The following is a 288358-nucleotide window of genomic DNA, read 5'->3' as shown; positions in this document are numbered from 1 at the left end:
TTTTGTATCTTTAATAATTTATTTATCTCACTAGTTTTTTTTTTTTCAGTTAGTGATACTTTCAACCTCACTGGCACAGGAATCTATCATACATGTTACTGCTATTCCTTACTCCCTTTTTTTATATTTTTAAAAAACCTAATAGCCCAATTTATTGCAGTTTTCCTGTATGAAAATTACCATCTCAAATATTTCCTGGATGTGTTTCCCTTGAAATATACTACCATTTGCTTATAATCATTGTTCACCACTGCTGCAGAAAGATCCCAACCATCTTCCTTGGTGTTCCAAAAGGATGTGCCAGAGAATTTTAAGTAGAGCAGTTATTCTCATTTACGTTTTTTAATATGGGAAAGTCATAAGTAGAATCAGAAGATTTATGAGAATTTGTTCTAATCGATTGAAAAATGCATTTTGAATACAGTTATATAGCAAAAATAATAATGGTAGATATATAAAGATTCAGTATAAAACTAATAGCAAATGTCTGTAATAGTAAGAGAATAGTAATTCGATAGTTAAAGAATAATGAGTACTGTGGATATCATTGTGAAACTTTTATTATCATGGACAATTGCTGGCCTGGCAAAAAAAAAACAACTTAGTAACTTTTTCACTCTTTCTCTGGGTAATTAAACATCATTACTGTTATGGTTTTAGGTATTGTCCTTATTGGTGGAAAATTCTATGATTGGCTGCTACTCTAGTGTAACTCTAGGGGAAAAATAAGTTCCCAGCCTGGGGCAAATTACCTTTAAAGCCAAAATTAGTCAAAGGGAGAAATAAAGTGGAAGAAACCCTTTTATTGCTTACAAGCAGTCATCCACTTCTGCTCACTGTGTCTCCTGCAACCTGGCTGTAAAAAGGGACCCCACCCTCTCTGGTCCAGAGATGCCTTTGCTCTCCTGACCCTTGTAATCACCTATTGATATGGAGATGGACTATTTCTCTCCACCCCTTGGAAACACCTGTTGATATGGAGATGTGCTAAAGCCAGGTGAGAGATTCTGGAAATATTGCAATTTTACACACATCTAGAAAGCAGCCATATTTTATCAGCAGTATGCTCATAAATGTTTGTAAAATCTTGGATAGCAATGCTCAAGTTCTGATGGCAATTCAGGGCAGGATCTTGTGCCTTTCATTTCCTCAATCTAGGAGAAAAATGGATGAAAATTTATGACCAGGAGTATGTAATTAATACCTCAATTTCTAGATACAGGCTACTGTTTTCTCAAAGTTCATCATGTATAAGGAAGAGGAAGACAGGTGTTGGGGTTTGGTAGAGGGTGAGGAAACTAGAAGCACTACTTATGGAATGCAAGAGAAGGAAGGAATTCACCTTCTAACATTCAAAATAGATTTTAGAAGTCAACTGTTTTACTAGTCAAGCTACCACCTGGAGGGAATGTTTTCTAAATTTCTTTAATCTTTTGTAATCACTGTTTAAAACTGGAGGGTTTCTCTCACTGTTTAGGGAACACTCCAATACCACCTAGGACAGCAAAGTCAAGCGACATTCTATTTTATGACAAAAGTATATAGTGATAGAAGAAGGGAGTGATCAGATGTGAAATTGCTAATTCCCTCCAAGGACTTCAGCTCAGACTAATTGCGTATGGAGTTGGGAGGAGAGCAAAAAGGCACAAAAAAGTGAGAATAGCTCCTGGGGGAGGAGGATGGGAAGCTCTGTCCTGGCTCCCCACTTGGGATTCTGGGAAGTGGCTAGCTTCACATTGACCTAATATGAATATAGTTTTTAGCTTTCCTGAGGTGCCTTTCCTTCTTGTATGTTAACTATAAATAAATAATGTCAATTCTCTACCCTTAAATTGTTTTTACTCTTATTAGAGTAACTGTAACTTAACAAGAGAGTGGCATAGATTTATACCCACTGATTATTTAAAGTTCCTGAAATGCCTTTAGCTCCTCAGAGAAAATTCACTGAATACATATGACATAATAATAAAATAATAATATGCCCAAGGATAAACTGTGTTCCTATGACTTCATACTGTGAGCATCATGGGCATTTTACAGCACAGGTTGTTTGTAAATGAGGCCCCCAGCTGTTACCGAGAGACTCAGGCAGAAAAAGAGAGTAAAAGGAGGATAATAATCCTGATTATAATAAGAGCCTGTGTCTACAGTGACCCAGGGTGAGTTGCATTCTCCCTGGGAGTAAACTGCTCAGTCAGGAGCTCCTACAAAGTACCATGTGGTAAATTACCTCCTTCCAGGTACTAAATGATACCTTAATGCCTTGGAAAAATTAATGGGTGAGTGGTTTACTCTGAGAGCATTTTATTCCCTTTGAGTCAACAGAGGATTCTGACCAATTAAGTTTTGGAGGGCAGAATTTGCCCTAGAAAGAACAGTTTAAATGTAGGTTTGGAGTTATCAAAGCAATATAAAAACTAGTCTCTGATGTATAGTAAAGATAGGACTTCTCACCATGGGTAAGACTTTCATTATCAGCAGTTATTATATTTCCCTCAGGGACCAAACAAAAGGGGAAAAGGGTGAAAGTTACTATTAAAATAAGAACTACAGTAGTTTTTCACATTTATTTACAGTCAGTCAACTATTCTTGGTCTCTTCTAAATCATGCCAAGTCATTTGCCTATTACACTGTCACCAGCAATGTTTCCACATCAGGTAAATAGAAGTTACTGTTTTCTCTAGAAATTTATTTTCTGTATTTAATGGATTATAGATTCATTAAGACAACACAAGATTCAAATAGGCTGGAGGCTCTATTGGATTTTGAACTTTTTTTTAATACAGGAGGACAAAATGGCATTCTGTTCAGCTTCATCTAATTATTTCTCAAGCTCTGCTCTACAGTCGGTTAAATTAAATTAACAAAATTAAATTAATCCATTTTTGAGAAGGGTTTTCTTTAAAGAATCTGAACTATTGTGGTTATTTCAACAAAACGGATATACCTTTTTTGTAATAAAAATGTGAAAAGTGCTTTGAATCTAACATAAGCATGAATTATCAAGCAAATATTCCAGCAGTAATTATTTTAGGTTGACTTACTAGGTGATGTCAATATTATCAGATTTATAAATCACTCTTATTTCCTGAGAAATTATGGATCTTTTACTCTAATGTTTTAATCATTTACCAAAAAGCACTTGTGAAATAGGGAGAAATGGTAGAGGCTCACTTTTTTGCAAAGCTGAGGTTCAGAGGGACTTCTCTGACCTCATTCTTTTCCCTATTGTTCTAATATAGCCTTTCTCCACAATTATCAAACTGTTCTTCAAAATGAAAATCTGATCAAGAGACGTGTAGATATGGAAATGGATAAAAGTAAATATAAGCAAATACACCTGTTTTTACTAAAATGGTGACTGAGAAATAACCCACACAAAGTATAATTTTAATATGCAGTGTTAGGCTGCTTAGATGTACCTCCTGTCACAGCCACTTAATAGCCCTCTGAAATTCTGATTTTTTACCTGTAAGATGAGAATAATAATCACACCTACTTCATGCAGTTGTCCCAATGATGAAGATATTTTAGTTAATGTAAAGCACTTAACACATTGCCTAGGAATGACATTCCTCAAAAAATGTTAGATATTATTTCCTATTATAATTGTCATTATAACTGTTCTTTTAGTACTGGTCAATGTTGTAGAGGGTGTAAATGCAAAGAACATGTGGTTGTTTGCTATTTGAGGAAATTACCTGTAATGTGGTAGAAAATATGAAAAAATAAATAGAAAACGACGATTCATGGTGAAACATAATACAATGTGCACTAGACAACAGATACTACAGGCAGCACTTTAACAGTTTTATCAGAGTCAGAAAGTACTTCTCATTTTTGTCATTGAGCACATCTTATCAAAACACATTAATTTATTCAATAAGCATCCTTAAGTACCTACAATGGACCAGATACTTCTACTCAAAGTGGACAAACTGATAAGAGTTCTTCCCTTCCTGGAGCTTACCAACTACTGAAAGAGATAGACAAATAACAAATAACCATATATTAATATATAAATAAATAGGCTTTGATAAGTGTGTTGGGGGGAATGGACTGTGTAACTCCTTTAGTATAGAGAAGCAGACAAGTCCTCAAAGAAATGACCTATAAAGTGAAATCTGAAGAATAAGTTGAATTTCCCCCAGGAATTGTTTAGGGAGAAAAGGCTCCAAAGTAGTTATAGACCTGGTGGGCTAAGAGAAGGGAATTGAATCTAAAATTCTGCTTCAAGTTTGTGGAATAGAGTGAAATAAAGTGTTTATAATAGACAATGGCAGCCCCAAGAAGTGTGAGATCCATTCTATCTCAGGCTTGATGCTGCTGGAGGTGGAACAGTAGCTCATCATGATACCCCACTGGTTAAAACAATTCCCTGTTAAGGCTGGAAAATGTGAGTATATTTTGGGCTTAGGAAGTGGTGCAAGAAGAACATTCCGGGCAGAGGGAGCAGTAGTAGCCAAGTCAAGGATATTTGAAACAGACTGTTTCAGGAGCTTAGGTTGGGAGCAGGAAAGATGGAGAATGCTCAGATAGGACATATGCAGGAGAAAACTTTTAAGTCACACTATGGAGTTCCCAGTGTTTATACAGGCAATGGAGAACCATAGCTTTGTTTTTAGCAGTGAAGTGCTGTGATTAGATTCTGATTTCTGAATATTTATCATGCATCCAAATTTCAGGGAATGGGGTTCATATTTTACTAAGCATGCTGAGTAAATCTTGTGGACTGCTAGATTTTAAGTTACGTTGCCATTGTTCAAAGTGGTCTTAACAATTTCAATAATTAAAAATAAAATGGAGAATTCTCTTGCAAAGGAGCACAAGGACACTTTTTGAAGTGTTAGGAATGTTCTATATTGTGATCATGGTTGGGATTACACAACTGTAGGCAATTGTTAAAATGCATCAAAATGTACACTTATTACTGGAGAATTTTATTGCTTATAAATTATATCTCCACAAAGCTGTTTTATTTTTAAAGGCCAGTGGACTTGGTGAATAGCAAAGTATTATTACCCTTCAAAAGAGGAATGTCATTGCTATGGAGAGTCATAAAACTGCTAAGGGATGAATGAGTAAGGTGGTAATGGAAATGGTAGACTTTTATTTCAGACGTATGGTGATAATGAGGAGAGAGATGGGAATGGAGAGGAAAGACACTAGCTGGATAAGTCAGGTAACTAAAGGAAAATTCTCCAGATCACATTTGTAGGTACAGGAGGTGAAACCTGTGGAAAAGAGGAGAATTAAGTGGTAAGGAAGAGAAATAATTAGTAGGGCAGTTATAGTGAATGAGATACAGAGAAAAACTGTCAGTATTAGTCTAGTAAATGAGAAAGTACATTTTCCTTCAACAATTGAAACAAAGAGATACGTTGCTAAATTTTGCCAAAGCAGTAATTTTGTTAATAATGTAGGCAATAACCAACCTTACACTTACCTGTAGGTCACCTGGACTAGCTCCGTTCTGCCCGACACTCTGATACGATTATGTCTCTTCCCTTATTTCCACAAAGAATCTACTTGCAACAAGCTTCTCATGAAGTTAGGGAGTTTTACTGAGTGCCTGGTCTTTGCAATGGTGATCATGAGCAAGTTAAATCTAAACGTAATTAATTTCCTGTGACCACATTGTGCTTTCCCAAATTGGGAAAACCAGGGCTGGTATCTTTCAGTAGACAGACCTGGGTTGGAATATAGACTCCATTTCTTACCAGTTATGGGCCTTTTGAACTTCTGTTTGTGGAATTTTAAATAGCTAGCATATGTAGAGTACATTCCCAGATAAATATTCAATAAACAATGGTGATGAGAATGAGGATGAATAAGAACTATGTGGCCCAGCAGCTGATAGGCTGAAGGCTCTCTAGTCATAACCACACATTAGCACAATAATTATTAGCATTAGTATACTGTAACTCCAGGGGAAAATCCCAGGACAAAAATACCTTTGAAACTGAGATCAGTCAAAGGGAGAAATAAAGTTAAGAAACCTGTTTATTTCTTACAAGCAGTCTTCCGGTCTCTCTCTTGACTAGGATGCAGCAGAAGAGCTCTACCCAACCTCTCTGGTCCAGAGAAACCCTTGCATGCCTTTGTAAATTACCTATTGATATGGAGATGACCACTTCTCTCCACCCCTTGAAACACCTATTGATATGGAGATGAACTAAAGCCAGGCGAGAGATTCGGGAAATACTGCAATTTTACCCACATATATATAGCATACACATATCAAATATCAAATACACACACACATATCAATACACATACACATATACCCACATACACATATCAAATAAATGAAATACATTTATTATTTCAATATTAAGCAAAGGCCATTATGCTGACATGTTCATACAAAGAAAAAGATAAAAAGTGAGTGTATATAGAAAAGTTAAAAGAGTAAATCCTGAGGTCTCATCGCAAGAAGCAAAATTTTTCCTTTCCCTTTTATTATATCTGTATGATAAGATGGGTTGGGTGTTAGTAGACCCTACTGAGGTAATCATTTCACAGTACCTATAAATCAAACCATCAGGCTGCATGCCCTTAACTTACACAGTGCTGTGTGGCAGATACTTCTCAATAAAATTGGGGAGAAAAAGTGAGTGTAAGTATGAGCGAACAAAGATGAGTTTTTTCCCTATATTTAAATCAGCAAACTTAATGGTACTAGAAATAAAACTCACATTAGAAATAGGGGCCACAAAATCACAGCACACTGTCCATTTCCAGAAAGATATACTGGAGATATTAGGAAACAGAGATGAGAAGATAATGTAACCCATAAACTACTTCTCCTAAAATAGTGTTATTTGTTTATAATGAACATTGACATGAATTTTCTAGTAAATACAAGTTTGGGGTGTTACTGAAATTCAGGCCATGCTAATAAATGACTGGGACGCAGTAGGTAAACTTTCCGTAGGCACTTGTGACCCTCTAGAAAATCACAGATGTGGAATTGGCATAATATAAACCAACAGGATTCTTTGCGGGGATGTATTTTCATAAAATATCAAAAGAGAGGAAAAGTTTTGCTATTTAAGGAATGCTTCATACCAAATTTGATACTTTAAAGAATCTACAGTTAATAGCATGAACAATAACACAAATGAAGCAGCTTACCCATAAAATGCCACTAGTGGCAAGAGACCATCACATCTTTACAAGAAGTACTTTTGTCTGAATCTCAGCTGGTTCCTGAGATTGTTCAAAGAAGTAGAAGTCCTAAGTGTCTCACTATTAAGTGTATGTTCAGTGTTATTAATTCTAACAGCACTAAGGAATGGCCAGGTTATAGCTGGCTAGCACCATCCAGCATTAATCTGATACAGAGCAGCATGAACGTGGTGTTTTCCACCCTCCTTCATTTTTCTCCTTGTTTGAAACCATCTCTTAGCTGTTTATTCAAAGTTTCTATGAAGTACTTCCTTTATAACTACTAATATGCATGTGTATATTTATATATATAAATTTTCATTCCATCATTAGATGCATACTTCAGAAATATAAATTCATCATACATAATTAGGTCTGTGAAAATAAAGTTGCACATTCTTTTCATTTTTTCTTGACAAATGCAGTTTCTAGTATATTCAGAATTCTACTGTATTTTTTTTTTTTGCTATATTTCAGCTCTCCCCTCTATTTTTGTTTGAAAATTCTAACACAGAATTTCATGCCAGATAATATTTTTTTTCTCCTGAAAGCTGGAAGAAATCATTTCAAGTTTCAAGACTGTGAAAATTGACTATGCCTGACTTTTTCCAAATTGTCTCATAATGTTTTTTTTTGCCAGGCAGATTCTGGGGCCAGTTAGTTTATTATCAAAACTTACAGATGGTACTTACAGAAGACTAGCCAATAGGGCATTTTTCAAGAATGTCAAGATCAAAAACTATAATTAAAGGTTTTTTTTGGAAAAGCCAACATCCCCATCAGTAACTCCACAGGGGAAAAAAGAAGAAACGATTTCGTGACAAAGTAATTGCTGACAAAAATATTGTAACCCAATATGTCATTTGGAAACAATTGAATTTCTGGTCTTTTCATTGTGGAACCTTCACTTTCAAAGTGATAGTTAGGGTTAGAGTGCATAATGCTGACTTTTCCTTAAGATCGTGGGTTATTTCACAATGGTCATAGCTGCATAGCCATCCTCTCTGTCACCGGTTACTGTAGCTCATCCCTGCTGGTTGATGTCTTTATGCCAACTCTCATAACATTTAATCACCACAAGGTCGAGGTGACATGTTGGTAAGCCTGTGATGAAATTTTTACCTCTTAACAATAGACAAGTGAGAATTTTATGCACTGAGGCAAAAGCAGGAAAATAATGAATATCTATAGTTTAATTTTCATGCATCACTGCTTGTGGCAGTGAAACAAATACCAAGGTGAAGTAATGGAGTAGTTAAAGACGTGGGCTAGTGATTTAAAGAAGAAAATTAATATCCATGATTAAAATTGCATGTATCATTGCCAAGGGCTATGACAATACGTCAATTGAATGAGTGTTTCAGTGCCAGAGAAAGAACGTTTAAAATTTAATAATTGCCGTTTTTCTGCATAAAGTAAACCAAAATCCTTACTCCAAAATCTTGCTAACAGTAGATGAATTCCATGTATATCTGCTTTTGAAAATGATCAGCTTTAATTGTACATGTGTTTTTATGTACTGACAAGTAGTTTTCTCTTTTTTATTTAAAAAACTAACCTAATGTTGAATATCTACAGGATTTTTTTTTAATTTGTAAATTCTAGGTAAAAGGTCTATGACCACAGAGTAATAATTTCTTGAATTAATATTTGCAGTTCAAGTTCATAGTCCTTGATAATTCTGATGGATTTGTAATACCTTATTGCTAGGAAAAATGGAAAACATATTATTAGTATTATTTATTTATAGGTTTAGGGTTTTATGTGACTAATAACCATGTATAATCTTAAACTGCAACATGTAAAATGTTCATATAGCAGACAGCTTATTGACGTAAATGAAAAATATATGATTCATTGTACTAAGAATACATGTGATTTTTATGATAGCTACTATAGAGGATGCTTTGAAAAAGTTCTTATATCCTTTATTTCAGAAGTCCTGCTTCTCATCAGGCATTTGAAGTAGAAGAGTAGGTTTCCAAACAAAGTTTGCAACCCTGGAAGAACATTTTAAAAAAGCATTTAATGTATAGTTACTTTTTAAAGAATTCTTATTTTGTTTTGCTTTTGAAGCTTAGGAACCCACCATATAGCCAAACTCTAAAATGTAAAATGTAAAGCTTTTTAAATGTAATGCCTTACTGGCTGTAGCCTTTGTTTTCTTTAGAATTGAGGAACTGAGTCCTTGGTCAGCACTCAACAAATAATAAGTCATAATGAGGTGTACTGAATCTAATTTGAAACCATAGGGGAAAATTTAAGTGGTCCCAAATGCCAGTGTTCTACAAATTAATTCCATTTGTGTAGGAGCTGCAATTCCAGATTTTTATGTTCATGAACTAATTCAAATTATTCTCTTCTATTTTTAACTTCTGGAAGGGCCGAAGAGTTTTTCACACTGCAGATCACAGGCACGGCTTCCACCAAGCTGAAAAACAAGCTTTAATGTGATGATCCACACAAGACCAAACTTGATGAGAAATGTAGGGTGTTGCTATGGCAATTCCATTTGTTGGAACTTTTCTCTGTTGGCTTCATTCTGACATTATATTCTAAAAAAACATATGAAAAGGTGTGGTGGCTGTGAAGACAAACGTGAAGTCAGGACGATGGGACTTTCTCATCTTTCTTTCTCCAAAAGAGAGAGAACATGTCGTCATACTGTAATGCCACCCTTATGTGGTCAGAGCACTGGCTCAGGAGGTGTCATTCTGAGGTTTCGTTGAAACCCTGGGGTTTATCTCTTTTTGACTTCAGTGGAAAATTGGCAATGCCAGGGTTTTGAGCAAAACGATAGTGTGAGGAAGGATGCTTTGACTAAACTGAAAGATGAGAAAGCCTTGACTCCTGAAAGAATCATCTGTTTTGTTGTTGTGGTGGTGGTGGTTGTTGTATTGTTTTGTTTTATTTTTAGCAGAGGTTTGATATATTAAAATATCATTTAAATCTAGGCATTGACAGCAAAAGAATCCCAGGTTTGGATATCTATGGTGGAGAAAGAGATTTATTAATTCACCTAATGCCATTTCTTTCCAGAAAGATCTCCTTTTCAGAGATTATAATCAATCCAACTGTTCATAACAACTTTGTTAGAATCTCAGGGCAGTGTGGTGTCAAGCATCTTTTTGTCCTGATTAATATCAAACTCTTCACAAGCAAATCTAATAGGTAGATACTATTACCAACTCTGTCTTGTGCATGGAGAAAGGGAGACACGGTGAGAAAAATGTAAATGGACAAAAAGTCATCTAGAAAGAAGGAAATCTGAAAGTTGAACCTGAGCCAAGATCTTAAGCAACTTGTTATTAAATAGAACTAACTGCAAAATCTGATGGAGGAGTATTCCTATGCAATTTACTAATAAGCAGGAAAAATTATATTTTTAACATTCCTGTGAAAAACATTGTTTTCTAAGCTACAAAATATAGCCAATCAGGTAAGACTAAGGAGGTGTATCAGATAATATCACGTTTAGAAAGAATCCATTTTCCAATTTAAATCCAACACTAATCATTTATTGAGCTTTTGCATATGCTTTAAGCCTTAAGACACCAATTCCTGCCCCAGAAAAATTTATCAGTTACTAGAAGAACATAGTTAACAAGTAAGGATTTACCCTGTGTCAGGGCAAACATAGTAAATTTTAGCTCTAAAGGTTATGAATTAGTGGCCTAATGGCTGATATGACCCTCAGTCACATGTAATTTGGTCCTCCTAATCTGGTTTTGAACATTTCTGTTCAATGACTACATTTAAAAGCTGAGAGATTTCACACAAAATCTAAATCTTCTCTTTAAAAAACCTAAATATCTGTGAACACAGATTACACATTCCCATTTGGCAATAATTGACTGGAGATAATAGAAAGTTTCCACTTCAGTAGTGATATGTACTCACTAGTTGTTGAGATTCCTCACTTCTACTTTTTTCCTCACACTCAAGTTCAGTGACAATTGTCATTCATCATAAAGTTTGTGCCCTTGTTTTTCTTATGCCTATTTATATATGCTACTTTTCTGGCACCTATATATTTTTAAGGTTGTGTCTTTTGCTGTTAGGACACCAGAATGCATTTGAGATACAGATTGGCAATGGGTAAGAACAAATAGGCCATATTCAAATAGTAGCAGAACATCTACCACGTTCTTCCCTTTCTGTGACATTTTGTGAATCTACTCAAAGAGTGAAAGGAGATCTGGAATATGAATTAAAGTTTCCACTACCACAAAATTTATCAGAAGTGTGATCTGTTGCAAAACAATTTTGACTTACCTAGACCTGAAGAGGATGTAGATCAGGAAGATGCTTGGGGGTGGGTGTGACGTGTAAGCATTTGCAGGTAAGCCAGCACAATTTATGTGCAAAGAAGATTCCAGATGGGGAGTTAGACTAAGTTGAGGAAATAAAATGAAGTAGAGGGCTAGGATGAAAAAATGAGGAAGAGGCAAAGGTAGGGAAGAAGGGAGAGACGTTAATAAGAGTTAAGCAATTATAGCTCCTCAAACCCTTCAGCACTTGTCAGAGCCTCAGCCCTTCCTAGGCCTTCAACTAGTAGCTAGGAATGGACTGCAAGCTGTTTTCTCGGCTCTTGCTTTTATCTGTGCCTGGAATGACTTCTCTCTCTGCAAACCTTCATCTGATTTTCTCTTACATTTCAACATCTCATTTTCTACTCAAGTTTTCTGTTGCCCCTCAGATAAAGGAAACAATTTCTTCCTTTACATTATAAATTACTTGTATAGCTTTGTTTATTAGACTTAGTATACGTCTCACTGAAATTCTGTATTTAGATGACTGCCTTCCCAAGTAGACTATGAATTCTTGGGTAGGTGCCCATGTTTTACTTATCTTTTTATCTTCATCTCCCAGCATGGTATAATAAATTTTTATTGAATAAATAAATGGATACATACTCAAAAGAGAGCCAGAGTATTTTATTAATATTTTCTTGACCTATTGACTAATTACACAATCTTAAGGAGTCAACATTTTCCTCAAAAGCTAGTTTTTATATGTATTAATTCAATTGATAAAAATTGTGATTACACTCTGAAGTTATATATATGTGTATATGTATATATCCATATAAATATGTCTATATCTATAGTTAGTGAAACATGTTCTTCATCTGTGGTACTAAATTAGACACTCCAGAGAGCATCTGAGTGAAATTTAATTGCATAATTAAATTAACATTTCATTTTATTATAAACTTTATCAAACATACCCTCTATCCAGCCACCTACAAAAGTTAACATGTTCTCTTGAAAAACGTCATTATCGAAATATTAAGCAAGGCAGGGAAACCATTTTAAGTCTTATCTATAGTACCCAAAATATATTTTTTCACTTTATTAAACTATAGTGATGAGAAGTGCACATAAGTGTATAGCTCAACTGAACAAACATGTTAATAGTTCCAGGATCAAAAATACATTACCACCAGCTCCCCAAAGCCCCATATTTCCTCTCTTAATCTTTTTGCAAAATTAACCACTTTCCAGACTTCTAAAAGCATAGATTAGTTTTTACCTGTTTTTAGTAATTAGAATGTTAACTACACTTAATATAATTATTACTTACATAATGCATACATTGTAACTACATTAAAATAAATATTCTTAACTCTTTAAAGTTACAAAGGTGGGGAAGACATTATCTTGACATTACAGAAGCTTATCTGATAGAGGTGGTAACATATAACTATGGACACCTAGTATAGGACATAGTAAGTGAGTTCTGAGCAATAGTTTTATAAAGGGAAGCTCTCATCTGGCTTCATGTGAAGTGTGGGATCACTTCTGAGGCTTTGATAAAGGTATAATTTTAATAATAGACTTCTTTCAGATTTTCAGAAACAAAGCTATTTATAACTCCATTTTTATGATAAATTTATCTCATGGAGAGCTGCAGATCTTCATAATCTTTTCTTTGATGCAAGCCTCTCAGAGGGCATTAAAGATGGGTTGAAGGAGCCATGATGGCAGAGCATCGATTCAGTCACTCTTGGGTTATCTTTGGAGAAAGGATTATGAACTGCAATGATAACTGGTGGCCAGAAAAGAATGTCAGAGGCCGAGTTTTAAAACTACTCTTACATATGGATGAGAAGTCATACAAAGCTAGAAGAGCTTCACTAGGGAGCAATTTTCTGTAGGTTACAGATTGCTTGGAGTTGAGCTTCAAAGTAAAAAGCCTTCTGGGTTACAGAGACAGGCAGGGTGAGTCTGTAGTTCTCTGAGAAGCTAAACAGCCACTGGGGACTAGGAGTGTGAACTGGTAAGTATGATACACTACTTTTCAGAAATGCCTTCTATATGCATCAATGAAAAAAACAGTACCCTTTGTTAGATCATCTTTCTTGGAAGCAGAGTGGTCCTCACCCTATTACTGTTGTCTGCTCTAGAATCAGCTCACTCACCTAAATTACTGGATCTCATCACCTGAGCCTTCTATTTTAGTCTGGGTCTCATTAGGCAATGCTTTTCTATTACAGGCTACTTGTTTCTGTAGTTGGCCACGGTTGACCTGACTTACTCAGGTATCAGCCCAGAAAACCACTTGTTTATCTTTCTTTGCACCTTTACCACAACAATTTCCTAAGAAAAGTTCCCTCGAGAAACTTCAACTAGTTTTGGAGAAAAATTGCTCCCTTGCATAAAACTGAATTTTAAGAGGCTACACTATTATTGCATGATGTTTCAAGAACAGTAGAATTTAGCTACAACTGTGTACTTAAATGTTTCAAAAAAACAACTGTATGAATTGCATCAAAACGCCAAAGGATCCATGTTCCTGGAGTCATGGTGGAGGAAAGGTCTAGTCAAATGGGGAGTCTGTGCTTTATGATGAACCTCCCTAGAGCATAATAAGGAAAGAGCCATATGCATTTGAGCTCAAGCACTCAAGGAACATAATAGGACAACATTAACATAATGGCACAAAGTGAACAAACCTCTTCTCCCTTGAGTCCTGGAAATGGATGTTCCCTCGGCATGTAAGAGAAAGTGCTTCCTCTGTGCCTTTTTGGATAATATGTCCCAGGATTTTCCTTAGGGAAGATTGCTGTTTCTAAGCCCCAAATCCTGTAAACACTAGTTCTTAGATTCATTTGAAAGGTGTGTTGAAAACAAACTTTATTCACAGTATGGTCTCAATTATGGAAAAAACAAAATAAAAACTATTAATTTATGTAGTTTTAGAAAAATACACACTCACATACACACACACACACACACACACACACACATTATAAAGAACATAAATAAAATATAACCATGATTCTTCTTTCTGGGTTGTTAGAGTGTATCAATGCGAATTGTATTCTTAAACTGATCCAAACATATTTTCTGATTTTATACATCAAGCAATATTACTTCTACAACCAGAAGTGAAACCAAAACTGATTTTTATGATGTGAACCAAGGAATTTTTAAAGCTTCTGATTGAACTCTGGGGAGTGATCTGTGATGTGGGCCTTTCTGCACTCATAATAACATCTTATTTAAAACAAATCTGTCAAGAATGAGGTGTTCCTGGAGGGTAGAGAAAGGTGAGAGACTCCTTGCTCTGCAAGCCCCACAGAACTGAAAAAGCATAACACAGTGAGTTTGTGTAAGTCTACACACTGACCTAGGTGTGTCTCCTATTGGTCTTTGACCTTGAGATAGACGTGTAGCCCTAGTAAAGTACCCGGTACTCACCAATCGTATTAATCTAATAAATGATTGAGAGAATGAGTGAATTGAAAACATGTATGAATGATTGAATTTCCCAACAACCACTGGTGAGGTATACTAAATGTTCTATAATTTGTCCTCTAACACTTTTTTTATTACCATTTTAAATTCAAAATTTGCTTCAGAAAAATAGGATCAGAGTCAAGGTGAGGATGTTTTTTGATTTCTTTCTTCCTTCCCAAGAACACTCATCTGTTTTTAAATTGCATCTACCTAAAACAAAAGTGTTTGGTAGAGTAGAGAGTAACTTTTGCTGTAGGGAAATGAGCACTGTTTGATTGAAAACACAGATTAGATGTCAGAAACTATGCTTGGAAAGTTTATTTATAAAATCAAACCAGTCTATCTCATGGAATTAAAACAGTCATGGTCAGTGTATCTTGAACCAAGAACTAATGGAGTAATGATAAAAATATTTGGCCAAGTTTTTAGTAAAATATTAGTGTTTTATATGGATAGTTTGATTATGAGTTATTAAGAGAAAGAACAGATGACTTCCTAAAAATAATATAAAAATCACCATCATATTAGGTAATTGGCATAGAATAATACTGAGTTGTTCACTTTTTAAAATGAATTTATCCATTGTCCATTTGCAGTAGCAGAAAGCATTACCAGTTATATATTAATATTTCAGAAATAAAACAGTACCAGGAAGAAGTTGAGCAACAGAACAATATTTTATGATGATGTTACGTTTTTTTAGAAAGTAATTATAGAAAATTGAGACCATACTGTCACAGCTCTGATCTGATTTTCCAAGGAGTCTATGACTCAAAAATGGATCAGGGTGGCTGCTTTAAAGTTCATTAAATTTCTGGTTCCTCAGGAGCCAGTGTCCTGTTAAGGCTTCAGGAATGTAGTTTGCCTCTTTTGAGTCCAAACCAATAGATTGTGCTACTTATCTCCTGAATAGTATATACCAAAGAGGCAGATATTGAGAACAATTTTACTGAGGAAGTTGATGTTTTCACAGAAATCAAGTAAATTCCATTCATCTATAGTGAAAGGCTGACTTCTATGGGTGTTGGCCTCTCTTTATTACTAATATACCCATGGAAAACCAAAGGAGGAAGGGACGGTGAAGTCACAGCTACCCCTAATTTTTCTTAACTCTACATTACCCTCCAAGAACCTTTATTAGGCATCTGTTCTCCAGGACTGGTCACAAAATATTCTTCTTCTGTAGACAGGGGACTCCTCAATTCCTGGACTATTTATGTGATAAATGAGCATTAACCTCTCTGTGACATGTCTGTTATTGAATTGAACTGTTATTTAAATCTTGCATTGCCATTTAATTTCTCACTTACGTATGTTTTATCCCTTCAAAAGTGTTGTGAAGTTTGGGAAGGTCATAGAACGTATATCCCATTTTCTATCCCACCCACAGTGACTTTCATCGTCTTTGGTAGGTACTCAGTAAATACTGATGGATAGGATAAGATTCAGCTTAAAACACCAAACCTCAGCCTTGCCTGTCAGCTGCCAGTTCAGTTCTATGACTTGCAAATTTAATTTTGAGTGAGTACCAAATACTCACTTATTCTGCAAAATGAAAAGCTCTGTGTGTTTAGAAAGAATCTCTCTTCTTCTAGTGACCTCAAAATACTGGACTTTGTTTCTCCCTGAACGGCCTAAATAATTTGCACACTTCTACTACATTAATTTGTAAGTATTGTAATTTAAAGACAGCATTTCATATAAACACACCTCACAAATGTATTTTAAAAAGGATATTTTTACTTATGACAGGTTTTACACTACAGAGAACTAGTGAATTTGACATGTTAATTATGAACCAATCAATGTAAATATTTTATCTTGATACATCAACAACCTCTTAATTTTGAATGAATGTTCAATACAAATTAAATCTAGAAGGCAGATGGAATTTTTCCCTTAATTTGTTTGTATCGCACAGGTAAGAAGTAAAGACAAAACCAATTGTATTAGGGCAGGGCAGAGTATTTTCTATTTACTAAGGAAAAATAGTCTGTTTCAAATGTTCAAATTTGCTGAACTTTTACATTACTTCAGATTGGCAAATGACCTTACCAACTAAATATTTTCTTAATAATGTAGAGGAACATCCAGGCAAGAACTTTTAGTACAACATATCAATATAGCATTGCGTCAGAGTTCTCTAAGTCACCCACCAGACCGTATACTATGTTAGGTATTTCATTTCAGTAATACTGTCAACATCCTAAACAGATAGGAAAAAACACACTGTGTCCAATCAAAGAGTGACAAATTTAGTTTTAGTAGCTAGCATCTGTTTTTATAGTTTCACTTTAATATTTTCAAACCAAATAATACATTATCATCAAAGATATCAAATTGACAAAAACATTCACTTAGAGGAACTGGAATATGAACCTAGAAATAGATACTCTAGAAAGAGAAACTTTATATTTATCAATTACTTTAATATCCCTTTGTCCCCTTTTTCTCTGAAACAAAAGAGCTTTCAAATAACATCCTACCTTTGAGTAGTTTCGAAACACAAGGGCAAAGGTATGTGCATGTAGGTGCTAATAGTCGCTTAACTAATAAGAGTTCACATGCTATTGTTCTATGGTTAAAAATTTCCTGTCCATATTTATTTTGCTGAAAAGCCTAACTTTCGTATCTTTTTTAAAAGCAAATACAGTTTCTCCTTACTTTTCAGTAAAAAACTCAGGGAATCAGAAATATTATGGGATATATTATAGTGACCATTATATGTCTCTGGGATTTGATTATTTGCAGAAAAATTAAAATGGCTTTGATCAAACAGTAATTTAACATATACAATGAATGTCATTTTGTACTTTTTAAGAAATGATGGTCTTTTAAAAAATTCTGCTTTAAAAGAGATATATTTTCTGTACAAATGTACGAAAAAGGTACTAGAAAAATGGCAAAGCTTTGGAAATAAGACAACAGACCCCCCCCATATACTGCCTTTGTTTTGTCGTCGTTATTGATACAGCCACTATACATTTAGATTTAAAGACTGGAATCCTGCTCAATAATCTTTCAGCTTTGCTCCCTCCTCCTAACTGCTATACATATACTGACATCTACCTTTTACTGTAGTTTAGTTATTTTCTTTTGTTCTTTGCTACCTTAAAAACAAAAAGAATTATTTTAAAATTATTTTCCTTTCTGTAGGCACAAAAAATTCTCTGTTCCTTCACTATTCTAGAAAAAAAATTTTAATGATGGCCTAGATTAGAAATAACGATTTAAACTGCTTTAGTTTCAGGAAACTGAAAAAGACAAAGCGTATTTTCATTTAATACAAGCTCATTTTAAGTAAGCTCCTTCAGGAATCTTGGCTACAACTTGCCTGACCAGTGTCCACTAGATGACACTGTTGTATAAGCACAATAATGAGAGGCCACAGCTTGACAATAACTAATTTATCATATATATATATTTAGATATTGTCAGTGTCTCTCTTTCAAGATGGAACCGGTTTCGCATTTTTAATTGGATATGGCTGATAATTACAATTTCATATAAACTAAAGTTACCATCAAAGGTTAAAATGTAGGGGGAGAACAAGAGACATATCTGGTTCACAGTATTCAGATTTTTACAATAAAAAATCTTTCAAAATCTGTATGTTTCACAGTTGACATAGACTTCATTATGAATTTTAATTGTGCCATTTTAAATCGAGTGACAAGGATTGTACGGATAATGTTGGTTTTCAAGTAGTATTTTGTCAGTAATCTTTTTATTCCCCCTCCCTTCCCTGTGTCCTCTTCCTCCCTCCCTTCTTGTCTTTTCAATCTCTATTTCTTCTCTTCTGGATTCTGGATTAGGAGGCATTTGAGTGCAGTTCCAAAATTAGGGGAAGAATCAATTTTCTTAAGCTAACAGCCTCTATTCCACACTGTTGACAAGCTAGGAGACTTTAGCCCTGGAAAAAAACAGAGTAAAGCAGACACAGTCATGGTGCACTTGGGGAGACAGAGCCATTCAAGGGAACTCTGACTGCCTGGAAACATAGCAATTTTCCTGTAAAATCCACTATTTGGAGATAACATGCATATTATGGGGATTTCCCCTGATATTAGGATCCTTTCCTAATAACTTTGTCCTGTATTGATGTTCAAAATCACTTTTACATTAAGCTTATTTGCTGTGGTTTTAACTGAGTAAGAATGTTGAAGTAAAGGTATTCATGCTGCCTCCTATACATTCCGTACATTAATTTCATGTGGTTTATCTGAAAATCTCAGAGGAGGAGCCAGGCCTAAAAGGAAATTACTCAAAGTGCAACTGGTGATAGGAGTGTTTTATGGCATGTGGCATGTCTCAGAGGGAAGTGACAGACATGTCACTTTTTTTTTCCTTTTTCTTTCTTATGCCAGGCATGTTAGAGCTAGGAAAGCAGAGTGAGATGCCCTGCACTTCCGTGACAAGCCTACCCTGCCCGCTGCAGTGTCTGCACCGCCTCAGGACAGGCTGCACTCATCTGGTGCTGAGCTTTCTCTAGTCTGTGTTTTGTCAACAAGGTTCATGACCAAAACGATCAGATTATGCCATTACATCTATGACGAGGTATAGATAAAGGGATCCACAGACTAAAATTCATTTTCAAAGACACAATCATCATGCTTAAACACCTGAACATCCTCTCAATAGGTGGGTGGTGTGAGTTTGGAGTAAGTGAAACTCGTGTATAATTAATTTCATTTTCTTTCTCTTTTTTCACCTCTCAGAGTCTTTGCTTTCTTTTCTGTTATTTTTTCATTTTTGTTTTGTTTTGTTTTCTCCCTCTACTTGCTCTCAAAGGAAAACTATTCTCTCTAACCATCATATATATTATAGGTAATATTATAATATTATAGATAGAAGGTCTTATGTATGCCAGCTCTTCTACAATGGCCATATTATAATAATTTCACTAAGCCTTGGATTTCCCAGTACATAATTCTGCATGGGTTATTGTGAGGATTAAATGAGATTATTTGTGAAGTACATGGCAAATGTTTGACACACAGTAGGTGTGCAGAAAATACAGACCTATAAAAAGCTCCCTCAAAAAATATTCCAAAAAGCGCCTTCAGGGGAGGTGGATGTCAAGATAGAATGCAATGGTGAGCCTCAAAAAGATGTTGCTTCAGGTTTAGATAAAAAGCAAGGGCATAAAAACAGAAGTAGGAGAAACTAGGAAGTATCAAGCTGGAGGGAAGAGGATCTGGAATGGTGTTATAAGAAAAACTGAGAATGAAAAATGAGTAATACTCTGACAAGGGGAATCCTGTTTCTTGAGTGCATGTTGGGTGCTAGACACTTTTTATACATTCTCCCCTTTAATTCTCACAAACCCCGTTTGAAGAATTTTTATTAGCATCTACTTTTCTTAGTGGAGGAAACTGAGGCTTGTGGACTTCAAGTATCAAGTCCATGGTACCTTTGGCTCCTAGATGGTAGAGACTGTGGGATGTCCAAAGCCCGGCGCACTGCCCGCAGGCTGACCCTCTGTCTCAACACTTCACAGAGAGAGCATGTGGTGCTCCAGGGTCCACACTCCTGCAATCCCACACTGATAAATGATGGGTCTGAAAATTTTATCTGAGCACTCACGATACATTTTCCTCGTGGAACAGAGTTTGAAATGCTGGGTAGTTACTCAAACTTTTGTTTTTAATGAAAAGCTTATTTATTTCAAAGTGTAGCTGATTTATAGATTACAGAATCCATATTCTCTAGTACTACAAGAGAGTCTATAGAAAACGACCTCTCCCTTATTCCAAATGAGGTTAAAGTTATACCACTCTCTGCCATTTTTACCACTTTTTACTACTTTAACCACAGCAGCAGCAAGAAGCCGATTCTGTAATCCTCACCTCATGGACAGATTTAATATGTGTGAAGATGAAGATGAGGGATGGATTTCCCAAAATATTTAAACAATATTGTAACACTCATCACTATATGTTATATTAATTGTGGGCTATTTGTTAGGTGGGTGACCATGTGTGATGGAAGATACATGTATGCTTTGGCAGACATATATACCTTTAAGACTCAGAAGTTCAATTAAATGTATAGATAATAGTAAGTTTAATTCCAATGATAGTGCAATGTCCCCTCTGAGATCTGAGCTATACCTGGCTTGGCATTTTCCCCTTTCCTAGTATGCATGAAGATGTCTGAAATATGGAATCTGGATCTCTTGCCATTGAATTACTATGCAACAGATTTATCAAAAGGCCACATGAATTCCGTACTTGTTTGTAAAACAACATACACTCTTCCCCCTCCCTACACATGTATCTTGGTGCCAAATTTTGCATTTTAAACGTGTCCACTAGCATAGCCTCGAGACGTGGGGATGTGACGAGTATATTCATTAAGGTTTTCTGCATAGCTATGGCTCTTATCGTGATGTCCGCTGTAAAAAATACACCCAGTGGTGACCGCACCAGTGGCATGAAGAACCTGTCATTTATTCTCAAGCCTCAAGCCACTGCTCACTAATATTGCAAGGAAGAGAAAAAACTAATTGATATTTGCTACCTTTTAAGTTTTTCTCTATCTCTAGCCAAATATATTCAGTAATTCATCTCCCTGCCTCCAGCCCCTGCTAACACCTTCCCATTCATCCTTTTCCTTCTGACATCACCTACAATCTAGGATCAATTATTTTTCTGATTAAAATTTTCATTCATCTCCCTATCTATCTCCCTGGAAGGCCACAGGGCACAGCAAATGTTGGGTACTTAAAATGATAAGGAGAGTTAGGAAATCCTAAAAGGTGTGGATCTGTTTCCAGGTGCATATGATTTTCTGATTAGATTCCCTTAAGACTGAAAAATTATAATTTATGAAGAGGTGATAGGATTTCTGGGCTGCTGAACCCAGGGATGAGATGTTCAGGACATAGAAAAGGTTTAGCTATAGTTACTCCATCATAAATGGGGGCTCTTAGTTGCCCTCTCTATTGAACAAGGCATTTCATAGCACTGGATCCCAGGCTTTTGCCTTTGGTTAAGAACCTCTGTGTTTAGAGGGGGACTTTTTTGGGGTGCAGTTAGACTTCAGGACATCAAATGGGTTCTTCCATCAGTTTATTCAGATTGACATTATTCTATGACCTTTGTAGTCAGAGAATTCAGATTTTATATGAAAGAGAAATTTTCAACAAAATGCCAGAGATTATGAATCAGCACAAGTGCTCAAATGAGTAAGCAATATTTTTTAAACACAGAGAGATGAGAATCTACAGTCTTTGTCCCCTAAATATATGAGTGATATGCTTTTTAAAACATTGAAATATTTTTTAAACTAATACCTATTCTTTCTCTTTCAGACATATATTGCTAATTTATTGGTAATAGGATGGCTTGGTCTGAGCAGGAAGGAAATGATGAGGAAGCCTTTTCTCAGTTAGCAGCAGAAGAGGTAGAGGACTATAAATTGTTCTTAAACTAGCATCAGAGAAACACCAGGCCAGACGTTGATCCTAAGGGCCAATCATCAGGGAAATAGATACAGCCTGATTTTTCAGAGCAAACACATAGGTATATACTCAGATTTTGGATATTTCCTTGGCATATAATGCAGACATCTGCCAAACCACTCACTCAACATCTGAAGCTTGGGCACTCATTTGGAGAACGAAGATGTCACTATTTTGAAATTATTCTGAGGATTAAGAGGCAATATCAAGTATATGAATAGTTTTTTTTAAGGGTAAAGCAGTAACAAATGGAGGATATTGTCATTTTTATGGTTTTTCATATATCTAGGGTGAACTATGTTTAAAAGTCAGAAAATCATCGCTGAGATTCTCTTAGGAACCATGAATGTGAAACTTAATAGGTGTTTTTTAATCCAAAAGGCTGCCATTAAGTTGGTATGTTCTTGTTTGACATGGACAACTATGTGGCTTACATGTAAAAAAAAAAATGTAGCAGCCAGAGGAATTCACCAAAACAAGTAACTGCTTCCTGAGGTCGAGCGTGCCCATCATTAGAATGTTCTAATACCATCGTGAGAATGGTAGTGCCAGTGTCATTCTGTTAAAGGTAAGGTGGTGGGATTTCTCATCCAAAAGAAGCAACCCTTTGACATTTCCTATTCGTTGCCTTAATAATTATCTCTAAAAAAACCCTTATACTTACTTATTTGTCTGGCTTATTGTACCTTTCTCTGTCTCATTAACATAAAACTCTGTGAGGGCAAAGCTTTTTGTTTATGTTGTTCATGAGCATATTTCCCATATTTAAAAATGTGCTGGGTACATAGTAGGTGTACAACAAATTAAAATATGAAAGACAGTAGGAAGTGCTAAGATTGCTTTCTACTTCCAAGTTTGCAGAAACTATGAAAAAAATATAGTCTCATACCTTAATAAAAGGTTACTGATTTTATTAAAAATATATGCAAATCTTACAGAGACAATGAGTATCTATTTTGACAATCTTTGCTAGGTTTCTTACTAACTTTTGAGCATTTGGGAATCTACAGTACTCATGCACTCTAGTTCCAAGAATTAAGGTATAAAGAAAAATATTTATTGTTAAAAATGAAAACAAAGGAGCATATCGTATCTATTTTGTTTGTTTCCTGACTTTTTGGATTTCACATAGAAAGAAAATAGAGACCCATTTATTTATTCAACAAACATTTGTTGGACACTTACTCTAAGTCAAGCCCTTGATTAACAATGGAGAAAAAATTCTGTCCTAGAAGAATTCACAGTTATGAATGAGGGATACAGAGGAATACATTAGCTTCTTTATATGTCCATTTCTCTGAGCCTCAGAATGGAAAATTACATGTGTATTTAAACGTAGCTGTGTTACTAAGTTCTCCTCCTCCAAAGCCTTGCTAACATATTAATAGGCTGCTAAAATAAGCAGTGGCTGAAAATGTCTTCACAGACTTTGAGTCCCTATACTATGCCACGTTGCAAGGATTCAAGAGTATCTTCAAACTCTGGGAAGGGAAATAGACTTACAAACACATCATTGCAACAGTGCAGGTGGCACCCATCCACACACTGCAGTGAAATGCAATGGAAAAAGACGCGTTCTGATTGGCAGAGTGGGGTCAGGGAAAGTGTCCCAGCTGGGGTCCTAAAAAGAAACACAGACACCCTCAAACTGAGTAATTGTAGAAACAAATTTTAAGTGACTATTTGCCAAGAGGTAGGTAAGTGCAGGGAAACAAGATAGTGCAACATGTTGGAGGTCATTATATTCCCAGCCTTCATAGAGTAAAGGGAAACAAGAAAGTCCTGGATTCTGGAAAAGAAAGAGCTATTTTTGGGGAAAAAAAACTGCTTAACAGGAGTGGTGGTCTTCAGGGAAGCTGCTAGCCTATGCAACTGGGAAGATAAAATCCTCTTCTCACTCTCCTCCTTTCCTTTTATCTTCTGCCAGTGCTCACATTGGGCAAACCCAAGAAGAAGGCAAAGGGCAAGGGGAGTTGATTGATGAAGTCAATACAGGTCAGCTTAGACCACAGAGCAGAAGAGAGAAGAACCATCAGCCAATATGGAGGGGCAAACAAAATAGCCAGTGCAGAAGGCTTTGGTGGCAGGAGACACTTGGCTGGGACATGACGGTGAGGAGGAGACATTAGCTAGATGAACTAGATCACTCCAAAGAAGGCAGGATGGGTGAGGAGTGTCAGGGGGTTTCTACAAAGATCCAAAAGTGCAGACTTTGTCTAATTGTTTAGAAGTTTCCCTATGTAGGATATTTACTGCCATGAGCTGATAGCAAAGAAACTTAACAGAGTTAAAGGGAGCTTCAGAATCTGGGAACTGACTAAGACCTCTTGCAAAAACCAGCAGAAGCTCTTCTGCAATCTCAAGATTTTAGGAATCTATCTGAACACCTTCAGTCAGATCCAAGGTGAGGCTGATAGTTGGAAAAAATGTTATTTTTGTGGCATGGTATGAAATCATAAAGTGATCAATGCTTAAACAAAACATGAATAAGTATTATGGATTGAAACTCTTTCTTCCCATTCCATTTGGTCAATGTACTTCAAAGGTAGATGGTACCCCCACCAAAAATAAATTATTTCCAGAGTATAGTGGGTTGCACTTCTCTTGATGTGAAACTGTTTCTTTGTTATACAACAAGCTTGGATCTTTTTCAGTTGTTCTGATTCTTTTGCATGTATTATTACTGAAGGCTGATTTATAAGTATTACACCCTAGCTTACCTTGGACAAAAGACTGATATGATACAGTGGTTTTCAAACTTAAAAAATGAATTGTTATACAGAACTTCAATATATAAATGAGGGAAAGGTCACGGTTCCCTGGCAGTTTCTATCTTCATTGTCTAGCAAAGAATATGTTATTACTTGCCCCAAACTCTGAGGCACCACTGCCGACCCTCGAGTTTCATCGGTCAACAATTTGAAAATCACTGACCTCAAGAATAGGGAATTATAAGAAGTGATATGACTCCTAGAATTCAAATCTGTTTTAAATCAAATTTTCCCCTTGGAGTACATTTCCTGAGGGCCACAGAAATGCTTGTATTGATCCTCCCACTGAGGACTGATTGACAGTGTAACTCTGGGCAAGTCACCAAACCTCTTCCCACTTTAGGATTCTTTTCTGTGAAATGGGGTTGTTAATAGTTACCGCATCTCTCCATCGTGGACATGCTGAGAAGATTAATGAGTGGTTGTTGCTAAGGCTTTAAAAGATCCTTTGAAGAAAGGCTCTAGATAAGACAAAAAAAAAGAGAGAAAAACCCAATATATTTTGTTCTATTCTACCCAGTAAATGCTCTGAGAGAGTTCAGAAACAAATCCCTAAAACTCTAAGTGGTTACTGTCAGTTCCAATTTACTTCTTTGCTTGGACTGAGGTGGTGCTATTAGAGCGAACCAAGAATATATACTAGTGCTTCCTGGTGACTGGATGTGCTGAAAGAAGCTGCAGGGAGGAGAGCAGTGAAGCTAGTAGATATGTCTAGGCATCTGGGACTAGTGGGAGGAGGTGGAACCAGGCAAGCAGAGAGGGCAGAAGACAAAAATGCGAGCAGGAGCTATCTGAACATTGCCGGGAAGCAGGGCTATTGATGCTGGTGTAAAATGAAAAAGGAGCTGGTTATAGTCCAAAAACAAAGGCTCTGCAGTAAAGGCAGCAGCTCCACAAAGTGCGCTGTGTGGGGAGGAAGGCATCATTGGCCCCATTTTACAGATACTGAAACTAGCCAGGGAGTCTAACACATTGCTGCATATGCCACACTTTGGCTTTCTTACCTACACTGACCTTTATCCTTACATGCAAAGCAGGGCTATTTTCGGAGGACGACAACACCCCTGTGGCAAATCCATGGTGTGCCTTTTTTTCTTTCCACACCCCTCACTCCAGGCTGGATTTTCTTTACTTCCAGCCTGAAATATTTCAGTGGCGTTCTGAGCACAACAGTCTTTGCCTCCCATGACTTCCTTTCTCCATTTTCCAAGTGGGGCTGACAAATCATCCTGAGGCACCCTCTGTCCTTAGCTGCCTGTACTCAGAAGCATTTCATCCTGCCCTGTGCTGGTCTCATCCTGCCCTGCCAAGCATGTAGTGTGGTCCCTCATCAGCTGAAGCCAACTCACACTCGCTGTCCTTCCTCTCACCGCACCATCCTCGCCCTGAGCCTGCCGTGTGTCTCTCTGCTCCCAGAATTCAGTCCACACTCGTCCAGCTCAATGTCTTTTCACTCACCAATGTAAACTGCCTTTTCATTTTGGATGAATATGGAACCATCAATACTCTATCCATCCTTCAAACCCTATTTCAGCTATCGACAGATTCGTCTCAGACTTCCTTACTGTCTTTCCCTTTGACTTCTCCTACCCCTCCACTCCCACAGCATCCCGTCACTATATTTATTTTCAGTTGGGACACCTGCAGTGGCTTGGGGTCCAAAGTCCTGGGTTCCTAACTAGCCCTCACCTGTTAGTTGTGATTCAGGATAAGTAAGTTATTCTTGGAGCCTTGATTTCTTAACCTGTAAATGAAAATAAAATACTTTAAAATGAGATAAAGTATATGAAACTCCTTGGAATTGTACCTGGCACAGATGAGGTATTTGGCAAACATTATGGAGAAGGTGAATCAAGAGAAAAATAAATTGGTGGATTCCGTAATGATACAACATATTATCTGTTGTCCTGGAAGAGGAACCACCCATTCTTGCCTTTCAGCTATAGAATGAGAAAAGATTCCAACAAGGTGTCTCTTACAAGGTGAGTGCTCATCTGCAGGTTGAATGGCAGGCCTGTGAAACGGTAAACGTCGCATGCAGGAGCCACGCACGCAGCCTCAGTGTCCGCCTTGGCTTTCTCTGTGATGATGCAACTTGCTATAATCTGCGTGGTCTTTCAGTTTTGTTTACCCCAAGATCCAGTTTCTGGCATTATGTCTTCTTCATTGTTGTTCTTTAAATTTTCTTTCACCAGACAAAGAGAAAAGTTGGGCTTTGAAGTCGTAGGAAGCCGCACTGTCAGTTACCGCGGGGACCCACGGTAGTACACGTGCAAGCAGGCTTTAGAGATGGTGGAGATCAGAGGGCATTTCAAAAGCTGCAGGAACAATTCAGATTCTCTTATTTAAGGGGCTCTGATGGTGGAAGATGGTGTGTTGGACTCTTCTGTGCTACCAGTTTGAAGTGTATGTGTAGTTTAATCATGGAGAGTCCTGATTTAAAATTCCCAGTTTCAGGGGGAAACATGTTTTCTGTTTAGGGCTCTTATACAGCAGTCCTTCCGGGAGAGCCATATGCCATGCTGTTCTACCAGGTCTGAGATTCCTGTAGACGATTTAGGAGGCAGGAGATCAAAAGAAAATGAGAAGCTGTGTGCCGTTTATTTTTCTTATTCCTTGGATAAAGTCATTGCCTCAGTGTTGAACTCTGACACCAAAGTGTGCTGAAGGTCTAGCAGGGATTAAGCAAATATTTGCAGATTGATTTACTGATTTAAAGAATTGTTTCTTTGCGCTGTGAGGCAGTGATATTCTTTTCCAAGTTACAAATTTAAAGAAATGAGGTTAGCGGTGGGCAGCTCTGTACTGGAGTTTCTCTGACAACTGGGTTTGACAACTGAGAAGGAAGGAAGAGAAGAGATTGTCCTGGTTTATGTTTCACTGTGCAAAGTGATAAAGTTGAGGATGAACAGACTTATTGAACTAAAATATTAAGTTGCATGTGTAGGAAAATTGAAGAAAGCCGAATGTAGAGTTGCCTCTCCCTGAGAGCCTTCTAATAAGGCAGTGGGAAAAAAATGTCCCTGATGGTCAATTTTCCTTCTCTCTTGCAGAATTCCCTCTTGCTGCACCCCATACAACTTTTTTTGTAATGTTATTTCAACCACCCTAAGCACTTTGCTAGATGACAGTGATTACTGGGTTTAAAAAAATGAAAATTGAAATTAAATTTTAATACTTTTGGATGGAATACATCAAGAAAATAATTCCATAAACCTTCCACACTTGAACCAAGTTTTTCAGTTGGAGAAACAACAGCAACAAAAAACGCTGCATTTTATTCTATTTTAGGAATTAGAAGGGATACATCTTACAGAGCAGAAATCAAAACACATTGGGTTGAAGGGAAACAATGGTATGATTCAACTCCACCTTCTTATGTAAACTTATACCATATGATAATGCAGTTGTACTGCATATTCAATTTTGATATGTAACCTTTGAAATAAATTGGAATATTCTTTCCTGCTACTCTTGGCACACGCCAAGTGATCATAAACAATAATCTCATAAAGGTCACTTGCTCGATAAGCACTGCTCTCGGCAAGAATCATTCAGGACTACTCGGAGATATTTTTCCCTTTCTCTGAGGCTCTTAATTTATTCTTTTTTCCTTCTTGGAAGCTCTAAACAACACAGTTTTTTCTTATACTATGTAGGCTCACAGGATTTCTGGATGATTATTGTTTTTTCTCTTTTTCTTACACTGTACTTGTTTTTAAACTTAAATTGGCTCATGGGAACTAGACAAAGCAGTTTGGGATTATAGGGGGAGAGTTAGATTATTAGCTATTTTAAAGAAAATGATTACTTGTTTTTAATTTCTCTTTACTCAAATTAATGTATGTGTGTAGACATGTCTAAAATAAGTAGGCATATATATGTATGTACTTGTGATGTTTTCTTCTACCGAATTTGTTCATTTACAAAATGTATTTCAGGAACCTTACAAATCTCAAACAAACTTAATATTGCTTTACCACAGTTAACTTCAGCTCCTCATACAAACGCGAAGAGCAGTATTGTGTTAAATCTGAGCCCCAATCATGTGAGGTGTGTCCTTTATCTTTATTCAAAAGCAAAATAGCCCCAATCAGTATTATTCCACCTGCAGATAATCTTGGTATATATATCAATCCATCTGCTACCAAATAGTGCAGGTTACTATCCCTGTTACAAGATAATGACACAGGAAAGGACTCTTTGCCACAAACATAGCTGAAGATTACATGGGTCCTACCCATGATATTTGGTCTTCTGTAGTGCAATTGGGAAGTTGTATGGAAAGGGCAGTCAATATAGAAGATCACACAAAACTTTCTGTAGGGAAGAGTTGCCTGAGCCCCCAACTTAAAGCCCAATTATCTCAGTTCTCTTTACAAATTCTAATAAAAAATGAGAACAGGAAATTTTCAGGATGAAATTAGTAAAATAAAACTTGTCATTTTTAAAAATTCACCTTGTTCTAAAAAGTAGATCTGAAGCAACTGAATAAGCTTACATATAATTTCAATTTACTACATGCCAGGTTCTCCTTCTCTTTAAAAAAATCCTTATACTTAATGTCTATCTCTTGGTATTATAGAGTCACTTATGCAGTGACTCTTGTTCTTCCCCGGTCTTTCTCTTTGGGACTATTAATTAAATACCATAAGCTTTCAAACAAGGATGAATTGATTTGACTTCCAGTTAAGGTTATGATGAGAATTATACAATTGGTGTCATTCCAATCGGGCTTTGAAATCAGAGTAGATGCAAAGGGACACGGGTGCAGGAATGTCCTCTTGGCATGGGCGTATGTGGAAAGGAAATGGTGAGAAACTTCTTTTTACATCATGTCAACACTTGCATTATTATAATGTCTGAAATTTATTACTACTGATGCTGTTATTGTGGACTTTTGGAAAACTATAGAATCTTGGGAGACATTTCTTTAAGATCTCATTGTTGCTGATAATTCAGAAATGGAAGTTTATTATAGCTTAGACTGTAGTTAGAGCACAAAATGCCTAGAATTTTAAAAAATCAGTAATGGATTTAGATGGATCTAACAAATGTTACAGTGTAGAGTTTACTGTCCACTGAATATTTTTCTAAGCCACCCAAATGATCGAAGAATACAAATCTAACAGAAACCCAGCTGGTGTGGACTTTGAGAAGGAGGTGACCAGTTGTGGCCTCTGGTACTAAAGAGCTGCTGTGACTGGCTGATTCCCACAAAGCATCCTCCTTTGCTAATGAATAAAAGCCAGACAATTTCATATATGGTTAAAATTTGTAGTTTATTTTTATGGACTAAAGGATGAAATTATTTCTTTCTCTGGATTGTATCAATTTGAGAATTAAATACCCACTCAAAACATAAAAATCCAAGGTAATTCACTTTGCTCTTAAGTATTTACAGATAAGGAATGCACATCTTTGAGACAAGTTACGGTGCTGATGTATGGTAGGGCAGATGGACCAAATAAAAATTCAGAACTGAATGAATTTTGGAAACTGTGAATACACTTTACAGCATATCTTCTATTTGTTCATTTTTAAAAGCTGCTTCTGTCTTTATTATGCTAGTTTAGTTGTCTAGCACCTATAGGAATATATCTAGAAAATGTGACTTGAGTTTATGAATCCTGTAAGAATTTGCATTTATCTTTGTCAAGAGGATAACTGAAGACAGTGAGGCTTCTGTGAAATATTCTAATTAATCCAACTCACCATATTTTTGTATTCTGAAAATCCCACCAACTAAAATTCAGTTCTCATCTTAAGAAGGAAAAGAGTAGCAGTGTCCCTAAGGAGGAAAAAGGGAGGAATTAAAATTTAAAAATTGAGTAGAACTAAATGAAGGAACCAAAATAGGAAACTTCTGTATAAACATCACCTATCTCTCTGTCCTCCTTCCACCAACCCCTGACCTCTACCTTCCTGGAGATCCAATCCTGTTGTCAGGGAACACTTTAGTCTTCCAGGAAACCTAAAAACTTTTACAAGTTGTCTTAAACTCAGTCAGCTTGTTAGTCCACATCTGTATTCTGGCTGCCTCATCTGCCATACATAACAGCGGTCCCTAATGGTTGGCAAATGTGAAGTTTTCCACACACAAAATATGCCTCATAAGTACTAAGTAAAGCAGAAAAGGCCCATTTTCTAAGTCTCTGCACTTGAGACTGTGTTCGGACAATCTCTGCCCAGATGCCAGTGTGCAGATGCATATTGCAGGCCTTCTTTCTCCTGATTAGCATGCAGCCAGAACACCTGTTTTGCTGCCTGGAGGAATCATATTTGAAATGAAGATACACCTGCACAGTCAAATATTTGCATTGTATTTATAAACACAGCTTTAAGTTTTGGGATGAGTACTTGCCCATCAGGTGTGTAGCTGTTGCCTCCAAAATGACCTCAGTCCCATTTTGTAGATTCTCACTTTTTAAAAACTGCATTTGTAAGCAGTTTTGGAGTGTTATGCTTTCCACAGGAATTACTCAGCCTGTGTGTATGTGCATGTGTGTGTGTGTGTGTGTGTGTGTGTGTGTTGTAGGGGCTGTAGGGGGTGACTGTCCAAATCTGTAAGCTTATATCCCATTTTGGAAACAGGATAAGACAGAAACCATGCATGATATTTCTGAACTGTTGGAAAGGACAGGCAGGTGATGGCCCAAATGTGCACTTTTCTTTGAACACTTAAAAATATTTAAAACATATTAAAATCATCATTGAGAATGTATCAAACTTATGTAACAATACAGTTTGGGAAAAAATGAAAGTGTGGCAATCTTACAGTTTGATTCAAATAATAGAACTTGAGTAGCATAATTCAGTATTTGTGATTGATAACTTTTCTGGCAACTGAGCTTTCAAACCTTTCCAAGGTCATCAAGCACTGCTAACATGGGCACTTGCATGGATAAATTATATTCCTCTAAATTCTTTAGAATTGAGAACATTAGAATTAAACTCTATCAGTTTAGTAATAATTCTACATGAGCCAAATTCCAGTCATTCATAACTAAAATAGTGAATCCCTCATCCCAGAATAAGAATGGAAACACTCAAATAAGACATTTGGGCTGTTAGAACAAAGATATAGATTGGCCCTGCATTTTTTACTTAACCTGTCTAAATCAATTAGACATTTGAATTGTGGTATTATATTTTCAGGAAGCTTCATTGCTTTCTATAATCCTCATGACAAAAATAAACAATTCCTTTTGATATTGTAAAGAAAAATGCCTCCCACTGAGTTGATGTTATGTGCTGTTATATGCAAGAACATATGTGTAATAAAAAATGAGAAATTATGGATCGAATAATGATGTTGGAGCCACTTACATAAACAATAGAGAGCATTTTGGATGTGCTCCAAATATTACTATTGTTTAATTTCAGCCCCAGTTATGCATCTGCCTAGGCTAGTGTCAGAGATAATAATCTCACCAGATATATATAAAATGCACAACTAAAATTACACAGCTCCATCATTCTGTTTACACATAGTACTAAACCATTCTTTTCCAGCTGACTGACCCAATAGAGCATTTTGTCCACTGAGTTTCCTTGCAAATTTGGTGGGTTGATGCCCATTTCTTTGTATAATACTAGGTCAGTTTATACCAATATAGGAATAAAGTAACTAAGAAGAGGCATGAATATGTTTGCTGTCTAATGAATCTGTTCTTTACATCTTGTGCTCTGCTTTTCACACACAATTATTGGCTTTTAAAGCAATAGAGAGCCTTAGTGGAAGTCACAAAATGCCAATTAAAAGAAATGGACAGGAGCTGAGTGCCAAATCATTCGTTCTGGGAAAGAGAGGGAGACAAAGAGAGCTGGGCGTTTCAGCTCTCTTCACTGAAATGTCTCCTGCCAGTCAACACACCAGAGAAACCTCAACTAGATTTAGAAAGTTACTCAGTCCAGGACTCTCTTTAATTCAAAACCACTTACAAGAGAAAGTTTCCATGTATGAAACTGTCCAAAGCAGGACAAAAATAAAACAAAAAGAAAAGGCGAAAGAAAATCTTAGCCAAAAATTTTCCTTGCCCAGTTATATCGACTGTAAAAGGTAATTTTGAAAACTATGATTTGTTGGTGGAAATGTCAAATTCTTTTGTCAAGTCATGGATTGAAAGACAAAACTTTTGTCATTTATTTTCTTTCAATGCAGAGCACTGCACTCTAAGTAGGGCTGAACAGGATCTGCCTCTCCATCACTGACAGTTAATAATTAAATCAAACATTATATTCAGCAATAGAACATATGCATCAGCTTCTTTCAAATTGCATTTCCTTCCTGTTAGGTCCATTAGTGTAAACCAGACTGCCTTTAGAAACCCCCTTATTGCTGCTGTCTTTCAGCACAGTTCCTGAAATGGATAATGTGGTACATATTATGGGCAATTACACAGAACTCCCCAGCGATAGGGTTTTAGAGTTACAGAATGAAACAGCTGGAACTACAGAGCTATAAGCTAATCATAAAAAAGGAAATAGTTAAAAAAATAAATAACCCTGACAAAGAAAAAAAAAGGAAAGCATGAGAGGTTCTATAAAATTATCGTTCTTAGGGAAGCTGTCTGTACCTAGAAAAACTCGCGGTTTCACAGTATAAAACTATCTAAAGAAGCTAAACGCTCTATTTTTAAAAAAGTATTTTGCTAAGTCTTTTACTCTCATGGTGTACAAAGCACGTAGCAAACGGCGAGCAAATAGGAGGTATTGAAAACAATGACATTTTTCTCTCCAGCTTTATCAATGCCGTATTTCCATATTAGTAACGTTGTGAGAAACCTAGTCCTCTTTTTCAATTTTGTTTCCATGAAAACATATATGGTACTGGAAGATGAGTTTTCTATTCACTAAATGAGCCACACACATAATATTTTCAACTTGTTATTTTGTGCCAGGGCTTGGGTTTATAATGCCTCTGCCATAGAGATAAGAAATTACATAATCTCTCTCTCCACTTGCTTCGGCAACTGCAATTGGAGTGTTCTGCTTGAAAAAATCAGACACAATCATTAGACCTTTACCTAAGGGAAAAGTTTCATATTCAAAGGGGAAAATACGTATTCTGATTTCCTTCACAGTTTTAGGACAGAAAGTCATAATGGGTTTTGATGGCAAAATGTTGCTTCATCTAGTTGTAAGCAAAATGCAGTTTTAGTCCGTGCCAATGGAGTGTTTTGAAAATTTTCAGTAAAATTACTTTATAACTTGAGAAATAATGGAACAATCTGCACAGTAACTACTGTGAAATGAAACAAAAGTGGGTGCAATTTCAAACTTTAAATATAGCCACAAAACTATTTTCAAATTTGTTTCTTAAGTATTCTACAAAGATCTGAAAATACTGAAGGCAGACTATCTGTATAACTCTTGGAGGACTATTCTTTTTCTCTATAAAGAGATGGATTACATAGTCATAGCCAGATTTATGTGGCTACTTATATACTTTCATAAGGCTTCGGTAGCCAATATTTATTTCAGCAACAATAAAATGCAGCAGGAAGAAGATGGACATAAAACATGCTATCCAGTCTGATATCCTGAATAGTCATTGTCTCCTACTTCCCTTAAGAGCAGTGATTCTTTGTTGTTGTTAGTCCCCCCACCCCCTTCCAGTAAAAGCCTTATTATGATAGAGTGGAAGGAGGAGAAACAGAGAAGTTAACAAGACAAAATGTTAAAGTCAAAGGAAGACTATGTCTCCTCATTATAAAAAGTAATGTTCACTTTAACAGTAAAACCCTCATTTGTTTTTATTATTGAAGCTACATTGGTGACTGTACAATGTAATAAGTGAACATGCTCTGAATACCCAAACCCATTTGTTATGTAACAAACAAAGTTCAGGAGATTTAATTGGAGGTTATGTTTTTTGTATGTCCCTGTTTTTCATAAGGAGGGACAGTGAACAGAGGGAGAAAAGAGCTAATAGAAATGGCATGTGTAAGAGGGGTAGAGAAACTAGAACTGACACTTAAATAAATTTCTCACTTCATTTTTTTTACTTCTATACAAATTTACCCCAAAGGGGAAAAAAAACCTGTCATCTATTAATTTTTAATACAGGAAATTTCCAGAATGATGTCCCTCCTCTTCATATTAAATGACTTTTTTTTGCCTCCATATAGTTTGTATTTCTATTTGGACAAAATAATAGCCCTTAGAGCATAGTCATGTCAGTTACTGAAATGGGCACTTTATAAATATTGACTGACTTAATCCTTTTAACACTACAGTGTAGATGAGGAAACCAAGCCAGAGGACTTACGTAGCTGGCCAATCACATATCACAGGACACTCATTTTCGTTGGTTCAAGAATGACTCAATGGCAATGAATCATGCTTACATGTCTGAAATGTGCAAATCATGATTCTACAATATTATTTTGGTTACTATTAGGAAGACTGTAAAATTCTCATAATACCTTAGAACTAATCTAACAAAACAAAACGAAACAAAGCAAAACAAAAACAAGAGGCAGAGCCCGTCCTGCTAATATCATGCTACATTTAGTTCATTGATCTGTTCATTTAAAATATTTTGCTTTATTCTAATAGTTATTCTCCAGAAGGCCTCAGACTCTTGGCTGAAATGGCCTTGAGAGCATCTGGAAAAATAAACTCCAATAATACAGCAACCATGAAGTATAGAAAAGTTGCCTTGCTATAAAGCAGCCTATCATGCGTAGCAAGTTAATTCCATACTCAGATCTCTTAAAATTTACTATGTTTGGTTTCTTATAAAAAAAGTTCATCACATATAGAATTAGTGTTTTTAGTGAAAAATAACAAAAGAAAATCTAGCAAAATATTTAGATGATTTTTGAGTTGGGTGAGCTTCTCCTAAGGGAGCCAAGACTCTCAGACTTCATAAAGAACAGGACATATATTCTTGAGTATATAACAGCTTTTAATTGTAATGCAAAGATAGCAATGAGTTTTTAGAACATACCCAGATTATAGACTGGGAAAACATTTCTATCCATATGACACAGAAGGGGCTAATATATGTTAGCAGGTGTAAGGTGCTTCTTACAATGAGATTTTATCTTACTACATTAACTATACTAGCATTTTCCAATCGACATATAAATCAGGGATCTTGTTAAATGAAGACTGTATTTCAACAGGAGTTGGGCCTGAGATTGTGCATTTCCAATAAGCTCCATATGATGCTGCTGCTGGTTTATATATCACACTTTGAGTAGTATTGATCTAGACCATTCCACTTCATGGAACAATATCAATAACCTAACTGACTTTGAATAAAAATTTGAGGACAGTTTTCATATTTTTGTTCATGACAATAGGTGTTTGACATAGTGGTTATTTAAAAGGAATACTTTTTTTTTTTTTTGTAGATAATTATTTTTTATTGAAGGGTAGTTGACACACAGTATTACATTACATTAGTTTCACGTGTACAACATAGTGATTCAACATTTATATACATGACAATTCTAGGTACCAGCTATCACCATACCAAGCTGTTACAATATCTTGACTATATATTCCTTATGCTATACATTACATCCCGGTTACTTATTTATTTTACAATTGGAAGTGTGTACTTTTTTTTTGGTTGTTGTTGTTGTTAGGGCATCTCTCATATTTATTGATCAAATGGTTGTTAAACAATAAAATTCTGTATAGGGGAGTCAATGCTCAATGCTCAATCATTAATCCACCCCAAGCCTAATTTTCATCAGTCTCCAATCTTCTGAGGCATAACAAACAACTTCTTACATGGAGAACAAATTCTTACATAGTGAATAACTTACATAGTGAACAGTACAAGGGCAGCCATCACAGAAACTTTCGGTTTTGCTCATGCATTATGAACTATAAACAATCAGTTCAAATATGAATACTCATTTGATTTTTATACTTGATTTATATGTGGATACCACATTTCTCTCTTTATTATTATTATTTTTAATAAAATGCTGAAGTGGTAGATAGATACAAGATAAAGGTAAAAAACATAGTTTAGTGTTGTAAGGGAGCAAATGTAGATGATCAGGTGTGTGCCTGTAGACTATGTGTTAACCCAAGCTAGACAAGGGCAATAAAACATCCACGTATGCAGAAGATTTCTCTCAGAACAGGGGGGGTGAGATTCTAAGCCTCACCTCTGTTGATCCCCAATTTCTCACCTGATGACCCCCCTGTGACTGTGCCTGTCTTAGGTTGTTCCTCCCTTGAGGAATCTTACCCGTCTCTGGCTAACCAGTCATCTTCCGGGGCCATACAGGGAAATGTAAAGTTGGTAAGTGAGAGAGAAGCCTTATTGTTTGAAATGGTTAGCTTTTCATTTCTTTGCATATTTATGCCCTGTAGCTTCTATGCCCATCATTTCTCTTGAGGTATCTTTACCACTTGGAAGAACTATGATACTCAGTAAGTTTGATATGAGGCACGAATTCTATTTAAGGGTTGTAATTAGGAAGGAAGAAGAAAAGCTATAGAAGTAGCAGGTGGAAGAAAACATGGGAAGATTGATTATTTCTTTGACATATCTTCTTGTAGCGTAACTTCAGCATATGTAGGTTTTAAGCTACTACTTAAATTGTGCACACACATTAACATAATAGGAGTATAGTTACATAACCAAAGCATATCGGTAATTACCAGCCATCTCCAGTGAAACCAAGAAAACCAGTTATGCACCTTAGGCATTTGTGAAAACTTATCTGTGATATGGTGGATATTGTCCAACTGAACTTGAACAGTCTGAGAGAAATCAGACAAATTAAAACAACCCATTCCTGGGGAATGTTCACATCCCTTATGTTCTTTTAACAGTAAATAGTCTGTAGTTGTAAGATTTTGGAGCGCTACAACTTGCACTTCTCCTAATTCTTGGTTGAGTTCCAACAGTATAGATCCAGTCAAATTTGTTGTTTTACTGTATGCACAGGCCAGCTTAGATATCTCCTTCATTCCCATGGCAAGTCCAGGAGCTGGTGGGATGAGTGCATCTACAGCTGTAGCAGTGCGTGGATCTTTGTTGGGGTTTTTTGATGATCATCTTCTGGCATAAGTCTTCCAGAGAGTGCTGATGTTGGAAGTTCTTTTTCATATCGTATCTTAGTTCATTTTCAGGGTAGCCCGATTAGTCTTTGATCCTCTGTATAAACACAAACAGACACTTTGCCTACACTTTTATATGCCCTTTACACCCTTGTGTAGAACTCATTGGAGGTCTCCACACAGGAACTGCCCTTTTTGTCTTGTTTTGTTTTGTTTTTGGTATCACTAATCTACACTTACATGATGAATATTATGTTTACTAGGCTCTCCCCTATACCAGGTCTCCCCTATAAACCCCTTTACAGTCACTGTCCATCAGCATAGCAAAATGTTATAGAATCACTACTTGCCTTCTCTGTGTTGTACAGCCCTCCCCTTTCTCCCACCCCGCTATGGATGCTAATCTTAATACCCCTCTTTTTCTTCCCCCCCTTATCCCTCCCTACCCACCCATCCTCCCCAGTCCCTTTCCCTTTGGTACCTGTTAGTCCATTCTTGAGTTCTGTGGTTCTGCTGCTGTTTTGTTCCTTCACTTTTTCCTATGTTCTTATATTCCACAGATAAGTGAAATCATTTGGTATTTCTCTTTCTCCGCTTGGCTTGTTACACTGAGCATAATACCCTCCAGCTCCATCCATGTTGCTGCAAATGGTTGGATTCGTCCTTTTCTTATGGCTGAGTAGTATTCCATTGTGTATATGTACCACATCTTCTTTATCCATTCATCTATCGATGGACATTTAGGTTGCTTCCAATTCTTGGCTATTGTAAATAGTGCTGCGATAAACATAGGGGTGCATTAGTCTTTCTCATACTTGATTGCTGCATTCTTAGGGTAAATTCCTAGGAGTGGAATTCCTGGGTCAAATGGTAAGTCTGTTTTGAGCATTTTGATGTACCTCCATACTGCTTTCCACAATGGTTGAACTAACTTACATTCCCACCAGCAGTGTAGGAGGGTTCCCCTTTCTCTACAGCCTCGCCAACATTTGTTGTTGTTTGTCTTTTGGATGGCAGCCATCCTTACTGGTGTGAGGTGATACCTCATTGTAGTTTTAATTTGCATTTCTCTGATAATTAGCGATGTGGAGCATCTTTTCATGTGTCTGTTGGCCATCTGTATTTCTTTTTTGGAGAACTGTCTGTTCAGTTCCTCTGCCCATTTTTTAATTGGGTTATTTGTTTTTTGTTTGTTGAAGCGTGTGACCTCTTTTTATATTCTGGACGTCAAGCCTTTATCGGATGTGTCATTTTCAAATATATTCTCCCATACCGTAGGGATCCTTTTTGTTCTATTGATGGTGTCTTTTGCTGTACAGAAGCTTTTCAGCTTAATATAGTCCCACTTGTTCATTTTTGCTGTTGTTTTCCTTGCCCGGGGAGATATGTTCAAGAAGAGGTCACTCATGTTTATGTCTAAGAGGTTTTTGCCTATGTTTTCTTCCAAGAGTTTAATGGTTTCATGACTTACATTCAGGTCTTTGATCCATTTGGAGTTTACTTTTGTATATGGGGTTAGGTGATGGTCCAGTTTCATTCTCCTACATGTAGCTGTCCAGTTTTGCCAGCACCATCTGTTGAAGCGACTGTCATTTCGCCATTGTATGTCCATGGCTCCTTTATCAAATATTAATTGACCATATATGTCTGGGTCAATGTCTGGATTCTCTAGTCTGTTCCATTGGTCTGTGGCTCTGCTCTTGTGCCAGTACCAAATTGTCTTGATTACTATGGCTTTATAGTAGAGCTTGAAGTTGGGGAGTGAGATCCCCCCTACTTTATTCTTCTTTCTCAGGATTGCTTTGGCTATTCGGGGTCTTTGGTGTTTCCATATGAATTTTTGAATGATTTGTTCCAGTTCATTGAAGAATGTTGCTGGTAGTTTCATAGGGATTGCATCAAACCTGTATATTGCTTTGGGCAGGATGGCCATTTTGACGATATTAATTCTTCCTAGCCACGAGCATGGGATGAGTTTCCATCTGTTAGTGTCCCCTTTAATTTCTCTTGAGAGTGACTTGTAGTTTTCAGAGTATAATTCTTTCACTTCTTTGGTTAGGTTTATTCCTAGGTATTTTATTTTTTTTGATGCAATTGTGAATGGAGTTGTTTTCCTGATTTCTCTTTCTGTTGGTTCATTGTTAGTATATAGGAAAGCCATAGATTTCTGTGTGTTGATTTTGTATCCTGCAACTTTGCTGTATTCCGATATCAGTTCTAGTAATTTTGGGGTGGAGTCTTTAGGGTTTTTTATGTACAGTATCATGTCATCTGCAAATAGTGACAGTTTAACTTCTTTACCAATCTGGATTCCTTGTATTTCTTTGTTTTGTCTGATTGCCGTGGCTAGGACCTCCAGTACTATGTTAAATAACAGTGGAGAGAGTGGGCATCCCTGTCTAGTTCCCGGTCTCAGAGGAAAAGGTTTCAGCTTCTCGCTGTTCAATATAATGTTGGCTGTGGGTTTATCATAGATGACCTTTATTATGTTGAGGTACTTGCCCTCTATTCCCATTTTGCTGGGAGTTTTTATCATGAATTGATGTTGAACTTTGTCAAATGCTTTTTCAGCATCTATGGAGATGATCATGTGGTTTTTCTCTTTCTTTTTGTTCATGTGGTGGATGATGTTGATGGACTTTCGAATGTTGTACCATCCTTGCATCCCTGGGATGAATCCCACTTGGTCATGGTGTATGATCCTTTTGATGTATTTTTGAATTCGGTTTGCTAATATTTTGTTGAGTATTTTTGCATCTACGTTCATCAGGGATATTGGTCTGTAGTTTTCTTTTTTGGTTGGGTCTTTGCCTGGTTTTGGTATTAGGGTGATGTTAGCTTCATAGAATGAGTTTGGGAGTATCCCCTCCTCCTCTATTTTTTGGAAAACTTTAAGGAGAATGGGTATTATGTCTTCCCTGTATGCTTGATAAAATTCCGAGGTAAATCCATCTGGCCTGGGGGTTTTGTTCTTTGGTAGTTTTTTGATTACCACGTCAATTTTATTGCTGGTAATTGGTCTGTTTAGATTTTCTGTTTCTTTCTGGGTCAATCTTGAAAGGTTGTATTTTTCAAGGAAGTTGTCCATTTCTCCTAGGTTTCCCAGTTTGTTAGCATATAGGTTTTCATAGTATTCTCTAATAATTCTTTGTATTTCTGTGGGGTCCATCGTGATTTTTCCTTTCTCATTTCTGTTACTGTTGATTTGTGTTGACTCTCTTTTCTTCTTAATAAGTCTGGCTAGAGGCTTATCTATTTTGTTTATTTTCTCGAAGAACCAGCTCTTGGTTTCATTGATTTTTGCTATTGTTTTATTCTTCTCAATTTTATTTATTTCTTCTCTGATCTTTATTATGTCCTTCCTTCTGCTGACCTTAGGCCTCATCTGTTCTTCTTTTTCCAATTTCGATAATTGTGACATTAGACCATTCTTTTGGGATTGCTCTTCCTTTTTTAAATATGCTTGGATTGTTATATACTTTCCTCTTAAGACTGCTTTTGCTGTGTCCCACAGAAGTTGGGGCTTAGTGTTGTTGTTGTCATTTGTTTCCATATATCGCTGGATCTCCATTTTGATTTGGTCATTGATCCATTGATTATTTAGGAGTGTGTTGTTAAGCCTCCATGTGTTTGTGAGCCTGTTTGCTTTCTTTGTACATTTTATTTCTAGTTTTATGCCTTTGTGGTCTGAAAAGTTGGTTGGTAGGATTTCAATCTTTTGGAATTTTCTGAGGCTCTTTTTGTGGCCTAGTATGTGGTCTATTCTGGAGAATGTTCCATGTGCACTTGAGAAGAATGTATATCCTGTTGCTTTTGGATGTAGAGTTCTATAGATGTCTATTAGGTCCATCTGCTCTACTGTGTTGTTCAGTGCTTCTGTGTCCTTACTTATTTTCTGCCCGGTGGATCTATCCTTTGGGGTGAGTGGTGTGTTGAAGTCTAGAATGAATGCATTGCAGTCTATTTCCCCCTTTAGTTCTGTTAGTATTTGTTTCACATATGCTGGTGCTCCTGTGTTGGGTGCATATATATTTAGAACGGTTATATCCTCTTGTTGAACTGAGCCCTTTATCATTATGTAGTGTCCTTCTTTATCTCTTGTTACTTTCTTTGTTTTGAAGTCTATTTTGTCTGATATTAGTACTGCAACCCGTGCTTTCTTCTCACTGTTGTTTGCTTAAAATATGTTTTTCCATCCCTTGACTTTTAGTCTGTACATGTCTTTGGGTTTGAGGTGAGTTTCTTGTAAGCAGCATATAGATGTGTCTTGCTTTTTTATCCATTCTATTATTCTGTGTCTTTTGATTGGTCCATTCAGCCCATTAACATTTAGGGTGACTATTGAAAGATGTGTACTTATTGCCATTGCAGGCTTTAAATTCGTGGTTACCAAAGGTTCAAGATTAGCCTCTTTAGTATCTTACTGCCTAACTTAGCTCGCTTATTGAGCTGTTATATACACTGTCTGGAGATTCTTTTCTTCTCTCCCTTCTTGTTCCTCCTCCTCGATTCTTCATATGTTGGGTGTTTTGTGCTGTGCTCTTTCTAGGAGTGCTCCCATCTAGAGCAGTCCCTGTAAGATGTTCTGTAGAGGTGGTTTGTGGAAAGCAAATTCCCTCAGCTTTTGTTTGTCTGGGAATTGTTTAATCCCATCGTCATATTTGAATGATAGTCGTGCTGGATACAGTATCCTTGATTCAAGGCCCTTCTGTTTCATTGTATTAAATATATCATGCCATTCTCTTCTGGCCTGTAGGGTTTCTGTTGGGAAATCTGATGTTAGCCTGATGGGTGTTCCTTTATAGGTGACCTTTATCTCTCTAGCTGCCTTTAAAACTCTTTCCTTGTCCTTGATCTTTGCCATTTTAATTATTATGTGTCTTGGTGTTGTCCTCCTGAATCCTTTCTGTTTGGGGTTCTGTGTATTTCTGTGGTCTGTTCGATTATTTCCTCCCCCAGTTTGGGGAAGTTTTCAGCAATTATTTCTTCTAAGATGCTTTCCATCTCTTTTCCTCTCTGTTCTTCTTCTGGAACCCTTATAATACGGATATTGTTCCTTTTGGATGGGTCACATAGTTCTCTTAATATTGTTTCATTCCTGGAGATCCTTTTGTCTCTGTCTATGTCAGCTTCTATGCGTTCCTGTTCTCTGGTTTCAATTCCATCAATGGCCTCTTGCATCCTATCCATTCTGCTTATAAACCCTTCCAGTGTTTGTTTCATTTCTGTGATCTCCTTTCTGGCATCTGTGATCTACCTCCGGACTTCATCCCATTTCTCTTGCGTATTTCTCTGCATCTCTGTCAGTATGTTTATGATTCTTATTTTGAATTATTTTTCAGGAAGACTGGTTAGGTCTGTCTCCTTCTCTGGTGTTGTCTCTGTGATCTTTGTCTGCCTGTAGCTTTGCCTTTTCATGGTGATAGGAATAGTTTGCAGAGCTGGGACGAGTAACGGCTGGAAGAACTTCCTTTCTTGTTGGTTTGTGGCCCTCTTCTTCTGGGAGAACAGCGACCTCTAGTGGCTTGTGCTGCACAGCTGCGCTCAGAGAGGGTTTCTGCTTCCTGCCCGGCTGCTATAGAGTTTATTTCCGCTATTGCTGTGGGCGTGGCCTGGCTCGGGCAGCTACTCCAAAGTGGTGGAGTTGCGTTGTAGTGGGAGCGGCTGGGAGGCTATTTATCTCCGTAAGGGGCCTCCCTGCTCCCTGCAGCCCAGGGGTTAGGGTGCCCAGAGATCCCCAGATTCCCTACCTCTGGATTAAGTGTCCCGCCCTGCCCCTTTAAGACTTCCAAAAAGCACCCGCCAAAACAAAACAACGACCACCAAAAAAAAAAAAAAAAATTTTTTTGTAATTAAAAAAAAAATTTTTTTTTAATTAAAAAAAAGAGGTGGCCGCTCATTTTTCTTTATTCTCCGGTGCCAGCCTCAGGCATCTGCTCACCGGTCTTGCTGCCCTGTTTCCCTAGTATTGGGGTCCCTATCCCTTTAAGACTTCCAAAAAGTGCTCGCCAAAACAAAACAGCAAAAAAAAAAAAAAATTGTTCGCACGCTTTTCTTATGTCCTCCAGTGCCCATCCTCCGGTGCCTGCTCTGCCTATTCTTCTCCCGCCGGGAGCTGGGGGGAGGGGCGCTCGGCTCCCGCGGGGCCGGGGCTTGTATCTTACCCCCTTCGTGAGGCGCTGGGTTCTCTCAGGTGCGGATGTGGTCTGGATATTGTCCTGTGTCCTCTGGTGTTTATTCTAGGAAGGGTTGTCCTTGTTATATTTTCATAGATATATGTGGGTTTTGGGAGATTTCCGCTACTTTACTCACGCCGCCATCTTCAGCCCCTTCCCATTTTTTTAACCTTGGATTAAAGAAAGAATTTCATATCCATATGACCCAAGAGTGAGATGAGAACTATTTTTTTTCTTCCTATCATCTCTAAATCTAATTTTAAAAGAAAACAAATCTAAAAAGATAATATAATAGAAAATTGGGTACATGATAGTAAAAAATAAATGACAAGAAAGGAAGTTAAATGGACCAGAAATTTAAGTATTCTTGATCTCATTATTAATCAAAAAATGCAAACTAAAGGAATAAGAAAACACCTACATATTGACAAAAATAAAAGAGTGAAAATAAAACTTTTGCTTTTGTGGAGGACAGACTAGTTCATGGCAGGTCAGTGCTCCTGTGGCTAAAAAAAGTGCTATACAAATTAAATCTAACAGATGACAATATTGGAAGGTAAATTAAGCTATGCAAGGTCACACAACTAAGTGATCAAGCTGGGCTTTGAACCCAGGTGCTACACTCCTAGATTTACTATTACTATTCAACTCCACCAACTCTCAAAAATGTGCTGATTACTTAGGGAGTCCAAGTGAGTTATTATTAGAATGAAAGCTGCCTTATGCAATTTTTACAAATAAGAGTTAAGTGGAATGCTTAAGTTCTAGGATTATGGTGCAGACACTGAAATAAATTCAAAGAGCATTGACTTTCATCCATCTCCTCTAATTTATATATTGTCTATTTGATAGCATAGCATTGATAATAATGTCATTGAAATAAGAAAGAGAAGCTCTAAACATAAAACTTATAAAATCCCAAACCCCTATTTATATGCTAGAAAAAATTAATTCCATTTGGATTAAAGAATTAGTGAAAAAAAATGAAAGCATACAATTTTAATGTCAAATACAGGTATATTATATAATTTGGGGGATGGTGAAACCTAAAACTAAAAGAAGAAAATACCCTAAGGATTCATAGACATGGTGAGTAAGAAAGAATGAAAGAAAGAGGAAACTTCTGTCTCAACAGTATTTCCCTGTTAAATATTTTAAGTATGTTCATTTATAAATTATATTTATTCTTCTGAAAATTGACTGTTCACATCCTGGTGAGTTTTTCTCCAATAACTTGTGCATTATTTTCTTACTGATTGAAAAGAATATTTTATATTAACATTAACCTTTTGCCACATATATTGTAAATACTGTTTCTCTCTTTATCCTTGGCCTTTTAATTTTGTCCTTAATGTTTTGGTATTATTCTAACATCTTCTGATAAAAATACATAAATGAGACCTCTGTCAAAGAAGAAATATAAATGCACAGAGAGCATCAGGGGAAAAAGTTCAACATGACTGCTAATGGAACAAATTTTTAAAAAATGAAATATTATTTTCTCCCATTGGAAAATAATGCTTTAAAAATAATTTTTTAATAATCTAAAAAAATAGATTTCTCCCACTAGATTTCCAAATAATGATAATGCCCATTACTGAAGCAAATTCAGCTAAAGGCTAACTTTTCTAGAATTCTAGTTGACATGTAAATTTTTGCAGTGTTTATGGAAGACAAAGAATTTGTAACAAGACCATTAGAAAATTCAACCCCCTAAGCTTCTTCATTCAGTACGATCAGGACACTTTGTTAGCTCCCAGGTTTACAAATAAATGTGACATAGTGTCTGCCTTTGTTGAGTTTAGGAATCCACTATATGAGTCATGTGAACAAGCAGATATGACATCTACGAATGGCACAGTAAGTTATTCAGATGGTCCTCCTACAAAGACCAACTACAAATTCTGGATGATGTAAAAATTTTTTTAAAAGTCAACTTTTTCTATATATAATACATATTACAATATAAACTTATAAATTTTAAATATTTAGATATAAATTATATATATGAAAGAATATATTTTCAAAGTAGATTTTAAATTTATTACTATAGAGTTGCCCATAGTGCTTTTTAAAATAAACAAATAAATAAATAAACAGTGTGTGTATATGTGTATATATATATATATATGCATACACTTAATATTGAGAAATAATTTCTAAAAAATCTAGACCTAAGAAAAGTTTGAGCCTTGACAGGCTAACAAGCATTCCAAGCTATGCTTTTCTTGAATGTATCTGCCATCTGGATAAAATTCTGTAAAACTGAGCTGGTAGTTTGCCTTTCAGTGAATTGGTCCATTTCATGTGAGTTTTTGAATTAATGTATTAAGAGTTGTTCATAATATTCCCTTATTATTATTTTAATATCTGTGGTGTCTATAATGATATCTCTTCTTTCTTTCCTAGTATTGATGATTTGTGCTTTGTTTTTTGTCAGTTGCTCTAGAAATTTATTATTTTATCTATCAAACAACATGTTTTCAGTTTCATTGATTTTTCTCTATTATTTCATTGTTTTCAATTTCATTGATTTCTGATCTTAATTAAATTTTGTCCTGCTTACTTTAGGTTTATTTTATTCTTTTTCTGTTTACTGAGGTGGAAGCTGAGATGATTGATTTAAATACTTTTTAATATAAGCATTTAATGCAATAAATTTCCTCCTAAGCCCTGCTTTAGCTACATCTCACAGATTTGGATATGAATTCATTTTCATTTACTCTAATCCTTTTTGACTTAAAAAAGGAATGACACATACCCACCATAATAGCATCATTCAGAACAATTTCACTGCCCTAAAATTCCCCTGTGCTATACTATTCATCTTTCCCTCTCATCTAACCTCTGGAAGCCACTGATTTTTTAAAAATTTTATTCAAATTTTATTAAGGTTATGGTAGCTTTATAAAGTGAAAAGAGTTTTCCTCTTTTTTGTGCAGGTTAGTTTGAATAATACTAGAATTTTCTATTCTTTAAATAGTGATATAGAATTCAGCTATAAACCTATCCAACCATAGTACCTTATATAATGACTGATTTTTAATTACCTTTCCAATTTCTCCTATGATAAATAATGAATCCAAGTTTTTATATTTTTTCTTGGTTAAACTTTGGTAATTCATATTTTACTGATGAACCATCCATTTCATCTAGATTTTAAAATTTATTGTTACAGAGATGCATAGTGTGTTTTATAATTCTTTTAATTGTTGTAATCTGTGATCATGTTTCCTTTCTCATTTCTGATTGTGCATTATTTTCACTCTTTTTGTCTGTTTAATTGAATGCATAAGGAGTTTACTTAAAAATATTTTTTTATGGAGGTATAATTGAGATATAACTATATTAGTTTCAGGTGCACAACATAATGTTTTGATATTTGTATTTATTGTGAGAACATCACAGTAAGGCTAGTTAACATCCTTCACCATACATAGTTACAAAATTTTTTTTCTTGTGATGAAAATTTCTAAGATTTGTTCTTTTAGCAACTGTCAAATATGCAATAATATTATTAAGTATAGTAGCCCTGCTGTACATTTTATCACATGATTGTTTTGTAATTGGAAGATTGTGCTATTTCGACCCCTTAATCCATTTCACCCTCTGTTCTATCTCCCATTTCTGGCAACCACTGATCTGGTCTCTGTATCTATTAGCTTGTTTTTTGTTTTTTGTGTTTTAGATTCCACATACAAGTGAAATCATATGGTATTTATCTTTCTCTGTCTGACTTTTTCACTTAATACAATACTTTCAAGTTCTGTCTATGTTGTTGGAAATCGCAAGATTTCATTCTTTTTTGTGGTTGAATAATATTCTATGTGTGTATATATATATATATATATATATATATATATATATATATCAGTTAATTTATCCATTCATCCATTGATGGACACAGGTTGTTTCCAAATCCTGACTATTGTAAATAATGCTGCAATGAACATGGGAGTGCAGGTATCTTTTCAAGTTAATGTTTTCATTTTCTTTAAATACCCAGAAGTGGAATTGCATCCACTGTGACATCATAGAACTACATCATATGGCAGGTCCATTTTTGACTTTTTGAGCAACTTTCACTTAAAATATCTTATCATTACTTTCAGAGAACCCGTTTTTAGATTTTTTTCCTAGTGAATTTTTTATTTTATTAAATTCAGCTTTTGTTTTTATTACTTGTATGTTCCATGTTTGGGTTGACTAATTTGATTCTTTTTCTAATTTCTTAGAAAATGACCTTTAAATATGAGTATTCTATTTTTTTTTAATAGACTATTTTTTGAGTAGCTTTAGGTTCATGACAAAACTGAGCAGAAGGTACAGAGATTTCCCATAGAACCACCACATATGCACCATCTCTCCCTCTATCAACAACCTGCACCATAGTGGTACATGTTTCACAATCAATAAACCTACATTGACCCATTAACACCTGAAGTTGATAGTTTATGATAGGGTTCATTCTTGATGTTGTGCATGCTATGGGTTTTGAAAAAAGGTATAATGATATATATTCACCATTACAGTATCAGATACAATAGTTTCCAAGATCTAAATACTCTGTGTTTAGCCCATTCATTCTTCCCTCCCTCCACAGTTAATAACTCACCTATTAAAGAACATCTTGGCTGCTTTCAAGTTTTGGCAATTATGAGTAAAGCTACTATAAATATCCATGTGCAAGTTTTTGTGTGGACATAAGTTTTCGGCTCCCTTGAGTAAATACCAAGGAGTGTGATTGCTGGATCTTATGATAAGAGTATATTTAGTTTTTTAAGAAACTGCCAAACTATTTTCCAAAGTGACTGTACCACTTTGCAATCCAACCACCAATGAATTAGAGTTCCTGTTGCTCCAAACCCTCATTATTTGTTGTCAGTGTTTCGGATTTTTGCCATTCTAGTGTGTGTGGTGGTAGTTCATTATTGTTTTAATTTATAGTTCCCTAATGACATATGATGTTGACTCTCTTTTCATATGCTTATTTCAATATATTTTAAAATTTCATTTGAGACTTCCTCTTTGATCTTTTGGATTATTTTGAAATATGTTGTCTAATTTCCAAATGTTTGGAAATTCCCTTAGCATATTTTTGTTTTTGATAACCAGCTTGATTCCATTAGGGTCAGAGAACATATTTTACATGATTTGTAAAATTTGTTGAGTTTTGTTACATTACCCATGATGTGGCCCATCTTGATGAATGTTCTAAGTATGCTTGAAAAGAGTGTGTATTTTGCTTTTTTGCAGAATAACACATGCCTTAAATATCTATTAGGTCCTATTGGTTGATGGTGTTGTTCAGGGCTTCTATGTACTTGTTGATTTTATATTTAGTGGTTCTATCAGTTACTGAGAAAGAGATGTTCAACTCCCCAGCTGTAGATGTAGATTTACTTGTTTTTCTCTTCTGTTGTGTCAGTTTTGCTTTCATATTTTGAAACTCTATTATTGTTGTGTACACACTTAGGATTGTTATATCTTCTTGGTGAATTGACCATCTTATTATTATGTAATGACTCTTTTTGTTCCTAGTAATTTTCTTTGCTTTAAAGTCTACTCTGTTACTATGGTAGCTACTGTTTATTTAAGTTAGTATTTGCATGGCATGTCTTTTCTCCTACAATTACTTTGAACCTACCTATAATATTTCAAGTGATTTCAATGTAGACAACATATAATGGAGTCACGTTTTTATATCCATTTTGTTAATCTCTGACTTTTAATTATGTGTTTGGTCCATTTATATTTGATATAACCCAGGTGGACAAGATTAGTCAAAATGATACCTGAATAACTGCCCTTTTTCTGGTCCTTTGACTGGAGATAGAATAATTTGTTGGGGGCATTTCTTTTTCTGTGACCTTTGACTTTTTAGGGTTTTGGGTCTCTCTAGAATCCAGGTCATACAGGGGTCAAACAAAATTAGACAAATCCATAGAACTTACTTCCAATCCTTAGCCAGACTGCCATCTTTTCTTCACTTATCAGAATATTCTGATAGTTGCTATTTGTATTTTGTCTAGAATGTTAGTTTTAAGAAGGAAGAGGGTGGAATATACTTATCTCATATTGTCTGGAAACAAAAGCCTTTCTAGATTAAAAAAAATTGTGCTCAGTTCAATTTTTTATTACTGTAATTGATACCTTGAATATTCTTTTCATGAATAAATAATTCAAATTATTGAGCTTTATCACTTTATTAAAAATATTTACATTAACTGATATTCAAATAAATCTTAAATGACATGAATCTTTCTGAAGAAAACATAAAAACCTTATTTCATTTATCAGAATGTGAAATGATGGGAGATCTGTCCATTAACATGAACACAATCATCAAGGAAATTTGGTTCTGTGGGAAAGTTTTGGTTTTTATTTTATTGAAAAATGTTGTCTTTAACTTCCGAGAAGCATATTTTAGATAAGGAATTCTCTGAAACATCTCTTCTATGTAGCTGTGTTTTATTTTTTAGTTGGCATTTGTTCACAAATTATTTGGGTAGTAATTCTGGTTGCATAGATTCAGTGACTCATTACTGATCCTAGCTCCTATGTACAGTATTCATGACACACACTGAGTGTTCAATAAATGTCATCAAATAGACTGAGTGCTTGTTTTATCATTGATTATATTTTTATGCCTTATTCAAATTCTAGTGTACAATGCTCAACAAAATTATTATTTTTTTACATTCAGTTATTTAACATGTATTAAGTATTTTATAGGGACTCTACAAAGTAAGTGCTCTGTGATAGGCATAAAAAGAAGAATAAGATATAAACCGTTTCCTCAGGAAGATGATAAACTAAAAAGGGGAAACATATGTAAATGAGCTACAGAAATAGGGGTTTGTAAAAGGTTTGGGGAAACACAAAACAGAAGACAATCAGTGCTATGACAGGAGTTGTAGGCAGCTGGAAATCTGAAAAGATTGCATAGTTGAGAGAAGATTTCAGAGTGCTTGGAGTGGATGGGAGAGAAAAAACCTGCTACTGCTTGATTTTGGATTCCCATTACTTTTTACCCCCTGGCAAAGTTAGTAGAGACAGAAGAGAGTGTAATATAAGTTCAGGTTGATGTCTGATTATATTCCATACATTAGTTTATGATTAGATACATGTACAGATTAATATATGAGCAAGAAGGTATCACAGAGGTTTCTTAGGTGGGCATTATTTATTCTTCCCTGAATTTGGATTTCTGGGTGATTGGTAATATTCTTCCCTGAGATAAAAGATAATGTAAGTCAAAGCATTTTGTAGATAAAGTAAGTAAACATTGTGCAAGAGAAAGAGAAGACAGAGTTCATTTTGAATAAGCTGTTCTGAAATGCCCATTGTATATCCAAGTGGATATACGTAGAGAGAGAACTCAAGGAAGAAGACAAGTCTTAAGGTCTAGGTTTGGAAATCACTTGGATGAAATAGTTCAGGGGAGGTGTGTAGAATGTGAAGAAAAAAGTCAAGGACATCACTTTGGGAAATACCACAGTTTAGCAGAGATGAGAGTAAAGGAACAAGAAGGAGACAGGAAAGAGAGATCAAAGACGTGGAAAGAGAACCAGGTGTAAGCAGTGTCACTGAACTGAGGGAATGAAATGCTAAAAACAAAAACAAAACGAAAAAACCCCAGGAAGTGTCAGCAGAGTCAAATGCAAGAGGGCAGTCAAGCAGGATGAGGACTGCCCAAGTCCGCTGGCTTTGATGGTGTGAATGCACTCAGACCACAGCTGCTTGAAGTGTGAATGGGAGGTGAGAAAGTGGACATAGTGTCTATAGACTCTTTTGTCATGAATCTTGGCTAAAATGGGAAAAAGGGAGATAAAGAAGGAGTCATGGGCAAGCAGCCAGAAATAAGTAAGGGCTAAAAACACAGGAGAAAACCTTGCTGAAGAAGCAAGATCCTAGTAGAGATAAAAGCACATAAAGTGACTAACCTTGAATGAGATAACATGAGCCTCTCTGAAACCAATCTAGAAAAGAAAGCTAAAGATCAGAACTTGTACATAAAAATGAGTATTATCTTTTACAAACATCAGAACTTGTGCATAAAAAGAAATGAGTATATTCTTTTTCAAAATCTTTTCTAGAGTAGATTTATTAACTGGTACAAAAATAAATTATGAAAAGGAAGTCCCCAAATGTTTGTTGTTTAAAACATATTGGAGTAAAATGATCGTTTTTATTAAATACTTTTATGTATCCATTCAACAAAAATGTATAGAGGTTCCACTGCATGTCAGGCATTAACCTAGAGAGTACTTTGATGAATTGGACTCAACTGGACATGTTCTGATAAATTTACTATGAACTGAATTTTATAACAAAATATGCTAACTTGGTATGACCAGTTACACTCTCACTAAAATCAGTTAAAAGCAATATTTGGTTCAAGTTTTTAACTTTTACAATGACTGTATTTATATAAATTCTGAAGCATTTGGGCGTGACTCTCACTGACTTAATTTGCAATTATGTATACTAACAAATGAATTCAGCGGAATAGAGGAAGTTCTAAAATCTCATAATGTATTGCTGAAGAAAGAATTCTAGGTTCATTGAACTCAACACAGTTTCTATATCTCATTAGAAGTTTGGAAACTTTAACTGCCCACATAGAAAAGGCACTGGCATTAACATGCACAGTAGAGTTTTCTCATTGCTTCCTTATGCCTATGAATGATGCTTCTTCACCCTACTATATGTTTCAACTTCCACATTGTAGTTTCTTCAAGTGTGGTCAGGTGAATCTGCATTTTTCACAAGTTTCCCAGGTGATATTTATGCAGCATATAATTTAAGAATTTCTACAAGTGTATGAAATTGTTGGGCAAGTGTGGAGAAAAAAAAACCAAAACAACCCAGAAACTATTGTATCCTCTAGAGACCAAATGCTTTGATTGTGAGGAAGTATGGCGAGGCGGTCAGGTATGGCGGGACACAGGCAGGCAACGCACTGTATTGCCAAGACTACTGATTCTGGATGAAGCAGACTGGAGTTGGACCCCTGTCCAGTTCTTTCTGGCCTGTGTACTTAAGGACAATGATTTTATTTCTTTGATCCTCATTCTTCTCCTCTGAAAAATGGTGGTAGTCACACCCTCAGAAATTCATTGAGGGGATTAAATGGGTATAGAACTACAAGTGAACGTCTTTCTTCTCTCTATCTCTTTATTGATCTTGTATTAATTTCCCCACATAGTCTTTATTCCAGAGGTGCAATCTCAAATGCTTTAAGACCAGGCCTGTGAGCTCTAAAGCATTTAAATTTTATATAAATGAGCTAAGTAGTTAGAGTAAGACAATAGAAAATTATAGAAACTGTGATAAACTAGAGAATGTATATGTAAGGCTGGAGGCACTGGAGGGAAGGGTGAAGACAGTGCAGGCAGAGCAGAGATAGTGCCAAGTAGCTCTATGCCGTATGGGGAAGGAACAGTTCTTCCTGGATTCCAGTCCTATGAGGTGCCGACAAACCCCAGATGCAGACCCCCTCCATCTGGAAGGAGGAGACCTCTGGCTGTCCATCACCAGACCCTGAGACAATAAAAATTCCCCACCTACCCCTAGCATGGCTCACTTCCCCCTCCCTTCCTTGTTCTCTTAAAAACTCCCTGCCTCCCCTCCTGGGCATGACTTCCCCTGGCCTGTGATAGCCAGACCCGGGAACCTCACCCAGGAATTGCACTCAGATAAACTGCTGCCTGGCCCTTTGTTGCCTCTCTTTGCCTGTTTATTTCAGTTGGAATTTATCTTACAGAATATCCTACCTAAAGACATTTTAATAAAAAATAAATCACTGTGGGCCAAACAAAACCAATGTGTTGGTCAAATCAGACATATGACACTTTGCATCCCCTGCCTTAAACTGGTAAATCAGATCCCTTTTTATAAACCAAATGACTTTGATGGTAATGCTTGTTCTTAATCATCTTGGTATAAATTCTCAACTCCCCTAATTAAGTAGCTAAACTTTAACTCAGTAACCATGGATTTTATTCCCCTTCTCCTGGCTTCTTCTTCAGATACACTAACAGAGGACTCAGCATGAGAACACGACTTTCTTTACATACATTTTTCTTCAGGCTTTATTGAGGTATAATTGACAAAAGAAAAAAATGTATATATATTTCAGGTATACAATGTGATGATTTGATATATATATATATATATACACTGTAAAATGATTGCTGCAATCAAGCTAATTAACACATCAATCACCTCACATAGTTACCTTTTTTTGTGTGCATGGTGAGAATACTTAAGATCTATACTTTAAGCAATTTTCTTATATACAGTTATTAACTACAGCCACTATGTTATGTATCAGATCCCCAGAACTTATAATTGAAACTTTGTACCCTTTGACAACATCTTTCCATTTCCCCCACTCCCCAACCCCTCCCTGGTAATCATCATTCTACTCTTTGCTTTTATAAGTTTGACTTTTTTAGATTCCATCTATAAATGAGACCATACACCATTTGCTTTTCTGGGTCTGGCTTATTTCCTTAGCATAATGTCCTCCAGGTTCATCCATGTTGTTACAAATGGCAAGAATTTCTTCTTTTTTAAGGCTGAATAATACATTATTATATAGATATATATACCACATTTTCTTTTTCCATTCATCCACTCATGGACACTTAGGTTGTTTCCATATCTTGGCTATTGTGAATAATACTTCAGTGAACGTGGAGTGCAGATATCTCTTTAAGAACTGATTTTATATCCAGAAGTAGGAGTGCTGGTTTTGAGACCTCTTAGTTCTTCATTCCAATGGAACTTCCAATCTGCTTGAGGGTATAGAATAAAGGAAAAATGAGAAAGGATTAGTACATGTCAGATCAGCCCTCTCTCCTAGCCTAGGAAAATGTATTTGTTTACAGGAATCTAAAGTAAAGGGTCCCATGGAGGCAGGGTCTAAAGGAGGTCAACTCCACAATGAAGTAGAAAGCAAACGATAATTTCATTATATGAAATAAATGTGGGCTTTACTGAGCTCACAACTTAGCAGCTTCACAACCTATATTCGACTATTTGTTCTCTCTGAGCTTAAATTCCAAACCTACAAAACAAACACAATAATTCCTTGTGGTACCATTTGAAGGACTGAATGAAATACTGTGTGTATAATTCTTTGCACCACAGAAATTCTCATCCCTGATTTTTGAAGTTTTGTTTGGTATTTAGCTGATATGTTTACACTGTAGGCTCAATTTTAATTAGGCCATTTCTAACCAAGTTAACAGATCCATCATTAATTATTTTCCTTAAATAAAGGGCTGGGTGGGCTGGTGGTATCCAGTGTTAGATCTGAGCACAGATATGTAATACTTGGGTTGCAGCTTCTTGGCATCGAGTCTAGGGACAAGAGAAAGCACCCTCTAGGAATTCTGAGTCAGTCATGAAATAGACAGACTGGAGCTATGTAACCAAATTAAATTAAGGCAAATCAAGGGAATGCCAAGTACTGGTAGTACAAAGAGTAGGTGTATGGAGAGTCAAGGCACAGTTAAGTTGGCAAAGCTAGAGAAATATTCTTGGGTAAATAGGAGCAACTTTTTACAGGAATCTTGAGGTAATGGTAAGTTTGCATGTCTAGTAAAATAGCCTGGGAGTACGGTCAGTCATAGCCGACTTGTATCCAATTGGTATATAATTCAGGCTCAGAATCCTATTCCACATGGCTTTAGCACACAGACTGGCCAGCCAAGCTGCTTGGACATCTTCCTACTGTCGGCTTCTGGTCCCAGGCTCCACTCTTATGCCAAGATAACTACTAGTTGGAACAGCTCAGGCGTCTTGACATTCATTGTTTTTTATCTGTATTTGCTTTTGTGGATTCCTGCTGACAGTCTTGGTAAGCATCTACCCCAGTGAATCTGTCTTAAGAAACCCTGACTTGATTTTCTTTCTTCTGACCACAGGATATTGTCCCAGGCTCTTTGCATTGCATATGGCCCTATCTACTTCAGTCTGTACACACATATGTCAATTAAGATGCAAGCATTAATTAGTCCTTTTACATATTTCTGTTTTTCACTAGTGTTAGCAGATGCCTGCAAGTAGATAGAATAACCTACAGAAACCATCTCCTGATATTTGGATTTCTTAATTACAATATCTTTCCCATTTCCCCAGTCTGTCCCATAAATTACCCCTTCTCCTTTCTCTTGCATTACTCCTATTAAAGGGGATTCTGTGAAATTTATGAAGCCCTCTTCTGGCTTCTAATCCTAATATTCTAATTATGGGTTACATTCAGAAGTTGAAGATCCAATCTGACTAAATTTTCAAATTAACTTTCTTATGTATTTTGAAACATGTCAACAAGATTAAACATGGCTTAAATAAATATAATTTTCCTCCAAGCCTATGCTAATTATACTCTGGTCCTTCCTCCCCAAAATACAAGGAACAAATCGAATTTTAGAGGAACAGTAACAAATATATACAGAAACTAATGGATACTATTCATTACCTGGGTAATATAAAAAATTACACAGTGTTGCACACTACTATAATACAAATCATGGCTTATTGGACAACATGGAGGAAGGAAAATGTAGACTTAGCACCTCCTTTTTAAGACTTTTATGAGAACTCAAGTTTCTGAATTTAAGATGAATTAGGAAGAAATAATTTGTATTACAAAGATTCATGTGATTTATGACAGAACTTGCACCAGAGTCATTTAAAACAGTAAACTACTTAAAAAAATGTAAAATGTTTTGGTTTCCAAATGTCAATAGACATCTATCTTTTCAGATAGATTGTATAAAAAACATAAATCACCTAAAACATTATATAAACCATGAATAGAACTCCTTGAATGTCATACAAACAATGAAAATTCAAACTTACCATTGAATTATAGCAACTTCCTAGTCACAGTGTGTTATCTACTTTGAGAAGAGAAGTGATTCCTTTTCTCCTTTCTAATTGTCTTTTAGTTCTTTACATGAAAACACACACACACACACCAAATTTTGTTTTGTTCTGTTTGCATTCAGGTTCATGGCTAAGGTCTTGCTAGAAGATTATCTTTGGAGTAGGAAAAACATGAAAACAAATAGAAAAATTGACAGACATAAATGTTCAAGAAATATAATTTATAATACAGTAAATTTTAACTATATATATCTGTATATATAAATATTTAAATTTTTATGTGGTTATAATATAATTAAATCACTTTTGCTATGCTTTTTGTTATTTATGTAAACAAAAATATCTGAAAACAAATCTTACCCTCTCCCAACAAACAAAAGCAATATGTAGCTCAGAACTGCTTCTTAATGCATTTATTAAAAGAAGAATGTTCATAATCTGAAGAAAAACATTTGTGGTAATACTAAAATGATCAAAATGTTAAATCAAAGTTGTGATTAATATAAATTTGCCTTCAGTAAATAAATCATAAACACTTTATCTTCTCATTATTATTTCTTACTTTGTTATGTAAGTATAGGAAAAATCTTTGGACAGGAGTTATAAGAAGGGGCTTTATTTTAAGATGGATGCTGAAATGTGTATTTATGCTCTACAACAATAACTTTGTGGAAATTAATTAAGATCAGTATCTTTCAGCTTGTAAAGTAAGTTTGTTTCACTTTCATAACAATATATACTTTTTTGGCTTTTAAATGTTGATTCGTGAGGGTGTAACTATTCATGTAAAAACTAGATTTGAGTCAGTAACTATAATTGTACTAGTAAACAACTACTGTACTTTTGTATTATTTATGTTTGTTTGAATGGGCTTCATCATAAATAGGTTTTGTGTACCAGTCGCTGCATGTTTCCTATAGGCTTTGTTAGTTTTAGAAATGTTTGTTTTTAATTATTCACCCAAAAAATACCTGTACCTGAAGAACTAGTACAATATTATCATTGGTAATAAATGCTCTTAATTATCTGTTTTAAAAGTATGACACATGTGAAGCATGTGAGGCACTCCAAGTAATTCTGGAGTCCCTCAGTCTTTGCGCTTACCAGGAACATATAGTCAGATGAGCACGAGCATTCTCTATATACTGTGTGTCTCAGGACACCCTTTCTTCTAAGTAAGCCCAGGATTATGCTTCTTCACATTAATGCAATTGATTTCTCATCGTTGATCTCTGGGATGATATTTTCATGCCCGTCATACAGATGATTAACTGGGACTTAGGCAGGTTAAGTGATTCACACAGCTAAGAAATTGCAGAGCTTGGGCTTGGATTTAGATCTTTCATAGTCAAGTTCATTCTCTTTCTCCTCAATTCGGTGTTGAATATCTAGCATTGACTCCTTCATTGCTGTGAGTTATACCTGTGGATTTATTCGTACCATATATTACTTGGACCAGTCAAGATGCTGAATGAATCCATTTTGATGGTGCATGAATGGCAGAGAGCATACCTACTATTAAATTACTCATAAGTATGTTTATATACTGACAAATATTGATAGAAATAAAATTTTAAAATCAGAGCATGTTTTGAAAATACTAGAACAGCTTCCTATTTAATTCAGTGAACATTTACTGAATGCCTACTATGTCCTAGAAATATTAAAATGACTATTTATTATAGATGTGTTTCATAAAAAGCTCTTTACTAAGAAAGACAAATAGTGACTCTATAGCATCTTACTATGCTGATGGACTGACTGCAATGCGGTATGTTGGGGGGGGACTTGATAATATGGGTGAATGTAGTAACCATAACGTTGCTCATATGAAACTTTCATAAGATTGTATATGACACCTTAATTAAAAAAAAAACAAAAAAACCTCTTCACTCAAAACAAGATGCATCAATGGCCAATAAGCACCCAAAAAGGTATTCAACATCATTAGTTGTCAGAAAAATGTATATTAAAACCATAATGAGCCACTCTTCACAGTTGCTTAAACTGTTAGAATTGAATACTGGAATTATTGTTGAGATTATGCATCAGTATGAACTCTCATACAGCCAACCAGTTTGGATGTGTCCCTACAGATACAGGTGGCCTGCTGTGTCTTGATTTGTGTTTGGAAAACCATTTGGCAGTTTCTTTTGAAGTTAAACACACACCTTCCCTTTAAGGCAGGAATCCCAGGCCTAAGTGTTTATCTAAGAGAAATAAAAACATGTTCACAAGAATATTTATACAAGAATTTAAAAAAAATTCTCATCACAAGGAAAAAAAATATTTGTAACTATGTGTGATAATGGATATTTATTAAACTTCTGTGTAATCATGTTGCAATATAGGCATATATTATGATGTTGCAAACCTAATATTAATATAATTATTATATGTCAATTAGATCTTAAGTTTTATTAATAAAAAATAAATAAAAGAATGTTTTAAAAACTTTATGATAAACCAAACCAGGAAATTATTCAAGTGTCCATTAATGGGAGATACATGCACAGTGGAATACTGTATGAATATAAATAGTCACACAGTGGAATCCTACACAATAAAAAATGAAATACTAAAAATATCCAGTAACATTAATGAACGTCACAAAACTAAAGAACTAACAAAACCAAATATGAAAGACTACATAGTGTATGATTCCAGTACATGAAAGCCACAACAGTCAAAACTAATATGCAAGGATAGAAAACAGAACAGTGATTGCCTGTTGTAGGGTGGCAGTGACGAGACTGTAAAGGGGCATGAGGAAACCTTCTGGGGAAATGGAAATGGCCTATACAGTAGTTCCCCGTTATCCATAATTTTGCTTTCCACAGTTTCAGTTATCCATGATTAACCATGGACTGGAAGCAAATGATCCTCTTTTTGATGTATTATCAGTATGTCCATAGTTGCCTAATGCTACGTACAAAGCCTATGTCATTCACGTCACTCCATCTCATGCAGTCATTTTAAAATGTCACGACATGACAAGATGGGTGAGTACAGTACGATAAGCTATATTGAGAGAGAGACAACATTCACATAACTTTTATTATAGTCTGTTATAATTGTTCTATTTTATTATTAGTTATTATGGTTAATCTCTTACTGTGCCTAATTTATAAATTAAACTATCATAGGTATTTATGTACAGGAAAAAGCATAGTATATGCAGGGTTTGTTACTATCTGCAATTTCAGACATCCACTGGGAGTCTTGGATGTATCCCTACAGATACAGGTGGCCTGCTGTATCTTGATTTGTGTGTTGGCTACATGGTTATATACATTTGCCAAACCTCATCACATTGGTCCCTTAAAAAGTGTGTTTTTCTCTATGTAATTACATCTCAATGTTTAAAAATTGATATAAAAATTTTATAAATTTGTATAAAAATTTAAAAATTTATATAAAATGTAATAATCTTGCAGTAATCCCTTTGTAAAGAAAACAACTTGTTTGTAAGCAGCTTCCACATTTTTTTTTGGTATGTCAATAATTAATTTTGAAATTTAATGTTTGCTTAAAGTAAGGGGTACCAACCAGATAAGTCTGGTTGAGTCCTAACAGGCATGGATTTTCAATCTATCCCTTTATATAATTACAGTTTGGCTTCAGAATAGATTTTACTTATTCATTTATACATTTATTCATACATTGATTTGACAAATAAGAAATAATTTATCCCCACCTGGAGATTGCCATTTTCTAGCAAATTGATAATAACATGTGCTAAACACCAGTATAGGCTATAAGCTATGATTTTTAACAATTGCTTCAAGATATTAAACTGTTATTTGCCAACTCTTTCCAGGCATGGTAAGTGTGAAAAGAACCCTAGGTCTTTGTGTTTAAGTGCTGCTGTGTAAATGGATTGTTTCTGACAAGCTCTCAGCTCCCAAGCACTGTGGAACATACTATCAGTCTCCCAGAGGGGCCAAGCAGGCCTCTCAGTGCTGGCCCCCAGCGCACCCTGGCAGCTGACTGCAAAGGGCCTTACCCACGCTATTCGTGGTGAGGGTGGTACTGGTTTCCTGGAACGTTCACTCTCTGGCCCCTCCACGCAGCCTGTCTCGCCAGTCGAGCTGGTGTTTTGGAGCTCTGCTCATCTTTAATGATCTGCAGCCTCCCGCACCAGGCAAGCTTCTGAATCTTGGCTCCTTTCCAGCTGCTCTATTGATCTGAAATTTGGCCAGCAAACAAAATCCTTTGTTTGTTTTTAGGATTATTTTTATTATCTGGCTCCAGACAGAGAGCACAGAATGGGGTGGAGACTTCACAGAAATGAGGACATCCACTCCTTTGGTAGGGCTCCTGACAGGCCTAAGACCAAGCCTCTGGTGCTATAAAAGAACACTGTTAAAAAGTTGTAAAGAGAATTCACATTTGCATTGTATTGATGGCAGCAACAGCTTGTCAGGCCCCCATCTGTCAGAGCAGAAGGTATTCCACAGTTCAGAAAGTCAGGGCTCTGGGGCACCTCTTTCCAGAGTGACCTACTGCAAAACAGCAGACGTAAGTATATGGAAGACTAGTTTTACATAGAGGTGGAGAAGTTTCTCCCTATATGTTATCATTTTAAGGCTGGGGATCAACCCAGATGTTGATTTATTCAAGCTTGCTAGAATTTTAAATTCCTCTAAACCCATGTTTCCAAAACAGGGTGCCCCAGGCACCACAGTAACTCTAAATGAGAAAGCAGTCCTTCAATAAAGTGTAGTGCTCTATTATTTTGAGGGAAAACCTATATATAATATTCATTTCTTGAAGATTTAAAGGCTGTGAAAAATCTGCTGGGGAAGACACCTGTTTTCCTTTCTTTAAACTGGCATTTCCCAAATTTCTTGACCATGAGGTCCCACTTAATAGAGGCTTTACAAGAAATTTCTAAAATTGGAATATGAGAATTTACCTTGGAAAATCTTTCAGAAGACGCAGTGAATGTGATATACATCGAAGGATAAATGATTAAAACAGGCCTTCACTGGGGACAGATTTTGATGGGACAGAATGAATATATGTGTGGGCGTATTTGTTTGTGTGTGTGTTTACATGCATGTGCATGTGTTAGGGTTTGCTGTCTAAAAAACCCATTATCCTCTTCTTTAGTTATAGAGTCACAGATCAGATGCAGCTGCCCAGCTAAGGATGATACTGTCCAGCTTCTCTTAAAGCAGGATATGGCCATATGATTAATATTTGCCAGCAGAATTGAGGTAACTAGCTTTGGATGAGGCTTCTACCACAGAATACAGATGACAGTCTGTGTTCTAGGGCAAAAATATAGAAGTTTGATGCCTAAGTCAATGTTTAGAGAACAGTCATTTGATAAGCAGGAACAAAAACCTGTACTATTATGTGAATGAGAAATGCAATTCTATTATTGTGAGAAATATTTCAGGACCTATTAGTTATAGTACTTTAGCCTAATCTCATTAATATTATATTGGGAGAGGGGATGGTGAGCAATACCATTTGGGAAGATATTTGGAAAAGGATGAAGAGAATCACTTATGAGCATCTCATACCTGAGGAGTGAAGCAGTAACTACTTCCAGAGAGGAGAGCCAAGATCTGGTGATCCTAATTTAACTTGCTTTTTTTTCCACTCTAAGTGACGAAGAGCACCAACATTAGAGATAAACAAACCCACTTTCAATATTTGACTCTGCCACTTACTAGTATGTGTCTTTCCCTTTTGCCAAGTCTCACTTTCCACATAATAAAAAAATGGATAATGGTTTCCAATTTACGCAATTATTTTGAGAACTAAATGTGATGACCTAGGCAGTGTTCAGCACAATACACACATGTATGTTCAGAAACAGACATATAAAGTGATAGTCATAAATATTTTATATGCTCTCCTTTTGGGCACATACTATGATTTCATTTCCCTACCTCCTTTGAAATTAGATGCTGTCACATGACTTTCTAGGCCAAAGTTTTAAAAGCCAGTACACAATATTCATGTCCCCTCTTTCCTACCTTAGCAATTGTGAATCATGGGGATGGATTCCCTTTTGCCTGCTACTTCAAAGAGGGCAACTGGAGCAGAGTCCCAGCTGATCTGTGAGGACACATAGGGTGAGTGAAAAATAAACCATTGTAGTTTTAAGCCATTATGGCCTAACATGGCCTTTACTGAATGATTAGGAAATTGGTTACCAGCCTTAGAGTTTTGCCACAACATAAGCATAAATGGCACTCAAATACACAGCATTTGCTCACTGTTCTGTTGACCATCAGTAAAGCAACTATTATTGCAGACTGGAAAGAAGGTGATCTATGTTATGAAGTCACAAAATATTTGCTGAACTTGTTGCCTGCAATAAGTCATGAAATATTTGTTAAACCTGTTGCTTGCAATAATTTGGAAGGCTAACAAGTACCTAGTGAACTTGGTGTTCTAGGAGAAGAAACTGGGAAAGAGAATGTCAGCATGTGTTAGTCATGGTTGCGTTTGACAAGGCATTACCGAAACAAGCTAAGCGCACGCAACCAAGCATTGTCTGGGTTATAGGCAGGGATGAAAGGGGTGTTTGAGAGTGCAGAATTCACCATATTCGAAAGGTTTGAAAGGTAACAGGTGACACTGAGGATGCTTTCTGGCAATGAAGGCCTATTAAAACTAAGCCTTGTGAGGAGGACCAATTCAAAGATATGTTTCTCACTCCCATTATTAAAATCCATAAATTAAGTTAATCTCAGAGCAAAGACCAATTATAATATTGGCAACCAGTTAATTCCTTTTGCTGAAAAAACACTGACTAGAGGAAAGAGATTAAAATTTACAGTGTGTTTAAAGAGAGTGAAACATGATGGGTAGACATAGAGAAAACAAAAAATATACAGAAACAATGAAAATTATGTTATAAAAGCCATGGATGTGATGATTTTGCATATACATTTGACTGTAATAAGTAGGTAAGGAGCAAATTTTTTGAGAAATTCATACTATCAAAAAGACAGCCTATATTAAAAGAGAATTTGACAAATGATGTCCTCCGACTTTTCAACCATTAAGACATAATCTTTATTTCAGAGGTGACCAGGAGAGATAATGGAGAAGGCAAAACACAGGAGACAGAGTCAGAGACCACAGAGAGCAATGAGCCACCCCGAGGCATCCTGGCCTGTAAGCTTGATGTCTTGACCGGATGGGAGATGTATATTGAATTGAGAATTTGTACTCAGTTTTAATCACAAGGATTGCAGTAGTCATTAAGACTGTTCACAATTTTTGTTTCACCTCTGTTTAGTTAAAATAATTGGTAAGTTAAAATATTTCCAATCTCTTTGACCTGCAGGTATCCATGTTATTTGCTTTGGCAAATAAGATGAGTGTGGACATGACTGACTCACAGCGTCGATTCCAAGTGGGAAATTATAGAACTGGTTGATAACTTGAGGTATTTCTTTTTCCTACTTGGCAATAATGGTAACACAGAAAGGGAACCTCCCTCAGCTTAGGCCCTTTTATGAGGATGACAGAAGCCTGCCACGCATGAAGACTGAGAAATAAACCATTGTAGTTTTAAGCCAGTGAGATTTTGGAGTTGTTACTGTGGCACAGTTCAGCCAATTTTGATGAGGAAAAATTCCAGCCAGTTTTATAGGGATAGTTAGTCTTATATTAGTTTTGGTCAGAAAAAGATGCAATGTTAGGAGCAGTGTTTTTTTAACCATGGATTGTGGCTTTTTAGTGGATGTAGGGTACACTTTTTTTACAACAGGATAGGAAGTATCGTATAGTAAAATTAAGCATGCTCTGTGTGTGTGTGTGTGTGTGTGTGTGTGTGTGTGTGTAAAAGATAATGGAAGAGAGAGCAGTGTAAAGCATATTAGTGGAATCAGTGCCAAAAAGTTTGAAAGTCACTGACCTGGAACCCAGCGAATTGGAATGCTTGGTTGATTAAATTTAGATACGAAAGGCCATCCCCAAAGGACCTGCGGTCTGGTGATGTCAAAGGGATCCGTTCTCAAACTTTTCCTGTTCAAACATTTGTTCATAGAGTTCAACGAAGAGTTTACCAATTTTTTATTGAGTTCAGATGAAATTGATAAAGCAATGTTGGTGATGTATGAAAAGCTATGGCAGATAATACCTATGGGAAAGATTAGCATATATTGTCCTGATTTTCACAAACAGAATAAAGTTAGTGACACTGAGGAGCCAGTAGACTTGATGTTGTGACAGAAAATATTACAAAATGGTAAAGTGGTATATCTATGAAGATTTAAAAAGTGACAGCATGAAAATTTGTGATGAAGTTATGCCAGATGAACACATTTTTAATAGTATTCTTAGATATTGGTTCAGAATTATGTTAAAGACTATGTCAAGATTTCAGAAACTCATTTAACAGAATTTCTAATACCTGAAAAAAATGAAGAAATGTGGGTTGCGTTATTGTAGTATCTGTATATTCATGATTTCTATGATGACCTTTTGCTAAGGGTATTGGTAATAATTCCATTAATCTGTAGGGAGACACCTAAGGACATGTTGGAGCCTTCTGCCCTGAAATCTTTCCTATTAAAGTGTATGTTCATTGTCTTCAGTGAAGAACTTATCTCATTTTGGGATGACATAAAAGTGAGATGGATATTGTATAAAGTAGGTTAGAGGTTCCAAGTTAAGAATTCTTCAAAGGGACAGACATATGAGCAGAACCTAAAAAAATCTTTAGGGACAATTATAAACTTAAATGCATAGGATTTAAAAGCACAAACAAACCCAGGACAGACAAAACTAGAGCTATAAACATGTGTTTCAAAAACAGCAATAAACCAAAAGAGAAAAATCCTTACATAACACTTACTTTGTGAAAAATACTTTTGCAGCTGTTTTACTTGTACTTATCACAACCACCCTATGATGTAGTTATCATTTTTATCCCCAATTACTAATGGGGGTATATATTATTGTATTTTCAGTATTAAAATTATTTATTTCACACCTCTCCCACTACTTTAAGTGACAGATGCAGCCCCCAGTCCTGCAGAGGAAGATGCCGGGCGGCCAGTGGTGACTGCTTGGTCCACTGCTGGCTTCCCCCTTGGCTATGCAAATCTAGGCTTGCTTAAAATGTCCCCCAGTCTCTCCAGGGGAGTCAGGCTTAGAGGGAAGCTGCAGCCAGTTCTGTGAACCACAGCGCTGGTTTCAGGGAAGGTTAGATATAAAAACTGCTGCAGCTGGGCTCCCTTGGGACAAGGGACAAAAGAAACAGGGACAAAATTCGAGGTGAGATGTGGGAAGTAAATGAGGGCTCCAGAAACAGAGGGAGTTTGGGAAGCCAGCAGATGGAAAAACTGAGGCCTAGAAATTTTAAATAACTGCCCAGTGTCACAGAGCTGATAAACCATAGAGCCCGTATGAGAAGATAAATAGTCTGGCTCCAGAATTTATTTTATCCATCTACTGGATTCAACAATGTGGTAAAGCTGCTGGATTATGTAATGTGCTTTGAGGTTGAAGCAATAAATGAAAGTACATATCCAAACCAAGGTAGAGGCTATACAATGATTAGTCCTTGTTTGAAATACTGTTCTCAGTTATGGCTTCCACTCTATAAGAGAGACAATGACAAACAAGGGTACATTTATAGAATGATTGAGATTGTATAGAGTGTGTAATCCATAGAAATGATAAATCATCAAAAGAACAAAAGTCGATATACTGATGATATTGAGTCCAAAAATGAGAAAACATGAGGAATCCCAATAGTGGTCTTAAAATATTTGAATCTATGTCACATAGAAAAGAGATTCATTTCATTATGCAGGAGTTAAGAGAGCAGAACCTTGATAGGTTTAATGAATGGTAGATTTTGGCTCAATATAAGTAATAATTTATTTATAATTATGGTTATTTGTATAATAATAAATGAAGGGTATCCCTTATTGGGTATATAAGTGTTTATTAAAGGATGCATAATATATCAAGGTTATTGTAAATTTTTTACACACAGTTGAGTTCACACTACATTTATATATCTGAGAGTCCATGATGATATAAATTTCAAAAAAAAAGAAAGAGGCAAAGTGGTATTATTTTCCTTTAAGCAGAGACCACCAGGAACACACCTCTGTTTCCCCTCTGTAGGGTCTACTGACTTGTTGCATTATTAATTCATGGGGCATCTCAGTAAAAGGGTGTTAGAAATGACTTGTTTTAGGATTTGTCTAGGGTTAGGTCATTTGAGGTAGGTTTAAAAGAAGTGGCGCTTTATTTTGCATTGGATGCCAAGAGAAAGCAGAGGTAATTCTATGATTATTTCTCATTTAGAAGGTGAGACGAATGGAGCGAAGCCAAAGTTCTGATTGGTAATGAAGTAGTGCACATTCATATTAGAAAGGATAGGAGGATATCTGGTCTATTTTTGTGGTGGAGACAGTATTTTTTTGCTTCTGTAGACACATGCTTGTGCAGTTTTCTTGTGTTTGTCTTGATTTATCACTCATGGAAAGATCTGATTCTGTTATTCTGTAAAACTGTTTATGTTCAGCAGAAGAACAGAAGCTCAGCTGTGAGTACAAGGACATTTCTTCGCCAGCTGCCACGCCGCCTGGCAGCAGGTCCTTCATGGCTTCAGTTCTCACATGACGGGTCTGCCTTGGTTCCAGCTTCACTGGGTATAACTTGTTCTCCAATAAGATTTTCAAGACCAGGGCTCTGCTTTATTTACCTGTGTATCCCAAGAACAGAGCTCTGTGTCTTAAAGTAGGCATTATTATTAATATATTATATTATATATAATAATATTATCTACTTTATAGTATATATGTTATAGCATATATTATGCACTATACATTTTATTATATGTTACTATATTGCATTATTATGTTAATATGTGGAAGTGATCTGAAGTCGGTATGTGTGTTTTACCAGCTTCCTTGACTAAGTAGAGTGCTCCATAGAACTAATACAAAATTGAAAGGCTGAAGTATCTTACTGGTCAAATGATCTCCCAACACTTGAGGCATTAAGTAAGCCTGTATCTATAAGATTCCTGATGTCAAACTCAGTTTACTTCACTGACACACCTGCAAAACTCGAACGAAGGAAGCACTGAGGGCACTGGGCAAATGGCCCAATCAGACTGGTAGCAGCCCAGCTGGCATTTGAAAACCCAGGCTTTTCACTATGCCCACGTCCTTTAGCGAAGAATCCTCATAGATGGATTTTCCATGTGGATTGGTGGCTCTCTGACTTTCTATATGTATCTGTGTCCCCACACAGGGTGAGAGCTATGAATCGGGTTTCTCATGTTATGCTCAAAATTTATTGCCCATGCATGGAAGCCCTTTTATGATTGTTTGTCTAGATACTGTTCACTTACACAGACCATCTAGAAAAATGCACAGCAAGGACAGGAACTTTCAATACCCCGTTAGAGGTTAGAAGTCAGAAACATTAATAATGATATTTGAAAGTCCATATGGATGGATTAGGAATTTGCACTCTCTACAGTTACAGTTGGCTATGTTGGTCAGTACCTAGTGCTAAGGAGACTAAGTATGTGGCTTTGATCCATTTTGTACTAGAAAGCTTTGTTGAGATTGTAGAGATTAAAAACTATTCTATTGCCAAAGGCAAGGAAAGGCCAAATCCTAAATATGAAGAGTAAAGAGTGAGTGAGAGGGTTCTCAGTGCAAACCAGTCACTACGTCTTGGAATAGTGTACTTGGAAGTGGTCTGGTTAATGGTATTGGGGGTGTTAATAACCCTAATTAGAACACTAATAACAATAATGATGGTGATAATGATGGAATGAAGCCTCATATTTACTTGTACTACCACCTGGAAGGGTAGTCTAACTAATATGACCTTCTTTCTGAGCCCTGACACACCGGATATTGAAGGGGAGAAACAACCTTTGGTCATATCTGTTTTAAAACTTAGTCTGATCTAGACAATTAAGCTGTTCCTTTAGATCATGCTCAGTCTAAAGGAGGAGCAAAGACAAAGACTAACTTTGCTCCTCATAGTTCTGTTTCCTCTGCCTTTCTCCTAGCTCCTCTTCCAGATGACATCTAGGGATCAAGGAGAGAATGTGAGGCTAAGGCACCACAGGGCCAAGGGAGAGCAGCAGACTTCAGAAACAGTATCCCTGGCTCTTCGGGTTTCAGATATAATTCCCCTTGTCTACCTAGTTGTTGATTATCCTATGGGTACTAGTGACAGAAGTCTGTCATTTCTGATGCTGTGGAACCTCTTGTCTCAGCTCCTCTGCAGCTCTTGGACCACCTGAATCTTTTTTATCTCATCTTCCATTCAGCCCTCTCACCAGGTACAGAAACCCCAGCCTCCGCTTCAGGGTCACCCGCTGTGCTCACTGGCTTTCCACTCAGAGGAGGCAGAGGTAACCTCTGCTTCCCATCTACACCAGAGTCCAGGGCAGCTCAAAAAAGCTAAGCTGGAAGTTCTTCCTCAGCCTGATGGCTCTGCACCAGGTTTCTTTATGAGAGCCTGCACACCTGGTTGGCTAGGCCTTCTCAGAGGGTCCCTGTTGGGGGTAAACATACCCCCTCTTGCCCCCACTCCCACCACCTCCTCTCCCCACCATCTCCCAGACTCCAAATGAGTAGACTTTCTCTTACTTTTTCTTCATATTTGAATCTTTTTTATGTTAAATTCGGCAGTCTGGACAGCTAAGCATGTTATGTTAAGTGGGAGCTAAAAAAAATTTAGTTAAAAATCACTTCTACATAATTCCTGACTTTCACATTCATTTCTTTTCTTGGGGAAAATGGATTGACCTCAGAGGTAAGTAGTTTAAGGAAAACATGGTTTGCAGAGAAATTAAAATGCATTTGTTCAACATTTACAAAATTACTATGCTAGTTGCCTAATAAAACCAATCATTTATTACTCACTTACTATGTGCTCAGCACTGGCCCCTTGACATAATTCCTACCTAATTTTAATAACAACCTAGAGAGGCATTATTCTTTCTATTTTTCAAATGAGAAAACAGGCTCAGAAAAAAACGTGATTTGCTTAAAGTCACACAACTAGTAGCAGTAAAGCTAGGAGTGCCAGCAGATCTGTCTAACACCTATGCTGGGACTCCTAACCACAAAGATACTCATTATACTCAAATATTATCATATTTTTCAAAGGGCATCATATTATTCATTATATATAAGAGTAAGTACACTTTTTATTGGAAATAGACACAACATAACATCTTTGCAGATGGTGACCTAGAATTTGTAAATATGTTCAGCCATGCTAAAGCAATAATGAGTGTATGGAGGGAGCCATCAAGGGTATGGGAACATTTTCAGGACATCTGGGGCCCATCAGCATCAAGTCACTTAACAGAGTGCAAACAATTTAACACTGAGAGTCTCTCAATTATCTACTTGCAAATAAAGAAATCATAAAGTATAAATCTTTACAGTATAAGCAAGTAAGCATGCTTCTGGGTTGCCTTCTCTAATATGGCACCAGTAGTTGGTGAATGTTCAAAACACATACACAAAATTTAACATTTATCTGTGCAAAATATAAATTAGATAAATATACCACATGAATACTATAATCATTGCATTCCCATAGTCAAGCAGAAGTGTGTTGTAGGTAATCTAGTGGACTGGATTCCTTGTATTTTGCTCTATGAACACTCATATCTCTTATGTCCCTCATATATGAGGCCCTCGTACTTTACATTTTTGTTGACTTTCTAATCTCATGAGAAGTATAGGATGTGGAAGCCAGTCAGATTTCATCTGGCTTTGCATTTGCTAACTGTGTGACTTCAGTATTTTCTAAACATCAGGTTTCCTATAAAAAATGGGAACAATGATACCTACCATTTTCACAAGAAACTTGTGAGAAGGAAAGGAAGAAATATATGTAAAATGTCAGAATACAATATTTATTTATGTGTAGGTAGCTGTGCCTGCTAATGTTATGATAATCATTACAATTAACTCCAGTGCTTCATTAATAGGATTTCATTTGACTCACACATCAGTCCTTTGACATAAAGATTATGGTTCAAGAAATCTCAGGCCCAGGAAAAAACATTTCTTGTAGTAAGTCATAGACATAATCTTTGTTACAGCCAGATCACAAATTCCAAACTCCACGCAAGGAAATTTCCCTATAATATTCCTTTTTCCTTAAAGTTCAGCCTGATTCTCTCACTTTATCTTCTTATGCTTCATCTCATCTAACAGCTACTCTTTCCTCCTTCCCATGTACCACACTGGGAACACCTAGAAACTTCTGATACCTACTGTAGACTTTTCCTTCTATGCAAGCCACAAGTTCTGAAACAATTTTCCCTTAACTTCCTATAAAAAACCTAAACTGTTAATAATATACTATTTGTAGTATTTTGATCATCTAGGTTTCAAAAATAATGAATAATTTAAAAATTCCAGAAATCTTTATTAATTTTCCAATGAAACCTTTTATGTTAGAATTGTTTTAGATATAAAGAAGTATTGCAAAAATACTCTGGAGGGCTCCCATATACACAGCTTTCTCTTATTCTTAATCCTTACATTTGTATGGTACATTTATCATATTGTATGATACCATATCAGTACATTTATTATTATTAAAGCCAATACTTTATTCACTTTCGCCAGTTTTTGTTTAAGGGACTTTTTCTGTTCTAGGACCCCACCCATGATACTATATTACATTTAGTCTACTTGTGAGCCTCTTGGTTGTGACAGTTTCTCAGAATTTCCTCATTTTTGATGGCCTTGACAGTCTTGAGGATTACTGGTTAGGTACTTTGCAGACTGTCTCTGAGTTGGAATTTATCTGATGTTTTTCTCATGATTAGACTGGGTAATGTGTGTTTGGGAGGAACACCACAAAGGTGAAATGCAATTCTTATCACTTCATATCAAAGGTACATACTACCAATTTGACTTATTATTGTTGATATTAACCTTAATCAACTGGTTTAAGGTAGCATTTATCATATTTTTCTGCTGCCACATCACTTTTTTTCCCTTTTCCATACTGGCCTCTTTGGAAGCAAGTGACTATGTGAACCTCACCCTTAAGGAGTGGGCAGTTATGTTCTACTTTCTTAACGTCAGAGTATTACATAAATTATTGGAGATTCCTCTTCAAGGGAGATTTGTCTATTTTTGCCCTTTTTATTTTTTCCAATTGTTATTTTTTAACGTATGGAATCATGGATATTTATACTCTGGGATTGTAACTCTGGGGGGCAAACCCTGGGGCAAAATACCTTTGAAACTGAAGTCAGTCAAGGGGAGAAATAAAGTAGGAGAAATCCATTTATTGCTTAGAAGCAGTTGTCCACAACTGCTCTCCCATGTCTCTCGTGACCGGGCTAGCCAGTGGAGATTATATTTCTGAGCCCTTCAGAACAAGCTGGAGAAAGGGGGAGAGTGTCAGGTCACCATCCCAAGGGCATTGCACAGACAACAGACTGAAACACAACCCCGGTCTTCCTTTGTAAAAGGCCTAGTTACCTGTCCTGGAGCCCTGTTGCGGGGTAGGCTTTAGGTTTGCCACATATCTAAAGGCAAAATATAAAAAAACTATATTACAGAGAAGCTCTCAGGGAATATAGGCCAGGGAATACCATCTTTGTATTCTTGACTTTGCTATAGCTCAAAGAGACTTCTCAGAAAAGAGCTTATACATGTATCTGGAGTCACAATATTTGCAACTGTCACCCACAGGACACCTCCAGATTTTATGGTCTGGAGATCAGCAGTGATTGAAACTGTGGTCCCAAAGGACCATATATATCTCAATACTTTAAAGCTCCAGCCTGAGGATATGTCTTCCAGTCAGCCTAAAAGTAGGTGCTGACTGAGATCCCTCCCTTAGGAGCACTGGCCAGTCTTGACACACTCTCAACTGCACCCTATCAAGAATAAAGCGGGCTGCTCAGACATCACAAAGGTTCGAGAGCAAGAGCTGAGGCAAAGTTGAATGACAAGGTTTGTCCCCTATATATAGGATAGCTAACATCATACTCAAGAGAGAAAAACTGAAAGATTTTCCTCTAAGATCAGGAACAAGATAAGGATGCCCACTCTCATCACTTTTATTTAACATAGTGTTGGAAGTCCTAGCCAGAGCAATTAAGCAAGGAAAAAAAATAAAAGACATACAAATTGGAAAAGAAAAAATAAAAAAGTCACTATTTGCAGATGAAATGATTGTGTGTGTGTGTGTGTGTGTGTGTGTGTATGTACATATATAAATAAAACCCTAAAGACTCCACCAATAAACTGTTGGAAGAAATAAATGAATTCAGTAGAGTTGTGAGGTACAAAATCAATATACAGAAATATGGTCTTCTTCTGTACACTAGCAATGAACTATTAGAAAGAGAAATTAGGATAATAATCCCATTTACAATTGGATCACAAAGAATAAAATACCTAGGAATAAATTTAACCATGGAGGTGAAAGACCTGTACACTGAAAACTGTAAGGTATTAATGAAAGAAATTGAAGAAGACACACAAATAAATGTAAATGTATTCCATACCCAAGCCCTGAACAAATTAATATTGTTAAAACATCCATACTACCAAAAGCAATCTACCAATTCAATGCAATAATTATCAAAATTCCAATGGCATTTTTCATAGAAATAGAACAATCTTAAAATGTGTATGGAACTGCAAAAGACTCTAAATAGCTAAAGCAATCTTGAGAAAGAACAAAGCTGGAAGCAGCATGCCCCTTGATTCCAAACTATATTACAAAGCTATGGTAACTCTAAGTGTATGAAATTGGCTTATCAATAGCTATATAAGTCAATGGAACAGAATAGTGAGCACAGAAATAAACCCATGCATGTACAATCAACTAATTTACCATAAAGGAGGCAAGAACAGGGAAAGGGCAGTCTCTTTAATAAAAGGTGTTGAGAAAACTGGATAGCCACATGCAGAAGATGAAATTATACTATCTTACGCCATACATAAAAATTCACTCAGAATGGGTTAAAGGTTTGAATGTGAGACCTGAAATAATAAAATTCCTAGAAGGAAACATGGGTGGTAAGCTTCTTGACATTGGCATTGGTGAGGAATTTTTTGGATATGGCTCCAACAGTAAAGCAACAGAAGCAAAAATAAACAAGGCTTACATCAAATTAAAAAGCTTCTACACAACAAAGGAAACCATCAACTAAATGAAAAGGAAACTTATTAAATGGGAGCACATATTTTCAAACCATATATTTGATAATGGGTTAACATCCAAAACATTAAAATAACATGTCAAGCTTAATAAGAACAGCAAACAATTCAAATAAAATATGAGCAGAGGGTCTGAATAGACATTTTTCCAAAGAAGACATACAGTTGGCCAACCAGCACATGAAAAGATGCTCAACATCGCTAATAATCAGGGAAATGCAAGTCAAAACCACAATGAAATATAATCTCACACCTGTCAGAACAGCTATTATCAAAAAGAGAAGTAATTAAGTGTTGGGAAGGATGTGCACTGTTAGTGGGAATAGAAATTGGTGCAGCCTCTGTAGAAATCAGTATGGAGGTTTCACAAAAAATTAAAACTAGAACTACCATATAATTCAGTAATTCCATTTCTGGGTATTTATCTGAAAAAATTAAAACATGATTTAAAAAGATATTACATCCCTATGTTCACTGCAGCATTTTTTACAATACCCAAAATATGGAAACAACTTGTTTCCATTAGTGGATGAATGGATACAAGGGTGGTATGTGTGTGTATATATATGCCATACGTGGGTGGAGGAACTGGAAGCATTATGTTAAGCGAAATAAGTCAAACAAACACTGTATAATTTCACTTTTATGTGGAATCTAAAATTCAAACAGAACAAAATTCATAGAAAATAGATTGGTGGTTGTGAAAGGGGCAGGGGGAGGGGGTGAAGGAGAGTAAGAAGTGTAAACTTTTAGTTATGAAATAAGTAAGTGTTGGAGATATAATGTACAGCATAGTGAATGTAGTAAAAATATTTTATTGCATATCTGAAAGTTTCTAAGAACACATCTTAAAATTTGTCTTTGGAAGAAAAAGATTTTTATAACTTTGTATGGAGATGGACAGTAATTAGACTTATTGTGGTGATCATTTCACATTGTATACAAATATGGAACCATTATATTGGACACCTGAAGCTAATATAATGTTATATGCCAAAAATACCTGAATAAAAAATAAAAACACATAAATATTTTAAATTACAAAAACACTTATGGTTATAAATATCTCTAAAAATAAAAATCACTCAAAGATTTTTTCTGAAAGGAAAGAGAAATAACTTCAGTTGTCCATAAAAATTTGAAATGTTGGTTTATATAATTAAAAGTGAATACCAAATAAGAATAAGAAAGATAAAATATTGTATTTTATCTTCATTTATTCTTTCTCTTGTACTTTTCTTTTTTAAATATAAATCCATGTTTCTAACCTATATAATTTCCTTCTGCATGAAGAAAATCAACACTCCTTTCAGTTCTCTCTACTGGCAATGAATTCTCGCAGGCGTTCTTTGTCTGAGGACGTATTTCTCTTTCACTTTTAAAAGATAATTTTTCTGGATGTTGCATTATATGTTATTGAGTTTTTTATTTCAACACTTACATATCTTACTCCATTTTCTTTTTGCATGGTTTATGACAATAATTCTATGATTCTTATCAATTCATCTTTCAGTGTTTCTTTTTTCTGTATCCCCTTACAAGATGTGCTGTTTATCTTTTGTTTTCTACAGTATGAATGTGATGTGCCTTGATTAATTTTTTTTCCTTTGGCATTTCTTTTTTTAAATTTATACTTGTGTATTCTCTGAGTCTCCTGTATCTGTGGTTTGGTTTCTGTCCTAATTTTGAAAATATTTCAAATATTTCTTCTGCTCTATTTCTTTCTCTTCTCCTTCTAATCCACTTACACATAACAGCTTTTGAAATTATTCCACAATTTGTGAACATTTTATTTTGTTTTGTTTTTCTTTCTTTTCTTCACTTCTCATTTCCATTTGGGAAGTTATACTGACCCATCTTTAAGTTCACTGATTCCTTCCTCAGCCATGTGGAGTCTACTGATGAGCTTATCAATGGTGTTTTTCATTTCTAGTATTTTTGATTTATAGCATTTCGTTTTGATTATTTCTTAGATTTGCCACTGCCATGCTTGCATTACCCATCTGTTCTTTTATGTTATTTATTTTTTCCTTTAAAGTCTTTAACATATTATTCACAGTTATTTAGAATTCCCTGTCTTGTAATTCCAAAATCTGTGTCATGTATGAATCTAGTTGTAATATTTGATTGGCCCTTCAGACGGTGTTTTTTCTTGCCTTTGCATGATTTGTAATTTTATGTTGTTGCAAATTGTATATATCGCACCGGTAATAGCGATTGGGATAAAAGGTCTCTAGAGTGAGGATTTACGTTAATTTGCATAGAAATTGAGCTTTGTTTGATTAATTCTGTAACTGGTGGCAAAGCCTTCAAATCTCTCTATTGTCTTTACTTTTGCTTCCCCTTTTGGCATTTGGCTTCTCTAAACCTCCTCAGAGACAGTCTTTGTCTAGTGTCTCTTTCAGGACTAATCTTTTTCTGAAGCTTATTCCAGTGTTAAATTGGAGCACCGTTGATAAGATGGTAAGGTATGGGGAGAGAAGAAAATCCATAATCATATGATTATTAAATCTCAGTCTTTTTGTGGACTTTTGTTTCTAGGCTGTGACCTTCACAGTGTTTCTTCTTATATAGCTCCTCTCATCCTGAGAGAAGTAAGGAAGGCCCCAGGGAGTTGTAGAGAGATGAATGCCTTTCCCTCATGTCTCTGGGGTAAGGCTCCACTAAGTTTTTACCCCTTAGAGAGTAAGCCTTTGTTGTGCAGAAAACTCTGGGCATATTTCACAAGGATGCCATGAGGGGATCCTCATCGCATCTCAGATCTTCATTAGGAGAGCCTGGTGTGATGCCTGGAGATAAAGCTGATGAAAATATACGATTTATAGAAGAGACACTTGACCTCAAAGGAATACATATTTCCTTGATTATGAGTTTGTTAATACTCATTACAAAAGAGATTAGAAAACAAACAAGATTAAAGATGAAAATAATTTAATAAAAATCAGACTCTAGTAATTTCTACTATGATTTTTGTGTGTTTCAGTATTAATGTATATATTTTATATGTATCTTCTCTCTAAACCTAATTTTCTAATTATTTTCACTTACCATCACAAAAATCTTGAGAAATTATTCGTAAACATGATTCTAATGGATGGATAATACTCATCACGAGGATAGTACTTGAATTCAGTGTACTGTCCTATTAGTGGATATGTAAATTGTTTTGTGTTTGTGAAGAATAGGAGTGTTTTTGTGTATGTACATGTGTGTGAATGTTTCATTGGATCTCAGGTGGCCAAAGTCTACTTAATCATTCTTCTAAGTTTTTGCATAGTTTTAGTACCAGTACATACAAATTCTCTTTTATTTTTTCTTATCTTCTCTGATCTACACTACTATTCTTATTAGCTGTAAGTCCCAGGTATAATGTGCTTGATATATATCCCAAACCATGCAGGTATCCTTTTAAAATATGAAACATTTTGTCTATTTATCTTTCTAACTTTCTAATAAATTATATAATATTTAAAGTTTTCTAATATTTTTAACCCCAAGATGTTTTCTTTTCTGAGAATTATGCATTCTGCTGTTTGTACATATAATTTAATTCATCTCAGTGTTGCCCAATATGCACCACACTAAAACCTATTTTACCTTCCTCTCTGTCAGCACAGACAACTTTGGGTTGAATATCCTCATACATATCCACTTCCATACTAGGTGAGAATTTCTCTGAAATATATAACCAGAAATGGGATGTCTGGGTTAAAGGGTGCATATGTTCTTCAGAAATGTTACTAAATACTGACATTTTGCTTTCTGTAATGGCTGGAATAATTTACAATCACACTAGTTATTTGTGATTGAATTCTTTTGCCCTACTTACTTGTCAACACTTGGTATTATCTAAGTTACTAATTTTTGCCATTCAGTTGCATGTAAAGTATATTTTTCTTTGTTGTTCTAATATGTGATCTCAGATGACTAGTAAGTTTGACCATCTCTTTATATGTTACTTAGTCATGTGGACTTTCCCTTTGTGTACCATCTGTTCATTTTCCTTATCGGTACTTTAAAAAATATGTTCACAAATTATTATATACTCTTCCCCTTAAACAGTCTTGCTTAATTGTCCTTTTCTTGAATGTGAATTGGACTTCTAAAGAACTGAATACGCAGAAGTAATGGTATGCTCCTTGATATGGCCTAACTTTTATTATCTACATCAAAATGATTCTGTACATATGCTGTGCCTTTGTGTCATGTCATAATATCCAATAGAATGACTGCTAGGCCTTTTTGAAAGTTAACCTGGGTATTTGAAGATTCTTACTCTTCCATATATATTTTAGAATAATTTAACTTCCTCACTAATACAAGCTTAAATGGGATTTTCAAAAATGAAATACTGTTATTTTTTTCCCACAATAAAATAGAAATTTGTGCAAAAGGTTCTTATCTTTTTTATGCCCTGATAAATACAATATTCAAGCAATGTTTAGATATTAGTTACAGCACTTTCATCTCTCTACCCACAGATAAGACCCTTCCACTTTCCAAGTGGTTCATAGTCCTAAGCTGGCATGAGCACAGATATCAGAATGACTGACTGACATTCCAAGCAAAGGTTCTTCCATAAATTTCCATACAACTGATTCAGTGAATAGAGAATTACTGATTTATTTTATTTTTCTATAAATTTTCCTGGAGCGTCTAAATAGCAAAATATAAAAATTCTTAGTCTTAATATCCTTAAGCTTTCATCCATTACTATAGTGTATTAGAATTGAACAACAATAAAAGAGTAAATGTTCTAAGTAAGAATCATTTTACAAATGGGCAGGAGTCTAATAAGGATCTACATTAATTCTGCTCAGGAGAAACTTGTAGATCTGTTGTAGGAAAGGATCCAGCCAAAAACAGGGACTGTAATATTAGGATCTTCTGTTCCAATAAAAGAAAGAAAATGGATAGTAGGATTAGAGGGATTATTGGTCCCATTTGGTTATTTTTCTTAGAAATGGTATATATAGGTGTTTATTATGGATCATTTAAAAAGTTAAAGTACATAAAACTGTATCTTAAAGTTTTTTTTCTATGCATAATAAAGCATAAAGTTAAAATAATTAGCTGCTGGATCAAGCCTTACCTGAAATGAGTTATTTTGATACTTCTCAGTTATGAGAATTAACAAATTCCCTGTTTTGTTTGAGCCATTTTGGGATGGGCTTTATGTTACTTGCAACATTAGGAGTCTTAATTAATGCCTGACATAAGGCTCATACTAGGTTGAAACTTAAATGGTAGGCCTTCTCAAATTGTCTGGATTGGTTGTATAGCTAACAGAAGCAAAACTTCATTTGAAGTACTTTGTGCTTCCAAACATATCTCAAATATCCTAAATAGTCCCAAGTAGTAATAAGAAAGGACCCCTAGCCTGTCACCATGAAATGGTAGGATTAACCCATGGAGAGAAGTTAATAGATCACTGGGAGATGAGCACATACAGCTGTACAGGAAAACCAAGTGAGGACATTATTTCTCCACAGTTTCTAAGGTAATAGAGAGATTTTGCTCTGCTAATGTAGAAGGAGCATAGAATACTGTATAAACATTTTATTTCAATTCTTTGTATGATTATTATTTAAAATAAAGTGCAAGAAATCTTCCAGTAGCTGATAATGGTTTGAGATAAAATGTTCTTTGTAAAGCAATTTCCACTATTTTCCATCTACACCAATTTAATGTATTCAGTTGTTTAAAACAGCTATTTTTATATTCAGTTAAATGTAATACAGTTCATATCATTTCTTTTTCACAGAAAAGTGACTCTATGAATCTAAATCTAAAAATTTAAATCAAGAAAAAACAAATATAGTATTTTTTACATGAAAAAATCATGGAATAATAAATCAGTTAAATGACTTAACTGGGTCAACAAATTGTTTCTGCAAATCAACCAATTATTTGATTAAATTGGTTTGTCAGTTTAGTGGTAATATTGATCCAGTGTTTAGTGACAGTATTAATCCAGATTGAAATTTTCTTTTGCCTGACTTTTACTTACTCATCAAGATTCAATTAACTAAGGGGTGACCTCATTCAGGACGCTTGGACCCATCCCTCTTATCATTTTAATTCCAGTTCTCCTGGGGGTTCCAAAAGCATCTTGTGTTTCTTATAGCTCTTATAAAAACAAAAATCAACATTTGTTGAGTCCTAGCTGTGTGTCAGGCACAACTCTTGACCTAAGTTAGCTCATTTAACCTTCAATAAATCTATGAGATAATTTTGTTATTGATGGTGGTATGTTTTTAACAAATGAAGGTGCTGTGACTCAGTGAGTTAACCAATTTAACCACAACGTTAATTCCTAAGTAACAAAGACAGAGAAGGTACGATGGGAGAAACAAGAGGAACCATAAATAGTGCATGGTCTAAGAAGGAAAAAGAAAAGAGAATTCCAAAAAGGAAAGGATAGTCAAGAAAATCAAGGCAGAAAAAGTGATTGCTGAGAAAAGTAATTATCACTGTACAGTTTCAGTTTGGTGTTGGGGGCAGCATCTCAACCACATTATAAAAAGGCAGTGTGAAATCAGGTAGGTAAGATGCAAATCCGGATCTGTTTGATTTGAAAAGTTGATAGTTTTTCTTCCATATTGGTAGGTCTTAAACATCAGTATGCATCAGAAACATCTACAGAAATTCTTGTGAATGCAAGTTCCTGTCTCAAACAGCAAATATCTGAAATGAGGCCTCACATTTTTAAGAAGCCCTACCCCAGGTGATTCAATGAAGTTGCAAGTGAACACACTTAGAAACACCGTACTTCCATGCCAACTCTAACAGGAAGCTTCTTGAAGGCAAGCTGGGTTTTCAGTAGTGTGCATAGTGCTAAATTCACAGTGAGAATCTAATGTGCTGCACAGAGCTATGTTCCACTGTGGTTTGGTACAAATAATTGCCTGCAATTTGAAAACATTCATCTCACGTGGACACAGCCTTAATTTTTATAAACTCAAGCACCCAGTGTTTATGTTTTGAATTGCACACTGATCCTAAACAGTATCGATTTTGCTACTCAATGAAATCCTGAAGAGGAAAGCAGTGGTTTGGACTTTTGCCCTGTGAATGGTCCCCTGACTTGGTTCAACCTACAACTATTTTTAGTGACTATTATAACAATTCATTTGACAAGGCTTTAATCTTCCTTAAAACAAATTGGCTTATCTCTGCTCAATCATTTTACTAACACTTGTATTTTTTTCCTTATTCCAAAAATCACATAGGCTCATTATTGAAAATATAGAAATTTTAGATAAACAGTAAGTAAACAAATTTCATTATTTCACAAGATGGAATATTCATACACCTCCTTTCAGTCTTATATTTATAATTATCTATATGAATTTATAAAGAAATACAATGTTTATACTGCTTTGTGACTTCTTTTTGAAGTTAATTTTAAATTGCTGATAAATAGCCATATAGCAGTGAAATGAATGTATCTATTAAAATTCTGAACATTTGCATATTTTTGGACTTTTAAGCTATTTTCAATGATAAGGTATTATAAACAATTTGGGGGGAAATTCTTACATTTAGATCTTTCTCATAGTTTCTTTTTTTATTATTCCCTTACATTTCAAGAAATAAAACTGTGAGCTTAAAATATAAATATATTCAAGCCTTTTGTAAGATTGTCATCTAAAATTTACAATTACATGTCCCAAGTGTGTATGAAAATATCTGTTTCTAGGACCCTCATCAACATGGATTTTATTGCTTACTTTTAAAAACTCGGTCACTTTGATGGTGATTAATAATTTTAATTAATGTTTTAACTTCATTACCAGGAAACTGAATTGTTTATGATGCTTATTTGTTCATATTTATTTTATTGTAAAATGTTTCTTATGTCCTTTTTGCTGGATGAAACAATTTCTCAGCAATTTGTGACAAACCAAAAGGATGACTCTCGAAACTCCAGTGGAAGATTCAACATTATTTCCTGATTTCATCATCTTTGCAAAAGCTTTGATGACCAGTACTGCTCCTGTTTCCAGGACTAGACCTGAGGTGTCATGAGTATTCAATGAGAAAAAGAAAGTAAATGAGAAAAAGGAAGTAAAATGCTTATTTTAGTACCTGCCTGGCACATAGTAAGCATCCAATATATGGTAAAAATTATCATTATCATATAAGGCAAATAAAACACTTGAAGTACTGATAAGAAAATGATCATCCAAAAAAAGTTTATAAACATGAATATACAAGCATATCCTGATGTTTCTGTGCCACTAAATAACACACATGGATACCAATGGAAACCTAGAAAGCTCCACATAATGTATGTTGAAATTACCATTTAAATTAAATTAAAATTATCTATCATCTGTTGAGTGACTATTGATAAGTGAAGCAGGTACTGTTATTTTTCTACTTTGAAAAGGAAAAAGCCAAGACAAGAAAATTTTCAACTTCTGCAAGATTACATAGCAAGCAAGAGGTAGAGTCAGGATTCCAAACAGGGGATTGGTGTGACATGAAGCTCCAGCTCCTAACATGTCATGAGATAGCTCTGAAAGTCTCTGCAAAAGAGGTGAGTACATCAGTTTGATAACTGGGGCAGGAGTTCTAAACTTATATTTGTTTGAGGAGAAAGTCAAGTGCTATTTTGGAAATCTTATGAAATCCCTGAACTCTTCTATCAGAAAGGCTCATTCGTTTTCTCTGTGGTAAAATATTGTATATGTGCCACATGCTATTGAAGAGTCCTGACTAAAGAGTCTGGGCATAAGCTACTCCATTTTTTAATAACTTCATTTTGTAGGAGACAGGTTATGCCCACTCTGCGCATGGCCCGATTTGCACACTGCCCGTTTTGCGCACAGACCGCTCTGCGCATGGCCCACTCTGCGCATGGCCTCATTCTTGCAGTGGAGGTCAGGTCATGTCTGGGCCCGTTCTGCGCACGGCCCACTCTGGGTATGGCCTCATTCCTGTGTATAAAAGAAGAATGAACTTGTACTTTGGGGTCTCCACCTGCGAGTGTGAGACCCCATCATGCTGGCTATCCAATAAACGCTCTTGCTTTCGCATTCACAAGTCTCCCCGTTATTTGGAGGTCGATTGCACGGACCCAACACTATATAACATAATTTTTCTGTCAAAGGGCATTCATTTTGTTTCCATTTATGGTTTTATAAGTTTTTTGTTTGCTTTTATAAACACACCATGCTATTTCAGATATGTTCCCTGACACATAGTTGTAAAAGTTTCTTGTGGAATATAACCAGCAGTGGAAAGAAATTGCTGGATGCTAGATTATGAAATGTTTTAATAAACAAGATGTAAGATCATATATTTATATAGAATCTAATGCATAATTCCAACAATATATGCATTTATACTAGTCTTACAGAATGATTTAGAAGTTACCTGTCTCTCTCCCCCAATTTCTAGAATGGTTTATATAGCATTGAAAATATTCTTTTAAATGGTTGGCAAAACTCATATGTAAATTCTTTGTGGTCTGGTATTCATTATAAAATTTAAATTACCTGAGAAGGGGGTCCAAGTTGCTGGTGTAAGATTTACCTCCACCCACGGACACAATAAATCTACAGCTACATATGGAGCATTTCCCTATGAAAAAGATCTTAAAACTAGATGAAATGCTCTCCACAAAAGGACAAAGGACCACATGGGGAAGGGTACGAGAGGCAGAGACACAGTCTTGCAAAAATACCCGCTCCCAGCCTGGCAAAACACAGCAAAGGATCTCACCTGACAGGCACTTTTGGAGGAGTGAGGGGTTGGTGGCCCACATGGGACACCCCAGCTTCTGGGATCTCCCTGGAAAGATGAGCCCCCCAGAATATCTGGTTTTGTTTGTCATCTCTATTATATCTTCATTTTCTATTACATCAATTTCTGCTGATTATTAATTTCTTTCTTCTAATACCACTAATTTTTCTAATTTTCAAAGTAGGTGCTTATCATTCATTTCTAGCTTTCTTCTTTTCTATTAAATTTATAGTTTTCTTCTAGGGATTGTTGCTTTTAAATAAAGTACTTTTTATTTGCTTTTTTCTTTTTAACTAATAAGCTTTAATTTTTAGAGCAATTTGAGGTATTAGAGCAGTTTTGTTCTATTATATTTTTCAATGTGTTTTTAAATTCACAAATGTATACTTTTGTTAGTTTTCTTCCTGTTATTGATTTCTAACTTAATTTCATTTTTATTAAACAAAACACTGATTTATGTTATACCAGTTCTTTGAAATTTTGGAGACTTTTTCTTTGTCTAATAAACACTTAATTTTTGTAAATGTTCTATACGTTTGGAAAAAATGTGTATTCTATATAATATACATTATATAGTAACTCCATAAGGACTGAGATTTTCTTTTTCTATTTTATTCCATGCTGCATGTATGTATGCTAAACTGTGTCTACTCTTAATACTCAATGAATATTTGTTGAATGAACAAATTATAGACTAAGTTTAATTGTGTTGCTCAAATCTTTTAGTTTTACACATTTTTTATGAATTTATCATTTCTTATTACCTGTCAGTTTTTGTTTTATAGATTAAGAAAATAATGTTAATAGATCATTTCTTATTACCTGTCAGTTTTTGTTTTATAGATTAAGAAAATAATGTTAATAGGTACATGATTACAATTATAATATGTACCTGGCAAATCAAAACTTTTCCATTCAGTTATATCTAGAAATGGTAGACAAAAATGTGTATTATTAAAAACTACTGTACCACCTTTCAAAATATTATTTTTCTAGTATTTTTTAAAATTCAAATTGTCCTTTTTCCTTTTAAGTGTGCATCTGTTTTTTAAATCTTGCCTTTTAAATATTTAATCTGTTTATTTTAATTACTAATATAAATGGGTTCAACTCTATCATTTTCTTAGTGTTTTCTATTTGCTTCATATTTTATTTTATCCTCATTTACTGTCTTTGAAAAAATTGTTTGAGAGTCCTTTTCTCATTCTATTTTACTGGTAGCTCTACAAAAGCCTAAACTCAATTGCTCTATTTACTATTTAGAATGAGTTCTCAGATCTAGTTGTAATATACGGGGAGTGCTTATACTGTTCTTAAGCCAGTGGATGATAAGAATTGTTCTAATTTTCTCATTTAATACTCATACACCCAAAGAGATAAATATTATTGCTTTCATTTTACAGATGAGGAAGATAAGGTCCATGGTGATTAAACCGATCAATGACAAGTAATTAGAAAATGTCTAGGATAGGATTTGAACTCAGACAGATGAGAGCCAAAAATCTTGCTCATAACTATTATAAAGGACACCTTCTGCTTTTGTGTGTTTGTGTGTGTGTGTGTGTGTGTGTGTGTGTTGTGTATTTACACCCATCTTGTGTGTTTGTGTGTGTGTGTGTGTGTGTTGTGTATTTACACCCATCTTGTGTGTTTGTGTGTGTGTGTGTGTTTTGTGTATTTAATCCCCCCATTAGCTTCTGTTTTTATTATTTGTATATTCAACTATTATTTATAGATACCCACATGTTTACCATTTGTTTAGTCAACTTGCCTTTCTGTAACTCTGCCCTTTCTGGGATTATTTTTCTCATTGAAGGACATTCTTTATAAGCTTTTCACTGGCAGTCTGTTGGTTAAGAAGGAAAAGCTATCTGCAAATGTTTCTGGGTGACTACGAATATGCCATTCTTCGTGAGTTGAATGTTATTTTATCACAGTACTTTGAAAATATTATTCCACTGTTTTCTACTTCAATTTCTATGAACCATTAGTATTATTGTGCCTTTTAATAGAATTGTCTTTTTTATGTTTATATTTTCTTTGTTAATCTATATTTTGACTTTAAGACATATGAGTTTTTTATTGTTGTTTGGGGTTTCTTTGTTTCTGAAATTTGAAGAAAGTTTAATCAATTCTAGATTTTTTTTTTTTCAGCTCTTTCTCTTCCATTCATTCTATTACCTCCTCTGGAAACCTAATGCTTCTTACTTTCCTTCATGACACTTATGCTCAGTTTTATCTTACCCATTTTTTTGTCTCTTTGGCCATAATTCTATGTAATTTATTCATATCCATCTTCTAGTTCACTAATTTACCCTTTCACAACATGCAATTTGTTCTTTAATCCCTCTTTTCAGCTTTTTATTTTAATTATGATTTCCATTTTTAGAAGTTGTATTTGATATTTTTCCCCTCCAATTTACCTAGTTATTGTGATAGTTTCTTCCAACTTTCTCAGTTTTTTTATATCATTCTTTATGTCCTTGAGCAAATTATTTGCTTCCTATTGCCAGATAACTTGAGTCACTAACAACCTTTGTTGACTTAACTGTGATTCTTAAGTGTGATTATTCAAATTGCAGAATTAAAGAGGATTCAAACTTTTAGACCACAAATGGGCCAATTAAAAGCAATGATTTCTCAGTGAGATAATTTTTCCCCTCCCATTCTTTGAACCAAAGTGGAGAGCAATAAGCTTTCTAGATGTCTACATATGAAGAAAAATGTCCCTCCAACACCCCAGGTTATCCTTCCCAGAGGTGCAGCCTTTCCTGAGCCCTAGCTTTCTTGGTGGGCGAGGTCACTAATGTGACCCCCAACACTGTGAAGCCCAAAGCTGTGTCTTTTGCCACTTTGCCGTACATAGTATTTAAAACTGTGGCTTTTTTTTTTTTGTATCATCAATGTACAATTACATGGGCAACATTATGGTTAATAGACTCCCCTTTTTATCAAGTGCCCACCACATACCCCTTTACAGTCACTATCCATCAGCATAGTAAGTTACCATAGAATCACTACGTGTCTTCTCTGAGTTATACTGCCTTCCCCATGTCCCCCAACCTACATTATGTGTGCTAATCATAATGAACCTTTTTCCCCCTTATCCCTACCTTCCCACCCATCCGCCACAGACCCTTTCCCTTTGGTAACTGTTAGTCCATTCTTGGTTCTGTGAGTCTGCTGCTGTTTTGTTCCTTCAGTTTTTTCTTTGTTCTTATACTCCACATGAGTGAAATCATTTGAAATTTGTCTTTCTCCACCTGGCTTATTTCACTGAGCATAATACCCTCTAGCTCCATCCATATTGTTGCAAATGGTAGGATGTGTGTTCTTCTTATGGCTGAAAAATATTCCATTGGGTATATGTACTACATCTTCTTTATCCATTCATCTACTGATGGATACAGGTTGTTTCCATTTCTTGGCTATTGTAAATAGTGCTGCAATAAACATAGGGGTGCATATGTCTATTTGAAACTGGAATCCTGCATTCTTAGGGTAAATTCCCAGGAGTGGAATTTCTGGGTCAAATGGTATTTCTATTTTTAGTTTTTTAGGAACCTCCATACTGCTTTCCACAACGGTTGAACTAATTTACATTCCCACCAGCAGTGTAGGAGGGTTCCCCTTTCTCCACATCCTCACCAGCATTTGGAGTTTGACTTTTGGATGTTGGCCATCCTAACTGGTGTGAGGTGATATCTCATTGTGGTTTTAATTTGCATTTCTCTGATGAATAGCGATATGGAGCATCTTTTCAGGTGCCTGTTGGCCATCTGAATTTCTTCTTTGCAGAACTGTCTGTTCAGCTCTTCTGCCATTTTTACTTGGCTTCTTTGCTTTTTGTTTGTTGAGATGTGTGAGCTCTTTATATATTTTGGATGCTAACCCTTTACCAGAGATGTCATTTATGAATATATTCTCCCACACTGTAGGATGTCTTTTTGTTCTACTGATGGTGTCTTTTGCTGTACAGAAGCTTTTTAGTTTGATATAGTCTCACATGTTCATTTTTGCTTTTGTTTCCCTTGCCTGAAGAGATAAGTTCATGAAGAAGTTGCTCATGTTTATGTCCAAGAGATTTCTGCCTACGTTTTCTTCTAAGAGTTTTATAGTTTCATGACTTACACTCAGGTATTTGATCCTGTTTGAGTTTACTTCTGTGTATGGAGTTAGACAATAATCCAGTTTCATCTCTTACATGTAGCTGTCCAGTTTTGCCAAAACCAGCAGTTGAAGAGGCTGTCATCTCCCAACTGTATATCCATGGCTCCTTTATCATATATTAATATACCATATATGCTTGGGTTTATATCTGGGCTCTTTAGTCTGTTCCATTGGTCTATGGGTCTGTTCTTGTGGCAGTACCAAATTGTCTTGATTACTGCGGCTTTGTAGTAGAGCTTGAAGTCAGGGAGCATAATTTTCCCCACTTTATTCTTCCTTCTCAGGATTGCTTTGGCTATTTGGGGTCTTTTGTGGTTCCATATGAATTTTAGAACTATTTTCTCTAGTTTGTTGAAGAATGCTGTTGTTATTTTGATAGGGATTGCACTGAATCTGTAGATTGCTTTAGGCAAGATGGCCATTTTGGCAATATTAATTCTTCCTATCTATGAGCACAGGATGCATTTCCATTTATTGGTACCTTCTTTAATTTCTCTCATGAGTGTCTTGTAGTTTTCAGAGTACAGTTCTTTCACTTTCTTGGTTAGGTTTATTCCTAGGTATTTAATTCTTTTTGATGCAATTGTGAATTGAACTGTTTTCCAGAATTCCCTTTCTGTTAGTTCATTGTTAGTGTATAGGAATGCAACAGATTTCTGTGTATTAATTTTGTATCCCACAACATTGCTGAATTCAGATATTAGTTCTGATAGTTTTGGAATGAATTCTTTAGGATTTTTTATGTACAATATCATGTCATCTGCAAACAAGGACAGTTTGACTTCTTCCTTACCAATCTGGATGCCTTTTATTTGTTTGTGTTGTCTGATTCCCATAGCTAGGACCTCCAGAACTATGTTGAATGAAAGTAGGAGAGTGGGCATCCTTGTCTAGTTCCTGATCTTAGAGGAGAAGCTTTTAGCTTTTCACTGTTAAGTATGATGTTGGCTGTGGGTTTATCATATATGGCCTTTATTATGTTGAGGTACTACCCTCTATACCCGTTTTGTTGAGAGTTTTTACCATGAATGGATGTTGAATTTTGTTGAATGCATTTTTAGCATCTATGGAGATGATCATGTGGTTTTTGTTCTTCTTTTTGTTGATGTGGTGGATGATGTTGATAGATTTTTGAATGTTGCACCATCTTTGCATCCCTGGGAGGAATCCCCATTGCTCATGATGGATGAACTTTTTGATGTGTTTTTGAACTCAGTTTGCTAATATTTTCTTAAGTATTTTTGCGTCTATGTCCATCAGGGATATTGGTCTGTAATTTTCTTTTTCTTTGTTTTGTCTTTGCCTGGTTTTGGTATTAGAGTCTTGTTGGCCTAGTAGAATGAATTTGGGAGTATTCTCTCCTCTTCTACTTTTTGGAAAACCTTAAGGAGGATGGGTATTATGTCATCACTAAGTGTTTGATAAAATTCAGCAGTGAAACCATCTAGTTCAGTGGTTTTGTTCTTAGGTAGGTTATTGATTACCAGTTCAATTTCGTTGCTGGTAATCGTTCTGTTCAGACTTTCTGTTTCTTCTCTGGTCAGCCTTGGAAGGTTGTATTTTTCTATAAAGGTGTCCATTTCTTCTAGGTTATCCAGTTTGTTACCATATAATTTTTCATAGTATTCTCTCATAATTCTTTGTATTTCTGTGGTGTCCATAGTGATTTTTCCCTTCTCTTTTCTGATTCTGTTTTTGTGTGTAGACTCTCTTTTTTTCTTGATAAGTCTGGCTAGGGGTTTATCTATTATGTTTATTTTCTCAAAGAACCAGCTCCTGCATTCATTGATTATTTTTATTGTTTTATTCTTCTTGATTTTATTTATTTCTGCTCTTATCTTTATTATGTGCCTCCTTCTGACTTTGGGCCTCATTTGTTCTTCCTTTTCTAATTTCACTAATTGTGAGTTTAGGCTGTTCATTTGGGATTGTTCTTCTTTCCTGAACTAAGCCTGTATTGCAATATACTTCCCTCTTAGCATGGCCTTTGCTGCATCCCTCAGATTTTGTGGTGTTGAATTATTGTTATTTGTCTCCATATATTACTTGATTTCTGTTTTTATTTGGTCATTGATCCACTGATTATTTAGAAGCATGTTATTAAGCCTCCATGTGTTTGTGAGCTTTTTCATTTTCTTTGTGCAATTTATTTCATACCTTTGTGATCTGAGAAGTTTCATACCTTTGTGATCTTAGAAGCTGTTAGTACGATTTCAATCCTTTTTAATTTACTGAGGCTCTTTTTGTGGTCTAGTATATGATCTTTTCTTGAAAATGTTCCATGTGCCCTTCAGAAGAATATGCATCCTGTTGCTTATGAATGAAGTGTTCTGTAGATGTCTGTTAGGTCCATCTGTTCTAATACATTGTTCAGTTCCTCTGTCTCTTTACTTTTTTCTGTCTGGTTGATCTGTCCTTTGGAGTGAGTGGTGTATTGTCTCCTAAAACGAATGTGTTGCATTCTACTTCCTTCTTTAATTCTGTTAGTATTTTTTTCACATGTGTAGGTGATCCTGCCTTGGGTGCATAGATATTTATAATAGTTATGTCCTCTTGTTGGACTGACCCCTTTTTCCTTATTTAATGTCCTTCTTTGTCTCATTACCTTCATTATTTTGAAGTCTATTTTGTCTGATATAAGTACTGCAACTCCTGCTATTTTCTCCCTGTTAGTTGCATGAAATATCTTTTTCCATCCCTTTACTTGCAGTCTGTGTATGTCTTTGAGTTTGAAGTGAGTCTCTTGTAGGCAGTATATAGACAGGTCTTGTTTTTTTATCCATTCAGTGATTCTATGTCTTTTGATTGGTGCATTCAGACCATTTACATTTAGGGTGATTATGGATAGGTATGTACTTATTGCCACTGCAGGCTTCAGATTTGTAGTTACCAAAGGTTCAAGGGTAATTCCCTTACTACCTAACAGTCTAATTTAGCTCACTTAGTATGTATGCTATTATAAACACAACCTAAAGGTTCTTTTTTTCCCCTCCTTTTTCTTCCTCCTTCATTCTTTATTTGTTAGGTATCATATTCTGTACTCTTTGTCTATCCCTTGATTGACTTTGGGGGTAGCTGATATGATTTTGCATTTGCTTAGTAATTAATTGTTCTACTTTGCTGTGGTTAGATTTCTCCTGGTGACATCTATTTAGATTTAGGAATACTTCCATCTATAGCAGTCCCTCCAAAATGCACTGTAGAGGTGGTTTGTGGGAAGTAAATTCTCTCAACTGTTGCTTATCTGAAAATTGTTTAATCCCTCCTTCAAATTTAAATGATAACCTTGCTAGGTAGAGTATTCTTGGTTAAAGGCCCTTCTGGTTCATTGCATTAAATATATCATGCCACTCCCTTCTGGCCTGTAAGGTTTCCATTGAGAAATATAATAATAGCCTGATGGGTTTTCCTTTGTATGTGATCTTTTTTCTCTCTCTTGCTGCTTTTAAAAGTCTGTCTTTATCCTTGATCTTTGCCAGTTTAATTATTATACGTCTTGATGTTGTCTTTTTGGGTCCTTTGTGTTGGGAGATCTGTGCAGCAGGCTGGAGAATTTTTCAGCAATTACCTCCTCAATGACACTTTCTATCCCCTTTTCTCTCTCTTCTTCTGGTACCCCTATAATAATTGTTCTGTTTGGATTGGTCACACCATTCTCTCAATATTCTTTCATTCCTGGAGATCCTTTTTTCTCTCTGTGCCTCAGTTTCTTTGTATTCTTCTTCTTTAATTTCTATTCCATTTACCGTCTCTTCTACTATATCTAATCTGCTTTTAAAACCCTCCATTGTATGTTTCATTTCAGATATGGAATTTCTTAATGATTGAATCGCCATCTTAAATTCGTTTTTGTGTTCTTGAATATTTTTCTGTATCTCCATGAGCATGTTTATGATTTTTATTTTGAACTCTCTTTCAGGAAGATTGGTGAGTTCAGTTTCATTTGGCCCTTTTTCTGGGGTTTGTGAGATTTTGGTCTGAACCAGGTTCCTTTGACATTTCATATTTCTATGTGGCACCCTTTAGTGCCCATAAGCTAGTCTCTGGAGCTGCTCAGCCCCTGGAGTGAGGTTGGGGGTTGCAGGGGAGTGGCACTGGTGCCTGGGGGAAGGAAAGAGCTATTTCCTGATTCCTGGCTGCAGTGCCCATCTCTAGTATCAGAGCCAGTGGGTTGAGCACACAGGTGAAAGCCTCTGTGCTTTGCATCTCTAGTTGTTATAGATGGGGCCTCCCTCTGGCTCTCCTGACACCAGTGCAGTGACTGCTGGTTTGTGAGCTGGTGCAGCAGGTCAGGAGGAAAGCACAGCAGGCTGTATGTCACAGTGGGGGGCCTCAGAGCTGAGTAGCCAGCCAGGTGTATGGAACGCTTGAAACTCCTCAAAGTTCCCAACCTGCTGGGCAGAGCATGCCCAGACATCCTTATCCACATATCCCACACAGCAACGTCCCTGCAAACTGCACCCCTTCAGCAGCCCTCTCGCTGCTAGGAAGCCTCTCAGATGCCTACCTTTCCTTTGTCCCAGAACAGCCATATGTGGATCCCTGTCTTTCACAAATGGCCAGAATCTCAGTCTCTCAAGCAGTCTACCTGTCCTAGCTCCCCAACCCCACCAACCTTCAGACCCCACCTTCAACTCACCAACCCCACCAACCCCATCACACAATGTAGGCTTGTGTTCCAAAGCAGACCTCCAGGGCTGGTTGTTCAGCAGTTCTAGGCTTCCACCCTCTCCCTGCTCACAGGTGAGCTGGGGTGGGGGAGGGGCTTGGCTACTGCTGGATCAAGGCTTTGGTACATTACCCTGTACTGTGAGTTCTGGTCTGTTCTCCACGTGTGTGCAGTCTGGTGCAGCCTTCTTTCCTCTTGCTGTTTTAGGATTAGTTGTATTAACTATATTTTCATACTATATGTGGTTTTGGGGGTTTTCTGTCTCACCCATGCAGTCATCTTGAATCCTCTCCCCCAGGCTTAGACTTCTTAAACTTTACTTCTCAGATATAGTATGTGCACAAATCACTTGGGTATCTTGTTAAAAGACAAATTTTCAATGAGCAGGTTTATGGGGGAGTCCAAAATTCTGCACTTCCTGTGAGCACCCAGGTGATTCCAGTACTGCAGGTTAGAGAACCAGCATTGAAGAGCAAGACACGACCATCAGGAATGGTAGACCTCGTGGGTACACAGCAGTGCCAGCACTGATTTACCTCCAAGAATGTCTCCTCCCAGTCTGTGGCTGGCCACAGATAGTTTTATTTAAATTTTACAACTTCATGCATCCATTTAAAAGGATGTCTTATAGTGTACCTAGCATGTTTGAGTCTTTAGTTTTAAGTAGGAGGGTTTTAGTCTACTATTTTGTGGGAACAGAATTCTTCTCCAAATAAGATAGAGAGTCTTACCATCCTTGGTATTTATGCTTAAAACTCATCCCATTAGTATTATTTGTGCATTATAAAATAAGTCGTACTGATATAGATTTAGTCGAACATTTTCACAATGGAATAGATTTTGGTGATTTTAAATGACTGGAGGTTTCAGTTTAATGATACATGCACAAAGAAAAATGGAGAAATAAACATACAATGAACTTTTAGATAATTTATGCAAATGACAGTTGAGAAACAGATTTCATACAAACATGTTAGAAATCTGTGGCTTCCGTATTTTCTAAAAAAAGTGGTTTTGGTAGAGAAAACTTGCGTACTTTTGATCAATGCATCTTAAAAACATACTTTAAAATTCTTTTTATATATTATTTACAGCCTGAATTGCAACCATTTGATATTTCTCTTATAAATTTTAGATAACTTCAAAGAACTTCATCCACATTCACTTTGTGTTACTTTTTACCTTTTATTAGTTATTTGGTGATGCAGAAAAAAGTGTATTCTGTTTGTTTCATGGCAGGAAGGTGAGTTCTGCTAAAAACTTGCTCTCTAATTATTAAAGCCCCACTTCAATGACTATTTTTTAATGAAAGGCTAATACAAACTATGATTATTTTGTTTAACTGCCTTTTAAAACAATCAAACTCTTAAAGGTTATCCTAATCAAAACCTCAAAAAGCTGCTCAAATCAACAGTGAAAACTTGACATACTGAGAGGCATTTGGATCTTAAGAAGAGCTCAAGATCAAAAAAATGAATGGTAAAGGTTTGAATATGGGTATTATTTATGAAGTCAACTAAGACAATCTTTTTATTTTTAAATATAAAATAGAATGTCCATATATGCAGATTGTAAAGCACATTCTAAAGAAGCAAGTATATGTCAACAAAAACAGATCTTAAGAAAGAAAATAAGAGAAATAATAACCCATTCCTTTCCACAAAGAACAGCGTACCAGAAAAGAAATAGCTTTATTGGAAATAAGGGATAAAAAAACAAATGAGTATAGGTTGTTTCAACTAATATGGAGAAATAAAATGAACAAAGACATAAGCATAATGGATTAATTGTAGAAAAATAAAGTGAATAAAGGTTTTTCTTTTTACCATATCAAGGGAAATGATGAGATTAGCAAAAGGTAAAACACATACCACTAATGTATAAATAGAGAATGAAATTAATAAAAATTCTTACTGGTTAATGTTTTGAATTAAGAAAAACACAATTTGGGTCACTGGAAATTATTCAGATTCTTCAACAAAGGTTATTGATAAAAGAAATTTTAAGGAAATGTTGAGACAATTAGAATATGCATGAATTTCCAAAACAGGACACTGCAGATTATGAAGACTGCAGAAGAAAACTTAAAAAATCATCTTCATTGAGTCCCTTAAAATTGTTCTTAAGAGCAAGACAAGTCTGAAAGGAATTAAAAAGTTAAAAAAAAGCAGGAAATATGAACCTGACTTAAGAACTGAGACAAACGATACTAAGGTATGGCTTAGTGTAAGTCTGTTAGGAAAAAATTAATGTTATGATACTGTAACTCATAAATTAAGTTCTTAAAAGTAATAAGGATTGTTGTCTTTCAGTAGATTTGTAAAATTTTTGGTGATGGTTTCAAATCTGTGTTAATCATAAAGTTATAGTGAGAACAGATGCCAGATTTTCTAAGGCAGTGGTGCTAATGAAAAAAACAGGGAATACTTAGTGAAATATGGGGATCATCTACTATTTTGTCTACTCTCTGTTCATGCCCCTGTGTTGAGTCTAAGCTAGAGAAATAACACCTATGCTCCTTTTGAAAGGACATAGAATCAAATCATATTTCCCTCAGTCATTATCTAATCAAAATGGCTAACATTACATTTTGTGCTTTTGGTGTTTTTGCTAAGAAGTAAAGGAGGTGGTGTTTCATCACAGAAAAAGAAGAGGCTAGAAATAATGTTTTAAAATACTTTTATAAGCTTACATTCTAAATATCTCATATAAGAAAATTCAAAACAATAAGCTATTAATAACCCATATTCACATAACCTTATAAACAAGGCAGTGTACTCTGAGAATCTTAAATCACTAATGTTTTTTTTATGTCTATGTTTTTTTTCTCTTATATGAACAGGTCTGCACTAGTCTGCATTAATTAAATTTAAGTAGGATTTCTGAGCCTAGATCATCATTAAGTCTGTGGCCCTGATTTAAATCTGCAGTAAAACATTTCTCCATTAAGTCTTGTGCTTTTGTGTCATATTTCATACACTAGTTGTCTCTTAATTAAATCCATGATGGTCCACCAACACAGACTATTAAAATAACTATACTTTGCTCTTGACATATTTATGAGACAGAGTCATAAGACTATAGACTGATACTTGAACTACTCACTAGAAATGCTAATAAGATTATGATGAAGGTAAGATTAGAACATTCCTCTTCCTTCTCTTTTCTTCTTTCTAGAGATTTATTTTTATAACTACAGTTCACTTCTATTTCAGATTCTGACTTCTTCCCCAGACCATCTGAAAGCTCTTTCATTGTAAGATAACTGCAAATTAATAGTCAATTGGAAAACCTTGCAAAGTGTTAATTTATATCACATGATGTTAATATAAACCTTGAGATATATTCTCCTCTGAGTTCTTTTTCTCTTCATGGCTGCGACTAAATTGGTTAATCTAGACACATGTTTGCTGAGCCTTTAGGTGTTCAGAGTGAAGAAAATTTACAGGGACTGAAAAGAGACAATAACCCCCAGTAGAAAGCAGTTAACTATTAGAAGGGGGGAAAGAAGTCCACCTATGTCAACCTTAGAAACGCTGAACTGTCAGTCTGTTCACCACAAAGAATGATGGTCCCTTCCTGGGTGAATTTTCAGAGAATTGATCACAGCACATGGTGAAGGAGTTTCCAGTTTATTTTGTTTTCTTTCAGTAGCTAGATGTACACTTTTTTCCCCTTCTTCTTTGAAACATTTTGTGTGTGTTTGTAGGGTGCAGGGCCTTGAAGGGGAGCAGTGTGCTTAAAGGACCAGGCAGTTCAAATGACTGCGAGCTGGGTCAGAGCAGAGACGAAGGACAGGAACCACAGGGAGACTCTCCATCAAGTGATCTGATATAAATATAGGGAAGACTTCACAGTCTTTAGATCCATTTATCTGCTTCCGACTAGTGTCAGTTGATGTTCTGTAGCTTTTAAAAATAATACTATCCAATTCAGCATTCAGCTCTATTTTTTTAGCAGAAGTTTCAAAAAGTACTGCAAAGCGAGAGATTAACTCCAAATAAAATAGAGTTTTAATGTAGGATTGGTCTGCAGTGAACAATGTAAGTATAAAATAAATTCTAATATCTTGTCAAGAATAGCAGCTACAGTCAGGCAGCTCCACTAAACACATTAAATCTAATAAAATCACCCTCACGTACTCCTGACACTAGTAGTAATTAAAATAACTTGTTTCAAAAAAATTGGTCCTATACATGAATACTTATTGGCAATTATTTCTTAGTTCTTCAAACCAAAGATAACATAATTTGATTCTCACACAATTTTCTTGTAAATGCGGTTCATATTGGGTTTTATATGCAGCTTAAGACTGTTAATTGCCATTTTGAGCCTCACAGTAAAATAGAGTTCAATATGTCGCTTTTCTCAAGCATAGAGAAATGTTTGAGAAATGCTTGTCTTAGTCTAATGAACTGTGAATAATTTACATCCTGAGTCCTATTTTTCAGAATAAGTGGTTCTGATTTTTCTTAAAGCTTGTAAAGCCTAATCAACTTGTTACATTCATCTGATTAAAGAAATCTATGACCAAGTGGAGAGATGAATCCATTGCTGCTTCCAGGCTGCTTTGGTGGTGTTTTGACTTTCTTAAGGCCACTTTTTCATTTGGATCTATTTTCCCTTTACCTTTCTGGACAACATATTATAAACTACGGATTTTATTTTCCACATTTGTAAGAAAATATTATCTGACTACAAATATTTTCAAAATCCCCCATCTCTTGGCAGGTACAGTTGATAACTTTTGGAATTTACAGAGACCTAGCTGTTCTGCCAGGAAGAAAAAGGAGCTGTTTCAGGGTGTGAACGTTTCTCATTTCTGAAAGAATCACAATCATGAGATGTGATTCCAGCTAGTTCTGAGCATGTGTGTGCTTCACAAAACTATGCCAAAGAGATCAAGACAGTGAATCTGCATTCAACAACCACCACTGAAAACAGCAGCTTTGCATCTCCAGCATGAGAGGATGGTGCAGATATTTTATCCTGCCCAGAGCTTGGGAAAGAATTAAGCTAATTTAATATTCACTGTGTATTTGCTCAAGGATCTTTTTTTGTAAAAGGCATAATTTTAGAAAGACTTAGACATATATTAGAGAATGTGTGAATCAAAAGGAATTTTAGAGACAGTTTGATTTTACTCCTCATTTTGTGACAGAGGAAACTAAGGTCCAGAGAAATTAACACCTTTATTATTTTATAACCATGAAACATCATGATTGCTAACAGAACAAAGGGAAATCACAGTATCGACTATTTAAATTTACAGATGTGAAGGGACCAGCAAACTGCTCTTCTTTCTGAGATTACATTATGATATGGCTGCCAATAAAAGTGATCTCTGCCTGACATTACATGCCGGCCAGCTACGTGATTCCCTTATCCTCAGTGTGAATGTTGAAGGTCTTATATGTACTGATAAATGAAAGGGAGAAAAAGGAAATAATTTATTTGCATTTTGAATCTACTCAAATATTTAGAGTCTATGAAGCTAAATAGCCAATCGGGATTCCACTGTTTGTGTAAGTAGTTCAGTGCATATTGTTTCTGGGCAAATCACAAACTCAAATGTATCAAAAGAATCATCCAGCAAAGCTAGCACCAAATTGGTCAAGACATGGAAACCAAAGCAAAGCCACTGGCAAGAAAGATGAGGGAATACTGAAGGTAAACTGGACAGTAACTATGCAGCAAGAAGAAGAGGTAGACCAGGAGGCCTAACCCAAAGACTAGGATGAGAGAAATGAGACTTAGGTGTTGTGAAAAGTCAGAATCTAGGTTCAAATAAGTGTATGATCAGGGCTTGGCAAATTTTTTCTGCAAAGGGCTAGAGAATATAAATATTTTGGGCTTTGAAGGTAATATGGTCACGTCACTGTCCTAATAACCTCATTCTGCCAGCCATACATGATATATAAAGGAATGGACATAGCTGTGTTCCAATAAAGCTTTATTTACAAAAAGGGCACCAGGTGGACTTGGCCTATAGGTAATTATTTGTTTATGTTTCTTCTAAATAGAAAGGTAGATATAAATGCTAGGTAGGTAGGTAAATAGATATGGATATAAATCTTTTTCCCTCTGTAAGCAACATATTTTGGGGTTGTATTAAATGCACTCTGAGATCGGTACAGGAGTGTTGGCTTCTATTAAAAATAGAGAGCACATATTTGTTTCAAGTAGACTCCACAATAAAGCTGATAAAACTTTAAAAATATAAATCAAATCATATCTTTTATGATTAAAACCCTTCCATGGCTTCCCATTACAAGTAGAATAAAATCTGAGTTTCAGACCATGCCTAACTCTCTAATTTCATCTTTCTCCTTTGCCTTATTTACTACACTATAGTCAACTGGTCTTTTGATTTTTTTTAAACACTGAAATTGACACCAAAGTCATGGAACTTACTGTCATCTCTGCATGAAACGCCTTCTCATATGCTGTTATGATTAGTTTCATTTCAATATTCAAGTCATCAGAAATGTCTTCCAGTTTTTTTCCCCTTTCTTCATAGCACACTCATCAGTGTTGGAATTTACTGTATTCATTCATGAATTCATATTCTGTCTCCCTAACTAGAGTAAAGCTGCTCTAAGGAAAAGGAATATGTCTGTGATACTCCTCACTATGTGGCAGGACTCATAAGAGTGACTGACACATGGTAGGTGCTCATTAAATATTTTTAAGTGAATGAATGAATAAACCCAGTGAGATTTTTCATACATTTTATTCTGTAATGCTCAGAAAGCTCTGTGATGTATTGTAAGTTCAGGCATCCTTAATTTTACTGTACTTCACCTTTCAGTGCTTCCCAGATACTGCTTTTTTCTTAAAAAATTGAAGGTTTGTGGCACCCTGCATTGAATAAATCCATTAGCAACATTTTTCCAACAGCATTTGTTGATTTTGGGTCTCTGTGTCACATTTTGGTAGTTCTCACAATATTTCAAACTTTTTTATTATTATATTTGTAATGGTGTTCTGTAATCAGTGATTTTGGCTTATTGAAAGCTCAGATACAGTTAGCATTTTTAGCAATAAAGTGTTTTTAAATTAAGGTATGTACATTGTTCTTAGACATAATGCTATTATACACTTAACAGACTACAGTACAGTACAAACATGACTTTTATATGCACTGGGAAACCAAAAAATTCATTTGACTTCCTTTATTGCGATACTCACTTTATTGCAGTGGTCTGGAACTGAAGCTATAGTATCTCCAAGGTATGCCTCTATTATTGTCAGATAATAAAACAAGCTCTCATTGAAGTTATATGATTTGTCCACATTTACTGAGCTATAAAAAATGGCTTAACCATAACTTTAACTTTAATGTTTTCCTCTAAACACAGTTCATTTAACATTTGTTATCTATCAAAAACTCTAATATTTTATAAATATTAGTTTTTGTAAAATCCCTGTGTCATAAATAATATCATCATTATTTTATGGGTGAGAAAAAATGAGGAATAGAGAGGTTAAATAACTGTACAGTTTCTTGAATAGCAAGTGAGACAGCTTGGATTCAAAGAATTAGGGTTCTAGGATCCTTGTATTTAACCAATACATTATGCTATATTTATAAGATACAACCTGTGTGCAAGACTGTTGGATTTGAACAATCATAAATAGCGTATTTGTTTCCCATTGTTGCTATAACAAATTTTCTCAAGTTAGTGATTGAAAACAATACAAACTTACTCCCACTAGTTTTGGAGTTAAAAAGTCTGGAATGAATCTTATGGGACTAAAAATCAAGGGGTAGGCAAGGCTAGTTCCTTTCATAGTCTCCAGGAAAGAATCCCTTCCTCAGCCTTTAGCTTCTAGAGGCCCAGCACATTCCTTGGCTTGTGGCTCCTCTCTTAGCCTTCAAAACCACTGGGGAGTATTTTGTGTCTCTGACTGCTTCCGTCCTCACATGGCCTTCTATTGACTCGGACCATCCCACATCCCTTTTACAAGGACCCTTGTGATTCTACTAGGCCCACCTTGATAACCCAGGAGAATCAACTCTTCTCAACATCCTTAATTAGCTTAATAGTATCTTCAAAATATCATTTACTTTATGAGGTAAAATGCACAGGTTCTGAGGATTAGGAGATGATCTTTTGAAAGCTACCACAAATAATGCCTATCTAACTGCTTAATATCAAATAAATACTTTAACCCCTTAACCAAGTAAAGGTGGAATGAAAGTGAATCTGCAATGCTGTTACTGCCTAAGTGTCAATTCAGTAAGGTCTACTCTGACAGCTTATTCTAAATCACCACCCCCGCCCCCATTCTCTGCATCTTGTTTTTGGCCTGTTCTAATTTTCCCCACAGCACTGCCAGCATGCACAACTGTAACGATTACTGCCTTTCTTCCACTAGAAATAAACTTTGTGAAGGAAGGGGTTTTGAAGCATTTGTTCACAGATGCACCCCATTCCCCATGCCTAAAACAATATCTAACACATAATAGGCACTTAATAATTCTTTGATAAATAACAGATATATGAGTAAACATCAGTGTGCAGATTAGCCTCTGAGAGAGTAGGGTAAGACTGATGGGATAATAGTTTTGTTTAACTTAGTTTTTAATTGACTATTTAAAAAATATTTTACATGAATTATTCTCTACAATTGTATGGTCTTATTATTAAACTCTTTATCATGACAAAAAAGCATGCAATCTAATATTATAATACATCCAAGGGACAGAATGTGTGGCACACATAGTAAGCCCTCAATAAAACTTGCTGAATAAATGAATGGATTACAGATACTGGTACACAAAGAGTTAACTCCTTTGTTATGGTCATAGCTGAAAATGAATCATTTACTATGTTAAAAAAAGATTATGCCTGTTGATAATACTAGAATTCTAACAATATATTTTAATATTGTATTTAAATATATACATCCTCCATATTTGTCGATACTACTCCTGCATATTCGTGTGTGGGTGGGTGTGTGAGAGAGAGAGAGAAAGTGAGATTTGGAATATCACTGTAATTAGACAGAAATGTTTTTACAAAAAAAAAAAAATTCGATTAGAATTTAGTCTACCTTTTTTTTTCTTTGGTATTAAATCTTCCCAGAATTAATTGGGCAGAAGCAAACAAGAGTCTGGAGCCCATCTACTTAGTAATAGGACTTGGACCTATCAGTCACTTTGTTATTAGCAAGACAGTATAAGAAAAGCTATGCCGCTTCCTTTGACCACACCATGGTCAAGATCAATCTTTAAACTGCAGGATCACTGAGATGAGGATTAAGACCGGAATACATTGCTGTATGCAAATTATCTAAACGTGTGAAATGAGGCAGATCTTATTTAGTTGAGGTAGTCTCAATTTTTTTTTAGCTCTTTTACAGTTTCTAATTCTGTCAGTTATTTTAACATGAACAGATAGAATAATTTTGACCTCTATCACTATATCAACCCTTATGACCTAGAGAACATGTACATCCACACTACTACTTGCATTTAACCCTAATATGTAGGCATGTTTTAGACCTAATAGGATGAAGTAGTTAATTGGAAAGTTAACTGGTCCATCCATTGCTATACTAGTTCACTTTTGTGTGGGTGTCTTTTATCATTTGTGTGGGTATCCGTGACTAAACCCTGTGAGGCACTCCTTGCATTTGGAAGTTCTCCTTAGTCCTAACTTAAATACCTACTGAAATACATCTTATTTTATTTTCTTTTGCCTTTAAAATGTCAGCCCCTTCTGTGGACAACAGCTCTTCTTTCATTTGAATTTACTAGATCACTTCATAATTTAAATGTGGTACATAACTCTTTTTGAAATTGTCCTCTAAAAAGCAAAAATCTTAACTTTACAGAAAGCCTTTCAAGATTAATGTGAAGTGGCTATCTGACTCAAAAAGCTTCCTGTCAGAGGGCCAAACCGTAGTTAGAAGTGCCCTGAATCCTCCTGTGAATACTGAATTGAAATTACCTTGCATTATCATTGCATTGATCTGTGTTAATTTCACATCAGATAAACTGTCAATTTTATTTAAATAAACCTCAACTCAGAGACTGGAACATCCATTACTCCCCCATCCCTCCTCTATGTTTTTTTTAATTGAAACCACCACAAAGCTGGAATTGTGAATGTTTTACTTGAATTTTTTAAAGTAAAAGTTGAGTTGGCAGTGATATTAAAATTTATTGGCCCACTTCAGTAAAAAAACAAAATCTACAGATGGACTTAAAATATTTCACTTTTATTCTTATTCCACATAGCTGGACTCCTGCTTAAGTAGGAGGTGTGGAAATTAATTATTTTCCTCCCATGTGTACCATCCTCTTGTGGCTTCTGTCACAAATCAGCACACTGCGGGATTTTATAACCAGAATTCTGCCTCTAAGAATTCCTCATGAAGTGGATAATATCACCAAATCTAAGGTGGTGACTGGCTCATTTCAGTCATGTGAGTCATTGTCTTTCTTCAGTATTTAGGTAGGGAAAGAGCAGTATCTCATTAGTTGTATTTATAAAGTGGTAGAGGTCAAAATGAGGAAAGAGCATGGAAATTGCAAGCCAAGGAGACCTTAAAGATCATGTAGTTAACCTCCTCATTTGCAACAAAGATAATTACTCTGGAGAGCTTGAGATAATGTTTAGGGTCCCCTAGGTAGGTTGAGGCAAGGCTTTCCCACGTCACTGTGCAATCATTCTCACCATCTGGTAAGACAAAACCCCATTAGCAGCAGTAATGTAGACCAACTACCAAGGGACTTCCATGTATGCACTAGACTTCAATTCAGAAATGTAATCATGTCATTCTGCATCTTAAAATCATGTTATGGCTTCCCATCGCCTTCAGCATGAAGTTCAAATCTGGGCCTATATGTTCCTTCATGACCTGCCTCTTGACTTACATTGTATTAAGACTACCTTACAGGCACCCTTATTAGCATTTCAATCAGTATGTCAGGTTCTAGCATGTATCTTCCTTCTGGAAAGCACTGCTTATTTTCCCTGCCCGGAGTTCCCTAGTCAGAGGCAGCACCCAGCTAACAAACGACAGTGTCCTTCATGAGCAGAGCAAGTTACTTTCTTTGGAAGCATTTCTGAAGCCTTTCCATGCTGTGTAGAGACTCTTTTCCATGCTTTTCCCATAACACCTATTTTGCACACCTCTGTTACATCTCTGATAACACTTATGATAATCACACATTTTCTGAGAACCTCCACCAATATGAGTACCATGATCACAGAGACTTCTTCATTTCTGAATCCCCTGTGTGTGTGGCATGAAGTCTGACCCTGGTAGGCTCTCAGATATGTTAAGTGAATGAATGAAACTAAACTAATTGATAATCACATACTTCTCTCCTCCTTGTTTTATTTTCATTTCCTCCTCTATACTACACTTAGAGCCACCACTATCTGAACTTCTACAATCATTTGTCTTTCAGGCAGACAAGCATGTTCCTCCTAATAATAAAATCATTCCCAGCAACTCTTTAATTGTTTTCATTTTCAACTATAATTCCCAGTGGCACATAACAAAAACCAGGACTATGGAACTCAAAGTGAAGAGGGGATTTGGCAGTCTGGCCATTAATTGGATCAATGTAGACAGCTAACCCAAATGATTTAATTCCTGCAGTAGAGGAGGTAAGGGACTTTGTCTGGCATTGTACTTCATATTTGCCTTTCTTTAAAAAACGTGAAATACATGGAAATTGTGTGGATATTTCAGATTGAGTTCTCTTCTTAGCATGTTTATGTAGATCCAATTAATGAGATGTATGTTGAACTTCTATTTCTTCTTTTGTGTATTTGTTGTCTAAAGGGTGAATCTTTTTCCTGAAATATCATTACTGGGAAGAAGATATAAAATATGCTTCCAATGAAAGGAGTCTTGTTATGAAGAGAAAAAATAAAAAATAAAACAAAGCGAGAGCAAGGCCTACCCCAAATTATCATGTTCTAAGTCATGAAACCACGAATACTTTAAAAATCTTCTGCTTAGCTAACCAGATGAACTATGATAAAAACTTTATATATGTAATATTATGTTTTTCAAAAGGGAGTAACATTTTAGGCTGTTTTCTAGGTTTATTAATTTCTAGAATTAGAAAACTTTGCTAATGGGAATATAGCAGGCCTAAATAGAGTTCCTCATGTAAGTAGCTTTAAATGCACAGTTCTTCTTTAAATGGTCACATAGAAGTTCAATTTATAATAATATTTTGATACAACTGGTTAATGTTGCTAAACTAATCAAGTTTAGTGCTTTGTAATGATTTATTCCCATACTCAGAATGATAAGTGCTTAGAAAAGTGAAGTGCAAAGAAAAATAAAAATGTAAACCATCACGTAGGCTCTTTTTGTGAGAAATAACCTTATCAGAAACTGATTAAGAAAAAATCTTCTTCCTTCTAAGAAAGATCTGGATTTAAAAAAATATATTTCTCTCCCATTAGACTCTACAAAGAAGTGTGCGTGTTTTGCGATTGCGCAACCCAAAGCAAACCACAGCATCAAGAAAAAGTAAAACAAATGTGTCATGTGTTGTACTTCCTTGCACTTCCGTATCTATCCTCCAGCATCTTCTCAGATACCCACTGATTTTCTTTTGCTAACTGTTGTGATCTATCTTGCAAAGTGGTAAGATGGCCATTTGAGGACACATGATGGTAATTTCCTCCCATGCAGGAGACAAGTCCAACTTGCAAAGGGTCTTCTTTGGACCGGGGCCTTTGGCCGGTTTTTCAGGAAAGCTCTTGTTCTTCCTTGAAGCAGTCCTTAGGGAGCCACTGAACTCAAGCAACTGGGGGCCTTATATTCTTCTCAGGGGACCCTGGATGATAACCTCACTCTCCAGACTAATTTTCTTCACAAGGCCTAGTAGACTGTTTCCCACCCAAAGGTAAACAATCACTGGAGAGTGAATATTATCTGATAATCAAAGTCAAAGGCATTTACATTCTGTCACCAAATTTCAAGTGCATCTTTCTACTGGAATTTTCTACATTCACTCTGGAGTGCACCAATAAAAAAGTATAAAAAGAAGAGTATTCCTGGGGTGTGGGTGGAGACGGAGAAGATGTGACTGTACTTTGGATTGGTTAGGAGTAATGTTGAGCATAAAAGTGGCATTATGTTATTCTTACTATCAAATGAGATAAAGTATAATGTTCTGTTTAAACTATTAAGGTGCTAGTTTTAAAAATTGATTTTTTTTAATTTTAATTTTTCTTAGCGTTTTCCCATGACTATTCTTAAAGTATATTAAATTTCTCCAAGAATGCCTAGTTAGGACATACATTTTACTTTTTCTTCCTTTAACTTTCCCTAGAGTACCTAGAGCATTTCTATTCACTCAGCAATTCTTGGTGAATTATAAATAGTTCAACAGGCATTATGAAATTCTGCTATTTGGATTTAAAAAAAAATTTATTTCCTTTTGAAGTATAGTTGATGTACAATATTGTATTGTTTCAAGTATACAACATGGTGATTCGACAGTTGTCTCACATTATTAAATGTTTAGCAGAAAATTCTAATATTGGAAAGCTATCTGACCCATTCTATCTATAGGCTTCCTAACATTGTTTTATCAGATGCTTACAGTAAACCTGGCCTGATTGCTCACTGACAAGATTTCATTCAACAAATCCATCATTGAAGCCATTAGTTTTTTCTATGAAAAGATATTTACTGTTATAACAAAGATTAGAAGCAAGCTAACATTATAGAAATTTCCACAAAATGTATCTATTTTTCATATTACCATGTCATTTCAGGTATCCTCATTCCAAGACACCATACTGCAATGAAAATGTGGTTTGTGGGGGAAAAAAATCATTGCTTTACACTCTAAGGGGTTGGAATAGCCCAGCTGTTCCCGGTTCTGTGTCTGCACTCTTTCAGCTTTTAGAGAGGTGTCTTTTTCAGCTAGCAATAGCATAAGGCTTTGCCTCTGGAGTAACAACAGTTTCATGTCAAAGAGGGAAATAGGCTTCGTTGTACCTGTGGTTTGATGTAATGGTTGTTAGGCACGGCTCCACAGAGAGAAATTTCACATAGCTCAGAGATATTCAGCATCTGCCAAGAGCCTTGACCCTATTCTACAACAGTGTCTATAAGCTATGGGGGAACGTGTTTTTGAAGGATGTCTGATTCCAAGAACCATCACAGCTGTCACTGGGGTTTATTCTATCCACTGGCAGATATGCTTATCATAAAAACCACAAACCTTATATCGACTCGTGTTCAGGTCTTGACTGTTCCCATTATACAAGAAAGAGTTAGAAAATCAACACTTGTAGCAGTTTCAGCTTAATGCTTTTCAGAATTGTGTTGGCTAGACAGCAAATCAAATATTCCCCTCCCTTGTTCCCTCCTCTTCTACTCTTCCATTAAAACAAACACATAAAAATCAAATAAAGCATCAGATCATAGATCTTTGTGGTCACACTGCTAATGCTTGGAACTTGAAAACTGGACCTAAGGAGCAGATGTGATTCAGCTAGTAGAGAGACATGTAAATCAGCACAAGCTCATGGGCTGAGACTAAAAAAAAGTCAGGTCAAGCCTGGCAGAAATTATACTTTTTGAAAGTAGGAGTTTAAACAACACTGCATCTCAAAGTATCGATGCTAGACTACTGGTATTTATGGCTATTAGGTAGGTCATTACAGAGATGCAGGGCAAGAAAGCCTAGAGAGACAATGAAAATATTTTTTCAATTTATCTACTGGGTTGGTCACCTCATCTGAGAAAGTCTCTCAACGAACATAGTTTTGTTATCTGGAATCCCCATGTCTCAAGGGTCATTAGTAATTCTCATACAACTACTGTGATCATTTCACTGCCACATGGGCATACGTTATGATTCTATGGACATCACCCCTCTTTATGATCAACTAGCAAGAGCTATGCCCAGAACCATACACTATTCTTTTTTAACCCTCTTGGAAGTATACTCAGCATAGTGTTTTTATAATAGAATTAAATGCAGAATAAAATATATCATAACAATAAGTTAGATCCAAGTTGTTAGGCAACAGAGTTCCTTGTCCCACTGCATGTTACCTGACTGCCAATAGTTAAGACATCCTCCACCTCATTTACAGTGTCTACACATGAGGGAGGTGATCTAGTTTTAAGACTCTTTCCTGAGACTCTTCAGTGTATTTTCCCTGACGTTCACATTATTATACACTCTGAGGTAAGTCATTCTGGGCTACATATTCCAGCTCGCTCAGCATTTTGGGGCCTTGAAGCTATTTGGAACAGCCTTAGCTGTGCTACTTGCCTTATTACATGGATCCTGCCTACACTATAGACTTCACAGAGGGAAAGGTGAATGCCTGCATCCTGCTGCTCATTCTCTTCTCTATGTCAACAGCTTATCTTCTATTATGAGTTTGTTTGGGCCAACCAGGGAATCACTTATGGCTTCCGAGGAGTCTCTTAAAAATTACATCTCGATTTCTCTGTTATTATTGTATTTTCTGTAAAATCTGCTCTTATTACTAGTCACTGATAAGTTATCATTTTCCTCTTTTACACCCATTGATACATTTCTCTTAGCTATCCTTGAAAGTCCTAGTTGTCACATCTCCTGTGCTTCTCCATTTAAGATTCTCTACAATGTTATCACAATCAGGACTAAACTGTTATTTAAAAACATTTGCTGACTCTATTGCCAGTGTACAGGTTTTCTGCTTGTTGTAGCAGTCCTGAGATCCCATGAGCACTTCTGTGAGATCTCTACGTGTCCTGGGCTGACGAGTTACTTCCAACAGAAATATTGTGGTGGTAAAGGCTTTTTCTCATGAACTCTATGTTGGTCTGTAAAAACAGTGCTTTGTTAATGTGGCTTTAATAGCAAGAGTTTCTTCTGTCCAATTCTTATTTACAACACATTAAAAAGTCTCTTCTGGGTTGATCTGTCCCATGGATTCCCTAGACTTTCCCTTCTCAGATTGCCACAGGTCCACTGCTAGCCATGAATAATTCTAATGCCAGCTGTGTATGTTGAAGGCTCTGATTTCTAAGCCTGGCTGTGCGGCAGAATTATTAGGAGAACTGTATTAAAATGCCAATTCTCATACTTAAATATTAAATTATAGTACTCATAGTGGTGGTAAGGGAAACACTTACCCTTACATTTGAATGAAATGTGCAGAAAGTACAACTTCCAGATCAGAAAGTTGTGAGGTTTAAAAATGTTTTAAACATATTCCCTTTATAGCCAGTCCTGCCCTAGTCTGCTGATGTGCATATGAGAACTACTGTTAAATTGTATGTATCCTATTGAAAGAAAAGGAAACTGCAGGACAAGATGTCACTCTTTGATAAGTCAAAGTAGCTTACCATTGTGCCTCCTGTTCATTGTATAGGACTTCATTGGGCCATGAAAGGAGATTTGATATGTTTGATATAAATACATCAGAAGGTAATTATACCCATAAATTCATTTTGTGATGATTTTCCTACTATTTCTCTGGTCACATAAATTAGTAATCTATTTTATTTTCTAAGTATTAGAGGACCATTTATTCATTATGAATGATTATTTGCCAGGACCTCACTCTATACCAGGTACCCTATAGGTAGGTGTTCTGCTTCCCTTGTTGAACCCTGAATGATATACCCATTGTCATGTATAATTGAGAATTAGCAATACAAGTCAATCCCAAAGGAAAAATATTTGGAGTATTTGAATGAAAGTGCAAAAGTTCTTAACAATATCAAATTAGCAGAGTATAAAAACCCATTTTATAAAGCATGGAAATAACTTCCTACAATGAACCCTCCACTGTAACAGGTCTATTGCAGTTGTCTGACCTCAGATGAATATGGGTGGCCCCTTGGGAATCCTATAGAGGCTGATAGCTAACTTCAATAGGGAGAAGTACAAGTAAGACACAAAAGGAGTCAGTCACAATGACTGTATAGGAAACAGCCCCAGCAGAAAAAGAAAAGGTCTACTTTTACGTAGATACCAAGCACTCACTTATCTATACCTAGGCCACTGGGCAGAACAAATGCTCACCAGACCCAGGAGAATTCCTAAGCCTCTGTGCAAAATACCACACAGTGCCTGTGAAAGTAAAATAACACTGGGGAAGTAACACAGCACAGAAGCTTCCCTGAGACCTGGATACGAAAGTATGGTAACTTTACTCAGCAAAAATGTACTGGGAGCAAATGGAAAAATGACATCCTTGAGCCAGAGTCCCACCAGAGAGGATCCCAACAACAGGAGACAGGATAGCAGACCTGCTGGAATGGGAACACCATCTGGGCAGCAAGGAATGTATGGCCCTGTAGTTTGCTTCCAAGCTTGCTCAAGTGCTCTCCTTTGAAGCACATTCGAATATAGTCTGGGAAGACTTTAAATCACTGTCATTGTTTTTATTTGCATAATCTTTCAGCAGTTTCTCTGTTCCTTTACTAAAATGTCAATGTGATAAATTGTTTCTAATATGCTTAAAATTTGTAACAGAAAACAATCTCCTGGGTTGCCCAAAGGAGTGATTGCCCAGGTTTGTCCATAGAGGAGTGCTACTGCTAAAAGGTAACCTGGTTCTTTGTTTCACGTCTCCTAAATGGAGATCCTAGTACAGTGCCCGAAGACACGTTCCTTGAAGGCATGGACTGTATCAAGTCAATAATATGAAGTATAAGGATAATTTTGTTTCTAAGTAAATATTTATGTCTTCCAAATGTCTTAATGCAACCTGATTCCAAACAATTAATACTGAAGACAATACTGATAAAAGTATGACCATAGAGAAATTTTAGAACCCAAACATACTAAGGAAAGAGAACAATAGTCTGCCATATCTTGACCAAACTCTGACTCTTTACTGCCACCCCACTGATGCCCTTTTGAGAACAGTCAGTGTTTGATTCTAAGAATCTTTCCATAATGTTGAATTAGGCATTTTTTCTTTTCTTTTATATTTATTTCCATTACTCTTTTGTTTGAGAATTCATTCTCTTTATCTGAAATACTTTAATGGTCATCTAATCATCTTCCTTCCCTTTAGTTTCTCTCATGGCTTCCAAGATTAAGTGTAAAATGCCGCCTAATTGGGTGTTAGACCTTTAATGGCTTCTTTCAGCCACTGCACCCTAGATCCACACCTCCTCCATGAAGTCCTCACAGGTCCTCTCTGCCCAAAGAGGTGCATTCTGTCTTCTGTAAACATGTCCTGTACTCCTTAATGGCATTTGATGCAATATACCTTTAATATAGCAATTTCCTTTCATAGCTTGTCTTTTGGACTCCACAGTTCTACTTTGATGGCATGTCTGTGTCTGATTCATCTCTAGTTCCCATCAGGCCTCTGGAAGAATGCCAAGTAGGAGCATAGTGCATCGTTCAATGAATACTTGTAGAATGACCCAGTACTTTTCTAGAAAAGTACTGAAAATTTTAGTTCTTTCAGTCAGGGCAAGCTATATATACATGAGTCTTAACCAAATATATTTATCAAATACTTAGAACTATGATCTTATACCTGAGATTCTATTGTCTTCCTGAGGTGCAACAAATTATAAATCAAGACACTTGGGATGTTGTCCAGGCTGAGTGACCAAATATTTGCCAAAAAAGCCAGTAAATCACTTGGTTTTTTGATCCATGAAATGAGGAGGATAATTGTCAGTCTCAGGTAGCTGTTGCCAAGGTTGGCTGAGATACTCAGTGTCAAAATGCTATTAAAAGTACCAAGAACTATATAAACTTTAGGGTTATTGTCTTATTTTACAAATGCCAGACACTGAATTGATTATTTAGTTCTCTGTTTCTCCTACATTTTTACATGTGTAAATATATAGACAAATAAAAAATCAGGGGGAAAAACTACTTAAACAGTACCCAGACCAATATTTTTAGTATTCTTTACTATGCTTCTAAATATTTAATAGATTATTAGTAGATGCAAACATAGAAGACACTATTTCACATTTGCATGTTAATGAAAAATCATGAATTATACATTATTTGCTGTGTGGAGTAGTGGAAACAGTATTCATTTTTTATGGCCATAAAAACTTAGATTGTCTCCTGAAACACACATCAAATCCTTTTCTGTAATAGTGCCAGAAAGATCTGCAAGCTTTTTAAAACCATCTCCAGTGAAATTAGATAGATTTGTTTGTGCTGCTTTGCAACATACTAGTGTGAAAGTTCATTTTAGACAAAATAGTTTTAATAATGTCATTACTAATGTATATTTGGTCATCACTAAAAAATGGGGTTTTAATATGAATGCTTCATTTTAATAAACGGCAGAGGAACATAGTTGCCCTGAGTCAGCAGGAAGTGGTTATACACCAGAGAACAGCCTGATTGTTTTAGATTCATCCAGAACACTGCACAGCCCAGAGATGGTCCAACTAAAAACAACTGGCTTTATTCAAATGATTAGGCTTACTGCAGCTCAATAGTGAGATTCACACATTCTCCTATTATTTCTTGACCTTGTGCCAAAAACTCCCACTTACAGTAATAATTAGAATTAGTGTTCCCAGTACATGCCTCCATCTTCCTAACAAACAGCAAAAAAAAAAATGTGGCACTTACAAACTATGCAGTTAATGAAAATTTTCTTTACTCTGATGAATACAGCTTAATTTTCCTAACTCTTTACCATTACGCCAAGGATATATACCTTCTGTGGCTAAATCACTGCATGAGCCCATCACTAGTATTGCAGGTCCTACAGTTTTGAAAAGAACCAGCTTTGTTTTGTTTTTCTGCCTGTCATTAAATTCTAAGTTCCTTTTATTTTCCTGGTCAGAACACCTAAGTACAGCTGTCTTTGACTGCTGTCATTCTGGGCCATGTGCATTTGTTTCCTAGTAATGTGGAATACTATAAATGCTTCAAATATTGAATCACAAATGCTGGAATTAGCATATAGTACAATTTCTTGTGCCTACTATTTTAATGAGAGGCGCAGTTTGTGAGAATGGTCTGGAAGGGCCTATGAAATCTGTGTAGATGCTGATGAAAGGGTTCTGTCTACAGAACCCATGTGAACTCCTCACAAGTGCCTCATCATGCTCAGTCTGGAAGGGAAATGGCAAGAAGGGAGTCATGTCATATTTATGCATTTAGTGATTCTGGTAGCACTGCAGTTGTTACCATTCACAGAAACCTAACACATACATCCAAGGAGTTTACCTGTAGTTTCAGGACCTAATGGGAAATCACACAGAAACCACAAGGTGTGAAAAACAGCATGGCAATAATCAAAATAAAAAATACATATATATTTAATAGAATAAAATAAATGGTTGCTAAGCCAAGTGTGATCTGAATTCCTTGTTAGAGATAGAGCTCAGGATTGGAATCCTCAAACCCACCCTGGATCCCATAGTTCTGTCACTAACTGATTTATTCTGCCTTGATGAGGAACCCCGTTGGAGGTACTTGGGCACTCGGAACCTTAGTTTTCTTATTTTAAAATTGGGAGAGTAAATTCTCTACTTCAATCACCCTATTTGTTTGTTGTCATGAAAAAATGAAGAGGGATGAGTCTTATGAATTCTACATGGCTACATGTTGAAGATATTTTGGGACTGAGGCAAGAGCCTGTGTGATAAATCCAACCACCTCATTCCTCTGCTTTCCTGGCCTTGCACAGCACCAGGTACCCAGGCTCCTTGCATGGACTGCAAGTCCCTTCACACCCTGGGCTCCGCGGCTCTCTCCCAATACGATCCAGTATGTGCAACAGTCACACTAGCCTGAGAACAGGCCAAGATCATTTCATCTGGGGGATTTTTATGTGCAAGACCCTGAAGTGGAATGCTCTTTCCCTGGATCTTTGTGTGGCTGGCTCCTCTTCCAGCCCAGTAAAATTTTACGTCTTCAGCTGGCTGTTTTTAGCCTCTAGCTAAAGTGTCCTCTCCCAGGACTTTCTATATATAATCTATTGTCTTTTCACAATCTGAAATAATCTGCCTTGTTTATCTGTCTATTGTAGGGTCCCCACAGAATATAAACTCCCTAAGAGTAGGACCATTGCCTGTCATGTTCACTACTTAAAAGTTGGCACCTACAAAAATGCCCAATTCCTACAGGGACTCTATAATGCTTGTTGACTGACTGAATGAATATGGTAGTTATCAGTTCACTGGTAGGGACAGAACAGGGAGGGTCCAGTTGGTGTTTGAAGACTTTGACTACTTCCCTTTGTGTAAATTAAACCATCCACTGGCCTCATACTACAACTCCTGATCTCTCCCTACCCCAGTTGCCCAGCATCCCTACTCTATGTTATCTCCCAAGATTAAAAACCACAGTGACAACAGTCATAAGTGACACTAACATGAAGCTATGTATTGTACATACATGATCACATTTAGATTTTTAGAACTTTTTACTTTAGAGTGAACTGAGAATTAGAGAGATTAGATAACTTATTGAAGATACGATCCCAAGAGGTGGAGCTTATTCTCAAATGAATATTGATCTGCCGCCCGGGATCTCTCCTGCACCATACTGCTTTCTCTATAGCAAAGCCCTCACAGAGGGTGACTCAGACCCTTGCTTCAAAACAGCTTAACTCACTTTTACTCTACCCCAGTACCCCCGGCCCCAGGTGGGGGATGAACTGATGGAGTTATCAGAGAAATGAATCAGGTGATCATGTTCATATTTTCCCATGAAGGTGTATACCTTATTGCAAGCCTTCTGAATCCTAGGAGTACACCATTATGAAGCACATATGGAGTGTTAGTCCCCTGAAGCTTCATGCCAACTTTTTGAAATATGTACTGTTTTTTTTTTTTGAAGATGTTACAGAATCCTAGGCTGTATTCTCCATGCTGTACTACCATCTCCTTGACCAACCTACATTACTATTGAGAATTTTTTGTGCCTCTTTATCCCCCTCCCCCTCACCACTTATCCACCCCAACCCCTCCCTCATGGTAATCACTAGTCCCTTCTCAGTGTCTATGAGTCTACTGCTATTTTGATAGTTCTGTTTTGCTTCGTATTTTTATTCCACAAATAAATGAAATAATATGGTAAAATGTATACTGTTTTTATTCTCAGTTATTACAAATAAGACAACTGAGGCATGATGGAGTTTAGTAACTTGCCCAAGGTCACACAGCTGGAATTTGTACTTACTCATGTGACTACAAAGGCTGTGTGCTTAATCACTGTGCTAAGCTGATGGGCTCATGAGACAGAGGCAAGAGTTAGTTTACTCAGCCTATATATAAAACTCACCTTTAAGAGCAACTGATTTTTCCTTGAAACATCTGGTATAAAATGAGTCCTTAAATAAGTAACTTTCCATTTTTGGCAATGTTAGTGCTTTCATCTTGTGATTATATTTAATATTAGAATGATGAAAATCAAGAGCATAGTCTTGGATAAATAAACAATCTATTTTTCACTGGACACAGATGAGCCATCAAGTTAACAATATCATTAATCACCTTAATATATTTATCACCATCACTCTCTCCAGGGCTGTTTCTTTCTTTGTTGAGGAAAAACATATGAAATAAAACAATTGTGTCATAAGAAATCATGCAAAGAATTCACTGGCATTTTCAGTTTCCATTTTCAGTTTTTTGTTCTTGTTAAAATCTTTCAGCTTTTTGTTCTTGTTAAAAATAAATGAGGATTTTAAAAGGAAGTAGAAATAGTTGTATACAAACTCCTGAAGTAAGGCCGTTTTAATGAGAGTCATTTTATTAAAAACACGACATTCTCTTAAGAAAGTCAACCAGAAGGACGAAAAATATGACAGTTAGAGATTTGTGGATCAGGCATCTTAGTAACTAACTAACCACGAATTTCCAGAAGATAAGGCAGAAAGCAAGTTATGTCTCTGAGAAATTGCCCTTTCGAGAAAAAGGAAAAAAAAGGATTTTGAGTTTGACAGTACAACCTTGTACCAGCACCATTTTCTCCTCCTACTGGTTCAAGGAGTTCTAAGCACCCTTCTGTAAATCATCATCTAACATCTATTTATTATCTTTCAGCTCAGTGCACAATACTATCTGTTACACATGGATACCAGCAATAATACACGGGGGGCACCGGCATAGGAGACAGTGAGCTGCGCTCATCTGCGTTTTGCATCTCATCCTGCCACGGAATTTCTGCTTACACTGCAGCCACCACCATCAGCAATTAAAACAAAGGTATTATGTTTTTGGTATTTATTTCTCTCTATTTTACCCTTACAATGTGATGTTAAGCATCCAGTGCCAGGTAATAGAGTGTTTGGCTGTCTTAAAGTAGCAGGCGTTTTGTTGTTTTTTTTTTTTTCTGTTAGAGTGGGTGATTCAATAGGACTTTGGTAACCTTTATTGCAAGATGCTTGTATACATGTGGTAGCACTGTTACTGTTCAGTGGAGAGCTAAAATGCAATGAATCTCACTTCCTGTCCAGAATGCTACTAAAACAGTAACTATGATTGCTGAAGAGGAAATCAGACTGAATGGAACAAAAATTAAGAACTTTACATGTATGATATCTGGCAGTGATTCTTAACATAAACTTTAAGAATCACTGGAAAGCTTCAAAAAATACTGACACGCAGGGCCCACCCACCAGAGGTGCTGGTTCAGTTAGTCTGGGGCGGGTCCTCAGGCACTTGAACTTTTTTAAAAGCTCTTAGATCATTCCAGTGTGCAGGCAGGATAGAGGACAACTGGTGGGGAAGAAAGAAACTTCAGGGACCATTGTTGCTTTCTTACTAGCACATCCTTAACTACTTATGAGACTTTCAACAAATCCTTCATCTTTCAGACTCTGTGGCTTCATCCCTCACACGGAGTTGTCATAATGATGAACTAAACCATATAATGTACGTGAAACTACTTTGATAAGCATAAAATGTTATAAAAATACAAAATGAAAAAAAAATCTCTGAAATCGAGGAATCCTGAGATCCACTGAATATTCAGAATTAGTTTTAGACCCAGGATATTTGTCTGGCATTAAGCATATCCTTTTACATCTCTTAACCTTATTTCCTTACCTGTAAAATGGAAACAGTATATTTCATCGGTAGCAGGAGTAAGAGGGAGATGAGTATTTTTATTTAATATAAATGTGAGGACTTATAAAAAAGAATATATTTAAAGTACAGTTCGATCCATTATGCTTGGGTTTTGTTTTGTTTCCAGTCTTTCAAAGTCCCTTTGAGGATCAGATGAGTTCATTTATGTGAAAGCACATTATAACTATAATTTATTATCATTATCCTGTTATTATTATGTTTTTATTATGCCTCAATTTCCTCAACTATAGAATGAGAGTATTGAGTCCTCCAAAAACCAGAAATCTGTGACTCGTAAAAAGGAAGACTTGTACAAACTTTCAATTCATTTGATTCTTGTTCAGTTTGTGTGTGTGTGTGTGTGTGTGTGTGTGTGTGTGTGTGTGTGTGTGAATTTCAGAAACCAATAAATAGAGGAAAGGCTCCTGAGTTGTCTTACCCTAGTATTTACACTTCCTGACCTCATTCCTCTGGGAGAATCTACAGGAGAATTGGAAGTTCACAAACAAGAATCCCTTTCCACTATAGAAGTGCAAGTGCACCTCAACCTCTGCTGGTTTTAACTCATGACATTGGGTGTTGATACAAGTCAGAGGGGTACAGGAGCAAGTCCACTGACTACATGCTATTCCCCAGAATAGCCTGCAGACACCTAGTATGCTGTCATTTCTGACTCAGAAACAGAGATCTCATCCTCCTCCAACAGACGCTTGGCCAAATTTCTGATGCTAGATTTGCAGGAGGGAAACACAGTTCTGCATTTGTGAAAGCATTCAAGGGAAGTAACTAAAAAATGCTGCATTCTGTTAGTAGGTGTATGTCTGTGTGACTTCACTGCCTGTTGTGTGAATCTTAAAACACTCCTCTCTGTTGGCTCTCTTCCTTTAGGTATAAACATGATTAGGTTTCTCTAATCTTTAAACAAAAACAAAAGGAAACAGAAATCAGAAATCCTTCCTTTCACCCAATATCATTTTCCAGCTAGAACGCTATCTTCTTACTTTCATACTGAATACACTTAAAGAGCCGTCTGCATCTGCTGCTTATATTTCATCTCTTCTGATTCATTCTTAAATCCTCAGTAAGCTGGCTTTGTCTCTACTTTTAGCCAAGGTCAGCAATGACCTCCCAGGTGTTAATTTTAAAATGTCAGTTCTTCCCTTATTTGAATTTACCAATCACTGCTGTTCCTCTGATTCCACCAACCATTCCCTTATCTCAGACTTTGTCTTCCCTTGGGTTTAAAGCACTGATCACTTTGAGTTATTCTCCCTCTCTGCACTGCTCTTGGCTTTGTGAAAGCTTCTGATGTGCCATCTAGTTATTCGATGCTGGTTCCCCAGGGATCCAGCCCTTGACTCTGCTTCAGCTCATGGTGCACATACTTTCTGCCTGAGCTCACCCAACTGCGTGGTAGCAACCAATACCTTCCCAAGGTCTTTAGAAGGCAGCGTGAATGAGACAAATCCTTACACACTACTACTTTCCTGGGACATACAGTCTCAGAAAAGCATGAATGAGCAAAAAGAGGAATGAGTAAGGAGTAAGAACAAAGACAAGAATATAGCTGGCTGCAGTTTTGTGTAAAACACACCTGATGTAACATTCTCACAGTTGGCTTCAAAAAAAACCATATGAAATCCTATGCATCAGGACTGACCCTGAACACCAGGGAAGAACTTATCCTCTGGTTTTCCTCAACCACTGGCCAAAGTCCACTCCGTGGGTCACCACCACCTCCACACCTCATGAGTTGTGCCATCCAGCCCTTTTTCGTGGCTGTTAAAACAAATTATTATAAACAGTGGCTTAAAAGTTTTAAAAATTATTATCTTACATAAATTTTGTATAAGTTATATAAGTTAGAAATCTAACACAGCTCTTACTGGGTCAAAATCAATGTGTCATCAGGGCTGTGTTCATTTCTGGAGGCTCTAGAGGAGAATCCACCTTCTTGCCTTTTCCAGCTTCTAGAAAATGCCCATAATCAATGTGGTCCCTTCCTCCTCCTTCAAATTCAGTGATGTTGAGTCCATCTTAAACTGTCCCAGTCTGACCTCTTCTGCTTACCTCTTTTACAGACTTTTATGATGACCTTAGGCTTCCCCAGAGATTCTAGGGTAATTGGCAATCTTAATTCCCCTTTGCCATGTATGATGATATATTCACAGTCCCAGGGACTAGGACAAGGACCTCTTTGGGAGGGACATTATTCTGCTTTTCAAGCCAGGAAAGTCAGATCCCAAGACTCAGCAGCAGACTCCACATGAGGAAGAACAGGGCCTGGGTACGAAGCAGGGGTTCTCTCTCTCCACTGGTCTGCAACCTATACTCCAGGGGCCAAGATAGATAAACCTGTGCCTCTCCATGGGCCGTGGGGTCCCACGGTGTCTAGTTCTTTAGAGGCAATGTGGGAACCCTGCATAGGAGAGCAGAAGCACACTGTACAAGCTGTGGGGCAGCATCCGTCCAGCCTGCGAGGGGCACGAGGGATGAGGAGCAGCCACCCTAGCGGACCCAGCTGTTTGATCAGGCAGAACGCTGTCACTGCCGTGAGGAAATGGTCCCAAGACAATGATGTGAAGTTTGGTGATCGTTATAAAGCTGATGGAAACCTCTCTCTGCAGCGGTTGATACCACGTGATTTTCCTGGGGGTCATCAGAAGACCTGAACAGAGAACCTCAACCTCACCAATCCACAGAGGTACACAGAATGTGAGTGGCTCTCCATCCAAACCCTGACAACCCGCAGGTTTACGCTTACCATTCAGTCCTCCTTCCAGTTTCCAGTGTACCCACAGGACATTTTAATGCAGATGTCTCAGATGCTCTTCAAACTCAGCATATGCAACATTAAATTCGACATCTTTTTCACCCTTCTACTCCCAATATCTACTCGTCCCACAGGATTTTACTTTTTTGTGAGTGGTACCTTCCCTAGCTTAAGAACCCAAATCAGAAAACTAATAGCCTTCCTTTACTCCTCTTTCTGATCATCAACCCATTCTTGACATCCTGAGGTCACCTAACTCTAATACCTCTTCTATTCTCACCATTCCTGCCTTCCTTTGGTTTTAATTTTCTCTTAATTTTTCTGCATTCTTCAAGTCAACATTCTTTCTAATCAATGCTTCACTCAACATCCAGAATTACTTTCCTTAAGAAAGTATCTAATCAAGTAATCCTTTCACCTACAAATCCTTCAATGACTTATCAATGCCTTTATGGTAAGACTGACAGTCCCTAGTGCAGCATTCAAGCCCCTTCATGATCTGGACTTTACTTCAACTTGCCATACCTCACTCTATTCTCCTTTTAAGTCTTGAGTTTTAGTCACATTAAACTACTTGTATTTCCCCCACTGTGTTGTTGTGTTATGCCATTCTTCCTCTGCCCAGGCTCTTTTCACTGCTTGGGATGTCCCCTCCCCTTGACTCCTCCTGGCTTATGCTTGCTCATGCTGCAAGACTTGGATCAACTTTTCCAAGAAACCTAACTTCACCCAGTCCTCTTCCTGCAATATGGACTCAGCAACCCCGCTGGCTGCTCTCCTCACATCTTACCACTGCACTTATGACACACTCTAATATGATTTTTTTTTCCTTGGGACTATTCTCCTGAAAAATTGTGAATAATTTTGAGAACAGAGACACCATAAATTATGTACCTTAATTCTCTGGTACTCAATGTAGGCTGGCATGTAGAAGATGCTTAATGAATGTTTGATGAATGAGTGAGTGATCTTGATGGTAACAATATAAACTTCTGCTTAATATAATGAACTTCAGTGTTAGATCAAGGTACTTAATATCTTGTTATTACTATTATTATCATCATATTAGAAGTATGCTAGACATCTAGGAAGGATTCTTTTATAGGTAGATGACTAGAGATTTTCTTTCCATCATTCTCTGCTGCTATTTCAGAACTTTCTTCTCTAAGAACTAACATTTATTGTACATTTACTATGTTAAGCCAGGCACTGAGCTAAACCTATTAATTTTCATAATAACCCAGTGCCATAGAGACTATTTTATTCCTATGATACAGATGAGGAATCTATAGCACAGAGAAAGTAAGTAACTTGACCAGGATAATAGTTAAAATAGTCAGAGCTGGGATTTCATCAAAGACCCCCAAGCTCCAGAGCCTGCGTACCACTCAATACAGCCAGATAACTGATTTAAAGCACAAGGAAGGACAGACATCAGGAAACCTGTTTTCTTTTGCTGTTGTTTGTTTGTTGCTTTAAAAAATTAAACTAGAGAACCTTGCCTTGGTTGCTGGGACACAGTTTCCTCACCTATAAAAAGGGGACTTTAATTTTGATGCTCATTATGGAACTTTCCAACTCTTATTTTGTTAACTCTAACACATGCACCGAACTGAGCTTTATAAACTGAGTGGTAAGGGAACTGTATATCTGACACTCATCTGCAAGAGGGGAAAAAAACAGAAAAAAGAGCCATGCACCACTACACTTTTTAAACCAGTTCATTATGGAAACAGTATATAAAATTATGTCATTGTTTGCTGCCCCCACCCCTCTCCGCCCTGGCTGGGTTTTTATCCTTTACTTCTTTTGCCAGTTACTTTCCACAGCCGCTCAGGCACATCCTTTAGGTGCCTGAAGAAGCAGAGGGAGGCCACTTTGTAGCTCATTTCTCTGAAAGTGAGATCCCTTCCCAGCTAAGGAAGATGCTAAACACATTATATCTCAAGGGATCGATCACTGGGGCATGGGGGTGGAATATGACACCTTTGTTACCCAGTATGCTTCTTCCCAATCACCCTAGTATGAGATCATGGTTGTAAACATTACTCAAGCAAACCTCAAAAGTAGGAATGAGTGTGTGTATATGTGCACGTATGTGTAAGGGAAAATTAAGTGTATGCAGAAAAGGGTCCCTTTCCAATGGAGAGTGCTCACATTTGCAATTGATTAAAGGTTAGGAGCCCTGGTTTTAAACCATGACCCTCAATTCAAGCTCTGCTCCTAACTAGACTCCCTGGTCTCGTCTCTCCAAGTCTGTTTCATTGTCTACAAAAGAGGTGTTGGACAGAAACGATCTCTTAATTTCCTTTTAGTTCTGATATTCTAATTCAGAATTTTGCTAAGCTCCAGAATTTGACTGTATTCTATTTCATATATTGCCACAAAAGTACTTTTTGTTAAGTCAATTCATACAGCAAAGAATTTCATGCTCAATGAAAAACATATAAAAAAAACACAACCCAATCTTTTATTCTTCATAATCAAGTTTAAGGATGAGAAAGAGTGCAGATGGTTCTCCTGGGTAAACGGCAGTATGCCCACATGGCCCTGGCTTAGAATCCTCTTCTTTTGGGTCAGAACCAGACTGGTTTTGAGAGGAAGTCACTTTCCTCCTTATATTTCATCTGCTAGATTTCAGTGAAAAAAAATTGCAAATAAAACTCAGCAAGAATTTTTTGTTGTTAGAAGTCAACAAATTATTGTATCTTAAAGGTTGTTTGGGCTCTGAATCAACTTTATTACTTGTCTTTTTTGCTCTTTTGAAAATAAAATATCTCATTTGCAGTTCATAAAGTAGCATTAGTTATTATTCCATACATTAGAAGTCAACTAGTAATTCATAATAAATCACTAAAATTAAATCAGTGATTTTACATTTAATTTACTGATGACAAGCTATAGGATTCAGCAGTTTTACTCTGATAACTTTTAAAATATATTAATTTCTTCAGTGATTTACATAGGGCTTTATTTCCCACTGCTACAGCTTCAATCTCCAAAACAGAAATGCCCCATGGTTTTTCAATTTGTTACCTAATCAGCATGATATATTCCTTCTTTTCTTCCTTTTATATTGTCTCCTAAATTGGCGATTTCAATATTTGAAGAAATTGCATCAAGAAATCTCACATGGTTTTTCTATTTCTGTGAACCTTTAAGGGAATAAACAGGGAAAAATTATTCCACTGAAATAGGGGGGGTGCTTGCAAACACAGTGGTGTTAAGATGATTGCACTCAAATGAATTTTTTCCCCCAAATCATGATACTTGGATATTACAAGAATATTTTTAAAAATCCATCCAAAGCTCCTAACATCAACATATCAAAATGTCTGGGAACTATGCCAATGATAAATATTGGAGTTCTGAAAAGAAGTTTCCTATGGTGAGTCCGATAAGGTGTCCTGTGTGACAGAAGCTGCCTTCTACTCCCTAAATGCTCCCGTTCTGGCTCAGGCCTAAAGAAGTAAATTTGTTCCAGGCTTACTTTTCTCTATTGTTATCTCCAGGCCAGAGGATTCCAGATATAATGGGGGTGGTTGTAGAGTTCAGAAAACTTGGGCTTTGCTTTTTAAACAAAACACCAGTTTTTTAAAACTTCTGAGACCATATACTTTGTATTTATATCTAGTTAAACATACGGTTAAAAAAAAAAAAAAAGGAAAGAAAGGAAGGGCAGGAGGAAGTAAGGAAGGAAGAGACTCCTCTTCAATATTTAAGATGGTTTTAGAAGTGTTTGGCTTGGCTAAAGGCAATGAAATCACACCATAAATTCAAAATGCAAATATGCCATTTTTCCAAACTCAACTCAACAACAGTCCTTATCTCAAGGAAAGAAAGGCGGCAGGGAGGATCTAGAACTAAGAAAGTACCCAGCACAGATGCCCCGTGCCCCCTGTTGGGGGTGTGGGACACTTGGCTGAGCCAAGGGTGTTGACATGGGGGATGAGGGTTGGGGAAGAAATGCAAGTGTACTTGAAGCTTTATGCTGCTAAAGTGGAAAGAGGTTGGTCATTTGAGTAGAAATATTGACTTTCCAATATGCCTTGGAGGTTCAACAAAACAGAATTCTGCAGGGGAACTCTTCTTTGAGGGCTTCTCTGGGGAAGCCTGCTTTGACTACAAAATGGAAGGACATATATGGCAACACGGTAGCCGTAAGGCAATCCAGTAGTCTACAGGAATGAAATAATACTCATACGGAGTTATTGCATTTTAAGTCACCTTATACTTCTGATTGCATTGTATTCCTTATACCTGTGCTTTGCTATGTTTAAGCTCTGACACTGAATCTGTGAGGCAAAATATATTATATGGTTTATTAATAACAAAATAAGTCATATCATAATATAAACTACATAATACTACTACATATTACTTAATGTATTTTTTCATTTGTATGTGTTTCTTATGAAATACAACTTTTTATACAAATGTTTACATTTTCTTTGTAATCTGTTTCATAAACAATCCTGTACCTTTTCCTTAATGTTTATTTTATTTTGAAAGAGGCTCAGGTTTTACTTATTTGCTGCTATTGTATGACATTTAAGCCAAATTCAGTTTACTAAACCTTTTCTTTTATAGTTAGTGTTTTCTGTTTCAGTTGCTATGCTGAATGAATGTTGGAAATCATGCTTTACATTTTCCACTTTCCAAATGAACTCTCTTGATTACTACCCTTCCTTCATTTCTTCATTTTGAATTTTGCACTCACATTTCCATTTGGATGAGAGAAAAAAAGATTGCAGTGTAGACTTAAGTTAACTAGAATCTGTACTTCATGAGGGCAGGGCCTCTGTCCCTGGTTCCTCAGTATCCCCATTGCCCCTTTAGGGTCTAGGACAGTGTCTGTCACAGAGTTGGCAGTCAAAAATATTTCTGAAGGCATTCATTATTAAAAAAAACTCTCAAGATCAGTTGACCACACGTCTTCCCAAGGTGGACTCAGCAATGGTGCCGGCCCAGACGGGCTGCACCAAGGTAACCTGGTGGGGTTTTGCCCAGCTCAGACAAGCGCAGCCTAATGCATCTGTATCCCAAGAGGGAAGCTAGAGGTCAGAGGCGATATGAACTACCATTTCCCCAAGAGTGCGGCGCAAGTGGCAGTTCTTAGCCCCTTCCTCGGTGTTCTGTCCTGCTGGTTTTAAAAGGGCAGGCCCCATTAATTTCTAAGGCATGGCAATATAAAAGCTGTGTTGTGAGTTCACCAATCATAATGCAGATAAAAAGAAAAATCTGAACAGCAAGATCCCATCTTATTTTTGAACTATGTAAGTGACTTTTGATGTATTACTGAGAAAGCAAAAAATACCAGTGAAGTATGATGTTTGTGAGAAGAACTAGAAGTAAGCCAGTAACCTGGGTCATTATTTGAAGACCACACAATTAAGTTCTCAGCCCAGGTGATCTGGGTATTTACTTCACTGAAAATACAATGTATGTATGAATTGAACTGTATATACATTTCATGATGAGCATTCGAAATATTTGCTTTTTAAAGTTCAGTATTCTAATATAATATATAATCACTTCATACAAATAAGGATATGTGATACTGAAGTATCTGTATTTTATTGAAACTATTTTTTATGCAGTGTGTATATGTATTTACTAGAGACTCTTTAGCCTCTGGGGTGTCTAAATGTCTTATTTGGTACATTTTGAATATATCTCTGAGGCTGCATTAGTTTGTTAGGGTAATTAATTGAAGTCAACGTTTAAGTTTCAAGCATGGTAAAGCATATTTCTTTATTATGGAGATTCAGATCATGGTATAGTGCTTAAGGAAACAGATTCACAAATAAGAATCCTATAAATTGTTTCAGTCTCTATCTTTGGCATTTCATGTACTCTTGGGCAACCACCTCTACAGTTTGTCCTTAGTGCCTACATTTGGCAAATCTTCTTGCTGTGTAGATTCCAGAGGTCAGATCGCAAGAGTTCTGTGACAACATTCTGCTTGAAACCAGCACAACTAATTCTTGCCATAATACAAAACGGTTCCTAAGACTTAAAGATTAAGTATATGCCACCAGCTCTTCCACAGGCGTCAGATTATCATCCCTCTCTGACTGGGAGTAAGGGGAACAGAGGCCTCCTCTGTGGGCCATGTGCAATAATACTCAAACCTCTGAAGTCATACCGTTAACTTCTCTGTGGTTGTAGTATACAACTCTGAGCCAAACTAATGTATGTTGGAGAAAGGCTACAGCCAAAAGAACAGCATAAGCCTATTCTGCACCACATATAATGACAAAGGTATCTTAAGAGTGAGGTAAGTGCTGAAGTAAAAAAAAAATCATAAAGTTTCACTTGGAGTTATGTCTTAGAAACACAGCAAATGTTATTTCCCCGTGATAAGAACTCTATTCATCCCTCAGGGCCTCACTTACTGTCCCTAGCCCATTTTTTAGAACAGAGGTCTTGGAAATAGATCATCACTTCCTCTTTTGTGATATCACTATTCTTCATATTTTTCCTAATTATGGCCATTATAGAGTGACTAATTAAGTGTCTTTCTCTTCTATACTGGTATTAAAGTCTGGGATTAAGTCATATATTCATATATATGGGCAACATTTTGCCTAATGCATAGCAGATGCACAGTGAATTTGATTAACTTAATGAACACACCACAATTTTAGTTTTATCCTCAAAGTAATTTTTTTTTTTTTTGGTATATGGGTAGATGCTGTAGTCCAGGGATCAGAAACTTCTTTCTGTAAAAAGCCAAATAGTAAATATTTTTGTATTTGTGGGCCATAGGGTCTCTGTTTCAACTACTCATCTCTGCCATTGTAGTGCAAAAGACATCATAGGCAATACCCAAGTGGATGAACTTGGATGTGTGACAATAAAACTTTATTTATAAAAACAGGCAGTGGTCTGAATTTGTCCCAGAAGCTATTGTTTATTGACCTCTGCTCTAGTCGATGCCCTTTCTATTCCTGTCTTCACTTTTCTCCTCTATAAATATTAAGACTCAGCTTGATAACACCATCTTTATGAAATATGTCTGGGCTTCATGAGAAGTACTGGCCATTCTGTTCTTTGGGCCCGCACTGTGGCACCATGATAAGATGAATCACCTCCAGTGACATTTGTGTAAGTTTCTGTCTCTGATTTTAGACTGTGAATGCCTGGAGATTAGAAATGAATCTTATTCATCTGTGTGTCTCCATTACTTAGCACATGCATGGCATACACAGGTACTCAATGAATGTTTTCTGAATAGTCAGAAATCATTGATTGTTATCTGGGATACAGAGCACAGGTTACAGAGACAGGTTATGAATATGAATCTGTAATTTCAAATAGGTGTTCTACACTCTCTGTTTGGTATATCCTCAAAGTCAACTTGCTCATAATGTAACCAAGTATGCCATGAGGCAGAAAGCACTTTAGTCTCTTCCATAGAAATTTTATCTTTTCATTAAAATTATGCAACTGGGATAAAAGTGAATTCCAAGTCTGAGGGATAGCAATTAGCAGAAGCAGTTTCTGAGGCACTGCCTGTACGTAATTGGCCTCATGGACTATTGCCTGTAACAGCTGCAATACTGATACCTAACATTTGCTTTGTTCAGGATGCTCTGTGCAAAATAATCCATTAGAGCAGGTTTACAGACCCACCAGCAACATGCCACACCCCTAAGTCAACTGCGAGTTGTAGCTTGTGCTGAATTTTATTGCTCCTGATGGACTACACTTTCCAATATCCTGCTTCCCACATCTGTGGCCCTATCTCAGAACAGAAAGGATATGCAAGACTTACTTCCCAAGTCAGAAATGTTGCTTTTCAGCATTGTCAGGCCTACAAATTTTAGGACCCTTGAGTCTGTGTGAAAGCCTGGAGCTTTTCTTTTCTGTTAGGTTTTTTTAAGTTCTGATAAGAAATTATGGTGCACTTCTGGCTAGGCCTTTGCTACGGAAATGAAGTGGATTTTGAAAGCTTTGCTAAGTACTAGTAGCTTAGCATTGTTAGGAGAAAATCTGGAAGGATCTTTTAGTTCTGATTTAAGCCAGCACCCACCTCTGAACTTCTCAAAGATGTTTTTTATATCTAGTTTCCACTACTAATTACTCTCTGAGCACTGGACCTGAGCTGATTTAATCTTCTCTTCCCCAAGTAAAACTACATCTTTATGTTCCTTGGAAAAAGCCAATTCTGCTTCTCAAATTACAGACTATCTCTTTCACCCACTAGCTGGGAATACCTCTTGTATCCTGCAAGACTCCCCATTCCTGTTAAAATAAGCCCACCGTCCTTCTGGGAGACAGGCAGCACAGTATTTGTTAATAAACTGGAGCTAGTGGGGTTAGGTTGGGCTTGCCAGATAAAACACAGGATGCCCAGTTAAACCTGAATTTTGGATAAATAATAAGTACTTTTTAGTACAAGTGTGTCCAAAATACTGCATAGGACATACATACTAAGAAATTATTCATTGTTTATCTGAAAGTCAAATTAAACTAGGTGTCCTGTATTTTAATGTGCTAAAATTGGCAATCCTAGATGCTGCCACTAACATCTAGCCTTGGCAAGCTACGTAGCCCTTCTGTTAAATGGGTATAATAATAGCATCTCTCTAATAGGAATAAGCTATGTGGCATGTTAGAACAGTGCTTGGCATAAGGTAACTGTTTCATAAATGCTAGCTAATTTTATTATTCTGATCATCTGGGACAGGGATCTGCAAGCTTTTATGTAACAGGCAATGTAGTAAATATTTTAGACTTTTCAGGCCATACGGCCTTGGTTCCGATTACCTGACACTTGCACTGTCATGCTAAAGCAGCCACAGATGATCCTTAAGTCAATGGGCACGGGTGTGCGCCAGAAAAATGTATTTATGAAAATAGGCAGTGAGCAGATTCGACCGATAGACTATAACTCACCCTGATCAGATTAAAACCTTGAAGTAATCATTTACTATCCTTACTGTGTCCACCTCTTTTTATTAAAATACTTGTTACAGCATCCATCCCCGTGCATTAGAACATTTTGTCTTTTAAGGAAACTTCTGTTGGATTGCTATTGCCAACCTACTTAACAATTCTAATACTACCTAATATTTATCGACTCATTTTTTAAAATGTTTCACATGAATATATATATAGTGACATTCTAATTACATATGTGTATATATATACATATTTTTTTTCATAATAGTGTCATAAAGTAGGTTAATAAAAATTTCTCCCTGATATTCCTGGATTCTTTTCTTTTATATTTCACTTCTCTTCCATGAATTATCTTTCACTTTCTTCCATGGTCCCTGCTAGTCTCCTATGTTGCAATTTACTTGGACAATTTGCTATTCCTTGAACATCACCCTGCTTTCCTCTCTCTGGGTTTCTGCATGTTCTCCCCTTATCATGATATGATTTCTATCCTCTTTCTCCTTGTCAAGAGATTGTATAGTCATACAATTAGTAGAAAATTAGGAAGATCAAGTTGTTAAAAAAAAAAGCAACCCTAGAAGTTGTCTCTACCCTGCTCATTTTATAATTATGTGTGTGAATGTGTGTGTATGTGTGTTTGTATGTATATTTCAACTAGCTTGCACCCTTCTCTTTATCCACTTTGAAGTCAAATCACTTCTTTGTCCAGTGCTTGGGAAGTAAGATACCAATGTGACTAAGATGTAATTTGGCATCATGTTTACTGATTCCACTCTGATTACTGTTGTCAATAAGTGACTTGTGGCTCAGCAGACTAATAGCTCTTCAACAAAGTGGGCTTAAAACCAGAAGAGAGGTGCTTCTTTAAAGAAAAAAGAATTACAACAGTTGAGAAATTATAAGCCTTCTCATGTTATTGTATTGCTCTCCTTTCATCTTTAGCCTTCTGATGTTTCCTTTTCATTTCTTCCTTGATGCCCTGAATGTATTACCAGACATTTTAATGAGATGTGTGTAGGTCCAGCCTTGGCCAGTAATTAACTCCTTCCTCTCTGTCACACTCTTAGCATTTTATAGCATTTCTAGCCTCTTTGAGTTTAAGTGTAAGGCCTAAGTAAGAAAGTGCGTATCACCCACACAATTTCTAGGATAAGCTGCTTCTAAATCACCAGTAAAGAATTCCACTCACAAAGTCATCTTCAGATAGATTCTGGGGATGGGAAAACAGAAAGAGCAGGAAGATAGGGGCTCAAATACAAAGGCAATTTTTGGCCGGCTTGGAAGAAGTACGATGTGACATAAAGAGAAGATGAAGCAGAGGAGAAGATTACCACAACAATCACCACAAAGAGCAGGAGACACATAGTTCCAGAGTCTCAAGTGAGACAAGGACTGGAAACATTAATCTATAATCCTCCTCATCAGAAAGTAAATTTCACAAGGTGGGATGTGGAGCAGATAAAGTTCAAACTTCCAGTAGATAAATCCTATTTTTCCTCCAGAAATGTAAGTTGAGACTTGGACAAGTTTTGCCAAATGTGTGCATGTGTTCCATATCTCCACACCACTAAGAGATCATTGGTTATGTGACATTTTGAAATGGTTCAATTAGGCAGCTCAAAACGTCTGCCACATAAATTATACAGCAAATATTGCCAGGAGTCTTCAGTTGGGCTTTAAAGCCTTGCCAGTTATATTCCTTTTCTTTCTTCAAATGGCTGAACTTTCACATGAATAGCACATTACTCTTTCACCTAAACACACCTTAATGAAATCTTCACAGCATTTTGCAATTTTCTACAATTTTTAAATTGTAACTAGGATCTCAGATTATTCCAGCAATGAGGAGCCCAATTTTATTCATCCACTCAAGAAAAGGTTTAGAAGAAGAGCCATCATATAATCAGGTTCCACTGCCTCATCCACACCCTAAGACCCTTCTCTGGAAGCTGACAGCCGAGGAAGCCTCCATAGAACACACAGACTGCTGGGCTACAGGGCTCATAGTAATGGGCAAGCCATGCAACAGTTCCCTAGGGTCCCAAATCAAAGGTGACCCAATGAGTCACAAGCCCTCCACTGGAAGAGCAACTGGTGTGGGCAGCAGGAATGGCATGGTGTCCCTGAAAGGAATTCCGTCTTGTTGCCCTACTCCTGTTTTTCCTCTCCAGCCCACTGTTTTGGAACTTCACTGATGTTTAATCTGCTGGGTTCTCTTTTCCTTTCTTATCAGAATTTTCATTTCCTGGGTGGAGAATTACCTTTTTCCAGTTTGGCAGACAGTTTCCAGCACGGCAGAAATCATGTGTCCTGTCCAGTCATGCCTTAACCTAAAGACAGCCATTTGACCCAAATAAGGCCAATCAAATGGTTCTGGCTTAGAATGTGAATATGAGGAAATGGCACATGAACAGAAATGATGGTGGAGTCCATTCCCGCATCCCAGCCACAGGCCTTGGTCATACAACTTTGCTGTAAGACCATTCCTATAACCAGCTTTACAGGCTGCTGAAAACATGCAGTACAGATCCACTTCCAGGCCTGATATCTAGCCTTTCGATAGATTCCGTGAGCTGCTTATGTTCCTCAGGAATAGTCTCTTTTGATTTAGTTAGCCAGAATCATTTTCTTGTGCAGCAAGAGGAAAACTAACTGGCCAATCCAAGTTGGTGGTTAGAAATTGTTGAGTAGTATTAACCACACTCTTGGGGACATTGTGTGTGCGCATGTGTGTCTATGTGTATGTGTGCGTGATGAAGAAAAAAAATGCACATAGTGATGCTTTCATCTGGCAGCTGGAGAAGCCAGCATACCGAGGTGCAAATTCCATCATATATGTATGTATGTATGTATGTGTGTGTGTGTGTGTATATATATATATATTCTACCTCTTCTTCATCCTTTTGTCTATCAGTGGACACTTAGGTTGCTTTCATATATTGGCTGTTGTAAATAATGCTTCAGTGAACACAGGGGTGCATAGAGTTCTTCAAATTATGTTTTTCTTTTTCTCCTGATCTAGATTCCTTTTAAATTTACCACTAACTGTTGTGTAACTCTGAGTGACTCAATATCTCTAGAAAATGGGAGTGAAAATATTAAACATGAATTAAAATCCCTCATGTGGCACTAAATTGCAATTCAAAGGATATCTAGAAAACTTTGCCTGTCTTTGGCTCAGAATGGATGATGAAAGATGTGGAGGAGCTGACCGTAAAAATATTTAGTAAAAATCAAAACACTCTCTGCTCAGCATTAAAAAAATCAGCTTATGAAATCACCTCAATATATTTTGTAGAAAAAGATAATAGATATATTATTCTGTATATCTAATAGATATATATAATAGAGATATATATTCATGAAATTCCTCAGACAATATTGGAAAAATATCCCTGAGCCACATTTCAAAGATTTTGTAGTTATTTTAAGGAAGAAAGAGCAATAGGTTGCTCCCTCAACTTTTAATCATTAAATGAACCCCCAAGTTAAAGTTTTAAATGTAAGTATTTGGTGCCATTCTGAACTCTTTAGCATGGAACATGCAACTATATTATATTTGTATGTTGAATGTCATAATTCAATAATAATGGCCTTAAATGTACAAGAACAAACTGGTATACATCAATTCTATTTTCTTAAAAAGGAATTTTGAGAAGTTTCTCCACCAGGTTCTCCACCCATTTTTAAAGTATGTTTGGAGGTGTTATGATACCCAAACTCCAGGGAAGCCCTAAACTTTAATCTACATGAGTTTTAGTAGAGAAATAAGGACTGTGGAAGAAAAAGGTCATTGCACATGGATAGAGAGATGACCACTGTCAAGAGCACCTTTCCTCTGACCCAAGCTAGTGGCCAGCCACCATGTAATAGGAGACTGGCTGCCCTGATAAGACAGAAGCACAATGGACTGTCAGGAGCCTCAGTTAGCAACGGTGATTACTATTTCAAAGGAAAAAGAAGGAACATTACACAAGCAAAATATTTCCTATGTTGTTCTCATCATTGTGATCAGGGAATTCACTTCGGGCATTAATTACTCTCTCACTCAACCATTTTCATTAGAAAGTTCTTAGAAATGAATCTTGCTCCATGTTTAAAGATGGTAGAAGAAAAAACAAAAAGTACTTTATTCTTATTTTGTAAGTTTTAACACACACACACACTGCACCTAGGTTCTGATAAGCAATAATAGCAACAAATAGTCCTCTCTCATTTTCCTCACACCTCCCCACTCCCTGATCCTCCCTTCCTCTGTGCTAAGACTGTAGTTGAGCATATTTTCCAAACCTTTAAAAGTTAGCAGTGGCCAGGTGACTACTCCTTCTCTTTCTCCTCCTGTTCCCCTTCCTCTGTGGTTTTCCCTCCTTACCTGAATGCTGCATTATTAACAAATAAGCATAAAGTTGGGTAAGTGAATAAGGGAGCAAGATAATTGATAAAAGATAAAATTAGAGTTCTTGGGGGAAAATGGCAGCCCCCTCACTTGTGTACTGTGAGGATTGTGGTGTCTACAGTGAGTTCCACCCCTTTTATACACAGCATTGTTCTTGGATGAGCCTTCCTGGGTAGTCTTGGTAGCCAGGTTAAACTGTAAACTAATTATGTCAGTGGACTACTACAAAGTCATCATCTCTATTTTCTAAAGCATCAAGAAAATTGATATTATAACCATAGGCTCAACATATACTTGATGGTTGTTTGGTCCCATCAATAAATAAGGGGAAAGGCTAATAGATTTATGGATTAAACATAAATTGTATTATGAAGGTCAGAGTTCAGAAGGAATATATTTTCAAAGAACAAGCTTTTTATTTATTCACTCATTCTTTCAACAAAGAGCTTTTGAATTTACTATATTCCATCAAAAATATTTGATCCCAGAGTAAGGTAAGGATGAAGAAGTTTTCCTTACCTGTGTTAGGATAAATCCTGGAGACTTACCTTCAGTGGTTGTTTTTAAAATGCCCCTGCTGTAGAAGGTGACCTTCCAGGACAAGATGGTCCTAGGGGTAAAAAGCTGTTGTGTATACTATCAGAGATAATCCCTAAAGGTGGACAGGGGCAGACATCCATGGGAGTCACAGTTGGGGGGGCGGACACTAGAACAGCCTCCAGTGAGACCACAAAGGCTTCCATAGGAGAGTATGAAGTCAGCTTAGAATAGCACATTTCGAAAACAAAGTACTTACCTGATCACCACTTCAGAACCATGTTGGAGGAGACAGCATTTGGTGAGAAGCCAGGGAGAGAGACTTCAAATGTGGGCCAACCATACCCTTTTCCCAGAAGGCCTGCAGCTTACTCCAGCAAGTCCCAGAGAGGGGAGAAGGGGATCAGCACTGAAAAATTGATTAATATACTGGACTAGACACTTTACAGTTGCCGAATTGAAACTATACTTAAAGAGACAATAGGGCTTTTTATTACCTGGACATTAATGAAAAACCTCTAAGATTGCCCAAGTTTCTATGGCAGGATGAAGACAACTCACACTGAAGACATTCAAAGGATTACTGACACAGAAAATGAAAGATGACCCTCTCATTGCTCCCTAGGAATCCTGCTTGCCCCTGTTTAGTACATGAGCATACTGCTTCGTCTAATGGACAAGATTTCTCTCTTCTTCGATTTGCTCTTCAAACTTTCTTAATTGTATCCATACAGTAGAAACCATGATAATATTTTTTTCTTCACAATAAAAAACAGCACTTCATCCGCACTTACAGACCTACTACAGGTGTTAATTATAAAGCTGCACAAAACTACAATCACAGGTTTACACAGTCATGACATCTTGATCTCACAGGGCCTGGCCCAGGCGATCAGTCTTCCATCTACAGAGGGTAAGACTGAGTTGGAAATGTTTCTTGAGGAGGAACTTTAAGCAATTTCTTGAAATGTTTCTTCAGAAAGAACTTTGCTTAACCACCTCTTAAATGCTCCTATTCAGTTGCATGGTTTGTATCCCTAATTACCTTGCTTTAATAAGCAATTTATAAAGAAATAAATGTATACATCTAGGATTGGCTACAGATTATCCTATTGGCTGCTTCAATGTGACCGAAATAACTGTGGTTTAAGCAAAATAAAAGCTAATTTCTTTCACTGAGCCATCTGAGCTTTAATAGGCCAGATCTGACTGATGGCTCCCTTCATGGAGTTGGGGCCAGATTCTTCCTGTCTTGCTCTACCACCCTTAATACAGGGCTTCCACCTTCTGATCTAAGAGAACTGAACCAACTTAGTCATCATATTTAAATGGTAATGGAGAGAGAGAAAGAAAGGGAGCACAGACTCTTTTAAGTGTAAGAATCCACAGTTATAAATATCATTTCTGTTCTCATTCCAGTTGGTCAGGACCTTGTCACAATGGCTACTGCTAATTTAAAAAGAGCTGGTCAACTAAAGTCTTACTAGCATAAAGGAAGGGGAGGATAGATAATGGGGGAACAGCTAGCAGTCTCTCACTGACATACAAAGACTTTTAAAAAGAATTCCATTATATAATTTCATTTCAAGTAACATACCTGTTTTACAAGAGGGCCTCCAGAAAGTAGAGCCTGAGGCAAGGATTAAAGTGCTGATGCTTAGATTGGAAGGTTCTGACTGAGGGGGTTGAGGGTGAAGAAAAAAATGGGGAAATGAGGTAAGGAAAATAACAAAGTAATGTGAATTTAGCATCACTATAGCTCAGCAGGTATAATTTCTTTATTAAGTGTGACTTCTCCAAAGAATTGGCAAGGAGAAATTGCATCTCAGAGCAGTCTTCAGTGGGAAAAAGGAAAGAAACATCTATTGGTTTCTTGCCCATTTCCCACTTTGCAATAGTCAAGGCATAACCCACTAAGGGCTAATTCTCCTGAACTTCTATGTTGTGTCATCTGACCCCTGGAAATTTGACAGCCAATTGGTGTCATTTCAGCAATAATGAAAGATATAGAAAGTAAGAGGTAACTGAGGGATTCCAAGAAGATGCCTAATTTTGCATCTAATATAATACCGCACAGGAAGAAATCTAATTCATAGTCTCTATTCCTGATGTCTCCTTTCATTCTGTGGAAGTGTTTCCATTAGTCATAATTTTTGTTTTTCTCCCATCTTTCTCCCATGGAGAAAAGACAGGTAAATGTGGATGAAGGAACTAGGAGATATTTTTGTGACTGGCATGTCTACAGAAAGCAGACAGTTCTCTGGTCAGCTTGGTGCCATCCAGTAAACTGAATGGCAGAGGGCCTGCCCCTGAAGATGTGGGAGGCCCATAGTTGTTTGGTGCTGACTATGATGAATGGGCGAGTCAGCCTTATTCTGAGGTTGAGTATCGAGAGGTCTATTACTGCCTTGGAATTAAACTACATTCTCCAGTATCTGCTTTACAAGCAGTAAAGCTGATAATCAGAATCTTTACTGGATGAAAGGGAGTTGATCCTTTAAAAATCACTAAAAATCCAACAGAAAGAAAAAGAACAATCATTTTTCTCTATAGACTTGCTCTTTGCTGTTATTTAAGAGATGAGAAAATGGTAAGTGGTCATCTTATTTTTATTACTATCATAGCTATAATTTATTGAGATCATAGAGTATCCCAAGTACTGTGTAAATCATTTTATAAAAATATTTCATTTAATTCTTAAAACAGACTTGAGGGGTTTACAGAGAGGCAAGCAGAGACTTATGTCTAAAGAATCATTAATTCTTTCAACATATATTTACTGTCTACATAGTACGGCCCAGTACTAAATGAAAAAGCAGGTGGAATTTACCCTTATGTAATGTAGAGTTTAAGAGATGTACCTTTATCAATTAGTCATATGAAGAAATGTGAAATTGCAACTGTGATCCGTGGTGTATGAGAGAGTGTGCAAGATGTATGACCAAAAAGCAGTGACTAACCTGGGCAATGAAGCATGAGTGAGAGTTAAGTAAAGGAAGTATGTGCACTATGTGGTTGGCTGGGGGAGTGGCAGGAGAGGACAGAAGTCCAGATAGAGATAACAGTATGTATAAAGGCCCTGCGGTATAAGGAAGTACAGAGAATATAGAAGATTCTTTACAATGGAGTGAAAAGAGTAAGAAGACAGAATAGAAGGCTGGATTATGTTTTTAGGCTCATTAAGGCATTTTTGCTTTATTACTAAAGGAATAAAAAACCATTGAGTGATTTAAAAATGGGTTGTGATACAATAATACTTGTTTGAACTATAATTTGGAGAGTGGATCACAGGGAAGTAAGAATGGATGCTTTTCATTAATCAAGGAATGTTTGCCAGCATCCATGTATGACAAGCTGAGGACTGTAATAGAGACATGGATAAATTTGAAAAATATGCAGGGGATAGAATAGATTATATATGAGGCATAAGGGAGACCAAGGTGTCAAGGATGGCACTTCGGCATCAGGGCAGGAGGACTATTCGAGTCAAGACAATGGAGCACATATTAACAAATCCAAACTCTTCCCATTACAAGATAACTATAAATATTTCCACTTAAGAACAGTTTCACTTAGAGAGATAACTCAGTAATCTGCTTGACCATGTTTACAAGAAGAGATTCTAGATTTTTTTCTCCTCTTGTCTGCAATACATGTCTACCTTTTAAAATCATGACCAGAACATTTTCCTTTACGAATTTTGCAAAATATGTGTTACTGAGATAGAAATCAATACAAAATTGCCCTGAGATACAGCCAGTCTTCTTGTCAAAATCATAGTTACTTGAGTTTCAGATATATCTCTTCTTATGATAATTAAATATTTCTATGATAACCGGATATATTTTGTGGATTTAGTGGACAGAACTACTTAATGTGACTATAGCTTTGCATATTTGATGGGATTTTTTAACACTGACCAAAGTTCTAGTAGCTTATTAGTGCCTGTGAAAGGTGAGCTAGAAAGGAGAGGGATTGTTAGCCAAAGACTGTTTTTTTATTTAGTGCATCCTATTTTTGCATCTTGTTTCTCTTACTGCGCATCCCTAAGATAGATGTAACTTTATCAAAATACCTATTGTGTTCTGCAGCTGTGTGACGGACGCTTCCCTAGTTACGGATTCACAAATACCATGTCTTAGCTTAGCTAACAAGGCTTTTTTTTCTTAAATGAGGCAGAACAGTTAAGTAAAAGCCCCTTAATTTGAGCATGAGCGCTCCCTTCCAATTAAGCTTGAGAATCAAAGAAAAGAGAGTTGATTTCACTTTTTTTCTGAAGTAAAAAGCAGGCAGCCCACTAAACGATGAAAATGGTGCAGAAGCATCTGCAAATCACATTTTTTTATTTAGAATTTAGGTCAAATGTGAAAAACACTAAAGTATGGTAGGAAAATACAAAACTAATACAAATATATGTTAATGTAACAACAAGTAGATGGGACAGACACCAACCAATACAGGTGTTGTTTACCTTAACATTGCAAATGTTCAAAAGCCATCAATGACCCCATGTCATTATTGGCAACAATGTGCTGTGTGTGGCTATATCATACTGGAAAGTTGTGTACGATTACCATCCCTTAATGTTTCTTCTGATCCTGTTTGATAAAGTCACCCTTCCATTCTAGAAGCGATTTCATTGTTTGAGAAATGGAGGCTTCAAGCCAGTTAACCCATGCTACCACCTGTATTGCTGGCTATGTCCTACTGACTTAATTACTATTGGGTCTAATTAGCCAAGGGTCTCGGAGAAATACATATACTCAGAGATCTCAGCCACTTTACACAAAAAGCATGTGTTTCTCACTCATGCTATATACACAGCTCTGGTTGGGGGTGGGTGGGCAGGGGGGTCCTCTAAGGGACTCAGGCTCACATTGATGCAATTACCTGGTGATGCCTCCCTCCCAACAAGTGGCTTCCAGGGCCTGCCTCTAAAGTGCCCCAGATCTATGTCATTTCCACTCCCAGCCAGAACTGATCATCCAAATTCAACTTAATTACAAGGGATGCTGGGAAAAATAGGAAGCACATGAAATATGTAGTAAGCATTACTGTATTTGTTATATTACATTAGTCAGGTCTGTACAATATAAGATAGACCAGATAGCAAACTGATTTAAATTTTTTTAAAAAAAGAATTTGAGCATGATTTCACAAGAGGAGTGTTAAGAAGGCTCAGCATGAAAAAGAGATTCTGTCAAAAACAAGATTCTGTTTAGACTGGACAGGGGCACAGTGGGCATGGTTATTGCAGAAGACTGATGTAAAGTAGTAGAAGAAAAGGACTTAGTTAAGTGAAAAAAGAAGAATAACAATATAAAATTCTACACTCATGGAAGAAGCGAACAAAATAAACTAATTAACAAAGATGACCTTGAAAGAATAAAGAATAAATGAAAACTAGATAAAACATCTTGAGAGCATCAGTGTCCTCCTGAGAAGTCTGGCTTCACGTGATGAATCACTACATAATTTTGAATAAAGAATGTTTTATCTACAGAGAGCCAAAGGCGATTCCAATATGGCATTTCAAACTGAGTGAAATCAAGATGGTATCAGGAGAATGTAATAATCTGGGAATTTGTTAAGTATTTGAAAATAGAGAAGAAGGTGTATATTTAAAAGGTGAAATAGGATTTAGGCAATTTAATGAATGTGTATGCAATTCAAAAACGAGGATGAACTGTGATACCCTTAGAGCTATGTTAGCATGCAGTTTGTGAGTTTGAGAAAAAAAGGAGATATAGAGTGCTGAATGTGGAGAACATAGGAAAAGAAGAATTGTGGAGAAAAGAGCATTATGCTTCCTGTCCTTTTAATCGATAACCAAACATGAACATATGAATGGGGCAAAATTTTTATTTTCTGTTTACTTTTCATAACAATAACACTGCAGTAGAAATAGCAATAATTTAAATTGATTGCAAAGCTCTATAACAAATACTTACTCTATATCACATAATTTTATATTCACAACATATTATGATCCAGCTCATTATGGGAAACTATGGCTTACATACAGCACATAACTTACCAAGATCAATCAGCTCATAAACTGGATCTGAGTACAGACTTACCAAATCAAAAACTGTCATTGTCTTTTCAACCTCTCTACTTTTCTATTTTTCTTTTATTCCCATTTCCTTTTTTCCCACTTTTCCCATCTATACATACCACACACTACTAAAGGCAACCCCCCCCACCCACACACAAAAGAAGTGTATCATACAAATTAAATTTGAGGGTGATAACCTGACTAGCTAGGGAGTAAAATGTGCAGATCCTCATTTTTCCTCACTCACATCCTATTGTAAAGCTTATTGGGGCTTATTACAGGAATGAAACAAAAAAACAAATGGAGGACACAAAGCCCTCCATATTTAAATTAGACATCAAACAGGGCCTTCACAATTACTAAACACACAAAATTAGATGAAAAACAAAATGGGCAACTGATCAGTTAAATAGAAATGGCTGGGGCTGCACAATCCCTATACAAGCTGTCAATTCTGGGAAATAAACAATACTAGATCATTTGGGGATTGTAAATATAAAGAAATTACATAGTACTTATTCTTTTTTTCCTAGTCCTGTCTGGGTTGTCCTTTTCTCAGACATTTGACTTTTATGTTTTCATCTCATAAATTAGGCTCTATGAAATAATATTTCATTCATTTTGTTGTTGATTATTGTAAACTGTAAATATACCCAGAGTACTTCTGTAGCCTTATTAATTTCCACTTGGAGTCTCCTGGATACTACTTTAAAATTACTAAAAATGACTTAAAGACTTAGCTGAAATCCATCCACTCCCCAAGCCCCAGAGTGTGCTTTTCCCCTCTCTCATTTCTTGAACCTCAAAACTGATAGTAACCTTGACAAATACTGTGGCATATGCAATGGACAAAAGTCTGATAAAGATGGTGGCAATGCTCTCGTCAGTGTGCTTCCTAATGGCTGGGGGGACAGCAAGATGTTTGGAAACCCCAAAGAGGAGCAGCGAGTTTACAAGTAGGTTACAGTTTTTATTGCCTTCCATCCTGAGTCCAATATCTTTGTTCAAAAGAGTGGAACTAGCCCTTATGAAAGAAAATCTCTTCATGTTACGAATCCCAGCTGCCTTGTTTTCCCAACTAAGTTATGTGTAAAACATAAAGAGAATTCTTAGATCTGCTGGGATATAGGGTTGCTAGGGTGACTGGAAAAGAAAGTGAGCCTGAGACCATCAGAGATCAATAAGAAAGGGAAGGCACTAGGGGCTCAAGTGAGAAATATTAAATCTTTGGACAAGACCTTTTTCTCTAAAGCTTAGAGATCTAATTGGTTTGCTAGGTTTTATCTCTCAGCAACAGTTACCTCACACACAGATACCTCTTTTCAGATCATGCACTTGTTATCCCTCTTCTTTTTTGTATTTCTTCAAGACAGACATGAGTAAAAATGCATAACCAGGAAAGAGGAGCTGCTTTTGGCAGTCATATTCCACACCTCCCATTATCTCATCATTGGTCCCAATATTTCTCTTCTTCACTTCTTTCTTTCCCATTACCCCTTCAAGAAGATAAATGCCCCAAGCTCCAAACTAAAACCTTCTCACACTATACAAAGCATCCTCAACTATATAAATATAATGAATTGAAACTGAAAATATCCTAACACTGCTGTGAAAGTGTATTTCTTACTCTATGCAGTGGTCTTACAGAGGGAGGGGGAGAAAGGGGAAAGGGAATGAGGAGAAGGCACACCTGTCTTTTCAAATCCCTGACTATAAGTGATACATATAAATTCCATTGATAAGAACTCATCACATGGCCATACCTAGATACAAGGGTTGGGGGGGGGGGCCAGGAACTATAATCCCTGGGCAGGCAGCGCATTTCGGTAACCTTATAGTAGATAGCCTATAATATAGATTCTATACCATGGATAGGAAAACAGAAATTTTGGTGGATTACTTAAATATTAGCACCAATAGAATGTGATAAATGTGCAACTAACCTATGATGCTATGCTACTGTTTGGATGATTTATTTTTTTCTTGGTTGATTAAACCAAAAGTCTATTTATTGTATGCTTATAATGTGACACACTATTCTAGATGTTTGAGACATAGTAATGAATAAAATAGACAAAAATTACTTCATCCCTCATGAAGCTTTTATTTCAGTGAGGATAAATCAAAAACTAAGCAAAATCTACACTAAAGCCTCTAGTAGAATTAAAAGAGATAAATGCCAGGAAGAAAAATAAAGATCACATTTGGGAATTTCCAAGTCATAGAAGGTATTTACATCCATAAGACTGAATCAGATCCCCAAGCAGTGAATGTTGAAGGAGGAGGTCCAGTGCTAAGTCGTGGAGCAACCATGTTAACAGACTGGGGCGAATGAGGACATATGTATCTCATCTCCTTCTGCATATCAGGAAAAGTGGACTTAGGTTCACCTAAGGTTCCCAACACCATGATGATAGGCCCACCCTTTGTAAAAGTACTCCATAAATTGAAGTTAAGAGAAATAAATGAATTATATGTGTTATTTTGGCCAGACTGTAAATACTAGAATACACACAATTATAGATACACAATTTCTTGGGAAATAATATAGAAATCATAGATACATAATTTCTTGGGACTTCATTTCATTTAAGGAATTCAGTGCTGACAAGTTATGACTTTCAATGAACTGTTGACTCATTCTTATATTGAGTAAGAGGGAGCTTCCCAGCACTAGCTTCCCACCATAAAAACTGGTAAATTTCCACAAGGTGTAAACGATACTACAGTCCTTTTCTATGACACCATAATCTGGACGAAGAAGAGAACAGACAGAGAACAGCTTTTCCAGGCAAAGACACAAGAATAAAAGCACTATAAAATTGAGTGGATTCTAGTTTAAAAACACCAAGCTTACAGAATGCTACTATTTAGTTTACCAGATTCCATCTTCCCTTCCTAATTATCACGTATCTCTCCAGTTTCTTCTGTATCTCTAATTAATGGAATTTTAAGATAGTAATGCCCATGTGGAAAATTCTGTGGAAACTAAATCTCAAATAAGGATACTCATGATCACTAAACAAAATTTTAAAAAGAGACTTGGGAGAGTATGCAATGATAAGAATATTATATCTAGGACTTATACAATGTTTTCTATGTGTTAGGTACTTTTCTATTGGGAAAAGGATTTATTATTAATTAGTAGTAGTAGTGGTGGTGGTAGTGGTGGTAGACTGGTAATATCAAAACTATTTGCATAGTGTTTACTATGTTAGGCACTTTTCTTAGTTCTTTGTTAATTCTCGTATAATATTCTTATACATAATTCTTAGCTGTATTTAGTATAATCTTCATAATAATTCCACAAAGCAGGTATGATTATAATCTGAATTTTACAGATGAAGAAACCCAGGCACAAAGAGGTTTAGTAACCTGTCTAAGATCTCACGGCTAGTGAGAAATTAGGATTTGGACCCAGGCAGTCTTGATCCCAAATCCCCCTGCCTCTATCTACCATCCTATGCTGCCTCTGATAGATAATCATTATCCTGAGGTTTTTCATTATTTCATTTACTGCCCATGTTTTATGCTATTCTTTGACTTGTTTAATCTTCTCATTAAAGCAAAGATTTCCTCAAAAGAGTTCTAGCATGTTTGTCATTTATTGTCACAACAGGTGAGTCCAATGACCGTGATTCATTAACTTAATTTTACTCATTTAATTAAACCAAGTACTGACTATTTGAATTGTGGCAGAAATTAAATTAGGTACTAGGTTTTGTCAATCAAAAAAGTGAAAAGGGGTGTTAGGCATGTAAAACTGATTAGAATTTAATTAGGTAGTGATAAAAAATCTGCACTGGTTCCTGTGGGACATGAACAAATTACTCCAATTCCAATCTCAGAACAGGGATAGGAGTGAGCCAGTTGAAGAAGGAACAGTACAGGCAGAGATGATGGTGTGAGCAAAGATATGGGGGCATAAGTGAATACAGTGAGTTGGAAAATTAAATGGTGTTCAGCTTTATTCATATTTCAAAGTACTGAGCACCTACTAGGTACCATACACTGTGCTAAAAACTGGGGATTCAAGACTAAGGCACAGTCCCCATCCCCAAGAAGTTTACAATTAAGTCATGGGTAGCTCTTTGAAGGGGCACAGTGTCTTTTAACATAAATTGCTTAAGACTTTTTCTAGTGTCCCTGTTTAGGTCTAGCTTCTCATGAGTAGCAAAAATCAGATATTAAAATACTTGGAGATATAGTCCTTGTTTGGAAGACATTCCCATTTCCACTTGGTCTTCCCATCACAAGAAAGAGACAGGGACTTAACTTGTAGGGCTCTGTGACCCTGCCTATGGGACTTTGATCTCATCCTAAAGCAAGGGGAGACTTTGAAGGACTTAAATCTGGGACTGACATGAAAAGGAAATGTCTCATGCTGTATGTGTTTAATGTGCTGCTGCTTTAGCTATAATGCCTCATTTAAAAAGAGTTTAAATTCTGCAAAATGGATATCAGAATCATAAAAGAGTAAACCTCATATAGCAATTTACTATAAAACAGAAGCTAGATATAAAATGATGAGAAAAAGATAAAGTAGGCATATAAGTTACCCTTAACATCTGTGCTGAATAAATTTAAAACACTGGAGTTTCAGATGCTGAGAATAACAATTGTGTTTGCTAGTCAGAATCTGCTTCGGTCCATTTGAGAAAAGCATGTCAGTCATTCTTAATGGGCTCTGCAAAACCCTAACCATGTCTTTGCCAAGACTCTCATATAATAGTTACATGATAAGCCCCACTGTGCTTCACAGTAAATCAGGAAGTTCCACAGCTAAGTTACACGATAAGCCTTGCTATATTGAACAGTAAATCATGGAATTCCTCAATAAAGTTACACACTAAAATTCCCTAGCTTATTTATTTATTTTTTCTTTATGGTATTATCTCCCAGTGCTGGATAAAGGTCAGCAATATGGTTTCTGCTCACCTGCTTGCTTTTATCCCTTCAGCATACACATTTCCAGAGAATGCTTCACATTCCTCCTATCACACCTAAAGAATGGTGAATATCAAACCTCACAGAAACCCAAGAGATCTCAGACCTGGAATCTGCATTAATGGATTGGTGAGGGTGGAAACAGGGGATGCAGAAGAGGTGTGTGAAGTGAGAACTCCATTAGAAGGAGCAAAAACCATGAAGCTTAATACATCTTTTGTCATGAGGAATCAGTGGAATATAGGTAATGGTAATATCAGTAAACATTCTCTAATGATAATGTAATAATTACATACTATGACACTATCAAGATAAAGCTATGTTTCCTTATAGATATTATGAATATTATTTAATGCATACCTGCAGGCACCCAGCACTTTATCCAAGTCTGACAGGGTACTAATGGAGCCTGAGGAAAAAGAATAATAATAGTCTGTCCACTCCCCCCACCTCCTTCCCAGGAGACAGAGTGATCATAGAAATAATAAACTGTGCCGCTCAGTAACAGGGAAATGTGAGGACCAAAAAGACCCTATGGACTAGTAAGGCCTTTTATCCCAAGAGTCTGTACACCTTGAGAGAGATTTCATTCTGTTTAGTTATACATAACTCATAGGTACAAACATGGTTGTATTAAATATATATAGCATATTGAGATGTGAAAATGGCAAACTAGTGTATACAAAAACCTTCCTAAGTAGCAAATACAATTATCAATTTAAAAAATTATATATTACATCTAGCTTCTCAGAAAAGATTTGCAAGCAGAGTAATGTATTGCCTGCTCATGTTACTAAAACTTCATTACTCTACAAATAGCCCACAGTACATTTGTAAGTATACTATTATCATAAATAATTAAGCACAAACAACACTGGTCAAAATAAATAACCAAAGTACATTGTATTTTGACTGTGGATTTTTGGGGAGATTTTTTTTTTTTGGTTTATTTCTTTTGATTCTTGTTTACCTAAGTGCTGATTCTCCCAAATTGGTAGCCCATATTTTTTTCTCTGTTGTCAATTAAATTTAATAAGGACATATTGTGTAGACAAATGATCTTATGTAAAATACTTTTAGTGCAGCAGTACAAGAAAGAAACAATAGGAATTGCAAGTTTGACAAATTTAATTTTAAGCACATTTTACCTAGAATGTATGTATGTATTTTTTTCTATTATTTATGAACATGCCATGAAAATTCAGTCAACTTAAGTGAAGGTCTTAAGTCTTCTATCTAAGCTTTAAAAAGCTTATACTGTATTTTTCTTCCAGAAGAAAAAAACAATTTGTTTAATTTCAATGATCCATATACAGAAAGCTTTCATTAGGAAACTAGAAACAGAACAATGATTCAGCACTAATATTACATGTCCCTCCAATTTTATGGATAGATAGATGGATGGATGGGTGGAAGGATGGAAGGACAGATATACTCTTAATTCACAAAACCAAAAATAATCCCCCAAAAAGAAGTAAGTGCCATTTGTTGGGCATCTAATGGGTCAAGATATGATCTATGTGTACTTAATACCCATAATCTTTAATATTCATAACTATATGTCATCATACTTTTGCACATGATCAAATTGAGGTTCAGAAGAATTAAATAAGGATATTTGTCTAAGTTCACATAGCTAATAAGAATCAGAGCCAGGATTTAAATCCAGATTTATCTAGCCACAAAGCCTGTGTCTTTCTCCCACACTACACTCTCCATCAGATATAAGAAGCAGCTCCATTGTCTCCCCCTGCATAGATGACATCTCTCAAAGATGGACCAGGGCGTCTCAGACTTAGTGGGAAGACAAGTTCATTCACTTTCCTTTGTGTGATGGGTTGGGTGCTTCAAAGTATTGAAGATACGGAGTGTGATTCCTCGATGCTACTACTTCATGGTTTTCCTCTGAAGAGGGAGCTTGTAGTACATGGGGAAAACAAAAAAGCAAAACAAAGCAAGCAACAAATGTTATGAAATATCCTAATTTGGAGGCAGACCTTCTAGTTATAGTGTCTTTTTTCTTTCTTTCTTTTTGGTATGTGTTTAGAGTATGTTTGCTTATCTGTATTCAGACTCAGATTGTTTTCTTAACTATGTAGCTTGGGGTTAAAATATGGGAGGAAAGGTGAAATATATAAAAATCATTTCTTTAGTAATTCAAATTTCTATGTACTGAGTCGTTTACTCATCCACATTCAAAGCAGATTTTTCCTTGCATGCACAACTAGTTCAAAAATAGCCATCATCAGGACACTCTCGGGACTGGCCTAGAATGCAATGGGGTGCTTTTTTGAAGGCTCTTAGCCATCTCTGGAGTCTGGAAAAGAAGGCTAGTAGATGCTTTTTTATTTTAAGTCTAATTATTTTCCTCATTGCTACCTCATAAGCTTAGTGAAAGTTTTACAGCCTCTGATAGTATCTGGCTACTAGGGAGTTGTTACATGGCTTCCACATCTTGAAAATGCAATGAAAATCTCTTCTACCAGGAGGGGTAACAGGAGGTGAAAGGAGGACATGATCCTTGTCCACAACTTTAGGAATGAAGTTCTAGGAGCAGCATTTGGTGGTCTCTGCTTTAAAATGAGTAATGTCTCAAAGGGTAGACTGCTTCATTAAGTAAATTGAAGAATTTTCTCTGATGATGCCAAGTGGTGTGCCCCTTTCATTGAAGAATGTGCTCCTGATGCTAGCAGGGAAAGGAAGGGAGGGATCTGGGAATGTCAGAGCACTAGTAGAAAGATCCTGAGCTTGGTGCAGAAGGCAGAAAGGGGAACTAGTGCATGTCCACCCATTTGTCAGGTGAGGGGAGTTGCTTTCTCTAATTGCCAAGATCAGGGCAGACCGGCATCTTTTTGGCACTGTCTGTGGACAATTCTGAATGTGTAGGGATGATCTGATTTTCTTATAGATAGGCATTCCCCAAAATGCTTGAGAAGTATATTAGCCAGGAAGTTTCAAGTGTTAAAATTTCCCTTCTCAATTTAAGTTAGTCCTTTGCACACAAATGCCACATTATTTGACTGGACATATAGCGTTGTTATGCCACTTTCCCACCTCAAAAACCTCAATTGTCTCTTGTGTACTTAATGAGATAAACTGCACATGCTTCAGTCTAGTATTCAAAGAATTTCATTTCAGTTCTTGATCTACACATCCAGCTTTGTACTTTACCTTGTGCTGCCCACATTCATCCACTACAATCACATTCACGTATTCAGTGTCTCTTGAAAATACGCAATTGTTCACATCTCTGTACCTTTGTTTAGCATTTTCCTCTCCTAAACTGTTCTTCCACCTCCTCTTTGCTTTCTTCACAGGTGCAGATACTCCATAAGGCCTTGTTTGAACTCACCACCCCTGCAGAGATTTCTCTCACTTCTGAGCTTCTGTAATACTTAATATCTGAGACCCTCACTTGGTCCTTTTTATTTGTTGCTTTTTATTGTTTATTTAAATGGTAGTTTTCTTTTCTGAGATTTTTGTAAGCACTTTCTTACTCAAGATTATCACTTACTCTTTTTTTGTTGTTATTGATTCTCTCACCTCCAGCACCTAGAATAGTCTCCTGCATTCAACAGAGTCTCGATAAATCTTCATGATTTGAAAATTCAGGCTAAAAAAAAGAATGCTAAAGATGAAAGTTAATTTGAACATATTTAATCATTATTAAGTTCACCTTTCACAACCATTTTTCATGTAATTTCCAAAATAGCTCTGAGAGCTGTACACATGAGGAACGTGGAGCTCAGAGAGATGAAAAGACATGCCCATGTTTACACAGCCCAAAGGTGGCTGTGTCTTTCATGTTTACCGCTAGATTTCGAATGTTCTCCAGTCGCTTATACATAAATAATTTCTTTGGAATATGTTTGCAATAATCAACTTTTAAACAAACTAATGAATGTGTACTGGGCTTCTTGTTTGCCTCTAAATCCCAAGTTCTGTATTTATGATATCAAAAAGTTTATGGATTTGGTAAATTCTGACAAATCTGTCATGCAGAAGTAACTTGAAGTTGGAGTGCTCTTCATGAAACTGGAAAGAAATGTTTACTCTAAACAGCAGGGAAGTACTAGAAGTATTTCCTGTCCTAACAAGGGATATAAGACTAATACATGTAGCTTCAATAATGATTTAGGTTGGTTTCCAAATTCAGTCCAAAGAACTTCTGTAGAATACATTAGGTGTTCTATTTCTTCAATTTCTTCCATTCTTTATTTGTTGTGTGTATGTGGTTGGAGTGTTCTGCAATAAAATGTGTTCAGGAAATGCTGGTTTAAATAAAGTCTGTGTTTTTACATATGCTAATATACATTATGAATCTTCAGGGATGGCTATAAGAAGGGGCATTTCCCAACAGAATTTTGTCATAAGACTCTTTCTCATAACAACTTCAAGACTGGAAGTCCACACAGCAGCATTTGGAAAACACTCTTATGTGTATGTATATGCATGAGAGATTTCTTTTGGGCTCCTAAAGGAAGTATGGGTGTGTTGTGACAAATTCCTAAAATTAAAAAATGATGTCAAGAATGGGTTACTCCACATGTTCTTTAGTTTGTTGGAGGGATTGGGCAATATGACTGTAGTTCTGATGCATGATAATGTTTCCACTTGTGTATTTTAGAGCTTAATATTCTGTGCTTTGTTATCAAGTTCTTGGCCATTCATTTGGGAATCCAACTGTGACTGAGACTGCTCACATGTATGTTTACTATGTACACTGAATATTTATTGTGCTTTTCTAACCATATGCCTTTCCCATTCTTCTACTATCAGCATCCACTTTCCTTGGGGAACTGCCTTCCCCTATCCCTGCGTGTCCTAGTGGGCCTGCCAAATACACGACCATGGGGCTGGGCAAGTGACAGATGTAGGCCTGGTAAATCACAGTTTACTTTCAACATGCTGGTAATTAGTCCAGTGGAGGGCATGTTGCCCAAACCAGGCCAATCAGTCCTTCCCAAAGCTCTTTCGATTTGAACCTGAGAAGAAGAGGTGTTTCAAGTTTTGCTCTAGAAGCTGGAAGGATGAGTCTCTGGACTTACCAGTGACCACATTATATCAACAAATTTTTAAAAAGTAGCTAACCAGGAGAAAGACTGAAGTTGTTCAGAGGTAAATAACGGTGAGAGGAAAGACAAGAATAGAACAAGAGCAAGCAAGAATGACAGACAGCACAAGCAAGTGAGCAAGAGCCGACAACATTTTCTGACTCCCTGCTTTTGGTCATGTCTGAAGCATGCGTCACCTTGGACTCCACAGTTACATGACTCAATGCATCTTTTTTTGCTGTCAAATTAGGGGTTTTTTTTGGTGCTAACAACAAAAACAAAGCTGCTCACTACAATGACAGGGTGATCTTAGATAGTGTGCCAGGGAAAATATTTTCTTTCACCTAATGTGGTAGGTATCTGTGTGCTGAGGGTCAGTGTGAATGACAAGATACTATAGGTTCTTAAGTTTATAAAATACTACTAGTAAGACAAAACCTTGAGGAAAAATATAATCCAAACCTCTGAATTTGCAGGTGAAAAAACCTGAGGCACAGGAAGCTGAAGTGACTTTCTAAAAATGTAATTTCAGCCTACGTAGCACAAGCAGGACTAAACTCAAGTTCACATTCTTTTTCATTGTAACATATTTTCCCATTTTGTCCTCCTCAATCTTCTCCATGAAGAAAGTGAGTAGGCTACAGCATTGTGTATTGGGAGGCAGTTTATGTTGATAGAGAGAATACTAGACATAGAATAGGAAGTCTGAGTTTGAAACCGAGGCCTTTCATTTCCTTAGGCAAGTTACTTAACCTCACTGAACCTGAGTTCTCTTACACAGAAAATGAGCCTAATAATATGTACCCTGCATACTTTAAATGATGATTTCTGTAAAAGCACTTTGCAAACTCTGTAACATTCTTCAAGCTATACTTAAAAAATTATTCTGTCATCATAAATATGCTTTATTTTTCTATTTTGTAAAATAGAGGATTTATAACTCATTTCAGGGGCAGTTACCCCTTTATCCTTATAGAGTAATGGTCTTATATTTTGCAGTAACTGTTTCATCTTACTCTCACACTGAGAAATACAGCCAACCTGATAGCCATAGGGCATGTTTAATTCTGAATGTGTATTTCAGGATGGTAGTATAAACACATGCTCCAATTGGTACAACCTATCCAATATTTCTGATTCATATTCCTGAGGGCTGGGTCAGTTGACATAATCCTGTTTTCTCAGCAACCCTGGCACACTGATTGAAGTTGCTTTTCCTAAATAAAAACTCATTTTTATTGGATACTTTTCTACTATCAAATCAGCATGATCACTCTCCTTTTAAAATTATCAGAGGAAGGATGGGTGTAAGATGCCTACATAAATCACCTCCAAAAATTTTTATTTATGTATCTCAAATTACATAATTATAGAAAAATTTCAGAATTTTTGTATATGTGGAAAGGAAGTAAATTTTTCATTGTTTCGAAAAATAGGTTTTTTTTATACCGATTATTCTTTACTAACACCAATAACATCATACTGACCTTGTGATCTGCTTCAACCAATAAAATCTGAGCAGAAGCAACACATGACAGTTTAAAGCAGAAACTTGGAGAACTATCGAGTGATTCTGCCTTCTTTCTTTTTCTCTCTACCGTGAAACTAAGTCTCCCAGATTGGGGGCTCTCTGTCAGCCTGACTCCTGGTGTGGAGAGCCAAAGGCAACACCGAATAAGACATAGCATGACTGAGAAACACACTTTCATTAATATGAGGCTTTACATTTTGAGGGTCTTTGTTATTGAAGCATAACTTGACCTAATGTCACTGACACAGTGTATGATTATATGTTAAATACACTGAGTTAACCATTCATCAGATTTCCTTCTTGGAGAGACTGAAGCATAAGAAAGAAACCCAACCAAGAGGAAAGTAAAGAAATATGTACTAAGGAAACGATCCTTTTCATTCTTCAGTTTATTTTTAAATAGATACCATTCAGGGATTTTTAAGGATGATCCTAAATATTTTACCACTTCCAGTCATGGAATACACATATCCAAACCCTGCTAAATTGAGAACTCTAATATCAATTCACAGCCACTCTTTAAAGTGAGAAATAAATCACAATCACAGAGATGCAGTATTGTTTTTTGTTTTTTGTTTTTGTATTTTACCAGAAAAAGCAACTGAAATTGCCTTTTGAATTCCTTCATCATAAACTCCTTCATTGGGTCATCTCTCCTCTCTCTTTGTACGTCCATTTGTGCACTGTCACTTGGCCATCAAGAACTTCATCCAAAGTTTTACTCACCAAACAGCATGTAGATTCTAATGGACAGTAGATCTAAAATCCAATTTGAATAGTTATCAATTTCACATAGAAACCAGGGCAATGTGTATTTGATCACACTATCTGCCCTTTGTCTCTGATTAAAAGGCCAAGGGTGAACATGCTTGCCCCCTGCCCAGAAGAAAATTGATTTAAAATATGAAGTACAGTTTGCCTCAAATGCCCTTTAAATTATGTATCTACAAGAAAATCATCCAATCAAGTTAATGAGGAATATGTGAAAACAATCTAGAATATAACCTACCACTTCTTAATCTGTCTTCCGGTGGTGGTGGCATATCAGCTTACCACAAGCTATGCCTCGTTTATACAATTTAGGCACATTCCATTCTAATTTGTTTATAGATTATATCACGAAAAAATGCCATTTAAATCATTAAAGATAAAGGAGTGCTAGCTCTCTGAGCTCCTTTGTTGTATTTATATCTTAAGAAATTGCATCTTTAGTTGCGAATTAAAAATGAGTTGTCAGGGTCCCTTAATAATTAATGTTGAAATGAACAACTGTTTCAAGTACAACACATTCCATTTAATGTTAAACAGCATTATATTTACTGTAATTCCACCTTTCATCCTAATGTCAACCTTTAAAACTTTAATGCTTTAATCACACTTCTTTTTCCAAAATCCCTTGTGAGTTCCTCAAACCAATGCCCACTCCTTTGTGATAAGGTGGGCATTTTAGGCTGCAAGGGTTAGTCAGCAGCAAGTGTTAATCATTAAGGAAAACAAAACGCAGCTGCTGGAAAATCGTGTTTGTTCCCAGCAGGGCATGGTACCTTTAATCTCTACTGACACGGAGGCAAGTGAGGTCATAAAAGGGAGATAATGCATTTCAAGAACATGGCTCCATAGAAAATTAAAGGATTTCCTATAAATTAATGAGCCTAATTACCAGATAATGTCTGCATTTACCTTTCAGTAAGTTATCTGCCTTTCTGATAGAGAGCTGGGAAGAGGGGAAGAGGGGAAAGGACGGGATGAGGCCCCATGGAGCAGTTTGGCGGCTAGTTGGGTGGAGCTGGAAGAAACAAGAAGAAAGTCAAAACTTTGTGCCACAGGGCTTCTGCTTCTCCTGGGAACTAATGAGAGAATGAAGGGCTAGCGTTTGTTAAGAATGTGCTGTCTGCAAGGTAATACACTGGGTGGTGCATGTTTCAGCTCTGTCACTTACCATGTTTGGGGCCTTCAGCCATTATTTCACCTGAGACCGAATTTCCCCCCCTTTAATATGCGCTATTTCAAAAATTAGTCTAAGATACATTATGCAAAGCTCTCATTGCTATGTTTGGAACCAAGAAAAAAAATCATGCAGTAAATATTACCAAATAGTTATTTAATCATCACTGCAATTCTGAAAATTAAATACAACTATTGCCACTATTGTTATCTCCCAATTCAAACAGTTGGTCTGTAGAAAACACAAAATGTGAACTTGGGCCTCCCAGGCTACAAGCAAACTAAGATTATGTCTTAGATATATAAAATGGACCATTTTCCTCCCTAAAACAGATGAATAATAAAAGAATAAAGATTTACTCCCCTTATTTGATGGGTAAAATTTGTTTCTCAGTGAGTGTTGATAGACATTCAAGAGGTAAAGACAGCTATATGGCAATTTCAAGAAAGAAGAGCCTCAGTGTACAGCCCTTCACAGCATGAATTTCCATGGTTGTGAATGCCTGCTTTGCTTTGCTCCAACATCTGCAGCCTCATGCAGGAATCAAACACCACGATTATCATCCAGAGATAAATCTAGCATAGTAAAACTATGATAAAGGCAACTGTACAAAGCCTAAAAATGCTTTGAAAAGTTCTTAGAGTTAACTGAGTCTAGAGTTAACTGAGCTTCATAGAGGGGATGTTACTGGGCCAGACTCCTTGGGACCCAGGAATTGATAAGAATCCTTGGAATAGTCCTAAGGTAAAAGAATTCCTAGCCCTTATTGGTTCATAAACCACTTTGAAAATTTATTGAATCCTATGGATATTCTACTGAGAAAAAAATGCACATCTGTACTGAGATTAAGAATCCTATATGGATTTGCTTTTGACCCAGTGAATTTTAAGAGTTTAAAGTCTAAGTTAGATTCTTTAAAAGCTAAATCCAAGGCAGCCATAAGCCAGAGTGTCTTGCCAATGGGTTTCAGCCCCGGACAAGTTCACTATGGATTCAATGAGACCAAAGAAATGACAGTAGAACATTCTTGGGGTGAAAGGGGTTATACTCAACTTTATGTCCATGGTGGCAGGTTAATCACTAGAATCCCATCCACTCAAGAGTGAGTCTGCAGGCAGCAAGACAGTCTCTGCCTCTGGGTCTCTCTGCCCCCGCAGCCATCTCAGTCTCTGTCCTCAGCACTGCCACCACTCCAGCCTCGGCTCTCCTGCAGCCTTGCAGCTGTGCCACCGTGTCACCCAGAGCACTGGGTGGAGCTCTTTATATAGAGTCAATAGCAAACAACGTATTGCCCACACATGTGTAGTGAGCCAACCAACCAGGGCCAGGTGGGAATCCTGGTCACAAGAACCTTGACTTTATCCACACACAGCAAGGCTTTTTATACTATCCTCAGCCTGTGAGGCTTCCCTGAGGGTTAGGATTGGCCCTGATGGGCTCAGTGGTCCATAGGTAGTTGTTCTGTGATCACCGGTGGCTGGGGAGGCCAAGAGCACAGTAACCACTCAGAATCGGTGAATCCACGCCTATTACCCTGGGATATGAGGCCCAGCCTAATGGTGAGGACCCCTCAGAAGCTTTATCTTTTCAGCCCTCCACATATGCTGGTCAGATGCATTACCATTGATAATATATCTTACATTAAATAAATCTTATTATGAATTTTTTATTCATATGAGATGAAGTATATATGAAGGTAATTTTCTAAATTATAAGGCACTACACTATATGTAAGCCCTAGTTAAAATTCCTTGAATTTTTTATTTTAAGAAAAAGATAGAGAAAAGACAAGGAAATGAACACTTTCCATTATTTCATGTTATCCTCAGAGCAGCCCTCAATAATAATTCTGCTTTACACTTGAGGAAATACACATCACACACGTTTAAAAGTTTCTCCTTAATATCCTAAAAATGTTTACCACACTTCCCCATGATGTAAAGATTAAATAAATTGCTGAGGTATGAAACGTGGGCAGAATATTTCTTAATGAAGATAATCCTTTCCAACTTCAGACTGGTGTTGTGTCAGTAAGTCAGCAGTGGCCCTTTCTCAGCTATAGAAGATTCCATAATGATCAGAACCTGTGCAACGTAACAGGCCAACTCTTACTTGTTAAAACTGATCTTCAGACTCAGACACACCTGGGTTCAAATTCTGTTTCTACCAGTTACTAAATATGTGGCCTTGGAAAATTTAATATCTCACAAACCCTGTCTCATCTGAGGGTTTCAGCCCTGGGCAAGTTTGTTTGGATTCAGTGAGACTAAGAAATTACAACAAAATGTTCTTGGGGTAAAAGGCTTTATACCTGGATTTATTCTCACAATGGTAGGTTGAGCTCTAGGATCATGTCTGCATCCAGCAGTCTGCATGCCGGTATTCCACCCCCATCTCTGCCTCTGCCCAGAACACTGGGTGGAGCTCTTTTTATAGTGACTCAGTCAATAGCAGCTCATTGCCTGCAGGTGTGGAAGCAGTAACCTAGCAGTAGGCCAGTTACAACATCAACTAATTTAGGGTCAGGTGAGGATCCTGGCCATATAAACTCCCAGTTACCCCACAGACTCATTTCCTTCATTAATGAAAGGGAAATATATTTCTCATGAGCCTGTTAATGTAGATTAAGAAAGAAGATTAAGTGCTTAGCATAGGTCTGATACCAGTAAGCCATCTGTGTATTTTATTATTTGTTCTGTCATTTATCATGTATCTGTTATATACCTCTTATGCACCCCTTTACTATTTGTGGAAAACTGATATTCCAGGACAGGTGAAGCAACCCATTATGATAGGCTTCTCTGTCTTTCTTGAGTTTTATCTCCTTTTTCTTGAGCTTTATTCCCTTGGTTCTACTTTCACTCATACTGTGCATTTCTCTAAGCAGAGCAGGCTTTCTGCTCAGCATTCAGGGAAACAGACAAACTAGGCAAAATGTCTGCCCAGACAACTTCAATGTTTAGTGAGTTAAAGCAGGAAAAAAAAGAAAGAAAGAGTGATTATCCTACACAGGGTGCTACAGGGCCCAGAAAGGAGCAGAGAGAGCTCACTCCCCAAGCTCAGGAGGGTGCAGAACTACAGGGAGTTTGACCAAAGAAGCCTAAAGGGTCATGAGCAGATGTTTGCAGGTGAAGCTAGTCAGGTAGCCAGAGGGTAAAGCATGAAGGCATAAAAAACCTCAAGCACCTGGATTTCGCTCTGAAGGAGAAGAAGAATTAGTTGTGGGGAGGGAGATGATGTAAGGGGAAGGGAAGAGTAGAAGATGACATTCAAGGGTGAAGCTGACATTATAGGGGGTGACCCTGAGCTAAAGATACACGTTGAAGAATGAATTTGGGGAAAGACAATGACTTCAGTTTAGAACATACTAAGCTGGAGATCTATAAGGATGCTGAGTGGTACCTGCTTCTTTTTTTCTATCTAAAAAGGGAGTTTGAGGTATAGACCCCATTTTTTATTTCCTGGGCCTGCTGTAACAAAGTACAACAAACTGTGTGGCTTCTAAACAACAGAAATTTATTCTCTCACAGTTTTTGAGGCCAGAAATCAATGTGTTGGAGGACACTCTCCCTCTGAAGGCTTGAGGGGAGCTCCTTCTTGCCTTTCCTGGCTTCTGGTGATTTCCAGAAATCCTTGGCATTCCTAGGCTTGTAGATGCAGCACCCCAATCCCTGCCACGTCGTTACATGGCATTCCCCTCACCTTCATCTCTGTCCAAATCATCCTGTTCTTACAACACTACCAGTCATTGGATGAAGGCCTACACTAATCTAGTATGACTTCATCTTAACTTGGTTCCATTTGCAGAGACCCCATTTCCAAATAAGGTCATATTCCCAGGTTTGGTGGATATGAATTTTGGGTGACATGATTCCACCTAATACAACCCCTGCATCCCATTTATGAGGGTGTCATCAGTCATTCATAGGCTTTAAAGATCCCAGGGAACCATGCATACCATCTGTGCAAGACCGCCATTTGATGGAGGCCACCAGAAGCACAGAGGCCAGAATAAACACAGTCTGCCTAGTAGTTTAAGAAAATATCACTCTTTTCTGCCCTTCCATCTGCCCAGACCCAGCAGACCTTAAAAAAAGAGATGTCCCAGGGGTCTATAAAACCCTTGGGGTAGGAGAGGAAGAGCAAGAGCAAGAGGGTGACTAAAGCCACCTTCTTCATTTAAATAATGGAAGGGAGAGTTTTGAATTAAATATGGGATTAAGGTTATAAACAAGGTTGGACTGAATTTCAATAACTAGCAGTGGCTGAAAAGCTATGCAATCTCTCCACTTGTCACAAGGGGGCAAAAAATGAGATTTAATGTAGTAAAATCAGTTACTGGAAAATCAAATTCCCATCTATACTCTGAAATGTGGGGAGGGCACCTCTGATCACAGCATTTGGGAGATGTCTAATTAGGCTGAGATGTTACAGTGAAGGTGTGGTCAAAGCCATAACTGAACTCATGGGAATAGAGGAAGATACCTCACTCAACAAGGTGGTCTAGTCTACCATATCTGTTAGGCAAGACCTAAATGTAGCCACAGAAAGAATTTCACTCAGAATGAAAATAAGAATAAATGTCACATGACAGGAAGTCAAAGCAAGCCCCAGAGGATTTGTATTACATTGATCTCTTCCTCTACGTCTGCCTTTTCCTTGTCTTTTTATCATTTGCTAAAGAATTTAAGTTTTACACAGTAATATCATCTTTTCCTCCTGAAGGTACGTTCTCCAATCCAGTTATGACAATTTATGGTACAGACTATTCACCCTTTTTAAAGATCCTGAGTGTCACTTTTCAAATAGGTCCCTAGCCCCTCCCCAGACACTCCAGTCAACCACATTCCCTGAAGATACCCACTGTATGCAGAACAGGGTACTAAGAGCCAAACAAGAAAGCTGAAAAGTGAAAAAGAATAAAAGAATACTAGGGTTTATCAAAATAAGGAAACTTTGCTAAGCCATGGTTTTGACAGCCTCTGATCATCTGAGTAGGTATTCCAAGCATACTGTTTGAACTGGGGTTCATCATAAGCTACGTTTTTAAAAGTCTGTTTTTCCAGTATTATTGTGCCAGCTGGAGTTACTTATTTCATTCCAGCTCACTAGGAATCCACAGGCTACATAAAAATACATTAAGGAATATTTATAAGATGGCAAACAGGACCAAATGTATGGGGAAGAATAATATTGTGCATTGCTCATTACAAACATGATTATTTTGTGTATGTAACGGATGTGTTGTTAAGGCACAGTGGGTTGTTTGAAGTTTACAAGTTTGTTATGGATTGATTTATTCATGAAATGCTTTGTTTCTATGACAACTTTATTGGTTTGCCTGTGGTCTAAATACATATAAGCATGGCAGGAATTCCACGGTACAAAACAAATTACACACTCCCCTCTGAATCACTTGCTGCCTTAAGGGAGTGTAGCGAAAGGATTTCCAACCAAGGCAGACATCACCATACACAGGGCCAGCATTAGAGAGATCACATAATAAAGGGGAAAAAGGCTTTTAAAAAGAACAACTTAAAAGTCTCCAGCAGCCTCCAACTCTGTAATATAAGGAAAGATGGAAATGAGCAACGAAATACCCAACATAAGAAAAATACAACCTACCCACAATGCATGAGGTTTTTATTTATGAAGAAAAAAACTGATCAAAGCCCATATTTCCTGCTATAAATAATATCCCTTGAAGGACACCATTAATATTCACAACAGTTGTGTGACTACAAAAGAAACTGAGAATTGTTGTTTAGAGAAAATAATAATGGGTTTTGGGAAGATAAAAGGGAAATGTGGAAGAGAAAAAAGAGAGAGAGAAAGAAAGATATTTACTGTGGACCATGGATAATCAAGGAAGGAATGACTCTTAGTTATCCAGTGAAATTTAAGCTAGGAAAGTCATGCCTGAGGAGACCCAGACCTTATAAAAGCCATAAAAAAAAAAGCAGAGTTTAAATAATGTTCCTCATACTGCCTCAGAAATGCATACCCATGTATATATGGAAGGAAAAATTACAATGAGGAAGATGATTTAGAATAAAATTTTTGCACTTCATAAATTCAAAGCATGCCATGTTACATAATGAAAATACTCTTATATATGGTGAGATAGTGCATTTGGATAAAAAAATATGAAGCAAGATGCATTTTCCCAAAATCATTATTTTATATTTTTGTAACAGCTACTTCAAACTTTCTGCTATTTTCATTTCCACAGACCTTCCTTTGTTCCTCCCTCCCTCCCTCCCTGCCTCCCTTCATCCCTTCCTTCCATTGCTAAATGCAGAAGATTGATTTTGGGGTACATGACTGCCACACAAATGTTCTCTTGGAATGAGTTCCTCTCTACATTTCCCTGCTAAGAGGCTGGATTAGATAACTGTATGTCCACCATTATGGTCTCTGCAGATTAAGTTAAAGTTGAACATCTGACCCAGGAGAACCAATCCATTCATGTACCAGCAACTAATTAGTTACCTTCAATAAACTGCATTTACAGAAACTAAGGGGGAGGGAAGGACAGTGCAAAATCAAAGATCCTGTCAAGTGAGGTATGGGGCAGCCATCATCAGCAATGGCACCCCAATACCCTTCTCTAGAGAGCAGAAACAATGAAGTAGGTGCACGGCAGAACAGAGACCACACAGGCCAAACAAAGAGATGAGGGGAATGGAGAGAGTAGATGATTCAGCACCTGACATCTCCAGTTCCCAAAAGGCTTGATTAGAACTTACTTTTCTGAGGATATCATGCCTTCCCCAAAACTCATTTATTTTAGGTTAGTTGAGGGAATCTCTTTTCCTGGCAACTGAAGAGCCTTAATAAAACTGTATAATCTTACTGCATCATTCCTCACAATGGTTAGTTCCCCTTTTCATGGGAAATGTTACTTGTGGAGAGCTACATCAACCATTGATGTGACATAGTGACAAGAAGTCTGGTAACTAATCTGAAAAAACAACCTACACATAATCAGTGAGTTAGTTGTAACTAGCTGACTTCCTTGATGGTCTTGGTCTAAATATCAATCAGTAGAACAATTTCAAACCAGTATAGGTGTCATTCATTCCTGTGGCAGCAAAGCAATGGTGTATACATTTTACATACTATATAAGGCATAATACTCTTTATTTGTTGCATTTGATAGTGTCTAGTTCAATGAAATTTGGTATGTCAAGCACCATAGAAACCATCTCTTCCTAAAAAATTAGAACACGTACATTGATACTGCAGTTTATATAAACTGCACTTGTGTAACTTGCAAACTGAATCAGGAGCATGTTCACATAAAATAATGGAACTTTTCATAGTTTAGGCTTCAGGACGTTCACCATGATACTATGAGGAACTTGCACAAAGTCTTCTGAGGCTGCCACTCCCACAAAATATTAGGAAATTGCTACTTACATACCAACATGTTTCTCTTGAATTCAAACCTCTCCCACTTTTGAACAGAAAGCAGTAAACACAGCATTGACTGAATCCCATTAAAATCAGTTTCACAGTTTGACTCAAAAACACTCAAAAAAATGAACAGACTTCTAGGTGAGCTGAATACTGAATTTTTCTTGGGAAAATTAAGGTGCTGTGGTCTATCAGTTATTTATGTATTCTTTTAGCAAAGATTGTTTGAGGTCACAATGTGCGTTCACTTTCTTCACCTTGTGGATTGCCCATCAGCAGGTAAGCCAGATAATAAGTAAGTAAATCAATCAATAGGATCCTGACAAACCCTAACAAGTGCTATGTGGGAAACCAATGTAGGGTTGACATAGGTGAAAACAGAGAGGGGAGAGAAATTGTTTTAGATAGAAAAGTTAGGGAGTGATTTTTAAGCTGAGCCCTGAAATGTAAGACGAATGTAGCTATGTGGGTAAGAGTGTAAAGAGGGGATAAACATTCTAAAACAGGGAAGCAGTGGGTAAAAACAAAACAAAACAAAAAAGATCTTAGGGCAAAAAGGAACTTGGTATGATTGAGAAATAATAATAGTAATATTTACAGTTAACATTGTTCTAAGAGCTTTACTTCTGTCACTAAACTGAGAGAAGACCAGTGTGGCTGGCACATGGAAAGTCCTTATATATTTATTGAATGAATGAATTTTAGAAATAACTGTCTACATTCCATAAAAATCTAATTACTTCTCCATGTGATACAAAACATAGGATTGGAAAGGGACCTGTCATATGAACATTGGAAAAAATACTCAGGAGGCACTGTGGTGATCATTTTGAACTATATACAAATATAGAATCATTACATTATACACCTGAAACAAATAAATTGTTATATGTCAGTTACACCTCAATTAAAAAAGAAGAAAAAAGAAACTCAGATAATAATGGTGATATACACCCCTGCTATTTAATAAACACTACTGCTCTAAGTAACGAGTCTACTTGCAAGGCGCAGCCTCTGGAATATATTTATTTCTGCTTCTTAGTTACAAGGAAACCTGTCTGGATAAAAGGCCATTGCAATTGAGTAACTCCAGGGGGCACCATCCACATCATATTCTTTGTGAATGGGGCCCCCTGGAATTTTGTAATGAGGTGGCCTTGCTGATTAAGCTGTATTTCCATAGAGGTCACTGGGATACCAAGTGTCTGGCTTACATAATCACGCTTACCTCTAAAGATAAAAAAGAAAAGAGAAGAGAAGTTGAATCTCCTCAGAAGAGGCTCATAGAGAATTCTTCTGGGGAACACATACCATATGAACATTTTATCTCCACGCTTTGGTGCCTGAACCATTTTGCTAATTTGACATGGGAAACGCTAATAAGATAAAAAGCTCAGGCGTCCTTATCCCATTAGCACTTCCTCTATAGTTTTCCTGACCCACGTTCTGACCTCATCTCTCCCATATTCCCCATGGCTTGTATTGTACTGATTAAAACCTTCATCCTTTTGAAAAGATGTTGGGGAATTGACTGGATTTAACGAAAATTTCCAGCTTAAATTACTGTGTGATTTTTAGCTGATCAAAACCCATTTAGCATAGGCAGCAGTGGCCAAGTTAGGGGATAGGCGACAGAGTAGAGAGAGGATATAAACAGAAGGAGCCAGTTAATAGGCAATTAAAGCTTCATTGCCTTCCCACCACCACAAAGCTTCTTATCTAGACTCACAAACGGGAGGAAGAAAGCCAGCCAGTTGAAATTGCTGTTTATTCTGCTTGGCCTTTTCAGAGTTTTCTTTTTTATAAGTTGTTATTGTTTTTCAGATTCATCTGCATTCATTCAGAACTCTTATTTTTCAAACTCCAGTCTCATCTCTGACTAAACTATTATAGAGCTTCTCTTTATCAGAAATAATTAGATTTGTCTTTATTAGAAACATGCCAGTTTATTTTAAAGAAAAATAATTAAGGGATATGGTTGTTGATTACTCTAAGCGAAACATAATCCTTTGTTTTTCCCCTTGCCAGGGTACATATCCAGGCTACAGTTATTTCCTGTTTTAATTACCAGAACAACCTACTTCTTGGCCTTTGGCCTTTGTTTCCCCATTTTCTCCTTCTTGTTCTGTTTGGATCATTCCTGCCAAGTTGATTTTCCTTTCACACTAGGGACCATGTCAGTGTATTCCTTGGACCTTGACACAAGCCTCTCTAATATTTATGCTCCAACTTGGGCTCCTTTCTTCAATTAGTCCCTTGTTTACTGCCTCTACATTCAACGTGAGCATTAGTTCCTCAGCACCAGTTTTTCTCCTCCTGTTCCCCAATTTGATAGTATCTTATGGAGCTAGGAGGCCAGCCCATCTTTGCTTCATTTGCCAAGTGAAGCACACTGAATGGGAGACGCAGGAACCTTTCTGCATGAGTGCTCACTGCACAGAAGAGCAAACCAGGGCACAGGGAGTTCGGGCAGCTCTGGTTCACAGTCATTGTGCTGAAAGCAGAGGCCAGGGTATAATCCAGGTCTCAGGATTTTCCCTTAGGGTTGTTCTTCTTCACTGGTCGTTCATCATGTTTCTAAGCATTTGGGTGAACCCCTTCTTGGCATTAACATTTTTGAAAAGAGATTCCTGGTTAGAAATAGTAGTTTGAAAACATTTGATTCTATTTTTCTTAACAAAAATCCATCTAAAGTATTATAAAAAATACAAAAATGTAAAACCATAATACATCACAAGAGAAAAAGAATGCATCAGTCGATGACAGAGTTTTACCATATTCTGAATATGGAGAGGGGTCTGCAAAATAACTAATTACTGATGAATCAGGGGCAGAAAAAAGTCAATGCCTGTGGCTGAATATCTCTTTGAATATTTTAAATATTTTAATAATATTTTAACTAAACACTACATATAGCTGTATCTTATTTCTTACTAAGCTTCCTAAGCAACATATAGCATGAATTGTTTTAATTAAAAATAAAAATTATATTAAAAGAAAAAGGCACTGTTTAAAAATTGAGCAATTTTGGATAATAGAAGTCACATTTTTATTTCTGAGTAAATGCTCAAAGGCTAGTTCAAATTCAGGAATATTTTAAAATAAATTTCTAATTTATTGATCAAATAGTACCTGTGTATATGTGAAACAAAGTATGTATGTATGAAATATCATTTTGTCAAATACAGATGCTGTTCGACGACCTGATGTTTGGCCAGATCACTTGCAATAACTAACACTTCAGGAACCACAACTCCAGACTGTTGTGTCAGTCGGTTAGAGAGCGTAATGAATAATTGTTTGAATCCATTTAGGATTAGAAACACCAGAAGAGTCTGATTCTTCTTGGCAAAATATGATACCTCAGCTGAAGAAGATAGTATTTCTTTGTAGGACTTACTGCTAGGAGAAAATTTACTTGTGTTAGAGGAGATATGAGCATTTGAGGGAGAATGTAGAAGCAAATAGGAAAATTTTTATAGGCCTTGTCTCTGGTGCAACTCTGAGTTACTACTATTCTTAACATTTTAAAAGCACAATCCTCTCTCCCCCTCCCCCGCCCTTTCTGTCTTTATCTCATCTGTGTTTCTCACTGTCTAAATTTTTTGGCCCTCAAATTTTAACATGAGGTATGAGGGCTATGATTATGGTAGAATTTTGGAACTTTTTTTTACAGTGGTGACTGTGTCTAAATAGGTAGCCTTATAATTGATGAAGAGATAGATTTCTATGTAAGTGGAACGAACAATTAAGAAAGTAAGTACATACTCTATTTATTACATTTAAGAAAAAAGTTGTTTACAGTCAGACCAATAGATAAAAGGAGACCACATGAAGGACCAATTCAGCGAGTTAACTTAAAGGAACACAGAGTTTCCAGAAAAAGTAACTATTTTAGCAAATATTATTTCCTTGAACATGACGGTTGTCAAGGAAAATGAAGATGAGTACTGTGGAGCTCAAGCCGATCCTGGGCATGGCAGCAGTGCTCTGCTGTTACAATGGTGCCACATTCATGCAAAGTTTTAAAATAGTTCACTATGGTTTTTATCAGTCAGGATAGGCTATGGTAACAGAAAAGCAAAAGATATTATTTCCTTTTCCTGCCACAAGTCCATGTGGGTCTCTGGATGGGAGTGAGAGGGTCCACGCTCTACTCCTCATAGTGACTCACAGATCCAGGCTGACGGAAGCTCTCACTGAACACACGCTTGCTCACGTCAGCAGGGAGAAGGAAGCAATACTGACCAGAAGGTTCTGCCTGGAGATGACACACAACACTCCCACTTGGGGGAATTCTAGGAAATGTTCTCAGCCAGATCTTTGAAAAAATAAAAGGCATTGATTTTGTAGTGTTTGCAAATACCTGAGTGTAAATACTCCCACTGTGACTGACTTCAAGTTACCAACATGATGAGCATGGAATTAGGAAGGAATGCAGAGCATCATATTTTCACCACATAGAGACAATGGGCAGACACACTTAAGATGCATGAAAATAAAATGTAATGAAATAATTAGGAAGTGATGCCTTTGAGGATTTATCATCTTTGTTTTAAATTTAATTTATTTCTCTGTTTACATTATTGAGTTCTTAATAATGACTATTTTCAACCATTAGCTCAGCAAATTTGTGCTGGCAAGAGCCAGCATAAGCCGAGTCCAGTATAGCACTGGGGCCGTTTCTTTGAGGGCAGCAAATACAGCCACCCCAATCATTAAAGGGGGGCAGGGAAGGCAATCCTGTCAGCACATAGAACAACTACTTCCATTTTATGGGAGCCTTGCCAACCAGTTTTAAATCATATTTATTTTCCAAATTCTAGTGAGAAATTGAACACAGGTAATTAGGCAGAGGAGTAGATAATTTAGGATTAATCAGTGAATGACTCAGTTAGCTAACATTAATCTATAAGCTGCTGGAGGACCAGCAGCAAATTTATTCATCTTTGAACTTTTAGTCTCCGGGGCAGTACCTGGCCTATATAGGTTCTCAATAAATATTTGTATGAATGAACTAAAGGTAGTAGTATATGCTATTTCTGATTCATGTTTATTCTATTCTATATGCAATAAAGATGCTAAAATATCATTATGCAGGTAAACTATTAAAATGCTAAAATATTAGATGTCATTACCTCAGAAGGAGGGAGCAATTTCTTTGGCCCTTTTGATTATGAAGAGACTAACTTTTATTATTATTAATCTCAGATACTGCAATCAGTATGGGTGGGGATGTTTCCTATCCTCCTGTGATTATGCAATATGAATGCTTTACCATCCAATAGAAGCACACAGGCAGTACACGCATGTATTTGATAAAGTAAAAATAGAATTGAGTGCGACTTTGCTCTGCTTCTAACCTGTGATTATTCATTTTCCCAATGTACTGTCTAATGTAACAGGTTGGTGACAGAAAGATCATTTGACTAAAATCTGGGATTTTTTTCATCAGTGCTGCCTTTTAAAGGCTTTGAAATTTGACATTGATTCACTGAAATGATATTTTAGTGAAATGGTTTGTTTTTCTTTTGTCATCCATTTCTCTTCTAGATGTAGCACTTTCTGCCTGTGGAGTCAGTAGGGCTCAAATTGTAGTGGTTAATTGAAAGTGTTTTCTCTCTGGAGTCTCTTAGATACCCTCTTTGGTAAAGAAATAATAGAGAAATAAAAAAAATCCTCCCCCAAAAAACTACCCTTAGTATATTTTTAAATTATTTATTAAACATGATACTCTTCTTCAAAACAATTTTTTCCTCCTCTTCTCCCTCCTTCTCCCCTTCCTTCATCATCTTTCCCTCCCTCCCTCCCTTCTTTCCTTCCTTTTTCCCTCTGTCTTTTCTTTTACTTGCACCGATTTTGTTAGAACACCAGTATTTTAAATTTTTCTGAAGTTCTAAGAGTGCAACAGGCCTATGAATCTGACCTCGTTCTCCTGAATGTCTACTAGAAGCCCACTTTATTCCTCAAATCTTTAAAACATTACCATCATAGGATATTTTTACTATAAATAAAGGTACATTTGTTCCTCTCAACACCCAGTAATTTTTCAGAAGCAAATAAATTTGCTCAGAAATGAAAACAAGGATTTTTGTTATATGTATCCACCAGGATTCAACAAGAGAAGCAGAAACACTAGGAGATTATATCTGTATCTACACCTATCTTACATCTATTTATCTATCTATATCTATATATCTGTTTCACACAGCTTTACATATAAAGGGATTTGTTACAGGGATTTACTTTACGCACTTGTGAGAGTCGGCTTAGCATTCTCTGTGAGGTTGCTGTCTTTGTGTCTGATGTTAGGGCTTGAGGTCCACAGGGCGGACCGTCATAAAGGGAAGACAGATGTAACATCAGATATCAAGCATAAGCTGGGACCCACAGGCATAAGCTGGAAACTCTCAAAAACGGAGTGAAACCCATATCACTTCTTGTTCCTTCTCACCTGGTGGAATAAGTGGCCAGAAGCCAGGGCCCTTCGTCATATGACTATGAACTTGGCCCAAGAGGTGCAAAAGCTAAAGCTGAGCAGTTACAGGTCTTGCTTCTACCTCATGCCAAGAGAAACCGACACAAAAGGGAATTCTGGGAACTGAATTTAGTCTAACCAAGCTGATGCATTACAAAGTCGCCACAGTTTGTATGTGAGTTATTTCTGCAATCACTCCTCTTTTCCTCTTTCCTCTACCTATATCCAATCTAACAAATTCTATCAACTCTACCTCCTGAGCATATTTTGAATTCATCTTTTCCTTTCCATTTTTATTTCCACCTTCCAGAGCAAGCCACTGTTTTCTCTCTGGACTTCTGTGATCAGTTTAGTTGTCTGCCTTCATTCACTCTTACACATCTCCAACCATTCTCAAAAAGGAGGCAGACAAAGCCAGCAAGTCTTTGCTCTCTTTAAAATGTATCAAATTTCTTGTGGCTGGTAAAATAAAATCTGTACTCCATGACAATACAATGCTCCACATGATACATGATCTCACCCCAGCTTTATCTGAGGTCACTTTCCTCCTTGTTCACTAAGCTACAGTCACACCAATTTCCTCTTGCTTCATTCCCTAAACTCTTTAAACATATTCCCATTAAAGCCTTGTCACACATAATTTTCTTTGTCTGGAATTGTATTCACTCAGATTTTCAAGATTCTGTCTTCTCTTAGTCCTCTAGAAATGCAACATTCTCAGAAAAGTGTTCCTTGAACACACAATTTAAAATGTGTAACTCCTCCAATTCTCCAAATGTTTCTTTTCATAAGTCTACATTTTTTTTGCTCATAACATTATTACAACTTGTAATTGTATAATTATTTGTGTCTACTTTTAAAATATCTTTCCCTACCTTTCCCAATAAGACTACATTTTTATATGAACAGAAGCCATAACTTTTCTGTCTACCAATATATACCTAGATTCCTGACAGTACCTGACAGTACATAGTCAATAAACATATGCATGAATGTGGCATTCCTGCCTGGACTAAATGAATCTGTACCAAATAACCAGCTTAATTTTGTATGTAAGAAAAAATAAACTGTTTCAGAAATTTATGGCATATTCATTAAATGATGGTCATAAAATCATTTAAAAAATTATTGTTTTTATTTTTTAAATGTTGGAATAGAGAAACTAGTATGATATGGTATTAAATTAAAAACCAGAGTAAACTATATCTAATACGATTTTTAACCAGGTTGAAAAAAGACATATGGGAAAGCAAGGGAAAAGAAATGTATCAATATGTTAGTATTGCTTTATTGGGGTCATAACATGATACTTCCCCTTGCTTTCTAAATATTCTGTAACAATAAAAAGCAAAAATAGAAATGTTGAATATGTTTATATCATCAGCTTACAGAGTAGTTTCACAAGTATTATTATAAATGGTACTCTGTAACCCTATAGGATGTCTAGAACTATACATGAAATCTCCATTTTGTAAACAGGGAACAGTATCACAGAGATTATTAGTTGCAAAAGTCAGGCAATGGCAGCGGTAGAACCAATATTTTGAACAAGCCAGACTTACACGACTGCAATTCCAGATTCGTTTCTACTTTATCCCACTGCCTTCTAGGCAGTGCCATCTATTAGGGCAGTAGAATACTGCAGGCCATACACAGACTAGGAGAATGAAGGCAATGATGGTGCCAGGTCCCACCTCCACACCAGGGGGAGAAACTGCCTATCCACTGTGTCAATCTCTCCCGCTAAACCCAGAAGTAACTTCAGAGTCCTTCTCAGTGTGAAACTCCAACAGTCACTACTCACTTCTGACGTGACACACGTGGATTAGCAAAAACTTAAACCCATCTAAACAAGAAGAGAACAAAGGCAGTGCAACTGGATAGAAGGGTATGACTGAAGCCAAAAAATATGGCTGATTTTGTTGGAAATGAAAGCAAATAGACTTAGTGATTATTTATGAAATAATAATTTGGGCTCTACACAGATCATGGGAATAATAATCAAACAGTATTAAAATCTGTACTTTTAATGTACTAAGGAGTGGACAAGAAATTAGCAACTATAAATTGTGTACCATGGGAAACATATATTTAAATACTGTCTATGTGTTAAAATTGTGACAGAGATTGAAAACCAATGATAAGACAATTACTTGCTACAGAATATGGTGAGGTTCAAGAAATGGAGAGATCCTTGTGATATTCTGGACAGCCTTCATGTGGGTGTACTGGAACTTGAGGCTGATCCTAAAAAAGGAGCATCATTCAAATAGGAAATAAGACAAAAGGAAGACATTCCAGGAGAAAGAAGTAGCATGTATTGTGTGTAGACAATGAATTCTACATTTTAAAAGTAGAATAAATAAGACATTCTTAGAATAATGAGTACAACTCCAGGTCTTACATCATAGAATTTAAGAATGAGCAGGAATTTCACATGCTATATCATTACTCTTTGTCCCATCACCTCATATTGTGAATGAGTCTAAGAATCAGAGAGATTACATTACTTGACAATGACTATACACCAGTCTAAAACCAAGTAAATCATATAATCCAGTTCTCTTAACTCCTACTCTAGGGCTTCCTCCACTTCCCTACATGACTTTCAGTTTTGCTGGACGTGAAGAATGGGGAAAACAGGTAGCAATTGCTACATAGATAGTTTAAATTTTTTTAAGTAATGGAGAACCATTTCATATTTTAGAGAACCATGGTGATCTGATGACAATTTTACATTAGAAAAGGTTAGTCTTAAAGTGGTGTTCTGGGAATTTAAGGATCAGGGAGAGTGTTTTAGAGATCTTCCAGTTGTCCAGGTCTGAAACAATAAGGGCCTTAACCAGGGTGGTAGTTGTAAAGATGGAGAAAAAAGATAAAATACAAGAAATAACATCTATAAGACCTACAAGACTTGGTAATTAGTTGGACATTTGAGGTCAGAAGAAAGAGAAATTCAAATTCATATATATATATATATATATATCATATTAGTGTATGTCTAGTTATACAAATATAAATAAATATACACATGTAAGTATGATGAGAGGTCAAAAGTAGCAAGGATCTATTTGAGTAGAAATCGGAACTTGGTGAGTTCATTTTTGACATGTTTTGATTGAAGTAAATCTGCAACATTCAAAGGTAAACATCCTCAGTTAGTAAGAAATGTGGGCTATATTAAAAGAATAACAAAGTTGAAGGTAGATTTGAGATGAAACGAGATATGAGCTAAAACACAATCTGCAAGGTCGTTAGTAGTAGGCACCGAAAGTGCCTTAGGACAAAAGTACATTGAAAGAGCAAGGGGGCTTCTGGGTAAAAAAAGAACAAGTGCTATAAGCATTTGGGAGCTCAATAAAAATTGATTCATTTTTCAGCACCTTACTGGGGTAGAGAAAACTATATTATTTTGAGGTAAAACGACAACATTAGAAGGCTCTGTTCTTCATACAGACATTTTACAACTCCAAATGTCTCTTCCATCTGTCACAAAAGTGGGTGGAATTTACTGCACCATCTTAGAAATTTGAGGGCATTTGTATAAAAAGTACTTGGGCAAATGGCAATTTCTGTCACAGTAGAAACATATGTAAAATTGTATAGTATCCTGGGAGGCTCACAAAATTTTTCCTTAGAATACATTTGCTAGAACAGTAGTCACAATCTGAAAGAGGCAAAGGAGTTTCTGAGTCATATTTATGTTAAAGGGCAAAAAACCCTCTATTGCAGGTTGATTCAGAGGACTGGGGGAGGAGTGGCAGTGAGGAGGGGGAAAGGAGAGGCAAAGCTCTTTCCAGGGTGAAAGTTTTGGAATTGAAGCGGGAAAATTAATTCATAGTCTTGCATCTCTTACAAGATGTCATTAGACAGAGGAAACTGCCATTTCAGCACATTGGCTCAAGGCACCTCAATACTGGGAGGCCCATCCAGTCTCTCCTTACTTTGCCAAGTGATGGAATGGGTAGTTGGTAGACTTCTGTTTCTATCTTAAATCTAGGGCTTCTTCTCCAGGTATTTCACCAGCATCTGGTCTACCCTAAAATTCCAGTGTAATGCAGATCAGCGTATGACTGGAGAAAAAAGGAAAAAGGAAAGATTGCATTTCTGGCATATAGTTCTTTTTGATCACATTTGGTAATTGGTAACTTCAGATATTAGGTCTGCCTCTTGTTTTAATTCCTTCTGAGTTTTAAAAGCATTTCTTATGGAGCTGTTTAAAAAATAATGATTTAGAAAGTTTGACCCACATTTAAGGTAAGTTCCTTTATTTTTCTCTGGGAACTAAAATTAGGTGTTTGGATTTCTGTTTAATAAATACAAACATGCAGGCATGTGGTTTGTGCATGAGCAACAACTTCTGTTTGGTAACTGGCATTTTTCCTCTCCCTGGTGAATCACATTTGTACAGCTGAATTTAGAAATGTTTTACTAGAAACATTGCCAATCTTCATATCGTACTTTAATATTTTTAAAAGCCACTGGTTCAAAATAGTAGAAAGAAAAAGTCATGGCAACTAAAAGTGACACTGAGGTGAAATAGCTGGAATTGACTCACTTTTCTTTTAAACGAATAGTAAAATGACAGCTGGATCAGAGAGGCCTCATTCACATTTGATAAGCTCTGCATCTTAAAGGATATTCTAAATGCATTTCCATTTATTTCTGATGGGATGGTGACTATACTGCAGAGTTCAATAAATATTTTTAGAAAAAAAGAGAGAGAAGCAAATCAATATATATTACATTTCTTAAAGTGGAAATATACAGATTGAGTTTTCCTTTTAAAGATATGAAACTCAAAAAAACTAAGATGCAAGCTTTGTCAGGTGTAAACCTTACAATGAAATGTTTAGCTTGATGCCAAGTCCAATGTGCTGCCAATTCACTTATCTGTTAGCAACTTTAATTTTTTTTTAAAGAAAATACCTTTTTAAATGTTCCTTTTATTCATCCACTACTCCTGAAAGTGAGATACAAAGTACCAATGAGTGAGTGGCAGATCTAGCGTAAATTAGGAGGCTGAGACTTCCACTCATGTCTTATCACATACCCAAAGCGCCACGACCTCCCATGGACAGCCACGGCACCACTACCTGTTCAGCTCTGAAATGGCAGCAGGTGGCTGTTAGCTGAATGGCTAACATTATCTTTACAATTGTGCCTTGATCTTGTGCCTACAAATATGAGGCAGTGACTGTGGGCATAGGTGTGGAAAGTTATTTCTGGGGCTTAAATTCACATTTGCAGTGCATGTAATTTATTTATTTATTTATAAGCATGAGTATGTGCAAACTTTGGTTTATACAATTATATGTATGTAAGTGTAGATAATATATTATATATGTATATATACACACACACAGACAGACATACACACACATACACATATATGTCCTTTGTTTTTAACTAAGGAAAGGATTTTACACATTTTCCTCTTAGGTTACAGCTGTCAATTTGGTTTCTAAAGCCAGGTTGGTGTCTGTGGCTGGTGTTTGGCTGGTTCACAGCAACAGCAGTAAAATGAGCTTTCAATTCTCACATACGGAGGGCCTCACATCCCTGGGGACATTAAGTCCAGGAATCTTTTGTGCTTTCTATAAAACAGAGACCTAGTAATTCAGTAACTGTGGAGCTGTCATCAGCCAAAGAGGGAGACCTAGTAAGGAAAGGGAATGAATATTCATACAACAAATGCTGCCTAGAGAAGCTGGGAAAGGAACTGATACACCAATATATTTGGCTGACGTATTACACATGATTGAAAGAAAGACATTAAAATATGGATGGGTGGCAGGCATTTCAGGAAGAACTAGTCACCAGATGGCAAGTAATTCTAAAGCTCTTATTCTTTGTGTCCATGACTTAGAAATACGGTCAGCATGAAATGGCCTCTGAGAAGAATACTTTTTTTGAGGATGCTCAAATAAAAAGTTCGTGCTGACACCAAACAAAAGGTTAAGAACACATTTTGACTCACAGCCCTAAATTATTGGAAAAGCAGTACATAGAAGGAGCAATGTCTATGAAAAAGTCAGCCACATTTATTGTTTATAGAATGAAATTGCACAATACAAAAGAGATGTAAACCAAGACTTTACCTAGTGACTTGAGAAGCTTTTTCCCATAGAGAATTTTGGCCCAAGGCATTTTAAAATTAACTGACTAGCCAAGGGAAAGCTACCTTTATTGCTTGCACTGGCTAAAACTAATCATAAACATGTCCATGATGACATAATAAACTTTCACTCAAAGCCACTAGGCCAACACAACTAGATTGTGAAAGTTACATTATACATGGGTCTAGAGTTCACAAGAAAATAACACTGTGGACTTTGTTCCCCAGAAAGATTCTCAACTCCGGTCTATATTAATTTGTTGAGGGCATGCATTATGAGAATCAAGGTTTATATTATGCCAGTTTGGGGGAATATAGCCATAGTCAAAGATGCTGAATTTCTTTCTAAAAATTATAATAATGAATAATATATAATGTTAATGGTTACAATGAATTATTTAATATGAAGTCTACAGCCCAAGCTACTGGGTGTATGGTCTAAATTAAGAGGGAATTGTGTGCTCCCAACTACCAACCCCATCACTTTCTCTGAAAAAAGCACTATGTGTTTTGGAAGAGTGTCATGTGTTTACATACAGATGGAGATGAAGGTCTACAGTGGTATTCCTGTTTTCCGGGAATGGAGGCTGTCTAGAGTAAAGGAAGGAGTCTGGGGCCTTATCACTGCTGCCTATTCTCTCCCTGCCTAGGCTGGCCAGTGATAGGGCCTGGAGCCTTGTACCTGAGTGCTTAGCTTTGCCCACTCATGTATTCCAGAGGCCCTGCCCCACAGAAGGCTGGAAGACCCTTCTGACAGTGATTGTTACAGGATCAAGAAATTGCCCCTACCACCCCATGCCTATTGTACCGAGGGTTTCACAGAGCTTTGCTGGCTGTGGATTATTTGGCTGTGGTTACCAAACTAATACCCACCACATCTTTTTGGACCACTTAACATCTCCTGCTAAGCCTCTAGCTTTTGGATATCCAACCAATTTATACCAGAATAGGAGCCTGGCCCTAGCTCTCTTTCTCAACATGGTGTTTGCTTTTGGTGCCCTTACAGCTATTTAAGTGCCAATGTGAGGCAGAAATCTGCCATCTTCAAAAGCCCAACAGTTGTACCTGTCTTCCCTGCTCAGATTGGCCTCTGCTGGAGAATCTCTAGTCCACATTTTTTTTTCAATTTGTTATTGGCCTTGGACCTGTTGACTTGGGCTGTTGGTCCCTAGAAATGTTTATCCACCTGTTCACAGTATTTTCTAGTCCCTACTGAGACAAGTGTCAACTTGCTCCATCCATTCACTTGGACTTCCCAATTGTTTTAGAGTCAGAGTCAGTCCAAGTATATCAAATTTAAAATCAGTAGAACTGGGTTTTGGTCATGACCCTGCTACTTACTCTGCAAACCTAAGGCAAGTTTCACAAAATTTCCAGGCTTCTATTTCCTCAATTCCTATAAGCACTAATTCCCAGTGAGGTTCCTCCCATTTCCAGAGTTCTCTGATTTTGTGATTATATACCAAAGGTTAAGATAAGTCACTGGAACTGAACTGTTAAAAACGGTTTACTTAAGTAGACGTTTCTTAGAGGTGAAGAGGAATATCAGAGAAAGTTTCCTTTGAGTGTGGGCAGTCAAACAAATCCAAGCATGACCTAAAATTGAGAGGAACACAATTATAGACATCACTGTCCTTTGTATTTGAACAGAGAGGTACTGACAGTGACTGCTTTTTCTCTGGATGGGAAACTAGAATCAGCTACATGTGCTTGATATCCCTTTTCAAACACACAGAAAAGATAACTGCATTTGCAGGGCTTATCACTGAAGGTAACTTTTCCTAACAGTATCAACCACCTTTCTCTTCTATTACCGACCACCAAGCAAATTTCTCTGAAGTTATTATTGGCTACTTCCCAAAGATACGACAAGATTGGGAACAGTTTTTAAGTGTTTTCCAATGGGACTAAAAAATTTTTTTTGGTATCATTAATATACACTTAGATGAATAATGTGGGTACTAGATTCCCCCCATTATCAAGACACCACCACATACACCATTACAGACACTGTCCATAAGCATAGAAAGATGCTACAGAATCACTACTTGTCTTCTCTGTGCTATACTGTCTTGCCTGTGCCCATCCCCTATATTATGTGTGCTAATCATAATGTCCCCTTTTCCCCTTATCCCTCACTTCCCACCCATCCTCCCCAGTCCCTTTCCCTTTGGTAACTGTTAGTCCATTCTTGGGTTCTGTGAGTCTGCTGCTGTTTTGTTCCTTCAGTTTTTTCTTTGTACTTATACTCCACAGATGAGTGAAATCATTTGATACTTGTCTTTCTCCACCTGGCTTATTTCACTGAGCATAATACCCTCTAGCTCCATCCATGTTGTTGCGAATGGTATGATTTGTTTTCTTCTTATGACTGAATAATATTCCATTGTGTAAATGTACCACATCTTCTTTATCCATTCATCTACTGATGGAAACTTAGGTTGCTTCCATTTCTCGGCTATTGTAAATAGTGCTGCAATAAACATAGGGGTGCATATGTCTTTTCGAACTGGGCTGCTGCATTCTTAGGGTTAATTCCTAGGAGTGGAATTCCTGGGTCAAATGGTATTTCTATTTCTAGTTTTTTGAGGAAACTCCATGTTGTTTTCCACAATGGTTGAACTAATTTACATTCCCACCAGCAGTGTAGTAGGGTTACCCTTTCTTCACAAACTCACCAACATTTGTTGTTGTTTGTCTTGGATGTAAGCCATCCTAACTGGTGTGAGGTGATATCTCATTGCGGTTTTAATTTGCATTTCTCTGATGATCAGCGATGTGGAACATCTTTTCATGTGCCTGTTGACCATCTGAATTTCTTCTTTGGAGAAGTGTCTGTTCAGATCCTCTGTCCATTTTTTAATTGGATTATTTGCTTTTTGTTTGTTGAGGTGCATGAGCTCTTTGAATATTTTGGATGTCAACCCCTTCTCAGATATGTCATTTATGAACATGCTCTCCCATACTGTAGGATGCCTTTTCATTTTACTGAAGGTATCCTTTGCTGTAAAGAAGCTTTTTAGTTTGATATAGTCCCACTTATTCATTTTTGCTTTTGTTTCCCTTGCCTAGGGGGATATATTCATGAAGAAGTTCCTCATGTTTATATTCAAGAGAGTTTTGCCTATATTTTCTTCTAAGAGTTTTACGGTTTCATGACTTACATTTAGGTCTTTGATTCATTTTGGGTTTACTTTTGTGTATGGAGTTAGACAGTAATCCAGTTTCAGTCTCTTACATGTAGCTGTCCAGTTTTGCCAACACCAGCTGTTGAAAAGGCTGTCATTTCCCCACTGTATATTCATGGCTCCTTTATTGTAAGTTAATTGACCATATATGCTTGGGTTAATATCTGGACTCTCTATTCTGTTCCACTGGTCTATGGGTCTGTTCTTTTGCCAGTACTAAATTGTCTTGATTACTGTGGCTTTGTAGTAGAGCTTGAAGTTGGGAAGCGAGATCCACCTTGCTTTATTCTTCCTTCTCAGGACTACTTTGGCTATTTGGGATCATTTGTGGTTCCATAGGAATTTTAGAACTATTTATTCCAGTTTGTTGAAGAATGCTATCAGTATTTTGATAGGGATTGCATTTAATCTGTAGATTGCTTTTGGCAGGATGGCCATTTTGACAATATTAATTCATCGTAGCAAAGAGCGTGGGATGAATTTCCATTTATTAGTGTCTTCTTTAATTTCTCTTATGAGTGTCTTGTCATTTTCAGGGTATAGGTCTTTCACTTTCTTGGTTAGGTTTATTCCTAGGTAATTTATTCTTTCCGATGCAATTGTGAATGGAACTGTTTGCTTGATTTCTCTTTCTGCTAGTTCATTGTTAGTGAATAGGAATGCAACAGATTTCTGTGTATTAATTTTGTATGCTGCAACTTTGCTGAATTCAGACATTAGTTCTTGTAGTTTTGGAGTGGATTCTTTAGGGTTTTTTATATGCAATATCATGTCATCTACAAACAGTGACAGTTTGACTTCTTCCTTACCAATCTGGATGCCTTTTATTTCTTTGTGTTGTCTGGTTGCCATGACTAGGACCTCTAGTACTATGTTGAATAAAAGCGGGGAGCGTGAGGATCCTTGTCTTGTTCCTGATCTTAGAGGAAAAGCTTTCAGCTTCTCACTATTAAGTATGATGTTGGCTGTGGGTTTGTCATATATGGCCTTTATTATGTTGAGGTACTTGCCCTGTATACCCATTTTGCTGAGAGTTTTTATCATGAATGGATGTTGAGTTTTGTTGAATGTTTTTTCAGCATCTATGGAGATGATCATGTGGTTTTTGTCCTTCTTTTTGTTGATGTGGTGGATGATGTTGATGGATTTTTGAATGTTGTACCATCCTTGCATCCCTGGAATAAATCCCACTTGATAGCGGTGTATGATTCTCTTGATGTACTTTTGAATTCGGTTTGCTAATATTTTCTTGAGTATTTTTCCATCTATGTTCATCAGGGATATTGGTCTGTAGTTGTTTTTTTTGGTGCTGTCTTTGCCTGGTTTTGGTATTAGAGTGATGCTGGCTTCATAGAATGAGTTTGGAAGTATTCCCTCCTCTTCTATTTTTTGGAAAACTTTTAGGAGAATATGTATTATGTCTTCTCTAAATGTCTGAAAAAATTCATCAGTGAATCCATCTGCTCCAGGAATTATGTTCTTGGGTAGTTTTCTGATTGCCAATTCAATTTCATTGCTGGTAATTGGTCTGTTTAGATTTTCTGTTTCTTCCAGGATCAGCCTTGGAAGGTTGTATTTTTCTAGAAAGTTGTGCATTTCTTCTAGGTTATCCAGTTTGTTAGCATATAGATTTTCATAGTATTCTCTAATAATTCTTTGTATTTCTGTGGTGTCCGTCATGATTTTTCCTTTTTCATTTCTGATTCTGTTTATGTGTGTAGATTCTCTTTTTTTCTTAATAAGTCTGGCTAGGAGTTTATCTATTTTGTTTATTTCCTCACAGAACCAGCTCTTGGTTTCATTATTTTTTTTCCATTTTTTTTATTCTTCTCAATTTTATTTATTTCTTCTCTGATCTTTGTTTTGTCCCTCCTTCTGCTGACTTTGGGTTTCATTTGTTCTTCTTTTCCCTGGTTCAATAACTGTCAATTTAGACTATTTGGGATTGTTCTTCCTTCTTTAAATAAGCCTGGATTGCTATATACTTCCCTCTTAGAACTGCCTTCGCTGAGTCCTACAGAAGTTGGGGCATTGTGCTGTTGTTTCATTTGTCTCCATATATTGCTTGATCTCTGTTTTAATTTGGTCATTGATCCATTGATTATTTAGGACACATAGGAACATGTTGTTAAGCCTCCACATGTTTGTGAGCTTTTTGGTTTTCTTTGTACAATTTATGTTGTTTAATACCCTTGTGATCTGAGAAGTTGGTTGGTATAATTTCAATCTTTTTGAATTTAGTGAGGCTCTTTTTGTGGCCATTATGTGGCCTTTTCTGGAAAATGTTCTGTGTGCACTTGAAAGAATATGTATCCTGCTGCTTTTGGGTGCAGAGTTCTATAGATGTCTGTTAGGTCCATCTGTTCTAATGTGTTGTTCAATGCCTGTGTCTCCTTACTTATTTTCTATCTGGCTGATCTGTCCTTTCAGTAAGTGGAGTGTTGAAGTCTCCTAGCATGAATGCATTACATTCTATTTTCCCTTTTAATTCTGTTAGTATTTGTTTCACATATGTAGGTGCTCCTGTGTTGGGTGCATAGATATTTATAATGGTTATATCTTCTTGTTGGACTGACCTCTTTATCATTATGTAATGTCCTTCTTTGTCTCTTGTGATTTTCTTTGTTTTGAAGTCTATTTTGTCTGATACAAGTACTGCAACACCTGGTTTTTTCTCCCTATTGTTTGCATGGAATATCTTTTTCCATCCCTTCACTTTTAGTCTGTGTATGTCTTTGGGTATGAAGTGAGTCTCTTGTAGGTAGCATATAGTTGGGTCTTGTATTTTTATCCATTCAGTGACTCTGTCTTTTGATTGGTGCATTCAGACCATTTACATTTAGGGTGATTATCAATAGGTATGTACTTATTGCCATTGCAGAATTCAGATTTGTAGTTACCAAAGGTTCAAGGGTAACTTCCTTACTATCTAAGAATCTAACTTAACTCAGTATGCGATTACAGACACAATTGAAAGGTTCTTTTTTATTAACCCCTCCTTTTTTTCCTCCTCCATTCTTTATATATTAGGTATCATATTCTTTACTCTTTGTCTATCCCTTTTTATTACCTCTGGTGAGAGCTATTTAACTTAAGGAACACTTCCATCTATAGCAGTCCCTCCAAAATACACTGTAGAGATGGTTTGTGAGAGCTAAATTCTCTCAGTTTTTGGTTATCTGGAAATTGCTTAATCCCTATTTCAAATTTAAATGATAATCTTGCTGGATAAAGTATTCTTGGTTCGAGGCCCTTCTGCTTCATTGTATTAAATATATCATGCCACTCCTTTCTCGCTTGTAAGATTTCTGCTGGGAATCTGATGATAGCCTGATGGATTTTCCTTTTTATGTGATCTTATTTCTCTCTCTGGCTGCTTTTAATAATCTGTCCTTATCCTTGATCTTTGCCAGTTTAATTATTATATGTCTTAGTGTTGTCTTCCTTGGGTCCCTTGTGTTGGGAAGTCTGTGTACCTCCATGTCCTGAAAGACTATCTCCTTATCCAGGTTGGGGAAGTTTAGGGCAATTGCTTCCTCAAAGACACTTTCTATCTCTTTTTCTCTCTCTTCTTCTTCTGGTACCCCTATAATACGAATATTGTTCCATTTGGATTGGTCACACAGTTCTCTCAGTATTCTTTCATTCTTATGGATCCTTTTCTCTCTCTGTGCCTCAGATTCTTTGTATTCCTCTTCCCTAATTTCTATTTCATTTATTGTCTCCTCTACCATATCTAATCTGCTTTTTAATACCTTCCATTGTGTTCTTCAATGATTGGGTCTTTGTCCTAAATTTGTTCCTGAGTTCTTGAATATTTTTCTGTACCTCCAAGAGCACGTTAATGATTTTTATTTTGAAATCTCTTTCAGGATGATTCATGAGGTCAGTTTCATTTGAATATTTCTAGGTGTATTCATAATTTTGCTCTGAACCAGGTTCCTTTGTGTTTCATAATTTGTCTGTGGTACCCTCTAGTACCCAGAAGTTCTACCCTTTGGAGCTGATCAGCCCCTGAATCCTTGTTGGGGGTCACAGAAGAGTGGTCTTGGAGTTTGTGGGAAGGCAAGAGCTGTTTCCTGCTTCCTGGCTCCTATGCCTGTCTCCACTGCCAGAACCAGTGGGCCGAATACACAGGTGTAAGCCTCTATGCTTTGTATTTGTAGCTGCTGTAGCTGGGGCTTCCCTCTGGCTGGCCTGACACCAGGGCTGGGGGTGCTGCTTTGCAAGCCTGAGGCAAGTGCAGACCAGCCGGTGGAAGACACAGCAGGCTGTGTATCATGGTGGGGAGTCTTGGAGCTGCATAGCGAGCCAGAGGGATGGAGCACCTGAAGATCGCTTAAGCTCCCAACCTGCTGGGCAGGGTGCACCTGGACAATTTTGTCTACCTGTCCTTTCTTCTGAGCAGTAAGCTTTGTGCAATCCTTGCCCCTTTAGCAGCCTTCTCACTTTTAGGAAGTCTCTCAGACTCCCCACCTACATCAGCCAGATATGAATCCCTGTTTTCTACAAGCAGCTGGAATCTCCATTTCTCCAGGTATTCCACCTGTCTTAGCTTTCCAACCCCACTAAATTGCCAGAGCACCATGCAATGTAGGTTTGTTTTCCCAGAGCATATCTCCATGGCTAGGTGTTCAGCAGTCCCAGGCCTCCACACCCTCCCCACTGTTTCTCTTCCTCCCTCTGGTGAGCTGGGGTGGGGGAAGGTCTTGGGCTCCACCGGGTCACAGCTTTGGTACATTACCCTTTTCCATGAGGTCTGCTCTTTTCTCCAGGTGTATGCAGTCTGGTGCAGCCTTCTTTCCTGTTGCTCTTTTAGGATTAGTGGTGGTAATTATATTTTCATATTATATGTGGTTTTAGGAGGGGGTTTCTGTCTCACCTCTCATGCCACCATCTTTAATCCAATCTCCACAGACCTGGATCCCAATGTGACTTTAAAAGATTTTTATTAAAGATGTTACATTAATCTTCTTATTAATGACATTATCACTATTAGTATTCAGCTATCTTGTTTTTGGTCATTGATAATTTTAAGCCTAACTAATCCAGCCATTTAGCCCAAGTAAGTAAAAGAATTGCTTGAAATACACCAGATTCAAATATAGCACTAAATAAAGCTATCAATAAAGTTTTGGGGTGATTAAGAAAATTGTCAAAATTGAGGTGCTGAGTTCCCAGTTCTTAAAGTTCTCTTGTTGAATTAGCAACAATTCTTCCATTTTCACAGACCCAAAAGCTTTGAAATAATTTTAACTTCTATTGTCTTTTATTCATATCAATGGGAAAAACATATCTGTCAGTTAAGACTAACTCAATGTTCACATGAACTGTTTTAGCAATGAAGAAACTGAGTCTCTGATAGGTTAAGAAATTTGCTTCAAGTTGTAAAACTAAAAATGCCAGAGTTTTTATTCAATAGAAGTTTACCTAATTCAAAGTTTTCATTTATAACCAGACTGTAATTTTGTCTCTCATTCTTTTACTTACTCAATTATAGAGTACTAGTTAATTACAAGACTACCCTAGGTTATGAGTATATGAAGGTAAGTTTCATATTCTGGGCAGGGATGGAATTTCTGCCCTTCAGGAGATAGCAGTCTAGAGAGGGAGGCATTCAGCAAAACAGTTTTCTCATAGAGTGGTGAGAGCTAAGAGAGGGAAGCACCGTGGTGATAGAATCTAACTCAGGAGGTATGAAGGATGCATTAGCTGTCTTCAAAGGTTGAGAAGATGTTAGCAAGGAGGAAAAGAAAGAAAAAATAAAGGAGCATGGAGTCATGGATGTCTTACAGATCATGAAAACACTTCTGTATAAGAAGAGCTGTGGGTGCAAGTTGAGAAAATGATTTGGGAAGTCAGCCTAGGTTCAATTCTGAAGAGTATTTTATATAATGGTGATAAGTTTGGATGTTATTTGTAAGGCAAATGATGAGACATTGATGGATTTTAATCAGTCATGACAGTGTGGAGAACAGCTTTCAAGGGAAAGAGCTGGAAACAAGATCAGCTAGGAGCGTATAGAAGTCAGTTGATTAAACAGTAAGATACTGAATTCAGTAAGTGACAGTGAAGGTAAAAGCCTACACAGGTAGAAAACTGAACATATTTGACAGATATTAAAAAGTTGTAGTAGATAGGATTTGGATGCTAGGTAGATATTTATAGAAGAAAAGGGGAAGTTGGTGAGACATTTATGAACATTTTATGCTTTTAGTTAACCAAGGTAGAGAACAGGGGGAGAAAACCAGAATTGGAGGAGATAACAGCATGTTCCATTGTGAGCAAGTTAATCTGGAGGTACCCATGGGACCTCAAAGAGATATAAATCTCTATAATCCTATGAAACAAATCTACCCAAAGCATTTGAATGTTAGAGTCTGGTATAGATACAGTTCTGGGAATTACTGATATATAGGTATAGAAGGAGTAGGTAAGAAAACCCAGAAAGAATTTATTAGTAAAGAAAGAGCCATATACACATTCCTGAGTAACTGGAAAATACCTGCTTGTTGGAGAATAGGAGCTGTTAAGGGTAAATAATGGTGAAAGAATAGCTGTCTCTAACATCTGCAGGACAAGAGTACAGAATGAGTCTGTGTAAAACCTTATCCCTTTCTCTTCAGTCCCTGGCTCTCCCTCCTGTTTGGGCACATCTGTGGATTACAGACACCTCAGCCTGCAAATCCAGGGTCCATCAAGACCCCCTTCCCTGAAAATGCCACTCTCTGCCACTGGTCGGGCTCAGGGGGTGGTACATTCTGGCAGCACAGTCCTCTGGAGGGGACAGACACAGCAAAGAGGTCTAGTTTGGTCCCAGAAACAGGTTGGAGCCATCTGGGCAAAGAAATATGTTGGCTCAAGTATCTAGAACTTGGTAAGTGGAAGGGAAGAACTTCCCAGTGGGTATCTTTCTTTGGTCCTGAGACTCCTCACCCCTGTTGAGATGGACAATCAAAAGAGAGAGACACTAAGAGTGGCCCCTATGCACAAAAACAAGTGCAAGATGCCCCACATAGTCTGATCTAGGAGTAGTACTGGACAAAATAAAAAGGACAAAAATTATAAATTTTTTCACAGACTAGAAAGAGGTTCTGAGATGTTAATACAAATTGCTACAGAGATGTCAAGTGAAAGATAACGGTTAAAAGATACAAATGTCAAGTGAAAAGACTAAGTATTTATCAGTTGAATGGATATTTGATAATATTAACTTACTGTTAATTTTAGGTGTGATAATGGTATTATGCTATAGAAAAGTGCTTATCTTTTACAGATTGATGCCAGAAATATTTATTTGTGGATAAAATATTATAGTGTGTGGGATTTTGCTTTACAACAGTTGGTTTGGGGTAGTGGAAGAAGTCAGATGAAACAGGATTACCTATATGTTGATAACCAGAGTACATTATATTATTCTCTTAACTTTTGAATGGTTTTAAGATTTCCCATAATAAAAAAAAAATTAAGTGTTCATAGAATTTGGCAGCCATTACGGCAATGGTAACATCAACAGGAGAGAATTTTCTGTGGAGTGCTGGAGGTAAATATGATATAGTGAAGTCAGTTTTAGAAAGAATGAGAGATGAGCAAGTAGAGATCTCACTGGTAAAAATGCATTTCTTATGAACAAAAAAAGAGGTAGAATGGTGGGTGTGTAGGAATATAGAGTCAAAGGATGAATGATTATAATGGGCTAAGTTTGAATACATTTATATGCTGAAGTGAGAGAGCTTACAATGAAAGAGGAGACAGAGGAGAGGTGACAGACCATGGCCCACCTCTCCTCCTGAAGACGGGTCTGATTTTAGCCCTGCTGGCTCCTACCTTCCCCGGGACTATTCAGCTTCTTTCATTTCCTGGTAGGGCAGCAGTTGTAAATGTGGACTCTAGAGCCAATCTGCCTGGGTTTAAATTCCTGTTCTCCCCCTTGTTATCTATGACACTTACATTGAGTTTTTTAAATGAGTCTCAATCATCTCATTTGTAAATACCAATAATAGCAGTTACCTCATGGTGTTATTATGATTAGGTAATATATATGAAGCACTAAAAACAATATACAGAACCTGGTAAGGAATGCATAAGTGTTTGCCTTATTATTACTGACCACACTGCTCCTAACAGCAAATACTTTAACATTTATCTCTGCCAGGATCATGAGATTGAGAATTTCTCATATTCCACTAACTGTGAGGCCTTGTGACCCTTTTACACCAAACTACTCAGTAAATCATGGTCTTCCCACAGCCATGACCCATGACAAAGACACCCTTTCCCTGCCACCTCCATGTTGGCTTAGTCCATGCAGCTGTTTTTCTACTAGAGTTTCCTATTTATCACTTTTCCTCCCCAAAAGAATGAGCTTATTTTGTACTCCTACACCTTTTCAGAGGCCCTAACAAGCTCTTAAACTCCAACTCCAATGATTTCAATCCTGTTTCTTATGCCTATAGTACCTGGTTTTTTTTCTCTGTAGAATATAGTTACTTCCCAGAACAATGATACTGATTCTTTGCCAGAGTAGACAGTATCTGCTGGGTGCATTTTAATGTCCAACCCTCTTGTGATGTAACAGAAAAATGCAGAATCTGTGGCAGTCTAAGGAAGGATCAGTAGGGTTTAATTTAAAAAAGAGAAAAAAATGGATGAACTTAGGATATATATATAAAGAGATCTATCTATATCTGTATCTAGAGAGAGAGAGAGAAGAAAAATTTCAAGGACAAAATCTGAAATAGTGGACAGATGGAGGGATTTTCTTCCAGGATATGTGCCTTTACTCAACTGATATAGAAAAAAAAAGATCCCCCCAAAATCATAGAGTTCATATCTGACATGCATCTTTTGAAGTACCTGGTGTAGTGCATGTGTGTTAAGGACCCAACAAATATTTGAAGGTGATGTATGAACCCATGGGAAATACTTCAGTAATAGAAATGCTTTACATTTATAAGGATGAAGTATATTGAAATACACCATTGTAGGAAGCTCTTTCTAGGGTGACCAATAGTTCCAGTTTACCTTAGACTTCACCAATTTTAGCACGGAAAGTCCTGCATCTCAGGAAAGCTTTTAGTCCTGAGCAAACTAGAGTAGGTGGTCAACCTATATTTGACCTACAGATTAGTATGTATCTCACACAATTTTTTTTTCAGGGTCAAGCATCTTTTAGAAAAGATGCCAGATTAGCCAGATGAGTTTATCTTTTCTTTCTCCCAAGATCCAGAATGAGAGGAAGGAATTTTTTATAAGTTTTCAAAAGACATCATCTCAAAAGGATAAAGAAAATCAACAAAGGCAGGAAAAAAATTTCAAAAGATGTTAGAAGACAGAAAGTGGATTGTGAAAAGATTCCTGCTTTCACAGAGCCACGGAAGCTACCACGTAGTTCCAGCAGAGAAGTACACCATGTAGGCGTGAGGTATGAATCTCTGAAAGCATCAGGACTTTGAGGCACCAGGTACAGCAGGACAGGACTGGGGTTCGGGGCCAGGGTGGGATTGTGGTTTAGGGCTTAGAATGGGGAACGTATTAAAAGTTTATATAGACAGATAGCAAGTATCCTTCCCCACCTCAGAGAGCTAAGTAATCAACTTCCCCTCTCACTAACACACCCACAGAAAGGAGGAGGTTTATTCTCTAGATACATTGAAATGAAGATGTTCAGGACTTAGGGACACTAGAGTTGGTGGGTATAGAAGTAAAACTTCAGGCTGACAGAAGAATCATATGATAGTGTGCATATCAGTAGGAGACATCCTTATTATCATTCCACCACTTCCAGAAAAACAATCCATCAAGTACGGACTAGAATAAAGATATTTCCTGATCTGCAAGGACTTAGTATATTTACCTCCCATAAACACTTTCTTAGGAAGCTTCTTAAGAGTGTATGCACCAAAAAATATGGGATCCAGGAAGCAGTTGGGTTAACATAGGAAAAACGTGAAGAGAAGCCAGTTTAACAGCTGTGTGGCCTAAAAATTAATCAGTGCAGAGTTGTGTAAAAACAATTTTTTCTAAAAAAGGAAAAATGGGACTGATAGATTTCTGACATGTTCTGACATTTGAAAAAAAAAACTTGGTGATATTGTACAATAAAGAAATGTAAAATACTCAAATATGTATTTATAGTATAATACAATGTGAAAAAATAAGGCTTGTAGTAATCTCAGGAAAAATCATAAAAGATATGAAATATATTCTTCATACATTCCTTTTCTTTGCAGTGAGCAATATTTACATAGTTGAAGTAATGTAAACACTATTGTTTTAACTAAAAATTATTAAAAGTACAAATTAAAGGAGAAATAAGTGAAGCTGGAGTGTGTGAGACTGCAGAATCTTTATCCGTTATGACAAGAAAAGCACAGATGGTATCTGAAAATAATAAGTTAGGTATCATTGTGTGCACAAGCTCTCTTTTGGACCTAATTGCTATAAATAAAAAAAGCCCGAATTGCTGAAGGAAGCTAAACAGTCAACCTGAAGGGGTGGGGCAATATGGCCTAGAAAGTCTGTCAGGCAGACAGAGCCTGGTGTTAAGGTGGGGGTAGGAGAGAATTTAGTGCAGTTTCCGGGCAGCCTGGTGTGAGGTGAGCACAGAGCGTAACAGAGAAGTAAAATCTTTGGGAGGCTTTTTCATGTTAGAGATTTTTATTTTAATCCTGAAAGTATTTAGTAAACATCCATTAAATCAGCAATACACAAAATGTGGTCTAAGGACCCCTGAAGGTCCTCGAGGTTCTTTTAGGAGGTCTCAGGGGTCAAAATCACTTTCGTAATAATGCCAAAATGCTGTGTGCCTATTACACCACTTTCAGTGTATGATGGAGCTTTCCAGAGGCTACATGAACTGTGATGTCAATTCTCTGATGGCTATGTGTGGTTTTGTGTTTTCTTAAAGTATAAATATGTGCATTTTCAGAGATTAACTAAGATTGTTATCGGTATTTCTACTCCGGCTCTTCCTAAGCTATTTTTGGCTATACCACCTATAATTTTGTAGCCTCATTATCTTCTAACAAATTACTATTTGGGAATCCTAGGTTTTTCTTGCACCTTTGCAGAAACACACAAAGAACTAAGAATACTTTCATGTCTTGTTTTACAATACTTTTTTTAATTTTGAAAGTTTAAAAAAAAAAATTTTCCCGAAATATTTCTGTTTATAGTTAAATATTTTATTGTAAAATAAAATACATTTATTTACAGTGTATTTTTAATGTATTTTAGAATGGATCATTGATTTTAGAAAAGAGAATAGAAGGCTTGCTTTAACTTACAAGCTGTACCACCTGGGTCTAAAGATGTTAAAAAAAAAAAATGAAACTGACATAGAGTTCTCAGACTCTCTGAAGAGAGGAATCTACTCCAAAGATACTAAGCAAAGCTGTAAATAAGAAATGAAAACATGACAAAAGCTGCCTTTCCCTCAGCTTTATAGATGTTAAAATGTCTTATGCAGAACTGTTTGAATAGTATTATGTTACAGTAAACTTGTGGTATCATTTTAAGACAATCATCCGGAATTTAAAGGAAAAAGAATTGAACACTTCACACATACTTAAAAATGAGCACTAAAAGACAAAAAGGAATCAACATTTTGCAGACCAGAAATGAAAAAGTCACTAAGCACTTTACATGTTAAGTTATATACTACATTGGATGGAGACATCTACACAATAAAAAAACTAACAAAGCCTTGTAGAGTTGGCATTGCTGAATACCTTTTGAATGAAAAGGCAGTGAAGAAATGATGGCACCTTAACTACAAACATGAAGTATGAGTGTGCATCTCCTCTGCAGAACTGTTTTCTTGCTTTATAAGTGAATAATATACAGATGTGTTTGGACTATCTTGTTTGTACGTGCCTGGTAGCAGCACTAATTAACCATCAAAGAAAATTTATTTTCTGGTGAATTCTTATGATTATATCACAAGTGGTACTGATATATTCAAATAATTGAATGCTTTTTTTTGAAATTCATGATTTATTCTGGAACAAGATGTATTGCCATTTACATCGATTGTGCAAAAGCAGTGTTGGAAAAAACTGCTAGCAACTTAGCATGAATCAAGGCTGTGGCACCAAACTATACTAACAGCCATTGTATTCTCCAGTGCATTCCCAGGAGGGGAAGCAGGGGAAGCCAGTTTCATCTAACACCCTGGTAGTTAAAAGATCACTTCTCTTAAATAGTGACCTTTGAGAGTACTTCGTTGAAAGAACCTGTGCATTCTTAAGAAATAAAGCACTTCTGGTGCATACCTAACTATGATAGTTGTTCCTGAGGAAAACCATTTGTGCAATTATTTGAGTTGTGAGCCAAACTAACTCATCTTTTCAGAGAACACCATTTTTGTGTGAAAGAAAGATGTGTAGACAAACTATGGCTATCCAGACTTGTTATGTGGCAATCATTTTATCAAAAATGAGCTAAGTGAGCCTGTCACTTTAAGCAAAATACTGTTTGTTATAAATGACAAAGTTAGAGATTTCAAGTGAATTTTGGAAAACTTATACCCACTACCATGAGCTTGACAGCTTCCTAATACTTAGACTTCTGACACATACAGTAATGATAATAATAAATGTGATTCTTTGATATTCTGTAGTGAAATGTGTCAACATTTGGAAGATCTACATAACTCAGTGAACTAATATTTTCCAAATGAATGCATGATGTTTAAAATCACTCATGGGTAAAAGATCCCTTCACAGTGCTAGAAAGACCAATGAATTTTAATGTTAACAGAGTGCAAAAATTCATTGATATATTTTCAGATTCCACAATGCTACTAATCTCTAAGAAATTCTTTGGTGCAGAAAAGTTTTACAAGTACTCTTTTTCCTTAAGAAAAACACAAACTTCTTGAATTAAAGTTTTAGTATGGTATCAAAAAAGACTATCTGAAAAGACTATTAAAATATTCCTCCTTTATCAAACTACTTATCTCTCAGAAGCTGGATTTCCTTCATATGCTTCCACTAAAATAACATACTGCAATAGATTGAATGCAGAAGCAGATATGAGAAGCCAGCTATCTCCTATTAATCTAGACCATAAAGAGATTTGCAAAAATGTAAAATAATGCTGCTCTTGTCATTCCTTGCTTTGGAAAATGTGGTTACTTTTCATTAAAAAAGTTATAGTGTTTAATGTGCCTATTATTGCTATTTTTAAATGAGTGAATAAATAAATATATTTTAAATTTCTAATATGGAAAATATCAATAGATATACCCACATGAATGAAAAGTTTTGGTGACTAAATAATTTTAGACATATGAAGAACAACCATAGTTTAAGAACCACTGCATCAAATATTTTATGCAAGAAAGTATCATGGTTGGATTTATTCATTAAGAACAGTTTGTGGGAGATATAGTAGGATTAAGGGACGCTCTTTAAGATGGCCTTGCGATATCCAGTTTGCAGATGATGGTAAATTAGACTGATGTCAGTGGGATTAAGAGTTGCAAACAGATTTGAGAACTATTAACTGAGACTAATTACTCTAAGACTTGGGGAAGAACTGGGTATGGATTGATAAGGTAAAGAAGATACAATGTTAAGGAATATTCCAGGATTTTGTAGGAGAATAGATCACCTCACAATCTATGAAACACAAGAAGATAATAAGAATGAAGAATGGAGAGAGAAATAATAACTGTTTTTGTCATGTTGAGTTTGAATTTCCCTTAGAGTCAGCTAAATTGTAGGCAGTTTCCCCCACAATTTATCTCAAACTACCATTCCCTTGGAAATGATCTTGAGTTAATAGATAGAGCAAAGCAACCTGAAATTCTGAAGAACTATTTATAAGAAATAAAAATATTTGAGCACCGAAGCTGGTGAGTAGCAAATTCTGGTGGTCGGACTTGCCAAACACAAGCCATGCTCTCCTCACTGATGGGCTGACTGCATTTCTGAACGAACTGGTCTGCATACTGCCCAGAGCGCACCCTTTTCAAACTGCTAAGTGGTCTCCCTGGTACACTGCCCTAGACTCTGATGTGAGCTGCCACGTGGGTGGGATATAATAATCATGTTCCCTTCGGTAATTCATTCTGTTCTCTGACAAATTAGAAAGTACTGACAAACGCCTATTGCTAGTAACTTTTCTTGGATATTTTTCATACTACATAAACTATTTAAAAGTTCAAGTATATTATTGATATATTATTATGGTCAACAGCATCTCTTTGCATCAGAAGGAGAGCAGGAGGAATTGTCACAAAACATTAATGAGATTTTAATCTATGGTATGCGTTTTCTTATAACAAGTTCACAATTCATATCAGATAATCCTTTGGTTATCCTAAGAACAACCCACAACTCGGTATTTATCTTATGCGCCTGCATTAGCTCCCTGACTGGCTGAAAATTATAAGCTAATCATTAAAGCATTCCACCTTCGTGAGAAACAAAAAAAGAAACCTTGCGGGAACTAACAAATAGCCTGCTTAGTACATTCAAGACATTCATGGTGGGCAACTGCATTTAAGAAGAATGAAAGAATAAGTAGCAAATGCATTCCCGCTTAATTTCCAGGGACTGCCATTGCCGTCGAAACCCCCTGTCTGGATGTGTTTGTACACACACATGAGTTATAAGCAGGCACCTTTTTCATTAAGGGTGCAGTGGTTTTCATGCCAGTGCAGCACCTATCTATCTTCTTTCTGGCAGGGCTGTCTGCTTTTCGGTCAACATCTGACTAAAGATCAATGAGAGAAAGCTTTTTGAAGGTGCTTTCAGGTCCTGCGGCAAGGGAGATGATCAGAAAGCTGCCATGAGCTTCAGACCCACTTGACAAATTAGGAACTATTTTGGTGCTCTATAAACTGCTGTCACATCAGTTACAAACACTAATTAGAGATGCAATACTTTGATAGTGAAAGTGTCCAGTGCATTAAATACCACTTTTGCTTGCTGCAATTAGCTTATACATTGACTTACACTTTGTAGTATAAGAAAGTCAGAGATTACAATGCATCAACCATTATTAAAAAATTTATAAGGTAAATTGGAGCTGTCAAATGGCTTTTTTCCTGTTGCCCTTTGACCCTTCCCTTCCAGTTCTTATTTTTCAATGCTTTTGCGCACAAGTTTTTCAACCATTTTCATTTGTCTGAACTAAATGTCATGACGGATGATAGCCAACCATCCAGCATCAATTAATCAAATTCTGCATTCTGAGAATGCGGTGTATAAGGAATACTGCCTAGGGGTTTTATAGAGCAATTAGCCATTCGGCCATTATAGCATCCAGCAGTCCCAAACAAATACAATTTTATGCTTTTACAGTGCAGTCCCAGTGATGGGATATTATTGATGAACAAACATTTAAAAATCCATCATGCTGAAATTTTTGAAAAACTACTTTAAAGTTTTTTTAATGGCATTTCCATTTTGGGAGAAGTCTGCATTTGAAAAAATAACCAGCAATAAGTGACAGAAGTGGAATGTTTTTAACACAAGAAAAAAGTGGGAAAAAATGTCAGGATTTTGGTGCTGATTATCTCTAGAGTTCCAAGAATGTTTTTTTTTTCCCTTTAACTTTGTGTGTGTGTGCGCGTATGTATTTATGTTGGGAAGATATATTTGAAACCTGTTCAAAGATGAAAAAGTGTGCGAAATGTAAACCTCAACTTATTTATGAAGCATTTTTGAGATGGTATATAAAGCATTAATTTTTAAAAAAACATTGGCTTCTAAAATAAATAAATTAATCACTGCTTCCTCCTCTTACTCAGACAGCGTAACCCCTAGTGTTAATGCGTTGCGTGTCATTCCAGCAATGTTTGTTAAGGAATGGATGGCTAGAAATAATAATTTAATAATAATCTGAATGTAAAGCAGAGGTAACACATGTAAATTTGCTTATAAGTAAAAACTAAAAGTCTCAAAGTAAAAGATGTTAAAAAAAAAAAACCTAGGGTAATAGATTAAATGGATAGAAAGCCAATACTTTCAAACAATTTATGTGGTATCCATAACTTCCAAAGAAGAAACTAAGTCACATCCATTTTAAATGCCTAAAAATCAAACATCACTTAAATTTAAGAAAACAAGCTCTGGGATCCAAATCTCTCTGTTCTCTTCCCACTTCAATTTATATCAGGGAGGCAGCATATGGTGGAGGACAGCCGCAGGCCTGCAAGTCACCTCTGCAGAGATGGTTTCAATGGCAACACATAGAAATCCAGTCTAGAAAAACGGATGCAGTAATTCTCATCACTTGTCTACTTCACAGAGAGCTGAAAGGATTAAAGAGATAGTGCTCCAAATTCAAATTCACATTTTCTTCCAAACCTCAGCAGAATTCTTTGTCATCCCAACAGAGATGATGTGAGTGAGAAGTGCCATTAAGGAAATAGTAGCACACTCAGTAGAGCTCCAGAGGGATTCAGAAGAGCTCTGGCAGAAGTTCCGGGCTAGATATAAACTCAGCCCAGTGCTCATAAAGCACGTTGCAATTCTCAAGTGATAAGCACTACATGGGAACAAATCATTCTTAATTTAAGACATAAACATGCCATAACCAGAACTAATAATGAAGGGGCTGGAATAAATATAAGACTATAATGATTATGATCGTTTATCCCTAAAACTGGCTTACTCTTTCAGTGACAGCTGGAAATATTATGACAATTGTCTGCCCTATGCTATACAATGCTGGCAATGTTCAAGTCTCTGGTGTTCTGTGACTGTTGCTAAAGCAAAACAGACTGTGCAAGACTGATCAGTGTGCAATGGCCCAGCCCTCTTTCAGCACCTACTGAAACATGCTATTCACCAGCTTCAGCCATTAGGAAAAGTTTGTTTGATTTCAGACCGGTGCACCTGCTACACGTTTCCTTAGCAAGACATTCAAGAGGCAAACTGTGTGCACAGTACCAGGTCACTAGTGTTCAGTGGCAGTGATCACACTATCTGCGCCTCTGAGCATAAGGAAATCTGCAAGGAGGGAAGAATTCCAATCTACTTTTTGCCATCTACTATTTTTTAAAGAAAATATTATTTCCTATTAATACAAGTTGCTGTTGTAGAAGACACTTGCTGTAAAAGATTATTTATTCATCACGCTAAATTTGAAAACATAAAATGTTTTACAGAGCAAAATCATCTCTCCCTATAAGTTGGACCCACATTATGAATCTTATAATAACATCATTTGTCTAAAATAATTTATTTTTTGTATTAATGGGAACAATGTGGAAATGTATATGGAATGTGCACAAGGCAATAGTATTGGTTCTGATTTATATCAATCTGCTAATCGAAAGTTTGGAATACAGCCCATGTATGGAAACAGTCCATATACCATATTTGAACCCATCCATTTCATACTGCTATTCCACTGTCACCATTTTTTCCACAAGCTTGATCAGTGATTTTCTGAAATCCAGATACTTTAGGTCTACAGAATATTTCTATCTGTAAATTTAGTCATCGTAGCCAACAGAAATTTGTTGAGTTTAATATGGGTCGCTTCTAGAACTGTGTGTCTTCTTGTCACTGATGATCACACACCCTTAGCTGAATGAGAGGGAAGAGCATGAGCTAAAAGCCACATGGCTGGGATTTGGGTTTGCCTCTCGACACCTGGATAACTTTAAGCTAGTTGCTTAAATATTATGAGTGTTCCCGTAATTTTTTCAAATAAATCTACAATATATACCTATTTGAATATAATTATATACACTATATACAATAAAATGCAACATATTCTATTTGAATATGGTAGACTTTTTTAGGTTTAATAAGTGTGTATCTGTGTCTTAAGTATCAAAATACAGTGCTTAACACTGTAGGTTAGCTTCTTTCGACTTCATTCTTCCCAGAGTTTGTTTTACTTCAGTTTCAATAAATAGTTTCTCATTACTGATGAAGGATTAAGTCTTGATTAGGATTTCAGTCCACCACTAACTATGACGTTGAAAATGTAAAATTGGCAAGGTGCATTAAGTGTTTAGCAAACTCAGTTTTGACACAAGAAAACCATATTACCTCAGATTCATAAGACTTTTCCATCAAGTTTTTAAAAAGCAAAGCTTCATTGATTTGCATGGAATTCACCTGGGAGTAAATCTCCAAATAACACTGACCTCTTAATTTCTTAAGAAGAGTGAATTGTATTTGTCTCTAATCTGAAGTCAGAAAGAGGCAAAGAAGAGCTATTCCCAGGCTCTGGGATGCATTTCTTCATCTCTCCACCCTGGTGCCCAGGTATCCATGGAGCAGGATGGAACTCCCGCATCACATGCATGTTCCAAGCACTGGGCTGGAGAAAGGGCCCAAGAAGGGGTAAATATTAATGAAAGAGAATGCTTGCATGTACTCACCAAGTATTTCTTAAGCACATACTATGTGTCAGACTTTATTCCAGGTTCCGGTGATACAACAGTAAACAAAACTGATAAAAGTATCTGCTCTCACGAAGCTTCCTTTACAGATGTATCCTACATAAGGAAAATCCCATCGGACACTGCTCCAGCTAAGAGTCTATACAAAGTAAAAGAATTAATGTAGAAGGAAAGTTGGCAGTGTCTGTTACAAAAAGTATTATTAAAAAATTAAGAGACTATTTCCATCTTTGCAGCTGTGAAAAAAAATCTGCTTGAAAACTCAAGATCCATTTACATAAATAAATGCTGGTAGGTTTCTTTAAAAATCCAAAATACTGTAATAATCAATTTATACTTTTGAAATAAATTGTCAAGGTCAGGACAGATAAACTTTATTCAAAATAAAAAGAAAAACAATTAACAAGAAAAAAATCACCCACACTCAATTAGAAATTGAAAGTGGGGAAAGCATTTCGATGAATTTTAGGAGAATGAAGACAGATTGGTAATCTCCTATCAAAAGAGAATACATAAAAGTAAATTATAATTAAAATAAAAAATAATTCAAATTTGTGAAAATGTGCATTTTAAGGTAAATATAGTTCGAAAGCACCCCCATGCACTAATCAATTTCTAGTAATTTCTGAAGTGAAATATTGTATCTAATACCCATTTCCTAATAATTCTTCCAATGCTAGATTTGTTTCCTCTTCTTTCCTCCCTCCCTCTCTTCTTTTTTTCTTTCCTTCCTTCTTTGCTTCCTTCCTTTTTTCTCTCCTCTTTCCTCTCTTTTTCTCTCTCCAAGCCTTCAATATAAATCAATATAAATTTAAAAGATCTGTCAAATTCAGTACATTCAAGTTTGGGATAAATTCTCACTTCACAAACTTTGAGTGGCTTGGAGACTTTGATAATTTACCTAACCTTACTTTAGATAGCTACCATGAGAATGGAGTACATTAGGTAAGGAGACTTAGACAACTAAAAGGATATACTTATTTCCCCCTTTTCTGAATCAAAGTTTAAATTTTAAAAGCTGAAAGCCTGCCTCCACAATTGTGCAGTGTGGTGTGGTGGAAAAAGTACTGGGAAGGCAGTGAGGGGGTATTTCAGTTCCAGGGAAGCTTCTATGTATCTGTATCACACTATGGATACTACTTAACCTCCTTGAACCTCAGTTTCCACAACTTCAAAATGAAAAAAGTTGGATACGATGAGCATTATTAAGGTTTATAAGGCTTATAATTCTACAATTCTATTATTCTAATTCAATATTTTACTTGGAAATGCATTCTTTAATATGGAACAATTCTGAATGAGAGAGAGGGGGTAGATGTCCCAATCACGTGCAGGATGACAGTACATCAAAATTTTCCAGACTCTCCAGACTATCACAGCTCAGTCCTCTTGGACTATTTTAACAATGGATCAAAAAATCCAGAAAAGTCAGCATGCCTTACCTCACAGAAAAGTGTCAATGACACATTTATCAATAAGGATATATTGGCTTGATAGCAGGAGACAGACAATTCACTGTATAAAATTCTCATTTGTTATTCTTTTTGTTCTAAAAGATACAAACACTTTATGTCATATTTGGAATTGTTATCTCTACTGTTTTTCTGTCCATAAGGAATAAGACCTTTACACAGTGTAGTACATATATAGATATAGATATAGATATAGATGATATAGATATATAGATATAGATATATAAAGGAAAACACATTTTTTAGGAAAGCTAAGTGTATTTTCAGTCCAATTCAACTGATCTGTTGGGCTTTTTTTTCTTAAATCTCCCCATTTTTTAAATTATTTTTCTCAAGTAAGTCTGAGAATTTTCATTACCATTTCACAATTTAATGTTTTATGTGTGCCCCTCATACTGCCTAGCATAGTATATGACAATAACAAATATTAATATAAAGTTGCTAAAACAATGATTTCTACAAATGATTTTTTGCTTTTAAATACATGTTGTATTATTTTTTTACCTGATAATCAAAGTAGTTAATAAGTGAGAAGGTCATCAATAACAACCCAAATATTTTTCCTCAAGTTTATGGACTTAAAAATGTTTTAGCATTGAGAAGATTCACCAAATACAATAATAGATTTGTAAAAATAGAGAAAATAAACATTTCTATTTTAGGTTGAGATTTGGGGAGTCGGGCAGAGAAGGCTGATTGACCAGATCTTAAAAATCAAAACCAGAAAATGTGAATGATTACCAGGAATTTTAATTTATTTCTTCCTACCTGATCAAAAATATTTTCATAAACTATAAATTGAATATTAATTTCACAGTACAATAATGCTATATATTTCAGAACAATAACTGACGTCAATGTAAAAAGAAGTTAGTAATACAAAAAGGATGCCCACCATTAATAAAGAGAAATATAGATGAAGTATAACAGTATGACAGGATAAAATAAAATCATTCTGTTTCCAAAGAATATTATACCCTAACCATAAAAAACAAGAGTGTTACTTGAAAAATGACTAGAACTCCAAGAACATAATGCAATTGCAAGATACAGAGTGAATAGACAAAACAATAGATCTCTCTTATGCTACAAATCAATCACAAGAAATCACAAAAAATTAAAACAGCATAAATGTAAAATAATTAAGGAAAATACTGAAATTTAGGGAAATTTTTAGAACTGATGAGAAGAGTAGTATAAAATAAGTAAAACTTGAATAAATGCTGAAATATATTACTGGAAAATCCACTTAGTCATGGAAAAATTCTCTTTTTCATATGAAGAATTATGTACTTTATAATTCTTCTAGTAAGTCTTGTGAGTGACACTTTGTCTTTATTTCCCTAAAATGTCATTTTTCATTTATTTTCAAAAGAAAGATTATTTAATTTTAGGTTTCTATGTTGACAGCTTTTTCCCAGTTTAGCACTTTGAAGTTGTAACTCCACTATTTCCGGTTTCCTTGGTGGAGGCTGAATTTCTATTTTTAGTCTAATTTCTGGGTCTTTGTAATTAATTTATATTTTTCTGATTGTCAAATTTTCTTTCTTTGGTGTTATTCACTTTATTATGGTATCTAAGTATGAATTACTATTTGTAATTAATTTATATTTTTCTGATTGTCAAATTTTCTTTCTTTGGTGTTATTCACTTTATTATGGTATCTAAGTATGAATTACTATTTTATCATTATTATTATACCTGGAATTGTGAATCTTAGGCCTGGAGATAAATGACTTTCATCAATTCTGGAAAATTCTGAGCCATTCTTTCTACTTTCTCTGGAAATCTTATTAACACAAATTAAATGCACTCTTTTGTCCTCCTTATCTCTGTCTCTCTGTGCTACCTCATAGTTCTCCCCCTCACAACCACTTACTTCAATTTCACTTACTCTCTCACACTGTGGGGATGCTGAAGCTGCTTCTTAAATCATCCCTAAGCTTTAAATTTCAGTGACTATTTTTCCTATCTTTAGAATTTGTATATGGCACCTTTTTAAAGGTGCATTTGTTTGTTGGTTGGTTTTTAATCAGTTTCCTGTCCTTTTCTTTTATTTTCTGTGACATTTTATCACACTATTAATTTTAAAGCATTATTCTATAGTTTCTTTAATAGTATTTTTCTATTTTCCCAAGTTTTACAGTTGTTAGTTAATTCTCATTTGTCTAAATCTTTTTCATAGTGGATTGTGTTACCTCATGTGTTGTAATCTTTTTTTGGTATTATTTTATCTTATGTAAAGCATACTGTTACTACGGGAACCCCATGCATCTTGGATTTTGAAGTTTCTGTCCAGACAGTTTTGCGTTTGCTTCCAACAGACACCAGAGACTTATCAAGGACCAAAGATCAATTTCCATGTTCATTTCTCAGCATGGGGTTTCTTGAAATACATGAAAAGTGTAAAATATGACTTCAATTAATCAGAGACACAGGCCTTGGATTTCAATTCTCAGAGGAAATGTTTTGTGACACACAGAGTCAAAAAATGCTAGGTCAATTACAGCCATTCAAACCAGCCTTCCCATGGCTGCTGTAGGTTAGGCTGGGTGGCAGTACCATATCCTGTGTACCATCTCCATCACATCTCGGCCGCTGTATCATCAGCTGGCATGAGCATTGCTCTGCCTCTCAGCCTCCTCTGCTTCTGGTGCATGGGGTTGCCCTTTATTGCATGGTGGAGATGTTCAGCCCTTTTACTTACTTACTTACTTATTTAATTCTGTATATAGAGGTGAAGGTTTGCAAAACTAATAGAGTAACCATTTTATAAAATAGAAGTGTTAGACCTTAAAATTAAGCAAGGGCATAGGTAAAGGGCATTAATGGTAACTCACTAGTGAACAATACAAATGACTAATAAAAATGGAAAACTTTTATCTCATCATTAACCAAATGCAGACAAACTGAAATGCTATTTCTTCACTCATCAAAAATAGAAAAGACTAAAAAGAATGGTAAAGTATAAGAACCTGGGCACCTTATGTACTACACAATTTCTGAAAAACATTTGACTGTATATAAAGCTAAAACCAACTCTTAGTATTTCTATTTCTAGTATTTTTTTCTTAAGGAAACAATCAGATTTATCTATAAAATTTTCATTGGAATATTATGATAGCATTAAAAATCCTTAACCATTTGTGAAGAACTGGCCAAATAAATCATGGTACATCTAAATAATGGAGAAGTGGGCAGTTATTAAAAATAAAATTACAGACATACCTCTGAGATGTTGTGCGTTCAGTTCCACACCACCACAATAAAGGTAATAATACAATAAAGCAAGTCAAACAAATTTTTTGGTTTCCAGTGCATATAAACTTAGGTTCCCATTATACCATAGTCTATTAAATAGCATTATGCCTAAAAAAATACAGTGTATATACCTTAATTTAAAAATATTACTAACAAATGCTAGCCATCATCTAAGCTTTCAATAAACCATCATCTTTTCTGCTGGTGGAGGGTCTTGCCTCCATGTTTATGGCTGCTGACTGATCAGGGTGGTGGTTGTTGAAGGTCGGAGTAGCTGTGGCAGTTCCTTAAAAGAAGACAACACTGAAATTTGCTGCATTGATTAACTCTGCCTTTCATGATTTTTCCAGAGCATGTGGTACCATTTGACAGCAATTTATCCTGAGAACTTCTTTCAAAATTGGAATCAATACTCTCAAACCCTGCCACTGCTTTATCAACTAAGGTTATGTAATATTCTAAATCCTTTGTTGTCATTTCAACAACTTCCACAGCATCTTCACCAGTGGTAGATTCCATCAAGAAACCACTTTCTTTGCTCATCCATAAGAAGCAGGTCCTTATCTCTTCAAGTCTGATCATGAGATTTCACATCTTCAGGCTCTCCTTCTAATGCTACTTCTCTTGCTATTTCCACCACACCTACAGTAATGGTTTTCAATAGATTTTGCCCATCCATTACAAGAATCACTATCTATGGTAGCTGTACCTTTATGAAATGTATTTCTTAAAAAGGACTTGAAAGTCAAAATAACTCCTTGACCATGGGCTGCAGAATTCATAAGTGTTAGCAGGCATAATAACAATATTAATCTCATTGTCCATCACCACCAGAGCTCTTGGGTCACCAGGTATACTGTGAATAAGCAGTAATATTTTGAAAGGATTCTGTTTTTCTGAGTGGTTGGTCTTAACAGTGGGCTTGAAATATTCAGTAAACCATGTTGTAAACAGATATGCTGTCATCCAGGCTTTGTGCTCCATTTATAAAGCACAGGCAGAGTAGATTGAGCATAATTCATAAGGGCGCTAGGATTTTTAGAACAGTAAATGAGCATTGGCTTAACTGAAGTCACCAGCTGTGTTAGCCCCTAACAGGAGATTAAGCCTCCCTTTGAAGTTTTGAAGCCAGGCAATGACTTCTCCTTTCTAGCTATGAAAGCTCCTAGATGGCATCTTCTTCCAATAGAAAGCTGTTTTGTCTACATTGAATATCCATTGTTTAGTATAGCCCCCTTTATTAATGATCTTAGCTAGAACTGGATGACTTGCAGCAGCTTCTACATTAGCACTCACTGCTTCACCTTGCAATTTTACATTATGGAGATAGCTCCTTTCCTTAAACTTCATAAAGCAACCTCTGCTAGCTTCAAACTTTCTGCTTTAGCTTCCTCACCTCTCTTAGATTTCAAAGAATTAAAGAGAGTTAGGGCCTTGTTCTGAATTAGGCTTTGGCTAAGGGAATATTGTGGCTGGTTGATCTTCTCTCCAGACCACTAAAACTTTCTCCCTATCTCAACAATAAGGCTGTTTTGCTTTCTTATCATTCTTGTGTTTACTGGAATAGCATTTTTAATTTCTTTCAAGATCTTCTCCTTTGCTTTCACAACTTGGCTAAGTGTTTTGTGCAAGAGGTCTAGCTTTTGGCCTATTTTTTTCCACATGCCTTCCTCCCTAAGTTGAATCATTTCTAGCTTTTGGTTTAAAGTGAATGATATGTGACCTTTCCTTTCACTTGAATACTTAGAGGCCATTGAATGGTTAACTGACCTATATTCAATATTGTTGTGTTTCAGAGAATAGGGAGAGGGAAACAGACAGGGGAAAGGTCAATTAATGGGATAGTCAGAAACAGACACTTATTCATTAAGTTTGACATCTGATATGGGTGATATTGATAGCAATTACAATAGTAACATCAAAGATCACTAATCACAGACCATCATAATAAACATAATAATCATGGAAAAGTTCAAATACTATGAGAATTACCAAAATGTGACACAGAGACAAGATGTAAGCAAATGCTATTGGAAATATGGTGTCAACAGACTTGCTCGATGCAAGATTGCCACAAACCTTTAATTTGTAAAAAGACAGTATCTGTGAAGTGCAATAAATCAGAGTGCCAAAAAAGGAGGTATGCCTGTATAGCAGAATAAATGTGGACATGGAAAAATACTTATGGTAGAGTGTTAAGTAGGAAAAAAATCAGGCAATAAACAGTATGTACCTAGACATGTAAAACATTTATAGATAGAATTTTATATGAAAAAAGATGAGGCTTATATACAAAAATACAAAATGTGAATTTCCAAAATGGATATTTAAGTTTATAATCAGAAAGAGAAATGAAAAATGCTGTTTTTAAAGAGCATATCCAACTAGTCCACTAAATTAGTTTAAAGCTACAGAAACTTCTTAGCAGTCCCTGGTAATATTTTCTTTATTTCAATGACCCCCACTCCACACACACACACACCATGCAGACTGTGCATTATCAAAACCAGGCATTGTTTTATTTATTTATATGGTCTTAATCAAAGTTCATAATAAATGCTCAATTAAAGTATATGTAACTTAGTTGATAAGTAATGAGCAAATTGTTTTAAATGATGTTATAGTCAGCTTTCTGCAGGATAGTGATAATTTAAAAAGCAAAATGAAATGAATCACTGTATTAACATGCACTAATATAATATTTTAAGAGTGGATCAAATATTTCAGAAACTGATCTTTTCAAATACGTAATGTTTTGAAATGTGGATGGTTAACCGTATGCATGTTTTAGATTTCTACAGGGTATTAATAAAGCCAAATAGAGATAGAGTATTTGACTGAGTTGAAGAAGAATTTCAATTTGTCAGCAATATCTACATAAGCCATCCCCCTTAATCCACTTCAATCAAAGAATTTAGCTGCATTGCTTCTGCTAATGGCTCTTCAGTTTATGCCGTTTGAAACAACTCATAGGAGAGGCAAGAATGGGAACATTTTCAGTGCATTCAAAACTATACTTCCTGTCCCAGCCTTATTAAGCTCCATCAAAAGTGGGTAACAAAAGGGGTTCTAAATAATCTTTGCTGAAGTGCTGGCTCCATATGTAAATACAATCATAAAAAAAAACCAGAAAAGAAACTAAAACAAGATAGAAAAATCCTTACTGTATATGTGACAGTAGAAGGTTTAGATACATATAAAGGAAATGTTTTCTAACCTACTATTTTAGAATATAACCCCACTCTAGAAGTCAGGCAAGTTATACTGATATATGCTTGGTAAAATGTTGCCCTCATACTTTAAAAAATTAAATTCAATATTCAACAATATAACACTTAGGTAATTGTAAAGGGTAAGCTTTAGATAAAAAGTATGAGTGACCTTGAAGGAAACACAGAACTTGACTAGGATGTTATGTTATCCCCACACTCTTTTTAGTATCCTAGAGAACAAACTCACACTTCAGCCCAAAGTGTTACAATAATGTAAAGATCATTATACTATCAGAATCTGGTGTGAAATTCTGTCATCTGAATGGTGTGTTTTTAATCAATCCAAAATCTCTGATTTGGGGATTTAATACCAGTGATTGCTGTTAATTTCTTCAGATTGGTACTCATCATAAAACTCATATTTCCATATAAGTTTTTTTCCCCTTCATAAAATCTTATCCCGAGACAGCTAAAATCCTTTTGAGAGCACAAACAGTCAAACCTGGGCTCATAACACAGAGATAAAACACTCTTTATAGCAGCATTCATTAAGGTACTAGACAGAGTACAAAAAGCAGCAACAGGGAGCTTTCCCCTAAAAGCTTTTAATACAACTCTTTCCAAGACCCATTAAATTGGCCCAGCATTAAAGCCTCCAGCCACCCCCATTTATTGATCCTCATCACCATGGAGCCCCCTATTCTGTCCAGCTCAAGTCTGAGGTAATTTATCTTTGCTACATAGTCCACCAAAGTCGCTAGTGCAAAAGCAGCACGTGATAATCCAAACTCCAAGTGAAGCAATCACTGAGTGTTGTCTGTATGTTCCGGCAAAGTCCCTGCTAATGTAAATATTTCGTAGATTTCTTTCCCTTGATTTCTATTTGACTTACTAATAGGCAACATCTATTGAACATGTACCACGGAGTTGCATTACGATAAGTGCTTCAAACATTTTTATTTAATCCTTACAACAGCATAATGGGCCATTTATCCCCATTTTGCACATGAGAGAAATGAGGCTCAAAGAGTTTAAGCAACTTCCCAGAATCTCAAAGCCAATATAGGTGGCAGAATCACAGTTTCAAAAGGCTCATGGTGAATCTACCCTTTCACTTGCCTAATATTTTTATTTGGGGCTGTGTTACTATGTATAAAGATCTGTAGTAGACAGTTTAGCAGTGGTGAACCACATGGATGTGGTCCCTGTGTTCCTGGGGCTTCCCGGAAAAAGAGTATTTTTATACATTAATAACTCTGCAAATCCTTTAGTTTTACATTTACTTGACACATTTAGATTATATTTTCAATAAGGTACACCCATAAAAAGACGTTTGTCATTTTCTTTCTAATCAACAAGACAACTCACAGTGTTCTTAATTCAGTGAAACAGAAGTTATTTTGAATTGTTCTCCCCTTACCCACAGGATTCCCATATATCCTGGACCACACAGTGCCAGCTATGCTTCCAGCCTCAGTGTCCTTGCCAATTAGCCATTTGTGTTTCCCAAAGAACCACAGTTTGGGCAATACAGTTACATGATCCATCTATTTATACAACAGTTAGAGCTGTTTTAAAAATGTGTTTTGGAGAGAATAGTGGTGAGCTGAAACTTAATGATTATGTCCTACAATCTTCCAGAATCTTTACATATGTGACTTCATTTAGTCTTCTTCAGAACATCCCACTGAGTTAACGATTGTTACACTCACTGTACTGGTTAGGAAACTGAGAGGGCTAGAAACATGCTCAAGGTCACAAAACTTACCCAAGCCTCTGTGCTCCAGTCTTCCATTACTATACTGATCATACACACACACACACACACAGTACAAATTTACATGGATATAGTTAAGTAATTTCTCTTCCTTCTCAAGCATGACAAATAGAAAATGGCCTGTTCTTAGTCTTATGACTGATAGCCTTGACTGGGAGAACAGGACAGAAAAGTCTTGAAAACATCATATGCAGTATACAAGCTTTGACTTCCTAAATGTCTCTCAAATATCCACTTTCTCCACCTCATGCATTCATTCTCCAAATATTGATTGAGCCTTTTCTTGGTGCCAGGCACTATGGAAGGTACTAGGATACAACTAAAGACAAGATGAATATAGTTTGCCCCTGCCTACATGGAGTTTGCAGTCTAGTGGAGAAATAAGTATGAAAAACAACAAACAAAAATAAGTAAACAGAAATAAATTGCTCTGAATGCTATGAAACTTACAAAAAACTGAGTGTAGTAGCTGTTTCATGAATTATTTTATTCTACAGTGCCAATACACGACCTCCCACGCTGTCAGGGAAACTTCTGAACACAAACTTGAAAATTTTTCTGCATTAGAGAGAACCCTAAAATCATCAGCATAAGTCCACATAATGCAAGTAACTTTATGATTTGTTCTTTGCCTACAGGCTTTTGTATCCATTTGGCATTACAGGTATATAAATGTATGTTATTTTTTCATGACTTAAAAATTAGATTTTAAAGTATAAAGTAAATGCCGTAAAATGAAAATTCATAAATGATTCATTAATTATATGTCTAAAGAAGGTGCCATTGTATCAATTAATATACACATAATGTATATTATAATATATACATTATATTATACATAGCATTATATAATATAGTATATAACATATTCTATTATATTTAGAAAGCAAACCCTAAATATGTTATTTCACTCTGATTTTTTGCATGTCTGGTTAATTCCTTCCTAGTCATCATCTAAGACTTAGTTCAAATATCTCTGATCCTTAAGATTCAGGGCAGAGTCTGATTGGCTCTCATTAAGTCTTGTTTGGTCTTTTTTGTCTACTGTAGCTCTTATCATGCTCTAAGTATTCACACTAGCCATTTCTAAAGTTTATATAGCCTGTCAGTAAAAAAAAGTTCTATGCATATCTGATATGTCTATATGTATAATTATAAATGACACACATTTAGAACTGTTATTCACACTGTATAAGAAACTGAAAAGATGAGGTAATGATCAAAATAAACGTTGTTATAAAATATGTTACTCTATGTTTTTTAATGTTATAAAAACCTCAATTTCAATTTCACAAAATGTCATTAAGATTTATTAACATATTTGTGGTCATAATATGATAAAATATATTTTCTTTTTAAAAATCTTGCTTTAAATTCTTGTGATAGAAAGATTCAAAGATACCATTCTGGATTCAGGTTTTGATATCAGGTTTTAATGGTTGTCATGGCAGGAATGGGTGGTTCACTAATTTATGGGTAGTGCATTAAGTTACCCAAATTCAAAAATCCTGATACTCATTTACATTTTTGGTATTTTGTTTGCCTTTTTTACTGAAGGGGATTGCAGACATGGGATCCCTGGTGGGGCAGGTAATTAGGGCTACAGGTAATCACAGTAAACTAGACAGAGTCAATGTCATAGATTCAGAAATGTACTCTTTTTTTTTTTTTTCCACTCAGAAAAAAGTAACAGTTGCTTTACCTGTCCCAATTAGTCTCAGGATTCACCTACTGGGAAACAGAAGGGTAGGGAAATTTGAACTTTCACTTCATGCAGTAAACTTTGATATAGTAATAGAAATATTCCCTTTAGGCAGTACTCAAACATTTTTGGTAAAATGTCCAGTCTTCCAGTTTTCCAGTGTCCTCTTCTTTTCTTTGGAGAGACAGGTGAAATGCGCAGCATACACTGGCAGCAAGAGCCTAGTGCCTTGCAGTGTGCATTGTGATCTCACTTGTCTCAGCCAGATCAAGAGAGGCCAGTTTGGGTTTCCCCATGGACCAGATGCCTGCTGAGATGAGCTAGCACCACTGCCCACTTCTGAAGCTGGAGTCTGCTTAAGTTATATCTGTGATCCATTTTTCCCCCCTCTTAATTGGCTGGGACTCAGTTGTATCCCCTCTTGATATGACACCTTGGTTCTTGAGGGCTCTGTAGTCTACTTGGAACATCTGCTGTAATCTCCATCTACAGCCCTACTGACACTTCTCCACTCAGATCGCCGTAGCTGAATTACATGCCACATGCCTCAGCACAACACAATGGAAAGGCCACAAGCCCTCAATTACACCTATATATTTTTGTAGAAATATCTGAGTTTTGTCCATTCTATACAAGAACTAAAGACCAAATCTGGATCTTCTTCTGCCTAATCATATTGCCTGCAAAGTTTCCTTTGATTTAACTACTGTCTAAGTTGGTCCCAGGAAACTTGTGAGGCCACTCCTCCCAGAATACACCATAAAGATCCATGTGTCTCACTGCTGGCTCCCCTCGTACACCTGGTCATACCAGCCAATAGAAAGTCAAACGGCATGAAGATGTCCCCTTCCTTATTTCTGTGTTCTCAAGAGCATATGAGTACATCTAATTGGCAGAATCTAACTCACATCCAAAACTTTAGGAATAAGAAAGTCTGAGAATAATATATTTTAATTTTCTAGCTTCTACAATACAAAAAGACATACTAGAAGGAGAATGAAACCACCATATCCATTTCAAGTAAGCCCACAATTACTCTCACTCTTAAAACTTTACTCAGAATTATGCCTAGCTAAGTCTGCTTACTCTGAGGAATTTTCTTGACATCCTAATGGGAACTTAAGTCTCATATCTCCATGAAGAAATTCTCATTTTATAGGCATGAAGGACATTAACAATTACTACTTCCCTAGGAGAGTATGCAAAAATGCCAGCAAGTCTTCTCTATTAAGGCATCTGTAAGCTTTGTAGGAAGGAAGAATGAATAACTTAGGCAAGTTCCAGGCCTTCTTCTTAGGGCTCCTCTAGAGCCTCTTTATCTATTTAGGAAGTGGTTTATCTTTTTATTTAAAAGCCTAATAAGAAAGCTTAGCTTGGACTTTTGCCCAGAAAGGCCTAAGGTGGTAAAATCCCAGGGAAATTTTGAGCCTTCTGCCATTTCAATTCACCAGAAACTGAAATGCTCCTCTATTCTCTGGATGAAACATTCCTCAGTCTTTTTTCCCCCAAATGCTCAACTATGGGAGAGAACCTTATACCATTTTTTTGTGTGTAAAATCCTGGTCTGCAATCGGGGATACAGGAAAGATGGCAGAATAGGAAGAGAAGATGGAGACATCCCAAAAGCAGATAAAGGAGGAAAATATAGCAAATGCAACTAGACTTGAAAACTGCAGAACAGACCCCCTACATCTGAGGAAGAAGAGAAGAGCACACAGAAAAGGCAGCAAAGCTGAGATTGAGCAGGATTCACGCTCTCCCCAACACCAGCCTGCAGGTGGGAGAAAGAGGAACAGAAAGGGGAGGGGGTAGGAGCCCAGGAGTGCTGCACACCTGGCCCTGAAGATCTCCTTAGGGAGCACAAGCCCACATTACACATAGTGCTGGTGATTACTGGGTCTGGACACTAGTGGCAGGCAGAACACTCTGGCAGGCTGAGACTCCAGCCAGTGTGGAGGGTGGACACACCCTGCCAGTCCTGAGACACAAAGCAGAGGTGGCAGTTTGAAAGACTTGCCAGCAGTTGGAGGGATACCAGAGGGATGAGGGTTAGATGGAAATCTCTCCTCAGGAGAAAGGGCAGGTGGAGGATACCTCCACAACCCTTCCTCGGCTCAACAGATTGGGAACTCTCGGAGCTCCAGATGCTCCATCCCCCTTGCTGGCAACACAGCCGCCAGGCACGTCCCTGAACACTGCTGGGAACCAACCCATGTGGCCCAGCAGCAGCATCAGGCTTTGCTGCCTGGCAGGTGAGGGAGACTATCCCAGCTTGCTTGGCTCCATTTCAGCCCAAACAGACAGGTGCCTGGAGGAGCCAGCTCCAAGAGCTCCTTCCTCGCTGTGGGTGTCCAAACCTGGTCCTGTGCATCTGGCTGTGTCACATTGGTCCGCCCACCCCATTAACCCTGCAGTCCCACCATTACTGTAGGCCAGGCAGAGGGCACCCCGCCCACAGCAAGCTCAACAGAGATTCGTGAGCTGATCACAAAGGCAGCAGCCCAAGCAAACCTTCAACTGAGACTGAGACCACTACAGAAGCCACACAGAAAGGCAGTCCACCCATGGCATGCCAACAACTAGGGCCCCTGCAAAATAGAACCAAGCACCAGAGAGTAAAGAATCTTGAGCTTCCTGGGCACCACAGCAAACCTTCTTCATATAGCTATTACTCTTTAGACCAGAAAGCATAGCAGAGACATCTAATACAAAGGAAGAAACACAGAATCCTTGCAAAATGAGCAGGCAGAGGAATTTGATCCAATCAAAACTACACTAAAGAATCCCCCAAAGAGGCCTAAATGAAGCAGAGATCACCAATGATCTTGATAAAGATTTCAAAATAAAAGTAATAAACATGCTCATGGATTTACAGAAAAGTATTCAAGATCTCAGGGAGGACATCAACAGAGAGATAGAAACCTGAAAAAGAGCCACTCAGAGATGAAGAATACAGATTCTGAAATGAAACGTACAATGGATGGACTTAAAAGTAGATTACATCATGTAAAGGAGAAAGTAAATAAAAGAGAAATTAGAGAACAGGAAAACAAAGAAGCTGGGCAACAGGGAGAAAAAAGGATCTCTTGGAATGAAAGAATGATAACAGAGCTATGTGACCAATCCAAACAAAATAATATTTGCATAAAAGGGGGATCAGAAGGAGAAGAGAGAGACAAGGGGATAGAAAGTCTCTTTAAGGAAATAATTTTTAAAAATTTCCAATCTGGGGAAGAAAATAAACACTCAGCTCATAGAAACGCAGAAATCACCTAACAAAAGGAACTGAGCAAGACAACACCAAGACATATAATGATTAAACTGGCAAAGATAAAGGGTAAGGAGTGTTGAAAGCAGACAGAGAGAGAAAAAGTTTACTTATAAAGGAAACCCCATCAGGCTATCAGCAGACTTCTGAACAGAAACTACAGGCCAGAAAGGAGTGGCATGGTATATTTAATGTACTGAAACCGAAGGACCGCCAACCAAGAAACCTCTACTAAGCGAGATTATCATTTACATTTGAAGTAATGATTAAACAATTTCCAGATAAACAAAAATTGAAGGAATTTGCCACCACTAAGTCAGTCTTACATGATACATAAAAGGAATTGCTGTAGATGGAAATTACCTTAAGGCTAAGTAGCTTTTACCAGTGAAAATAAACCCATAGTAAAGGTAGTAGGCTAACTGACTACCAAGGAAGTAAAAAATTGTAACAAAATAAGAAAAATCAACTATACAAAAAAATCAGTCAAGGGACACACAAAAGGTGCAGATTATGACATCTAATACAAAAAATGTGGAGAAGGAAGAAGGAAAAAAAGTAACTTTAGATTTGTTTGAAACAGAGTAATAAGCAATTTAAGAAAGACTATCGTATAGTAAAGAAGCTATCCTTAAACATTTGCTAACTACAAAACTAAAGCCTACAATAAATATACACACACAAATAAATAAATTTTAAAAAGAGAGAGAAATCCAAATAAAACACCAAAGAAAACCATCAATAACAAGAGAAGAATATAAGAGAGGAAGAAAGGAACAGAGAGGAGATAGAAAAAGCAGCAGAAAATAATTAATAAAATAGCAATAACTACATATCTATCAATAATCACCTTAAATGTAAATGGACTGAATGCACCAATCAAAGACATAAAGTGGCAGAATGGCTAAGAAAACAAGGCCAGTCTTTATGCTGCCTACTAGAGACTCATTACTTACCAAAGACATACACAGACTAAAAGTAAAGGGATGGGAAAAGATATTTCAAGCAAATAATAGGGAGAAAAAAGTAGGAGTAGCAGTATGTGCATCAGACATAATTGATAACAGAGCAAAGAGTAATAAGAGACAAAGAAGGACATTGCATATGATAAAGAGATCAGTCCAACAAGAGGATATAACCATTATAAATATCTATGTACCCACACAGGACCATCCAAATATGTAAAATAAATACTAATAGAATTAAAGGAAGAAAAGGATTTCAACAAATTCATTTTAGGAGATTTAACATACCACCCACATCAATAGACAGATTAACCAGAGAAAAAATAAATAAAGAAATAGAAGTACTGAACAATACATTAGATCAAATGGACTAAACAGATATCTACACAAAATTCCACTCAAAAGCAGCAGGACACACATTTTTCTCAAGTGTACATGGAACATTCTCCAGAACAGATCACATACTAGGCCACAAGAAGAGCCTCAATAAATTCTAAAAGATTGAAATTGTATCAAGCAGCCTCTCAGAACACAATAGTATGAAACTAGAAATAAATTGCATAAAGTAAAGCAAAGGACTTAAAATCACATGGAGGCTAAACAACATGCTTTTAAATAATCAACATATCAATGAACAAATTAAAACAGAAATCAAGCAATACCTGGAGACAAATGAAAACAAAAACACAACAGCCCAAAACCTGTGGGACAAGGCAAAGGAAGTTCTAAGAGGAAGGTACATAACAACACAGACTTACCTCAAGAAACAATAACAATCCCAAATAAACAGTCTAAAATCACAATTAAAGAAACTAGAAAAAGAAGAAAAAATGAAACCCAAAGTCAGTAGAAGGAGGGACATAATAAAAATCAGAGCAGAAATAAATAAAATCGAGAAGAATAAAACAATAGAAAAAAATCATTGAAACCAGCATCTGGTTCTTTGAAAGAGAAATAAACAAAATAGATAACCCCCTAGCCAGACTTATCAATAAAAAAAAGAGTGTACACACAAAAACAGTATCAGAAACAAAAATGGAAAAATCACTATGGACACCAGAGAAATACAAAGAATTATTAGAGGATACTATGAAAAATTATATGCCAAGAAATTGGACAACTTAGAAGAAATGGACAACATTCTAGAAAAAAAACGACCTTCCAAGACTGACCCAGGAAGAAACAGAAAATCTGAACAGGCCAATTACCAGCAATGAAATTGAACTGGTAATCAAAAAACAACCTAAGAACAAAATGCCTGGACCATATGGCTTCAGGGACCAAATTTATTACAGAGATGCAAAGATGGTATAATATTCATAAATCCATCAATATCACATACTAGTTTAACAAAAAGAAGGACAAAACCAACATGATCATCTCAATACATGCTGAAAATATATTAGACAAAATTCAATATCCATTCATGATAAAAACACTCTCAACAAAATGGGTATAGAGTATATATACCTCAACATAATAAAGGCCATATATTACAAATCCACAGTCAACATCATACTTAATAGTGAAAAGCTGAAAGCTTTTTCTCTAAGATCAGGAACAAGACAAGGATGCCCACTCTCCCCACTTTTATTCAACATAGTACTGGAGGTCCTAGCCACAGCAATCAGAAAACACAAAGAGACAAAAGGCATCAATATCAGTAAAGAAGAAGTTAAACTCACTATTCGCAGATGACATATTATACATAGAAAACCCTAAAGGATCCACCAAAAAACTACTAGAACTGATAACTGAATTCAGCAAAGTTGCAGGATACAATATTAATACACAGAATGTGTTGCATTCCAATACACTAGCAATGAACTAGCAGAAAGGGAAATCAGGAAAAGAACTCCATCTAATTGAATCAAAAAGAATAAAATACCTAGGAATAAACCTGATCAAGGAAGTGAAAGACCTGTACTCTGGAAACTACAAAACACTCATGAGAGAAATTAAAGAAGACACCAGCAAAAGGAAATCTATCTCTGGATAGGAAGGATTACTATTATCAAAATGGCCATCCTGCCCAAAGCAATTTACAGATTCAATGAAATCCCTACCAAAATACCAACAATATTCTTCAAAGAACTAGAATAAATAGTTTTAAAATTCATATGGAACCGCAAAAGACTGAATAGCCAAAGCAATCCTGAGAAAGAAGAACAAAGCTGGGGGATTATATACCCCCTGACTTCAAGCTCTTTTACAAAGTTATAGCAATCAAAACAATTTGGTACTGGCACAAGAACAGATTCGTAGATCAATAGAGCAGAATAGAGAGCCCAGATAGAACCCACACATATATGGCCCATTAATATATGATAAAGGAGCCATGGATATACAGTGGGGAAATGACAGCCTCTTCAACAACTGGTATTGGCAAAACTGGACAGCTATGTGTAAGAAAAAAAAACTGGATTATTGCCTAACTCCAAAGACAAAAGTAAACTTGAAATGGATCAAATACCTAAATGTAAGCCATGAAACCATAAAACTTGTAGAAGAAAACATAGGCAAAATCTCTTGAATATAAACATGAGCAACTTTTTCCTGAGCATGTCTCCTCAGACAAGGGAAACAAAAGCAAAAATGAACAAATGGGACTACATCAAACATAAAAGCTTCTGTATAGCAAAGGACACCATCAGAACAAAAAGGTATCCTGCAGTATGGGAGAATATATTTATAAATGACTCATCTGATGAGAGGTTAACATCCAAAACATATAGAGAACACATATGCCTCAACACCAAAAAAACAAATAACCCAATCAAAATTGGGCAGAAGACCTGGACACTTCTCCAAAAGAAGAAATTCAGATGGCCAATAGGCACATGAAAAGATACTGCACATTGCTAATCATCAGGGAAATGCAAATTAAAACCACAATACGATATCACCTCACACCAGTTAGGATGGCCACTATCCGAAAGACAAGGAATATCAAATGCTGGTGAGGATGTGGAGAAATAGGATCCCTCCTACACTGTTAGTGGGACTGCCAATTGGTGCGCAACTACTGTGGAAAACAGTTTCGAGGCTCCTCAAAAAATGAAAAATAGAAATACCACTTTACCCAGTAATTCCACTCCTAGGAATTTACCCAAAGAAAACAAAATCCCTGCTTTGAGAAGATATGCACCCCTATGTTAATCACCACACTGCTTGCAAAACCCAAGATATGGAAGCAACCTAAGTGTCCACCAATAGACAAATGGATAAAGAAGATGTGGTACATACACACAATGGAATATCATTCAGCCATAAAAAGATAAGAAGTCCTGCCATTTGCAATAAGATGGATGGATATAGAGGGTATTATGCTCAGTGAAATAAGCCAGGTGAAGAAAGACAAATACCATAAGATTTTACTTATTTATGGAATACAAAAACAAAGCACAACAGATGGAACAAAACAGCATTAGACTCATAGACACTGAGAAGTGATTAGTGGTTACCAAGGGGAAGGGAAGTGGGCTGGGATTGGGGAAGGGAAGTGGGCTGGGATTGGGGGAGGGGAGTGGGTGGGAATGGAGGGAGAGAGGGGGGAACCTTTGAACTACTGTGATGTGCATTTGGTAAAATAAAAAAAAAAAGTTATCAGAAGACTTAACATAACATATAGGTTGAGTGCAGCTTCTGGAGCCAGACAGTCTTGAGTTCAAATCATGACTACACAACATACTAGGTGTATAATCTGGGAAGATTTTCTTAACCTCCTTTTACAGCATTTTCTTCACCTGCATAGTAAAGTGAAAGATAACACATAAGACTTTTGTGAAGATTAAATTAGTCAATATGTGAAGTTCTTAGAATGGTACCTATTCTATTACAATGTTCAAAGGACAGTGTAATCTGATTCAGAAAAAGCAAGTTCCTCAATTTGGGGCATACCACAGATCATTACTACTTGCTAATTTTTCTCTCAAACTAAAATTTGTTGAGTAAAACTTATCAACCCCTGTGCCAAGGTCTTTCCCAACAATCTTTTGAGATACTTAATATTTCCATTTTACAGGTGATTCAACGAACATGCAGAAAGATTAGGTTATTTTTATATGAATAAGGTCTAATAAGGTGCCTCTCTCTAGGGTTGAAACATAGAGTCCAAGTCCAATGCTTTTCCATTGCTCTGTATTGCTTCTCTTAATAATAACAAATTTGTAGAGTTATCTACAGCACATAAACTAATTATGCATGCATTATTTCATCCCATTTCATTCTCACAACAACTCTATAATATTGACAGGATTATTAAGCTGCAGGTAACAAAGTGTCTGGATGTCAGATCAAACAGGGGTTTATTCCTTGCACACAGGAGTAAGACATAGTTGGTTGCTAGCATTGCATCAGTGGCTCAGTGATGCCATAAAAAACCCAGGCTCCTTCCATCTTTACTCTCCACCATTCCAGGTGTGTTGACTTTTCATTCTTAAGCTTGTCGTCCTGTGTTTGCAAAATGTTTCTCATAGCTCCAGGCAAAACAAGGCAAGATCAGGTAGTAGGAGCAGATGCTGGTAAGGGAGGGAAGCCAACACAATTTACTTCTTTTATAAAGGAGAAGGTCTTCCAAGAGAAATGCCAGTCACGTGGCCACACCCAGCCACAAAAGAGACTGGGAAGGTGAGCAATTAACTTTTTAGTCTCTGTTGTGGGAGGCAGGACAAGGATAAAGGAAGTTAGGAATAGCTTTTAAGGATGAGGCAACAGTAGCTTCCATTCCTAGGTATTATTATAGAAGTTTCGCAGGGTCACAGACCCAGAGAAATTGTGACTTGTCCAGTGTCCCAGAGATACTATCTAGTGTCCTGGTGTTTTCAAATACTGTAAGGTTGGAGGGACCGGAGGGAGGAAAGTGAGGACAGTGCAAGCGGAACAAAGACAGCATCAAATAGTTCTGTGCCATATAAGGAAGGAACGGACAGCTCTTCCTGGATTCCAGTCCCCTGACATGCCACAAACCCCGGATGCAGACCCCCTCCATCAGGAAAGAGGAGACCTCTGGCTGTCCATCACCCAACCCTGAGCCAATAAAAAATTCCCCACCCACCCCTAGCATGGCTCACTTCCCCCGCCCTTCCCTCTACTTATAAAACCTCCCCGCCTGTCTGGTTGGGTGTGACTTTTCCGCCTGTGTCTGTGCAGACTGGTGAACCTCGCCCGGGATTGCCCTCAAATAAACTGCCTGGCCTTTTGTTGCCTCTCGTCGCCTGCTCATTTCGGTTAGAATTTATCTTACAAATACATTTTTTGACCTTATCCTCTAAAAGTTCCACTGTCTCACAACAGCTATGTAACTAGGCATTGTTTCTCAAATTTTTTTCAGTAAAAAGAATGGACCTTAAATTCATTTTTGAGGAAATTATTTATTTTGTAATTCATACCATGCTATTTTTTTCAAAAACAATGAGAAGGATTACAATAAAATGTACATATCTAAAATACTGTACACATTGAGATAAAAAAACAAAATGGATATGATGAAGTGGAGAAAAAAGTGCTAACCAAAAAACATATAGTTATTGGGATTTATTTTGAAATGTTGTATACCTTGTATTGGCACCTACAGGAGAAGAAAGGATCAAAACAGCCTCATATGACTGCCCTTATATTGTGGAACCTAGATGGAAACATTCCAAATGTGAAAGACAAACTCTTTTCTATAGTTAAATTTTTTAAATTTTAAATATAATTTATGTGCTCTAATTTAACAAGAGGTTAGAGCTCCAATGAAAGAAATGGCTGGCCAGCATGTTTCTTATGCCATCTTGTGAGGGCATCACTTCTCTCAGCCAGGCTTTCTCTTCTGCACAGATATCTGAACCTGAATTACAGGAGTAATACATGCCCAGTGGGAATACACAAGCACATACATATACACACATAAACAGATAAAATGAAAGGAGAAATAAATGACCGCTAATCCTACCACCTGTTTACATGTTGTTGCATGTGTCTAGCTAATATCTTTTGATGTACAAAATCCACTTTTTCTTTCCAAAAATGCTATTGTACTGTATATGCTGTTTTGATGTCTAATTTTTCCTTTACAAATATATCAGGGACACTATCCCTAATCAAATAATAGCATCATACAACACGATTTTTAATTTCATTCTCATGTTTCATTATATGGTTATAGATCATAGTGTTTTAGCCAATTTCCTAATTTTAGGTTTTTCAGTTTAAAATTTTCCCTTATTTTAAACGGTAAGGTACTTACCATTGTTATATGTCTATCTCTGCATGCATTTAGGATAAATTACTAGAAGCGGAATTGCTATGTCAAAGTGTTAGAGCATTTTTAAACCTTTCATCACATACTGCCAAATTGATCTCCAGAAATTTATTCTCTCATCATCTCAGCCAGGCTTTTGACAAGAGGTGGGTAGCAGACAATCTGAATTATATATACTCTCTGATGAGCACCACTATGAAGCACCGTGACATTTGAAACAAGCTTCCCCAGTCTCTTACCTCAAGTTTACAGGTGAGGTGCAAGTCCTGACCTGAGAATCAGAAGACATGGGTGCTGTTTGGGGTATTATTATCTGCTCTAGTCACTTGGTTGTTGTGAAGATCAAATGAGATAATATACATGAATATCCTTCATAAATTTCATAGACATATGCAAACTTTGTAGGGAATTGCTAATTAAACAGGAGAACTCTTCTAAGCGTGGATGTATATTATAGTGTCAAAGAGTTCATCACAACTACATTGACGGGTCAGTCTCAACCTAAGGGGTACGAAAAATTCCTGGGGGAATTGGGAATTTCACAGGGTTCTAAGACAGACTCCTGGAAGGTGGGGACATTTGTGTTGACTATGAATGAGAGAGGAGCAAGAGGGTCTCCCTGGGGAATGCTCTGAGGCATGTAATCTCAATATTCTCAGCTTCTTCTGTGTCACTTTTTGTTTTACCTTTTAGGAAATATCCAAAGAAATGTGAACCCACATTCAATTGTGTAGCTACTTGGTGGGTGTCGGACTGTTAGTGATTTTCTCTTAATGCCCAAAGGCAACTGTATATTAAAAGACAATACAAGAGAGGCAAGGGATAGCTCTTTAGCCTTTGCTGCTATATAGGATGAAACTGAACCTGGTGTTCATGAAGCACTTCAAGATTACTGTGCTTTGTATTATTTGAAAATTACTTGATAGATCATGTACATTAAAAAGTCGTTGAATCTGGATAAACAGGATTATCATTCTCACTAGTTCTATAACGGATTTCAAATGAAGTCACCATTACCATCATTGTCTTCTCTGGAGTTTAGCCCTTTTTTTTTTCTATTTATACTACTAAATAAGATAACATGTAAGAATGATTTACCCAATATAAATGACGATGAATAGTCAACATTGCAAAATACATGACTCTGACAATGAAGTTTGCTGAACTCTAAACAGTAAAACATCCACGCCCACAATAATTTTGAATACACTAGCTTTAGTAAGTTGGTCAGAACATGAATATCATTTAATGCCATTTCTGGGGTGTCTATCCATTTGTAAGAGAGTGTCAGAGAGTATTCTATTTCTGACAAAATTTTACTTTTGGCATCAAAGAATAAGTAGCATCAAGTTCAGGGAGGAGGAATTTATGCACTGATAATTTTCCACAGAGTTTTCTCTTTCTGTTAAATCAAATCAGCTGTTCACCAAAAAAATATTGCATAAGATCAATATATATATATATATATATATATATATATATATATATATTGCCTGTACTTGTCACATCACATGATTCTATGCACAGACTACTCCTGAAATAAATGGCATTTTTTCCAGTGTCATATACCGTATGTCATGCTGGCTGCAACTTCAGTGCTTTTTTCCTCCAATATTTTAATGGGCAAGCTTGAGTAATATATTTCCCAATTTCAAACCCTTCAGTACTGACAGTCCAAAACTCCTGAGGATATGAACTAATGCAAAAGGTTCTGGCAGTGTTGAGCACCTTCAGCTCTGGTCTATCAGTGTCAAGTCCTCAAGCTCTTGAGAAATAATTTTACTTATTAAAACATATTTTCCCTTAAAAATACTGTGCAAAAGACAAAGCTCTCAGTGACCTCTTAGGAAATTGTTGAATTAAGGAAAGAAGTCTACATAACTCCTCCATTTTAAAGTCTAGTGAAAGTATAATTAATGTACCAAAAAAGAACTTTGCTCGTAGATTTGAATTATTGAACTGAACCTGTACCTTGGAACTGTGGTGCAAACATGTTACTTCCCAGCACTTCATTTCTCTCAGAAATAAAGATAGACAAAGCCAACAAGTTGGATTAAAGAATGTGGCACACATTTGCAAGTTTTTAGCTAATGTCTTAGAATCCTGTAACATTCCCTGTTCCCCCAGGAATTTCATACCCTTAAACTAAGACTGACCTACCAGTGTAGTTGTGATGAACTCCTCAACAGGGCTTAAAAACCTATTGTGCGCACAGCATTTTATTAATTTCATTTCAAAGAATGGGTGAGCACCATGGTTAGAGATTTCTTTTAGTTAGTGTTCATGTACAAGCAAGAGCTACTTGCGAATTCACCGATTAGGGTCCCTTGATTTTACAGCGCTTTTTCAGAAATATTATATATCTTGATAACAACTCTTCATGAAATATTAAAGCAAAATTCCTTTTTAAAAATGCTAAGTCACATTACTTACTTCCAGTTACTTACTTCTCATGTGTTTTTCCTTCACAGCACATTAGCCTTCCTTTTAAGATAGACTTTCTTTTTAGATAATTATTAAAAATTAGCATCCTGCCAAGTGCAGGGTCAACAGCAAAAAATAAAAAACATTCGATTTCTAGAAATAAAGCAATCTCAGGTTAAAGAAAAACTGCTGACTGAAAGTACTAGTAAAGATAACATACTCACTTAAAAATTTGATGTCATTTCCTTTTTGAAAATATTAAGTCTTTATTTGATAATAGCCCCTAGCTACTAAATTGCATACAGTCCGGTGTGAGAAAGTGGACAAACGACTATGGAGCAGTCAGAAAAACACTAAAAAGAAAGCATGGTCTAGCAGAGCAAGCAAATTTAAACTCTGCACACCACTCTATAAAGGATGAAGAAGTCTTTGATAAAACTGTCAAAGAGACAGGTGATCATTCACATCATTTCAGATATCCCTGTCAATGCCACTCCCTGCATTCAATCTGAAGTCCCACCTAGGCCTGCCACTCTTCAAACATTACTGTACCTAGCACCTCAAAACTTTTTGGCGGTGGGGTGTGTAGTGAATAATTAGTTTTAATTTATTCTAAACAAATTATCATAAATGTTCAGAGTTAATTATAAGGAATTTCAATGCAATGTTTACAATAGCAAAAAATATGCACACAACAGTTTTCACAAAGAAGACTTATATAATGGTATATTCAAGAAACAAAACAATGTAACATAGTATGCTGTAGAAGAATACTAAATATCATGGGAAGATGTTCAAAATACAGTTAGGTGGAAAAAAGACAGACACATAAACATATAAGTCAGCTTAGAAAGATTTATATCAAATATTAGAAATTACTAGGGATGAATGAATTATGAATGATTTCCTTATGTTTACTTAGTAGTAGTTTTAGCTATCTAAAGTTAATTTTTAGAGAAAAAAATAATTTTTTAAAAGAATTTGCAGTTTCTTTCAGTGCTTACACTAGCCAGCCAATACAAATATATCAGTCTTAATAGCGAAGTATAGTGTTGTTTGTATAATTGTTTAGTTCCTCACCTTACCTTTATTTTGACAGGGATTTCTCAAAACATTATTTCTCAAAGTGGAGAAATGAATCTCTCATAAGAGATATTTCTGACTGCTTGATCATCACTTGGGCAGAATTTTTAGAAGGAGCTTCAGGAACCTCTCCAAAGAGCTTTCTTATAGCCTAACCTGGGACACCAGTCTTATTCAGTGTTTACCTTCATGAAAAAGGACATTTGAAGTGAAGCTTCAAGAGTGTGAGAGTGACATGAATTGGCCAAGTGGAAGCCAGTGGTACAATTAGAGGCCTTTTTCAGATAGGCATTATTGCAGACTCAAAATCAAATTTGGTTCTTTTAGCCATAAAAAGTAATCCTACTTTTTTAGTAATACAACAATCTAAATTTTTATAACTCTTCTTTTAATTTACTCATTACATAACCATAGCAGGATAGAAAATAAATCATTATTTTACTAGTTGGAATTAGCTCTAAACTTAGATAAAGAGTTGCCATAATTAGGAGCACTTTGATGGAAGCTTGGAAGGAAACAACAAAGGAGGAATAAGGATTTGAGAGAATGTAGCATTTCCTTATGTGAAGGGCTGATTATCTGGGTTGGGAAAAAATAATTCTATGTACTGCCAAGTTCTAAAAGGAAGTCCTGTGTTAAGTTTAATCTACAGGCATTCTGTGACATGTGGGGTGCAAAGATTTATAAGAAGCAAGTCCTGTCCCAAAGGAGTATTCAGCCATCACAATTTATAATGTAGTTTTTAAGTTGTTCAACAAATTGCAGTACGATACTGGAAACATTAAGAACATAACTTTGAATGGTCTTCCCACAGAAAATTAGAAAACAGTATCACCTGAAAGAGCTGTCTACCTTTCTTGCATTTAGAAGCATACACTTGCCTCTATAGTAGTCATTATGGTGAGTAATATCAGAATTTGAAGCCTAGTAACAAGGGCATGCTAATGAACAGTACCCTGAACTGCAGAAAAGTATGGGGTTTTTCATGGGGTATCTACAGCTCCTTATGAAATAGATTCTCTCTGAATCTCTACACATTAGTAGATTTGGGCTGTATTACGCAGGTTTTAGTCATTTATTTTGCCACAGATTTTTTAAGATCTATGTGCCACTTGTACTATACTTTTAAAATAAATTCTTATTTAACTCAATTGAATTGATTCCTTTTTGAAACTTTATTCAAAGCAATAAAGATCCATGAAATTATAACTTTGATGTGCAAACTGCATTTTTCTAATATAATTAAAATAGCCACAAGTACTAAAATTAAAAATGATCAGCAGGATGTCATCTAAAAAGCCACATCATACCCCATCAATACAACACAGCATAGACATTAAGACAGAAAGCCCTGGAATCATACTGCCTGTGTTCATATTTAGCTCCTCTGTGATTTCAATAACCTCTCTGTGCCTCAGTTTCCTCATCTATACTTACTTTCTAGGTGTGTCTGTGGGAAATATTTAAATTATCAAAAATATTTTGGACAAAACAAGTCTTTTATGAATGTTAGCTGGTATCAGCTATTATTGTACCACAAACTGGGAGCATTCCAGGGACTGAGAACAACTAATACCCTCCCTGGAGGGGATTATATATTTACAAACAAGAACAGAATGCCCCCAAAAACATCTGAGTTCTTTGAAATATTCAGTGAATGTGTTGAAAGTCTGCCATCTCAAGACCCCAACCCAGAAAGGAACACACCGCAGCACAGCTCCAGGGGGCACTCGTGACAGTGAGGAAACCGAGGGTACACAGAGCATTGTCCAACTGCATCCAATGAAATGAGAGTTGCTTCAGATGTCCAGGGCTTTGCTTCTTTGCAAGGTGTTACCAAACAGAGCCCTGTTCTGTTACTGATTTAAAAAGGAGGAAACACAAAGTTCACAGCTTAAAAAAATGACTGAAGAGAATTTGTAAGCTGACTTATTTGAAGAGGAAAACCTGAAATGCCAATCCTTTTGTTTGTATCACCTTCTTTGTTTATTTCTCCATTCACAGTTGCAGCTGATGGTGTAAATGCAGCATATTCCCTGCCTAAGGCCAAACTCCAAATGTGTTTGTGTTTGTAAACATCACTGATTCACAGAGTCACTTAGACTCCAAAGTATAATTTTCTGAGTTTGAACATCAGGGTCTAGACATAATAAAATGTAATCTCAGATCTCATTTGTATTTGAAAGTAATTGTATAGACGACGCATGTGACTGTACATTCAAGCCTTCTGAAAAAGAGGCTAACTGGTTAGGTGAAGCCTTAGGTGGGAAATTCTATTTCCAGTATATCATTACTATTTGTTAACAGCATTCCTGATTTTGGATAATCATAGGGGAAACACACACATAATAAAAACTACAAAGCCATAGTTTTCAAGCAAACTTGAGGAAAGGCAAGAGCAGCCAGCCTCTCATTATACAGCTGTTTCTCTACAGGCTCTTCAGGCATACAGAAGGTTTTACTGAATTTGAATGTGCTGTGTACCATGTCCTTTTCTTTACTAAATCTTTTTCCCTATCCTATAATCTCTAGTAATGATCTGCTTTTTAAAACACTGCTCCAAATAGTTGAACTAAGAAGTATACTCTTGATTATTTGGGGGTACAGAAATATGAAGTTTTCATTAGATGTGAGATTATAATACAGTATAAAAATTAAGTGCCATATGTATCTCTGTGTGTGTGTGTATATATATATACATATAATTTGAAAACTTTGCCAGGGTTTAAAAGGCCCTGGAAGATATGGCATGTTCTGACTCCACAAGTCTCATCTTGTGCCCCTCTCCTCTTTACCCCTTGCCTCCCAACCAACCAGTTTTCCAGAATTGCTTCAAAAATGGCCAGTTCTTTTTTTGGTGTTTCTAGGACTTTCATGCATGCTATTCCATCTATCTGGAAGACAACCCTGCCTCACACTGCACTTGGCTACTTCCAACACATCTTTGTTCAGACCCCAGTTTCAGTACCAGTTCATTCACTCAGATTCACTCATTCATTTATTTATTCAAGCAAGTGGTGTTTACTGAACACATGCTAAGTTCAAGTACTGTGTTAAACCTTGAGTATATGAACAGAAGAGTGAGACTCACTTTTATGGAGTTTATAATCCAATGAGGAAGACAAATAATCAGTAATTACATAAACTCACATATAACACAATTATGGCAACTGTTTTGAAAGTACACAATCAATACCATGAGAAATAAAAATAAAGAGGATCTAATTTAGATGAGCCTAGGATGAGGTGGGGAGGAGGTTAAGTCCTCTGAAAAGTGGCCCTTAGGGTAAGACCAGAAAATTCAGCTAGGCAAATGACAGTGGGAAGAGCTTTCCAGGTGCAGGAAACAATACAAAGACTCTGCTGACCTCCTTTATAAGACCCTTCCATATTTTATTTTCTCATTGCAGTCTATTATCTTTGGCAACATTAATTATAACAGTAATTAAACAATTATTTGTCAAATACTTGCTCTTTCCATTAGACTGTTACTTTCATAAGATCAGTAATAGCACCTACCTTGTTCTCTGCAGTATTTCAAGCACAGTGAGGGTCTGATGCATGGTAGGTGCTGAATAGCAGTCTGCCAATGAATTGTTGGATGAAGTAAACAGAGTCCATGGGCTGGGGAGACAAGTTAGGTGGTGCTGCATTGTTACTTGTATTCAACACTGAAGTCCTACTTAAAATATCTGAAATATAGTTCCACACAGCCCATTAAAAAAAAAAAGACTAAAGTTTACATGTTGGGGTTGAGGGTGGGCATTATACCAAAGGGGAAAGATCAGAAATGTTGACTCATTCTGAATTCACATAACACTTCAGTTCACACAGCTGCCATTCTGTGCTGTTATCTCCACAGAGCACAATATGCTTCTGGCACATAGCAGCCACTCAAATATTTGAGCAATCAATGATACTGAATGAATTAATGTGAAACACTGCTAAAGTTATGTTCAGTTATTCGAATTCATTTATTCATCAATATCTATTGAGCACCTATTATGTACATGGAATTTTGCTGGGTACTGGGAATATGCAGGTATAGCTCGAAGAGCTCACAGTACTCAAAAGCAAAGGAAAATCAAGATTTACAGAAGTGAGGTAAGTGCTGAGAAAGCAGTATTATAACTTGCTATGTGAATTGGGAATGCTGAGAAAAGCGGGTGCAGTTAGCTATGGGGAGGTTGGGTAACTGATGCTGTTTTCAAGAAGTGGCAATAGTTGCTATGGTGCACAGGATCAGCAGAGGTGCCCCAGATATGCAAACAAGGGGCTAGTATCCATGTCAGTTATTTAGAATTATAGCCATCAATAATAACAACTAAATTACTTGGCCATTCAGCTCTTCCAGCCATATGGGAATTGTTTCCCCAAAATGTTATGGGCTATTGAATTTTTCAGGCAAAGTTATTTCGTACTGAGATAGACTGCTGAATTATCTGTATTACAACTGAAGATGAGAGGCCTAAATCACTTGTTATACAATTAAAGGACATGAATTGAGGATATAAATGTATTCCTTAAAAAGAAGGTAATTTTTTTTGTTTGTTTCTGTTAACATTTTCAGTGATCTGTGCTTTCTTTCAGACCTGAATGGGTTTAGGGAGGAGGTCTGTTCATGGCAGACCATTTCTAGGATAACACAGTAGCTTGAAATTTACTTATGATGTTAAAATTGCTGCAAGTGCGGCAGAAATGATTCAATGTGACTGAGACCTGTTTGTTGTGAATTGCTAATTAGTATAATTATTAACATTCAGAGAATTGCAAAGCAGTAAATTTTCAGCCCTGGCTGCTTATCATTCACATGACAGAACTAAATCAAAATAAAATAACACAGTCACAGAAAAAGTAACAAAATGTTCTATAATATTTCTCAGGAACAATCTATTAGAGAACTATAGGAACTGTTCAGCAATGCAGATTGTCATTTTATTCCATTTCTATAAAATATTTTTTTAAAATTTCAGAGATAGTGCTTTGTAAAGAGGAACATCAAAAAAGCTGTATATTCAATTCCCTCTAGATCACAGTGCAAGAACATATCTTCAATATATGGCTTTTCTATCAGTCTCCAAATATCCTTTATTAAATAGAATGTTAAATCTCTTTTATTGCTCACACAAAAGCTGAGAATTGTATTTCAAAGAAATTAATACATATTCTAAGCAGAATAAAATTCATGGAAATACCCAAGCATGTTGGAGATTATAAAGAATTTTTACTTATGCCTATTGGAAAAAAAAAGAAGAAAGGAAAAAAGCAGTCATACAAAAAAAAAAAACCCTCCTCAGACAAGTACTTTGAAATTGCTTTCTATCTAAGATTCAATTCAAAATTACTAACTAAAATTAATACTTATCCTTGAGCTGGGAGTTGAATCAAACCCAGAACAGAAATCTGATTTGAAGTAGTTTTAATTTAAATCAAAAAGTAAACTCAAATCAGTATTTTTCTATTTCGTTGAAATTCTTTTTGAACTAAATCCAAGAAAAGAATTACTTAGGTTCAAAAAAGCAGCAGTTAATGAGGTTGACACCATCCACATCATATCTGTGTGGCTAAGAAAATAGAGATGAGATTTTTGGAAATTATAGCTCTCACAACATAAAAGATGGTGAGACATATCAAAATGAGCTGACATGACTTCCTAAAATGCCTTTGACCCACCGTGTGGGTATATAGTATGAATTTTAATATCTAAGCATTCATTTAGGGCACATTAATAATACATCTTTCAGAAATACTGAATAGCATTTCATCTTATGTATACATAGTTGAAAAACAGCATATATAAGCATATTAATTATATATTTTTAAGTTGATTAGGCATTATTTCACTTATTCATTCATTTATTCACCATTGACTGATAAGCTCCTCTATGTGACACACTGTGCTTAGTACCAGAAATATAAAAGAATGAGATAGAGCTGATCCACAACTTCAAGGAGTTTTGATATAGGAAATACTCAGCATCTATTTTTATGATAATCAAATTATTAAAAGGTCTAGTTAACATGGGTCAAGACAATAACAGACTAATTCCATGAACTATCTCAATATATCTTTGCATTCTTGAGCTTTACAACTACAGGCCAACATGAAGGGCATAGAGAGGTTCAGATGATAATTAGAATTAGAAAACAGGACTTTTGGACAATTGTAAAGGAACCAGAAATAATTAAGTCTGAGTAAATAACTATTATTGATAGTCCCAGTAAAAGGAAACACTATCAGGGAAAAGGTCTGTAAGGGACGCAGAGAAGAATTTAGGCACAATCAGGAACAAAGAAGACAAATTTAGTTAGAACCAGAACAGAAACAATTCCCTTAGTTATGTTTGGTAAAGGCTTTATCATTTTCTAATGCAGAAGTGGAAGTTAAAACCAAATCATTGTTCTGAATTATTATAAATTGTTATATAATAATATGTATAGTTCTCACTCTGTAGCATGGATTCATCCATTCTCAAAAAACATTTCTACTCTTTATATTAAATCCAAAATTTAAGAAAAACTCTAGGTGTTATTGAAAACAAATGCCTGGTGAACCCATTTGATCACTGTTTTCAGGCTTTCGGTGCCAAGAGCAAGTCTTTCTTACAGACTGATGCTTTAAGAAGGTTATTTTAGTGTGGGCATAGCACAATAATTCTAACTGCTTGACCTGTAACCTTGGTATTATCTAGCAGCTTATCCAGTTTTGCTCATAGATTTCCTTGAAAGATGTTGTCTCTGGCAGTAAACTGCCTAAGCTACACATAATGCACCCCAGAAAAAAGAGGCAAACTATGAACACTCCTAGGAGAGTGCAACAATGTTCTTGGAAATATTTTAGGTTTATTATACATTACTTCAATAGCATTACCACTCAGCTTTGTTCATCCACGACTAATTTCATTGGTTTTCAAATTCCTCTTTGTTCCATGTAATCTGAGTTTCTTGGTTGCCTTTATGCAGAGGCTACTTTAACCTTTCCTTTGTTTTGAATCCATAGTATTAATGTCATATGCTGGCCATTGCCCTTGCCACATGGATGAGAACTGCAATCAACTTTTACTCCTTGTACTGACAAATGAGACACTGCAGGAGAAAAACTGGGAGCTGTCAGAGCTGGTTCCTACAGTGCAACTAACTGAAACAAAATTGTATATTCATGCTGTGGTAATTACCTTAATATGTGATTTCACTTTCTTTCTTATTCTTTTTACTCCTGGTGTTCTAAAACCTCATTTTTCTGCAAAAAAAAAAAAAAACCAACAAACTGTATTTTCTGCATTTTTATCTATGTTCCACCTTTTTTTTGTCTTTCTACCTCCAGTCTTCATAATTCCTTACTAACTATTGTCCAGTTCACTAATACTTTCTTTGGCTGTACCATGTTGCTGCTAAGACCATCCACTGAGTTCTTCATTTTGATTATTGTATTTTTATGTCTGAAATTTCTATTCAGTTCTTTTCCAATCTGATGTGAGTCCATACAGTTTCAGTTTACTGTTAGAATTTACAAATGTGATTTATTTTCATTCTTAGTCTGATACTTTACCATTTTAATCTGTTTGATAGTCTACTATGTGAAGTTTTGCATGTTTCTTATGTCCATCGAATCTTCTGATTCCTATGTATGATATCTTATTCTTTACGTGCCTACACAGCTTTAACAAGTAATAATGCCTGTGTTTGTTAGGTATATTCCTAGCAAGAGTAACAGCAGATTTCTTTTAAGGGACAATGTAAGCCAGAGGACTGTGGATTAATATCTTTAAGGTAATGAAAAAAAAACATTAATGTAACAAAAATATCTTTCAAATGTTAAAGCAAAATAAAAACATTTTCAGATATACAAAAGCCAAAATAATTCATCACAAGCAAACCTGTAATACAAGAAATGTTAAAGAAAATCCTGCAAGCAGAAGAAAATACCAGATGGAAATATGAATGTACAAAAACAAACAAAACTCCCTGAAGAACACCAGAAATAGTAAATAAGTGGGTAAACATTTTTTTTAAATTTCAATTTAAAAATCTCTTTAAAATATAATCTATTGTTTAAACATAAAAAAATAATGATAATTGTGGGAGTTATAATGGAGTTGACCATTGAACAACATGGGTTTGAACTGAACAGGTCCACTTACATGTGAATTTCTTTCAGTAAATATTTTGGAAAACTTTTGGAGATTGTGACATTTGGAAAAACATTTACTTTTTTCTAGCTTAATTTGTTGCAAGAATATAGTATGTAATACATATATAAAATATGTGTTAATCAACTATTTATGTTATTGGTAAGGCTTCATCAACAGTAGTAAAGTTAGTAGCTAAGTTGTTGGGGAGTCAAAAGTTATATGTGATTTTTCAGCTGCGCAGGGGTGTTGGTGACCCTAACCCCCATGTTGCTCAAAGATCAACAGTATTATGTAAAAGTGAAATGGATGACAGCAACAGCACCAAAACTGGAACTAGATAAATAAAAATAAAACATTATAAAGTTCTTATATAGTGTATGGTTTTATATGGTATTACTTAAAGGTCTATTGCATAAAGATGTATACTATATGCCTTTTTTACAAAACACTAACACAGACTTATTATGGGAAAGCAAATAAAAGGCATCAGGTGGAATCATAAAAACTTAAAAAAAAAAGCACACAATGCCCCCAAAAAAAGCAGAAGGTAAAAGAAAAGAAGAAATGTGACGAACAGAAAGCAAAGATGTCAGACTTAAACCCAACCCATATTAATAAAATCATTAAAAAATAAATGGTCAAAACACTCCAATTAAAATTTTAAAAAATTGTCAAGTTGGAGTAAACTCTATACTGCAACAAGAAACCCACTCTGAGGGTAAAGTAAAAGGATGGGAAAGATATACTTTGGCAACACCAAACCAAGAAACCTGGAGTGACTATATTAATATAAAATAGGTTTCAAAGCAAAAGATATTGCAAAGAACAAAAAAGGGTCATTTCATAATGAAGAGGGGATCAGTTCATCAAGTGAGTATTACAATTCTAATAGATTATGTACCGAAAAACAGAGGTTTATAACACCTGAAGTAAAAACTTGTCACTTACAAAAAGAAGTAGATAAGTCCAGTTAAAGTCTAAGACTTCAATACTCTTCTCTCAACATCTGACAGAAAAAGTAGACAAAAAACCAGTAAGATTTGAACATGACTATCAACCAACTTGACCTAATTGTTATTTATAGGACACTCTACTCAATAATGGCAGAATATATATTCTTTTCAAGGACACATGGAACATTTAAAAATAATTATTTGAGAGGTTAGTAAATTGTTGGGATATATGTTTAACATATAATAATATGTTTATATATACCTATATATTTAAAATATATAATTTTTAAAAGATAATACAAGTATATAGAATAAGTGTAAACAAATAGCAAAAATTGTATACTAGCTATTCAGAAAAAAAGGAAATTTATAAAAAAATCACTGCAAAATATCTAAACAAATGGATACCAAATACATGAATAGCATAATTCAATATTTTAAGATGTCAGGTTTTCTCAAATAATATGACTTGAAATCAATTTTAATCACAACCCTAACAAAATTTTTAACAAACTGGAAAGACTGATATCAAAATTTATATAGAAGGGGGAAATTCAAAGGAATCAAGAGAGTCCTGATTAAAAAAATAGGGCAAAGGGGGACTTGCGTTTTGATGTGTGAAGACTTACTATGTAGCCATAATAATTAGAACTATCAAGTATTGCAACAATTAGAAATATCAACTATCAACAACCAGAAAATCTCACTACTTCTAGTTTTTAAAGTCCAGAAACAGACCTGCACATATAAGCAAACTTGGTGTATGAGAAAGGTGGCATGGCACATTGCAGGGAAAGAAATGAGCCTGCACAGTAAATAAGATAGCTGTAAGAATTAAAATGGAACTGCTACTTCACATTATACTTAAACATTGATTCACAATGGGTTAAAAAGTTAAACATGAAATAAAATACTTTTACAAAGATGCAGTAAGCATTAAATGAGGAGATTATTAACAGATCTGATGAGTAAAAGGTAAATTGTCTAACAAAAGCCCTCATAAGGAGAGGAGGTAAATAAAGGAGACTCCTTGTAGTGGGAGTCTGTCATACCTTCACGATAAAACAATTTGGCACCATCTCACATTGCTCGACATATAAAGCAATTACAACCCAGCAATTCCACTTCTAGGAAGTTTTGTACATGTGCACTTGCACACAGGTATAAAAATGTTCCTATTCTTAAGTGGGAAAAAGTCAAATGTTCATCCACAGAAGGGTGAAAAAACTATGCAATATTCCTATTGGAATTATTATACAATCATGAAAAATTATGAACTACAACTATATGTAATAATATGGATTCAAAGAAAGCACTGAGCAAATCTCCTAAGATTACATACATGACATAATTTTTAAAAGAACAGCAAGAAAAACTAAACAATTTACTGTTATAGTTTTTAAGTATGGTTCACATACTTTCTTGTTATGTTCTGCATCATAACCTACATATGTTACCACATGCATTCTTTTATATATTTTAAATGCTATGAAGTCAAACTTGTTAAAATCTACTGTCTTCATTTTAAAAGGATGCTAACTTCAAAAGGGCTAATTAAGTTTGCCTTCAGCATCATTTTCCCTAGTCAAAATCAATCAATGTCATCTCTCCTCAGTAACCCTTCCATTTTTTTCTGCTCTTCACTAAGCCACCCTCACTCCATTATCATTCTCCTTATAGTACACACTATAAAAAATAGAAGCTGTGTTCAAGTAGGTGTAGAGAATTTGGGGAGGATTACTTTCTAAACATTTCTTGACAGTTAATATATCCTAGAATCAAGTTAGTTGCTTGAATAAGAGTAGTTTTGCTGACTCTCTTTAAGCATTCAGTCAAAGCAATAATGCCTAGAAATGTATTTCCCATCTGTATAATTTATTTGTATCACATTATTTAGTACCTGACAATTATTTATATCTTTCAGGGATCACATAGCTAATCTGTGAAAGTCACACTGAATTCTATGACTATCTCCAAACTAACCACTTCATTCAAATTAGAGTAGATCTGCCTGACACTGAACTATCTGATTAATGCAGAGCAAAGAAAGCATATGGAATCTTAGGTTATAATCCTGATTTTGCCACTGACAACCACTATTTTCTTATTCACATTAATCTCATGTTCAAATCTTGGTATTGTCATCTGCAAATGAAAATGTTGGTGTACTTCTTTCTCCCTTACATGAGCTACTTAATTATGTTTCTAAAATAATATACATTGCATAATGAGTTTTTTTATGAAATGAAATAATCTTTACAAGACAGAGGGGATAGTTATACTGAGAAATTATTAGCAGGATTGATAGTAAACTATTTGGGATATTAAGTAAAGTCTCCTTCCAACTTCATTCCCTGTACTGCCATGTATCCGTTACTATCCCCCCCTCATTCCAAGTAACTTCTTTAAAGTAACAGTCTTCTCAGGGAGAAAGACACAACCTGAAAAAATCTACTGAGCTGCTTAATGTTGTTTAAGCATATATTCTTGAAAACAAGGTGCTTGAGTTATGTTGAATCTCAAAGTTTGACCTGAGATAGCAGTAGGCAAAGCATAAAATTTTACACACAAACACACACACACCCATACACAAAAGTAAGAATACATGATAATATAACAGCCGGTTTTCTTTTCAAAATAAATGTTTCTTTACATATATGCAAAAGAAATATTTCTTTTCAAAGTAATCAACAGGACATGTGGGAAAATGAGAGAACTGGTAGAGCAGTTATATGAAAAATAGGAGATGTCTTTTCAGGATCTCAAAGTCTGCCCTCCTCATCCTTAGTTAAGATAAGGTAGAGAGGGAGAAAAAAAATATCTCAGTTTGTTTTGTAACCTGACAGCAGAGAAAACTCATGCCTTTTTTCCTGTGGACTAGTGAGAGGGACACACCAAATGTTTTACCAAAGCCCCACCTCCCTGGTGTGGCCAGACAACAGAGCAGCAATGGCTGAGAGGCCTTGGCTAACTGTCCTGAGCCTCACCTTAGTCACCTGCAGGGAAAATAGTGGGCAGGGAAACATGAAATGCTGAGGGAGAACTGGCATATTTGCAGGGATCTGGTAAGGGAGAAGGAGGAGTCAGAATGCTTGGTTCCGACGGCTGAAGGCCATGGCAGGAGTGGGAGCATCAGCGCATGGCAGCATAAGACAAGAGCCGGCTGCAGGGAAGCACACCTCGACCAATCACAGGGAACACCAGAGGGGCCGTAAGCCAGACATACCCTGTCCACAATGCACAGATACCACTCTAAGGGGGGTGAGGTGTGAAGAATTTGACTTCACTGAGTCATCATTTCCTCAAAAAAACGTTTTAAGTGATTAGAGACTGAGTTATATTTATGGTTAAGACTAAGATTCCTTGTATAAACTGGCAACAGGAAGAGATGTGCTAAAGTGAATTTCTACCTATTGATGAAGAATAAGACATTTTTAAATACTTGAGGCATATGGCTAGGATATGTTCGCAGGCTTTATGAATGTCATTATTGTTACTGTCATCTTCATTACTACTGTAGTCATTATTTTCATAAGATTCCTTTTAATTCACATGTGCCTTAATTTTAACTCAAAACTCAGCTATTTAGAATCATACAGAATCTACTTCCGTTTAGGATTCAGACATCTACAAACAACATCACTCTCACACTAACTACAAGAAAGCAGACAGAAAACTACAATATCACAACACTTTTTTTATTTCATCTGAGAGTTGAGGTTTTATAGTGAATATATTATCTTACAATCCCATTACAGGAGATCTCCTTTATCTACACACAGGAAACCTGAATTCCAAAGAGCAACAAGCCTCTTCAAAGAGATACAAGGCAAAGGAACTACCTCAGTCATGGCAGAGAACAAAAGGAAGAGGTGAGCAGGATACAGATGGGCACAAACACATCACCTGACCTTTAACAAACTGTTAAAGACAAGTTTGAGCTAATATCTTGTTCTGGAAAAATCACAGGTGAGAATAAAAGTACTATCAATCTGGGGTAAATTCAAGAAATGGTCTTGGTCCTAAAGCGCCTATAATGATATAAGCAGAGGTCTTCTAATTTTGAGGGAAAATGTAAAATTTTTGACAAGACTAACCACAGACACAAGGCAGAATTTGTCTGCCAAAAGGGTGGGTTAAGAGTTGGAACGGTAATGGAGCACTACCCCCAGGGCCCAATGGCAGAGTGTCTAGCTCAGCCTGAGAAGAGACTGCAACAACTGGGAGCCCTTTGTCCCTACGCTGAGCCTGATGCTGGATACCAAGCAACAGCAATCTACCAGTAGGGAAGGAGCAGGGGTACACACACACACAGGGGTAGCTGAAAGCTGAAGGTGGAACACAACCGTGAGGAACGCACACCACCCCCAACCGTTACTGCACTCTAAGTACAGGGCTACAGCAGCCTGCTTGCTGATGGATGTGGGGACTGCAGTGTATAGAATATAATGATAGGGCAAACACAACTCAAAACTTAGTTCAGCTCTTGACTGGATTGATTCAAGCCCAAACTAAAAGCCCGACAGAAGAGATGTGCCTGTTTCCTAGGATAAATACTATTTCTCTCTGCACCTTCTCTTATACATATGACATCTGGAATTCATTAAAAAAAAGTATCAAGACACAGAAAAGTGAATTCATTGTTAAGTGATAACACAATCAAAAGAACCAGGCTCAGAGATGACCCAGATGTTGAAACTGTGAAACAGAGACTTTGAAATAACAGTAATAAGTTGACTGATATAATAAAAGGAGAACAACATGAATGACTAAGTAGGGGAATTTCAGCATAGAAATGGAAAATACATGAAAGATCAAATGGAAATGCTATAAATGGATATAATATCAGAGATGTAATATTCCTTGGATGGGCTCATCAGTAGAACTGACAAAGCTGAGGAATGAGCAGTAACCCTGAAGATATGTCAACAGAAATTACTCAAACTTAAAGACAAAAAGAGTGAAGAGAGAGACAAAGACAGAGAATGAGGAGAGAGAAGGAAGAGAGAGAGAAAACATATCTAAGAGCATCAGAAAATATTAAATGCCCAGGTGTTCAAGGTAAATCTAGGGAAAAATTTGATAAATGAGGTATAAGATATGTATATTGAAAACTGAAAAATATTGGTCAAAGAAACCAAAGGCCCAAATAAATGGAGAGAGATGTCATATTCATGGATCAGAAAACTTGAAGACAGGGGGATTCAAAAACTGTGGTGAAATATTGAATGCTATAACAATATTGAAATTGAAGTCCTAGAGGAAAAGAGATATGGACACAAATTTCTCTAAAATGTTTGAAGACATCAATCACAGATGTAAGATCCCAAAGAAACACAAGCAGGATGTATATCTCTGCTATGCAAATTAGAGGGAACTGGCATGACATCTTTAAAGTACTGACAGGAAAAAAAACCAAACAAAAATAAAACAGATGGTCAACCCATAATGCTGTTCCCAGGAAAAATACTTCTTAAAAATTAGGGCAAAATAAACACACTTTTTAACAGCTAAACAAAATTGGAAGGTATTCATTTCCAGCAGAACTGCATTTAAAGAAATGTTAAAGGAAAGTCTTCAGGCAAAGTAAGAAGGATACCCCATTGGAACTGGATCTACACAATAAACTGAAGATCACTGATAATTATACAAGTGAAAGTAAATGTAAAAGATACCTTTTATTACTTTTAATCACCTTAAAAGGCATTTGACTAAAGCAAAAATTGTAACAATGTATTATGTAGTCTAAACCATATATAATATTAACATATGTGACAATATTACAAAGAATGGAACAGTGGATTTGGAACTATACTGTAGGTTCTCATGCTATTTATGTACTAATATATTGTTACTTGAAAGTAGTCTGTGATACTCATTTGAAAGTAGTACTGTGATAATATAAAAATTTTACTATAAGCCCTTGGAGATGACTACTTAAAAAGAGAAAAAAATAGTGTAACATTAGATAATGGTGGAGAGAAATGAAATTATTTTTAAACATACTGAATTCAAAAGAAGATAGAAATACAAAGAACAGAAGGGACAAATAGAAAACAACTAGCCAAATACTAAATTTATCCAATGATACCAATAATTATGTAATAAGTAAATTGTCTAATCAGCCCCAAATGAAACATAAAGATTTTCATAATTGTATGATAAAGAAAACCTGACTATATGTTGTCTGTAAGAAACTCTCTTTAAGAATAAAGACAAGGATAAGTTAAAAGTAAAAGGATTAAAAAATATTACAGATGCTAATTTAAAGAAAAAGGTGGACTTTTTCAATTAATATCAGGCAAAATAGACTTCAGAACAAGGTTCTGAATTACTAGAAATAAAGGTGGATACTACATAATGAAAAATGTGTAAATTCATCATGAAGACAAACCATTCCTAAGTGTCACTGGGTAAGTCAATATACAAATATATATATATATATATATATATATATATATATATATATATATATATATATATGTATATGTATATATAGGGTATATATGTGTATGCATAATGTATATTGTAATAGTCATAATTTATATTATACAGTATAAATTAATTAAAGATAAATATATATATAAAATTTTAAATGTGTAAAATCATACATTTTATATGCAATGTTTATAAATAAATGCCTTAAGTATAATAGCATCAAACTATTAAATTTCATAGTATTAAGGGGATAGTCAGAGGTTAAATCAGACAAAAAAGGTGTAAGATCTATATACTTAAAACTACAAAATACTGGCTAGAGAAACTAAAGACCTAAATAAATGGAGAGATATATCATATTCATGGGTCAGAAAATTCAGTATTCTTAAGATTGCATTATTCTCTGATGTGGTTTGTAGATTCAATAAAATCCCAAACAAGTTTTTTCTTTTAGTATAAATCTATAGGTGATTCTAAAACTTGGATGGAAAAATGAAGAACCTAGGATAGCAGAATAAGTTTTGAAAAGGAATAAAGATAGACACAGATTGGATTAAAGATGGCGGTGTGAGAGGAGAGACAGAGGCTTCCTCCTAAAACCATATACAATTAGAAAATATAGTTGGCACAACTAATCCTGAGAGAGCAACAGGAAAGAGGACGGCGCCAGACTGCACACACCTGGAGAAAAAGCAGACCTCAGAGAACAGGCTAACGTACCAAAGCTGTGGCCCAGTGGGACCCAAGCCCTTCCCCCATCCCAGCTCACTGGTGGGAGGAAGAGAAACGGAACAGGGAGGAAGTGGAAGGCCGGGGACTGCTGAATCCCTAGCTCCAGAGATCTGCAGCACAAACCTACATTTTATGGTGCTTTCATGATACTCATACAATTTCCGAGTTGGAAAGCTAATACAGGCAGAATTCCAGGAGAGACTGAGATTCTAGCTGCTTATGGAAAGCAGGGATCCATATCCAGCTGCTCTGGGACAAAAGCTTATACCTGTGTGCTTGGCCAACTGGTTAAAGCAGTAGAGACAGGCACGGCAGCCGGGAAGCAGGGAACAGCTCTTTCCACTCCCCAGGCACCAGTACTGCTCCCCTGTGAACCCCGACATTGCTTCAGGGGCTGAGCAGCTCCAGAGTAGAGCTTCTGGACACTAGAGGGTGCCATATACAAATATGAAATGCCAAAGGAAACTGGTCCAGAGTAAAATTAATATAACTCCAGAGAAAGAATTAAATAACATGGACCTTATGACTCTTCCTGAAAAGGAGTTCAAAATAAAAATCGTCAGCATGCTAATGGAGGTACGGAAAGATATCCAAGAACTCAGGAATGAATTCAGGTCAGAGATCCAATCGCTGAAGAGCACAATGGAGGGTATTAAAAGCAGGTTGGATACAGTGGAGGAGACGATAAATGAAATAGAAACAGAGAACAGGAATACAAAGAAGCTGAGGCACAGAGAGAAAAAAGGATCTCTAAGAATGAAAGAATATTGAGAGAACTGTGTGACCAATCCAAATGGAACAATATTCGCATTACAGGGATTCCAGGAGAAGAAGTGAAAGAGAAAGGGATAGAAAGTGTTTTTGAGGAGGTAGTTGTTGAAAACTTCCCCAGTCTGGGGAAGGAGATAGTCTCTCAAGCCATGGAGAGCCACAGATCTCCCAACAAAAGGGACTCAAGGAAGACAACACCAAGACATATAGTAATAAAATTGGCAAAGATCAAGGATAAAGACAAACTATTAAAAGCAGCCAGAGAGAGAAATAAGATCACATACAAAGGAAAGCCCAACAGGCAAACATCAGACTTCTCAGTAGAAACCTTACAGGCCAGAAGGGAATGACATGATGTATTTAATGCAATGAAGCAGAAGGGCCAGGAACCAAGATTAGTTTATCTGGCAAAATTATGATCTAAATTTGAAGGAGGGATTAAACAATTTCCAGATAAGCAAAAGCTGAGAGAATTTACCTCCCACAAACCATCTCTACAGTCTATTTTGGAGGGACTGCTGTAGATGGAAGTGTTCCTAAGGTTTAATAGCTGTCACCAGAGGAAATAAATCCACAGTAAAGAAAGTAGAAGAGCTAATTACTAAGCAAATACAAAATTAAATTAACTATCCCCAAAGTCAATCAAGGGATAGACAAAGAATACAGAATATGATACCTAATATATAAAGAATGGAGGAGGAAGAAAAAGGAGGAGAAAAAGAAAAGAACCTTTAGATTTTGTTTGTAACAGCATATTAAGTGAGTTAAGTTAGACTCTTAGATAGTAAGGAAATTAACTTTGAACCTCTGGTAATCGCGATCTAAAGCCTGCAATGGCAATAAATACATACCTATCGATAATCACCCTAAATGTAAATGGATTGAATGCACCAATCAAAAGACATAGAGTCACTGATTGGACAAAAATACAAGACCCGTCTATATGCTACCTACAGGAGACTCACTTTAAACCCAAAGACATACACACACTAAAAGTGAAGGGATGGAAAAGATATTTCATGCAAATAACAGAGAGAAAAAAGTAGGAGTTGCAGTACTTGTATCAGACAAAATAGACTTCAAAACACAGAAAGTAACAAGAGATAAAGAAGGACATTGCATAATGATAAAGGGGTCAATCCAAGAATATATAACCATTATAAATATCTATGCTCCCAACACAGGAGCATCCACATATGTGAAACAAATACTAACAGAATTAAAAGGGGAAATAGAATTCAATGCATTCATTCTAGGAGACTTCAACACTCCACTCACTCTGAAGGACAGATCAACCAGATAGAAGATAAGTAAGGAGACAGAGACACTGAACAACACAATAGAACAGATGGCCATAACAGACATCTATAGAACTCTACACCCAAAAGCAACAGAATACACATTCTTCTCAAGTGCACATGGAACATTTTCAAGAATAGATCATACACTAGGCCACAAAAAGAGCCTCAGTAAATTTAAAAAGATTGAAATTGTACCAACCAGTTTCTCAGATCACAGAGCTATGAAACGAGAAATAAATTACACAAGGAAAATGAAAAATTCCACAAACACATGGAGGTTTCACAACATGCTCCTAAATAAGCAATGGAGCAATGACCAAATAAAAACAGAGATCAAGCAATATATGGAGACAAATGATAAAAATAATTCAACACCACAAAATCAGTGGGACGCAGCCAAGACTGTGCTAAGAGGAAAGTTTATTGCAATACAGGCCTACGTCAAGAAAGAAGAACAATCCCATATAAGTAGTCTAAACTCACAATTAATGAAACTAGAAAAAGAACAACAAATGAGGCCCAAAGTCAGTAGAAGGAGGGACATAATAAAGATTAGAGCATAAATAAATAAAATTAAGAAGAATAAAACAATAGAAAGAATCAATGAAAGCAAGAGCTGGTTCTTTGAGAAAATAAACAAAATAGATAAACCCCTAGCCAGACTTATCAAGAAAAAAAGAGAGCCTACACACATAAACAGAATCATAAATGAGAAAGGAAAAATCACTACAGACATCACAGAAATACAAAGAATTATTAGATAATACTAAAAAAAATTATATGCTAACAAACTTGATAACCTAGAAGAAATGGACAACTTTCTAGAAAAATACAACCTTCCAAGGCTGACCAAGGAAGAAACAGAAAATTTGAACAGATCAATTACCAGCAACAAAATTGAACTGGTAATCAAAAACCTACCTAAGAACAAAACTCCTGGACCAGATGGCTTCACCATGGAATTTTATTAAACATTTAGTGAAGACATAATATCCATTCTCCTTAAAGTTTTCCAAAATATAGAAGAGGAGGGAATACTTCCAAACCCATTCTATGAGGCCAGCATCACTCTAATACCAAAACCATGCAAAGACACCACAAAAAAGAAAATTACAGACCAATATCCCTGATGAACATAGATGCAAAAATACTCAACAAAATATTAGCAAACCGAATTCAAAAATACATCAAAAAGATCATCCATCATGATCAAGGAGGATTTATGCCAGGGATGCAAAGATGGTCAACATTCAAAAATCCATCAACATCATCCACCACATCAACAAAAAGTAGGACAAAAACCACATAATCATCTCCATAGATGCTGAAAAAGCACGTAACAAAATTCAACATCCATTCATGATAAAAACTCTCAACAGAATGGGTATAGAGGGCAAGTACTTCAACATAATAAAGGCCATATATGACAAATCCACAGCCAACATTATACTTAACAGTGAGAAGCTGAAAGCTTTTCCTTTAAGATCAGGAACAAGACAAGGATGCCCACTCTCCCCACTTCTATTCAACATAGTACTGGAGGTCCTAGCCATGGCAATGAGACAACACAAAGAAATAACAGGCATCCAGATTGGCAAGGAAGAAGTTAAACTGTCCCTGTTTGCAGATGACATGATATTGTACATACAAAACCCTAAAGAATCCACTCCCAAACTACTAGATCTAATATCTGAATTCAGTAAAGTTGCAGGATACAAAATTAATACACAGAAATCTGTTGCATTCCTATACACTAACAATGAATGAGCAGAGAGAGAAATCAGGAAAGCAATTCCATTCACAATTGCATCAAAAAGAATAAAATATCTAGGAATAAACCTAACCAAGAAATGAAAGACCTGTACTCTGAAAACTACAAGACACTCATGAGATAAATTAAAGAAGATACCAATAAATGGAAACACATCCCATGCTCATGGATAGGAAGAATTAATATTGTCAAAATGGCCATCCTGCCTAAAGCAATATGTAGATTCAATGCAATTCCTATCAAAATACCAATAGCATTCTTCAACGAACCAGAGAAAATCATCCTAAAATTCATATGGAACCACAAAAGACCTTGAATAGCCAAAGCAGTCCTGAGAAGGAAGAATAAAACAGGGGGAATTATGCTCCCCAACTTCAAGCTCTACTACAAAGCCACAGTAATCAAGATAATTTGGTACTGGCACAAGAACAGACCCATAGATCAATGGAATAAACTAGAGAGCCCTGATATAAACCCAACTATCTTTGGTCAATTAATATATGATAAAGGAGCCATGGACATACAATGGGGAAATAACAGCCTCTTCAACTGCTGGTGTTGGCAAAACTGGACAGCTACATGCAAGAGAATGAAACTGGACTATTGTTTAAACCCATACACGAAAGTAAACTCGAAATGGATTAAACACTTGAATGTAAGTCATGAAACCATAAAACCTGTAGAAGACAACATAGGCAAACATCTCCTGAGTATAAGCATGAGCAACTTCTTCCTGAACTCATCTCCTCGAGAAAGGGAAACAATAGCAAAAATGAACTCATGCGACTACATCAAACTAAAAAGTTTTTGTACGGCAAAGGACATTATCAACAAAACAAAAAGGCATCCTGCAGTATGGGAGAATATATATGTAAATGACATATCTGACAAGGTGTTAACATCCAAAATATATAAAGAACTTACACCTCAATACCCAAAAAGCAAATAACCTGATTAAGAAATGGGCAGAGTATATGAAGAGGCAGTTCTCCAAAGAAGAAAAAAGATGTTCTACATCACTAATCATCAGGGAAATGCAAATTAAAACCACAATGAGATATCACCTCACATCAGTAAGGATGGCCAGCATCGAAAAGTCTAAGAACAACAAATGTTGGTGAGGATGCGGAGAAAGGGGAACCTTCCTATGCTGCTGGTGGGAATGTAAGTTAGCTCAACCATTGTGGAAAGCAATATGGAAGTTTCTCAAAAAACTAGAAATATAAATACCATTTGACGCCAGAATCCCACTCCTTGGAATATACCCAAGGAATACAACTTCTCAGATTCAAAAAGGCATATGCACCCCTATGTTCATCGCAGCACTTTTTACAATAGCCAAGATATGGAAGCAACCTAAGTGTTCATCTGTAGATGAATTGATAAAAAAGATGTAGTACATATATACAATGGAATACTATTCAGCCATAAGAAAGAAACAAATCCTGCCATTTGCAACAACATGGATGGAGCTGGAGGACATTATGCTCAGTGAAATAAGCCAGGTGGAGAAAGACAAATGCCAAATAAGTTCCCTCATTTGTGGAGTATAACAATTAGGCAAAACTGGAGGAACAAAATGGCAGCAGACTCAGAGACTCCAAGAATGAACTAGTGGTTACCAAAGGGGAGGGGTGAGGGAGGGCAACTGGGGAGGGAGGGAGAAGGGGACTGAGGGGTATTATGTTTAGTATACATGGTGTGGGGGATCACAAGGAAAACAAGACATAGTGGATCTCTGGCAACTTGCTGCACTGATGGACAGTGACTGCATTGGGGTATGGGTGGGGACTTGATAATATGGGTAAATGTAGTAACCACATTGCTTTTTCATGTGAAATCTTCATAAGAGTGTATATCAATCATACCTTAATAAAAAAAATTTTTTTTAATGAATAAAGATAGATTTTTATATTTCTAATTTCTAGATTTACTATAAAACTATAAAGTACTGGCATACAGAATGATGGAGAGTACAGAAATAAACACACACATATATATGCCATTGGTTTTTGAATTTAGATGTCAAGATAATTTAATGGCTAAAGAATAATCTTTTCAAAAATGGCACTGAAACAATTGGGCATACATATAAAAAATAAAAGAACCTAGGGTTTTATAACATATTTATAAATTAACTTAAAATAGATCATAGATTTACAGGTAAAACCAAAAATTTTCCAAAGAAATCTTAAGAGAAAATCTTTGTGATTTTGGATTAGGGGAAGATTTTTATTAGAAAAATCACCACCATAAAAATTTGATAAATTGGACATCTCCAAAATTAAAGTATCTGCTCTTCAAAAGATACTATTAAGGAAGTAAAGACAAGCTACAGACTAGGAGAAAGTATTTGCAAAACACATGTTTAAGAAAACTTGTATCTATACTACATGAAGAACTCTTATAACTTAATAGTAAAACAAACAACCATGTTAAAAAGTTGGCAAAAGCTTTGAACAGACATTTATTGGAAAGAATCTGATGGCATATAACCACATGAAAGATACTCAACATTAGTCACATGGAAATACAACTTAAATCCACAGTGAGGCATCACAATATATTTATTAGCTACAATAAAAAGCTGACAACAACCAAGTATTGCCGAGGATGCAGAGAAACCAGAACTCTCATACACTGCTCACAGGAATGAAAAATAATATAGCCATTTTGGAAATCTATTTGGCAATTTCTCATAAGTGTAAATATGCACTCATCATATGACCTAGAAATTCTGCTCCTAGCTGTTTATCCGAAAGAAAAGACAATTTATAAACATATAAAACCACATGTGCATGTTTACAGAACCCTAAAGTCATAAAATTTACATAGCAGAAATGATTAGATATAAACCTTATTTACTACTCATTATCACTTAATCAATGTCTTATGAGTTCTATTTTCTATCCTGAAATAAAAATACTGAGATTATCCCTTATGGAAAGAGATCAATTCTCCAATTAACAATTGCAATAATTTATCATAAGTTTTTACATAAAACTTTTGGTTGGGCAAAAAGTCTTTCATAATTCATGCCTGTAACACCTACTGTACTCCACTGACAAAAAACATAAAGGATCTATTTTTAAGAAGCTCTAGATGGTATCATAGCATCACAGGTATACAGTGATCAAGAAAGGAATTGGACCAGAGAAAGGAAATAAGAACCTAATTTAAATTTTTAGAAAATAAGTAGAAGTTACCATTAAATGGTAAAAAATGAACACTTCTTAAAAGCAGTAATCAAAATCAACTTAATGTCTATTAATTAACAATTTTTAATAAATCCTCATGAATGAATGAATGTATCTAGAAGAATGGCATAGTGGCCAAAATGTTTTCAAATACAATTAAAATTTGAGTAGGTTCATGCAAATGAATTCAGTGAGGAACCCTTAAGCTAAGCATATTTTAAAATATTACTTGAGGAGAAATCCTCATCCTCTTCTGTTCCATTTGTCATGTTTTAGTTTCTGATGAGTTGGAAACAAAGTTGCACTTAACTGTTGTGTGGACCACTTGATGACTCCAGTTGTGCTATGCATGAAGAGAGCTAAAGAAGCCTACCTGGCTGCCCTTATTCTAAGGTCTTAATCATAGCTATCCTTGAGTAGAAAGATCTTGCTTTCTCCTCTCTGGTTTCCAATGTAGCTGCCGCACAGCTCTAGAATTGTGCTGTCCAGTGTGGTAGCCACTAACCACAATGGCTATTTTAATTAAAGTTACAGTTAAATAAAATTTAAAAAAATTACTTCTTCAGTTGCACTAGCCCTATGTTAAGGGTTTGAAAGTCATAGGTGGTAGTGCCTACTTTATTGGGCAGCACAAACTTTAGAATTTTTTCATTTTCAGAAAATTCTGTTAGTCAACACTGATCGGCCAAATACTTAACACCTAAAAGTACCTAATTAAAATGTACCCTTCCATGACTGTTACCCTTCTCCTTATACCTACCTCTATGATGTCTTTATTTTTACATCAAATGATCCATCATGATATTTAGCCTAAGAAAGTCAAGTGTCCATGTAGGATGTCTCAGTTCCTTCAAAGTTTAGCTTACCTATAATGGATTTACTTAGCATAGAAAGACAACAGCCTTGCTAAAATGGATCATTGCTTTTCCCCTGCACTGATACTTTCCAAAGCCCTATTCTGGGAAAATTATCATATTAAATGAGATGGAAGCTTAAAATATCACAAAACGCAACTAACAAAATTAGGCCAATTGTCATATATAAAAGTAGCATCAAATGGATTGTACACTAGATGAAAGTAGTCTGTGAGTAGAGAAACGATAAATGGTTTTATATTCATTTCATTGGTATCTTACATACTGCCAAAGAGTTCTTTGCGCAGCTTGGTTTTATTTAACTTTATTAATGATTTAGAAAAGAGAGTAAGCAATTTCTTAATGATACTCATTGATGGGGCTGACTGGGACAGACACAAGTGATGACAAAGAAATTACCTAATGAAATGTGGAGAGTGGTGAACTATTGACAAAAGCAGCCCAAATTATATTCCACTTGGTATAAATTAATGATTAGTACTAAGCATGCCTTTTGCAAAATAACAGTGTTCAATGAAGACATAAGGAAAAGACCCTGTGGCCTTGGCAGTATTAAATGGCAATATACTTAAAAAGGAAACCGAGTTTAATTCTCCTTGATTGAATTATATTATCTGCCATGGACAAAAATAAATATGTTTAGCCATGTCGCTATCATCTTAGATATTCCTGGTTAATCAATAAGTAATAGGTAAGAATAAATGACATCTTTTTCACTGAATTGATCTTCAGGTTATGTTTTTGAGTTTGGTTATATGTGTGTGCAAACAAGCATGCAAACAACTACAACTAGAAACATTATTTTAGTCATAGTTCCTTATAAGGAACACTAACATTTCTTATGAACATACATATTTGGTTATACTTTTTTACAAACTGTACTCTGATACTCAATTTCAGTCCAATTAATGGTGAATAATAATAACAATAGAAACTACTGACTAGGTTATATTTAAGGTTATGAATCAGACATATTTTCATATTATGCAAACTCATCACTTTTTTCTTGTGGTAAAGTAAACATAACGTAAAACTTACCATTTTAACCGTTTTCTAGTATACAGTTCAGTGACATCAAGCACATAAACACTTGTGCTACCATCAACACTATTTCCAGAAGTTTTTTCTCTCCCCAGACAAAAACGGTGCACCCATGAAATGACTTCTTGGTAGTCTCTCTCAGCACTGGCACCCTACTATTCTCTGTCTCTATGAATTTTCTATTCTGATTACTTTATATAAGAGGAATCATAATATTTGTTCTTTTGTTTCTGGCTTACTACATTTACCATAATATTGTCAAGGTTCATCCATGTCATAGCATGTGCCAGAATTTGCTTTATTTTTTAAAGGCTGAATAATATTCTATTGTATGTACATACCACATTTAGTTATCCTTTCATCCATTGATTGACATTTTGTTTGCTTTAACCTTTTGGCTTTTGTGAATAATGCTATTATGAACACTGGTGTACAAATATTTATTTGAGCCCCTGCTTTCAATTCTTTTGGCTATATACCCAGTAGTGGAATTGCAGGATCATATACTAATACTCTTTTTTTTAACTGAGATAAAATTGATATACAACATTGTATTAGTTTCAGTTGTATTACCTACTGACTTGATATTAGTGCATATTGAACAAAGATCATGACAATAAGTTAAGCTAAAATCCTTCACTATGCATCCAGAATTTTTTTTTTTGTGATGAGGACTTTTATTTACTCTCTTAGTAATTTTCCAATATGCAATATAGTATTATTAATTAGAGTTGCCATGTTGTAATTACAGTCTCATGCCTTATTTATTTTGGAAATGGAACGCTGTACCTTCAGACACCCTTCAACCATTTTGCCCATTTCCAGCCCCCACTTCTGCCAACCAGCAATCTGTTCCTTAAGAGCCTGTTTTTCTGCTGTTTTAGAACCCACATATAAGTGACCTTACATGGTTTTTGTCTTTCTTGGACTTGTTTCACTTAACATAATAATGTTCTTGAATTATATCCATGTTATCACAAGTGTTTATTTCATTCTTTTTTTTTTGAAGTAGTTAATAAATTTTAATTTTTTTTTTTAGATAATTATTTTTTATTGAAGGGTAGTTGACGCACAGTATTACATTACATTAGTTTCAAGTGTACAACACAGTGATAAAACATTTATATACATAATTCTAGGTTCCAGCTATCACCTTACCAAGCTGTTACAATATCTTGACTATATTCCTTATGCTATACATTACATCCCGGTTACTTATTTATTTTACCATTGGAAGTCTGTCCTTTTTTTTTTTTTTTTTTTGTGAGGGCATCTCTCATATTTATTGATCAAATGGTTGTTAACGACAATAAAATTCTGTATAGGGGAGTCAGTGCTCAATGCACAATCATTAATCCACCCCAAGCCTAATTTTCATCAGTCTCCAATCTTCTGAAGCATAATGAACAAGTTTTTACATGGAGAACAAATTCTTACATAGTGAATAAATTACATGGTGAACAGTACAAGGGCAGTCATCACAGAAACTTTCAGTTTTGATCACGCATTATGAACTATAAACAATCAGGTCAAATATGAATATTCGTTTGATTTTTATACTTGATTTATATGTGAATCCCACATTTCTCCCTTATTATTATAATAATAATAATAATTTTTTTTAAATAAAATGCTGAAGTGGTAGGTAGATGCAAGATAATGGTAGAAAACATAGTTTAGTGCTGTAAGAGAGCAAATGTAGATGATCAGGTGTGTGCCTGTAGACTATGTGTTAATCCAAGCTAGACAAGGGCAGTAAAACATCCACGGATGCAGAAGATTTCTCTCAAAACAGGGGGGGTGAGGTTCTAAGCCTCACCTCTGTTGATCCCCATTTTCTCACCTGATGACCCCCCTGCGACTGTGCCTGTCTTAGGTTGTTCCTCCCTTGAGGAATCTTACCCGTCTCTGGCTAACCAGTCATCTTCCGGGGCCATACAGGGAAATGTTAAGTTGGTAAGTGAGAGAGAAGCCTTATTGTTTGAAAAGGTTAGCTTTTTACTTCTTTGCATATTTATGCCCTGTAGCTTCTATGCCCAGCATTGGTCTTGAGGTATCTTTACCACTTGGAAGAATTATGATACTCGGTAAATTTGATATGAGGCACGAATTCTATTTAAGGGTTGTAATTAGGAAGGAAGAAGAAAAGCTATAGAAGTAGCCGGCGGAAGAAAACATGGGAAGATTGATTATTTCTTTGACATATCTTCTTGTAGAGTAACTTCAGCATGTATAGGTTTTAAGCTACTACTTAAATTGCGCACACACATTAACATAATAGGAGTATAGTTACATAACCAAAGCATATCTGTAATTACCAGCCATCTGCAGTGAAACCAAGAAAACCAGTTAGGCACCTTAGGCATTTGTGAAAACTTATCTATGATATGGTGGATATTGTCCAACTGAACTTGAACAGTCTGAGAGAAATCAGACAAATTAAAACAACCCATTCCTGGGGAATGTTCACATCCCTTATGTTCTTTTGACAGTAAATAGTCTGTAGTTGTGAGATTTTGGAGTGCTACAATTTGCACTTCTCCTAATTCTTGGTTGAGTTCCAACAGTATAGATCCAGTCCAATTTGTTGTTTTACTGTATGCACAGGCCAGCTTAGATATCTCCTTCCTCATTCCCATGGCAAGTCCAGGAGCTGGTGGGATGAGTGCATCTACAGCTGTAGCAGTGCGTGGATCTTTTTTGGGGTTTTTTGATGATCATCTTCTGGCATGAGTCTTCCAGAGAGTGCTGATGTTGGAAGTTCTCTTTCATATCGTATCTTAGTTCATTTTCGGGGTAGCCCACTTAGGCTTTGATCTTCTGTATAAACGCAAACAGACCCTTTGCCTACACTTTTATATGCCCTTTATACCCTTGTGTAGAACTCATTGGAGGTTACCACACAGGAACTGCCCTTTTTGTTTTGTTTTGTTTTGTTTTTGGTATCACTAATCTACACTTACATGATGAATATTATGTTTACTAGGCTCTCCCCTATACCAGGTCTCCCCTATAAACCCCTTTACAGTCACTGTCCATCAGCATAGCAAAATGTTGTAGAATCACTACTTGCCTTCTCTGTGTTGTACAGCCCTCCCTTTTCTCCTACCCCCCCATGCATGTTAATCTTAATACCCCCCTACTTCTCCCCCTCCTTATCCCTCCCTACCCACCCATCCTCGCCAGTCCCTTTCCCTTTGGTACCTGTTAGTCCATTCTTGAGTTCTGTGATTCTGCTGCTGTTTTGTTCCTTCAGTTTTTCCTTTGTTCTTATATTCCACAGATAAGTGAAATCATTTGATATTTCTCTTTCTCTGCTTGGCTTGTTTCACTGAGCATAATACCCTCCAGCTCCATCCATGTTGCTGCAAATGGTTGGATTCGCCCTTTTCTTATGGCTGAGTAGTATTCCATTGTGTATATGTACCACATCTTCTTTATCCATTCATCTATTGATGGACATTTAGGTTGCTTCCAATTCTTGGCTATTGTAAATAGTGCTGCGATAAACATAGGGGTGCACTGATCTTTCTCATACTTGATTGCTGCATTCTTAGGGTAAATTCCTAGGAGTGCAATTCCTGGGTCAAATGGTAAGTCTGTTTTGAGCATTTTGATGTACCTCCATACTGCTTTCCACAATGGTTGAACTAACTTACATTCCCACCAGCAGTGTAGGAGGGTTCCCCTTTCTCCACAGCCTCGCCAACATTTGTTGTTGTTTGTCTTTTGGATGGCAGCCATCCTTACTGGTGTGCGGTGATACCTCACTGTAGTTTTAATTTGCATTTCTCTGATAATCAGCGATGTGGAGCATCTTTTCATGTGTCTGTTGGCCATCTGTATTTCTTTTTTGGAGAACTGTCTGTTCAGTTCCTCTGCCCATTTTTTAATTGGGTTATTTGTTTTTTGTTTGTTGAGGCATGTGAGCTCTTTATATATTCTGGACTTCAAGCCTTTATCGGATGTGTCATTTTCAAATATATTCTTATTTCATTCTTTTTTATGGCTGAAAAATAATCCCTTGTGTATATACTACACTTTCTTTATCCATTCATCTGCCAATGGACACTTAGGTTTTTTTGTATCTTGACTATTGTAAATAATGCTACAATGAACATAAGGTGCAGAAATCTTTTCTTTAGTGTTTATATTTTCTTCAGATAAATCCTCAGAGATGGAATTACTAGATAATACGGTAGTGCTACTTTCGATTTTTTTGAGGAATCTCTGTACTGTTTTCTTTGGTGGCTGCACCAATTTACATTGCCACAAATGCACAAGGGTTCCCTTTTCTCCATGGCTTTGTTAATATTTGTTATATTCTTGTCTTTTCTGTAATAGCCATTCTAACAAGTGTGGTGACATTTCATTGTGGTTTTGATTTGCATTTGCATGATATTTTTAATATATTGCTGAATTTGGTTTGCAAATACTTTGCTGAGGATTTTTTGTATCTTCATTTATCAGGGATATTGGCCTGCAATATTCTTTTCTTGTGTTGTCTTTGTCTGGTTTTCGTAATGGAGAATTGTTGGCCTCATAAATGAGTTTGGAAGTGTTACTTCCTCTTCCTCTATTTTCCTGAAGAGTTTAAGGAGAATTGGTATAAGTTCTCTTTTGAATCTTTGGTAAAATTTACCAACAAACCTGTCTGGTACTGGACTTTTGTTTGTAAGGGAATTATACAGTACATGTAAGTTTTATTTTTAGAGGAACTATTACACTATTTTCCACAGTAGAACAACCTATTATATTAGCTCCTTGCCTTTTTCATGGGTCACTATGCTCCCATTCCTTCAGAAAAACAAAAATATTAATCTTATCCTTATAAATTTCATTAGTCTATTTTGGTATTTTGTGAAACCTCCTTCCTTCTCTCAGACTTGCTGTGACCAAAAGCTCATTTCACTTCTGGCTACTGCCTGTTATAGCTATAGGTGCCTTAGAGAAATCTCCACATGGTCATCCAGAAACATGTATAAATGTACTCATTGCAGTAGTGTATATTACATAAAAAACAGAAACAACCCAACAATTCATCTATAGGAGAAGAGATAAATTATGACATTTTCACACAATGTGACATTATACAACAATGAATAAAAGCTGTCTGTGAAACATGGATGAATCCCAGGGAAAAAAATCACGTTCAAAACACCAAGTCACTGAAAACTACATACAATATGATATCATTTCATATCATTTTCATGAAGCTCAAAAACAAGACAATCTTAACAGTATGTTGTTCAAAGAAACATGTGTGATAACTTGAGTTTTTTAAAGACAGAGTAATAATAAACATAAAATGCAGTAAGGTAGTTATTTCTAGGGGTTCAGAAAGATGAAAAAGAGGTAGGCCACACAGGAAGATGAATACTTTTCATCATCTTATGGATCTTAATATGGGTAGTGTTCCTTCAGTTGGTGCTTTTATTTTAAAATTGGGGCAGTTGACCACTGCAGAGATGTAGCTACCAATTCTCAGGTGTGTGTGAAAAGGAAAACATGGAAAAGGCAAGACTTCTTTTACTGCCATGGCTCCTACCTCCTGCACATCCACCACACCATGGTAAGGGGAAATTTTATCACTGTGAATAGTTTCCACAAGTTTCACTTGTATAAAATGGGTTTCTGGTATACCTCCTTTTTCAAATATAATATTTCTCTCAATTTTACGTCATTACCTGTTTTCATATTTTTAACATGGTGCTCTGGGGATTAGAGGGACAAAAGAAAGGTGGGCACTTTGAAAGACTTCCCAACAGTGAAAGGGCTGCTAAAGGGGAAAGGATTACACAGAGCGCGCTGCTCAGGAGAAAGGACAGTTGGACAAAATCATCACAGCAAACTCAGCCCAGAGGTTGGAAACTTTCAATAGCTTCACACATTCCATGCCCATTAGGCAACACAATGCCACAGCTCCCACTGTGATATGCAGCATGCTGCTCCTTCCTCCCAGCCAGCATCTGCAGCTCCGCAATCACAACAGACCAGCCAGAGACGGCCTCACATATGGCAGCTACAAGGACATAACATGGTCTCCTCCCGGCACACTCTGCCCACTGGCCCTGGCAGTGGAGGCAGGCACTGCAGCCAGGAAGCAGGAAAAGGCTATTTCCTCCCAGCAGGCACTGGTGCCACGCACCTGTGACCCACCCCTCCATCTCTCCAGGGGCTGGGCAGCTCCACAGAGTAGAGATTCTGGGCACTAGAGGGTGCTGCCTACACTAAGTTATTATCCATAGTAATCATTAGGAATATGAAACAGCAAAAGAACCTGGCACAGCCAAAAATCCCTCAAACACCAGAAAGAGGGCTCAGTGAAACTGAAATTGCCATAAACATGCCCATGAAGCTACAGAAAAGTATTCAAAACCTCAAGGAGGAATTCAAGAAAGAGAAACTTTGAAAAATACAGTATCTGAACTGAAACATACAACGGAGGGTTTTAAAAGCAGATTAGATGAGACAGAGGAGACAGTAAATGAAATAGAAATTAGAGAACAGGAATACAAAGAAGCTGAGGCACAGAAAGAAAAACACGTCTCTAGGAATAAAAGAATAGTAAGAGAAATGTGGAAACAATCCAAATGAAACAATATCCACATTATAGGGGTACCAGAAGAAGAAGAGACAGAGAAAAAAAGATGGAAAGTCTCTTTGAGGAAAAAAAATTGCTTAAAACTCCCCTGTCTGGGGAAGGAAATAGTCTCTCAGGCCATGGAGGAGCACAGATCTCCCAACACAAGGGACCCAAGGAAGACAACACCAAGATATATAATAATTAAAATGGCAAATATCAAGGATGAGGACAGGGTATTAAAAGCAGCCAGAGAGAGAGAAAACATCACCTACAAAGAAAAACCGTCAGGCTATCATCAGACTTCCCAGCAAAAACGTTACATGCCAGATGGGAGTGGCATGATATATTTAATGCAATGAAACAGAAGGGCCTCCAACCAAGAATAATCTACCAGGCAAAATTATCATTTAAATTTGAAGGAAGGGTTAAACAATTTCCAGATAAGCAAAATGTGAGGGAATTTACCTCCCACAAACCATCTCTGCAGTGTATTTTGGAGGGACTGCTCTAGATGGAAGTGCTCCTAAGGCCAAATAGCTGTCACCAGAGAAAATAAAACCACAGTAAGGAAGGAGACCAATTAATTACTAAGCAAATGCAAAATTAAATCAACTACCCACAAAGCAGTCAAGGAATACACAAAGAATACAGAACATAACAAATATATAAAAAGTGGAGAAGGAAGGAAAAGAAGGAATAAAAACCCTTTAGATTGTGTTTGAAATAGCATAATAAGCAAGTTAAGTTTGGCTGTTAGATTGTAAAGAAACTGCCCTTGTACCTTTGGTCACCACGAATCTAAAGCTTACACTGGCAATAAGTACATATCTATCAATAATCACCCTAAATGTAAATGGACTGAAAGCACCAATTAAAAGACCCTGTGTTACAGAATGGATAAAAAAGCAAGACATGTTTATATGCTGCCTATATGAGACTTCAAACCCAAAGACATACACAGACTAAAAGTGAAGGGATGAGAAAGGATATTTCATTCAACTAGTAGGGAGAAAAAAGCAGAAGTTGCAGTACTTACTTGTATCAGACAGAATCAACTTCAAAACAAAAAGTAACAAGAGACAAAGAAGGACATTACATAACAATAAAGGGTCAGTCCACAAAGAGGACATAACCACTATAAATATCTATGCACCCAACACAGTAGCATTTAATTATGTGAAACAACTACTAAAAGAATTAAAGGGGGAAATAGAATGCAATACATTCATTTTAGAAGACTTCAACACACCACTCACTCCAAATGACAGATCAACCAGACAGAAAATAAGTAAGAAGAGAGAGGCACTGAAGAACATGTTAGAATAGAGGGAACTAACTGATATCTACAGAACACTCCACCCAAAATAAGCAGGCTACACATTCTTCTCAAGTGCGTTTGGAACATTTTCAAGAATAGATCACATACTAGGACACAAAAAGAGCCTCAGTAAATTCAGAAGGATTGAAATTGTACCAACCACCTTCTCAGACACAAAGGTATGAGACTAGAAATAAATTATGCAAAGAAAACAAAAGCCCACAAATACATGGAGGCTTAATAACATAGTGCTAAACAATCAATGGATTAATGACCAGAAAAAAACCCAGAAATCAAGCAATATAGGGGGACAGACAAAAACAACTCCAAAACCCAAAATCTGTGGAATACAGTAAAGGTAGTTCTAAAAGGAAAGTATATGGCAATACAGGCTTATCTCAAGAAAGAAGAACAATCCCAAATGAATATTTAAAACTCACAGTTAATGAAAAAAGAAAAAAAGAACAAATGAGTCTCAAAGTCAGTAGAAGGAGGGACATAATAAAGATTAGAGCAGAAACAAATAAAATCGAGAGGAATAAAATAGAATCAATGAAACCAGGAACTGGTTCTTCAAGAAAACAAACAAACTAGATAAACCCCTAGCCAGACTTGAAATGAAAGAAAGAGAGTGTACACACATTAGCAGAATTGGAAATGAAAAGGAAAAACCACTAAAGACACCACAAAAATACAAAGAATTATTAAGTAATACTATGAAAAATTATATGCTAATAAATTGGATAACCTAGAATGGAAAACTTTGTAGAAAAATACAACCTTTCAACACTTGACCAAGGAAGAAACAGAAAATCTGAACGGACCAATTACCAGAAATAAAATTGAATTGGTAATCAAAAAACTACCTAAGAATAAAATCCCTGTTCCAGATGGCTTCACTGCTGAATTTTATCAAACATTTAGAGAAGACCTAATGCCCAACCTTCTTAAAGTTTTCCAAAAAGTAGAAGAGGAGGGAATACTTCCAAACTCATTCTATAAAGCCAGCATTCTCTAATACCAATGCCAGGCAAAGACACAACTAAAAAAGAAAATTACAGAACAAAATCCCTGATGAATATAGATGCAAAAATACTCTACAAAATATAGACAAACCAAATTCAAAAGTACATCAAAAAGATCTATAATGATCAAGTGGGCTTTATTCCAGGGATGCAAGGATGGTACAATATTCAAAAATTCATCAACATCATACACAACATCAACAAAAAGGACAAAAAACACAACAGATGCTGAAAAAGCATTTGACAAAATTCAACATCCTTTCATGACAAAAACTCTCAACAAATGGGTATGAGAGGCCAAATACCTCCAAAAACTAAGGGTCATACATGACAAATCCATACCCAAATACCTAACAGCAAAAAGCTGAAAGGTTTTCCTCTAAGATTGGGAACAAGACAAGGATACCCACTCTCCCCACTTTTATTCAACATAGTACTGGAGATCCTAGCAACAGCAATCAGACAACACAAAGAAATATAGGCATCCATATTGGTAAGGAAGAAGGTGAACTGTCACTGTTTGTAGAAGACATGATGTTGTACATAAAAAGTCCTAAAGAATTCACCCAAAATGATTAGAACTAACAACTGAATTCAGCAAAGTTGCAGGATACAAAATTAATACACAGAAATCTGTAGCATTTCTATATACTGAGAATGAACTAGAAGAAACAGAAAAACAATTCCATTTACAATTGCATCTAGAAGAATAAAATGCCTAGGAATAAACCTAACCAAGGAAGAGAAAGACCTGTATCATAAAAACTACAAGACACTCCTAAGAAAAATTAAAGAAGATAACAATAAATGGAAATACATCTTGTGCTCATGGATATGAAGAATTAATATTGTCAAAATGATCATACTGCCTAAAGCAATCTACAGATTCAATGCAAACCTCATTAAAATTCCAACAGCATTCTTCAATGAACTAGAATAAATAGTTTTATAATTCATATGGAGCCACATAAAACCCCGAAGAGCCAAAGCAATCCTGAGAGGGCAGAATAAAGCAGGGGAATTATGCTACCTGGCATCAAGTTCTACTACAAAGGCACAGTAATCAAGGACTTTGATTTGATACTGCCACAAGAACGGACCCATAGATCAATGGAACAGAATAGAGAGTCCATATATAAACCCACACATATATATCCAATTAATATATGATAAAGAAGCCATGAATATACAATGGGGAAATGACAGCCTCTTCAACAGCTGGTGTTGGCAAAACTGGACAGTTACATGTAAGAAAATGAAACTGGATTACTGTCTAACTCCATACACAAAAGTAAACTTAAAATGGATCAAAGACTTGAATGTAAGTCATGAAACCATAAAATTCTTAGAAGAAAACATAGGTAAAAATCTCTTGAATATAAACATGAGCAACTTTTTTCTGACCACATCTCCTTGGGCAAGGGAAACAAGCAAAAATGAACAAATGGGACCACATCGAACTAAAAAGTTTCTGCGCAGCAAAGGATGCCATCAGTAGAACATAAAGGCATTCTACAGTATGGGAGAATATATTCATAAATGACATATCCAATAAGGGTTAACATCCAAAATATATAAAGAACTCACACGCCTCAACACCCAAAAGCAAATAACCCTATTAAAAAATAGTGGAGGATCTGAACAGACACTTCTCCAAAGAAGAAATTCAGATGTCCAACAGGCACATGAAAAGATACTCCGCATTGCTAATTATCTGGGAAATGCAGATTAAAATCACAGTGAGATATCACCTCACAACAGTTAGGATGGCAACATACAGAAGACCAGGAACAACAAACACTAACATGGATGCAGAGAAAAGAGAACCCTCCCACTCTGCTGGTGGGATTGTAAATTAGTTAAACCATTGTGGAAAGCTGTATGGACATTCCTCAAAAAACTAAAAATAGAAATAACATTTGACCCACTCCTAGAAATTTACCCTAAGAAAACAGGATCATAGATTCAAAAAGACATATGCACCCCTATTTATCGCTTCTTGTGCCAGTATCAAATTGTCTTGATTTATCGCAGCACTATTTGCAATAGCCAAGATATGGAAGCAACCTAAGTGTCCATCATTAGATGAATGGATAAAGAAGATGTGGTATACATACAGAATGGACTATTATTCAGCCATAAGAAGAAGAAGACAAATCCTACCACTTGCAAAAACATGGATGGAGTTAGAGATTTTTATGCTTAATGAAATAAACCAGGTGGAAAAAGACAAGTACCAAATGATTTCACTCATCTGTGGAGCATAAGAACAAAGCAAAAACTGAAGGAACAAAACAGCAGCAGACTCACAGAACCCAAGAATGGACTAACAGCTGCCAAAGGGAAAGGGACTGGAGAGTGTGGGTGGGAAGCGAGGGAGAAGGGGAATAAGGGGCATTACGATTAGCAGACATAATGTAGGAGGAAGGCAGTATAGCACAGAGAAGACAAGTAGTAACTCTATAGCATCTTACTATGCTGATGGACAGTGATTGTGTGTGTATGTGGGGGGGAGTAGATAATACGGGTGAATGTAATAACCAAAATATTGCTCATGGGAAACCTTTTTAAGACTGTATATCAATAACATTTAATAAAAAATATTTTAAAAAATAAAATTATAAAAAATGTAATTTCAAACTACTGCCCAATTTCCTACTGAGTTTTTTTTTCTCATTGAGTTAAATAAATATGTTACATATCCTGAATAAGAACACTTTGCGATTACATATGTCACTTTGTGGCTTGCATTTTCATTCTCTTAATGGCACTTGATAAAGAAGAGTTCTTAATTTGAGTATAATCCATTACATATTTTTTGGATTTAAACATTTTTTAATTAAAAATTTACTTCATAGTTTCTGCTTTTTGTATCCTACTTAAGAAATTTTTCCCTACCACCAATATCATGAATATATTCCAGTAATTTCTAAACATTTTTTTCCACAGATTCCTTTGAGTGTCTGGGGAATCCTACCAATATCATGAATATATTACAGTAATTCCTAAAGTTTTTTAACATGGATCCCTTTAGTATATGGGGAAGACTGAGCACCACTCAGAATAATTTTTAAGTAAATAAAATAAAATAAATATAAAATATATAGCATTGCAAATAAACAGTTATATTGAAGTAGAGTTCTATTGAGGGACCCTATAAGACAACCCCATCCTGGGAGCTTTATTATTTTACTATTTATACTTCAGTCTATAATTCACCAGGACATGTTTTTTATGTATGCTACAATGCAAAGGTTGACTTTCTCTTCATAACATATGTATATCGCACTGACCCTAGACCATTTCTTTAAAAGGCCTTCCTTTTAATATTGCTCTGAAGAGCTTGCATTTTTATAAGTCAAGAATTTAATATCATGCAAGTCTATTCCCAAATCTTCAAAATAATGTCCACTGGGCTACTTTATATTTTTGAGATAATCATTTTAATTACCACAGATTTATTAATTTTTTTTATAACTAGTAAACTCTTTATCTTGTTTTAAGAACAGCTTGGCTATTCTTGGTCATTGGAGTTTCTATATAAATTTTTTAATTACCTTATTTTCTATTAAATAGATATTAAATAGGATATTTTTTGAAATTATACTGAATTTATTGATCAATATGGTAAACAACTGCAGTTGTTTTAATATAGAAGCTTCTCATACATAAACACTGCATGTCAACTTATTTGTTTAGGCCTTCTTTCACTTTTCTCAATATTTTATGTCCTCCATTGAGTTCTTTTACCTTTTTCCTTAGAATAATTCTTAGGTACTGAATATTTGTTCTATTTTAAATACTATCTGTTAATATTTCATTTTAAAATTATTTATTCCTAGTGTAGAGAAATACAATAAGTTTTTTGATATTGAATCTATATTGAGAAATCTTGCTAAACTCATTTATGGATGCTAATAATTTATCTGTAACTCTTTTAGATTTTCTACATAACAATCATGTTATTAGCAAATAATGACTATTTAATTTTTTCCTTCAAAATCCTAAATACCTTTACTTTTTTTCCCCTTGCCTTACTTCACAGTCAAGAATTGTTAATAAAATACTGAGTAGAAGTTGTAAAAGTTGACATCAATACTTTCATGGTCTCAGAAAGATTTCTGTATTTCTCCATAATAATAACAGTTGTAGATTATTTCCTAGATTTATAAGATTAAGAAATATTTCTTATAATTTTAGTTTCCCAATTGTGTTTTTTTTAGCATACAGGGGCATGAATATATTCAGATAATTATAAAACTTTCTCCATTATTTGGTTAATGTGATTAATTATATGTAGAGAGATTTAAATATTAAGACAACTTCTCATTCCTGGAAAAATTCAAATTGGTTGTTTGTATTACTCATTTTGTATAAATCTATTGATGGATTTATTTTAGAACTTGTGCTTCCTGTTTTGTATCTATACTTACAGATGATGTTTGCCTGTATTTTTCCTTTCTTTAATGTCCTTGTCAGATTTCCATATCAAGGTTAAAGTTGCTTTGTAGAATAAGTTAGGAAATGTTCATTCTTTTCCTCTACTTCAGAAAAGTTTATGCATACACATGGTGGAATTCACTAGTGAAGCTAGACTTGCTTGGAGTTCCTTTGCGAGGTTTGATATTACTAAGTCAATTCCTGTCTGTAAACACGGTAAGAGTTTAAGATTTACTATTTCTTCTGTTGGTTTTTTTAGAAGGAATTTGTCCATTTCATCTACTTATTTTGAGTTTAAAATGCTCTTTTTCTAATTTTTTAAGATGCAATCTAAGTTTTTTGAGACCTTTCTACTTTTCTAGTAGAAGAATGTATTTCTATAATGTTCTTCCTGCTTTAACTGTATCCTAGAAATTTTGGTTTGTTTCATTTATACTTCCATTGAGTTTCTGGTTTCCCATGCAATTTTTTTCTTTAACTTCTCAGTTATTTGGAAATACACTGTGTAATTTATAAATATTAGGATCTTAGAGATATTTTTCTGTAATTCATTTCTACTCTAATTCTACTATGGGGAAACACAATTTGTATGATTTCAACCACAATTACCAGGACTTGTTTTTCTAGCCTAATGTGTATTCTGTCTTGCTGAATGTTCTCTGTGTACTTTAAATGAACGTATATTCTGCTGTAGAAGGAAGAGGTGTTCTACAAATGTTAATTAAATCACGTTGCATAATAGTGCTGTTTAGGTATTCTATTTCTTTGCTGATTTTCCACCTACTTATTCCATTAATTAATGAAAGAAGAGTGCTAAAATACCTTGAAATGATAATTGCATATTTATTATTTCTCCTTTCAGATTGATCAGTCTTTGCTTCAGACATTTTAAAACTGTTGTTAAATACATATCCAAAACTTCACCCCTTTATCAATATGAAATGTCTGGTAGTATTCTTTGTTCTGAAATATACTTTGATATTAACATAGCCACTCCAGCTTTTGTGATTAGTATGTTAGGTTAAAAATAAAAGAATGGAGGAAAGTATGCCTTATCTATGTCTTTACATGACAATGGATTCTTGTATAAGGAACTGAGTTGATTATTGCTTTTTTAAAGTCCAAATGACAAACTCTTTTAATTTGTTGTGTTCCATCTTATAATTTGTTGTATATTTGTTCCATGTGCTTTTTATTCATTTTTATTTTATCCTATTTTCCTATATTATATTTTAGTAATTTCAATTTATCACTATTATTGTCTTGTTTTCTATACTTCTCTTTTATTTCTGTGATTCCTGAAAGGTTCACAAAACACATCTTTGTCAGTTTACTTTAGCTGATAATTATACCAGTTCAAACACAGCATGAAAACCTTGCCATATACTTCCACTATCCTACTTCTTTCCTTTGTGCTCTTATCATTATGTATTTTACTTCTATTCATGCTATAAACCTGAAAATACATTGTCATTACTTTTACCTCGTTATTGTTTAAAAAGCTTTTTAAATAAAGAAAAATATATTTTATGCTAGCAGTTTGTAGTGCTATTCATTCTTTGTCTATAGATTCAAATTTCTACCTTGTATCATTTACCTTCTCCTTGAATAGTTTTGTCTTCATTTAACATTTTTTTTGTAGTGTTTATCTGCTACTAGAAAATCTCATTTTTTCTGAGAATATTTTGCTTTTATTTTGGAAAATATTATTGCTGGGTATAGAATTGTATGTTGGCAGTTTTTCCTTTTATTATCTTAAAGATGTCTTTCCATGATCACCTCACTTGCATAATTTCTGAAAACAAGTGTGCTTTCTTTCATGTCTTTGGTCTTCTGCATGTAATGTGTCTTTCCCTCTTTAACTATTTTACCATTTTTTCCCTCACAGCTGGTCATGAGTAATTGTCTTATATGTATTGTTATGGCTTTCTTTATTTTTATTTTGCTGTTTGTTCATTAAACTTCTTGGAAATGTGGTTTTTAGGTGGAATAGTGGTCCCCTAAATATGTCCATGTCCATTCCCAGTACTTTTGAATATGTAACATAATATAGCAAGGAGGAATTAAGGTGGTAAACAGAATTAAACTTGCTAGTCAGATAACTTTGAGATGAGAAGATTACCCTGGATTATCTAAGTGGACCCAATATAACTACAAGGTTCCTTTTAGGTGAAAGAGGGAAACAAGAGTCAGTGTCAGTGATGCCAGATGAGAAAAACTCAGCCAACTATTGCAATATACATAACTTGCAGAACCTGGAAAAAGACAAGAAAACGGGGTTTCTTCTAGATTCTTCAGTAAGGAACACAGCTCTACCTGCATCCTGGTTTTAGCCTATAGAGACTCATTTCAAACTTCTGACCTCCAGAACTGGAAGATAATACATTTTTGTAATTTGAAGCCACTAAGTTTGTGGCAATTTGTTATAGAAGCAATAGGAAACTAATTCATGTGGATTTATAATTTTCCTCAAATTAAGAATACATGGAGACACTGCTTTCTCAAATATTTTTTCTCTCCTACTCCTCTTGGGATGCTAATAAGATGTATGTTCAATCATTTGATATTATTCCAGATATCAGTGATGTTCTGTTCATTTCTTTTTTCATTCTCTTTCTTTCATGTACTTTATTTTGGCTAGTTCCCATTATCATGCCTTCATGTTTACTGACCTTTTCTTCTTCATTGCCTAATATGTTTTAATTACATTCAGTGTGTTTTTCAATTCCGGACATTTAATTTGAGCCTCTTAAATATTTTCTATTTCTCACTGTGCTATTTTCCTCTACCTCTTGAACAATGGGGCATATTTACAGTATCTGCATTACCAGGACTTGTTTCTCTAGCCCAGTTCCATCATTTCTGTAATCTCTGGGTATTTCTATTCATTGTTTCTTCTCTTGTTTGTGGGTTTTATTTTCTGGCTTCTTTGCATGCATAGGATATAGGATCCATGCATAAGATCCCAAATATTGTCAATTTTACCTTTTAAGTTTGTGGATTTTATTGCACTTCTTTAAGTGATATCAGGTTTCTTACACTCAGTTACATAAAATCATTTGTATTCTTTCAAAGTCAGAGGAGCTGGTTATTTAGGATTAGTTTAGCCCTACTATTAAGAAAATGCCCTTCTAAATATTACACAAATTGCTATGTAGTTGAATTTATGAATTTTTTCCTCTTTGGTCACTGGGAAGATGAATGACTCCCAACCTAGAGTGAGCTCAAGAAATATTCTCCCTCCTCCTCTGGAAGATCTTTCCCAGCCTCAGATAGTTTCCTCACACATGTGCCAATCAGTTGTGAGCTAAAGACTTGCGAGAACCTTCTGCATTTCTTGGTCTCTGTGTATGCAGATTCTTACTCACTATATTCAGTTTCACAAATTCTAGCCACCTCGACCTCTACAAATTGAATTTCTGCCATCTCAATTCAGTGATACTTTTGAATTCCCTCTCCTTGTGCTGCAACATGGGAATTGCTTACAGGAAGAAATCTGGTGCTTGTACAGAGATCAATCCATGTGTGTCCTTTCTCTTAGGGATCATGGCCTGATATGATCTCTTTCCCAATGTCTACACACTGTTGTGTTACCCATGTATGTAAGGTCAGTTAATTTACAACAAAGGAGCCAAGAAAACAAATGGGGTAAGGATAGTTCCTTCTTTAAATGGTGTTCATAAAATTGGACAGAAACATGCAAAAGAATAAAATTCACACCATCCACACATATTAACTCAAAATTGATTAAAGATTTCAATGTAAGACCTGAAAGCATAAAACTTTTAGAAGGAATCATATGCAGTAAGCCTCTCAATATCAATTTTGGCAGTGCATTTTTGGATCTGACTCCAGAAAAAGCAATGGGAACAAAACTATAAATGTAAACAAGTGGGGTAAGATTAAACTCAAAGTTTTGGCACAGCAAGGAACTCATCAACAAAATGAAAAGTTGACTTAATCAATCGGAGAAAATATTTGCAAATCATATATTGTAAGGGGTTAATATCCAAAATATATAAAGAACTTAACTCACAGAAAATATATATATATATATATATCAGATTACAAAATGGGCAGAGGATCTAAATGGACATTTTTCCAAAGATATATAGATGGCCCACAAGCATATGAGAAGATCCTCAACATCACTAATCATCAGGGAAATACAAATCAAAACCTCAATTAGATAACACCTCATACTATTAGAATGGCTGTTATCAAAAAAACAAGAAACAAGTAGTATTGGAGAGGATATGGAAAAAAGGGACCCCTCGTACACTCTTGATGGGAATGTAAATTAGTGCAGCCAACTATGAAAAACAATATGGAGGTTCCTCAAAATTTTTAAATAGAACTACCATATGATGCAACTATTTCACTTCTGCATATATATCTGAAGAAAATGAAAATACTAATTCCAAATGATATATGCACCCCAATGTTCACTGTAGCATTATTTCTTTCCAAGACATGGAAACAACTTGTGTTCTTCAATGGATGAATTGATAAAGATGTCATTACATATATATATACACACACACAGAGTGAACTATTACTCAGCCATAAAATAAAGAAATTCTTAAAAAAAAAAGAAATTCTTGTCATTTACAACAACATAGATAGAGCTTGAATGTATTATGCTTATGAAATAAGTCAGATAAAGATAAATTCTGTAGTATTTCACTTATATGTGGAGTCTAAAAAAACAATCAAACAAAACAGAAGTTCTTAGATACAATGACCAGACTGGTGGTTATCAGAGGAGAAAGGGTTAGGAGCTGGGTGAAATGGATGAAAGAAATTAGTTGTATGGTGGTAGACAGTAACAAGACTTCTTGTGGTGATAAAGTTGTATTGTGGACAAAAGCAGATTATTTTTTTATAATCATTTTTTATTGAAATATAATTTATATACATTTTATTGGTTTCAGATGAACAACTTAGTGATTTATCAATTATACACCTATTAAATGCTCACATGTAAGTGTAGTTATTATCTGTCACCATAAAAAGGTATTACAATATCATAAGCTATATTCCCTATGGTATATTTCCATCCCCATGACTAAATTATTTTATAATTTGAAGCTTGTATATCTTTATCCTGTTCACCTATTTCACCCCCCTCCACCATGGTAAGCAAACATGCATTCTCTGTGTTCATGAGTCTATTTCTGTTTTATGTTTGTTTGTTTTGTTTTTCAGTTTCCACATATAAGTGAAACCATGTGGTACTCATCTTTCTCTGACTGACTTATTTCACTTGGTGTAATACCCTCCATGCCCGTCCATGTTTTTCAAAAAACTAAAAATAGAAATACCATTCAACCCAACAATTCTACTTCTGGGACTCTACCTGAAGAAGATGAAATTATTAATTTGAAAAGATATGTACACCCTTATATTTATTGTAGCATTATTTACATAGCCAAAATATGTAACCATATACATATATACATATATATATATATATAATGGAATATTATTCAGCCATAAAAAGAGATCTTACCATTTGCAAATTTGCAACATGGATGGACCTACAAGGTATTATACTAAGTGAAAAATTAAAGTATGTTGTACACCTGCAACTAATATATTGTTATATACCAATTTCACCTCTATAAAATTTTAAGACATACAGAAAATAGAAGTGAAGAGATTAAAAAATGAGAGTCTTAGATAAGAAAAAGGGCAGCTTAGTGTTGGGTCCATAAAGGCCAACATCCAACTATTAGAAGTCTAAAAGTAGAGGTCAGAGGGAACAAAGGAAGCAATTATTAAAAAATGGTATTAGGGAATTTGAACCTAAATCTTTGAAAGTGTGCAAAATTTATTTAGACCAATATATAATATTACTTCTAATAAACCTGTCCCTATAATCATAGAGTTTAAATATGCCACAGATCAGATGAATTAATAAAAGAGCCCAAAGTGAGAGAAACAATTAGTACATATACATGGAGAAGTCCGAGTGGCATAGGACTTCTCAGAGGAGAGCAGAGGAAGTGATTCTAGGGCAGCAGGAGGGGAAGACTCCAGGTCAACAGCTAAGCAGCTGGCCTGAGAAACGACCAGTACAGGCAGGAAGAGGGGATGGAGATATGCCAGAAGGAGGTTTCTAGAAAGAAAATGTAACAAATGGATCATTTGAAGTAATTTTGAATTTGGAGAAAATTAAAGATATACATTGAAACACTTGGCAAACTACAAAGGTAGGTCTATAGAAATATAAGTAAGTGAAAAATGAAGACAATTATTAGTCCCAGGGACATAAAAAGTTGCATGAAACAAAAATTATAATCATAGTTCTTTACATGAATCATCTGAGAATGTTTACATGGTCATAATAATGTAATAATGCATTATAATAAACTAACATTATAATCTAACATGATATTTTTTAAATGGGCAAATAGTGGGAAATAAATTAGGAGTATAAAGTGTTCAGAAACCACAGAAGGAAGTCAATGCCTGAAATTGATAAACCAGAAAATAGTGGGGTATGTGTATTATTTATAAATATAGCAGTAATATTTTTTTTTCAAATAAAAGGAGTTGTGGGCATCTAGAAGTCACAACCCAGCTGTGTACCAAATCTCACTTTTCTTGATCTCTACAATGGCCTATGTACCTTTCAATCCACTTGGCTCATGTCAGCTCCAGTGAGTTTTCAAAATGCAAATTCTATCATTTTCTCCCCACTCTTAAAACCTGTAGAGACTTTTTCAGGGGCTCCTCATTGCCTCACACGCAAATCTTTCACAGGGTCTTGAAGGTCATGCATGCTTCCTTCCACCTCTTATCACTCTTTACCCTTCCCTTGGCCTTCTATGCCTCAGCACGCTGACCATGTTTACTTTGAAAATGTCGAACTCCCTTCTATGCCACTGCTTTGATATATGCTGCTCCTATCCTGTTTCAAACCATTACCCTATCCCAATTTCCACATTCCTTTTACACACACACCTTCTGTTTTATAAAGGTATCTCCTTTTGTTTCTGTCAAGCTGCAGCTCACAGATTTAGCTTAGGAGGGAGGTATTTATGGTTGTCAGCACATCAAGATCTTGTGGCCTGAGCTCTCCTTTAGAGCACTTACTCAGTTTTCCACTCTTAATTGACTGCCTAACCCCCATCCCTCCCCTGCTCCCTGCCATTAGACTGTAACTTTCAAGAGATGACAAATATTGTTTATCTTTGTTCCTTTGTACACCAGTATGTAGTGCAATACTTGGAATGTAATAGTTGTTCAATAAATATTTTATGAATGAATGAAAAAATTAAAAATAGACTAAACATCCAAGATCTAGGTGAAGTCTTACCTAGCTCTTGTCGCTTACTAGTTATGTGACCTTGAGGAAATCATTTAGTGACTATGACTTCCTCATTTATCAATCATACTAGTAACACATAGTTTAGAAAATTAGAAAGATTATATGAAAGGTAATACATACAGAAGTAATTTCTGCTCTGTGTGTACGTTATATAAATGTAAGCTTCCTCTCCTTTCCTTTCTTTAAATCATTACTGATAACCTTGGCATGTATTTGATCATAACATGTATTCTCTAGACTTAAAAGTAAAAAGGAAAGGGATGGCACCTCATCAAGAGCAGTGTGCTTCAAGGGGTGGCAGAAGATCTATGTTCACAGAGTAAAAAGGGCAAGACTTCTGCAAGCTTTCAAGTTTTCAATCTAGTTCATTATTCACATGCTACCACCAAAACAAGTTTAACTGCAGTACAGTTCATAGTATAAAATATTTCATTTGTGGTTGAAATACATGAGACACATAACCTCATCAAATGTATATTCAGTAGGAATTGTACTCTGCCATCTGTCGGTTTTCACATACTGCAGTGTACTTTTGAATTTCTAACAGAAAATGCAGGTCTCAAGGACATTACATGAATTTGTGACATGACTGTAGGACAGTTGCTGGGAAGGTAAAGTAATGAACAAGTTAGATTTTTTTCATCTATCTAGAAGATTCATCTGTGACAGATGTAATAGTGATAATAACTTAATCATAATTATGCTATTATGCCATATTATTATGACAGTTAAGGTTATAATTTAATGTCATACCCTTTTAACTCAATAAAAGTTATTCATACATTAGATATCTTTTACTAGTAAAGGTTTACATCTAGCCAAGATTTTCTTTCTCTTGATGATATGAAAATTATATGTTCAGATAAAAAATAACCCCATGGCTTGAGTGATAAACTAGGTATTCAATTTAGATATCAAGATAGGTATCAGTTCTGACAGGTCTTGGGTAACTGCCTTAAATTTTCACCCAAGTACCATGTTCTCTCCGTGTGTATGTCTGTCTGTCTCTCTCTCTCTGAAACACTTGTTCACTGCTTCACCAAGGGTGCTTATTTAAAAAATTTTCCCTCACTTGTTATTTATCTTCTGTATTTGCTCTTTTGACATCATCCGATTGTGTTCCCTTCATGCCCAGACTGGAGCTGAAGTGAAAGCATATCTGAGTGTAAGACACAGGTCTAGACAGAAAAAGAAAAAGGAGTTACTGTGATAATGCTGGCAGTTTGCCAAGTCTTTTATTTTGATGTGATTTCCCCTGAGTCTGGCTAGAAAGATTGCTGGTGCCTTAGCCACTCTAAATCCCATGGCAACCCCTCCGAAGCCATCTTCCTCTTCATTAGAGTGCGGAACCCCAGGCTTACAGACAGCACGCGGTTCAATGCAAGCTCTCCGAAGTGAGTGAAAATATCAGCTCAGTCTGCATCCTATCAAATCAGTCACCCGGACACTTAATGTATCCTTGAATCAACTGGTGATCGGTTAAAATGCAGTTTCTAATTAGGTAGATCTGGAGTGGGGATGAGATTCTTCATTTCGAACAAGCTACGAGGTCCTGGACCATACTTTGAGTAACAAGAATCCATACACCTAAACATAACTTCACTGATGCCAGTAACTGACCTGCTCGCCCTCTCTTTCCCACTTCTCCCACATTCCCACATTTTTACTGGTCTGCTTATATTAAAAAAAATAAGAAAGCATAATTGAACCCAGCAAGAACCAGACTTACATAGAATACAAAAATACCAAGGAGTACTTCTTTGATTCTGTTCTTTTTTTTAATTCTATGAAAGAATAGCATGGTTGAATACACACGGTCTGTAACTACATGGAACTGGGTGTGAATTCCAATTATAGCTCTTGATAGTCAGGCAAATTTTAGGACAAGTTCCTCAATCTCATGTCAGTCTTCTCATCCATAGACTGGAGATAACATCCACTTTATAGGACTTTTGTGAAGCCTAAATAAAATAACATAAAATTGTCCTGGCATACTGTAAGTTCTTAACAGATGATGGGAAATAGTGATTAGATACACCTAGCTCAGTGGAATTACTCTGTATTATACAAAATTATTTTTACATTGGAATTTAGTGTGTTAAATATGTCAAAGTCTAAGCAAATGCTTTTTTTTAAAAAAAAGAAAAAGAAAAATCAAGGCGTTATTAACTGTTATATGCTTGGCAAAGAGAGTCTATTTTTAAATTTTGAATTTCATTTGAGATAAATTATTTTGTATTATAAAGAGGCTGTGTGGCAGATTTTTTAATCAGCTTTCACTGCCTTTGAAATATATTTGTTAATTGGAAACAAAGTAAGTGGCTTAAAATTCCTATGGATGCAGCAACTCTAGTTATTCTTTCTAAATGGTGCTTGAAAATAAATATTTATCAAAAAGCACTTGATAAGCAGCTAATATGAAAAACAATGCCCCCTCCCCACCAATCAGTAGCCCATCAACATATATTGATATATTGATAGAATGTTCTTTAGTAATTTGCTGCTAATACCTTGACAGCAAGGTATTTTTAAAGAGTTCTTTTGCAGCTGACATGAATTTGGATCATGTGAATTGACTCACCATTTAAATCTGACTATGTAGAATGGTGTGCTATTGATTCTGACTGTCCTTGACCTCAGGGCTAACACTTACCTTAGCTGACTGAGGAAGCCAACTTTTAGTTTGGCCTGTGTTGTCTTACAGCATCTCTGCCTTTTGACAATAAAACAGAAAGATTAGGAAAGCACACAATGAGTTAATGCAAGAAAAGTCACCCAGCTTTACCCAGACTGTTCATGCTAGGGAAAGAATGACAACCTTCCTTCCTAAGGAAAATCAGGCCAGGATTTGGAGATATTTTTACCACCACCTCCCTGCACAGTTTGATTCACATTTGGAGGTGAGCAGCTCTGGTTTCTTTTCAATGTCACTATTGTCTTTAGACTGAAAATACCATCTGAATTTCCTACACAGTCTTAGGCTGGTGGTATGAAGATATGCTGCTGGCATGTGATTCAAGCTGTGTAAGGATGTACTTGATTCAGAAATGGAAAATCGTTAAATGTTTGGAGAACATCTTCTGCAATGGTGCTTTCCCTTTTCACTCTTACAAATGGGGAAATAGGGCACTGTGATGAAGAGAACATATTTTCTAAGAGGCTGTCCCCCAGTTGGAGACATGCCAACTCCCACAGAGGATAGCACAGCTTTTCAGCCTAATATTTAATTTTATTTCTTCTAAATAACAACAGTTTCTTATTTTCCTTTCTCCCTTCTATATATATCAGTCAGAATTAATCTACAGGGATTCCATCTTTGAAAGGGACTACTGAGCTTGATGATTTTCTTTTTAATGTTATCTTTTTTTGGTTCATGGCATAACATAGAAAATAGCATTTTCAGAAAAGTTTCTGCATCTTCAATATTTTACACACACACACATAGGAATCTGCTCTAAAATGTACCAACTCTTGATTATTCTGTAAACAGAAAATCAAGGAATATATACAATGCATTGAAATCTATGGGAAATTTTTTTAAATGTTATCTAACTGGCTTATCCTTTTCAAATTTTCATCAGAATTGCTCACAAGTAGTTAAATAATTCATTTGAAGTCTGAAAGCTTTGTTATTTTTAGCCGTTTTTGCAAATATGAAATGCCCCCAAAAAACAACAGCAAAGCATTAGGGGAAAATGCTGAATTTAGACCCAGATAATATAAACATAGCATATTTTGACCGCAAATTAAAAATGAGATATATGTTTTATGTAAAAATAAGGCTATAAATTAAATCATAACATGGTTACATGATTTTATACTAAATACACAAAAACAAATCATTTACACATATATACACATTGATAGCATTTTTATTACATATGAATTCATTTCTTCTGCCAGCGATGGCATCCCATATACTCTTTACCTAGAAAACCTTACACTTACTCTAAGACAGCTCAAATGATATAGGTTTCTTCTGTGAAGTCTCCCAAGACTTCAGGATGCAAAACTTAAAAAAAATAAAATAAGAATGCATCTCTTAAAATTGGAATCTATATAATGATTTCTATCCCCCTTCACAATGTCAAGTTTTTGAAGGCAGGAATATATACACACACACACACACATACACACACACAATATGTACTCCTGAAATTCTACAAATTTTTCTCATTCTAAGAATTCCATGTGCCGAATATCTAGTAGGCAAACAGCTTAAAACAACTGATAAAATGTCTTATAAATAAGTTCAAAAAGACAATGATACCACGATGTGTGTGTGTGTGTTCTGCATGGCCATATATCGGCCAAAGCAAAGTGAGGCAAAATCTATGCCTAAAAGACTCATTTAAAAAAAGTGAGTGAGCCTTGTTAAAACACACTGTGCATAGGGGGAAGAAGCATGAATGGTGTGAAAGTGCAATACAATCCATACTTATTTTATCACACAAGGACCTAAGTGTTACTTACCTAAGATTAGTGACATCCATGATTATTCTCTTCCTAGGAAATCACTATATGAAACAGTTCAGTAACAGGAACATGGCTGCTTTTGATGGGCATAATGTTAGGTAAAGGAATTGCTTCCAAGTGACCCTCCTGCCTTTGTAAGTGCTACATGGTGTCTTTTCAACATAATGTCCATAGCTGAAGTTCTCTTCATTATTTCCACTTATAAACAAGAATTTTTCCCTGTTATGTGCACCCCCCATTTGAATTCTTCAAATTCAAAGCAGTCATTTTACATTCTTAACCACACACAAAAAAATTGCTTATTATTTTGTTTGTTGTCCCGTCCAGCGGGACCTAGTTATTTGTGGGGACGAGGGAGATCCGACCTGAAAGAAAATGGGGGCGAGAGAAGAGCGAAGGCAAGACAATGTTCTGATCAAGCCTTCAAATTTTATTGTAAGACGGGGGTACATATATACTAATGTTCAGGGGCAGAGTGGGCCATAGGATACTTGTAAGCAGGGGATTGGCTGCACAGCAGGGATGGCGCAGCGAGTTACATTCTGATTGGTATATGATAATGGGGAAGGAGGGGGAGAAGAGTATCTCTTGGCGCGCGCGGGCTTTCTTGTTGGCGCGCGCGGGCTCGCAGCTAATCTCCAGGAAGTGAAGCAGGAACCTCATGAACTGTGGCCATCTTGTTGTCTTTGTGTGGCTCCCAACATCTCCTCCCTTTCTATTTATTTCAGAAAGGTGGGCCTTAATCGAGTGAGGGAATAGAGGCCTGGCTCCTCCAGTAAGGTAACATCTTGCGAATGTCTACCTATATGCTCTCGGTATCTTTTAGGGAGGAGAGGCAGAGCTGAAAGCCAAATTGCTAGCTGATATTAAGGCTTTATGTACATATGGATACCAACCTCTATGCAAGCCAGGCATATTCTCAGGGAGGACCAGAGAGGTTCTAGGAAGAACCCTCCCTTGCGGTACTTTGTCTCGCACTCATCTCGATGCCCATACCCTCATAAATGGTAATGGGGTATGTCTGGTTCTGGCCGACCAGCATATGGGCCACATTAATTACGGTGCCAGAATCGATGGTACCATGGTTGAGGTGCCTGTAAAGTTGAGAACTGGAGACCGGGAGCGTTGGTTGGCTCGGTATTAGACTCTTCATCACAGGCTGTAAGTCTGTGATAATGAACAGCAACTGCTGGCTTGACGAGCTGGTCAACCTGCTCTCGAATAAAGGCTGTTAGTTTTCTTAAGGCCCAAGGGCCAAAAGACACTAAAAGGAGGATTCCTGCTAAGGGTCCAAGGATGGTGGGGATCAGAGTTGTGAGCCATGGGGACTTAGTGAACCAGGACTCAAAGGGACTTTGGCTAGCTTCTCGCTCTCTCTTTCTCTGGTCTAGCCTTTCTCTAAGCTTTGACATTGAATCTCTTATTATTCCGGAGTGGTCTGCATAAAAACAGCATTCTTCTCTTAAAGCTGCACACAGACCTCCATCTTTTAGGAGCAGTAGATCTAGCCCCCGTCTATTCTGCAAGACGACTTCAGAAAGGGAAGTCAGAGATTCTTCAAGTTTGGTAATAGATTGTTCTATGGTTTTTAGATCGTCGTCAATGGCGATTCTCAGCCCTTCATAGTTTTGGTTCCCCTGGATGATGGCAGCTGTCCCTGTTCCCACTCCTGCTGCAATTCCTACTCCCACTAATGTGGCTAGGGTCAACGAGACTAGTTCTCTCTTGTACCTATTTTTAGGGTCGAACTCAGTGACAAATGAGGAATCATCATGATATATAAGCCTTGGTACTAGTTGAACCATAACACAGAAATCATGGGAGGAATTGAAAACAGAGGTGGAAACACACGGTGTTAGTCCAGTGTTACAAGCCCACCATCCTTGACGGGGAGGGACTAGATACCTGTTCTCGCCTGAGGAAACTATAGGTAGGGTGTGATTACACAGACTTTTATGGGTTGAGGGAATTGTTCCTAAACATGTAGCTTTTCCAGTTACCTCAGTCAGGGTTAACTTTTGCGAGCCCCAGCTACAGGCTTCGTGGCTGGTCGTATTATTAAAATTGCCTAACAATCCTAGTCCTTCATAGTAAGGAGGTGAAGAGGAAAAGCATAACCAACAGGATTCGGTAGAATTTGGGTTGGTGGTATTTAGAACTCGGAAAGCTCCTTCAAGGAGGTTGAGAAAGCGCCATCCGGTGCTAGGAAGGAAGGTGGGTCGGTTAAGAGTGGAGGCGAAGGAAGGGGTGGCAGCGTCTGCAGGTGGGGCTAGGGTTGGCGCGGGCGGGGCTGGGAGACGCAGCTGGTCTCGCAAGACAGCGTTGGGTCCTACTGGGACAGCTGGAAGAGGCTCTGCTTTAAGCTTGATTGTAAACGAGACTCCATTATCATAGCCACTCTGGTAGAGTCTCAGTCCCCATGTGGCCCCCGTTGTCCAACTAGTACTCCGTTTCCCAGGATTGGTGAATTCGATACGCAACGGGTGACACCATGTATTGCACGTGCCATCGTTGCCCCGATTTGAGTGGGTGTAATTAGCAGTGACTTTAATAAGGTCCCATGAGGAGGAGGGCCGCCAGTAGGTGTCACCTGAGGTCTCACAACTCCAGCTTGCACAGTAAAAATCTGATAATCCTTGACACTTCCAATTAAGGGCCTGGCTACGATGGTAACCAGGGCAGACATAGAAAGTGAGGGTTTTCAACTCTCTCCTCTTGCTGGGTTCTCCGCATCCTCCCCAAGGGGGCGATCCTAGGCTCCCAGGGGAGGAGGGGGGTTTTTGGAAGTCTGTGTGTCCTTCCAAACCCCAATTGGCTGCATCTATTGCTAATGTACACAGGTCGGGGTACAGGTCTGGCCACCAGGAATAGGGGTGTGCTATTTTTGACACACTCCAAACTACGTTCCCTGTCCCACTGATCACCTCCCAGGTCAAGTTGTGAGACTGCTGTGGGCTGGAACATCTGCCTGGGGGAAGGGAGCACAGTACCAGTACAATGGCACACAGTTCGAAGGCGATCATCTTAGGGGCGTTCTGCTGATCTTGAGCTGGAGAGGATTCTTGGTAGATTGGGCTCTCCACAACAGGTTTCACATGAGATGCGTGGATCCACTTCTTGCCTTCTGAAATTAAACAGAAAGGGAAGGCTTCTCAGGGGTTAACATGCCCTGGACTAGAGTTATTGTTTTTGCTTTTATTTGTGTCTAGAAGTTTAATGAGCCTATCTGGGAGCCATCGGGCATTTTGTGCCTTAGCATCATATATACAAGCATGTCCTTTCCCCCATATGAGCACAGGGTCAGGCCCGTGCCATGTGTTGGTCATCGGATCTCTCCACATAGCCTGTGCATAATTATCTGCCGTGGAGGGATGCCAAAGGCGATCAGCAGCGGTTTTACCCGCGGAGTCATAAGTAAGGAAATTAAGAACAAACAGTGCATGATTTAGGAGTGTCTTTGCATTACCTGTTTTCGGATAGAGTACTTCTCCCCCCGACTGAAGTTTGAATAACATGTTTTTAAGGGTTAAGTGGGCTCTTTCAACAATGCCTTGGCCTTGGGGATTATAGGGGATTCCTGTTATGTGCTTAATACTTAACTGCGCACAGAACTGTTTAAAGCTAGAGCTGGTGTATCCAGGCCCATTGTCAGTTTTTAAGATTTTAGGTGGTGGTAGATATGCCAGGCATGAGAGAACATGGGTAATAACATTTTTAGTTGCCTCTCCCGTTTGCAAGGATGCACATAGGAAACCACTACATGTGTCAATAGACACATGGATATATTTTAATTTACCAAAAGAAGGGTAATGAGTGACATCCATTTGCCATATCTCTCCTGGAACTAACCCCCGGGGGTTGATTCCGTTATGAAGCTCTGGGAGGAGAGTTAGACATCCTTGACATTGCCGAACTATTTGGCGGGCTTGTTCTCGGGTGATTGAAAATTTGAGTCTAAGAGTGTGAGCATTGAGATGATGTAGTTCATGAGCCCGTTGGGCTGCAGCCAAGGGTGAGTCTGACGTGACAGAGGCTACTAATTGAGTCGCCAGATCAACTCTGTCATTGCCTTTGGCAAGCGGCCCTGGAAGGCCAGTGTGAGCGCGTATGTGCCCGATGAAAAAAGGGGCATCGCGGTTTAGAATTAATTTTTGCAATTTTGCGAATAGGGGGGAAGCATTTGTAGAAGGACGTATATAAGGCACTGTCTCTAATAGGGGAACAGAGGTTGCTACATAGGCACTGTCAGTGTAAAGGTTAAAGGGGGCATCTATTAAAAGCTCAAAAACTTTGATTATTGCAGTTAGTTCAACAAGTTGTGCAGAAGAGAGGTCTGTCTGTATTCGAGTAACTTGCCCATTAATACTGAAAGCGGCTATACCGGAGGAGGACCCATCAGAGAACACTATCACGGCCCCAGCAATTGGCGTGGTTTTAGTCCTTTTGGGAAAGACAACCGGGGTCTTTTGAAGGAACTGGACTAATCTGTCTGCAGGGTAATGATTATCTATTGTCCCATGGAAGGAGGTGCAGCTAATTGCCCAATCATCATCATGTTGAATAAGCCATTGTAATTGAGATGTATTGTATGGGAGGGTTATAACTTCAGGGTCTCTCCCAAACAACTTGAGAGCTGCTTCTCGGCCTAAACGTAAAAGGGCAGCAACTAATTGAGGATAGGTAGCTAAGACTCTAGGGGGGGAGGCTGGCAAATGAACCCAAAATAGTGGATGGTTTTGCCAAAGGACTCCTGTAGGGGAGAAGGGGGTAGGGAAAATGAGCAGCCACAAACTTAGATGTGGAGAGAAGTAGCTAATGGTCTGTTCAGAAATAGCCTGCTCTACAATGGTTAATGCCCTTTGTGCTTCTGATGAAAGCGAGCGGGGGGAGGAAGGATCAGGGTCTCCACGTAGGACATCAAACAAGGGCTTTAACTCTCCGGTGGTCAGCTTTAAATAAGGCCTGAGCCAGTTGATGTCTCCTAGCAGACGCTGAAAATCATTAAGAGTGTTTAAGGAGCTTCTCTTTAACTGAATTTTTTGAGTGAGGATTTTATTAGAAAATAATTCAAAGCCTAAAAATAGTTGGGGGGGGGTGGACCTGGACTTTTTCTGGGGAAATTTGTAGTCCTCGATCTCGGAGGGCAGTGACTAGCTGTTGACTGGCTGCATAGAGCTGTTGCTGGTCAGGACCGGCAAGAAGAATATCATCCATATAATGGATAATATACAAAGTGGGGAAGAGCAACCTAAAGGGGTCTATAGTCTGGGCTACAAACTTTTGGCAAAGAGTGGGGCTGTTGGCCATTCCTTGTGGGAGAACTCTCCACTGAAACCGGGGAGAAGGCCCTACACAATTGGTAATGGGTATACTAAAGGCAAAACGTTTGCAATCATCAGGATGCAAAGGTATGGAGAAAAAACAATCTTTTAGATCAATTACTAATTTGACATGCCCTTTAGGGATGGCTATTGGAGAGGGAATTCCCGGTTGTAATGCGCCCATAGAGACCATAGTCTTATTAACCGCCCTGAGGTCTTGTAGGAGCCTCCACTTGCCTGATTTCTTTTGGATTACAAAGATTGGGGTGTTCCAAGGGGATGTAGAAGGTTCAATATGTCCAGCAGCCAGCTGTTCCTGCACTAACTCTATGGCTGCATTTAATTTTGTAGTGGTAAGGGGCCATTGATCGATCCAGACAGGAACATCACTTTTCCAAGTAATCTTGTCTGCCTGGAGTGCAGGAGGAGCAACGGCCCTTACGAAAAATGTTTTCCAAACCCTAAACCTGAGCGGTCTATCTTAGGCGTGGCCAGTATCGGGTTGGGATCTCCCTGTTTTAGTTTGCCCAACCCCTGACCAGGGAGGTAACCCTGTGAAAGCATCTGCTGTGTTACAACTTCATTAGGGCTACACATGATGACTTTCATTTGAGAGAGGATATCTCTTCCCCAAAGATTTACCGGCAACCCAGGAACTACGAAGGGTTGAATGAATCCGGTATTTCCTTCTTCATCTTCCCAGTTTAATAACTGTGAGCTCTGTAAGGTGTTTCTTGACTGCCCAATTCCTTGTAGATGGGTCAAGGAAGCGTGTAAGGGCCAGCTGGAGGGCCATGAAGCCTGAGATATGACCGTAGAGTCGGCCCCCGAATCTAAAATTCCTTCAAATACTTTTCCTTGGATCTTAAGTTTAAGAGTGGGGCGTTCTTTAGTAATAGCTTGGATCCAATATAAGTCTGAAGAACCTGGGGTAGAGGAGCCTCGCTGCTTATGAATAGCAGGGTGAGATGTACTTAAAGGGAGGGGGAGCGCCTGCGCAAGGCGCTGACCTTTCATAATGCTGACAGGGCACTGGGGGGCACTAGCAAGAATTTTTATTTCTCCAGTATAGTCATTGTCAACTAAGGAAGGGTGGACAATAAGGCCGTTTATTGTGGTGGAAGCTCGCCCTAAAATTAGAAAATAAATATCTTTGGGAGGTGGGCCATAAATTCCTGTGGAAATAATTGTAATTCCCTCTTCAGGCGTTAATATTGTTGAGGAGGAGGCACAGAGGTCAAGTCCCGCACTCCCGGGTGTGGCCCGATAGAGGGCGGGAGTGCTACAGCTAGGCTGTTCCCCGAGGCCGGCTGAAATGGAATTGGCTGGGGGGCCCGGGGCTGGCCCCTCAGCCCGTTTCCCTGAAAAGGGGGGGTGAAAGGATTTGTGGTACTGTAAAAAGGATTTGTTGGATTGTTACGGCACTCTTTGGCCCAGTGCCGCCCCTTATGGCAGCGAGGGCAAATACCGGGGACTGACCCAACTCTAGGAGGAGGAGCTGTGGTAGGGCATTGGCGAGCGAAATGGCTTGGCTGTCCACATTTAAAGCAGTTACGCATAGGCGGTGCGCCCCTGGGGAAGGAAGGAGGATAAGAAACCGGGGGAGTTTGAACAGCGGCACCTACAGCTAAAAGGGCTTGGACTTTGGATGTAAAAGGATCGACATCTCTACACATTCTCAGCATTTCATCAAGAGTTTTGTCTCGAGTCTTACCGCGGAGGACGGCTCGACATGCCGAATTGGCGTTTTCATAGGCTAGCTGTTTTACAATCTTATCATTGGCAGCCGCGGAACCAAGGGTCCTTTCGGCGGCCTCTAACAGTCTGCTAACAAATTCGCTATAGTCTTCTTGCGAGCTTTGAGTGATCTTAGTTAGAGGAGTGTTAGCAGTCCCGGAAGCAGGAAGTGATATCCAAGCGCCCAAAGCGGCATCTTTCACTTGAGATAAAAGACCAAGGGGAAGGCGCTGCTGCCTGGTTTCAGAGATATATCTGCCCTGTCCTGTAAGCTTATCAAAAGTCCAGGACGCTGTTGGAGAATGAGGGTCTTTTACATTGGCAGCAGCGATGGTCTGACAACGGTCAGCAAAATCTGCCTTCCAAGTTAAAAACTGACCACGGGTAAGCACAGCCTGGACTATACGCAGCCATTCACCTGGGAGTAAATGTCCTCCTCGAGACAGCGAATCAAGAACAGAAAGGGTAAAAGGGGCATTGGGGCCATAAGCTTTAACGGCCGCGTTCAGCTCTTTTAAGCTTTTGAAATGGATTTTGTGAAATTCTCTAGGGCCATCAGCAGGCTCGGCCGGCTCTGGCTCAGCCTGCTCCTCTCCCTCACTTTCTATTTCCTGAGCAGCAGGGGCGTCTTCGCCGTCGCTTTTAAGATCGCCCTCTTCCGGACTATGTGTTGTGGAGGTGGGGCCAGAGCGGGCGGAGGCTCGGGTAAGAACAGGAAAGAGCAGTTTTTTAGGTTGTTTATTAGGTTTTGTGGCTGTAAGCGGTTTCTTAGAGAGGTCCCTTTGCGAATATAACGCGGGACGAACTGGTTGGGAGACAACTAATTTTTGGAGATGGCAAGTTATTCTTTGTTCTACTATCTGTGCTATTAGGTCTTCAGTGCTGGTAGGGGGGCTAACAGGACCGGGAGCCGGAGGGGGTAGCGGAGGGGCCGACGGGGGCAAAAAGGCCGGGGTGCAAACATTGGGAGGCCGAATAGGGGGAGTGTAAGAGGCTCCTTTCAAAACTGGGGGTGTGTAAGAAGGGAGGTTAAGCGACGGGGCGGCAAGGGGCCAATCTGGGTTGTTATACTTGGCCGCTTCGTCTTCTAGTTCAGCCGCGTCTCCCGGATCTAAAGGCTCGCCATTTTGGCTCTTAGTCACGACTGGAAAAACTTTTTGTGTATCGACAAAGTCCGAATCTCGAGGGAGAGGCGGATAAGTGCAACATTTGGGAGGGGTATCATGAAGGGCACCGAGCAAAGATGGTGTCGGGCTAGGGGAGGGGGATTTAGCCGATTTTGGAGCAGGGGGATCACTCGAAAGAGACAATTTTGAGGCCGCCCGAGATAGGGGGCGGAGGCAATATTCTGCTACTGACAAGAGTTGACGTTTATCAGGGTCAGTATTTTCAACAATATCTCTGATAAGACCCCAATAGGAAAATACTGAAACAGGAACAGAGTCAGGGCCGTTTTTGATAAGATAATCATTTAAATCTCTACCTACTTTCTGCCATTTTTTAGGATGAATTTCGGGGCCATTAATGATAAACCACGGACAGACTTCATCAACAAAAATAAAAAACTTTACCAAGTCTTTCTTTTTAACTCGAACTCCTCTCTCCCTAAGTGAACTTTTTAGGTCTCTTATGAAGACCGCTTCTTTACTTAATTTAGTTCCCATTTTCTTGTAAGGCGGCCGGTACTCACCAGGGACGACGACCTCCGTGAGCGGCGAAAGGCGTCTCCTATTGTTTCATCAAGAAGGGGTCTGCGCAGACGATATCTCACTCGGGGGTCCGCCTGTGAAGGATCTGCACCTCTGGCCCCACGTTGGGCGCCACTTGTCCCGTCCAGCGGGACCTAGTTATTTGTGGGGACGAGGGAGATCCGACCTGAAAGAAAATGGGGGCGAGAGAAGAGCGAAGGCAAGACAATGTTCTGATCAAGCCTTCAAATTTTATTGTAAGACGGGGGTACATATATACTAATGTTCAGGGGCAGAGTGGGCCATAGGATACTTGTAAGCAGGGGATTGGCTGCACAGCAGGGATGGCGCAGCGAGTTACATTCTGATTGGCATATGATAATGGGGAAGGAGGGGGAGAAGAGTATCTCTTGGCGCGCGCGGGCTTTCTTGTTGGCGCGCGCGGGCTCGCAGCTAATCTCCAGGAAGTGAAGCAGGAACCTCATGAACTGTGGCCATCTTGTTGTCTTTGTGTGGCTCCCAACAGTTTGTGATTCTATATATTTTTGCTAATAAATTTAGCTGTAAAGAGGAATCATAATGCAATACTCCAGCTTTAATTTCAAGAAATGCAGGCAGCAATTTCAGGCAGTTAGTTTTTCTTCTAGACTAATGTCTTTGATATATTGAAGAGCCTAGAGAAACTGTTACGATGATAATGGAAGAATCTTATACATTTTCATTGATATCAAGTTGCCATTGACTTCAGGGAATTGACAAGGTAATGGTTTTCGCACATACTTCCATTGACACCAAAACATCAGAAGTGTCAGACACAATGAAGTGTCTCTTTCAAGATCTACCGGTATTAAAAGAACAAGAACAGTAAATGCAGAGAGCTATGATAATATAATATTACGTCTCTTAACATTCCTAACAGTCCATAAATTCATCTGATTTGTAAGGAACTCCTATTGCAGACATCAGCTCTCACACACACAAATTTAGGGAAAGGGAAAGGTGAGAAAATAGGAGGTGGTGAGTGTTAAGGCTATTATGACAGACATAGAAATAAACTTTATCTGGAGCTAACATTTATAAAGTACAATGTATAATTGTTCAAAACCAAGAACAGACTGTGGTGATGAGAAAACAGTCAAGGAACTCACACCAATTCGGTATTTTAGGTTAATTGCTTTATTATTAATACAGAGAAGTTGCACATTAGTTTTGTATAATTAGACAGAAATTATGCAGTGTTTGGTAATTGTAGCAGAATTCTGTAGTTTGCTATAACTTTGTGCTGAACAATATAAAAAATACAGAATTAAAATCTTTAAAAAGAGACACATAGTTGGCATCAGAGCACAACTTGAAGCAGAAACTGATATATGACAGATTTTCATTATTTCTGTGAGGTAAGTTAACTGGATCAGATCTGCATGACAGGATATTAATAAGATACTAGATGATATTTTTAGTGTAACTGAAGTACATCCAGAGGCCAGAGATTTAACTTGTTTTCTTCCCATTTAGGAGCACTTTCCTGGGTTAACTGATTTAATTTGTATTCTTAAATTAAGACCCTTTAGAAAAGTACCTGGGACTGGAAGTTTTCGGTGACCTTAGTTAAAATTATGCTTACGTAAGCAACAATTTTTAACTTCTATAAACTGTAGTGCATTTTATGTTTCGAAGGCACATCAAGCTCGGAAGACAGAGAGATGACCACGAGAGCCACAGCCTCCGCCCTGTGCACCCTAAACACATCTGTGGGGAAGAAAGGGGCAGAACTGCTTATTTCTTGGATGTTACTTAATTACAGGGCAATTAAAAGGTATCCTGAAGAAATTACGTTGCTAAAAGTTCATCTAAAAAGGTAGACCTGAACTAGTCTTAGAGACAGACAAGTCCTCCCGGAGGAAGGGGCATTTATTCTGAATCCTGGAAACTGGAGTAGGGTCTCTGGCCAAAGGAGAAGTGCTGCAGAACAATTCAGAGAAGGCGCGATTATACGCGAGAGCCTAGAGGCACGAAGCATGGAATACGGAATACGGAAGATCAGGCTGGCATTCAGCCTTCTTTTAAAACTCTTTATTTTCATTCTCCCTATTTGAGTGCAATACAAGGACTCTATGAAGAAGGGGCATTGTCCACATTCCCAGACACTGCCCACCTCTGCCGGATCAGCATACCTACCAAACTGACTTTGGGCTTCCATCATGCTGACATGTTGCCAGTTGTGACATGGTTCCCCAACCCCAATTTATTTCAAAATATTTCTGCATAGACCAATGATTGGGGTTAATTTTTTTTAAGTGGATTTAATTTCAAGCTAAATTGTCTGATTTACACCTTGAAGTTACTTGTTCCTCAAATTTTTGTCGGAAAAGTGGCAAGTTAGTCTTTCAAAAGATGTCTGCGCCGGCCTGCGACTACACCAATGAACGGAGCATATATAGTCCTGCTCTCATCAAACTAACCATCTTACAGAGAGTCAAATAAAGCATGGCAAGTACCAATGTATAAAATGGTGAAATTACACAATATTTCTTAAAAATAAATAAGCATTTTGGCAAATGCAAGGACAAGAGAATTAATTAATTCTGCAAATCTATTCTGCCAGACATTATACTAAGACTTAGAAATATATAATGCACAGGCTGTAAACCTCACAAAAACTACATTTCCTGCAAAGCAGCTAATGTTTATGGAGCACCACCTACATGAAGCACTATGGTTCTACTGCTCTTCCTACTCAGCTTCACCACCACACCAGCCTATTTGCTGTTCCTTGAACATGCCAGCAACACCCCCATGTCAAGAGTTTTGCGCTGTTGTTTCCTCTCAAAATGTTCTTCTCCTAAATTACCTCCAGAATCACTTCTTACTTCCCTCACTTCTTTCTCCAATGCTAACTTCTCAGAGAGACATTCTCTGGCCACCTTATCTATAATGCACCCCACCCCCACATTCCCTATCTCCACTCCACACTTCAGTTATCTCTTCACAGAAAAGGTTCTTTACCATCTAATATGCTAAATATTTTACACATTTATTTAAAATTGTTTTCTATCTTCTTTATCACTTGTAAGCTCCCAGTGTTCAAGGACATACACTATGATTGATGACATCATCTGCATTATTTTTATATACAGATTATAGGGAGTTATTAACTGATTTGGTAGCATGATCACTTGCTGGAGTCGATAATCCTTTTTAGACTTATTTGGCAAGGTCATTTGGACAAATTAGGCCAAACTTAATTAAGTAAGCAACCATTGAGAAAAATGAGAATATGAGACTATGAAGAATGATAAAATTCCACTTTAAAAATAAATATTTAACTTATTCTTATTACAAATTTAACAGTTTATCATTGCTGTAAAGTATGAGTCTACCTTACTTAAATCTTTGCTAAATTATATACACTTCAGTATATTCAGACCGGACATTCAAGTTCTTAGTTTTTATCTATTTTAATCTGCTTGGTTATGCAGCAAAATACTGGCTTAGACACATGATTATTTCCACATTCTTAAAAGTGAGTTCTCTGGGCAAAATGCTGTGCACAATTTCAGGGATGTTTTGTATGCATTTGCTTTTCAATTTAAATAAAAATTATGACTTTCTATTTATTTCAATCTTTTGGCAATTCTTTTAGATGACCAGGATATTTTCATAACATTGACAAAGGAAAAAGCATAATCTGAGTTCACCTGTTTCATGGGTTTTAAAACCATGTGCTTTTATAGGATTGCAATGAGGGGCTGATCAGTAGGTTCAAGCCAACGAATTTGAAAAGAAAAATTTAAACCTTAAAAATCCTTGCTGCTGAAAAAATTATTTTCTAATAATAAAAATTATTCTCTCTCTCCCCAACACCCCTCCCAACCGTAATTTGCTTTTCATGTCACAGAACTCAGCACCAAACAAATTACACACCTTATCCACGGCTATAAGCTCAAAATGCTCAGACTCATGTTTTTCACTATAAACCAGGGGCAAAGTGATTCCAGGTTATTTTTTGTGATAGTAAAAGAAATCCTGGAAACTCTTTACAATTATTCCTGCATGGATCAACATGGCATACCACGGCAGTCCAGAGATCAGTATGAGACATATTTGAAGCTGAATCCATGCTGACAGAGAAAGACTTTCTATTTGTTGAATACTTGAAGTACCTCATTTCCCATGAACTGGCTTATCTCTTCATAAATTGTGGGCAACAACTAAGATGAGTTAAGCTCCCACCTTTGTTACCAAATATAGCCAGCTGATCTGTGAGTAATAGAGACAACAGAGTAATCAGTTTCAGAAACCAAAAACTATTTATTGTTTGGGAAACTAATCTGTCCATTCTCTGCATGAAAGAAAAAGCCACACTCAGAAACCTGTTTGCTACAATGAGTTTGATCAAACACCCCCATACCAGGCTTGGTATTACAACTTTATGCCAGAATTTTGAGGATTGTTTTTGCTTAGTATCGAGTTAACTGTTTGACAAATAAATTCAGATCAATGGATCTTAGACAGTCAGCTAACAGCCCTTTATCACACTATTTTCCATCAAACCAAGTCACTGACCATCAGTATAAACAGTTAAAAAATAAAGGTATTTTTCTTTCTCTTGAAGCCTTTTTGGCTATCTCAAAAATTTATTTGTAATGTGTGATAAATGTGCTTAAATATATGTTTTCACAGCCTCTTAAAAGATGGAATTAAACATGTGTCTTTTAACGGGGGCGACAGAACCTTATCACTGATGAAAACTAAAATTACCAGGTGTCCACACAAGGGCTAGTGGGCACATCAGCCTTCATGGGCTAGATGTAAACTACACCTCTGTCCACGCAAAACATGAAGGATGGAAATAAAGCCAACACATGCTATCAATGCATTTCTGCTTTAATAAACATTGTTCAAATTTCCTCTGGCACTTTAAAAAATACGTATAAAAAATAAGAATGTGCACAACACACGCTAAGGACAAATCCTGAGCCCGCTCAAGTATAAATGTGTTCAATTTGATATTTTTAGTCAGTGTCTATGGAAAGAAAGAAATCTGTGCTCAACCCCAGTCTATAAATTTCTATGTGCCTATTGACATAGTATGTAGATGTCCTTGGCCAGATAAAAAGACAGAAAGAAAACTGCCTGCCTGCCTGCACAGCCACGAAGCACTGCAAACCCTCTCAAAGACCTCTCTCTAATCAAAACAATTCTCCAAGGCTGAGTGATGGGCAGAAAAAAAAAAACGAAGATAAAATAACAGAGAAAAAAATGAACTGGCACATTTTTGACCTATAGCTGTTGAACTATGATACCTTATAAATAAACAAACAAAAATATGCAGTTTTGATAAAGTGTTTTCAATGATGTTTATTTTTCCAAAAAGGGAAGACCCAATTATGAGATAAACACTGCCAGGGAAACAAAAGCTAACATTCACTTACATTTTAAAAAGCAGACATAGTCTTACCTTTTATATATTATACTATGACAGACTCTATTCTTTTTAAAGCAATTGTGCCTTTTCTTACAAACCAGCCAATGTCCAGTCAGCGATCAACTGATGGATTTCAAGATTATTATAGACCCAACAGCATCTCCAAGTACCCTATGGAAGTTCTTCACCTCACTTCTAAGATTAACTATCTGCACCATTTTCAAGCTAAATTGCATTTTAAATACAAAGGAAATTAGCTATGAAACATGGACTTGATACTTTAATGACTGAGTTCTATCAGACTAAATCTCTAAATGGGGTGTTGCCTTAAAGATTATCCTCTCTTTGGGAAACTGTTTACATCTCTGTAGTTTTGGCAACATCTGAGAGATTATTGTCATACTCTCAAAAGCTACCCTGTTTCCAGAATCACAAATGATCTTCAGTTCCTAGATCGATACGTCCCTTCTGCACATTTTCTTGAAAATGTCAATTGTATATATTTAGATTTAAGAAATACTGTATTCAAGCTCTTTTCGTTTCTTTTGATTACTGGAGATTGTTCTGACATCATGTGGAGATGTATAAAGACAAAAATTAAATGCCACACTATACCAGTCATGTCAGTAGCACTACTAAGTAAGCTTTTCAAGCTAAGCCGCATGACAACTACACAGGTCTGCCAGACTTAAAGTGGACTTGCATTCAGTTGGTATTTTAGCACTTCTTTGGAACATAACCACTTTTTAGAATTACAAGGTTACTTAATTGAAAGTAGATTTTAAAATTATAGTAGTTGTTAAATACGAGGAGCTAAATTTTCACTTGAATACTTAAAGCTGTTATTGGAGGTGAACTGGGCAGGCAGTTTAACAAGCAACAGGAAATGTTTAAAATCACCAAGATCATTACCCGGTGAAATTAAAATCCCCAAACCAGAGGGCTCAGAATTACATGGGAATTTGCAGTGAAATCATCATCATCCGAAACACATCTGGATAGGTAAGACCATTAGATATGCTGGGCACATACAGGAGGAAAAGAGAGGCCAGGGAGTCCCCAGCATGAGGGAAGTCAGGTTCCCTGGGGCTGCACAGACTCCAGTGTACAACGCAAGAAAACAGTCAGGTGAAAGTGGCTGTATTAGTGACCGTGATGTGTGCTCATAAGCACATGTGTGTCTAAATCCTATTTCCCAGGCCTTTTCCCCAGGCCCATTGGTAGGGGGGAAACAGATGCAGAGTCTGAGATCAGTGGTCCTGAACTGACAGCAGTGAACGAGTAGCTTGCTACATAGTAGTGGAAGGCAGTTAATAGCCCTGTAAAGTTGTCCACATCCTAATCCCCCAAAACTTGTGGATATGTTACCTTAGATGGCAAAATAACTGCAAATATAATAAAGTTCAGGATCTTGATATGGGGAGATTATCCTGAATTCTCTGGGTGGGCCTGAGAAGTAGTTTGCTAAAGAGGGAGGGTCAGAGTCAGACAAGGAGATGTGATGGATGCAAGCAGAAGTTAGAGAGGAGAGAAGATGCCATGCTGTTAGTTTTGAAAATGGAAGGAGTCACAAGCCAAAGAATATATGTGGCCTCTAGAATCTGGAAAAGGCAAAGAAGTAATTCCCCATTAGACCATCTAGAAAGAATCAGTTCTGCTGACATCCTGATTTTCTCCCTGGTGAGACATCTGATCTTCAGAACTGTAAGAGAACTTTGTGGAAATTTGTTATAGTGGTAATAGGAGATCAATACAGATGTTTTATGGCAGTTTAAAGAGCAGCAGCTGGCATCCTGTCAGACCTTCACCCAGTGCCCACTCTCTCTGGATAGTGGTGACCAGCTACTTTAGACAGGTTTCTTCCCAATCTCTCTTTTCTTAGAGTGCTTACTTTAAAGAACCTTCAATTGTAAATTATTTATCTGCCCTTTTGAGATACGGATCTCCCATGCCTTACCAATTTTACAACCCAAAGTATCTTTCTCAAAGACCTGAGAGTAATGAAATGTAATCATCAAAGGAAATGGTGCCCCTGTCTCACAGGCTTTATGGGATCACAGGAACCTAACTCCCATGAGCAAATGCGGATGCCCTGAGCACACTGACCAACTTCCTCCCTAATGTCGTCCAATACTTTTCCACTGGCTTCCACAGATTCCCTTCTGTGTCTTCAGGTATGTCAGTCATCCCATTTTCTAATCTTGTTTTCTTTTTCCTATTGTTGGTTTTGCATCAGTTTATCTTTATGGGTTGGGTAGTATAGCTGCTAATATGGTTTTGTTGTGTAGTTATTTCAGGTCTTTTACCCAAAGAGGATTCTTTCTTAAGTGGAAAGACAGATGAGGAGCTCTGCCTCTGGGTATGTGAGTACAAAGTAGGCAGAAACAGGACTCTCTGGAATGGAGAATTTTAGTATATGAGCATATTTTTTTCTTTCATTCTGTTGGAACTTGGGGGAGAGAGCTAGTAGACCCACATGCCCAACTGTCATTTTGTACCTAATCTTCTGTTTTTAAATGTTCTGTTGGATACTTCTACCAGGTCAGGCTTCAGCTTCACCCACCTTCACTTCTTTTTCTCTTCACTGCTCTTCACATGCACACACACACAAAAGCCTCATTCTTTTTCATGCCAACAAATTCTGCTTTCTTAAGCCCCTATCTTGAGCCCTAGGCCTTTGTTTGCATTTCTAAAGACTCTGAATTCTCTGGTAAATTTAAATGAGTCTTGTACTAGGGATCTCACACCTCCTACCTCCTTTACCAGTTTCTGCTAAGGGGAGAAACTGGTGGTACATCAGTACAAGTACACTACTGGTACCCACTGGTACAAGTTACACTATTTCTGTTACAGGACACACACAGCTATAGGTGGCTTGAGTTTTAAATATCATTTTTCATTCCTCTTACATTTTATCTTAAAATGTAACCAGAAAAATCATTTAGGCAGCCTAATACACAAGCTTGCAGGGAAAAAAAGTGGTTGTCAAAACAGAGGAAGAAAAATGCCACTTTGATGCCTCCTTCATCCTTCTTTGACACATGGACTCTGGGGTCTTTTGTTCATAACAATATTCAAGTTCTGTTCTGACTACAGAGCCCCAGGAGGTCAAGGTGAGAAAGTGATTACTATGCATTTGTCTCCTTTACCTCTAATAATTGTTCTTTGGGGTCACCTCCACTAAAAATGCATTTCCTTATGCACTCTCTTAGTGTGTAGGAAACAGTATGAGTGAGAAATCATTTGGTTAACAGCTATCCAAAATTATGGAACTAGGAGAGTGGGCCTGAGGAAGACAATTGGTTAGGGATATGTATCTTAATTATTTATTAAGGTAATAAAGTAATACTTTTGATTTAGAAAGCAACATTGCTTGGTGCTTCCCAAGAGAGAAAGGCACAAAACAATTAACATAGCTCATTGATGCCCACTCCCCATATCCTTCCATTCACTGTTCCTTCCTGTGTCCTATTCTTCTCTTCTCCCTTCCATCCAGCCATCTATAAATATTTGCCAAGTACCTAATATGTACCAGGGATTTTTCTGGGGGTTATAAACACCAAAATGAGTAAGAAAGGACACCAGCTTTTCAGCTTTC

The 288358-nt window shown here is 36.6% G+C and overlaps 1 long non-coding RNA gene across 1 annotated transcript; it reads right to left on the bottom strand.

Moving 5' to 3' along the window:
- Positions 1 to 63264: 63264 nt before the first annotated feature.
- LOC118911606 (uncharacterized) lies at positions 63265 to 227430 on the bottom strand. Its single transcript, XR_005024508.2, has 3 exons — positions 227370 to 227430; positions 223714 to 223818; positions 63265 to 63344 (listed from the first exon to the last, which is right to left on the bottom strand). It is a non-coding gene; the product is annotated as an uncharacterized LOC118911606 (long non-coding RNA).
- Positions 227431 to 288358: the final 60928 nt, after the last annotated feature.

This window comes from Manis pentadactyla, chromosome 4 (assembly GCF_030020395.1).
Source record: "Manis pentadactyla isolate mManPen7 chromosome 4, mManPen7.hap1, whole genome shotgun sequence".
Taxonomy (NCBI): domain Eukaryota; kingdom Metazoa; phylum Chordata; class Mammalia; order Pholidota; family Manidae; genus Manis; species Manis pentadactyla.
This window is presented reverse-complemented; position numbering and strand designations above follow the sequence as displayed.